At 41.2% G+C, this 288,358-nt stretch overlaps 3 protein-coding genes across 8 annotated transcripts; 2 read left to right on the forward strand and 1 right to left on the reverse strand.

Moving 5' to 3' along the window:
• The first annotated feature begins 16,361 nt into the window (after positions 1–16,361).
• On the forward strand, positions 16,362–90,992 carry GAK (cyclin G associated kinase). Its single transcript, XM_005154872.3, has 28 exons — positions 16,362–16,763; positions 27,927–27,988; positions 29,319–29,378; positions 31,233–31,347; positions 31,784–31,926; positions 34,985–35,110; positions 36,439–36,528; positions 41,653–41,788; positions 42,334–42,446; positions 43,015–43,126; positions 45,529–45,652; positions 52,622–52,671; positions 52,769–52,917; positions 55,672–55,794; positions 58,135–58,268; positions 59,472–59,666; positions 59,956–60,073; positions 62,983–63,062; positions 63,416–63,609; positions 66,574–66,732; positions 67,512–67,973; positions 69,908–70,078; positions 75,646–75,780; positions 76,417–76,536; positions 79,769–79,981; positions 81,115–81,263; positions 82,605–82,781; positions 85,792–90,992. Exons 1-28 carry the CDS (start codon positions 16,622–16,624, stop codon positions 85,891–85,893), a joined length of 3,954 nt encoding a protein of 1,317 aa, XP_005154929.2. The 5' UTR covers positions 16,362–16,621; the 3' UTR covers positions 85,894–90,992.
• A 25,934-nt stretch (positions 90,993–116,926) lies between these two features.
• Positions 116,927–203,699, forward strand: PIGG (phosphatidylinositol glycan anchor biosynthesis class G (EMM blood group)). Of its 5 annotated transcripts, XR_004081349.2 has the most exons (14): positions 117,041–117,244; positions 120,637–120,842; positions 122,012–122,221; positions 124,188–124,376; positions 125,885–126,023; positions 128,310–128,522; positions 138,051–138,268; positions 139,475–139,756; positions 148,315–148,763; positions 155,630–155,821; positions 163,499–163,808; positions 172,305–172,468; positions 201,713–201,826; positions 202,077–202,201. XR_004081349.2 is itself a non-coding variant. In XM_031054192.2 (13 exons), exons 2-13 carry the CDS (start codon positions 120,639–120,641, stop codon positions 202,300–202,302), a joined length of 2,796 nt encoding a protein of 931 aa, XP_030910052.2. In that variant the 5' UTR covers positions 116,927–116,981; positions 120,637–120,638; the 3' UTR covers positions 202,303–203,699. The 5 variants fall into 5 exon arrangements, 4 of the variants coding, with proteins under 4 accessions (XP_030910052.2, XP_030910053.2, XP_030910054.2 ...); XM_031054192.2 differs by lacking the exons at positions 117,041–117,244; positions 201,713–201,826 and adding an exon at positions 116,927–116,981 and having other exon boundaries at positions 202,077–203,699; XM_031054193.2 differs by having other exon boundaries at positions 201,713–202,219.
• A 32,158-nt stretch (positions 203,700–235,857) lies between these two features.
• Positions 235,858–243,691, reverse strand: TMEM271 (transmembrane protein 271). 2 transcript variants are annotated; one of them, XM_034072891.1, is made up of 4 exons: positions 242,263–243,691; positions 237,440–237,506; positions 237,098–237,290; positions 235,858–235,920 (listed from the first exon to the last, which is right to left on the reverse strand). In XM_034072891.1, exon 1 carries the CDS (start codon positions 243,689–243,691, stop codon positions 242,570–242,572), a length of 1,122 nt encoding a protein of 373 aa, XP_033928782.1. In that variant the 3' UTR covers positions 235,858–235,920; positions 237,098–237,290; positions 237,440–237,506; positions 242,263–242,569. The 2 variants fall into 2 exon arrangements, with proteins under 2 accessions (XP_033928782.1, XP_033928781.1); XM_034072890.1 differs by having other exon boundaries at positions 242,150–243,691.
• Positions 243,692–288,358: the final 44,667 nt, after the last annotated feature.

Genomic DNA, 288,358 nt, shown 5'->3' on the forward strand with positions numbered 1-288,358 from the left:
GTGATAATGGTCTGTCCCCCCAGCCTGTAGTGAACAGTCTGGCAGCTGCAAGACCACTGAAGCATGTGGCATCATATCTTGAACGACCACAACTGATTGTTTGGTTTAAAACACAGCACTGTTTTAAAGTACATTGCACACATACCTGAAGGCAGTAAATCTTACTGGTTGTTCCAGGTTATGCCATTCCTGCTTGAGCATCAGACCCTCTGATGCAAACCAATTTCGCAATCTGCAGGACCTCAGTTTGCCTCAGGGCTGTTGACAAACTAGCCAGATGCATTGGCATTACTAGATTTTATACTTGATTACACAAGATTATGACCGCACGATGTTTCTGTCTTTCATCTTATGTCCTTGTATCTTCAAATTGTGGTCAGTTTTTATCAGTGAAGGTGCAATATAATTTAAGTAACTGACCAGGATTCTGATTCTCTGAGTAAATATACTGGCAAGAAATTTCAGTGAGATAACATTTGAGCTGAGAGCCAGTGCAGCACAAATAGATGAGAACAAGTTTTTGAGAAAAAGAGCCACAAAATGAAATACAAATCTTTGTAAGCGAGTAGAATCAGTTCTAAGTAACATTGTTTGATGGCTTTGTAACAGTAGCAATGGAAAATAACTGAAGAACATGTTTCACAGGAAAAAAAAAGTCAGCTAGAGAACAGAATTAGAATCCTTGTATAAGATAAACTGTCGTAGTTGGCATAGTTTTAGGTGCTTATGACCTCAGTATAAAAATAAGGGTAAGAAAAACAGAATAGAAGAACAAGACATGTAGATAGAGAGTATCGAAACTAGCAGCTGTCCAGGATGGGCTGTTGCAAAACTGACTGACAAGTAGAAGGACAGAATAATTATGTCTGCAGTGTTACCAAACCAATTAAGGTAAAGTAAGCATTATCTACTGTGCGTGCTTCTAAGACTGTCAGAAGTGATAAAGATTTTTGGAAAAAGTAAACGACCTCTGTTGTGCGTTGTGTTCTTGTGCGCATGTGAAAATGGGCGTGGAATTATGTAAAGCGCTTCTCGGGTGGTTAATGAATATGTATGACTATTAATGAATATGCACGTTAAGCAACAATATAACCACAGTCTGTTTGAGGTTCGGCTGAGACACGCTAGGAGGAGCTATCCTTCGTGCCTCCCGGCGCTGAAATAAAGAATACCTGCTTGTCATAAACTGTTAGCGAATTCGTGGAGATTTCTCCGAATCAATTTACAGCTATCAAGTTAGCTTTTTTGTTGGCTGTTCTACTTTTTTCCAAGCTTTTAAATTGTTGGACTTACTTTGCAACTTCTTATGAAATGCACAGTTACATGTTTAACTTCAGCTTGAGTGGAGAAAACACTAGAAACAAAATGTAAAGTACATAAACTGTTGAAACAGATTGTGAAAATTATGGCAGTGAAGAAGAGACCTGTTCACCTCCATAAGTAAATCTCATGCTGACACTGAGATTGCTGTAGCTTGTGTGAACAAAAGGGGCACATACATTTTTAGCACTCGTGCTTTGCTTTTAGACTGTTTTAATCTGTATTTGGGTGTGGTGGTGATGACACAGCGGTTCACTCATTCAAAGTTCCAAGTGAGCACGTTTCACTTTTCCTAGCTTTATAGATTGTACTGGAAGATACTACTTTACAGTTGTCATGCTAGTATGGGGTTTGAACTTAAACTTTCCACTGAATTACAGAGTGGTTTTTTTTTTTTTTTTTTTTTTTTTTGTGGTACAGAATAACTCTACTCTTACCTTATAATTTCATTCTGATGTTTGTTTGCTTCCAGACCAGATTACCTTTTAAAGTGAGTAAGCAGTTTAATAGGGTATTCAGTAATGCTTCTGCATTAACTTCTTTTGGGCCCTCAAGAGAAGTTATTATAGATTGGCAAATATACAGATAATTATACAGGCTGTGCAAATAATGCAGGCACCTGGCTGATACAGACAATGCTGTAGGTCTAGCTGTGCAGTGGTGTGGCTGAACATATTTTAGATACCTTTATTTGTAATGATGTTGGGTGAAGATTAGTTTACATTCTGCATGTGAATTGGTTCTGCAGATATGCAGAAGACTTTTCAAGAAATAATACGAATTGCTTTTACCTGGTTCAGTTACCCTGACAAGACAAAGAATTTAAATTTGTTTCCTGAATTTTTCATGAACTTTTAACAAACCAAATGTGATTGGCATATTCCAGTTCTTACTTAGACAAAAAGTCATAGATGATAAATATGGAACAGGTAAAAACTCTATTCTCCAGTGCTCCAGTGCTTTTGTCCTAAGAAAACAGACCTAAACTCAGAAGTATAATAGTGGAGACTTGTGAGTGGCCAATGCATATCCCTGAGAGCATGTTCACAGATTTTTTTTTTTTTTTTTAAACTGAGATGAGCCAGATAATTGTAGATAATTGCAGGAGTGAGCTTCAACCTGATGCACCTGTTTGCAGGGAGAGTAATGCCTCCTGTCATGCAAAAAGTTGACAAGTGAGATCTCAGAGGTACCCATTGGAAGTACTGAAGGGATAAACACTGCTTAAGTGCAGATTTCTGACAGTTATAAGATGTAGATCAAAATGGGTAATTCACACAGAAAATGCAATATGAGGTTTCAAATAAAGAGGGGAAGAATGTAAATTGCCTACAGAAAAGTCTCAGTGTAAATATTTCTTCTGAAGTTACTATTCCTCTCCTGAAACTAACATTTCAGGATACCTTTGCAGGTCTTCACCTTGGAGACTGCTGGCCCATGAAGATGGTAGTAAAATGTCAGCTAAAACAGACTTGAGGAGAGGTTTGAAAACAGGGTAAGATATACCTTTCAGAATATAAGTTACCAAAATTGCCTCTTGATAGATGCTCTATAAACAGAAGTCTCTTGCCCACAGGAAATGAAATTTTATTAAGAAATCACTTTTTTGTTTTTATTGCAAAAAGAAATATTATGTATGCCTTATTTTTATCTTCTATATAAGATGTGTGATCAGATCATAGAATCATAGAATCATAGAACAGTTTGGTTGGCAGGGACCTTCAAAGGTCATCTGGTCCAAGCCCCCTGTAATGAGCAGGGACATTTTCAATTAGATCAGGTTGACCAGAGCCACATCCAGCCTGGCCCTGAATGTCTCCAGGGATGGGGCATCCACAACCTCTCTGGGCAACCTGTGCCAGTATTTTACCACCCTTATTGTAAAGAATTTCTTCCTCACGACCAGCCTGAATGTCTCCTCTTTTAGTTTAAAACCATCACCCCTTGTCCTGTTGCAATATGTCCTGTTAAAACTTTTCTCCCCATCTTTGTTTTAGGATACTTTTAAGAACTAAAAGGCCACAATCAGATCTCCCTCCAGGCTGAACAACTGCAACTCTCTCAGACTTTCCTCTTAGGAGAGGTGCTCCAGCATTCTGATTTTTTTCTGTGGCCTGAAATGCAGTCATTTTTTTCATAGAAAAAGCCTTCGAGGTTATAGTTACAGCACAAAGGAGTTGCTGCATTCCTTAAATAGTGGGAGCTAAAATGACGCTTCATCTCAAAAACCTCATGTGATCCTTTATGCATAGATGTGAGCAGTGAGGTGATGTGGTGGGGAGGGTTTAGCATATGTGTTAGACTTGACAAAGCATGTAATTCAGTACTGCAGGCAGTTATGCCTCTAAAACTGCTGAAAAGCTAGAGATGTTTAACAGGGAAATGCTGCAAAAATGACAAGGACTATAAAATGTGTCATGAGAGGTGAGAAATATTATCAGTGTGTCTTGCCAAAAAGAAGACTGAGATGTGACATTACTACATACATAAATTCCTGATTTATGTACTACGTTAAGAAAAATATGCATTAAAACTGTTGACTGGAGTCAGAAAATTTGAGTATTAAAGCATAAGCCTGGAAAAGATAAATTGATTGATCAGACACAGAGTCTGCTGAAAAAGTAGTGGGCTGGAGGATAAAAAGCAATTATGACACTCAGTACAGGGCTTACTGAGTGAAAATTAGAATTTCTTCTTAGTTGTACCCTTTAGACCCTGACTCAAACTTTCAGGAAAAAAAAAGAAATCTCAAAGTGTTATGTAAGTACCAAGCCACTGTATTATACAAAACCATGAAATGTAGTTGAAGGAGATGATCAAACTTGATTCTCTTTACCAGTAGAAAAATGTATCTGTGATTCTCTGAATTTTATTTACTGCTTTATTTTGTGGTTGTTTTCTGTATGTGTTACCATAAGCTGAAAAAGTTTGGAGGCCAAGTGGATGCTTGAAAGAAACAATTAAATAAATTATTTCATGATTCTGCACAAAATTTGTAATGAAGTTGCAGGGCTTCTTGTTCCTGGATCCTGTAGATGCTAAAAGTTTTCATGGTTGTGAAGGGCAACTAGGTGAGTTATTGCAACAAACATCCATCAATGGGTGGTAATAAATTATGGCCCTTTAGCTTCAGGAAAACCCTGAGCTAAAATTGTGGAGACCAAAGAAGTATTTGGAGAAATAGCACTATGCACTTGATCTGTTCCTATAGAATTTGCTGCTGGTTGCTGTGGAGATAGGATAACTGGGTAAGATGGACCCCCCATATGCCTTTTAATGTTCATATCAGCTGAAGAGTGGTTGCATACAGACCTGTATGCGTGCTAAGGCTTTTCACTGAGTTTCCACTATGACTAATACTTTGCTCACAGAATCCTCTTCAGGATCTTCCTGTGTAACTGTAAAATAGTACCAGTAAAATTCTGATGTTTCATCTTTTTTTCTGCAGTGCAAAACCTGTAAGGATTTTGCTTTGTGGACAGATAACATCCCAGGCTGTAGTAGATTACCAACAAATTGTGAGAGAGAAAGGTGAGCAAGACCCTTCAAGTGTTCATTCTTAAGTGTGTTCTGCATGTGGCCAAAGTCATATTTTTGTGATCTTTCAGAAAGTAAAAAAGAAATGTGCATTCAGACCTAGGAGAAAACTGCACAGATATTGATACACATCTTTCAGTGGCTGGTACTGAAGGTTACATCTGCAGGTTTGTACAGTGAAAGCTTTAACACTGATGTTCCTTGTCCTTGGAGTGCATAAGCCTATGGCACTTGAAGTTCACACCCAAGGGAATTCCTTATGTATTCTCAACATATATCCCAAAGTAGCATCCTTCCAGCAGTTGAACCCCTTATATAACTATTCCCCTCCAGTCTTCCCTTCACATGCACAATACATGCAGCTTTTCACTAATTCTATTGAAGCCTATCACAAGAAAAAATTAATACTAGTTTCTGGTACATTTTTCACATTCCACTCCCAGCTTTAATATCTAAATGGTTTAACCCTAACCATCGTAAGCAATATAACAAGCTTTGGTGGGGCAGCTTGTAGGATTACACTTATCCTTTCAGTTTTAAGAGCTCAAGTCTGAACTAATACCACTAACTTGCCTACATCCTGAGACTGTTAAATAAATATGCTGATTGTGTGCTGCTATTAGTAATACAAAACATAGTATAGGAAGCTTACATGCTTAGAGTTAGAAAGGTTTTAGTCAAGATAACTAGATAATCCCAAAAAGCTTCTCTAACAGTTTATGAACTCTCAAGAATCTATGAACTAACTTTACAATAACTTCCTTCACTAGAACTGGACTGAAAGACTTGCACAGTTTTAGTAGCATTTGAATAACAGTGTAAAGAGATCGAGTGTGCTGTCTCCCATGGCAAAGTCATAGTGACACTGGAGCAGGGGATCAGTTAATGGGATTTAATTCTAGGCGCTTAGTCAAATTTAGTTCCTGCACAAGCAGTTAGAATTGTGTTGGACCAGAGCCTTTCTTTAAGAGCTATTGGGCAAAGTCTACGAATCGGCAGTTAATTATGTGCTCTCTTAATCACCAGAAGTGCAAATAAGTAGTAAGCCTTCACTAGTTTCAGTGAAAATGGCTTTTCCCATACCTAGTGGTCTTATGGATAGAACTACAATTAAGGTTTTTATCAGTCAGTTCAGTTTCTGGTCTTTCAAGTTGTTTTGGTAGCTTGGTTTTTATTTATTTCCCTGTTTTTCAATGCAGTTCCCTGTTTTCCAATGAAGGGTTTGGTGATTGGCTGTGCCACTGATGAAATTGAGGAATGCATGCGCTTAACAATTCTTCTGGCATACAAAATGTCTACAAGCATAAAGGTTCTGGAATGGAATGGAACAGAACATGGCTCTGGGTTATGCCAGATAAGGAAACACAGGTTTGCAATGTAGATGCATAAACCATAAGGTTGTGAAACAATAAAAATAATTTATCCTGCCTGCTCTTAAACCAGAATTCATGTTCGTCAAAATGCTGCTGTCATTTTCATGTTCTAGGGTGGTGTAAGTTTCACAAGGTATGTTTGCATGTAGCACACGTGTTTTATACAGAGTTCTATCACTACCTTAGCAGGTTTCTTCAAAATAACACTTGTCTTTAGCTTATTTTCCCCTGGAGATTAAGATTTACAAATTGCTGACAATCAGGTGGACATGTTTTTTCCTTTTTCCTGGATGTTTTTTTTTTTTTTCTGAATAAATATCAGCATTCCAGAAGCATGGACTGGAACAGGGCTATAGTTTCACAGCTAAAACAGAGCTGTTTTGATTCAAACCTCATGTATACTATATTTGATAAGTGGTTAGAGCCACTGGCAGCTGTATTGCAGAGATGAGTGGATGAGTTACTGAGCCCACTGTAAGAGTGGTGCACTTAGGCAGTCTCAAAGACAGTATGTTATGGGCTGTGAAATCTGCAGGAGAGGAAAGGAAACCCACATATGTGGCATGTAAAACTGTGGAAATATTTGCAAATGTAGTATCTTTATTTTTCATGTGCATGCTCCAGGAGATGCTGACCTGTCATATTGACCATTGGTTTTCTGAGTGCTCAGAAGACCCTGCAGCAAAGCTTACCTATGTCACTAGAGCAGCTTGGTGAAAGGCCTGCATTAAGCTGGTGGAGAAGACTGCCACTCAGAGCTCTGCTCACCCTGTTTCATAAAGGACAACTGTCCAAAGAAGCCTGAGCTTCCAATACTTGGTGTAATTGCTTGGCATTTAGATGCTTAACACATCTTCACACTCAACAACATCCTTTGCTGCCACAGATACAGCAACAGGCATGAAGACAAAATGTCACAGCAGGAAGAACATATCAGGAAGGCACATAAACCGTTACCGGTAGTCCAACATACCGATCTCACTCCACATAAGGGAAGATCATGCCAAACAATTCTCTTTCTTGTTTCTTTGACCCTAAGTTTCACATTGAAAAGACAGCACACTTGCCAACATTTCACCTTAAATTCAATAGGAATTTGGTCCTTGATTCTAGGGTAAGCAAATTTTACCCATGTAACATCATTAAATGTTCAAGGCCAGGCTGGATAGGGCTTTGAGCAGCCTGGTCTAGTGGAAGGTGTCCCTGCCAATGGCAGGCAGGTTATAACTAGATGACCTTTAAAGACCTTGCCAACCCAAACCTCTTTTGCATTTAAGCAATGCCACTTAGGTCTGATATTTGACCAGCCTGAGCATTCTTCCTGGAAGTGAGATAATTTTCTATCATAAAATACAAATAGCAGAAACATATCTCCTATCTTTATGCAGAAAAGTTGTTCATAAAATCTTTCCTTCGTGTAAGATAAGCATTTCTTTTCTCTTAAGCAAAAAGTAGGAAGAACTGTTTGAGTTGTATGCATGTGTTCTACAGCTATCATATGGTATCGGTCTGAGTCATTCTCTTGTGATCTCAGTGTTTCATTATGGAATGTCAGACAGATCTGAAGAAGAACTGCTTGAGATTGTGCAGAAAAACTTTGATCTGCACCTTGGGGCTATCATAAGGTTTGTGTGCTATTAGTGTTTACTAAAGTGAATCATATTTTTAATGCTCTCTTTAACAGTTTAATGATAAAATTTTCTGGCTCCTAACCTCATAGAAGTCATGTTCATAATAAATCTTTAATTGCTGTCATTTCTGCTCTTCCCTCAGCCATGTACCCAGTATGACATACAAGGGCCAATTCATAAAACTGATCACACAATGTACTGAATAAATAAACCTGGTCTTAATTGTACCATGTTACATTTCCCAGTAACCTTGGTACTGTGCTGCCTTGCAGCTCATTAGCCATGTAACAGTGAACTTGGTAAAATAGAATTAAAATTTAAGCCTGTATGTAGTGAGGCTTTCTAGTCTGTTTACAGGGTGTGTGAGGATCCAAATGCCTGCCTTATCTGGAAGGCACCAGAAATACTGGCTTTTTCTGAAAGAAGTACTGGGTAAGTATAGCCTCTGCCTTTCATCTTTAGATGGTAACAACTTGTGAGGCAGCTGCCACAAGACAGAAAGGTTCTGGTGGCCTGACTTCACAAGCAATCCCATTGAAATGAGTGGGACATTATGTGCTGTAATTTGCTCTTGCTCATCACAGAAGCTGAGTGTCACTCTGCCACAATAGTGGCAGTATTGTATTTGCTTTTGCTGTTCTGGGGATATTGGCCATTAGCTCAGAGGAGAAAAGAACACCCTTAAGTGGCTAGCTTCTTTATGAGGTGCAAGTGTAACCTACTTTCTGCTTGAGAAAAGCTGACCACTAAGAGCTTGTCTCTAGTCATCATACTGTCTTGTGCAGCCTGTTTGAAGTCAACTAAACTTAAAAAGTAATCCAGGCTTCTTAAATGCTCTCTTATGATTCCTTAAGCCATTGAAACATTGTTTGCATTTATAAAACAGAACCAGAATAGCCATGAGATGAGCTGTCTTGAAGTGAAAATACAGTTGTGATCAGAAGCGTCACTGAGGCTACCATACAGTCAAGACAGGATATGAAAACCCAAACCTACCTACACTGCTTCCTGCAGCCAAAAGAGCTATTTTCCTTTCTGGAATATTTCTGGACCTGAAAAGCAGATCTTTCTGATAAATATAATCCTTATGCTTAAAGAAGCATGGGAATTATCCTTTTATGTGAGAGAAGAAAGCGCTGAAAGAATCCTTTTTTGAGAGAAGAAAGGACCTGCTGGAGAGAAGCAGATCATCACCTGTCCTTACCATTAGTTACCCACCTACACTCTTGACCCTAGCATTTTTCCTTCTTTTTCTTCCTTTTGTGACTAACTCATATGTGTTTTTATGTGAACATTAAGGAAGAAAAGCCTCTTGCTTGTTTATAGCACAGCTTCCTAAGCCCTAATGGTACAGGCTTATCTTCTCAGTCCTGAAGAACTTTTGAATCTTTTGGCTGATTTTCTTCCAACTTGACAGGCTGGAACTTCTTAAAAGTTTAATGAAATATGCAACCATTGGAAAGAAACACTGGATCTTTCCTCTTCTCAGGAAGCAGCCACAGTCTGAGTTCACCCCTTATTAAACTCTGTGACATTGCCCTAGGAGCTCAAGTCTGAGAGAGATACAAGCAAGACCTTGACTGCATGTTCAGAGGAACTACTTTGTCACTTTATGTAATACAGGTTTTAAAACCTCTGTTCTGAAATGCTAAACCATTCATATTAGCTTTCTTATTTTGTGGGGACAATGCTTTTAATGATTCATGTATCTTTAAAAGCCACCACTATTAACATCATTCTAAGGTATTCCTGAGGAATCTTGAGTGTATTTGACTCCAAGGGGAGAAATGTCAACATGTTAGTGAATAGGAAGTCTCTTTTTTCCTTTAAAAAGGAAAGACATTTCTGACAAGCTAGATCAACATTTTGCTAGCGTGGCTAGCCTTTTGCACTCCTTTTCAGAATGTTTCCTGAACATATATGCTGAGAGATAGAGCTGACTTCTATTTTTAATAGTCTGAGATGATGCAAGGCATTATGGCACATTCTGTTGCTAGGTAATGTTTTCAATGTGTTATCAGTTCACAACTATAACCAAAACTCTTCTTTGCCTGTGTCATTATGGCAGTTCATCATCATCAGTAATTTGTGTGGCTCTTTCCAGACACTTGATTTGGGTGATCAGAAATGCTGCATTTTAAAAATATGTCATCATAGCACTGGAAGTGGTGAAGGCAGTAAGAAGGGAAGAAAACAGGCAGAACCACAAACATTGTTTAATGGTTCCTGCCAACTATTACCTCTCAATACTTAGAATCCTGTAAGTGGCATTGGCTATCCATTCTAATCAACTGTGCACCAAAGTACTTTAGGATGCCTCACTTTCCATTTAGTCAGCACTCAGATTTCAATGCTTTTGTATGAGGGTCAGGCAAAAATGACTGCAGTAGCCATTGGTGCCTGGGATCATGTTGCACAAAACACTACCTGAACAAAAGACTTAGCTGCTGTACATAATAAATGACCCCATTAAATGTGAGAATGGGTAATTTATTCACTATCTGAAATGTATTCATTATCCTGTTAGCATTTGTGCTTCTTTCTTTACTTTGTCATTCCTCCACCAATTTCCTCTCCAGCATCTTAAGATATGAATCATCTATTTTAAATGTTGGAATGCTGTAACTGCTCGTACTTAATACCAGGCAAATGTAACAGACAATAAAGCAATATGGCTTTCCGTTCACAAGGGAAAAATATAGGCTTCAGAGGTAAGTCTAACCAAATGCAAGTAGTTGAATATAACATTAGTCTTAAGTTTTAAAAAGTTGCTTCCTTTCACAAAAAGACTGATGGATCCACTGCTTTTTTGACAGACCTGAGCTGAAGTGAGGTCACTGTACCTGTGCCTTACCCAGCCAGATCTAGTTAACTTGATCTAGCACAGTAGCACTTCGCTCAGTGTTGTGACCTACAAAAAAAGCCTTTATTTTTATTATAAGGGTACAATGCTTATATGGCAAGGGGTTGCAGAGATTACCATAGAGTAAAATGTCTATGACTCTTTGACAGTAATTCAGTAGCTGGTCATGTAGTCTCAATTTACAGCTGTTTCAATTACAGTTAGTATCAATTTTACTGTCATGATACTTAATTCTCCCAAAGCCAAATAGCGCTTTGGTAAGAAGCTGTTATACTTGCTTCTCAGAGGAAAAGACCATTTTGATAAAGCCTCTTGTTAAATTTAATGAGGAAATTATTTTTTCAATTGAGATGTCTATTAATAACTTCTCATTGTAAAAAAAAAAAAACAAAACAAACAAACAAAAAGAAAACAAAAAAAAAGAAGAAAGCAAAGTTTAGGCCTCTCTAACTGTTCGATAGCTGGAGCCTCTAGAAGGAATATTGGACTACTGTGTACATATAGTGTATTTCAGGTAGTAAGATCACATTTCTGCAGCACTTTTTTGACCTTGCTCCCTGGCTTCCTGTAAACAGACTTGAGATCAGTGTTACAGACCTTTTCTTCAAGGAGTTGGATGGTCTCTGTTTCAGACTACCAACATTTCTTTTCCCTTGTTGTTAGTTTGTGTCTCAAAGCAGCCAGGAGCACTAGTGCGGAAGAAATCCCTAACCACAGGTTCGAATGCACGCAGTATACACCCAGTGTCCAGAGATCCTGACTACACATTTTAGCAAGTCTTCTAATAACTAGTAAGTTAATTTTATTTACATTTACATTTAATTTGTTCTAGGCAAAATTCTCCTCAGGAACAGGGAAAGACATATGCCTTGTTTGAAAAAAGCTACCTCTGCTAAATGTGGTGTCTAACCCAAAATCAGAGACAAAACTACCACTCCACAAAATCAGTGAAGTATTTTTTTCAAATGATTGGCATGTTTTTCCAGAAATGAATCACTTGAACTGGAACCTCAAAAGTAAAAAACGGTTCCCAAATCAGACAGAAGCATTAAGATGCCAGTTGCTGGTGAAAGCTTAGTAACTTATAAATTATAATGTAGCCTACATACAGGGATCAATTAAAATATTTTTATTTCCCAATGTTGCAACTATTGCTTTATTAACCTTGTTTTTCTAACATTAAATGAACAGGCACTTATTTGAAATATGTGATTACAACATGTTATAAAACTCCCCCAAAATACAGTGGTTTATAATCTGTGTAAGAAAAACCCTGTAATTACACATTAGAACGCAACAGTTTATGCACTGTGTTTTGTGACTTCATCCAAAGTAGTAGGCTGTACAGATATTCAGCTAATACAAAAAAGGTATGTGAATGAAAAAATCTATATTGCACAAAATCAGTTGGGTGCAACATATGGAGGTATTAGTGGCGGTTCTAAAACCTGAATTTTTCCAATAGTGGATTTGGATTGGCGCTTCCAAAAGCCAGTGATTCTTGCTGGATTGTGCAAGGCAGAATTAAATGCGTATCTTTCAAAAGGGCAGTTTCACTCAAATGTAGACTAGCCAATTAGGAAACAAAATTAATGAAAAAGAAGTGCCAGCTTGGCTCTGAAAATGTGTTTCATGTGTTTCTGGCCTCAGAAGAGAGGAAGGGTCTCTGCATGAAAAGTGAAGACATTAAATTAAGAAAGGGCAAACCTGTTCTGTTTGCTTTGTATCAGGATTAGCTTTGTGACTCATGCTTTCAGAGCGCTTCACAAAATCGGCTGCACTAAAAAGTACAAACCTTGGAGATGTATCTAGTCTTCCTTCCAAGATGTACTTCTGAAACAGATTCTCAGCTGTTCTGGACTTAATAAGCTCTATGTACAGCCATGCAGACATTATTAGATATGCCATTTTCCCAGCTATATTTTGATTAAATGCTATTTAGAGAAATGCAACGTATAATGCTAATTCTTTACCATTTAATTGGTTTAATTAATAAGGAGCTGGAAGCAATTACTGGAATGGAAATTAAAGTGCGTATCTTCACTACATGCTAAGAGATAGAATGAACTTCTCATTTAATAATTCTCTGGTTTATAGCTGTGCCTTGCCTTGACCTTATGATACAAAAGTAAATCCCTTCTTTACCAGCTTCCCCACCTAAGCTTTTGTACAGAACGACTCTTGGCTCATTCTGGGTGAGGCTGTAGAAGGAAGAGGACTGACTGAGAGTTAAATGCAGACCAGAACTTTTTCATCAGGAGTTCAACGGTCCTGCAAGCAGTCTAGTGTGACTGTCAGAACTGGGATGCAAATTAGCAACAGATGTCACAATATTATTTCCCTCTGCATTCTGACAGGGATGATGACAGCATATAAAACGGGTAAGCCTTATCATCTTTAACACCTTAAGGAAAAATCCATAGACCTATCAAGCTGCATAAATAAAAAGAATACCTTATTCTTTTTGGTTAAGTACTGTTAAAAAAGGAGCACTTTGCCACATATTTGTCTTGGCAATAAATAAAAGGCTTAGCCCCACTAATACCCAGCTGTACACACTCAAACCACAGCTTACTTGGCAGTCTGTTTCGTCTTTCTAGTATAGTTCTGGAAATTTAAAGACAGATCACTAAAATATTACTCAGGCATTCTTTTATATTTTTTGGCCAGAAAAGCTGCATCTATGTCAAGGCTTTCCTAGCACACCTCCAGAGCCAAATCCACCCAAATTTTCTCAAATGTAACATTCCTGCTTCTTATCCTGCATTTTTTGTTATGCTTCCTTCATGTGTAACAGGTACTGCTCCTGTAATCTTTCTTAGGAAAATCTCTCACTATAAGCTATGACTGACTTCTCTGAACATTTACAAGCAACCAGAGGAACTGCACAAATTTTTAGCTTGAGCTTTTAGTACCAGAGCTCACACTTCATGCCTATCTGCATATGGTTTCTGGACTGAAATTTCTAATTATGTGTGCTAAGATCCTTTCCCAGCAGTCAAATTAAACCTCTCTTGCAGAAGCAGTAAACCACCAAAAAACTTTTAAATACAATGTTTTAACTGATGGAATTTTATTTGCTAATTTTTATACAATTAAAATGTACACACTTATAGAGAATCAAGATGGTAAGCTCAAGGGCGTTTCAAGCAGGCATAAGCCTGTACTGCTGCTGAAAGAAATAAGTGGTCTTGCTGCCTTGTCATCCTTGGCTGTTTTTTCCAGCCTTTGGAAGAAATGCTCTTCCATGTTAAGAAAATGTGAGGTTTAGCAGTGAGACAGGAATTCTCCGTATTAAATCTGGTTAGCAAAAAAACCCCCAAACAGCCAAATAAACAACCCCACCAAAAGAGGTCATTTTAGCCCAAGTCACTCAATCTGTTCCTGAAGGTGAGCAGAAACATCAGTCTTCATTTAAATTGAGTTGAGTTTCAGTTGCTTCATATTCCATCTGTGTTAGCCTTCTTTTGTGAATAAGAAATTGCTAACATATAATCTAGACCTACAAACACATCAACATTGCTTTTGTGGTTCCTTATAAAAAAATCCTATTCCTTTCCCCATGGATTTGTATGAGTAAGTTGTTGAAGAGGAATATGCAGGTGAAAGATAGGACAAGGGACAATGAGCAGAACAGTGCAGTATAGCAAGCCTAACTGGCACTGGTTGTTTGTCCAAAGTAATTCCAGCCCTTGCATGAAAAAAAAACAATTGGAAAAATCAGAAACTAAAATGGGATTAAGACAGGATGCTCCTGCTCTGAATACAGTCTGCTGTTCTCAAAGTGGTGGTGGTGGTAGTAGATTTATGATAGTAAAAAGGGTTTTCTTACATGGGCAATAGAAAAACAGCAGCAGATCTCACAGACTGAAGTTCTCGATAAAGAATCTGACTTTGATAATTTAATTATTTTTTTATAAGACATATAAAAACATGGGAACGCTGTACAAATCCACCAGCTTTTAAGACCACAGTTCTTGACTGGTAAGGGATTGTAGAACAAGATGCCACAAAATCACAGAGTATCTCAAGTTGGAAGAGACCCATAAGAATCATTGAGTCCCAACGTCCTGCTCTTTGCAGGACCGCCTAAAAGTAAACCATATCGCTAAGGGCACTTATCCAGATGCTCCTTGCACTCTGACAAGCTTGTTGCCATGCATCACCTCCCTGGGGAGTTGGTTCCAGTCACCAGCCACCCTGCTGGTGAAGAATCTTTTCCCAATGTCCAATGGGAACTTCTGATGCAGCTCTGTTCCATTTCCTTGTGCCCTATGTCCTGTTACAGACACCAGAGAGAGATCAGCACCTCCCTCTTTGCAGCTCTCCTTGAGGAAGTTGTAAACTGTCATGAGATCACCACTCAGCCTTCTCTTCTGCTCCAGTAATTTACACAGTAGCATGGAGAATAGTGAGTTCTTAGTTTATGGAAGTTGACTGAGAAATACAACTATAAAATATTTAACTACTGATCTGCGCAGGAGAAAAATTAGCATGGCTACCTGAAGTCTTAAGCAATTTGGGAACATCTGGAATCAATTCAAAAGCAATGGCTGTTGGTAGAAAGTAGACTGCAATAGCAAAGGTATGACTATAATAGCAAAGACATGACAGTATCTGAAGGGGGCCTACAAGGATGCTAGAGAGGGACTCTTCATTAGGGACTGTAGCAATAGGACATGAGGTAATGGGTTCAAATTTAAACAGGGAAACGGGAGATTTGGGTTAGGTATAAGGAAGAAGTTCTTTACTGTGAGGGTGGTGAAACACTGGTACAGGGCCAGAGAAGCTGTGGCTGCCTCATCCCTGGCAGTACTCAAGGCCAGGTTGGATGGGGTTGGAGCAACCTCGTCTAGTGGAAGGTGTTCCTGACCATGGCGGGGGGGGGGGGGGGGGGGGGGGGGGGGGGGGGGGGGGGGGGGGGGGGGGGGGGGGGAGGTTGGAACTACATTATCTTAAAGTTCTTTCCAAACCATTTTATACTTCTGTGACTTTTTGAAGGACAGTCCTGGCTATAGCAGCATTCTTCCTGAAACAACAGGCTTGCAAACAGCCTTGCTTTTAGTGATCTGCTGCCCCAGGCTTCCTCCAGCAGATAGGCCTTACCGAGAATTGATCTGCCAATGCTAACACACAAAGTCAGCCTCACACCCAAATGCATAGGGTACCACTCTGCATGGATTGCTGGAATTATCAGTATCCATGTTGCCACTGTTCTGCAGCACACTGAAAAGGCACCACCACCACATCCTGCTGCTCATCCCGGTGCAGGTAGCAGGACTGCAGGAGAGGCGGGGGCTGGCCCTTCAGTGCTGGAGAGAGCAGACGAGACGGGAGGTCCCGAGGGCAGGTGCACTGTGAAAGGATTATACAACGCTCTATGAGAAGTGCATGTTCTTCCCGAGTGCCACCAGCGCCAGTCTGAGATGTAGCAACACGAGGGCCCCCCTGCGCTTGACAACCTCCTGCGCGGTAACACCGGAGCAACCCTGCTGTGCGGGAACGACACCCCTCCTACCTGCGCAAGCCTCGCCGCCCCTGCCACTCCCTCCCAGTGGTTCCACTCCCCGCCGCACGGCGCGCAAGGCGCGTCGGGAGGCAACTGGGAGGTCAGGGCTGCACTTCCTCGGTCCCCGGGCTGCAGCAGGGACCTCTCCCCGCGGGCGGGCCCGGCGGCGGAGGAGGCCGGGCTGGCTGCGGCGGCTGGGCGGGCACGGAGAGCGGCCCCATGAGGTCATAAATGACGCAACGCTCCCGGAAGCAGCCAGGAGCGCAGGGAACAGCGAGTGAGGAGGCGGCCTCCCTCCGCCGCTGCAGTCGGTAGCTTGGCGGAGCCACCCCTCCGCGCTGCACCGCCCGCCCGTCTGCCCCTCAGCCGGGCAGTGCCGGCCGGGACCATGTCGCTCTTCCAGTCCGCCCTGGACTTCCTGGCGGGTCCCGGCTCCCTCGGGGCTGCCAGCCGCGACCAGAACGATTTCGTGGGGCAGACGGTGGAGATGGGCGACATGAAGCTGCGCATCAAGAGGGTCATTGCGGAGGGTAAGAGCGGGGGGTAAGAGCAAGCGGCAAGAGCGGGCGGCGGCGGCTGCAGGCCGCATCCAGGGCCGGGCCGGACCCGACTCTGCCGCTGCTGGGCTGAGCTTTACTCCTCTTCGGGCCTCCCGCTCGCCCCGTCCGCCCTTTCTCGGCCGGGAGGGCTTTTCCTCCCTGGCAGGCCGCGCCCTGCAAGGGGAGGCCCCGTGCGGGCGAAAGGGCTGCGGTGCCCCCAGGCCGGGTCTGGGCGCTTCCTCCTGCGCCGGCAGCCGGCCCCTCAAACGGGCTGGCTGCTTCCTCGTAGCTACTCCAGCTGGGGCCACGGGCACGCTGAGCTGTGGCGAGTGCCGCGGTGGCTGTTCCGCCGGGGTCGGGTGTAGGAGCGGTGTCCACTGTTGTTAGTCCGCTTCAGGAAAACCCATCGAGAGCAGCGTGCAGCGTGGAGAGTTCTGCACTTGCTTTGTGGTTTAGAATACCTTCACCACCTAACAGAACTCTCGTATGAGTTCATAGTCCACATAGGACGCAATGGAAATACGGGATTGCATTTATAGATATGTATGTATATATTTAAAATGACAATGTGGCATATCGTGCCAAAGATGCAGATTTGCTTGTGCTGCTCAGGGTTATTTAGAATACTGTGAAATGAGGGAAAAGATGTTAACTTTAAGCAGCAATGTCAGGAGGCTGATCTCATTCTGCATATGGGCTTTCCTGTAGTTAAATGCCTGGGTGGTTTTCAGTTTCAGTAGATTTTTGGGTAGGTGTTTTGGCACACCAGTGCTAGTCTGCTTTAAAGTAAGTTCTAGGTTTGGTGTGTGCAGACTACTTAGAAATTAGTAGAAATTTGGATCTTGCACTTGTGGTAAGAAGAATTACTTTGTTTTCAAGCAGAAGAGACATTGAAAGCTTGTCGTAAAAGACTAAAATGTGATTTTGTCCATATTAATGCAGTTATGTAGTTCATTATCTTTGGACAGGTGGTTGAAGTTATTTAGGTGGAGTATGTCAAATTTCTGTTCAGAGCTTCTTTTTAGTGTTAAAGTTATTTTTTGTAGTTGCTTCTTCTAATTGTCTTGTATGTAGCTGGTTTAATAAGTAGATTTATTGAATTTTTTTTTCTGTGTAGTTTTTTTTTGTGGAAATATTACCACCCTAAAGTGACCACTATGGAAATAAAAATGATTCTTCAAGATTAGCTGCATCATTAAAACTTAAAAAAAATTTGCTTGTGTAAAACAACAGACATTGGTCTTCACAGCTGTTTTATCTTCTAAAGGACAAATGATCTGTTACTTCAATGCTTAAACACTTTTAACATGTGATCTTAGACAAACCCGGGCAGTTTTTACATAGTAAGTAGCATTTAAAATGGGACTAAATGTCAAGTCCAGTTCTGCCTTTAGCCTTTACTTGGAGCTTCTGTACTAAGCATCCATCCAGAGTTTGTGAGTGAAATGTAAGCGCTCGGTATGATGTGACTGCAAGGTGAATGCTGAATGAACTGGCTGGTACTGCTGGTGCTCTGACATTCCTGCCAGGAGGAACTGCAGCAGTTTCCAGAGAGCAACAAAGGAAAAGAAGAGCAGAAAGCTATATTTGAGATATGTCTGCTGTTCTTGGTTCTGAAACAAGAATTTTATACTTTACCTTGGCAGCAGCCTACTGTTACCTGGGATCTAACACAGGCTTCCTAAAATATCAGGGTAATTATGCCAGGTTAGATAACTTAAAGAGGGACATGCTTTAAGTCTAGCATTCTTGCAAGTTTATATGTAACCACTGCTTGGTGTTCCACCTTTGTCTCAGCATTACAGTTTATTTCATGATGCTTTCAGTGTACTAAGTGAAATTGGGCCTTTCTGCTTTTGTTAGGCAGACCATAGCTTGGCTAAAACAAGCCTTAGGATATACTGAGTATAAATATAAAAATGCATGTGAAATGCAGAAGTCCGAACTCCTCCTGCTGTCTTCAGATTTTAATTTCTTTAGCGTATTATTTTTGTTGCTGGTAATTAATTTATCTTTGAGCTTTGAACCTGTTTGACACCTTCTGATACTTATTTATATAACTGTGGCTTATAATCATTGTCTTCCATGCTTATAAATACAGAATATTTTTTTCTTCTGCATGAGTCCTTTCATGCCCAATTCCTTATTAAAAAGTGAAGTGATACTTTCAAAATTCAGATTTCAAATCCACGGGGAACTGTATGTGATCTGCCAAAGCAGAGAGATAGCCTTTTCTGTAAGATTATATAGTCTGCTTTGTTTTCGGTTGGTGTGAACACAGTCTGTGGATTAGCATTACACAGTATCATACGACAGCATAAATTCAGTTGTTCTCACACCGTACAGCTCTTTACAGTTTTGTAGTGTGCTCATCATCTGTGTTGGTGCAGATATGCATTTGGCCATGCTGTAAGCTGAGACACTGGCTTCACAAAAAAAACACCATTCAAATGTGTTTCCACGTTTGTTTTGTGGAGGTGCCACACTAGGAGTATGATCCAGCCAACTGAAAGCGTGGTGTGCTGTGAGAGGAACCTGAGAGCCAGGTGGGGGGGGATCAGGCTCAAGGTGATCTCTAGTATTGGTACTACCTCCCAGCACGTGACTGAGTGTGTCACAGGATGGACTGAGTGCTGCTGGAATATGGTGTTTTGTACTTGGGCATTTCAGTAGCTCACTGCGGTTAAGAAATTTTTAGAGGAAATGGGTGGGGGCCTTTGCATTTAATCCTTACTTGCCCTTTGTATGATCACAGAATCGTAGAACAGTTTGAGTTGGAAGGGACTTTCAAAGGTCATCTAGTATTATGCTGGCTTCAGGTGTTAGGGTTCTTCTGTGTCCTTCAGTTAAGTGCACAGACTGCCACACAATTTTATTTAAGTAAAATAGTCACTGATTGCATACCTACTTAGTAAATGTGAGTGAATGTAAGTATCTCACACTCTTTCATGAGAGAGGACACTCTTGCATGGCCATAAGTCACTTGCCAGTCTGGGTATTCTGTATGCATCTCCATCACAACATGGGTGTCTGCTCTCACCAGGGCATCTGCATACACATAGCCCAGGTACATGTGATAAGAGTTCTCCAGATTCGTACTAATATGCTTGGTTTTTATATAGTTCGGTAAGGGTGCTGTACCTATACTCTGTCAGATCTCTTTCTATTAATGTGAACAGGATGTGCATTTTTGTTAACTTTTTACTTCTTCAGTTGATATCCTGGAATATCCTTTCCCCTGGTTCAAACATGTCAGGATTCCTGTACCAATCTGTACCAGATGGTTGAGGGATTGAGATGGTCCTTGCTGAGTCAACAGCTGATGTAGTCTGCATATTTGACCTTGGGAGAGAATGGGGACCACACCAGCCTGAAGAGTAGCTTTCAGAAATTTCTTGTTTCTTGCTCCTGAAAGCATATTTGCACAGACAAATGACCTAGCAAGTTTGTTTTTTCAGGTGCTAGATTTTTGCCTCTGTTGAGCAAAACATCTTGTCTAATAGACATTCTTGTTTACCTGCTAATGGTGACACTTAAAGATCATGGGCATGTAAAGAAGGGGAATTTCTTGATCTTCATCTATACTGTAGAAGGAGTAGAACCTGGTCACTGGGCTGTCAGTATTCATTGAGAGACTGCCAGTGCCAAAGATGGTCGGTGGATTACAGAAACTTGTTATTTAATTCTGTGTAGTAATGCTACTCCAATGGGAGGGTAAATTGATATGAGAATAGCGTGTCCTGTGATGTGCACTATGAAGATTCAAAATTACGTACAAAGAAAGTTGATTTTTTTAATGATTGTAAATTGCATGGTTGTATTAGCTTTGGTAGCTAGCTAACTGGAGAAGCCTGTTTGCTTTGCACTGAGTGAATTTTTAATAAAATTGCTGCTTTTTAGAGCATAAATGAAGGGCAGGATGATTTGAAAGCTAAATAAGATATTAACAAAACTGCTTATGTGCTTAAATTATACAGTCTTTTAATATAATCATATTATTCCTTGAATGTTTCCATTGAGGCTTTTTTTTTGTAAAAGCAGGCAGCTGTTGCATTGATGGGTGGCAGAAAGTTCATAAATTATTTCATATATCTTGTTGATAAAGTAAAAATAGAAGATATGAAAACAGAAAATATCTATTCTAGAGGTCCTTCCAAGAAAACAGGGAACTTAATCTTTATGGTGATCCATGGAACAAAATCTGATACTGTTCAATCTCCTATCCTTTTGAAAGTATAAAAGGATCTTCTGCAAGTTTTGTGTTACATATTTGGTTAGATTAGGTAATGTTTTGAGGGGATTTTAGTGTTAAAAATCAGTTGACAACTCCACTAGTAGTTCCTACTGCCACTCAGTGCATAATGTAACATCCCTACAAATACTTCACTGCCAGTGAGACCTGAATTTGCTTCTTGAGTACTGTTACTGAGATTGTAGGTTAAATGGTAAATATGAAACTGTCAGTAGGTGTCTTATTTTAGCTTTAAATATTCTAGAATAGAGATCATACTAACAGAAAAATAATTTTTAAAAAGTCTGGAATATTCATGTCCTGGTAAGCTGTTTAAGTAACATAAACCAGATAGAAAAATTCCCCTATTAGTCCTTTAAATGGCTTATTTTGAAACACTTCGTATTTGAGTTATTCAGTTTCTTAACATTTGTGATAAAGGTAATTGCATCAGGAAAACAACTTCATGCTGTAATTACTGTTTAAAATGACAGTTTTCATCTTTTTCAGCCACTAATTCAACTGCAGACTGAATATGCTATGATTTTTAAATTCTTGAGTATAATTGCTGTTCTGTGAAGTACAGGCTAAGTCTCTGTTTTTATGTGAAATGGGGCAGTGTTACTTTGGTTCGATCTAAAGAACTTATATAAAACAACTTGGGGTCTTGTCAGTGGAAATCAGTGATGGCACGGAATGAGCAACAGTGGTCTTTTAGACCCTATTGGGAAATGTTCTGCCTGCTCATATATGATCTTTGTAACGTGTTTGAAAATTGTTTGTTACTGCTTTAGCCAGGTACTCTTTGTCTTGACAAAAATGCAGCAAAAGCTGAGAATAAGTGATGAAATTATAGTTTCAGTGTGTGTGAGGTTCTCCTGCAGAAGAATCAGGAAGTTGATACCCTGAAGAGGGCAGTTGAAGATGGAGATACCCCTATTCATGTTAGTACTCCAATGAGCAGGTGATTGTGGGGTGCTTGCTGTCTCTTCAAATAATAGTTGTATCTCATGAAGCATGTTGACTTTTTAGTGCTCATTTAGGTATGGGATAGCTGAGAGAAATTCCAGAAAGGCACTTTTCAGACAGTGTGGAATGTGTTAGACAAAGCTGTGGAACTTGGGCAGTTAAAGCATCACTTCACTTAAGACTCTAGATAAATTACAAGATTATAATACACTGAGTCCATTTAGCCTTGTGTTTAATTCCAGATAATGGATTTTCTCTTCTCACTACATACTTTTGCTTGTCCCTGTTCCTAGATTTAGAAAAAAACACACTTGGAGAATAGACATGGATTTTTCTTCCTCATGTGGGGGTTAGGACTGTGACTTTCAATTTCTGTGTCATCTCCAAGGTTTTTTGATATGGGTTAATGTTAATACTAGTCTTTTATTCTTTCCTCTCAGTACAACAGTATTTCGCAAATAAGACGAAATGAATCTTGCTTGTGATGTGCCACTTTGTCTAGTTGTGCTGTCAGTAGAATGATGTTCCCGATGGTTAGGATGAATTTTCTGTAATTGAAAATAGCCAAGGACAGTTAGGATTGAGATATATGAAAGGGAATTCCCTAAAATTTCACCCTTTATTTCTTTTTTTTTTAGAAGAAATGTGTAAAGAAATACTGCTTATGGTTCCTCTTTGCTTAACTATCTATGTGGACTTGCTGACTTCCCAATATTTTGTTGCTTGTTTGCAGAGAAGGCTGAAGAATTAAGAGTAAAGGAGGTGCATGATTGTGTGAAAAGCAGGGAACATGGAAGCTATGCAGCACACAGCAACCATTCTTCATGTATATTGATTTCTTATGCTTCCTTTGAAAAACAAGTATGGATGAAAATAGCAGAGAAGAGGAGAAACATGATGAAAAAAAAATAAAAACATTTTTCAGACTGACAGGAATCTAAAACTTTCACCATGAAGCTTTATTGAAAGGAAGCTACATTGTTCCTTAGTCAGAAAGGTGGCTACAGACTAACTTTATTTAAAAAAAGCTGTCATGAATTGAAGCCATGTAGGTGACTTGTTAAAAGCTGCATTCTGACAATGAACCTTATGTCTGTCATTAAAATACCTAAACTTGCTGCTTTAGACTTCAAGGCTTTTTTAGTATTTTGAGTGTGAACAGGCAGTATTAGTTTACCAAGCTTATAGGCACAATTTTAATTTGTGATTAAATGCTGATTTTTTGATGAATACAATTCATAAAACTCTGGGCAAGAGCAGGACAATGAACACTTGTCAAATTTCTGCAAACACTGATAGTTCAATTTGCTGGCAGATGGTTGAAGTAACTATGGAAAAAGGAGAGCTCACATCGAGTTAAAAAGTTGCAACAGCCTGTGATGTAACGGGTGATGATAGTTATTCTGCAGACCTTGTATAAGGAAGGCTTCTTGGAAGTCTGAAAAAAATATGGCAGTCAGTAATGAAGAACAGGAGCATCGTGACCTAGCAGCTTTCCAGTTGACGTTGCTTTAGCTGTAGATACAGAGAGGTTTTTCAACACAAAACGTGGAAGGGGAGTTGGAAGTGGGTGATCTGAAGTCATGATTAAAGTAATTTCCAACCCTATTATATGATTCTATGGAGCAGAACAGTGGTGTTTTTTTTTAAAGGTAGTGTTTCTTTGGATGTAGCAGTTTTTGCTTGCAGATGATCTCTGCAAGTTTCAGGGTGTTCTACCTACCTACTTCTCAAAGTTTACTGGGAAATGTTCAGACCTTTGAGTCATCCTTCGTATTTGAGACAGCTTCATCTTGTTATTAGGACTTAGCAATTGACACAAATGGATGACTGGACTTCAGGAAAAAAGTTTGAGTCAGTGCTTGCAACAGTGACAGAGCATTAAGGATGTTGCTTGTACACTGGTAGAAAAGCATCTGTTTGCTTTCATTAAGATGCACTGTAACTTGTAGTTCAGGCTAGAATTACCATCTTTTAAGCAAGTTATAATTGAAACATAAGTATGCAAAATCAATTTGGAAGCAAATCTGGTCAGTATTTGGGAGGGGAGCAGACAAGTTATATCAGTAGCTATAAACAGGAAGTTACCCACACCATTCCTTTGTCATGACTGGTTAAGTGTGTAGTGAAACAATTCATTACAGTAGCAAGCAGTTTTATATTGTGATTGAGGTTCCTGTTTTGGTGCTTCACTAGCTGACAAGTAGGAAAACTGTCATTTCACTGAAATTCCTTGGCTGAAAAAATTAATGAAGATGGGGAAAAATTGACAGTTTTAAATCCAATTTGATTTATAGTGCAGTGAACTTAATTGGTATGTGATGCCTATGTATATCTTGAGGGAAAATGCAAATCTCTTGGTTGGAAAAGAAAATTGAGTCTTGTCAGCTTTAAATTTGACCTCAAAATCTTAATTTGGGTAACTTGTATGCAGATTTCACTGGATTTCCAGATCATGTCAAGTATACTTCACTTAGAGTCAGATGCCAGTACTTTAACCTAAGCAGAGCTTGTACTAACTTCCGTTGACAGCAAGAACTTACCATTTTTAAATGTCCTGCATTGTTGAAATTGTTGCATTGTTGCATTGTTAGATAAAGATGAATATTTCTGATACTCAGTTACTATTGAGACCAAAAACCAGTATGTTGAAGTAGATACATAGCTGAACGTGAAATCTCTTTAGATTTCTAGCTAGCAATTAAGAGCAGTGAAATTTATTTTTCTTGTTAGAAGTGAGATTCTTTTATGTACAGCAAAAACGCTTAAACTTTGGAGTCCTTCTTGGGGTAGTTGTAATGTTGTGGTTTGAGTGTTAAAACACAGGCTTTTCCATCAAGAAATTAACTTTTGTAGTTCTCATAAATGTGGCTGAGTTTTAGGCCAGAATTTCAGGATCATTATGAATAGAGGGAAATATTTCACGGCAACTGTGAATGTGTCTTGAGTTTTGGGAGGACTGCATGATGTTCATTTCCATGAAGATTTAAAATTTATGTTTTTTGAAGTCTAATAATCTCAGTTGGGTAAACATATTCTTCTTTTTACTGCTTCATACTGGATGTCAACAAGATTAAACCTAGTGATAATGTGCAACTTGATGTGTATTGTAAGCATTTTATATATTAGAAGGAGAGTTTGTAATTTATCAGACCAGTTGAAATAGTTGGAAAGGTACGAATGCTTCTAGGGGCCTTAAAAGTTTGTATCAGCTTGGTGGTTACTCAGATGTATGCTTGAAAATGGTGGGTAGAATTGATCTGATGAGTTAATTGTGATGCATAGGTGCTTTCAACAGTGTAATATCCAGAAAGGTATTGGATACATTTGAATGAAGCATAGTTATCTTTTGGAGTTACATACATGTATGTAGGTCAGTGTATGTTTGTAGTAGTATCTGGCTGTATGCCTGAAGTCCAGAGTAGGCTTGCCCCATTCCAGCCATGGCAGAACCCTTGGCAGCGTACAGGGCTGAGCTTGCAGAATAACTTTTCCCTGATTTGAGGTTTCTGTGTTACCATTTTGCTCTTGAGTGCATTCCAGAAAAGTAACTGTGCTGTAATTTTGTGTACTAGAAGCACCTAATTTTGTACATCAAAGCACATATTTTCAAGATGCACCTTTTGCAGGGTTATTAAAGTAAAAGAAATATATACCAAGGTTAATGTAAAGACTTTCTTCTGGAGGGCCAGCAGTACTTCTACTGTGTGGAAGGTCTGTAGTGTCTGTGTAGGACAAAGACATGGAAGCAGTAGCTCTGTGGTACAGTGACTGGTGTACACTGCTGTAGAAGCTTGTAATTCACTGAGACAGTGCACTCTCAAACCTGGGGCAAGCCTCTGGACTTTAGTAGGGAACTGGCTGGGAAGTGAGGTCAAAAGCTGTGGATTCCCAGACCCAGCCTCAGTAGAAGGATAACTTGCAGATTATCTTGATTGTTTCACCACATCTGTGGAATCCATAAACAGTACTGTCCAGAACCATGTTTTTCTTGCATATGTTCTCATTCAGAGAGGGACAAATTGTCTTCAGATAGTAATCATGGAATTTACTCTGTATCCAGTCTCTGTCCCATCAGTGTGCAAAATGCTGATTGTAATGGCTGATCATTTGATCACTTGCACTGGGGCTTTGAAAAAAGCTAAGAGAACTTCCTGTTGTGGTCAGTAGCAAATCTGATGAATGAATGAGTCAAAGTAAACAGATAAGCACAATACACATATTGTATGTCCATATGTATGGTGGACTGAACTGCAGCCCTTGCTGTCTCATCTTCAGTATTTTCATTGATACTCCAGCTCTTCCATGGTGCACTACTTACTCTCTTCAGCTGGGATCTTGGTTTTGCTGATTTAGTGTATCATTCTCTTTTAGACACCAAAAGCAAAGGCAGCATACAGGAGTCTGTAATTTATTTGTTTCATGTTGTAGATGCTACTGGCAAAAATGACAAGTCGTGTAGCAGGAGTCTTGGAGAACACTATGAAGGTCAATTGCCATGTGAAACTTTGGAGAGTACTTCTTGGAAAGCCTTGTATTTGATGAAATTGCACAAAGCAAATACCGTATTCACTTCAGCCTCATTCACTTAATTCCTTGCCCACGAAGAAGGTATTGGGTACTGAAGTGAATACTGATTTGCATCCTGCATCTTTCAAAAGAAGTGCCTTGTCAACTTGTTGCTTGTCTGTTGTGGTTCATTCTTTAGTTATCCTATTCTGTTAGCCTTTTTGACAAGTGAAGTTTTGTCATTCATTGACATCTTCTATTCTGTTTTCCAAGTTACTGCTAGAGGGAGCATTGCAGTGTAGTTTGTAGAATCATACTATGATTATATAGTTCCAGTCCCCTGCCATGGGCAGAGGCGTCTCACACTAGACCATGTTGCCCAAAGCTCTGTCCAGCCTGGCCTTGAGCACTGCCATGGATGGAGCATTCACCACCTTTTTGGGCAACCTGTTCAGTGCCTCACCACCCTCACAATAAAAAACTTCTTCCTTATATCTAGCCTGAGCTCTCCCTGTTTGAGTTTTAACCTATTACCCCTTGTCCTATAACTACAATCCAATGGAAATAGAATTTTATTGAAGGAGCAGAAAGGCAAATCGTTGAAGTTTGTCACTTTGGTTGTTAATCTACTAAAGATCCTCTGCAACAGACAGAGCAAATGTCATTACACTAACAGTATGTTGCATAATTGTAACATTCATGGAAGAATTTAAAGTGGTACCAGGATCTTTAAAATGGAGTCGAACTGAACAAATACATTCTTTTGATAGTTTGATTAATATAATTAATAATTGAGGAAACTTAGCAGAGTTATCTTTTTCTTAGTCACCTTTATCTTCTAGAAGTTTGCACAGTGTTCTTGAGTGAACTCATAGTGTTATATGAGATACGTATACTGACCAAAGCAGTTGGAAGGAAAATAATGTTGTTGGAGTGGCAGATAGCAGTTTAGTAACAGTAACTTCCCTTATTTGAAGCATTTGCTTCAATGCTTGAAAACGCTTTCAGCTTTTAATATGAAGCTTGAAGCATGGCAATTACCCTAAAAGTATGAGGAGGTGTATGTTAAAAATTTTATTTCTCTTTGTTATTGCTATTTTTATAAGAAGCTTAACAGTGCAAAACCAAATAGTTGTTTAATTAAAATAATTAGTAATATTTGCGTAACTGTATTAAGAAAAGGAAATACTTCATAGGAAATCTGCATATGTAGACTAAAAAATGCAGGAAAGTAACAAATTCATTGTGCTTCTAGCATGTATAAAAGAAAAGAAGAACATATTTTAGCTCTTATGTAGGTTACCGGTACTCTTGGCAAGTCATTGAAAAACACATTTTTACTTTCAGAGGATATCTAAATTCATGTGATAGCTCTGTTAGACTAAAAAGAATGATTTACTTGAATGTTGAAATTAGAACTGACTTAATGTCCCTTCTTCTTGTAGGCGGCTTTGCTTTTGTCTATGAAGCTCAAGATCTTGGAAGTGGCAAAGATTATGCTTTAAAGGTAAAATGTACTTCCGGTTTATAAGGTCTGTCCTTTTGCTTGATGCTTTAGCATGGTAGTTTTTCGGTGCTATGCATCAAAGATTAAGTAATTTGGGAAAATCCAGAATAATAGTGGTGTTTGTAGCACACTGTACCTGTTAGGACCCTGTGTTTTATACCAGACATGGGAGCTGCTTTGTTTGGTACCACTGCTGTTTGTCTTCATTTGGTCTAGAAATTCATGACCCCACATAAGCATTTTGGGTGAAAAGAATATTTCCTAATTACCTGAAATGGGGTATATTAATAGTTTCATTCATCAGTAGGAGATATAGCTCACAGGCTAGCCTCCCTTTGTACTTCCAGAGTAACTTCATCAGTATTAAAAATAATGGTCTGAACTTTGACTCATTGATCATATATTCAGTCTGGCATTTCTGAAACATCCCTGGATTCATGTTTTTGAAGGCTTATAATAATCATGTAACTGCTGAAAAACTGAAGCATTATGGAAAGGACAAAGTGAAGTCATTGTGTTTGCCATAAAATGGCTTCATTTTTGGAGCAGGGATGGTCTGTGACTGTATCAGTACAAAGACTTCTTGGAGGAGAAGCGAAAAGGGTAGTAGTAAGAGAAGTAGGAAAGGTAAGATTACCAACAGTAATTACTGTTTTTTTTTCCTTTTTGTACCACATCTTGCAGTAACAAAACATGACCAAACCCATATAGTATGTGTTGAAAATGTTATCAAGAAGTAGCCCATTTAAAAATAACAGCTAAAAGGTGAACCGTTACTGTACTTCCTCTGTTTTGTAAAACTGGTAGTTTTGTAGCAAATGCTCAGATTGATTCTAGTCAAGTGTTGGCTCTAAATCCAAGCTATGTTGGTAATAGTAATGCTTAATTTTCCTACTGATTACTCAGGTACTATTAAAAAAGTTGGGTTACGTAATTTGGACAAGTTTTGGCTGGTATAGGTTGAAGGTTGTTGCTAGAGATTTGAGGCAGAAAATGAGTTTTTACTTGTCAGTGCACAGTGCTGTAGCCAGTAGACTTTAGTGTTTTATACAACAGAAAACTGTCAGAGCAGTTAGTTCATGAGTGTTGAAGGTTACAACTGCTCAGCTAGTACTGAAACTGAACAGGTAGCTGGAAAACTGGGTCTTTTGTTCATGGCAGCATGTTCAAATATACAATATGCCTACTTTGTTTACTGTCCCATCACATTTCCTTAGGTTTTTTGACTGTAGCTTATCCTTTGTGTTCTGGAAAAAAAAATTATCCATGCACTGTTTTTTTCTGTAAGTTTTAATAACTATCTTTTCAATTTTTTTCTGTTTTCTGGCAGCGATTGTTGTCTAATGAAGAAGAAAAGAACAAAGCCATCATTCAGGAAGTTTGTTTTATGGTATCCTTTTCTAGAACGTATTTTAATGTTTTGATTGCCTGATAGCAAACATTTATGAGAAAGAGGACTGCTTTACATGTTCAGTTCTTTCTATGCCATATGCTGCTTAAAAGGATAAATATTCTGAGGAAGGTTTGGGTCCTGGTTTATCAGGAATCTGGCATCAACATCCAGCAAGTTCAGTTCTTCAAAAGCTGCAGGAACTTAATATGTGCTGATAACTTTCATACCTTGTGTAGACTTTGTCATTTACTTTGCCTGGCAAAAAATTAAATTCTTGTTTGGGCTTTCTTGCATTCCTTTGACTGTGTTCAAGAGACCTTTTGGTTAATGAGATGATACTTAGATCTTAAGTAGACTTCCTTCACTTGCACTGGATTTATTGCCTTTTTGACTACACAGAACTTTGCTTTTACTTTCCAGAGTTTTTTAATTTCTGCCTCAGATGCATCTGGCTTTATAAAGTAATGCTGAATGTTAATTTTATAGAACACATGCATCAGAAACAAGAAGCAGATGATTCTCAGGGTTGTTGCTGTCCTCTTCATCTTCAGTGAAGCTAGATGGTAGGTTATAATGCAGTGTTAGTGAGTTTTCAGTCCATGAGTTTAGTAAACTCAGCATTTGCTCCCCGACATCTGCTCTAAGACGCTCTGTTTGTTTCAAAAGTCAATGAGTAGCTGTAGTATGCTGCTGTTTAGTTTCCAGTCTGAGTATTCAGCTTCATTTTGAGTTACCATACAAAACCACTTCTCTTAAACTACTTAAATATTTTTGTATGATTACTGAAATGTTGGCTAAGTCTTACACTAAACACCATTCGCTGGAAGTGTGCTGGCAAAGAACAGACTGAGGTAGCACTATCTGTTTTCTAGGTACTCTGTGTTGTTAGGAGTAAAGAACTGAATGTACTGTAGATGTTTTTTCACAGCTTGGGCTTGTTAAAGCATATGTTAATTGTTGCTACCTTTCCAGGTTATAACTGAAATTAAATTAATTCCTGTGGCTCTGAGTAAAAGGTTGTGAAGACATGCATAAAATATAAGCTAGTGCTTTGGATTCATTCTAATTTGATGCATTCAACTTGCCTTTTTTTATAGCTTTGTTGTACTTATGACGTCTTTGCTTTTTTCTTTTTAGACTTGGTGAATGCATCTTGTAAATAGTGTGTGTTTGCCTCAGGCATGAGTATCAGTACATTACCAGAGTGATGCATGCCAGGGGCAGCACAAACAGGCATAATGCAATGTAACTTCCACTGGCAGGAACTGAGATCACTTAAATTTTATTCTCTTTTACATAGTTCAAAAATGATACCATGAAGCATGACAAAGGTTTTAGTATGAAGAATTACTGCTCATGATGGGATGATAAGTTCCTTGGTCTTTCAGAGCTGTTATTTGTTTTGAGCTTTATTTTCATTTCTTAAAATTGAAACATACTTACTACTTCCTTCCAAAGGACAGGTGTTGCTGCAATAGCCCTTTCTTAATCAGCCAGCTGGAGAAGCAGCTAGTAATTGAAAGGTCTTTCTGGTACATAAGTTAATGCCTTGCTGTCACTATTAGAAGACAAAAATAAGTAACTAGGTCTGTTAGGAAGTCTAGTTTCTTCAGCCTTAATCACAAGGATTTTTTTTTATGTTTTAGTTTGAGTTTTTATAATATTTAGTGGCTTCCGTTGAAGTCTGTTTTTTTTATCTGAGGCATGATTCCTTGTTCTACTTAGTATCTTTATTACAACTATAATGCTTTTTGTGGTTTTAAGCTAACATTTCAGATGATATGTCTGTGAACTGCTGTATACAATTGTATCAGTAAACTTGTCAGTCTTCCTTGAACACATTATCTCCAGAAAAAGCTTTCAGGTCATCCCAACATTGTCCAGTTCTGCTCTGCTGCTTCAATAGGAAAAGAAGAATCAGACACAGGGCAAGGAGAATTTCTTCTGCTTACAGAGCTGTGTAAAGGTAAACTTTTATTTCTTTCCCAGCAATACATGTTGCTTTCAACAACTGCTTGCACAGGTTGCGTCACAGTTTAGAAGCTTTGAAAGCCTCTTAAAGGTAGCATAGTTCAGTGGAGCTAGAGTTCAGTCTTGTCTCTTATGGGATAAAGAGCATGTTCTTTGAGATTAGAGTTCAACCTCATCTTAAATATGGGGTTAGTGTTAAGTTCTTCAAGACTAGTTGGAGGAAGGAAGAGGAGGAATAGTACCTTAGAGCACTATTTCCTTTGGTCACTGCAGTCAGTGTGGATTTACAGTTTTCAGAATATCCATCTAATATTCACAGCTCAAGGCTGTAAGTCTTCCTTAGTGAGAAAAGTATTCGCTTATTTGTGCCAGGCTTTCAGAATTTGTGGTGTTCTGTGCATGCTTATGTGAATTTCTCTCATTTCCTGTAGGGCAGCTGGTGGAATTCTTAAAGAAAGTGGAATCCAAAGGACCTATCTCCTGTGACACAGTTTTGAAGATTTTTTATCAGACCTGCAGAGCAGTGCAGCATATGCATAAACAGAAACCTCCTATTATCCATAGAGACTTAAAGGTGTGTTTTAGTGTTTAAATAAAGGCTGAATTTTTAAACACCAAAGGAGCTCATCAGGCTGAATTGGTGTTAAGACTGTTGATCATGTACAGTGGACACTCTTGAAAGTGGTGCTTATTGCACCTTTTGCCTTACCAAGACTGCTGGATGTCAGTGGAGGTCATGACTGAAATACTTGCATCATCATCATCCTGTGCTTGTGGTTAGTACTAGTTGTACTGTCTGAACAAGCTGACAGAAAAGTAGTATATTATGGTTTTCTGGTTAAGTTAAGTCTTCAAGTAGTTTGCTTTTGATACCAGCTACAACTTGTGTTCCAAAGATGTGTAGGTTTTCTAACTAGAAGAGAGGTAAAGCTTTGAAGGAGAAGAGGGGGCAATGTTGGATTCTCTGTAAAAGAAAGCCTTCTGTGACCGTCTAGTAAACTGTTAGTTTTAGAACTAACAACAACTTGCATTGCATTTTAGGTCTTGGTTTTAAATTACATTTTAAAATTTGGTAGGCATAATTCATTACAGATTTTTCTTTCTGTTAGCCTTTGCAAAGATGCTATAGGATTATGAAAGTGTTGTCCCCTTAAAAACTTTGGTGATTTGAGAGGACTTCATCTGTGTTTGAATTTTGAATGCAGCACCTTTACATCCATGTTATATAATAAATGAAGGAGACCTAATCATCGGTGGGATTCTGGTGTACTACAAATAGATATAAACCCAGTGGGGATAGATAGTCTTTGTAAGCATAAGCAAAATTAAGACTTTTATTCCTCAAACAGTGTCTGAATTTGACATGTCAGTTTCCTGCTTGATGTGATACCAGCTGAATATAAAAAGGAGAATTTATTCCTCCTTAAGTATGCATGTACTTGATTACTTTAGGGAAAGGAAAATGAAACCACTTACTAAAAAAGTAAATATGCGCTAAGTGTTTTCAACACTGATGAAAGCTTTGATGTTAGGCAGTAGTATAACCCCTTAGTATCAAAATAGTTTTGAAGATGAAGCACTCTTTTCCCCCATGTCCCCTATTTTTTTTTCTTGGTACCATTGAACAGACTTCTACCTCATATAAAAGAAATTTTAACCAAGCTGTCATAGAACTTTCTAGAAGAAAATCTTTTCAACATTGAAGTTTTCTGTACACCAGCCCCTAGAAAAGCTTGTGGACAAGCAAATCTCTACTCTGAAAAGGGGGTAACAAACTCTACAGATAAATACAAAATATCTACATAGAAGTTGAACGAATGCTATAATTCAAAGTCTGTTTTTTCTTGTCAAGTAATGCAAGTTCCTGACAAAGATAAAATACGGAAAAAGGCAGGAGTTTGGTTTTGTGTTGGTTTCACGTTACCACAGCTCCAAGGCAAGATTGGGTGATAGTTATGCTGCAATAGGCAGAGACCTTACTATAGCCAGAAGCCAAATGGGAGTCATTTAACTGTGCTGCTCTTTCAAAAGGCTGAACTAAGGTCAGCAGCATAAAAACCTTTGGTCAGAGTTTTGAGCATGAGATGTAATGTAGCTGCTGGGGAGGGGTGTTATAGTTTGGAGTTGTAACAATATAAGGATTCATGAACTTCTACAGTGCAGGCTAAAAACAAGTTCACCTTTGTAGTGGTGGCTGTTTCTTTTTTCCTGGGCATTTCTTCTCTTCCTTGTCCATGTAATGCATTTGTTGTTCCTCAGCTTCTTTGGATGAAGTTTGCACCTAGTGTGTGTGTACAGCACTGCAAGAACCCAGCTGTTTACTGTGTTGTAAAAATTCTAAGCTAGTTAGAGGATGGTTTGTAAAATATCAGTGCTTCCCTGGTATTTTAATTGTTTGAATTTTAGCTTTTCAGGATTTGCTATGCAGCACACAACTAGTCTGCGTAACACAGGTCACAGAGCCTGTTCAGATCTCAATAAGCAACTGGAATTTTTTACATTACTAGCAACCTTTACCAAAGCATGAAAACCAAAAAGTATGTGTGCAGAAGCTTGATCTCTGATCTTAAGTATGACCATTTTTAGTATCTAAATTTTATGCTGAATGCCCACACACCTTTCTTGTTGTACGTGGAGATAAGCAAAGGTTCCAACAGAGAAAGGAATTCAGATGGCTCATTGAGACTGATACTTTAACCATCATAAACAAAGCTTGTGTCTTCCTATACGGTAGTCAAAATTAATTTTATGGTGGAAGAATTTGGAAGGGGCATGTGTAAGGCAAGCTAGTAGTATGCTCTGAACACTGAGGTTTTACAGAAGGATGTCCAGACGTGATTTCAAAGGGAAAGGGAAGACAAAGCTAGTTACCTGATGTGTAGCGTTGCAGTGTTACTAATACACCTTTCGGCTTTACACCTTCACCTGACTTCATGCAGAGATATAAATTTTCAGCTTGTTTGTGATTATGATCCCTCAGTTCTTATGATCAATACCTGCTTTGACCATCTCCTTAAGTTTCTTCACTATTTCAGTTAGCAATCCCAGGAGGAGGGGTTATATGAAATAGAAGAGGGAGGGATGGCAAACTACATGGGCAGCACATGGTCCTTGGATAGCTGGTTTCTATCTCTACAGTGATACCAGTATCGCAGCTGGCTCTTTCTGGGGGTCTACCAGTAGACTGCTTTTATACTAGAAAGTTCATGTCTTACGTCTATAGGAGTCTTAGCTTCGACTCAATTGCAGTTAAGCTAAGAGTGTTCAGTTTTATGCATTAAAATGTTAAGGTTCAAAGACACTGCTTCTGCAACTGGTCCTCTGAAGAACTGGCTTCTTATTAGGCACTACTGAAATGCTTATTTTTTTTTTCTCCTCCCTGGGATTTATTTTCTGATCATTTGAACATTTCCTGCCCATAGTGTTTTTTGGTACTTCCTTTTACAAATTGACTAGATTGCTACCGTATACATGTACAGTACTGTCTGAAATCTTTGTGCTCCTGTAAACAACGTGCAGGGCTAAAGTGTGTATTTTTATATATATGCGCAGGTGAGTTGATGTTTAAAGGAATGCCTTTTATACAGGAAAAAAAGGCATCTTTGATTTACTATTCCACCTCTTTTTTGAAGGTTGAAAACTTGCTTATTAGTAACCAAGGGACAATTAAACTTTGTGACTTCGGTAGTGCTACAACTATAGCTTACTATCCTGACTACAACTGGTCTTCACAAAAGAGAGCACTGGTTGAAGAAGAGGTAAGACTGTTTTAATGTGATTAATCTTACTGTCATCAGTGGATTCATTTGACTGTTAGTCTGATATTGATTCATGGAAATTCTAAGACAACTGAAGATGGTTTCAGTTGTAATGTTTTTTGTAAAGCTTTGGTTTTGTATTTGTGTTGCCAGAGTTCAAACACTGACTGCAGCTGTAATCGTAGCTCTGTAGCTGTATATACAAACACTGCTTCAACTTGAGCAATGTCAGTTCTGCAATGTGGTGTGAAAATAGAAGTGATTTCTAGAGCTTCTTCTAATTGCACATTTAACAGAAAGTAAAAAATTAGTTATGCCAGAGTGATTCCCTTCTCGTCTCTTTTTTCAGTTGAATGGTTTAAATAAAGAAGTGAAAAGTCTGCTCAGTGGAATATAAATAGACACTATGGCAGTGCCTCTAAGACTACAGTGACTGTCAAGCATGCACTGTGGTTTTGCAAGTACATTTTTTCTTAGTTTAGAGTACTGCTGGTAAGTCTAATGTAATGTATCAGCTGGACTCAGAATTAAGTATGGAGAAATACAGTGACACTTAAAATACATGTGCTTGATTTCTCATAACATAACTACCGTATGAGCCCCCTGTTTTGGAATTCAGCATCATTGGAGAGCAACCTGTTGATTCCTGGAGAAGAAATGATGATGATGTACTACTGTCTTGTATAGCTATGCAAAAAGATTATAGAAAAAGTCTCTTGAAGGATCCCTTTGAACACAGCTTAACTCTTTGTATGTGTTTACTTTGTTACTAAGTGTGATTAAGTCAAAAATACACACTGGAGCATCAATTCACTACTTGGTTTATTGGCTTTTTTTTTTCTCTATTTGTGTCCATATCTCTTTCTGTCTCATGTAGAACAGTAATTTTACTTAATGTGCTTTGCAATTTAGAAGGACTCTTCAATATCACTATTACTTCTTTGAATACTGTATTTATATGGCCTTATATCAAAGCTGTTGTGATTATTGCAGGATTCATAGAATCATAGAATAATTAGGGTTGGAATGGACCTTAAGATCATCTAGTTCCAACCCCCCTGCCATGGGCAGGGACACCTCACACTAAACCATGTCACCCAAGGCTCTGTCCAGCCTGGCCTTGAACACTGCCAGGGTTGGAACATTCACAGCTTCCCTGGACAACCCATTCCAGTGCCTCACCAGTTGAGGGCTTCTGTCAAGTATTTCTGAAATTAATTTTCAAAGTAAGAATGCTATCCATTCTATATGGGAAGCTGTTTCCTTGGTTGACTGTCATTAGAGCTTATTGTTCAAACTTCTGTTTCAAGAAATTCTGTCTTCTGCAGATCACAAGGAATACAACACCAATGTACAGGACACCAGAAATGGTAGACTTGTATTCAAATTTTCCAATTGGTGAAAAACAGGACATTTGGGTAAGAAATTTTTCTCTTGCTGTATCATAGCTGCTAATGTCATGTTTAAACTGAGTTTGTAGTCTTCATGTTAATTTGATTAAATAAAAACACTGAGATAAACATGGGATTGATTGTCTTACATCAAAATGAACTTCAGTGATGAACTATGTATCTAAATATTAAGAGAATATTTAGAGATGGGTATTTGAGGTTTTCTCCCAGATCTAGGTAGTTTTCCACTGTGAGAAGGAATGCTGAACTTTATAATTCAGTAGTATTGTTGCCTAGTTGAAGCTTGACATCCTAGATCCAGAATACTTGCAGTCCTTAGATTTAAATTCTTGCCTTTTGTGCTCTGCCATATGTGTAATCCTGGGACAGCCTGTTGTGGAGTTAAAGATGTTTGTGTCTAGGTACTCCATCTAGATGAAATACAGACAGTGAGGATGAGAGTAATGCAGAGATCATTCATGGTTTTTGTAGAAAAGATGATAAATTGTTAACATTCACTGAAAAATCATAAGCAGATATTAAATAAATTCTCAGTTCTGTCTTTCAGCTGTGTAATACTGTAGTAATGCTGAGATAATGCCCAGTCATCTCATGCTTAGGGACTAATTGTATGTTTTTTATAGAGGCAAGTATCAAGTTGTTCAGCTGTTACCTGTATAGGCAGTATGTTAAAGACAAACTAAGAAAATGTAATACTGGTGCTTTAAGATTTTTTATTTATAATCTCAGAACTTAATTCAATTTCTTAAATTAGTTACAATATACTGCAAAAACTTTTATTCAGCTTCTACAGTTGTTGACAATTTTCTTCCAGTATGTGAAGAAACACCAACAAAAATACATTTTTCTGAACATTTAATCACTTTACATGTGCTTAAATACTGGAAGTCTAGGCCAAAATTACATCTAGGTAAACATAAAGGTAGAAATATGTTTAACAAAAGCCTCACTCAAAAGGCTACAACTTGTAGTTAGGATAATTCCTCATCCATTAGTATTAACATGGTGGTTGTCTCCTACTGTGTCTTTGAAAGATCTGCTCCATTTACTAAGTCTTTATTGGACCATGTTGTTCTGTGTGTTTTCCATTACACACTGGTTTCAGTGAAAATATGCAAAGTATCTGGTAAGAGAATATTGCACTGTCTCGGAAAGCATAACTAATCTTGTAGTTTGTGGTTAGGATAAACAAAATTACTTTCCCTAGAAGGCAGGTGGGGTGATAAACACTCCTGGTTGTGGTCACTGTGCTGATCACAGTGTGAGCTTGGATGGCCCTTCATACACCAATCTATGAAAAAACAAGAGTAAGATTTGGAACACATTAACTAAGGAACAAAATTTCAAAGTTGGGTTTATAAAAAACCCAAAACACCCCCCCAAAAAAAAAGATCCAAAACAAAACAAAAAAACCCTCCCAAAAAAGTCACTTCCCATCCCCCAAAAAGACACAACAAAAAACCCAAACTGCAAAAAAGGGGGGGGGGGGGGGGACGACAAAACAAGCCAAAAAATCACACAAACAAACCAACCTTATAGTCAGTGCAAGACACCTAGCAGGTAAACTGAATTATCTCTTTACATCTCATGAAGTTTAATTCTTTTTTGGAAGTATCCAGGTTGAATCACAATTGGTGTTTAAAATATTTTAAATGTATCACTTCTGCAGTCCTGCAATGCAAAAGTTGAAGATAAAGCAGAGGGAATGAAAAGCATTCTCTAGCAATGGATGCAAAGATCAAATCTAAGTGATCTGTTCATTTCCTGTGTGTTCAGCTGATTGCCTTTGTGGTTTTTTTGCTGTGTGTGGCTGTGGATGCTTGTCTTCTGATGTGCATGGTGTCATTTTGGACTGTGGGTGTCTTTGGACTGTGGTTTGGACTGGTGTGTTTTTGGACTTTATTCCTCCAGTTAAATTATGGTCTGCCTTACTTCTTTGTAAACAGGCATTTCCATAGCAGAATAGGTAGTATTTCCTGTACTCTGCTGTGGGATGAATTAATCTGAATTTACGTGATCCTTCAGTGCATACATTATGAAGAGCTATATATCAACAGACTGACAAATCTACTTGCTATACAGTAACACAGAATTAATTATGTGCAGTTTGTTTCTGTCCCTGGGTTGAGAGACTCATCAACTAAATATCAGACCTTTTGAGACTTAATAATGTTCGAATCTTTGAAGCTCATCTTGGGATAAATTGGCAGTGAAAGAGAGTTGGAGGTTGAGCATGCAGAGGACTGGAGGCAGTGAGCAGATTTCTTATCTAATGTATTCACTAGCTTGTTTTGCTTGTGGGGGCTATAAAAGTCCATATGCTGAATTAACTAAGATGGGGTTCAGAAGAACTTTGAGGAGGAGCTTTCCAGTCCTTTGTGTAAACATTTGGAAGCATTGGATGTTTTATAATAAAACTGTTATAGGCCAGACGGAACACACTTCTCTTACTGTTGTTATTACTGTGTAGTTACTGTTATTATTGTATAACTGCCATATTTAATCTGTTAACTCATATGAAAACATAGAATATATCAGTTTACATTTTCTTAAGAAAGAGATGAAATTATTCTAACTAAACCATAATAGCCAGACTACTCTGAGATAAGAACTGAAAACTGACTTGTGGGTAGTTGTTCCTTTGTCAGGATGCACATGTGTCAAGTTTGGATATACCAAGGTGTTTGAAAGTTCCCAGGATTAGTAGTCCTGATTTTGTGATTTATGAGACTTGAATGAACTTGTCTGAAAATGTTTTTAAATATTATTTGGTTTAAGCATTGAGTAGCCTTCTGATTGTGGGAAGTAAAGGGGCTGTCATTTCAGGCTTATTTTCTTAAAATCTTTACCAGAACAAGTGTTTCAGAGACTGTCTGTCCCCACAGTATCATTTTAACTGATAAATATTTAAATGCTTACATAGCAGGTGCATTGCATAATGAGTTAGAAATGCAAAATGCACGATGAAGTTATGAAAAATTCACAGCCTCTTTATAAGAAAAATCTCTGTCCTTGAGCATGTTTGGTGCTGCAGGACTACTCATTTTTGTGTACTGTAAAATTCATAAAATGGATTTATTAGAATTATTTTTAAAAAGACAGGAATAAAAGAATCCCTGAACCTGAAAAATTCCATAAATGGGAAAAACCCCACAAACCTATTTAGTAGCAGAACTGCTTCTTGGAATTCTCTAATTGACATGCCAAACAAATGAATGTTTCACTAAGTGTTCTGTCTTAAGAAAAACATCAAAAGTGTGAAGCTGAAAGGAGTTCTAAACTGAAGTGAGTGTGAAGCTGATCTCTAAAGCTCTGGGAATATATAGAGTTGCATAAATCAGCAGTTGATGATTGAAACCTGAAATTTGCAGACAGCATTAGGAAGCTTAATCAATTTCATAGTCTAAAATTCTCCTATAAATATTACTGCCTGAAATAAAACCAGCACAAACAAGAACAACCAGGCAATAGGGTAATGAATCAGAAAACTGGAGTTTATAAACTCTTCTCATTCCATGATAAGCTTTACATAAAGAAGGTGGATGTCGCAGACCTTGTTTTGCTTATGGCTGTGAGAACCTTCCAGTTTCCTCCAGGACTGTGGTGCTATCTCATAAGATAAAAGATAAGGTGTAGAGGTTCAGGATAAGGTGTTTCTTTGTCATTGGGTCAATATCCTTGTATAAAGTACCAACACTCCTTTGAGTGGTGGAGGAGGAAGAGGGCAGAAAGTGTGTTCATGCCCTTGTCCAGGCTACAGCTGCTGAAGGCAGGAGAACCAACAATTGTAGTAGCCACCCTCTGTTAATATGGGCAGCCCTGCCTCCCTGCCTGGGGCTTACACCAAGGTTTTCCATTCCATGCCTCCCTCATGGCTGGGAGACACCCATCTGGGACAATAATGCTGGTTACTGCAAGCATTCTGCCCACACAGGTGGCCACTGCTACGTTGGGGCTAGTGGTGGGAGCTCAGTCTCACGGTACCCCATGAAAACAGAGTTCCCTTTGCCCATGGTGTTGGGGAACTTCCAGCTTCCTATATAGCACCATGGGGTAAGAGCTGGTGTTACCTGTTCTACGGACTGTTGACAACTCTCCAGCTTTGTGGCAGAGGAGGAAGAGGACTTCAGTGTGTTGTGGTCTGGTGGTTTCACTGTCTTGGATGTCCGGCTATAGTTCAAAGTAGCTGCTGTCCATCACTGCAGGCAGGCCCTGTCTCTGTGCCCACCTTTCCCTGTCTTTGCTTATCTGGTGGTTCATCTGCCAGTCTGGGCTCATACAGCCCTTTTTATACCACCCAGGGCTGGCAGTATAACCAGCTGCCCCTGTGAGTGTTCTGGTTGCTGCAACACCACCATGCCATCTGTGTACTGTTTGCTGGGCAAAGGATCTGGGTGTCCAACCCTGAAAAGTGGTGGTGAATGGAGTTAAATCCAGTTGGTGGCTGATCACAAGTTGTGTTCCTCAGGGCTCAGTACTGGGGCCAGTTCTGTTTAGTATCTTTGTCAGTTAGCTGGACAAGGAGATTGATTACATCCTTGGTTTGCAAATGATACCAAGCTGTGGGGAAGTGTTGATCTACTGGAGTATAGGAAGGCCTGTATCAGCAATAGTGTGGCCAGCAGGGCCAGGGAAGTCATCATCACCCTGTATGGGGCACTGGCGAGGGTGCACCTTGAACCCTGCGTTCAGTTCTGGGCTCCTTGCTGCAAGAGAGACGTTTTGGTGCTGGAGCTGGTCAGAGGAAGAGAAACACAGTTGGTGAAGGGTCTGGAGCACAAGTCTTCTGGTGGAGCAGCTGAGGGAACTGCAGTTGCATAGCCGGGAGCATAGCAAGCTATAGGACAAGAAAAAGTGCTTGAAGTTGCAGTAGGGAATTTAGATTAGAGGCTAAGATATATTACTTCCCCAAAAGGGTTTTCCAGCATTAGAAGAGGCTGTCTGGGGCAGTGGTCGAGCCACCATCCCAGGAGGTGTTTAAAGGATGTATAGTTGTAGTACTTAGGGATATGGTTTAGTGGTAGACTTGGCAGCATTAGGTTAATGGTTAGACTCTGTGATCTAAAGTGTTTTTTACCAGCATAAATGATTCCATGATTCTATGAAGTATTTCTGTTTAACTCTGTCTAGGCTCTGGGCTGTATCCTGTACTTGCTGTGCTTTAGGCAACATCCATTTGAAGATGGAGCTAAACTTCGCATAGTCAATGGGAAATATGTGATACCTCAAAATGACACCCGCTACTCTGTATTTCATGATCTTATTCGTAAGTTTACAGTGTTACTTAATTTTGTGTCTTCATGGATACATTGTATTAATGACTGTTGACGTGGGATGATGAAAAAGCTTAACTTCTTGGTTTGCTAAAAATTTTAATCCATTATAAAAAAAAGTTAAATGAAATTTAAAACTTGTGGTTTTTAGTTTTGTTGCCTGCCTTGCTTAGGATCTGAATTAGGCCATAGGAACAACTAGTGCTTTTGTTTAGTTTCTTTGAATTTGTGTTGTTTTCAGTAGATTATTAGAAACTTGAATATAAATATGTCTTCAACTCTAACAGGATTAAAGTTACTTCTGATGTTAATCATCAATTGATTCTACAGTATATTCTTTGAAATACTCTTAACCAAGATGGGTTTTTTTTTGATGGATACCCATTATGACAATTATATTTGGTTATGGATTTAGCAATTGCTTTACTCTGTTTACATGCTTGGTTACTTATTGCACTGAAGTGCCCTGAAGAAATTAATACATGTGTGGAGAAAAGCTCTGAAGGATTTCTTTACTTTGAATCTTTTTTTTTTTTAGGTTCTGCCTTGAAGGTGAACCCCGAGGAGAGACTATCAATCACTGAACTTGTGAATCAACTGCAGGAAATTGCAGCAGCTAGGAATGTGAATCCTAAATCGCCCATCACAGAGGTAAAGATGCCTCATAAAGAGTATTACTGCTTAGGTCTCCTTTATCTCCTCTTCTATCCAGTAAGTGTGAGTTTAGTAACAGATGTCAGTAGGTGCCTTGTTTCTTAGTCTTTTGAAAATTTCACACTAATTTGTTTTGAAATTCAGTTGAATTGACCTGCATGACTTCTAAGATTTAAGAACTTTTGAAAAGGTGCCTTTTAAGGCACAGAGCTTACATGACATGCAAGGAAACTAGTTCTAGTTATTATTTGTTGAAAAACTTCTCATGTTCTTGGGTCATTTTTTAACATGCAAGTGCTCTGTTTAACATGCTGTATTTAATCATAGTTGCACAAAAAAATCTAGTATATGAAGGCTTTGCATACACTAATTTGAAACCCACTTAAGTATCTTCTGTCCAATGCTTAATTTTCATAAAACTGCATGTGTATCAATTCGTTTATCTTAACTTCGTGGCTTTTTCCTGAGGTTCAGCTTGCTTGTTCTCGCCATGTAAAAGTAATTTACAAAGCATAGTAAGTTGGCTAAATTGACAAGAGAATACAGTAACTATTAATCTTCTCAGCTCCTGGAACAAAATGGAGGCTATGGAAACAATGCTCAGCCTCGGGCATCTGTGACCTCCATTTCACATGGCTCCAAGCCTGCAGGACAGCTCAACAATATGTACAATGCAGGTAAGTGTGGAAAAAGACAAAATCTTAGTGTAAAACCAATTGCATAACTTCTGAGGATGGGGGAAATCTTTTGGGAGTTTAGACATCTCGCACAAGTACTAGCTATTTTGCATTTATATTGCCGTTTCTAACTTTATTCTTTCAGGGTTTGTTTTTATGTTGATGTATGTAAAATTTGAATTTCTGAAGTTCGTTGCTGGGCAAGATAAAATTTGATTTCCTATATAAAGTAATTGAAACTAAAATGCATTATTGACCTATGAGTATGAAACAAGTCAACTAAAACTTGATGAGGGTGCACATACAATAAGTGGTAATATTCTCTAGAACAAGAACAGTGGAGAAAGTAGACTTCAGGCAATAAAACCAAGTAAAAGTGGATTATTTTGATATCCAAACTTCCTGATTCAGTGAGGCAGTGCTATTTTAAAGTGTTTTCTGTAAAGTGGAGAATTTAAGATGAGTTTAAGTTCAGACTTTTAAAAATCTTTCAGAAATGCTGTATTTTAACTGAAAATATGTTACTTTAACAGAAGTTACTGAAAATAGTACATATCGTTTGTGTACAATATTGGATCATTAGGGTAAGGAAGTGACAACTGACTTTGCTTTCTAAGAACTATTTAACATCAGTTACAACTTAAAAATAAAGCAGCCGTTCTGTGGCTTTTGGTATAACTATGCTAAAATGTGCTTGGTATTTAGCTTCAGAAAGTCCAGTAAAGAACTACAGAAGCAATTGCAGGGATTTAACTATGGACCACAGTAGTTCATTAATGTTAAGGAGTCACTGACCTGACATGTATTTATTTTAGCCTGCAAAAAGCATGTCTGAGGAATAAATACTTCTGTAAGTATCTGGGGTCCTTCTCCCCCTTTTGCTTTCTTCCCCAAGAGACTTTTGATGCCCCTGTGATAGTTTGAAGTGTATCTGGCAGTGATCATAGTCTAAAGCTATTTAGTATTTTCACTTCCAAAAAACTAATGTCTAACAGCCTCAAAAGTAAAAAGCAGTATCTTAAACTCAGTTCATTTGATATCTAGTCAGTAGTTTCAGAAATAGCTGGTATTGCCTCGAGTGCAGCTAATTAAGGGAGTATTGTGCAGGTAGGCCTTCAGGAGGTGGTTGCACCATAGAACATCAAAGGTGAGAAGTTGTGTTCCCATCTGAGGAAAAAATAATAGTTGCACTAGCAATACTAAATTCTCAACCAAAACATGTTTCTACAGCAACATGATTAACAGCTGACATCTGCATTCTGTGAAAATAGATATTCTAGAGTTCATTCAGTTGAAACTAATTGCACTTAATATAGTAGAGAAAATGAGAATTTGATAGGCTTATTTGCATCTGATGTCTTATTAAAAAGCAGTTTCTGTACCCATCATATGTGGATATTGAACACTTCAATTAATGTAGAAGATATCAAAGGATTTAGTGTGAGGTATCCCTGCCCATGGCAGGGGGTTGGAACTTGATTATCTTAAGGTACTTTCCAGCTCTAACTATTCTATGATTCTATGATTATTTTATAGAATCATAGAATCATAGAATAGTTAGGATTGGAAAGGACCTCAAGATCACCCAGTTCCAACCCCCCTGCCATGGGCAGGGACACCTCACACTAAACCATATCACCCACGGCTTCATCCAAACTGGTCTTGAACACTGCCAGGGATGGAGCATTCACAACCTCCCTGGGCAACCCATTCCAGTACCTCACCACCCTAACAGTAAAGAATTTCTTCCTTATATCCAGTCTAAACCTCTGCTGTTTAAGTTTCAGCCCGTTACCCCTTGTCCTATCACTACAGTCCCTAGTGAATAGTCCCTCCCCAGCATCCCTGTAGGCCCCCTTCAGATACGGGAAGGCAAATTTTGTACTGTATTCAGTTTTCCTTCTAGCTTGATATTTCTTTCTTGATGTACAGAATTAATAAGGATATTGTGCTTGAAAAGTAACTGATTCATGACAGCTACTTTTGAAGCCCTGCATTAAAATGTGTCTGCTGGGGGTGCTTAAGTAGATTTGCTAATGATTATCTACACTTCAAGAGATCGATACTAAAAAAAACCCAATAAAAAACAAAACAAAAAAGCAGTACTTTGCTGCACTGCCAATATAAAATAAATGCTTTACTTTCAGAGTTTTTTTACCCTGTTTTGTCTTAAATGCACCAGTCAATTACAATGTGTTAAGTAGTTTGCTAAACCTCCTGACTTCAGGAAGTATTATGCTTTGCATAAGTCATAGTTAAGCAGAACTTTAGAACTTTGAGCCTTACAATGAGGTGTAGTCTGTGTCTGCATTCACTCCCAGATTTATTGGCAACTTGCTTTAGTATGGAGCCCATTCCAGGATGTGACTTAAAGTACAATTATTTTTATTCAACTACTCTAGGCCTGACCGTTGCGGAATGTGACCAGACTTATGGAGGGTTCTTTGATATTCTGAGGGGTGGAACAGAGCGATTTTTCACTAATATTAAGGATACATCTTCCAAAGTTATCCAGTCTGTGGCCAAGTGAGTAAAAAACCCCAAACCACCAAACTTAAATTGTGATGGTAAGAGTTCTAAATGAAGGATTGGGAGCTTACTCCAGAAATGATCAAATTCAGTATCATTTTCTAAGTATGAGTTCTAAGAGCTGATAGGTAGCTCTGAGATTTTATGAATTATATAAATACTAGAATTTCTTTAGCAATTATATACTAGAAATGAGAATACTGGGGACAAAAGCCTTTCCAGAAGTACTGCTTTCTCTGCTGCATTTTAGGTACTAAAGCTTGGAAGAGATGAGCAGATGGGGGCTAGAGCAGGGTGGAGAGGTATGGACTATCATGGTTCAGAATGAATTGAGTGAATTATGTATAAGAGAGGGAGGAAAAAAGGTGGTGAAAAGTACAAATAAAGGAAATGGGGGCAAGAATTAAAACTGCAGGGAAACAGTGTATCAGTCCTTCTGTCCAGTTTAGTTTGCAGGTGGAGTCCTGTGCCCTCTAAAGCAAAGTGAGAAAATCTGCAGTTTATCTCCTTTGCCCTATATTGCATGGAAAAACACTCTCACTGTTTTGATGTATTTGTTCTCAGATATCTTGTGTGTGATTATTTTTTTTTCTAATCAGATTTTTCAGTCCTATTCCAAATGTTTCTAGTACCTCTGTGTGATCAGTATTAATCTGTGATTCTTCCATTTTTCATTCATAATACTTTATGCAGTGTAAAAGTTTTTTCTTAATTCTAAAAAGAACAGGCAAGTCACTACTGAATACCATGGCTGAACTAGAGCTTCCTAAGGACTATTGCACCTCGTCCCTCACTGTACAGTCTGTGGCCCTTTAATTAGGATACGGTGCTGTGGCTTGTGAAGTCTATTGCTTGCCACATGTTTTTCTGCCACTGAGTATAACTTGTGCATAGTGTACTCTAAAATGTTTGTAATAATCGGTTAAGTTAGATCTGTAGATGTTGCACCTCTGTAGCCAGTTCAAGTGCATTTTTAGCTGTTTGCTGTTACACTTAGACTGTTTAAACTTACTATGTGTTGGTTAGAAAGATCAGGTCCTCTGTTTTGTAAAAGTCACAAAAGCTGTTCACCTTTGGGTTGTCCTTAAGCTTTCTGCAGAAGCTGTAGCATCAGACTTTGCAATCTGGGGAAACTACGATTACTCAAGAGAAGGCAGGGGAAGTACAAGGGAAATGCGTTGTTGCATGATGAAAAGTGGTGACTTGTTAGCAGCTCAGCAGAACTGTAGGAATTCGATGTATGAAATAACATGGTTAGCTACAACATTTAAGCAACTGCTCTCCATTTTATTTCTTTGGCATGTGCTGTCTTGCAGGCCTCTGTTCTTTACCTCCTTGTACCTGCTACCTTCTGTGGAACTGATCTTCTTCTCCCTTCCTCTTCAGTCCTACTTCTGTTCCTTTTGTGGTATCTTGTTAGATGAAATGTACTTTGTTGGTAAAACATGGAATGTTCTGCAGATTCTTTGCCTTTGATGGCTCTACTACTTATAAACTTTAAGGTACTTAATTCCTTGTCTTAAATCATGCCAGTTTTGCTTAGATTAAGTTCCACAGTAGAGAATTTGCTTTTCTTCCTTTGTGGCATAGAACACTTAAATTCTTCTTTACCTCTGACAATGTTATATGCCCTTACTTTCCCATGCCTCTGTTCCTGTATTAGATCTTATTCTGATCCTGTGTTTTGATTGTACACTACATGTTTCTGAAGCACTCTTGCACTTCCACTTTCTTGTGTTCTTGTTTCCACATGACTTTATGGATTGTTGTGCCTTCAACAGTCAGTTATGTTTGAAGAAGTTTCCTTTTCTTGCTTCTGCAGGTGCCATTTTCCTTAAAGGCCACTGGAAGTTTAAATTACTTTTTTGAATTTCTTTTTGTGCCACTTTCCCCTTTTCTAGTAGTGGATTAGTACTGTCTAAAATTGAATATTTTATATAGAATGGCTTATTCTTTGCCTGAACTTTATTTTCATCTCTGATTTAACAGGTGTGTGTGGCTTTTTGCTTTGTGTGATTTCCTTTGGTTGCATAGTAAGTGTAGTGTGCAAGGAGCGAGGCAGTAACTGTACATCCAGCTGCATTTGCAGAGCTAATCTGATAGCTTCTGAAGTATAGGACATTAGTTACTTGCTGTTTGAAAAGATGCTGTTTATTTCACATGCTCTCCATTACTGTTGCTTGTTCAAATTATGGGAACTGCCTGAAGTCCTGCATCTCTTAATTCCAGAGTTAGTATGCACCTCTGAATTGCTGGTTAGTGTGGCTGAACTATGTGCTTGGCACTTTAGTTAGAATCCCTTTTTTGACAAAAATGGGAAGGCATGACTGATGTGAAACTTAAGGCTCTTGATTCCTGCAGAGACCCCCATGGCAGTGTTGCTTATACCTTAAATTTGTGTGGGACATTAGGAACTGTTGGAATGTTCTAAACTGCTTCAAACCTTATTTTGCGTGATTATTTACGTTTTGGTAGTGTTTGAGCCTCTGTGAGGAATATGAGTGCTACTGAAGATATCTTAGTGTAGGTCTTTGTGGAACTTACTAACTATTAGTGAAGGGGAAAAAAAAGTTCTTTAATTTTCATTCCTTGCTATAAAGCTTTTGTGTATTTTGAATCTTCACTGTGACAGTTCACTGAAATGGCAGGACATGGAATTAACATGAGCAATACTTACTGTTATGTAGGACCGAAGGTTAGTCCCAGGTTCTTTAGCATTCACTGTGCTGTTGAGAGTCCCACCACTGGGCTTATACATTCTTAAGCTATTTGTGCTTTAACCAAGCTGAGCTGTTAATTCTTTGTTTGCATCTACTATGGAAAATATCTGTTTCTCATGGTCATTCTCTGCCTTTACAAACTTGTGGCTACAGCCAGTACCATTAGGGATGTGAGAATGCCCTTTCTACAGTCGCATCCTTGACTGCCTTTCCAAAACTTTTCAACCAGCATGAGACACAGATATTCTGGACAAACTAAAATGTCTCTTCCCTGTGCATTTTTCTCACCACACTTAAGTACTCCATGTGTTGGAGTCTGTCATTTCATCAGGTAGGCACTCTCCTTCTTACTTATCATTGCTTTCTGTTATTTAATTTTTCTGCAGACTGGCTTCTTTCTCACTGAATATAAACCACAAGTGTAGTTAGCGTTCTGCAGTTGCTACAGAAAATATATGGTTTTGGGTTGGTTTTTTTTTTTCCACTCCCATGGCTGCCTTATCTTGATTTGGATTCTGGTCTCATTTACACTAATAAGTGATAAAGCCTGAAAACTGATATGTCACAGGCTTCTAGGAATAGGAGAGTGAATGAGGGCCATCTTGATTGCCCCCCAGCCCACCTCACTTGCAGGTGTTGCAGTCCTTGTTACAGATTCAGGTTAGGCGGAAACAGTTTATAGCTATGTGAAAGAGAACACAGAGCAACAGAGGTTTAGCCCTCTCTTGATAAAAACTGACTTAAAAGGAAGTACTGGGTGTATACACACCTAGAGCCCATATGCACTGCTCTGTGAAGGGGCCTGATATGACAGATCAGCATCTGTGTAGAAGGGAAATTTGTTCCAGTAGATGTACCTGTTTGTGCCTGGTATCTCAGCCTGGAGCCATCTGGCCTCAACAGAGCTCTCTCCTGTTCATCTTGTGATGCTGTTATGCCCTTGACAGCTTTTATGCTTATTGAGGTCTACACCCACAAAGGTTACAAATGCCCTGCCAAAAAAGCATACCAAAATGTTTCTAATATCCAGTCTCCACAGGTGTTGAAAGCAGCATGCAAAAGTTAGAATCAGTCTTGCTTTACTTTATCAGAACAGTGTCCCTCATTGAAGAGATGATGATCTAACACTCTAGGGAACAATTAGCTGCCTTTTATTGCTAGCTTTCATTGCTTCTAAGGTAATTTTGCTTCTGGTTTGCTGCTGTGTTATTGTTTTATTTCATGTATCTCTGTGTTGCTTTAGGTAGTTGAATGATTAATTCAGTTTTATGGAGTAAAACCAGTTGGGAGTGGATTGATGTGGATTTCAGTGCTGCGTTTCTTCCTGGCTTTTAAAAATTAAACTACAAAATTGTGGGTTTTAGCTAATGAATACATACTTTTCTAATCTTGTGAGTGTAGAGATGTCTGGAGGAAGATTGCTTAGTGTTAGAGCATTATTTAAGATGATGGTTTGCGTGCTCACACTGTAGCTGTGCTGCTTAGTTTGTCATTCTTTATTCTTTCCCATCTTCAGCTGCTAGTAACAAAAGGTAACTATGCACTATTTTGTGCTCTATGCTAGCTAGCTGATTTTGTGAATTGTTAATTTTAATTGAATTTTTAACTTCATTTGCTGGAATGATTTTTTTTTTTTAATATTAGTTCTGGTATTTAATGCAGCTGTTCTCTGGCAAGACTGATAATGCCAACCATTTACACAGTAAAGAGTTTTCAACTTCTAATTAAAACTTCTGATTTTGTTAAGGTATTTGGTCTGAAAAATGAGTATATTTTCTTTGCTAGTTTTCCCACTAGACTTCTCGCTAAATGCCATGAAGTTGTCTGGTATCATCACAAAAGTGACTAAATATTGGTGTCCTAAAATACTTTCTTGTTTAAGTTAATTAGAGCTTTAAAGAGCACACTGTTTTCCGTATAGATTACAAGCCAGAAATACTCTGTGCAGTCTTTCCGTTTGTTTCTGTGTTCTTCTATCCTTACCACCTGCCAACAACATCACTAAGTAAATAAAATTTCTGCTATTAACAAAATGAAAGACCTTATTCTGATTTATAGTTACAGGAATGTTGTAACTAAACAAGTAGGAATGCTTACCAGTTACACACTGATAAGCATGGCTGGTTTTGTTTGTTTGGGTTTTTTTTAAACTTCCTGCTGCTTAAAGCAATCTCTCTTACTGGTCTGACATGAAACGCTTCTCTAAAACCAGAGTAGCTTATGTTCAAGCCTTTTACTAAAGTAGCTTTGAAATAAAGTTCAAGGAATAGTAATTTATGGACAGGGTCACATGTTTTAGGAGACATTTGCTGATTTTGCAGTTCAGCAGCTACATTTTAATTATACATTCTGATGCTTTTCCAGTTGTTAGAGGCATACAGTTTTTTTTCCTGCAAAAAAGCAAGCTTGAGTTGGCTGTTCTCTGGTGCAGACATACTAAGCTGTAATTTTTCAGCAGTGTGTATATGGTGAGTTCCAACGTCCTAATAATTTTAATATGGACATATGTAAAAAGCAAATCTGAATTTAATTATGTTGCTAATAAGAAGTCAGTATGTGAAAGTGTTTCCAAAGGAATGTGTGAGGATTGTTGGTTTTTGCTCTTAATAATTCTGTGATTCTGCTTCTAGTTGCCGCTTATCTTCAGTGCTGTAACACTGAGGTTATAATGGTTCTTTGTTCTCAAGCTATTATATTATATGATTCTTTATATAAGAATAGTTGATATAGTTAGAATCCTCTGCATGTTTTCTTGCTTAAAGCTGGTGGGTGTAAGCAGCAAATAATGGTCGATACTTTGCAGACTTATGAAGGACTATGCTCATCACTAATTTTAGTAAGAAATCATGATTAGCTGTGAATGTAAATTTCTGCCTTAGTTTGTTTGCCACAACATTACACTTGAGCTACATGATTAAGTTATGTACTTTCAAAGATGAAAAGATGAAGAATTTTGAAATAGTCATTAGTCGGCCATTTTGTCTACCTTCTTATACAAGATTTTCCAAGGTTGCATTTTTTTTTGTGATTTCTATTCCCTTGCGGCCTTGGGTTGTCAGTGGTTGATAGGACACTGATTATGCCATTCCACATAAATACTGTTTAGTGTGTTTTTCAGAACAATTGTTCTTGCTTTATTTAAAATCCTCCTCCCAGTCTTTGTAAATTCAATAATCTTTTACTGAATCCCTCCAGCCTTTTTAATTTTTAGCAGGAAGCAGTAAGAAATCAAAGCATATGTTTCAAAATTTGAGCACAGTATTTAGGTCTGCTCTTTCAAGTGGTGTCTTGAAACTTCATAGTGCTATAAAATTTTTGCTTTGATAGTGCCTCTGCATTCCTTAAACATGCATCATAGGGATGTCTAAATCAAATTCTGTAGGTGAGGTTTGTTTTTACTTTGACAATCAGAAGTACAGACCTCTGTGATTATGCTTAACAGTCTATGTGATTGTACTCAAGCATATTGGCCTTCACTGGGTCTCTTCATTCTTTTCCTCAGGCTTTTTTTTTATCCTGCTACATAGCAGGTACCCTATAAACAAACATTATCATGGTCTTACAATAGTAAATTATTGGCATAATGTGAATGATGAGGTAACAATGGAAGGAATGGACCTAAGTATAAAAAAAAAAAATCACTGTGTGTTTCAGAAAGGCTGCTCTTTAAAACTATGCACAACTATATGAGAAAGATGAGTAATGATTAATGCCTTGCTCACTGTGGGAGTTTTGGAAGTGAATTTTTTGAGGAATGAGTTAAATGAAGATTAGATATTCAGGTATTCTCTGTTCATATGAAATCCAAAAAATGGACAGTATGGCCATCTGAGCCAGATAGTAACACGCCAGAGTTACATAATTTAACATGTAATGTTTCAACAAATAGTCCTTGTTTTAAGCATAATGTTTTACTATGTTAAAGATGTTAATGCATCCTCATTGGACTTTCATACTGTTACTAACAATGAATGTTTATCAGTAAGAGCAGGGGCTTAGAGGAATGAGTTACGCATTGAAGGCATTTATACAAAATCCCCAGAGATGGTTTTGTTGCAATTGATGTAAATGAGTAACTGTTCAAATACATGCCTGTTCTGGAAACCTTGAAGTGTGAGGTGGCAAGCTTCATGTGGAAGAAGTGAAGCATTCATGGCACGGGGATGTAGCCTGAGAGACCTGGGGTTTGGACTTTCGGCTTGAATGGATTATTTCCCGGTATTAACTTCAATTTGTTCTGTTTCAGTTATGCAAAAGGAGACTTGGATATATCATACATCACTTCCAGAATTGCTGGTATGATGACCGTGTGTGTCTTAAGAATAATTTGACTACTCTTAATATATGAAAAAAAAATGAATACCTCATTTCATGTTTGTTGTTCTGTCTTCAGTGATGTCCTTTCCAGCTGAAGGTGTAGAATCTGCCATCAAAAATAACATAGAAGATGTGCGGTTGTGTCTGGACTCTAAACATCCTGGCCACTATGCTGTGTACAATCTGTCTCCAAGAACGTACCGTCCTTCCAGGTTCCATAATAGGGTTTGTATAGTTATTATTTTTTTCTGTAAAAAGTCTTTCAACACAATGTCTCTGTTATGCATTCAGGTTTTTATTGTGAAATATGTTAAAGTAGGCTATATAATAAAAAAGATGATTAAAGAATTAGATATAAACATGAGGTAAAGAATAATCTATATCTGCTTGCCTTTGCTTTCAGTCAAAACTTAACTGATTAAGACTAATCTCTAACCTTACTGACTAAAGTCTGTGTTTCCTAGGCTAGCAATATCTTTGAGGACATGAAATTTTTCAGGTCTAAATGGAGAATGCTTAACTGAAAATGTTACTAAAATGTCGGTCTCTTCTAAATCCATAGATTTTCCTTTGTCAAAAGTGGTACTCCTTTGACTGATACACAGAACATGTTTCCTGGGCTTTCTCCATTTCTTTCTGCATACCATTTGACTCTCATATGGCTCAGCCCTATCTGACAGCTTGTTGCTACTTCCTGAAATACTGGTACAGCTTAGCTGAACCTCCATAAGCATTTCTGGCTATTTCCCTGATACTAAAATGAAGACCTCTGCTAATTCAGTAACAGGGTAGTGAGGGTCATCTGTTAGTTGCTGACAGTGTCTGTTCATAAGTACACCTCAGCTGACTTGTAAGTAGTTCAACAGTGGAGACTGTTGTGAATTCTCTAGATTTGGACACATTAAACCTCACCTTAAATATTCTGTAGTGATCATAACCCTTCCTCACAAATACAGACTGCCCAGAGGAGAGTCTAGAAACATTATTTATTACAGGGAACCCCTTCTGGGTCTTATCCTACAGATTCATCCTTAGCATTACTTCAGTTATCCAAGTTCACTTAAACTGTCAGGCTGAGGTATGTTTAATGTATTCTATTTAGTGCTTGTCATTCCTTCTTATTTCTTTGTTTTTCCTTGTAAACCTCCTGTATAATTAATTTGGAGCAGGTACCGCAAAACATAATCTTCAGCGGTACTTTTTAGCTCTAGACTGCTGGAAAGTCTGCTGAGGCTGACAGTGAACTGATTTATTCCTTATCATATAAAGGTATCAATCTCTGTTTATGGAATGATAAGTTCTGTAACTGGGAGATCATTTACACTAGGGATAATTTTTTGGTTATGCAATGCAAGTTTAAGGTGCGTATACACTGATATTCCTGATGTATTGGGACTGTGAGTGGTTAAAAGGAGCAAAGCTAAATCAGCCACTGGTCTGGAATAGTTCTGGTCTATATTTATCTTTGTCATTCATTTTGTCTTTGGTGATCTTAATTTTGCTGGGAAGTAGTTCATAACTTGTCAAAACATTATAGGTTCCTGTCCACTCTATTGGCTAGGAGTATTTAGGGTATTTCTACAAATATTTTTTATTTTTTATTCTTAAATGGGAGACAAAAGCAGCTTTTTACTTTGAAAACAGTCTTTAAATATATTGGGGAAATTTTTGCTATCAATCTGTTAAATCCAGGTGCACAGTGAGCAATACTGACCTGAATTCAATATCAGTGCTGAGTGACAGCAGCAATGTAGGAAGCTAAGGAAGCGTAGTTTTTCTCTAGTGCCTGCAAAAGGTGATTATGGCAAGCCTTAAACTTTATCAGAGGAGAACAGCTTCTGATCTTTTTAACTCTGATACTTTTTTTTTAGTGGGATTTTAAGAAATTACATTTTCTTGCTGTATGTTATCCATATATAACTTTTACAGATTTCTTTAGCCTAAGCTAATGGTAGTTTTGAAGTCATCTTTGCTAGTTTTGAGTCCTGCTTGGAACAGGTTGCTTATAGAGGTAGCGTTGTATGGTACATATCTTTTAACAAAAGTAGCATTTGAGTGGAAGGTGAAGGGTAAATCAGAAAAAAGAGTCAGTTATTTTTTGCTTTTTTTGTATACGCCTGCTTTTCTAGACTGTTTGCTGAGTTGTAGCTGCAATGCTGCAATATGATTTTCACTACTGTTGTAATATTTGAGGTGTACCGAAGCCCACATTGAATTCTGTAGGGAACTGGAATATGAGGATCTCCTTGCCTTAGCTTCTATTTGTTTAGTGATGACTTTGCATAAGCTTTTACTGACAAAAGAATGCTCAATGTAAGTCTCCTGCAAAGTAATACTTTATGACTGCCCTCTTTTTTTTTTTTTTCAATTAAAATACCATAATACAGTAAAAAACTGTAGGGGACTTTGTATCTCAGACTTTCTTTCAGTCTTTTTTCCTCAGCTTGGCACAAAAATAATCCAGATGAGAATCTTTTGTGATAATAAATTCAGGTAATTAATCTCAGAATAACCCTCATATACTGCATTCTTACTGGACTATGATTTTAAGAATATAGAATCTCAGCAGTAAAGATGATTATTTGATAATGTTTTGTAGCACTGATTGCAGAAGGAATATTGCTTAACTGTTGAGGCCCTTTGAATAAAGGATAAATGTAAAGGCAAACAGTCTCTCGTTTTGGGTTTTGGTTAAGAGGATGCGCACACATGTTGAAAGATCTTTATCTGAAATTTTCTTAGAACAAGAAATAATCTGAGTTCTTAATACTTCTAGTGCAGGACACAGTAGACAGGACTGGAATTATATTGCACTTCGTTCTACAAAGTGTGAGACTACTTTTCTTGAGCGTCTTGCTTAATTTCTACCTGAAGGTGGCATTAAATTATAAAATTGCATCTTATGCACACAGCTTATACTATGTAAATGTTTGTGACTGTGTGATCTCATCTCTCACCTCTGTTCCTCTCTTGCTGCAGGTTTCTGAATGTGGCTGGCCAGCAAGACGAGCACCAAATCTTCAGAATCTCTATAGCATATGCAAGAATATGCATTTATGGCTGAAACAAGACCAGAAAAATGTTTGCATTGTGCACTGCCTTGTAAGAAATTGACTAAAGCCTGAAATGCTTTGCTCAATACTTTAAATTTTTAATAAGGATGCTAGTATCTGCTCACTTTGTGAGTTTTATTGACTATCTTTAATGTGACGCCTGGGTTTGATTCCATCCTACTGTCTTTCTAGGAAAGCTATTTGCATAAATTTTCTCCCTAGGCAAAGGAGAAAATACATGCTTACTTACATATAGCATGGAAGGCTCTATATAGGTGGGACTAAAACGAAGTAGCCTTTGGGAGAATCAGCTCTACTGTTTCAGTGTTCTACTTTCTTTGTTCATGCTTTATGAATGACAGGTGAGTGTACACTGCATTTCCAGCTACTATTGATTCAGAACCAGGTACAGCTTCCTTATCTCTTAATCATTCCTGTGGAGGTCTGCAGTAACACAGTGAGTTTAGATATTTCATTGTAATATGAATGATCCAGTTGGGAACAAGCAGTTGAACACAACTTTAAAAGGCAGCTCCCTGCTTCAGCTGCAGTTAGGTCTTTCTGGACTGGCAGTGACTGGGCTCTAGTTTTAACTGGCACTGTGTTCTACTGATATCACAAGACTGTAGCACATAGGGCAGAAACTGGAGTAACTCCTGGGCATCTGCAGTAACACTTAGCTGTATGTAATTATTTGGGGCCATGCAGTGGTGGTAATCCTTGAAAATTTACCCAGCTTTAAGAAGGTGTGAGTACAAGATTATCTTGGTGGAACTTAATGGCCAAGACTTGCAACTGGGTATGTTGCAGCTCTTTAAGTGTGCTTCAGACAACTGTTTGACCTGTGTTTAAATGAACCACATTAAGATAATTATATACACATAGTGAAAGGTTATACTTTAATTTTTAAAGGTTATTCCTTTTCAAAATAGTTTAGACACAAAACTCTTCTAGCTCTTTGAGGCTTTGGGACAAAACTTATGCTCAAAATCTAGATTTTTCTGGTAATTGTTTGGGTTTTTTTTTATTGCTGCCTTAAGGACTGTTCATGCCTGAAGATTGTTTGATTTTGTGGCCAATATCCATCATCCCTGTAAAAACATATGGGGAAGAATTTAAATTCTTACTCTCTTATGTCCCGGAGTATTTCTTTTGCTCCCATTTTGCAACTTATCAAGCTTCTTTCTGAAGTGCAAGGTTCTGTCATCAGTTTTGTTTACTAATGTGTAAGATATTCTTTTTTTTTGAATCCTGCATTTCTGTTTGTAATGTAGTCTTTAAAGTCTTGTAAAGTTGTTGGCTGACTTTGTCATAGTTGCAAAGGGTTTGCTGTAACTTGCTTGCTGACCTCTTTGTATAATGATTTCTCTTCCCTCCCTGTGAAGCTTGAATTTTGAAGTGGCTTTGTAATGCAAGTGTACATAGGTCACTGCTTGTTATGCTGATCAGTATTGTATTTAATATTTTGTCATAAATGTAGACGTTTCAGTGTAGGGACAATATTTTTGTTCCATGTGTGTGACATTTAACTGAAAAGCAGGTTCCAGCCCATAGGATCAAACTAGTTTAGTGACCTCTGGAAATCATTAGGCTTGCTACTTACACCAACAGTAATGATACTTTTGCTGAACTGCTTTTTAAATATCTAGCTGGAAGACTTTCTTTTCATTAATCTAGGTAATGGTTGGAATAGAAGCCTGGCTTTAAAGGGAATATATTAAAAATGGTTGAAGAAAAGCATCTCTTCTACCCCACCTCCACACTTATATGACAAATGATTTACAAAAAAATCCTGTTCCATACAGCTAGCAAAAACTCCTTGAGAGGTCCTGTTCTGTCAGCCTTTACCTCTCCTGAATCTTCAGTCTCTTACGTAACATAAGGGTAGTCTCAGATAAGCGTAGCCGTGGTTCTTGCAGAAAAAAGTTCAGTGTTCTTGTTTCCTTCACTTAGTCTGTGGCAAGTTACTAATGTTGGGCAGTTAAAGTCAGAAGACTGAAGAGTTTGGTGTGGCTTAGCTCTTTTGAATCCTAAGACTTCGTCTGTAGCAGAAGTCTGTGGTTATCAACTGAAACCAGCACTGAACTGGGGTTTCCAGTAGTATTCAGGAAACAAACTTAAGGATGTGTATTAGTGATAATAACATGAAGACAAAAACAGTTTTAAGCTAAAGCAATTCACATTTAAGCAAGCAGATATATAGTATCTTTTGTATGGTATGGAAATCAATAAAACTTTTCACAAATACAGCCTTAAAATCTAATTATCACACTCGACCTTGGACTTCATTACATTAAATAAGGAGAGAGCATGTTCTTCAGTAACTTTTGTAATGCTTTTTTTCCCTAGGTTTAATAATAGTTACAACTTTTTTTTTTTTTTTTTTTAGGATGGAAGAGCAGCATCTGCTGTGGTAGTTTGTTCTTTCCTGTGTTTCTGTCGTCTCTTCACTACTGCTGAAGCTGCAGTTTATATGTTTAGTATGAAGCGTTGTCCTCCTGGCATTTGGCCTTCTCATAAAAGGTATGGTAGCAGTCTGTAGGATATCGTTGAAGCAAGTGGTTACACAGTTGTGAATATGCTACTATTTTTACAGGATGCTTTTTAGGAAGATGTATTGTTTCAGTAGTGTCTCTGAATAGCTAAGTACTTGGAAAAATGGGCGTATCATGAGTAGAGAAAGTTCTGAATTTCGTGAGCCCGTAAGTTACCCATTATGTTCTTATTAAAAGTGAGTCAAGTATAGCCTGTAGTGAGGAAATGTTAGGAATGAAAACAAGGGTATATCATGCTTTTGAATGATCTCAAGTCTTATACATGTGAAAGAGGATTTTGTATTTATTCTATGTTTGCTAGACTTACAGTAGGTTTTACTGTGTCAGAACATGCAAGTTCTGTGAAAAGACTAATCTTTTTTCTGTTTAGGTAGGAATGCCTCCTGCTTTTCAAAGGAGTGCATGCAGAGGGGATTTCATATACTTTGCCGAATGCTTTAAACTGATTCTATGGTTCAATTTGTTTAATCTTAAAATGCTGAAGTCACAGTAGCAACTCTGGTTGTAAGGGTGACTACTACATAAAGAATTAGATTTAGAAAGATGGGTTAAATATAGGTGACATTATGGTGTTGTACAGATTTACTTTGAGTATATTTAATGGGTCCTTTGAAAGGCAACTTCTACTAATGAGGATAAACTTAAAGGCTGTAGGAAGTTTTGACTAACTAACTTCAGAACTGTGCAACTTTGATCTGATGTGTAAGAAAAAATAAATACTTCCCTTAGTTCAGTGTTTTAAGGCTTTTGGAAAGAGTAGATAGTTTGCTTCATAAGTGACTATATGTCAACCTACAGACCTAAGGCAGTATCTGGAGTTGTTTCGAAGATGAGACATACATGCAGATGAGTTCGTATGGAGTGCTGTATTCAATTTTCTGGGGAGTATATTTCTGTTGTGATGCAGGCTTTTGTACAGAAGCTGTTTCCGTCCTTACATTGAAGCTGGCTAGGGATCATAAATATTTCTCCATGTTTCTATTTAACTATTTTCATGAAATTCTATAAAATTCGAACATAATTTGCTGGAAGTGCTGTTAAGTGTTCCCAGTGTTTTATTGTTATCTGTCAGTGCTCAGTGGCTGGATATGAATGAAAGTAACTTGACCATGAATTCACCCATTTTAGAATTTGGTTCTCTGACTAAATTAGTACCTTTTGGTTTTGGCAGATACATTGAATATATGTGTGATATGATGGCTGAAGAGCCCATTATTCCTCACAGCAAGCCCATCCTTGTCAGATCAATCATCATGACTCCTGTTCCTCTTTTCAGTAAGCAGCGTAATGGTTGCAGGCCTTTTTGTGAAGTTTATGTAGGTGATGAGAGAGTAACCACTACCTCCCAGGAATATGACAAAATGAAGTAAGTACAAGTTATAATTTGTGCTGAAACAGCATGTTTCATTTTTCTAGACTAACTTAAATGTGAAGTCCTTACTGTGAATTTCTCTGTTGCTCTGCTCTAAGCAGCTGTTACTGTTATTTTTGGAGCAGCTTTTAAGTTTTAACCATTTATAGCTAATTCATTCTTAACTGGAGCAGATTTTTATGGGTTGATATTGAGGGCCTTAGAGAAACCAAACTAAACATAAGGTATGACATGCTGGTTTTCTTGTTGAATGAAATTAACTCTTGCTGTGTCTTTTCTACAGAGAGTTTAAAATTGAAGATGGGAAAGCAGTAATTCCACTAGGTATAACAGTCCAGGGAGATGTTCTCATTGTGATCTATCATGCCAGGTCAACACTAGGAGGCCGACTTCAAGCCAAGGTAATGACAAATTTAACAGCCTACATGAAGGATTCGCTTTTTCTGGTTGCAGTTTTGTATCATAGTTGTATTTATGATCTCATGAAGGACATGGTTTTATTTGCTTTTTTTTTGTCCAAAGAAATATGTGAGGTTTTAACCTGCTTGTGAATGCAGCCTTATCAAGCCTAGTAAGTATGTCCATTCTTAGTGCTCGGCAAGTAGATGCTTTCATAAGCATTTCTGGAAATGACTTCAGTAGTTGTAGTGTATTATACTTGCATGGAAAGCCTCTAGCTATTTTTTGAGGCGTCGTTATCTGTTAAATTGTGCAACAAGAATTTTTTAATTCAGTTCACACCAACTGCAACCAAGACAAAAACACCACTCAAAGAAGTAAAATTCCAGGGACTGTTTGTAATAAATAGGTTAGAAAAATCCATTTGGATTTGTAGTCTTTGTAGTCCATGTAGTCTTTGTACTCACTTCTAGAGCTAGGTTGAGTTTTTTTGTAACTGATTTTCTTGCTGGTTTTTGTTCTAGTGAAAATGCACGTTTCCTTTTTTAATTCAACTGTGGATGCAAATATGTTGCAAGATCACAAAACTTGTTAATGAAGCCTGTCTTCAAATTTCTAAAAAAGAAGCATGTTGTGTATATATATATATATTTTTTTTTTCTTTTTACTCCAGACAAGTAACCCAAATTAAACTTGGAGATCCATGTAAAAGGTAGTGCAAAGTTTAGGTTAACTTGGAGCATTGTGAAAATTGATCCAGAGGTTCTTCAGGCAGTTTCCATACATATGGGGCAAACAAGCATAATCATACTTATCAGCTATTACTGAAATGAATAGTTTTCCCTATGTTTTTTTCTACTTTGTAGGAAGGTATTTTGTTGTGTTGCAGAGGTACAAGACTTCCTTAATGTTCCCAGAGTGTTAGGATGTTCTGAAAGATACAGTCCTTAGAACTGAAAGCTCAGGGAAATGATTCTCTAATGTACAAAAATAACTAGTGCATTTTTCAAGGTCATCAGTGAGGAAGGTACACAACTGATGAAAACTCAACTACGGTTGGCTTACACTCCTTGTGGACCCTCAAGTTTCACTGATGATAAGTTTTCTTTGATGTGGTTTCTTTGGCATTTATTCACTGGTTGGAAAAGATTAGAATTTTATCATTTGTATGTTACAACACCTTATATATCAATAGTGTTTTTGATTATCCTGGTTTGGAGCTTTGATGGTTATAATTCAATGTGTCCTTAGTTTTACATACTTTAAATTGCCCCCTGAACCTCTGCAGAAATGTAATGGGAATCAACGACCACGTTTCTATATTGCTCTTAAGAGCCTAGATCTGGGCACTGTGACTGTTGCTCACTTGCTCACAGTTGAGGGAAGATTAAGTTAGGATTCATCTTCTAGGAAATGTCTTGAATAGCAGGGGATTAAGGAAACTGATTTAACAGGGTGTTCTGGTTTTCGTTTGTAGTTCAGGGTAGGGATGAATGGATCAGAGAAACTTTCTTCAGTATGTCCATGCCTCTTTTGTGTCCAGTGCTGGGTTCCTCAGTATGAGACTTGAGATGTGCCCTCATGTGCGCGGGATAGAGGGGAAAGATCACCTCATTTTCAGCGTGCTGGCAATGCTTTGCCTGTTATGTGACTTCTGGTTATGATGTTCAGTAAATGCAATACTTACATACTTACAAGGAAAGATTCCATAGTTTACTTTTATTGTATTGTATTTCCTAGACTATTATTGTATGACTTGCTTTGTTAAAGACTGGCAAGACTATTCCACATGTGTTGTACTAAAGACAGGGAACAAATATATTGTGGTTTTATCATTTTGCTGTAATTTGGATTTGTACAAGACCAGGAGATACATGAATCTTCTACAGTAGCATTTTCTGGACTCATGCATGCTGATCAGGCATAAAAAAGTAGATTTATTTTTTGTCAGCAGAAGAAAGAGTTGGGAGTGTTGAATGATTATAATGAATCAGTTTGGAAAAGCAGAATAATCTGACTGGGATGAATGGCTGACTTGAGAATTTTCAAACAAGACCTCTTTGCATGTCCTATGAAGTGTCCTTTTAAGCGTGCTGTGTTTAAAACTGTTCTGAATTGACTCCTTTATATAGAGAATCATAGAATAGTTAGGGTTGGAGAGGACCTTAAGATCATCTAGTTCCAGCTCCCCTGCCATGGGCAGGGACACCTCACACTAAACCAGGTCACCCAAGGCTCTGTCCAACCTGACCTTGAACACCGCCAGGGATGGAGCATTCACAGCTTCCTTGGGCAACCCATTCCAGTGCCTCACCACCCTCACAGTAAAGAATTTCTTCCTTATATCCAATCTAAACCTCTGCTGATTAAGTTTCAACCCATTACCCTTCGTCCTCTCACTACAGTCCCTAATGAAGAGTCCCTCTCCAGCATCCCTGTAGGCCCCCTTCAGATACTGGAAGGCTGCTGTGAGGTTTCCATGCAGCCTTCTCCAGGCTGAACAGCCCCATCTTTCTCAGCCTGTCTTCATACAGGAGGTGCTGTGATGTATTTTTTGATTAGTACTTTTCTGAGTGTATGTTGTTTAGAAAAGTAACGAAGGTCACACAGTATCACCATCTAGAACAGGGTCTGGAGATATTTAACAGACTTCAGTCGCCTGTTTGAGGTTAGTCATGAGATGTATATGGTTTTAAGGTATTTTGCTTTTTTATGGTAGTAATTGATTTATCTATATTCTGTCTTAAATGGCATTTAAATCTCACAATAAAATGTACATGGAATTAAACAGCAGCAAAACAACTACTTTATATTTTAATACTGAAAGTATTTTGTGTTACATTAAAGGCACAGCACTGTGTGTACTATTCATGTGTGTTTTTAGTTTCCCTGTATTTCTTGTTTTCAACAGATGGCTTCAATGAAGATGTTTCAGATTCAGTTCCACACAGGTTTTGTGCCCCGAAATGCCACCACAGTGAAATTTGCCAAGTATGTTTTTGCCTATGTGTTTCTGTAGGAGACTGGAAGAAGTTTTATTTAACAGTTTAACCTGCCAAGCCAACATATGGCAGGGCAGGAATATAGTCAGTGTAGAAAGTAATGACTTTGACTGCAGTAAGATTCTTCTGTTTTCTTACTCCAAGGAAACTGAAGGTTTGTTCATGATAAAAAAAGTTCTGTACCAAAATACCACCCATTTATACTATATGGGAAAAGCAAACAAATAACAGTATGTTTTAAGCCTTATACTATTTTTTCTTTTGAAGTCTTGTCTTGGACTTCAGTGAGTATAATCAAGTTAGCTGTCAGTATCAACAATCTACTTGTGTACATCTTTGTAGGTATGATCTGGATGCCTGTGATATACAAGAAAAATATCCTGATTTGTTTCAAGTCAATCTGGAAGTAGAGGTAGAGCCCAGAGACAGACCTAGCTGTGAACAACCACCGTGGGATAACATGAATATAAAGGGACTGAATCCCAAGATCCTTTTCTCCACACGAGAGGAACAACAAGAGATTTTATCCAAATTCGGTAATGAATCTTTTGAAAAACTAGATAATATGACAAAGATTCTAATGTACTTAGTGTTGAAGGGTTTTATTTAATTTCTGATGTTTCTCTAAGTGAAAGAATTCTAAAAGATGTTTTTTTTTGTAAATAAAAGCTAAAAGCTTGCATTGTAGCAAAGAGTATGAATTATCTTTCAGTAATGGATTGTAATTATCTTTGTCCTTCCTCCACTGTCATTACATATGCTGGCTTTAAAGGTATGAATATACTACTGGCAGGGATTGTAGCAAACGAAATTGTGACAGCCAGGTTTTGTAGGCAATGTGTCTTAAAAGAACTATATTTGGCTAAACTGACACCATTATCCTTTCACTTAAAATTTTCTGAGCATTCCTCACAAATGGTCTTCACTAAAAATGTATTTATTGAGGTCTTTATGTACACCCAAGTAATCATAGAATCATAGAATAGTTAAGGTTGGAAAGGACCTTAAGATCATCTAGTTCCAGCCCGCCTGCCATGGGCAGTAACACCTCTCACTAAATCATGTCACCCAAGGCTCTGTCCAGCCTGACCTTGAACACCACCAGGGATGGAGCATTCACAGCTTCCTTGGGCAACCCATTCCAGTGCCTCACCACCCTTACAGTGAAGAACTTCCTACTTATATCCAATCTAAACTTCTCCTGTTTAAGTTTTTATCCATTACCCCTTGTCCTATCACTTCAGTCCCTAATGAAGAGTCCATCTGCAGCATCCTTATAGGCCCCCTTCAATACTGGAAGGCTGCTATGAGGTCTCCATGCAGCCTTCTCTTTTCCAGGCTGAACAGCCCCAACCTTCTCAGCCTGTCTTCATACGGGAGGTGCTCCAGTCCCCTGATCATCCTCGGGGCCCTCCTCTGGATGTATTCTGACAGCTCTATGTCCTTTTTATGTTGAGGGCACCAGAACTGCACACAATACTCCAAGTGAGGTCTCACAGGAGCAGAGTAGAGGGGCAGGATCACCTCCTTCGACCTGCTGGTCATGCTCCTTTTGATGCAGCCCAGGATACGGTTGGCTTTCTGGGCTGTGAGCACACACTGAAGCCAGCTCATGTTCATTTTCTCATCCACCAACACTCCCAGGTCCTTCTCCGCAGGGCTGCTCTGAATCTCTTCTCTGCCCAACCTGTAGCTGTGCCTGGGATTGCCCTGACTCAGGTGTAGGATGCTGTAATTCAGTTTGTAAACTTCTTCTAATGTGGTCTAGTAGATGTTTTTTTTTTTTTTAATACTACATATTCTGTGATTCATCTGTAGATGCCTTCATTAATTCCAGTTAATATTGTTCAGAATCTTTCTTCTCCTGGTATCAATAATTAGCTTTGACATTTTCATTAAGGCCCTTAAGCCTTCTCTTTGCTTCCAGAATAAAAAGCATGATGGAGATTACTATAGTGATTTTAGTATACCATACATAAGCTCTTACTTTCTGCCCCTTAATATGGTACAACTTAATTACATTTTTTTGCTACAAGGTCGTTGCTGCTCTTACATGCTTTTTTTTAGAATCATATGTTTGGTTCATATTATGATTTAGGTGATTTTCTATTTAATTTAGTTTATAGAGATTCAAACAAATTTCTGAACACACCTCTCATCTTACTAAAGTTAAGATGTTTCACTGATACTGCAGATCTCTAAAAATGAATCGTACTTTTAAGTTGCTTTAATTTTCTGATTTATAAATTAAATACAAGAGTTTCAGACTCCACTGAAAATGCTTCTTAAAACTGGTGGGAAGGGAACAGGACAAGAACAAGTGCTTTGAAAAGGTTTTATGAAACTTGCCTTATTAAACTTGAGTTTGCACTATATCATTAACCATAGAATCATAGGATCATAGAATAGTCAGGGTTGGAAAGGACCTTAAGATCATCTAGTTCCAACCCCCCCTTCATGGGCAGGGACACCTCACACTAAACCATATCACCCAAGGCTTCGTCCAACCTGGCCTTGAGCACTGCCAGGGATGGAGCATTCACAACCTCCCTGGGCAACCCATTCCAGCACCTCATCACCCAAATAGTAAAGAATTTCTTCCTTATTTTCAATCTAAACTTCCCCTGTTTAAGTTTTAACCCATTACCCCTTGTCCTGTCACTACAGTCCCTAATGAATAGCCCCTCACCAGCATCCTTATAGACCCCCTTCAGATACTGGAAGTATGATCATTTGTATGTGGTTTTTAAGGCAGACTGTATTTTTCAGCAGCTCTGTAAGCAATAGCTGAGTATGTGAAAGGAAGGTGAAGTGTTCTACCAGTTTAGATTTAGACACATAATTTTCTCCCAGGCATTCATTCTTCTTTTTTTTTTTGGAAGGGTGGTTGTACACTTCCTAATTTAGGGAGTCTTCCTTCTTGCCATGAGGAATTCTTCTTCTTGAGAGGTGATACAGTAGTAGGTAACTCAACACAACTCAGTCTTGCACAAGAGTCGCTTAATATCTGATCTCAGTAAAATAAGAAATTTAAGGAGTAGTTAATTGCAGCACACAGTGTATTAATTCATTTTAGATGTTTAACAGCTTCGTGTTCTTCTCTGGCTGTATACTCTGGGGTCTCCCTATAGCTGCATTTGCTCTTTTCTGATATTCTGTTCCTTATTACAGACATTGTTCATAGCTCTGGCATATTTTAGGGGAAGGTTAGTATAAGTGAGGTCTTAATTGCATTTCCCTGCAAATGTAAATGAAATATTTCAGTGTTTTGCTATGAGTCTGATTTAACTAAATGTTGTCATTATGGTCTCACCACCTTCTAAGTAGAAACAAAGTCGATAATGCTAATTTCAAATTGGGGCTGGTAGCATGACTTTGGCTTTGCAGAGCAATGGATACTTTGAGACAGTTGTCTTACTGTAGTCTAGCCAACTGCTAGGACCTGGATTGGGTTTTAGAAGTTTCTGTGTAAGGGTTTTGGCTTAAAATCTGTGTTACAGGGAAACCGGAGCTGCCTAGACAACCAGGTTCAACTGCACAGTATGAAGCAGAAGCATCTCAACTAGAACAATCTTCAGAAGGTGCACCTACTGATACAGAGTCCCCACACAGCAGTAGTACTGATGCAAATAACTTCTTTCATTCCCTGGACTGGAAAGGTACCTGTTTTCCTCTGAAGTAACTATCTGTTGTGTTGTTGTCTTGTACACCCTCCAGTGAGTGCTTAAGCCTTCTTAAGCAGCAAAAGTCACTATTTCAGCAGAACATGAGGAAAAGCTGTTTAAAGAGTGAGCTCTGCAGGTTTCCGTGTGGCACTTCTACTCCTCTTGGGTAAACAGCAAATAACGTTTTTTTGGTATTGTGTGTAATTTAAATGCTAAGCTGAATTTTTCTTTTTCTGCAGTAATCTTAAAAGTCTGCAAGGAAGCCTTTGTATTCCCACAGCTCCACTTAGGATGGCTGAGGAACAGGAAAAGTAGACTAACCAGTGGGCTCTGTATCAGTGTGTATGGACTGAGAAAACTTAACTTTACCGTGTGTGTGTAAGCCCTCCTTCTGGGTTCTGCTTTGATGGCAAAAAACATCAGTAACTGCTTTATGCTGTCATTAAATGCTGTCACTGAGTAAAGCAGCAGTTAGTGAGTAATCTTCTAAGCTGTAAGTGATATGGTGTTCTGAGATGAATGTTGAAGTCAGTTTCATTTTGAAAAAAATCTACAATATCTGCCTTTGCAGAGTAGCAAATATGGTAGTGAGCTGCCCCTTTGCCTGCCCTGTACAAAGAGGTGGTAGGCATCAGTTGATTCTTTTTTTATCAATTCTTTTGTGAGCTTTAATTAAGGATTGACCTCATATGATCTTACCATTTAAGTCTGTGCTTATTCTCGTTGGCAGAAGAATCCTGGTAATCTAAAGATGTTATTTCTTTTTATTCAAGAAGGGAAAAGTCCAGAAAGTGGAATAGAGGACAGTTCATCTAAAAATTATCGTATTCAACTGTCGGATGATAGGGAGGAGAGTGAGCCTTCAGATGAGGAATTCCCTACATTTCCAAGTGAAGAAAGTGCAGTAAGCATTGATGAAAAAGACTCTGTTACTCCAGAAGGAGAGTTGCTTTTTGAAGCCAATTTTGAAGCTTCATCTGCACCAATACAAAAATCTCTTCCTGAAGAAAATGTGTACTTACTGGGACTAGACTCTGATATTTCAGTACAACAGAAACAACCTGTCTCAGAAACAAATTCTTCAAGTAATGCGGACTTGTTGAACAATCTGTTTGTGGGTAATGCATCACAAGAGCCCACTGGGGATCTTCTTGGACAAGGAACAGATTTCTTTTTCAGCAGTCAATGTCCAACTGCTACTCAGGGTACATCTTCAGCAGCAGCCATGTCTTCAGGTATGTAAATTTAGCATCAGTGCTCTGGCTGGCCAGCGGGTGAAAACTGCTTCTTGCATTGTGCTTAGAAAATGAGTCCTGTGTTTTGATCAGTACAGTGAAGACATATGGGTCTATAGCAAGAATCTGCATAGAATAGATGCTTCTACTGCATGAAGGAGAGAAATTGCTGTATGTTATCTGGGTATCATGTTATGTTGCCAATATCCTATTAGCTGTAAACCATGTAAACAGAAAAGAATCAAAGTTTGAATTTAAAAGAGATTCAGTATTCTTAAACAATTCTTAAACAATTAGAATATAATTCTAATGAATTACTGCTTTCTTGCACTTTATATAAGCAGTAGCATTAGATGTAGCACAGAGCTGTGCTGCTTAACTCAAACGTCTGTGTGGGATTTTTGAGTGTTAATCATTTAAGACTGCTAGGGAGCTGGAAATCCTGTAGATTACTGCTCAGACCAGTAGCATACCACTAGAAAGCATTTTCTTGCAGGATTTACTGATGTTGTTGGCAGGTCTGTACCCTGAATGTTACACCCTGCTAGGTATTTGACATTTAAAATAGGTGTTTTACTTTAGAGGTTCTGTTCCTCTTACCAATGGATAGCTTTTTGTCATTGTCATTGTCACATGACTAAACTTTTGGGAGTAGCCATTCTCTGCCTGCATTGAACAGATTTGGAGGATACTAGTCAAAGAATCTGTGAAATTTCCAAGGTTTAGTTTATTTGCGCAAAGATAATTAGATAATTTATTTGGTCTAAAAGCTTTAACCTACATACACCTGAAGAGTATTTTTGTAGAGAATTGGGGTTATTTAAAATACTACTTTCTTTTGAAGCAGTTCAATATTGATTTTCATCACTGTGGTGTATGTGAAATCAATTTACTTTTTTTTACATCAGCAAAAGCCTGTAAGAGAAGCCTTATGGCTTTTTTTTCTTTATGCCTTTCTCCATTAAATGCCTGGACAGTAGTCTTACATGTATCTAACTACTTTTGAATTGGGTAAGAGATACAGAAGTAAGAATATTTGGCCACTATGGTATTTTCATTTTCACATCAAACTTGTCCTTGAGGTTTTGTGTACATGCGATGTCATAGTAGATAGCTCGATGGCAACTCAGGGTTTGATTTTTTTTTAAGTGATACTGAGTCTTGGACAATGTGGTCATCACCCCTGGATGTGCTGGCGCACTGTGGCAGGATTATTCCTTCTCTTCAGCATCTGAATGAATCTGGCAGGAGTCCCTGGGCTCTTGACGATTTTGACCCTAGGGGGCAGCAGAAACGGGAGGATCACAAACCATAATTCAAGCTGACTGTCACATGTTGCCCCATACTATAAATACTCTTCCAGTTAGTTTTTTTTCTTCACTGTAATCACTAGAGACTTGTTGAAAGCCTTGCTTCTGCTGGTTTTCAGTCTTGGGTTGACGTGCTTTCTGCCCCAGTCACCAATGCCTTCGAGTCAAAATGGTAGTATGAATGTTTTACTTAATATACTTTTTAGTAGTTTAGTAGTCTGTTTTGTTTAAACTCTCCAGAGAGTTGACATTATAGAGCATTTAAGAGATGTAATTCTTGTATTTTATGCAGTTGGTAGCTCACGTAAGGTGTCTTACATGGATAAAATTAATAATGTTATTGAATGTATGCAGGTTTGATAAGGATTTGTGTTTGAAGACATAGCTGTGCCTGTTGTACATGGCTGAAATACTTCTTATATCAACATGAAAGTACGAATGTCTAAAGGAAGGAGACAGGTGGTAACTGCCATGAAGAATTCTCAGAAAGCTGCTGCAGTTATCAGCATGATCTCTAATCTTTGTCTGTGCTCCCAGAGGACTAAGGCTTTATCAGCTTTGTTCTAAAATTCGTTATTTTTTTTTTTTGGTGTGCCATCCCCCCCCCCCCCCTTTATTTTTTAGCTGACCCTTTTGATCCATTCACAATGTCATCAAGTTCAGACAATCAAGCCTTGTCTGGTCCAGATCTCTTTGGGGACTTCCTGCATCCAACTTCAACATCTACATCTAGTACAGTTCCTTCTGCACACAGTTCACTTCCACCTTCTTCCAGCTCAGATTTCTTGAATTTAGGTAAGTGTGCTTTTAGTGTTCTGTTTCTCAACAGTTTCTGCTGCTATGTGCATTTGCCTTTCAGCTAAATCAAGGTGGATTATTGCCTTAATAGATCCACTTGTTGTGACTGATCTTTTAATTAGCTCTGTGTTCTGAGAATGTGGATATGAATGCACCAAGTAACATATCCTATGTAATGTCATGCTGATACTTATGATGAACGGTTTTCTAGCATTGCTTCTGTTCGGAGCTGTCATTTCCTCTGAGAGCTCTTAGAGCTGAGGGTATACAAACACCTGCGAACTTAATTTTAGATAGCTCGCATTCAGTTTTTAAAGATTTTCTAGAAGCCTTGTAAGAGAAATGAGCAAGTCAAGTTATAGTATACCAGTTCTTAAAATGCAAGCTGAGGATAGCTTGGACCTTGATGACCTGAATGCAGTCTGGTAATATACTTATGGAGTATGTTATGTAATACGTTAATCTTGTTTCACTTAATTTCTCTGATGTATTCTTGATGAAGCCTTTTTCTCATGCATTTATTTTAAAATCTATTAATGTAAACAAAAAGCTTTGGTATATTTGGTCTTCTCATATCTCTATCCTAAGCATATTATTTCCAAAGTGTTACAAAATAGAGCTGCTAAGCGTGCTCATTCTTCAAAAAGAAACCTTGCAAAAACGGAGTGGTAGAGCCTGAAGTGCTGTTTTTTAAATGTCTGTCAAAAGCGTGGGTCTTCCTCATAGGGAGGAAGAATGGGAGTCTGTAACATCTCTTCTTCTCTGCTGCTCTTTCATCCCCACACTGTTCCCCTGCTCTTGCATAGGCCCTTTCCATGGGATAGTCTTTCAAGAAGATGGGTCTCTAGGATACAGTCCTTCAGGAACAGACTGCTCCAGTGTGGGTCCTCAAGAGACTACAGCTCCTACCAGGAGGCTGCTGTCACATGGGCTCTTTTCCATGGGCTGCAGCCTCATCCAGAGCATGCAACCTGTGTGGAGTCTCCCGTAGGCTGCTGTGTGGATATTTGTTCCAGTGTGGTCTTCACCATGGGCTGCAGCAGAATCTGTGTTCTGGCCCCTGGAGCTCCTCTTCCTCCTGTTCCCCTGACCTTGGGGTCTGCAGGGCAGTTTCTCATCCTGTTTTCACTCCTGTCGCAGCTGCTCTGCAGCATTTTTTAACGTTTACCTGTGTTTTCCTAGAGACCTCCCCATTTTGACTGAAGGGCTCAGCTGTGTCTTCAGCTGCGTGGGTCTGTTGGAGATGGCTGTTGGATATGGTTGTGTCCAGCACAGAGCAGTACAGGCCTCTCCTCAGAGGTTACCACTACAGACCCCCACATATAAATTGGAGGTAGCTAGCAATGGTGGTATTGCCTCCCTTGCCCTGAATCCAGGAGTGTCTTCCCAGAGCATATTGCATATGGTTTTGAGTTGCTCCTCCTTCTTGGACAGTTGGTATGCCTGACCCTGAAGGGTGATGCAGTCTGAGTGTTAGCTACAGAGAAAGTGGATTAAAAGAAAGATGCCGTATTTGCCTTGCTGAGGTGAGGGCTTCCTCCTCAAAAAATGCAAGGTTAGCTAGCTGATTACTTGCTTTATAATGTATTTAAGCAGTTATATTCCATCTGTGGTTCATTCTCCTGAGAAGATCCCACTTGCTGCTTCCTTTGCAACAATTTTATTCTATCCTGTAAGTTAGTAACAGCTGTATTTTTTTTAGTTGTGTACTTCTATAGCTGTCAGTTTTATGCAGCTTTTAGTTAGGACACTTGTCACTGCATGGGGTTACCAAGCAGATGTTTTTTTCTGTTCATTAGAGGATTAAATCAGTATTGATCTGTGGAGCATTATCTCAGCCAAAATCTGACCCACTCCAGAGACGGGGACCTCTGGAGATTAGCTAGTTGGCCTGCTCAAAGCAGGGTCAAGGAAAGCAGGCTGCTAATGACCACGTGTTTGCCAATTTTCATTATATTTCTGGGAATGCAGACTGTACGACCTCTAGGGGGTACCTGTGCCAGTGTTTGACTACTTACAGAAGAAACTGTTCCGGTTTGCCCATTGTCTCTCTTGTCCTTCCACTGGGCAGCACTGAGAAGAGTCTGACTCAGTCTTTATTTCTTCCTGTTAAGTATTTATGTACATTGATAAGATTGCCCACCCCCAGTCCTTCTATTCTCCAGGTTAAGCAATAGCAGCACCCTCAGCCGATTCTCGTGCTAGAGGTGCTCCAATCTGTACATCAGAGAACCACTTTATGTACCAAATTTAAATTGGAAAAAGACATAAATGTGAATTTCTACTGTATAAGTATGTACCTGCATCCTCAAGGAGACCACTGTCAGTGTTCAGCTGTTAGGCTATTATTGGAGCAGTAATAAATGGCTAGAATTAAATTTTAGTGATAAATTTTCTTCAGGAGTAAACAGTTGCTAAACATTTATAGATACCAGGAGAAAAGCTGTTTCAGTGAACACAAGTTCAAGAATTACAAATCAGGGTTTGTAATTCTCAGTGTGGCTTGAAATTTAAAAGCACAGGAGTTTTGAAATATAATTTCAATTTGTAGCAAAGATAGATCTTAAAGAATATCCAGTCTGTTAAGGAATTCTGTCTTAAGAAAATTTTGAGCATTTGCTGCTAAATGGCATTGTGTTAACAAGGTAATTTAATTTTCTGTGAGAAGCTGTACTAATTTGGCAGAGAAGCTATTAGGTGAAATGACTGTTCACTTCAGAATTGGTAACCTGCCCTTAAGTAGCCTCACTTGCAAAAGCAAGCTGTTGTCAGAGGCTGGAGGGGTATCCACTTTTCTTTAATAGGTATCTGTTCAGTGACCATTTTTGAGAATATTTGACTATACAAGTAGCAGTTAATCTCTAATAAAAGTTGAGTTAGGCACGTATTTCCCTGTATCAGAATGATCTGATAAAAAAGATAGCAGGAGATATGGAAGGTGATCAAAAGAAATCAAGGTCTTCTCCAGAGTGGAAGTTAATTTCTGTGATGACCGTGTTCTCAGTCAAGATTTAGACATGGTTAAAAAACCTTGCATCATACTAAACCAGCCTCTTAGTTCACAGAAAATCCTGTTGTCCTCTGTGATTAAAGGATTTCCTGTAGAGATAAGTTAAATAAAGAAAACCTTATGTGAAGTTGTGTGTAGGATGTAGTAAAACACAGGTCTCTTATTTGGAAGATGGAAAGTGTCATCTGATTACCACCATCTTACTTTTATTTTAGTTTGGTTTGAGCAGTGTTAGTATAGAACTGTGCCCTGACCTTCAGTGGCTTGCTGTTGTATGGATAAGGGTTATAAATAAGCATGTTAATGAAGAACTTAAGGGACAAACAGGAATGAATCTGCTTGTCCAATATCTCAATTGCTTCAATTTCTGGAATATTTTGCTATACTTCATGTTTTACCCTTTGTTTAGATACTCTGCTCCTTTACCTTGATGCGTCTGTATGAATTCTAGTGTACTAGGTTATAAAACCAAAGGATTCTGCAAGTGGTCTTGTCATGCCTCATCAGAATATGTGTAACATCATTTCTTGATGTTAAAATCTATTGTAATGCCTAAGTTGTACAACTAGAAATACTACAGCATAATAGTAAACAGTTCCAGGAGGAACATCTCTGTTCAGTATGTTCCTGTACTCCATTGTTTCATATTTTTCTGATGGAAGTGTAGTGGATGTATGTGAGCTTATGCTATTCATAGTGCATTTAGGAGTGTGCATAGCAGTAGGCTGCTCCTTGCTTTGTTCAGGATGGGGGAAGTGGTGAACTTGACGGCTGTTATGCCAGCAGTTATAAAACACCTGATTACCCTAGTGTATTCTCAGTCTTTCAGAATGCATTTAGCTGTAGTTTACTTTATTCTCATTTCTCCCAAATTGGTTTGTAATAGTTAATTATGTATGTGGTGGTTCATTTCCCCATGCCCTGTAAAAACCTTGTAGTAGCAGAGCTAATAAGCTAAAATTATTTTTAGCTTAAAATCAATACTAATATTAATTCAAGGCCTGCTTAATGTTGGGAGTGTCATCTGATGCAGCAGATTTTTCAACTGATGAATAGACACTTTCAGATACTTTGTTTATAGCCAGTGACACTGCTGTGTAGCAGATAGCTGGGGTCCTGGGTACTGAGGCAAATACAATGCTGTTTTATTGATAGTTTCAAAGGCAGGGAGATGAGGCTTGGGTCTGGAGAAAGGGCTAAAAGTTGTACTATACCTTCAGAAGACTTTGATAGCTACTGTACATTTTAGTCTATTTTCCTTTACATGCAGCAGAGGTGAATGCTGTAATACAGGCTCTTGGCAGACATCTGTTGTGGAGTATTTGATGTGTTCTCTTTGCAGCTGTAAGATCTAAGTATACATAGGATTAGTGGGTTGAGTTTGTGGAGGAGATACTTAATTTGCTTCAAATTGTTTCCTCAAATAAGATAAAATGGCTTCTGTGATTCGGTATCAATATTCAGAATGTAAAGTTGAGAAGCTGAGAGAAGTGAAAAAACATGATGTAGTAGTGAAAACATCCAAAAGCATCAAAATGGCACTATTTGTATAAGGGTGACTGGGTTAGCTTTCCAAACTTTAGGTCCTCAAAATGTCTTAGAGCATCACTAAACATACTGGTTTTGCTGAAATACCACCTCTCCTTTAGCACCGACTGTTGTCATGGCACTTAAGGGGTAGTTACATTCAAAAGCTGTCTTGCTTCACTGAGTCTCTGAAAGCTGTGCTCAAAGGGAATGCACAGAGCTGGCCTGAAGCTTTGAGTGTTCCATGCTTAGGACCTCTCACTCTGAGGATGGCTTGCCTTATACTGTGTGTGGGAGAGGGTGGAATAATTTGCAAACATCAGGGGTGAAAGTTTTAACTTTGTGTTGTATGTGATGCTTTCTAGTTTGTGAAAGCAGCCTTGCATCCTTTGAATGTGACTGTTTCATTGCCTGTTTGCAGTTGGTGTGTTGGTCTTGTGTTGAATGTAGAAAAATAGCTTTTTCCGTGGATGTAGTGATTCTCAGTCTTTTCCCAGAATCGATCACTGCCTGTATCCTGCTCTTCAATTGCATGCCTTCATTCATGTATTTAACCTAAAGGGGATGTTAGTTTGTCAAGAGCTCTGTTTGTCAGATGAGGCCTTGGGTAGGCAAACCTGCAGTTTGAAGTAAGCTGGTTCCATCTCTGTAGCACCCAGACTGCTGAGTGATATGGAACACCACTTCATGAGTCGCTGCTAATTTCTGGTTACTTGCTGTGTTGTCAGGACCAACAGCATGCTATCCCTTAGCTAGTCATAGTTCACAGCATTACTGGTGCATGAAAATATCCTTTCTGTGAAGTGCATGGGATGTTTCAAATACAAATGAAGGGATTCCAGTGGTAAAACCCTTCTGAGGCATTTTTAAGACTGTGTGAGTGTGGTATGGAGAAATTTAAGCAAGCCATGTAGCTGGCCATTATACCTGACAATCTGTTTCACAGTTCTATTGGTGTTGGCAAAATATCCATTATTGTAACGGCTTTCTTAAAAAAATAATCAAAAGATTGTTTTTTCCGCTGCAGGAAATTTGACACCAGAGCCACCTAAAATACCATCTTCTACGAGCCACCCAGATCTCTTAGGTGGATGGGATTCTTGGGCAGATGCCTCAGCATCTGGCAATGTAGCGTCACCCCAGTTGAAGCCTCTTTTTGAAGGTATTATGAAATTAAATCTTTACATTAGAAGGAATAAGAAATATTTCAGACTTGGTCATTTAATCACCTCAAACTGCTTAACATGTCCTCATGCCTTTTGTTGCTTAAAGGACTCTGTGCTCTTGTGCTTAAATGCCTCTTTAGTAAGGCACTTTTGTAGTTTTAGAGTTAAGTTCAAAGCAGAACCACCAAATTGTTTCAGTCGTCTATAGAATCACAGAATTGTTAGAATGGTTGGAAAGGACCTTGAGATCATCTAATTCCAACCCCCCAGCCAATGGCAGGGACACCTCACACTAAACCATATCACCCAAGGCTCTGTCCAACCTGGCCTTGAACACCACCAGGGATGGAGCATTCACAACTTCCCTGGGCAACCCTTTCCAGTGCCTCACCACCCTTGCAGTAAAGAACTTCTTCCTTATATCCAATCTAAACCTCCCCTGTTTAAGTTTGAACCCATTACCCCTTGCCCTGTCGCTACAGTCCCTATAGTAATGGTGATTCTTGTGGTAAAAGGTGTCATGGAACAGCATGCTGGGGAGGTTTACACAGGGTGTTGTGGAAATGGTACTTTTATTCATTCTCTCAATTCTGAAATAGCACCAAGTATGTATTATTTTTCTTATTATACAGGTCAAGCTTTTACCACAGGGAGCCAGTCCAGTGTGTCTTCAGGTCTGTCTTTCAGCCAGACAAAATCTCAAGACTTTGATCCTTTTGCTGATCTTGCCAATCTTGGATCCAGTCTTCCAGGTAAGATCTTAAGTTTAAGAGACTATACTTAATGCCTTTAGAGTTTGATTTGCTTCATGTAACAGTCAATGTAGCTGACAGCTTATATAAGCTTATATAAGGGAAAGTGTTTTCTTGTAGTAGTTAACAACCAGCTTGAGGTAGTTGCTGAGAGCGGACTCAACAAGATTGAATCTTTACAGAGATTTTGTGAAACATCCAGAGTAATAATTCAGAAAATAACCACAGCTGTGATTTAGAAACAATATTAATACTTACTGCTTCAGAATCCAGTTGTAGAAGGTAAGAGAAACAAGGGGTTGCTGTTCCAGTAACTGGGCACGAGGTTTCTTATCAGTATTGATCCATCTGTGAAGGATATAAATGAAAACTTGATTAAATTGTTAGTTACCAAGTGACAGTTGTTTTCCTTTTATTCAATACTCTTCTTTGAATTCAGTATGCCTTCTTAGCTGTGCTACTCAAATCTGTCATGTTTGTGTGAACACACATCAAGCCCATACTTGCTCATGGTATTCTTGTGCATTATGAACATTTGTCAGTTTGCAGTGGTGTGCACATAAAGTTACAGAAAATGAGACACACTGTAGTTTAACATTTGTCCCAGGATGTTATGTTTACCCAAGACTCAGAAATTAGCCCTGCAGCATTCTTAAGCAGCAGAAAAACTAAGGGCAATAGAAAGGGCACAGGTCTTTGCATTTCAGGACTTCACTGCCATGGTAGGAAATTGCTGTTTGATGTGACTAGCCACCAGAAATCCAAGGAAGAATTTGGAACAGGCTGTAGTTGTTTAGTTGCAGAATTGCAGGAATGTTCTTTTCCTTTAGCCTGAAGCTCACAGAAGGTTTTGTCCTGTTGCCTTGGCAGTTACCGCGTGTATTGCATTGATTGCCCTCTTGGTGAAATAAACACAAGGTCACATACAATGTTTGACTTCTTTGTGTTGCCTGTTGGTAATTACTCACAAAATTCTAGTGTTGAAGCAGTACCAATAAGGAGGCTCAGTAGTAAAGAAATCTACGAAAACTTTCTAGTTCAATAATTAAGGTTAATATGAACATGTTAAATCTATAGTGTAGCAGTAAAAAAAAAATTGTCTTTCACTTGGAGATGTAGGTATGGCACACACTGAACCAGTGAAAGAAACTGCACTGGTTTTAGCAGGATTTAGATCAGTTCATTAGTTCTGTTAGTAGGCTTTCAATAGGAAAAGTGACTGTGTTTAAAATTAGCCACATGTCATTATACTAGTAAGCCTTCTCGGGCTTGAACTAAATTTTCAGGGAATTGTAAGAAATAGAATTTAGACTGATGCATTTTTCAAAGGACTTTTTTGGCCTTCACATACAAGTCATTACTCTGGAAGAGGAGTTATGAGAGTGAAAGCTGCTTATATTGAGAATGCTATGTAAACAGAAAATGAATTATAGCTAAAGGTAGTTAGTAGTAGTGTATTAGGTTTTTGGTAGGATACCAGTAGTGTTCTGTCATAGCTTGTATTCTTATACTCTTCAAGGAATAATTTTGTAGCAGAAAGTAAGAGTGTGATGCTGAAAATTACTGATGATAGTGAGGCACTGGCGAGTTAGAGCCGCAGAGGAGTTAGAGCCGCAGAGTTGAGTTAGAGCCGCAGAGGAGTTAGAGCCGCAGAGGAGTTAGATTATTTTTTCAGTGTATGAGGTCATGTACTCTGACTGGTAACAAGGTCCACCAATTAGAAGTGACTAGAGTCTGAGTTGACAATGCAGTTGTGTGCTTTCCTGAAAAAAACAGTGCAATCCTAGGTTTTATCAGGTGTTGCATTGCAATAGTAGGTTTTAATCAGGTGTGGTATATAGAGGCTTAGTATGGTATACTGTAATGGTCCTGGGGATCATCCTGTTGTGTAAGCTGTTAAAAATGTGAGCAGCTGCAGCCACATAAGAGCAATCAGGGGAGTTGAAGAGCTGAAAGAGGAAACTGAGTTCACATTTCTATGTATACTCAGACAAGCTTGGGTGTTTTCTTTCTGAGGCTGTAGGGTGAATAAAAGGGTGGGGAGGTAGGGTGGGAAGTAAAAGCAAGTTTAAAGTGGCTTGGTATGTGTTTTAGCTGAGAGGTTAATCATCATCAGTTGATTAATCGTGGAGATGCAAATACTAATTCACCTTCCTTCAAGAAATAATGAGATGGGTTCATAAGATTGTCATTCAAGACCAAGTGATAAAGACTTCTGTTTTGAAGTGTTAGTGTTTCATTCACTATACTTTCTGGCAGGCTTCAGGTGTGTAACCTTATTTGACCACTAGTCTTGAATTCATGTTCGTTTTTAGGGAATTCTTCCAACATGGTGAGGTCTTAATCTCTTTTATGATGCCATAAGCGTATAAAATGTTTCTCTGCCAAAAAATCTAGACTTACCTAAATTCAACCATGCTATTTTTATCCTGTGATGGATACATGCCAGGTGTAAGTAAGTTGTCAAGGGAACTGAGTTTCTAAGAGTCTTTCCAAAGGAAGTCAGTCAAGGGCAATTTAATGGTAGCTTGGTTTCTAATAAAAAAAACCCACCAAAACAATGTTTAGTCTCATCAGGGAGACAAAAAGCTGAAAAATTAATTTAAAAGATTGATTTGTTTGCATTTTGCTCAGTTTGTTTACATTTCTTAGCAGCTTCACGTGCTATGCTGGTAGAACACACAGGGCCTTTTTTCTGTTCTACAGTACTTAGTGTTATTCGTACGGGTTTAATGATGGGAAATAGGATACCAAAAATTTAGTCTGTATTTGTTGGTACAGGCCTGTAGATCACACCAGGGTGATTACAACAGTATCTCTTGCAGGCTTCATTGGTTTTTGCCCATGTGCAGCATTCCCTGCTAATGTTGCTGTCGAATAACCTTCTCATCTTTCTTAAACAGTTGTACAAGAAATCACGAGAAAATACTTGAAGATACTATTTGTCTTACACTTTCTTGATTGTATGATTACTTCTTGCATGTCCTTTGCTTATTAACAGATGTTGAAGTGTAATGAATTCAGTAATGGTTCTAGCTCCTGCCATCCAAGTTACTTGTTAATGAGACTCTTAACTTCATTTTACACTTTTCTGTTACACTTTCTCTTGTAAAGTGGTATCACTGTAATGACACTATAGTAATACACTGTTAGGTGTCAAGAAAACTGTCTGTCCTGTGTTAAACAGGTGACAGATACTGAGCTGAACAAATAATTTAGCATTTATTGTTAGGTTCCTCCAGTAGTGGACTCTTGACTGGTGGCTTTGGTCAGAAGGCTGCTCCATCTCAGAAGCTGGGAAATCAGTGGCAGAAATCCACAAAACCACAAAGTACTTCATGGCAATCTCAGCCTAAATCCAGCACAGCAGCTAAACCAAATTATACAGTAAACTTCAGCGTTATTGGAGGACGAGAAGAAAGAGGAGTCAGAACCCCAAGCTTTGGTAAGTTTTCTGAAATATTACTTATAATGGTGCTTGTGATACACATAGTAAAAAGATACGACATTCTTCTTAGCTGAAGAATAGTAGCTAGTCTTAGTTTAAGGTTAAACTTAATGGAAATTCTTGTGTTTCAAACAGTGGTGGGATGGGAGCAGGTGGAATCATTTTTGGAACCAGTCCTGTAAGATGTTCTAACTGAATAGGCAAACCTAGAGGTATAGGGGTGGACAGGGGCTCATCTACATTCTTGGAAAAAAATATTTTCCTGGTTGGTATTAGGTGTTGATATTAGGATTATATCTCCCTTTATTTAACTGGCATATAAATGAACATCTGGTACTTCTGAAAGTTGAAATTATTCTTTTGATCTGTATCTGGAAAGAGATGGGCAGGATGGAAAGGCAGGGGGTGTGAGTTGCAGCACAGGAAAGTCTGATTGGAGAACAGGGAAGAAAATATCAATTTTCTTTAGCATGATGAAATGCTAAAATAGTGCAAGGGTTGTTATGGTTCCTCATTCTTGAAAATGGGTGGACTTCAACTGGACAAGGACCTGAGAAATTACCTAGTTGTCCCTGTCTTGAGTGGGGACTGGACTAGGTGACATCCAGAGGCCTCTTTAGAATCCAGTTATTCTACAGTTCTCTGAAATTTGTTGGTTTTATAATGACTACTGATACTGATATTTCATTGCTATTTTACTGGTATTTTTAAGTTTTGGAATACTTAAATATTAACTACATACTTCTGACTAGAGTATGAAGTATACGGTCACTTGACAAACTGCTGTACAGCAGTTAAAATTACTTTATATTGGAAAAACGGAACCATTTCTGAAATCATGAATAGGTAGATGGGTACTCCGTCTAATGTACTCAGGTTTTTTGGGGAAAAAAAAACCCAAAAGACATGCATACAGTCAAACGCACCTGTTTGTTTTCCTGGACTCAAAGCACATTGGTGATCCCTTTATTCCTGTCCTTCTGTTAATCTTGTGGAGTTTTTCAAGCCACTACAGAATATTTATCATGATAGTGAGAAATGTCATACAGGCGTATGTAAGTGCAATGTATTTCCCCCATTAATATATTCTCCTATGTAACTTTTTATTTCATGTTTTTCTCCTTCCATAGGTCAAAAGCCAAAAGTTTCAGAAAATGACTTTGAGGATCTCTTATCTAAACAAGGGTTTTCAGCTAAATCTGATAAAAAGGGACCAAAGACCATTGCTGAGATGAGGAAACAAGAAATGTCTAAAGATATGGACCCCTTGAAACTCAAGGTTTATTTAAGAATTTTTTACTTAAATAAAATCTCAGCTTATGCTTGAAACTGCTGATACCAGAACAGGAGATACAGTGACTAACAGAGCAAATTGATAAAGCAGAATAAAATTTTATCTGTATTTAAATCGTATGACTGTAGAAGTTAATTAGCATGAACAAGAGTCGGTTGGCAATGAAAGAGCAGTGGCGACAACACAAAAATTATTTGGATGGAATGCAATTTTCTTGTTTGTTTCAGCTAAGCTTGGAGAATTTAAGAACCTGTTTTCCTGTCAGAGACTGTGTTTTGGAGCTAGATATGGCTGATAATACAAAACTACTGTTTTAAAAAACAGGCAGGTGATAATAGCTGTCTCCAGGGTGACCGTTAACTTGCATTTACTGTTAACAAGTGCTACTACTATCTTAAGAAATTACTAAAAGATGCAGTTCTGGAGATTAGCTATAGAATTAGTCTGTGGGGTGTTACCTGGTAGGCTGTTAAGGTTTTTTGATGTATTACTCACTGATAACATCACGTATTAATATATTTTCAGTTTTGTTGTCTGTATGGTGCTTTAGAAAATCTTGTAAAATAGTTTGAGGGATGCTGAAACCTATTTTCACAGAGTATCTTACCTGAATAGAGTGTGCAGAGCTTGCCTGGGTATCTTTTAACACAAATCACAATAAATAGAAATAGAGATTTTTATTTACCATACTTATTGCCAACAGAGAGCAGAGATTTTTGTATTATGTAAAGCAGTGTTCAGTGAGGACATTGTATTACCATATTATAGAAGCTTGAATAGTGTTTTTAAAGTCTGTGAAATGGCCAGTTAAGCTAATCGAGTTTCATGGGGGTATCTGAAAAAACCCTTTAGTTTATGCACCCCTGCAGGTTGCTTAAATAAACATTAACTACTAACATATGTGACGTGCAAATTTTGTACAGATCAGGGAAGAATTTTAGTAAATCGGCATTGTGCCTTGACAGGGAATTAATGTAATAATAACAGATGTTTTTAATTACTCTGTCAGTTCTCTTGTTACTGTTTTTGCAGGGTTTTCTAAAGTGTAACCATCTCTGTAATTTCTCTTGTGATGACTTGATATCTGCAATAAACTAATAACAATGAGTTACACCCTAGTGGCAGATACAAAATTTCTCTTTGGGTGGCTAATGATCTGGGTGCCAGAAAGAAAAATATAGTAAGACACTTGGACCTGGGGGCTAATGCAGCAAGACTACTGTACTTGAGTCTTACTCTTGTAGTACACAGTGAAGGTTATGTCTCTGGACAGACTGAGAATGCTTACAGTGCTGCATTCAGCGCTGTGTGTTCTGTTTTTCCCAGATTCTTGAATGGATTGAAGGAAAAGAGAGAAATATCAGAGCATTAATATCCACTCTTCATACAGTGCTTTGGGAAGGGGAAAATAAGTGGAAACCAGTCAGCATGGCAGATCTAGTAACTCCTGAACAAGTAAAGAAGTACTACAGGAAAGCAGTGCTTGTAGTTCATCCAGATAAGGTGAGTGTGTTCCTCTGATCTTTCTTTTATTTTTTTAGAAGGAATACAAGCTGCTTTTACCACAACATGCTAGTCACTGACAGGTGCTGCAAACTTGCTTTCTTGATCAGCATCCTAGATGCTCTTCACATTGCTTCCATTGTCTGCTGAATTTCGTGTCGTACTGTATTCAGGTAGTACAGGATTTTTCATGTCATTCTGACACAGCACAGAATTCAACAAATAAATGTTAACAAACTAAAGATGCCATAAAGTCAGTTATACTGGGTTCCAACTGACTGCTGGCAGGGTTAATGCTGATTAGTGGAATCTGCTTTATTTATACCAGCTGATACTTCAGGTGTTTTAGGACTATTCGTCAGTATATGAAGACTCAGAGCAAAACTCTTGGAAAAAACCTGCTGAACTTCCTTTACTGGGAACTAGAAAAGGGAGCTTTACTAGAATAAATTAGCAGTCGAAAAATACTTGATGAATGACATTCCAGTTGTCTTTAAAAATACTTAATGCACTCTATTGCTGCTTGTTGGTCTCCCAGTGTATGAAGGTTCTTGTTCTGAGTCATTGTGGTAGGATGTGTTTTAGATATAAAAATAAGTATTGAATATATCTGGTTTGAATTTTCAGGCTTGCCTTCACTGGTGGTTCAGTGAGCAGTAGTCGTAAGTCTTGTGTCTTGTACCTGTAAAGGAAAAATAAGATATTGTTTGTTCTTCCCCGTGTCCTTTGCTGTTCTTGGCTGTGTGGCTTCCTCCACCATTGTAGGGGTCTTCCTGCTACTTTCTGTAAGCCCCACAGCATATCAGTGCTAGAACACAGGTCTTTGAGGCATTTTCTTCCTCTTTTTTTTTTTTTCTGCCACTTTGAGTCCACTCCAGCAGTCCCTGAAAATGTCTGTGGAGTGCTACAGCTGGCAAAAGCCAGACAGCCAAAGAACGGGAAAGATAGCGAAGAAAACTCTGGATATTCACTTTTGTATTGGAAAGAACCTGTAAAAATGACCACTAATCTTGTGGGACTGGATCTTTACTAATCAGAGACAGGGCTGCTGTGTAATAGGCTGAGAATCAGGAGTGTATTGTCTCTGAGTATGGAGGCAAACACACAGGAAGTGCTATGTTCTTAATGTTGAGTCTTAACATCATTCACAATCATAGAATCATAGAATAGTTAGTGTTGGAAAGGACCTTAAGATCATCTAGTGCCAATACCCGTCCTCCCCCCTGCCATGGGCAGGGACACCTCCCACTAAGCCATGTCACCCAAGGCTTTGTCCAGCCTGGCCTTGAACACTGCCAGGGTTGGAGCATTCACAGCTTCCCTGGGCAACCCATTCCAGTGCCTCACCACCACTGAAGAACTTCCTCCTTATGTCCAATCTAAACTTCCACTGTTTAAGTTTGAACCCCTTCCCCCTTGTCCTGTCACTACAGTCTCTAATGAATAGTCCCTCCCCAGCATCCCTGTAGGCCCCCTTCAGATACTGGAAGGCTGCTATGAGGTCTCCATGCAGCCTTCTCTTTTCCAGGCTGAACAGCCCCAACCTTCTCAGCCTGTCTTCATACGGGAGGTGCTTCAGTCCCCTGATCATCCTCGTGGCCCTCCTCTAGACTTGTTCTAACAGTGCCATGTCCTTTTTATATTGAGGACACCAGAACTGTACACAATACTCCAAGTGAGATCTCATGAGAGCAGAGTAGAGGGGCAGGATCCTTTGGCCTGCTGGTCACGCTCCTCTTGATGCAGCCCAGGATACGGTTGGCTTTCTGGGCTGCAAGTGCACACTGAAGCCGACTCATGTTCATTTTCTTATCCACCAACACCCCCAAGTCCTTCTCTGCATGGGGGCTCTGAATCTCTTCTCTGTCCAACCTGTAGCTGTGCCTGGGAGTGCTCTGACCCAGGTGTAGGACCTTGCACTTGTCATGGTTAAACTTCATGAGGTTGGCATCAGCCCACCTCACAAGCGTGTCAAGGTCCCTCTGAATGGCATTCCTTCCCTCCAGCGTATCAACCGAACCACACAGCTTGGTGTCGTCGGCAAACTTGCTGAGGGCACACTCAGTCCCACTGTCCATGTCACAGACAAAGATGTTGAACAAGACCGCTCCCAACATCGGTCCCTGAGGGACATCACTCGTTACTGGTCTCCAGCTGGACATTGAGCCATTGACCACAATTCTTGCGTGCGGCCATCCAGCCAGTTCTTTATCCACCAAGTGGTTCACCTATCAAATTGATGTCTCTCCAATTTAGAGACAAGGATGTTGTGTGGGACAGTGTCGAACGCTTTGCACAAGTCCAGGTAGAAGACATTAACAGCTCCACCCCTGTCCATCAGTTCTGTAGCCCCATCATAGAAGGCCACCAAATTGGTCAGGCAGGATTTCCCCTTAGTGAAGCCATGCTGGCTGTCACCAAGCACCTTGGTGTTTTTCATGTGCCTTAGCATGCCTTCCAGGAGAATCTGCTCCCAGATTTTACTAGGCACAGAGGTGAGACTGACTGGTCTGTAATTCCCTGGGTCATCCATTTTCCCCTTCTTGAAAATGGGGGTTATATTTCCCTTTTCCCAGTCGTTGATCAGCAACAGATTTTTCTCCAGGAAATCCCATCCAGAAAGAGTTATTTTAAGTAATGCTTAAAATTTTATTCTTGTACACTATTGCATGATCTGCCAGGAAACTAATAAGAAAAAATAGTGGATTCGGTCATTAATAATATTAACTAAAACTGTATATGTGAAGCTTGGAAACTGGTTTTAGCTAAGTTTCAGTTATTTATAAATTGTACTAGAGGTCTGAAGTAATGTAAGGAAACCAAGACTTTGGCTTTGTTTAAAATACTCATGGTAAACTTTGGGTAAGATTGGAGAGAGCTGTGTCTGCAAAATTATATTCACACAGCCGCCTAAGGCTGTTGAATAAGATGGCAAATATAAAAAGGGTGAGATCTTTCCTAAGTCTTATAATTCCTAATATTTTTATGCTTCTAATGTGTTTGTTTTCAGGCCACAGGACAACCTTATGAGCAGTATGCCAAAATGATCTTCATGGAATTGAATGATGCATGGTCAGAGTTTGAAAATCAGGGATCAAAGTCCCTTTTCTAGAACTTCACCTGTTAACACAACTGCTTCCAAAACATGGAGCTGAGTGTTGCTGTGACTATTGCGCCTATCAATTATGAAGCGCTTTTTCCTGATTTCAGCATAGTTTCTAATCATGCACTTATGTGTGGTGAGGTGCGGAGTAAGATGTACAGTACAAAGCATTACATAGATGCATTAAGAAAACAGCTGCTCAGTATTTGGAAGAAATTAATCTGGGAGTAAAGATTTTTCAGTTTTATGTATGGTAAAACAGAATTTTAATGAAGCTCCATGATTTCTGGGATACTAATTATAAATCATTCCCGTTTCATTGATCGGTTTTACCTATACATTCCCCAATTTGTCTGTTACTTCAGTAGTTTTGTGATTCAATTTTGATGTTTCGTGCCTGTTGCCTTTTTCAGAGTGCTTTAGTTATCAGCAGTGAATTTGCTTGGCTTATCTCAAACCTGAAGGTGTATATTTTCATCTGTGTTTTATGTAATCAATCTGATAATCATTCTGTAAATAACATTTTTTCTGACAGTACCTGTGTTCCTTACAATAAAGTAATAGTTGTTTAGCCAAAATCCCTCCGAACCCTAAATGTGGGAAAGTCAGCCAGGGTTATTCTTTTTTTTTCGTTTTAATTTTTTTTTTCTATTACTTACGAATCTAGAAACAAATCATGACTGAAGGTCTGCATGACCCTGATGTTTTATTATTTGTTGTGAACCTTTGGAAGGCAGTGCTCTGATCAGTGCTTATTTCCTAGTTCTCGAAATGGTGTCTTTTGCTTCCAATTTCAGTAGAACATTCCTTTCATTGCACTTCGGATACTGTGATAGGAATAGTGTTATTCTGAAACTTGAAGCACAAAACATTTTGCTCTGCTTTGATTTGTCTGAGTAAATACTACATGACTCATGGTCATCAGGAGAGCATAAAGTGCTTTAACACATTTTGCTGCATGTCTGAACTGTATTTTGAGATATGCATGACATCAGTGTATGTGAAAACATGGAGTATATTGATAGGCTGTTGTATTTCTGCTCACCTACCTTCCATGCACTAGCTAGTGCAAGAGGAGTAGAGGCACAACTTGGTAACAAAACTTGCCATGTTTTCTCATCCCTATGCCTATTCAGAAGGCAGTTCTTCACTAGTGCTGGGGTGAATGAATACAAATGACCAATGACTGTTATACTCTGTGTAATAACAATGCAATTTTCATATCATGTTTGAAAATGTTGAAAATTAATGTTGTGGTATTGAAGCTTTGGCAGCACTCTCTTGAAGCAGTACAGTTGGACATTCAAGGGGATATTTTTATTGTCTTGCAATTTTGTACATTTTGCATGCTTAACTGAGAGGGAAGCTGTACCATTATAAGAGGTAGCTGTTCAGCTGAGCAACATCTGAACAGAAAATGTGAGATTCTGATGCCACCTCAACAGTTTTAAATCTCTGTAGGTGTTTTTATAAAACCAGGTAATTTTCTGTGTGATTTAGAGTAAGAGCTAATCCTTTTTTCCTTGGGACGCTTCATTAATTCTTTGTATGTGTGGTCTGCATCCATAGAAATTTAAGGCTTCTTCTGGTAAGATAAGTTTGTAGGTGACCTGCATGGCTTTTTAGAGTTCTAGGGCAAATGATGTCTAGTAATAGGTTTAAAAAGACACAGATATTTATATAATGACTGTGATTGACAGCACTCCTATATGCAGCTGAGATATAAAGCATTTCTGAGGGAGCTGCTTTTAGTTAGAAAGGACTGCTGTGAAAGCCCGTATTCCTTTCAGCATTTGTAGGCAACTTAATTTTGAGGTACACATTTTGAATTGCTCTTTTCTTGACATACGTATTTAAAGAATTAAAACTGAAAATTGGAAGAAAAGTTCTTTCCTCTGCTTTGTATGTTTGTAGCATTTTCTGAATGTCTACATTTCTCTTGGTTTGATTTCTCTACTCTTCTTTGCAAAACTTTCTTGAACAATGGAGAAGACCCTCTGATGTAATATGAGTGAGCAGGGAAACATGAGTGCAAGTATTTTAACTGAAACTCAACATCTCTTGAAATTCATCTCACTTTTTTTTTTTTTTTTAATTATGGAAAACCATGAAGTTTGGCTGTGGATCCTTCCAAGAGCCATTCAGTAGTTACTGAAACTTCAGTCAGGTTGACAGGACCCCATGACTTACAGCTTAATCAGCTGTGGTCCTCAGTGATAGAACTGGCCAGTTTCACTGTCCTGCTCCTTTCTGTACGTTTGAATTTTGGTGCTAAGAATCTGAGAAGCTCATTTTGGAAAGTCCTGAAATCTGGACAGTGAAACTGTTCTGGTTTTTGTGTAACTGTCATTTAGCAGTGTGGCATACAAGAATGTGCAAAAAGTTGGATTTTAGTAAGGCCTTCCAAGCAAACTTTAAAAAAATCAAGTGATGGACATAGAAAACTGATATTTTTTTTCTTTAGAAGATAAAGCAGTAAGAGAACCACTAAAGCTGTTTCCATAGTGTAAGGCTTGCACTACACAGTGTAGGGCTTTTCAGCCTTTTCTCATGCTCTGTACATTGTTGTTGATTGGTTGCTGTATCAGATAGGATGGCATTCAGAATATTACACATCTTACTGTAGTTGTATTCTTAATGTCCACAAGCTGAAAAGCTTTTAGAAAAGACTACAGAAAAATTAAGCTGAAACTTGGATTAGGTACCATGAATTCTTTCTGAGTTTAAAGTGTATGTTTTCCATTCATGCTTATTGCACAGTTAAATTTTGAAATGCTGAAATAAAGTCATACCCTGAGAGCTAGCCTTTATATCTGCTTCTGCTGACTGGAAAGCTTGAGATTGAGGTAAATGTTGCTAATAATTTGATGTTGTGTTCACCAGACCTCATATGTGGCACTTGAATTTATGTGTGAAATACCTCCTTGACTCTTGCAGTAAATCATGGGGCCTTTTGGCCCATGTTTGTAGTTCCTCTGCCTGTTAATGACAACTGACTAATACTATGTTGTCTTTGCATCCTACCGGGATGCAATTCTTAAGTGAGTAGGTTGACCATGGTTAAGCAAAGAAAAAAACAGTAGGTTAAAACAATAGTTAAGGGAAGAGTAAAGGACATCCAGATGCTAGCTCACATCTCAAATGTTGTTTTCTCATTCTCTCTTCACTTGTTCCTACCTACCTCTGCTAAAACTCAGTGTAGACTAGTAGAAAGAACTCAATTTGTAGCCTGCTTTTTCAGCCCTTTTAGAAGAGCTACTGACTGGCTATGTACAAGTGGCAGTACTGAGTTCTTGGCTTTTCTGTGGAAGTTGCTATAAAGCGGGGCTGATAAAATGATACAGCAGATTTACACCAGTTATTTCTGAATTAAGTTACTTGTGTCATATTTATGTTAGATCTGGAGAGCCAGTCAACTTGACATTTAAAATGGAGGTCTGTGAAGAAGTGGTGTTGAGTGTTGTGTGGCTAGAACCTGGCAAAAGTGATGTGTTTTGACCATATTGGAGGAAGTCAGTTGGTGTCTTTAACCTTGGGCATGCCTGTTTAGTGTTTCCTAGTGCAGTCAGGTTTCCTTGAGCTTAACAGCAGGGAAGAGAAAGAAGATGAGTAGTTAAGCACCTACATTCATACTAAATCATGGGGTTATGCTCAGTATTATTAGTGGGTAGCTGTTCCCCAAGCCTGGGGTCATCAAGCCTGGCAGGAAAACTTCCGCTGCGTTTTCCGTTGGGTAGAGTTCAGAGAGCTTGTTCATCAGAACAGAGAGCTTGTTCATCAGCTTCCTTCAACAAATACAGAAGTAATAACAGAATTTCCAAACAGAATGGAAAACCTACAACCGTGCTGATAAGTTCATTTCCTTGTGACAGTGGCAAAGTCCTTGGGGTTGCTGCTGTGAGGTCAGTAGTGCTCATGAAAAATGCCTTGTTTACCTCCATTTCTTTGCTAGTTTTAGAAAGCTCTTCCAGTGTTATTTTGCCAATCACAGAGTAACAGTTTCTTCCTGAATGCAGACTACATCTCAAAGCCGCGTGAACAGGATTAATAATATATTGCACAAACCAAAGCAGAGTTTGAGCATAACTGAAGTCTCCTCCACTGCCCTTTGGGACTGCTGAGTTACGTGCACCATTCCACCTCCCAAAGCCCAGACTACAGCTTCCCCAGCAGCAGCGGTATGTTTGTACAGTCATTGCCCATTGCGTTCTCTGCTGCTTGCAGGAATTTTTCAGGGGTAGCATAAATACAGAAATCTTGTTGCTCCTTAGCTGTGTCCTTGTAACTGCAGTGTAACGAATGCTTTGTAAGTAAGTTCACATCAGTCTTGTACAGTTGCCTGTGCTTTATGAGTCAGTTGATATTTTCTGTCAAGAGCTTGCAGGTGAATGACCTGCAAAAGCTGTAGAAGAAATGTACTGTTTCTGACCCCTTGAGCCTCTCTGTGGTGTAGAGTAGCTCTGGCTACCAGGGGCCCAGAGACCACAAGCAAAGAATGACTCACTTGATCTGTGGTTCTGATCTTGATGAATCATGCAATGCTTGCTTGCTCTGTTTGGGTGAGCTTATTGTAGGCTGCAGTTTAGACTGCATTAAGCTTTCAACATATGCTCCAAAAATAGAAAGTCATTTTTATGAAGGATACATGTTGTCATAGAAGCTTTTATTACCAAAAGAGGATTAAGAGGCATTGTGAGAACTCCCAAAACTCTTTAGTGGAATGTACTGTATATTTGCTATGTAGACCTCTAGAAGCGATTGACATCTCTGATAAGGTCTTAACTTGCTCTGAGGTCCTTATTGTATTTACCTGTAGTTGTGATTGTAGTTTCTTTACCTGTGATTTTTCTGGTTTGGGGATATGTGGAAGGGCAGAACAGATCTTCAAGTCCTGTTTTTTGCCATCTTTCAGGAAATGTAATGTACTGCGTAATTTTGCTACTAGTGAAATTAAAATTATACTTGTATGTATATAATGGTAATATAGTCAAATTAAGTCTTGTTTAAAAGTAGATTTAATGTTTGGCACAATGGCCTTGAACAGAATATTTTGCTTTGAAATGTATTATGACTTAACCAGTGATCAATTAAAGCAAACAAAAAAATCGCTTTGCATGTTTGTTTCTTTAGCGATGGAGAAATGACCAGAATACCCAAAGCATTTCCACAGCCTCTTTCAGAGCAATATGCAAGTGCTAAAGATGTGGTTCTTATTAGTATGTTGAGAATGACTGAACCTCTTAGAAACCAAGTGTCTCTTCAGAAGTCTCTTCTGCTGGAGGGGAGTCCCTGCAGTGTGCTCTGTGTTTAGTAGCTGAATCTCTCAGACTGCCTTTATCAGGCTGCAAAAGGGTTCTTGCACGGGCCTTGGTGCAGTGCCACTCTGTCCCCCAAGGGAAGCTCTTGCATAGATGTGTGAGGAAAGCAGAAACTAGCAAACAAGACTAAGGAATGAGCAGCCTGTACAGAGGGTGGGGAGTGGGACATACAATGATACAAGGATTACAGATCTGAGAACCTGTGAGGGAATGCTGGGGAAAGCAGGAGTTGCTGCTGGGACAGTACTGACAGGGTGCCCAGAAGCATCTCTTGACTCCATGCTCCCAAACAAGAATGGAGTGGGAAGCAGGGTCTTCTATAGCTTGGAACAAGCCACTTGGTGGTACTGAGAGTTTCCTTAAAAACATGAAAACAGCTGCTCAGGATTACCATGCAGCATCCAGAAGAGAAGGGTGGAAAACGGAGTATATGGGAGAATGGACGGTCATGACCAAATAAGGATGTGTGGGAAAGGCATGGGGCAGGAAAGAGAAGTGTTAGCAAGCTGAGGAGTAAGCAAGGCAAAGTTCTGATAGGGAAGAGCCTTTGCCATTGGTAATGCTTTTTCATATTCTGCTTACTACTTCAGATAGCCTCATGGGTTTGTAAGAACTTAAGGTGAGTATTACAGCATTTCCTCACTGAATTTCTCCCTGGACCACGTACAGAACATGCTGCTACTTTTGTTGTTAATCTATTTATTCTTAATGTGCAAAGCTGATGGAAAATGTATTGATACCTACTTCTGGTCCTTTGCTGCAGCAAGCAAGGGTAATACTAGTCTGTCTTTGACATATACAGAGCCTCTGTCTACGCTGATGTGTACTTAGAAAGACTAAGGAGTACAGTCCATAGCAAATCAAAATCCTGCAGTGTCCAACTGGCAAGCATCAGTAAGTAATTACACCAGGTAGGCAGAATGTGTGCATAGTATGGCCCTAGGTTCAGAATTTGGCACAGCAAAAACAATAGCAAGAGCCAGTGGGGTATTACAAAAAGAAATACTGTGTACTGTGGTGTGCAGAGCAACCTGTGGCAATCCAAGCCAAAGCCTTCCAAGTTTGTGCGGTAGGCAGCTGTTCGGATGCTGAAGCACTGAAGAGGATATTTGTGCTGCCTCAGGAATACCTTTGCTGTGGGTGTGAGAGGAGAACTTCTGGCAGGTTCTTCCCCTTCTATTGCAGAACTGAGCAAAAAGCACCTTTCAGTACAAGCTGTAAGGGATGAAGCCTTGGGTGCCATGGTTTAATGTGTGGTGTCCCTGCCCATGGCAGGGGGTTGGAACTGGATGATCTTAAGGTCCTTTCCAACCCTAACTATTCTATGATTCTATATCCTGTAATCTGTAAAGCAGCGCTGGCTGCTCTCCTGTGGTGGCTTCTGCTTCTAAGCAACAGAATGATGGCTGTGAAGTTCTCTGGTGTGTAACACTGACAGCAGACCCAAGGGCTAAGTAGTTACTGTGTGGGTGGTTGGGGGCTCACATTTAGTAATGCCTCACTTGGCCATTATCAGTCAGTGAACTTGCTTGCCTCGTTGTGCATGGTGCTGGTGAGCAACAAGACAAGGATCAGCACCCTGCAGGTTGCACTCTGAAGAGATGGGATAGCCAGTACACAGCCTCCCTGACAAACAACACGCAGTGTCTTCATCAGACTTCTAATGTGGAAGATGAAACCTGGAGAGAGACAGCTCATCTAACGTGCTCAGGAAGGTAATTAGAATGACAAACGTCTTCAAAGGTTTAAGACTGCAGCTGCTAAATCTGTTTATTTCACTTGTATGAAGCAAACTGAAGTACACTGAGATTTTTTTTTATGAGCTTAAACCTTGTGTCTTCAATCTTGTGGGAAGAGGAATACTGCATTTGTGCCGCAACTTTTGTAGGAAGTAGAATGGAACTGCCTCAATAAAAGGAAGAAATCAGGAGGCCTGGTTGTATTTGGTACTTGTGTGCTGTGAAGAGCTGAGTTTTCGCTAATACAGAAGCATTTGAGCTCAGTGCTTGCACTGGGCCTGCCCCTCTCCTGATCCCCGCTAGCTCTGTCCTGTCAAGTTTCATTAGGAAGCTCAAAAATGCTGAGTGGTGTTCACAGCCTTCCTAGTAGCTATTAATAATGTCTGACCCAGAGCCTTCCCTGTTGTCTTTGGTTACAAGACGTAAATTCCTCTGGGCTTCTGGAATTTCCACAGCAAATGGATTCGCCACACTTAATTCGGAAACTGACCTTCAGCAAAGCCGAACCAGTCCACCTGCGGCTGTGAGCAGCTGAGATGTCTCATGGCTCCTCATTCCCTGCTGCATGCCTGCTCTGCCTGCATCCCAGCTGAGATTCACCCTAGAGGCAGGTAAGGTGCAGGTTTATTATAGGGATGTATGAACCCTGAGAACTGGACTCTCACACATTCTCAGTGAATGGAATTAGGATGTAGAACCAGTGCATGTTCAGTACATTTCATTTTGAGACTTTTTGTGTATTAGGGTTAAACTTGCCTCTTTTCTGCCCTCACTGACTCATGAAACCAGGGATGAATGCACAGGTATTATTACCAACACCTTTTTTCTTTTTACAACTGCCTTGCTTCACCGTGGAAGCTGCTGCCCCTTCTGTTTCTCACTAGGCTTCCTACCAGCATGAGCCTAACACCCTTTAGACCCAGAAATAACTTGTCTGCTTCTGCACCCACCCACTGAGCTGCTCCCCACACGTGCAGGGTAATGACCACTTTGGACCTCTGTGTTTCTTCTCCAGTGTGGGGGGCATCATGAGGAGCACATCTGCCTTGGGATTTGAATCCATCTGCAGCCGCCGCTGGAGCTGGGAGGGAAGCGTGGCCGAGAAGCACCGAAGCTGTACCATGCACCACCGACACTTGGGTTTGCTGCCCGGAGTAAGGCCCCTGACTGCAAATGGAATTGCTCAGAGACCTACATTTACTTGTTTTGATCTCCATCTGCCGGCAGGAGCACGCGTTCAGACCCATTTCACACCCATCCCACACAGCGCTGTGGGTTTTTTTACCCAAATCTCTGTGCCACACTAACCATTTTGCGTGTGTTTGTGCATTCTTGTATGTGAAAGCTGCAGAAAAAGGGGTGCTTTTGGCTGTCGGCATTCTCAGAGCTGATGATGCCCGCGGCAGGGCTCATGGCTGTCTGTGGAGCTGGGGCTGAAGAGCAGCAGAGGTGCACAGTTCATCCCCTCAAGCGCGCTGGGGACCGCGCTGTGCTCCTGTCCCAGACTGGGCACCGCTGCCTGCTTTCCCACAGGAAAGGTTCCGAAGGATGCCTGTCTGCCCTGAGCAGCACTAGTCTGAGGGTGGCCCCCCTGGTACGTGCTGTAGTAGAAAAGATCAATCCCTGTGCAGTGTTCCTGTGCCCCATCAGAATGCCACTAAGTTCAGCTGATCAGCATGTTAAATACTTCAGCTCAGGTGCTGAGTAAGTTCTGCCCTGGGAGGCTTCCTGTCTGAAGAAAGATGCCAGCAGCTTCAGAGTTGATCTGTACTTATTTACCCTTAAGCAGGAAGTTATAAAATTCAGGCTAAGCAACAGCAATTCACGAGGAGTTGATACCATCAAGACCTTAAAAGAGAATTTTTACCTGGAGGAATGATCAAGCATCTTGTGTACAGTAAATAAAATTAGATGAGCTTCAACTTCTAATTCTGCTGCTGTCAAGTGTAATGTGTCTGCTTCCACTGAGGAATGATAAATGTGGTTCTTTCAGTGCTATGTAAATAATACTAGATTATTTGTGATGCTGGAAGCTCAGTATGTGATGCAAGATGAACATAGGCTTGGAAGAAATATTGCCGTGATCCGTGATGGCATTTCTTTTCCCATAGATAAACTGAAATGCAAATGCATTTCTAAAGGTACTTTTCCTAGCACAAGTATTTGTTGTTTGTGCAGAAGCATGCAAAGAGGAGATGGCAAGAGGAGATGGCAAGAGATCATGCACTTATCCAGGAGTGCTAAATTAAGTTCCAGGTCTGCAGAACACTGAGGGATCTTTTCATCCCTTAACTTGGAGAAAGGCTGCATCACTTTGAATGATCCCCACTGGACAATGGATAGGAGAAGGCACACATCCATCTGCTGCTCCCACTTGTGCCCTCCTGCCAGATCCACCCTGCTCTTTCTCCCAGGAAGTTGCTAGAGTTGAACATGAGCAGAACTGAACATTTTTCTATGCCCTTCTTTGGGAAATGGCTTGAGAATGAGAATCTCCTGAAGCCTGTATAAGAGAGCATGGGGAAGGTGCATGTGGCTGGGAGGAAAGCATTACAAAAGGTGCCAGGAGTGTTTATGTTGGAGCAGTGCTGCTGCCAGCCCCTGTATAAACCCAAAGGCTTGGAGTCCAAGAGCCTGGGCATGTTCTGGCTTAATCTGTTGGCACAGCTTTGCTCTGAGATGGCTCCTCCAATGTAAGAAAAGGAAAAGAGTAGAAAATTTACTCTAAAATGCACAATACTTTGTTTCTAGCACCAGATACTTTGCCAGCATCTTGCCTTAGCCCTTCCTGTGCTTTGCCCATTGGCATCCCACGTCCTTTGCCAGTAGAAATGCTGTCCTGATAGCAGGCAATTTCTTTCTACTTGTTCTCGGGTGATGATCTTTGAGCTTAGATGATCTTTGTACGTTTCAAACTCCATACTTGCTAACATATTATACTTTCTCCTCTCCTATGGGTCCACATGGTTAATTATACAATGATTACTCAGGTTTGCTGCTTCTTTGTATATGACATGATGGTTTTTAGGAAGGGAGAACCATACAACAGTATTAGCTGAACAAAACTTATGCTAACAGAGTTAGGCAATAGTGCACAAAAAAACCCCCGACCTCAAACCCACAGGACCAGAGTGGGCACTGGCCATTAGAGACAACTTTGCTGCTGCAGCTAAGACAAGCTAGATGGTATATGTATAATCCTATGGTACGGTGCAGGTGATGCATCTTAATTTTGTACAGATGGCTGAAATCAAGAAAAATAGCTTCAAAACCTATTGAAGGGCTTGTATAGCCCATTAATGTTATAAAGCTTAAGGTCTGTTATGAGGATGGCTGGGCTCCAAGGCTCCAGTTTCTAGGTGAGAAGAGGTAAAGTCCAAGTCCTTTTAAGATCTGAAATTTCAGAAGTTTGTGTGTTCCAGTGATGTGCCTGCGATGAGCAAACACCCACCTCCCTCTCTAAGGAATTTCTAATGCTTAGGAGGAGTAAAGTCCTTCAAACAACCTACAATACCATGGACTTTGCAATGAGAAGTTAATACTTTTGATTATTTAGACAGCTTCTAAAAACTCTCAGGTTTGGTGCCATTATAGTGCAGGTCTTACAGGCCTGCGTGTTTCCTATGTGCAAATGTTTGCCTGTGTCTGAAGCAATTTTTGCCCTTGTTTTACATATCCAGTTATTGATGCTGAAGCCATTCAGTTTTGGTGCAATGAGCCATGAACAACAAAGCAGTCTGGTGCTCTTGGAAAACATGCACTGAGGCAGAGTCTTGTTTTCAGATAAACAGATCTGCTTATTGATCTACCCACAACCTCCATGTTGGAGTCACCTAAAATAGTGATGACTTTTCTTGTTATGGCACTTTTGGAAAGCTGGAGTGGTTCCCTTGGCATCACATATAACTGCAGCCATACCTCCACTTAAGTTTTTAGCTAAACCTTGGCTTTCTGCAGTGCAGACCAGCGGGTACCTGGCTTGGGCAGATGTTCCTCCTTGGTGATTACAGGTGCTGTGCTGCCAAGTCTGTGCCTCCGAGCTGTGTGTCTGTGGGAGGCCATAGATAGGCCTTTGTGGAGGAGACAGAGGGTGTCTGTGGCATTATCAATGTGCTGTCTTCCCAGCAGAAGGGTTTAGTAATAAACTTATGCTCTGCAGCTCTGCTTTTTGCTAAAGGGCAGAATAAATATTGAAGCGCTAGCAATATCCAGCTGAGCTGTCTGAATAATCCTCTAACAAACTGCATAACAAAGAAGTGAATTCTGTAGATCAGCTGTTTACACTGGTCTGTAATTCATCTCTGTCAAATAACACATCCACTTAGCATCTTTCCTGATTTCAGATATGCCAACATGGACCTTTCAGCCCTAGGGATGTAAAGATGAGATGACACAAGCTGTTTGCCTCCTCTCTACCTGCAATGTCACCATGTGCTTAGTCAACAGGATTAGGAGCATCCTCTGCTGTGTAAGCCGCTGCTCACCAATTGAGCTATGGGGCTTTGTGTGAGAATACACAGATTGGTGCTTGTGGTGTGCTGGCTGGTAAAAAACACCTTGCTAGGCAGAACTGAACCTGCTTCTACTGCTGCAGATTCAGCACCGAAGTCTGACCAAGGGAGCTGGCTCAACATTGCTGCAGGGAAGACTGTTGGCAGGACCTTGCTCTGGAGCTTGCAGGGGCTGCTGCAGGGAGCAGGGTGGCTCTGGGATGCTGGGTACCTGCTGGGCCTCTGCCTTCAGGGCAGGCGTTTTGGAAACACAGCATGTGACATCTGGGAATTTGCATGCTGCCTCCCCAAGGACACTGGCCTAGATCCACTTGCCCTGCACAGTCTGGGCCCCTTGAAGAAGGTCTTGGTGTATTTGCTGTTGTGGCTCCAGGGCAGATCAGACCTTGGGGTTTCTGGAAAGGTCCATGATATGATTGATTGTGATGCTGTGAGCCTGAAGGTGGAATGGCCAACCAAGCAAATACAGGTTTAATAGTTCAGCATCAGAAAAGCGATCTGCCCTTCTCCATTGACTCCATGACATGGTAACATACCCTTTGGTGCCACTGAGCAAGGGACTGAGCAAAAGCAACTGGGTGCTCCCAGCCAGCCTTGTAGAGATACACACTCTTCTGTTCCTGACATTCCTCATGCTTTGGCAGGAGACCAGAGGAACCAGCCCATTGCTGTGTGTCTTGTAAATCCCGTATGTCCCATGTCCCATATATCATGGAGAGGAAGGGGATCACTGTTCCTCTTCCTGTCACAGCAGCTGGAAAGCATGGGATACACAGCAGTGGGCTGTTTCTCCTTATGGTCCAAATTTGCACTTCCTAAGTCTTGTACATGCCTGTCTATAACAGATACACTTCTGCCTAATACAACAACAGCCTGGTCATTCCTCGGTGCTGTGAAGGGGCTGATGCTTCCCACAGGCTCTCCTCCTGCTCCCATATGTCTGACAATTGCTCTGAGGGCAGAGTACCTTCTAAAGCTTCCCACCTTCTGCCTAAGGAGCTTCTGGGCCTGAGGTCTGCATCTAGCATCAACTGTGCTTTGGCCCCAGAACAGGGTTTATGTATTTATTTTGGAGTCCTGCTGCCTGACTCATGCAAGATACTAAAATAGTTTGGGTTGGCAGGGGCCCTCAAAGTCATTTGGTCCAAGCCCCCTGCAATGAGCAGGGACATTTTCAACTACATCAGATTGCCAGAACCACTTCCAGCCTGGCCTTGAATGTCTCCAGGGATGGGGCATCCACCACCTCTCTGGGAAACCTGTGCCGGTGTTTTACCACCCTTATTCTGAAGAATTTCTTCTCATCCAGCCTGAATCTCCTCTCTGTTAGTTTAAAATCATCCTCCCTCATCCTATGTAACAGGCCCTGCTAAAGAGTCTTTCTCCATCTTTCTTATAGGCCCCTTCTAAGAACTAAAAGGCTGCAGTCAGGCCTCCCCGGAGAACTCTCCAGGCTGCACAACCCAAACTCTCCCAGTCTTTCCTTACAGGAGAGGTGCTCCAGGTCTTTGATTACTTTTGTGGCCTCTTCTAGACCTGCTCCAACAGGTCCATACAGAGCCCTGGGGTGGTGGTGAATCCCTTCAGCTGGGGGATTTGCGTGGTGGGAACAGGCTGACAGCATGTCCTTTCCATCATCCACACTGTGGTCTCTGCATGCTGGAGTGCACAGAGACTTAATTTGCATGTGTTGGGTATGCAGAGCATGTTGCCATATGCATGGCCAGTTCTACTGCGAGGAAGGCTTTAGTGGCTGTGAAACAAGGTGAGTCGAACAGCGTTATGTTGGTATCGGTTCACAAAAGAATTCAAAGTGAGGGTTCTGCATAACAACAAGAGATGTATTAAGTCCAGTGTTAGATGGTTCATGAAATAATTAGCATTTCCAAGTGTGTCCTAATTTCAGACAAATGTGAAAATTCAACAAGATGAATAGAAAATGACAGGTTACACTTTTGGAACAAGACACTTTGAGCCAGCTGGGCCCAGATGTTTTCTCCCACTCCCTGACTGACATGCTCACCTATTCAGAGAGAAATGTGGGAGAAACTGTAACAAAGATGCAAGAAGAAATTTTCCACAAGCAATGATTACATTAGGGGGACTTCAGGCAGCTCTTGCTGCTCCAGTGAGGCTAATTGTGTATGAAAATAGGAACATCTGAAGGCTGACTTAAAGAGGTGTTTACTGCTGCGCACTCTTCAGTTTGCGTTTTGATCCAAGAAAGATTTTATAATTAGTCCCCTCTCTCATCAATTGGCTTTGACCCCAGGTTTTCTCTTGGTCATCTGCCCTGCCTGTTCCTATTAACGCAAGCACTCCTCTTTGTTTCAGCTTTCCTGATGTGCCTTATAACAGCGACTGCTTTTCTTCTGATCCATTTTTAGAGCTTCAGCTTGCAGTTCCACCTGAGAGGAATGGTGCCCAGTGCAGTGCTTCACGGAGCTGTCCTTGGGCAGCCCTGACTTCACACTTCTGCTACTCGATCCTCCTCTTTGTCATTCCCCTTCTCAGCTCAATCTCCTCCCAGGTAAACAATTACCTCCATGTTACTGCTGCTCCATTGGCTCCAGTTTTGTAACTTTCATACCCAAGTTTGGTATTTCTGATACAGTTATCCATACCACCTCTGCCCTCTGTGCTATTACTGATGCAGTTTCCAAGCCACTGCTGGCCTGGAAAGAATTGCTCCCTGGAAGGCCCTCAGATGTCTTCTCCCTGTGAAGCTCAGCCACTTCTCACATCTCTGAATAGGCTGTGAAACCAGCCAGCCATCAGAGTGTCTAGAAATCCCCATCTTCTTCTTCCTCCACCACGCTCTGTCCTGAACAGTTGTCAGAGTCCCCCGCAGGGGCACGTCCCAGCACTCTCCACAGGTTATCAGCATGCCACCTCCACTCCTCTCCATCACAGCAGGGACAGAGGAGACACAGCAAGCAGCCACCCAAACCATCCCTGTCATCACCCTGTAGAGAGGGCAGGAAGGGCAGCAGAGGGGGTGACTTGTGAGAAACAGACACAACTCAGCTGCCTTGTTACTCACTTTCAATTGAAGCTTCTGTAGCATCCTGATGTCCCCAGTTCATCTTTGGAGACACTTCTGGGCACTGAGCACAGCACCTTGTTCCTCACAGGTACTCCTGGTTGGATGGAGGTAGGGCCATCCCAGGTAGGTTTCATCTTCCCTTCCTTGAATAGTTGTCATCCCAGAGGTGGGAATGGATCTGGAGAATTGCCCCACTCGCGTGAGTCCCAGAAGCTGCAAACTGCATGGGGTCTTTTGCCAGGGCTGCCTGTGGTGGTGCTGCTGTGAAAGGGAAGTAACTGTCTTTGGCACCAAGAAATTTTCCTGAAGGAAATCCCTCTGGTCTGGGGGTCACTACTCCTCTTCCAAATGTTCTCAGTTAGGAAAAGGGCCTCTCCTGCCTTGTCCAGTATTCAAAGTGCTCCACTGCCAGGCTTTGAGTTGGAGCTGTGGCTCTTCAAGTCCCAGCACACCCCAAAAAGCAGCTGACAAGCCTTGAATCGGGACCTCTTCCTCTTCAGAGAGGTTCACTGGGATCTGAGCACCCTTCCTTCATGAGCTGCATCCCAACCGAGCTAGGAGGCAGGGGATTGTTGGTATTACAGTAATTAACACTGCAGAGCAGCATTTATCTCCCAGGTTCATGTGACCCTGCTGAGAACTGATTCCTGTTAGAGGGTTCTTCTCCAGGCTGGTGGAGCAAAAACCTCCAGGGAAACCCACTGCCTCCTCCTCCTCCTCCCCTGCTTGGTGCAAGTGCTTGACCAAGGGATTCAGATTTGCTTTACAGCCAGACAGGAGCCTGTCTCCTTTGGCTAACCCAGGGCAGTGTGTTTCTCACCTCACACCTAAAGCCCTATTACAGACTGGCAGGGCAGCAGGCACAAAGTGCCTGAGGTGTTGCTGGAGGGGTGTGAAGCTGCTGCATCTGTCACCACAGTCAGGTTCTTCCTGGGAAGGATTCTCTACATGAAAGCAGTGGAGAGTGGGACAGCATGGATTAGCAAACATCCCTGCAGAAGCATGCTCTTCAAGTTGGCAGCTTTCTTTCTCTATCCCATTAAGCACTGCAGTCAGTTGATATCCTGGTGCTTTCTGTGGGGGCCTGTCTGCAGGTCAAATAGTGAAGAGCTGTACTGACAGCACAACAGTCTGAGACAAACTGCCTTGTAGTTCCCATTCATCAAAAAGGAAAAGCTTAAAGCTATTAGGCAAGTCCTTAGCCCTGCTCTGGATCCCCCTATGTGGATTAATCACTGACAGCCCCAGGGAACAGAGCTAATACTCATGTTCTGTTATTTCAAGCAACACTACAAGCCAAACAGCTGGTAAAAAACATCTTAAGAAGACAGTAAACTCCTCACCACCCCCTCACACTTGTTACGTAGAAGCTTACAAAATCTCCTTTCTGCTGATGGGAATAAAGAGGCTTTTCTTTTCCCTCTCTCCAGTAGGTTCCTGTGTAGGAGTTAGTTACACAGAAACAAAACTTACATAAGTTCCTGCCCTGATCTTCATGTAGGAAAACAGTACCCTACACAGTAACAGATGTAGTCTATCTGGACTTCTGTAATGCCTTTCACATGGTCCCCCACAGCATTCTTCTCTATAAGCTGGAGAGATATGGATTTGATGGGTAGACTGTTTCAGTGGATAAGGGATTGGCTGGATGGTCTGTCACATCCAGAGGGTAGTGGTCAATGGCTCAATGTCTGGAAGGACATTGATGACAAGTGGCATCCTCAGGACCTGTATTGTGGCCAGGCAACAGGCTCTGCTTTCTGGCAGCCTAGAAATGAGCAGAGAAGCATCTGCCAATATTTGCACACTCCAGTTTCTTCCAAAGGAAATACATCCCACCATTACTGGTAAAGGAACCTGATTCCCTCACTGGGTATATACACAGGCTTTATTTTTTTGGAAGCAGAAACAAAAATTATTCAGCATTCCCTAATTTCCTAAATAATTTTTTTTTCATGAAAGGTACAAGGGTCAGATCTTCCTCTGAAAACAGCTGACCTTTGCTACTGTCACAGCCTGTTCAGGACGTGCCTTCACAAGTGGGAGAGGTGACAAGTAAGGGCAGAAAGAACCTTTTGTTTTTGCTTTCTAATCACTAAGGCCAAGTCACTGTAGCAAGTGCTATTTGGTTATCAGCAATACAGAGTGAACAGAAGCCCCTATAAATAAATGACTAGCTCTTGGCTTGTGAAAGGAAATGCCTGCCTTATCACTGCGGTTGGGATGGCTCCCAGTAATGGCTCCTGGGAGGACATTTACTGTCAGCACGTGGGATACTATCAAAATGAACATGTCACAGGTCCTCATCTCCTCAAGGGGGTGCACCCTGGTTGACCACCACACTCTGCAGAGCTGGGGTTGTTGTGGTGAAGCACCTATCCTGCCCCTGCTACTCCAGAGTGTTGTGGAAGAAGAAGGGCTCAGCTGCAGCCTGGAAAGACTTGTTCCTTCCAGTGCAGCCTGGGTTCCACATTACTGTGTGGCTCAGAGGAGCCTGCTTGGTTTTGTACTGTAATCCTGCAGTCTAGTGACTGGTGCATGGAGCTACTGGCTCAAACACACAGGCACCTTAGTAATGGGCTCCTGAAAATGCTGCCTTCTTTCCACCTTTCCTCCCGTGTTTCCTTTGGCTGAAGAAGCTGGCTCTGCTGACCAATGGGCCTTCTGGGGAAGTGAAGCTTCTGAACAGGCTCAGTCCCTTGTATATTTGCATGGGCATGAATCCCATTTCTGTTGCCACACACAAGCTCTGCACACTGCGCAAGCACCACCAGTGGCTGAGCCCTGGCCTGGCACCAAATCCCACCAGTGAATCATGTGGTTAGGTCCCAGGCTAAGACAGCCACTGGCAACCATGTGAGGACTGTCCACATCTATGGAGTTGAAAGGGATGTTCTTGTACCACCTGAAGCCCAGGCGTGGAGCTCTCTCCACTTCAAAAGCCCTGGAGAGGAAACTGGCTTTAAATGGATGATCAGAGGCTACTGAGCAGTTAGCACTAACAGTGCCCTTGAGTGGTGCCTGCTGCATCCTCTCCTGAGCAGCGGGCTGGGAGAAGGACCTGTGGGTGCCTGTGCAACTGATAAGTATTAGGGGGCTTGTATGGGCCCTTTAGAGGGTGTTTGTGGGGCCAGGGAAAAACTCTTGCAGGTGATATGCTCTGCCCTAGAGCTGAGTGGGCTCCTGGAGACAAAGCCCTTTGGCAGCAGTGTATGTGCCACCCGGCATCCACCACCTGGATGCCAAGGAGAAAACACGTCCTGCCTGAGTGCCTCTTCCAGGAACACATTTCTGAGGGCTCTCCCACAGAGAAAAACCTCCTGATCTAGGTCACTGCTGCTTCCTGCTGTTTGCAAACACCCTCAGTAACTGTGCCACTTGTTTCAGCATCATGCAGAAGTAAGTCAAATGCCTCATGAAAAGTCAGAGAAACTTGTGCCAGCCTGGATCTTCTTTGCAACCACCCCCCCTTCCAAACAGATTCTGCTCTAACCATGGCATCCTGCTTTCCTCCTTCTCCCTGGTTACCACCAGCTCTAGCAGTAACTACGTTTGGGAGTTGTACTGTTTTAATGGTATGATAATCATTCCCCCTCTACTCCTGTGCTCTCTGGCATTCAGAAAGGTCAATGGTTTGATTCCTAAAGGAACCAAATACATATTTCTTTTGTATCTGAAGAACTGAATAAAAAAGATGGTGATTTTTTAACATTCTATATTAGGCCTCACCTAAAACCTTCCAATGAGTCTAGTTCCCCTGGTATACCTGCGTTACACAGACCTCACAACTCCAGCAAACAAAGCAGCTCTATGAGCAGAAGACACCTTTTGCCAGCTGATGTAGAGCTTCCATCTTGTCTATGGTAACACACCTTTCAAAGAACAGTTTTGAAAGCAGAGGATGCAGCATCTATATGACAAAAGCCAAATGCGCTGGGAGGGGTGAGTGGGGGGACAGAACAAGCTGTCTGGGGAGTGCAAGGAAGGAGAGCAATGGAGTGTGCAAGAGAGCTCAAGCATGAACTTGAAAGCAGCCATGAACAGACCTACAGCCTTGCCTTAGAGAGGATGATGAGCAAAACTTCCCCAGTGATCTAGGGGAGTTTTGGGAGCAGCAGAGGGGAATTACTAAATGCTGGGAGGATACTTATGCCTGCCATGACCTGCCTGCCCTGCTTGAAAAGTGCCACAAGCTGGAAGGAGTTCATTTGCGGTGCTTTATTTCTGTTTCAGTGACGATGAGTTCCCCGAAGAGAAGGTTGTTTAGTGCCTGTTCTGAAAAAAAGCTGCCCCAAGTGTGAGACTCATGATTATAATCAGGGCTGCACTATAGGCAGTGTGGCCACAACAGACAGATGACCAAAACACCCCTTATGTTTATTCAGACTTCAGGGTGGGAAGGTGGGAAGTGGGGTTCACTCCAGCAGTAATGGTTGGGTGACTTGTTCTGCTTTTTTGCACAGGCAAGAGGGAAGGAAACTGATGCCTCCTGTTCTCCCTCCAGACCCAGCAGGCATAGCATCAACTCTGTTGTGACCCTAAATGTCAAGCAGGTTCGTGAGGATGCAGAGCATGTGGTGTTGTTTAAGCAGATATCGCAGCCCTTGGTCTCTAGATGAGAACTGAATTCCAAGGGTTAGCTCAAGAGAATACAGACTTTGCAAAGGAAGTGAAATTAGAAGTAATGTATTGAAAGTGAACTGTGTATTGCAGCAGGTGAATTCAAATGAATGCACTATAAATATTAAACAGAATAAATAGCCTGTGATATAAATTCTATAAATATAACAGAAGGGAATACTTGTACCGAACATTCTGAAAGCTTGAAGATGTTAAAATGCCACAGATGGGTAGCAAAACATTGCACAGACTTCTGATGCAGCCTGGTTTTATTATTCTTTTTTTACAAGAACCAACTTGGCTCTCTATCTTGTAGTCAGTTTGAGAGCAAAATGAACAAAAAAAAGTCTGAATTACTTCTGTAGCTTCTTAGCTTTTAGCCCAGTAACAAGTGGTGTCCCTCCTCAACATCTTTGTCGCTGACATGGACAGTGGGATTGAGTGTGCCCTCAGCAAGTTTGCCGATGACACCAAGCTGTGTGGTTTGGTTGATACCCTGGATGGAAGGAATGTCATCCAGAAGGACCTTGACATGCTTGTGAGGTGGGCTGATGCCAACCTCATGAAGTTTAACCATGCCAAGTGCAAGGTCCTACACCTGGGACGGAGCAATCCCAAGCAAAGCTACAGGTTGGACAGAGAAGAGATTCAGAGCCCCCATGCAGAGAAGGACTTGGGGGTGTTGGTGGATAAGAAAATGAACATGAGTCGGCTTCAGTGTGCACTTGCAGCCCAGAAAGCCAACCGTATCCTGGGCTGCATCAAGAGGAGCGTGACCAGCAGGTCGAAGGAGGTGATCCTGCCCCTCTACTCTGCTCTTGTGAGACCTCACTTGGAGTATTGTGTGCAGTTCTGGTGTCCTCAACATAAAAAGGACATGGAACTATTAGAACAAGTCCAGAGGAGGGCCATGAGGATGATCAGGGGACTGGAGCACCTTCTGTATGAAGACAGGCTGAGAAAGTTGGGGCTGTTCAGCCTGGAGAAGAGAAGGCTGCATGGAGACCTCATAGCAGCCTTCCAGTATCTGAAGAGGGCCTATAAGGATGCTGGTGAGGGACTATTCATTAGGGACTGTAGTGACAGGACAAGGGGGAAGGGGTTCAAACTTAAAGAGTGGAAGTTTAGACTGGATATAAGGAAGAAATTCTTTATTGTAAGTGTGAGGCACTTGAATGGGTTGCTCAGGGAAGTTGTGAATGCTCCATCCCTGGCAGTATTCAAGACCAGCCTGGACAGAGCCTTGGGTGACATGTTTTAGTGTGAGGTGTCCCTGCCCATGGCAGGGGTTGGAACTAGATGATCTTAAGGTCCTTTCCAACCCTAATTATTCTATGATACTATGATTCTTGCTGAAGACCACATTCTGTGGTTCCTCTTTCCTATTTCATTGAGCTTAAGCTGAAAATCTTACCATAATACTGATTACCCTTCAGAGAAATCTAATGCATCTGAAAGAAATGAAAAAACGTATTGCGTTTGTTACTTTCCTACTTTTTTTTTGTATATACAACTATGGGATTAAGAAATTCCCGAGCACTCTGTTGTGTTTGCACAATACCTAGTTCAGCAGATGCAGCTCATCTCTGGGGTCTCTATGTTCTGCTGAGAAGCCTGCAAACCTTCCCTGTCTCCTCCTGACATCCATCAGCTTGCAGTCCTGCAGGAGCCCACTCTGATCTATGGCTGACGGAAAGCACTACCAGGTGCTTTGCGTCTGCATGCTCCTTTGGCAGTTCTGAAACAGAGCAACTGCTCTTCCAAGAGATTTCTGCTCCCATTCATATCAGCTGCATCAGCTTGGGAAATAAGCACATTCCTGCTGCTTGCATAAAAAAATGTGTGATGCTTGCTGTGTCCCATTCTCACCCATAGGGTGAGACTCCAATGTAAACACTTGTGTGGTGTCCAAGAAGTACACCATCTTCATTGCAGTGATTCCCAGCAAAGATAAAATACCACAGGATTTATAGCTGAATATTGCTTTAATCAAAAAAGGTACCTGTCAGCTGCTGCACTTCACTTCAGTCCTTAACAAAAATCTCAGGGACCTGTTTGGAGATACTTGGTCTAAATGGGGGAACACTGTGCTCTGGAGGCTTTGTAAAATAAAACCTTGTTTGGTGGCATAATAAAGCAGTAAGGTCTGAAAAAGTTCCTCCCGTGGTGCTATGCCATATTCTCCTTTCCCTGATTTCTGTGCAGTCTCTGGTTCCCTACAAACTTCAAATAAAAAAATCTTTGCATTGAAAAAATACAACAAAGTTACCACTTGACTATGGCTCTTGCATGTAGAGGTGTGCTGGTGTTCCTTTCCTGGAGCAGATCTGGCTGCTAATGCACTGGCATGTGATGGTCAGTGTCTGATTCCAAAACTGGCCCTTTGTAAATAATTGAAACCTGCCACAGATTAGAGTTCTGCTCATTCTGAGTGGGAAAAGCAGATCCTTGGTTAACTTTTGCTCATCCTATTCTTACAGCAGCAGTCCCCAGATGGCACTGTTTGGCCACTTTATATGCATTTTTCTTGTTTGCTTTCTTTTTAGGTTCTTCCATATATAATGAAAGGCTGCTTCCTAGGAGCCATGGGGTATTTCTTTGTGTTTCTAGAATATCCCCCATGGAAATGGCTTCATTCTTTTTGATTGTCAGTGTTTCACAATCCTGGGCTCTCCTCCTGTAACAGATGTTCTCCTCTCTCAACTTTGAATTTTCTTCAAGTATTGCAGGCAGCAAGAGCCTCATAGCAAGACACCCAGATGGTATACCCTGAAGCATCATAATCAACCTGGTATCTTTCTTTGCAGCACTGAATTTCCATACTTTTACTGCCGAGTGTGTTTGTGTTTCATTTTTTAATTGCCTTTTTATGCCTGATTTCATTGTTAACTCATACTTCAACTACTTAAAGAATATCAAAATTACTTGGATATATTTTTCTCCAGATAGAGACACAAGCTAATAAAGGGCTTCTAAGCTGTTAATAGCTGCTAAGATTTCTATTGCTATAATTTGAGGAAAAGCTTAATAATAATTCTTGGTGTTGCATTTAGTAACCAGGAAGAGGCCACATGACCAGATGAAAACAGGGTAACACAATGGACAGAAATGTTCAGGGAGAAAGGCATAGTGGCAGTAAAACTTGTTCTTGGGTGGAGGGGATTACGTTCCTGATCTAGTTAAGGAAATGGTGAGGTTCAGAAAGAAAATGTCTGTTCAGTGAAGTCATATTAAAACAACAAAATGAGGAAGGCTGACTACTGTTACTCAGTTTGGGAAGCTGAGGAACAGCTGATTTAGAGAAGGAAGAACAGAGCTGGTAGGTGCTGACTGCAATAGCCCATTCAGAGACAGGACTGATCTACAATGTCGTGTGGGTTATAATTTGTTTACGTCTTTACTAGCAGTTTTTAGCACAAGTGTTAGAACTGGATTATGTAAGGAGACGAGGGCAATGACACAGCATGAGTTTCAGTAACCTGAAGTGGTAAGATTATGCTCTTCAGAATAAGCAGCTGGAATCTTTGTTGTCAGCTGGAAATACATCAGAGGTAGTTCAGGAGACATGAAACATGTGAGAGTACGCCAGATATAGGATGATCAGAGTACTGGTGGGGCACAACTATGGGGAAGTTCTTCAGTTATGTCATAGCCATTGCAGCAGGGAGGCAAGAGACACTTAGTCTCAAGTGACCTATTGAGGCCTTCTTTGAAACATTGTGTGCAGCACTGGTCAGTTGCAATATCAAAATGAGTCTCAGTGTGACAAATGACAATCTTGGTGGGTGCAGCACAGCCGAAAGGGGCTGATGTGCAATGACAGTGTCCTCTGCAAAGTCATCAGTGCAGGGGGACGGAAAACCAGCTAGGAGTGAGAGGAGCTAACAATGCTGGATGACATGCAGTGCTACTGCATGAACAAGGGATCACCAGCCTGTTGAAGGTGGGAATTTGGAGCTTTCTAACAACTGCAAGTCATTTTTTGGAACAGCCTAAGAAGCTTGAATGACAGCAAGATGGAATATAACAGATTTATGGAAGACAGAATATAACATGATGGGAAAGGGATTATTTTAGTGGCTTCTTTTACTTTTCTGTGCTATTTTGCTTGAAAAAAAAAGAGATGTGATTTGTCATAATAATATAATTTACAAGTCTTCCTTGTAAAATTTTTGGGACTGATCTTAATTACTGTTACAAGTAAAACCCACACAAAACAGACGGAAAAACAAAGAAAAAAATCTTGCCCTCCTGTTGTAGCTATTATACTGCATGATTTTGGTGTTATGGGTATTCTGATAATTAAACTTACAGTTCAGCCTGCATCAGTTTGAAATGGTGTAATGGAAGACTTCTGTTTCAATATAAGAGAATACTCAAGATGTCTGTCCTAATAGTAGAGATATTCAAGTAATGAAAAAGCATTTTTGCTAAGGGCTATATAGAAATCCCATCTTCTTGACAGTTCTTGATTCTTAGTTACAGTAATTCGTGTGCTCACTGAAAGCTTTCAAAAGTCATTAAAATAGGCAGAAAATGCTTGTAATTTTTTCCCTCCCCTACTATTAGGAACACTGGTGACCTTTGAAAATCTTTCAAACACTTAGCTAATTTCAATGGTGCCGTGACCCAAGCCTCATTTTCCATCTGTACTTCAAGAAAGGCACTGTGAATAGCTAAAGTAAGGGACAGATCACAGATCTCGCTTAAGCCTCATTTCATTTGATGGATGTACGAGAAGTTGTTTTGGAAATGAAAAGAAAGCTCAGACAAGGAAACTTTGTCAGTTTACTAGTGCAGATAAGCCTAACAGCCTGCAATTGGACGTAAGGACTCTTTGCCTGATTTCCTCTAGAAATAGGACTTACAAGCTTGTAATGTCTATAAGTGTCAGTGACAGTCCATTTTAAGGTTTGAATCTTCTTGTCAAGTACAAAGAAACATGGCAGAGAAGCAGCAATGCTGCATGACTTGAGGGCACATGTGGCTGAATAAAGTGGGGAGGTCCTAGAAAATGCTAGAAGCAGTAAAGCAAACTTCTGTCTTATTAGACCTTAGGAACCCATGAGACTTCATAAATGCTTCAGTGGCAGGGGAAGGAAGAGTTCCAGCCATCTTAAGAAACGAAGCTACAGGCACCCTGCATGGTTTTGTATTTTTGATTGGCAAATCAGTTTTCTTGACCCAGATGCAGTGGCCAGGTGTAAACAGACAGACACACAGCATAAACACAGTGATGCAGATAGTCTGTTTCAGGGACCAGCTTCCATTGGGTGACTCTGCACCAGGCTTGGCTTCCTGTGACCACCCAGGCAGGCCGAGCTCCCTCTGCTACTCAGTGCTACTTCCCAGGGCATGCAAAAACTGACTCTCAGCTTCCCTTCACCAAAAATGCAGCACTCTGCCATTACAGCAGCAACCTGGGGAACCCCACAAAGCAATGGTCTTGGAGCTGGAGGAACAGAGGGGGGTTCATTGTTCACAGTGGGGAACATGGAGGAAAGTGGGCCCATGCACAATGCAGAATGACTCCACACAGGAGCAGCTAGCCTTCCCCACAGGGAAGGAAGTGGGTATGAGTGCCTGACAGGCTGTGAACTGTTGACAAAGCTACCAAAGCAAGAAGTTCTAGCCACAGGGTACTGGAAGTGATTTATACTGAAAATATAAGCACTTGAAAACTTTGAGAATTTACTGGTGCCACAGTTTGATGATGCTGATTCATTACCTTAGGTGAGTAAAGACAGCTAAGTTACTGCTTCTTCCCCCCTCACTAATACTTTTGATTTTAATAATTTGCCCTCCAACATGCTGTTTCCTGTGCCTGGACAGTAACAAGCAGTGTTTCTGGACCTCTCTGCAGCCACTAACACATCCTATTGAGGATGCTTGTATAGGTCCAGCTTCTCCCTGGGTGATGGTTTGGCTATTCAGCATCAAATTTGAAAAAGTACACACTTCAGTTAGCAAATGGGCAAACAGCCTGTGCTCTTAACGCCTGCCGGCCTTTCACATTTCCTATTTCTTAAGCTGAACAGCTGAATACTGCCTGAGCATAAAGATCAGCCGGCTTATGATGCTAGCTTTGTACAGCTTGGTATTTCCCAGCAGTGAAAAGACCTCTCTCCTCGTAACAAATATAAGCGATAAGAAGTGTCAGAGAGAAAGCTGGCTGCTAAAACAAGAAGTGCTTACATTACACATTGGTATTTCTTAACATGAATAATGTGGTGTTTAGCTATTAATAAATATGTAGGCTTTAAGGAATTAAAAGGCAGTATTACTGAATATCTGACACCTGCAGGTGAACTTTGAAGTTAGTGCATTTTAAAATTAATACTTGGGCTTAGAGAAGGGAGAGATATGAGGCAAAAAGGCAATAATGGTAAAAAAAAGTTGGGCTAGGATTTCTTACTTAGGAAGGTTATTTCAGTAAATTCATATGTCATGGAAGAATGTAACTGTATTTCCTACTTCAGCACTGTAATTGTTTATTACCATTGTTCATGAGGACCATGGAAAAGAGGATTTCTGCACTACGAGAAATTCTCTGTGGGACAAAGGCCACATGACTAAAGAAAGCCCTATAACACTAGGCAGATCAGGCAAACCAGGGGGGCTGGAGGGGGCTGAAGTTGTCATTTGCATGCTGGGGACAAACATACTAATGTCACGGGGAGGGAGCAGCTAGGCAGAAAATGGGGCAGTCATGTTTCTTGCAGTTGTGGGCTACAGTTGCTGGACTCACCAGTGATTAAGATGCATATGTGGCTGTTGTAAGTGTTCTGGTTGGTATGTTCCTATCATGCCCCTTTTCTCCCACTGCCTTGTGGATTCTTTAGCACCTGCTAAGGGATCAGCTTACATCAAAGAGGACTTTCTTTGTGGGGGCACTTACAAGAGTCTGTTTGCTGTTTTCAGGTCCTCATTAAACCTGGAAGAACCAAGTATCACCAGGCGCCCTGTTCACTACCTAGTGATAAGTTAAGGCCGTTAGGAAGAGCAGGAGAGAGGCAGTCAAACATAGAACATGGCTACACAAGCTTTTTCATTAGGAATAAGAAACAGAATAGGAAAGATTGAAGGAAGAAACAAAGTAAGATAAGGAGACAAAGTTAGAGGGAGAAGGGATTTGGGTAAGTTTTAATGTGCAAAGCAAAGCTGTTGCTTCAGCTGTGCCCTGATTTCGCTCCCTCTCTCAGTGCCTGCCCTGAAGGCTAAGTGGCTGGCATTACTCTAGCTGGTGGAGTCTGCTGACTCTGGGGGGAGAGAGGGGCGTCAAGATGTCATCTACTCAAGTGTTTTAGAAGATTTCCTTGAGGACTCCTTTTTTTTTTTTTGTGTGTGTTTTATCCAACCCCTTTAGAAAGAAAAACTAACACTGGATCAGAGCACCCCAAGATCTGTTCTAACCAGCAGCACATGTGGAGATCAGGCTCAGCTATCCCAGCCTATGCTTAAAGATCTCAGAGAACCTGCCTGCATGTGAGCACAACAGCAGTTGTAAAGCCAGTGCTTTCTTAAGCAGGAACGACTGTTTACATCTCTGTATAATCCTATGCAGAGAAAGGGGGATAGAGATATTGCTACTAAGCAGTGCAGGCTTTGAGTGCAGGTCTCTGGGGGAAAACTAACAACCAGCCTCCCTTTTCAATTAGTTCTTGCTCTGCAGCTTTGCTTCCCCCTTGAAAGCCAGTTATTTCATACTGCAGCAAGGAGTAAGTCTGCAGTCTCCCAAAACAAAACAGACTTTGCCTTCCTACAGCTCACCACCTGAGGTTATCAGGGTTTATCTTCTTCAGTGATCCTTGGCTGCCTCAATTTCGAATCCCTTAGGCTCTGCAAGCATGGTCTCCATAGTGTCTAAACCTGAAGGCAGTCTGTGTGTGTGTGCCTGTGTGTAAAGATAGACAGCAAATTGTTTGATGTGGATAAAGCTACTGAAATATTTTTTTATATTTTTTTGCCTTTTAATTCTCCTCTATGTGCGTAAGTTCCCATCTGGACGCAGATTTGAGAATCAGGGTTTACATTGACAGTGTTTCTACATTGTCCTTTGCCTCAGCAAGTACAAATCTCCGGAGATTCTGCAGTGCACCTAAAGAGAGGAGAAACAGCCATGCTTCAGTAGACAGTCTTTGATAACCTTTTCTGATGTTTTACCATGGCTTAACTGCAGCAGAGACCAGACATACATTCAAATTACTAGGTACTAAAGAATGGAGAAATGATAGGAGAGAAAAAATTACCATGTGTCCTTCTGATTTCTAACTACACAGCAGTGCTTTCAGAGTACCAGATTGCCTTGGAAATGTCATTTATTTATTTATTTATTATCACAGCTTCAATTTACTGGTATGCTACAGCACATTCATTGAAGGTAAAAATGGTGGCTTTTACTTACACAGGTCAGTTCTGACACTGCCCCCATGCCTGCTCCTTCTGTTTGTTCCCCAGTACAGTATTGAAAGTTTCAGGAACAAGTTTATGCAGTATCACTCTAATCACAGAAAAGGGATGCTTGCTTAAAACACTGGCATGCGATGTTCACATACCTGACCTTGTAAAGTTTGGAAGAACATGCAGGTTTCACAGAAACACACACAGTCACATGTGAAATCCTGTTAAATTAGGACCACATGGGGAGAATACTCGTGGCAGTTCAAAGAGCAAGGTAGTAAGCTGCAGATCCCTAGAAGTTATTAACAGCAGGTAACCTGAGAGCAAGATTACAAGGGGATCAGTCAAAATAAGATTAAGTGAGAGCAGGAGAAGAAGAAAAAAAAACCTGAAGAAACTGGCTGCACATTGGGTGTATTGGAAACTAGAGGAGAGGGGGAAATCAGGTTTGTTTGGTCTGGTTGTATTTTTAATTTTCCCCCAGTCAACATGTGAAATATAAAAAGTGAAAGAGTCTGGAGAAACGGAGCTAACATGTGGCATTTCATTAACTGCGGAGAGTGTTGGAAGGTGGTGTGCGCTTCCGTCATGGGACACACCAACTTTTTGTCTTATTTCGTGTTTTAATTGTTGCCATAGTATAGAAAAAGCCCTGAGATGCCAGAGAGATTAACAGCATCACTTGGCTGCTTTAAGTGTTGGCTGCAAAGAGCTTTACCAAAATGTGTTCCTACTGGTTTAGTGGAATCCATGGTATGCCTGGTGAAGGCAAGGCTTGATTGACCTTCTATCTGCCCACTTCTCAGCATACTTTGGGGCAATGCTTCTCATGAGGATTTGGCAGGGAGTATTAAATTCCTTTTTCTTCCCCAAGACACTCAAGTTTGCTTGAGTGGCTCTTCACAAAAACAGCATTAGCAACATGCTGTTTGTACAGACAAATACATAGATTCATCTTCCACTTGAGTGAGTTGCATTGTGCTCTAAAAGGCTTGCTGGCACTGATGAAGTGACAGCCTCCTGAATGGCATGGATTGCACTTTGTTGCACGACCTTTCCTGACACTCTGACATGAATGTTTAACCTTCTAAAGGCTATTTAAGTTAGTAAGCATCCATTGGCATAAACTGGTGCACACAACACTGTTCATGTGCTTACAAACTGGGGAGCACACAGACATTCTGAATTCTCATCAAATGAGCAGCTCTCACAAGGAATAAATCTGTCATGCACAATGGAAGAGGTTACACTCAAAACCTTGTAAAATGGCTAAAGAAATGCCTATCAGCAATTTTGAGTACATTATGCCTTAATAATAGTTGTAGATTCATAGGCAATTACTCAGTCAAATCTAAAGTCTTGGGCAGCACTTAGGTTTTTTCTTAGCTATTTGATGCCTGCGGTTGAGTGCAATAATAATGACCTTGAAAGCATGTTGCTACAAGAACTTGCCAAATGCTGAGGGGGTGGAATGGTGATGCTACTGATTGAATGGTCAGAGATAGGTACTAAGGAGTGTGAACCACATGCCAGCTAGTGTATTTATGTCTTTAGAGAAATCTTTTTGCATGAACACAGAAACTAGGATTTTTTTGTGGGAATTTTAAGGTGTGGAATACGAACAAAGATGCAGTATCTGGGGAATTTCCACCTTACTCCCGAAAGGGAATGTGCTATATTTGTTCAGGAAATAAAAAGCAGGTATTTCTTAGTTGCTGTTTTGTGATTTATAAACACTGCCTCATTAGGGTGTTTTGTATGTGTTAGTACAGTTAACTTGTCTTTTTTTTTTTCTGCTTGGAGAATCTTCCTAATTCAAAGTAAAACAGAAAATTCTCATTAAAAGTAACAACATCAACTCAGTTTTCTGGACATAGAAATAATGTAAGTTTGAGGCGTGTTACACAGACATCTTAGAGCTTGGAGCACACACACAGTGGCTGTCAGTAAAAGCCAGAAGTTTGCTTTTGCCCTTACCTAATGATTTAAAGCCTTGCACATTCTCTCTGAATTTCACTGTGCTGTCTCTAGTCAGCTGCAGCTACTTACTGAATACTAACTTTCATGGGCCTTGCAAGCCACACTTCTGGAAAGAAACAACCAAACTGTATCTACAAAATGCAGCTTCTTTTTTACATAATGGCTTTGCTTCTTCTTAGGAAATGGAAATATTAGAAGCAGTCTGAGTAGAATCATAAGGTGGTAAGAGGGATCAGAAAAAGCACTTACTATATGGCCTAAATGTAGCACGGTGGTCAGAAGTGTATTCCGTATCTGCCACATAAGCAGCGTGAGCCCAAAAGACATGAGCTCATTAGGACACCCTAGGAAGGCCTTGGATGGATATGAAGTTATACAAAGCTTTCATCCCAAACCCACTCATGTGTGCCTTTCACATCACGGCACCTTTGCCTAGTGACAGCGGTTGCAAAGCCCAGTATGAGCAGCTGGCCAGTAAAAACTGGCAGTAAAAGCACAGACTGACCAGTTTAAGTGGGAAAACACTCTCAGAAGTATGTACAACGCATTTGGCTTGTCTTTGTGCAAAACAGATCTTACTTTGTGTCAAAGGAAATGGTCCAGCAGAAAAACTGCTCTGCAGCCAATTATATGGTTCTTGTAGAATCAGATCACCAGGCACATAGCTATAGGATGGTGGCTGTAAACAGGTGAAGTGTCACAGTGGCATCAAGCTGTCACAGAGCAGCTTTATATGGTAACAGAAGACAACTCGGCCCAGAATGCGACCTGTGGCTGCTGGAGCACTTTTCAGGGAAAACCTGCTGCTCACAGGGCAAGATAACGAGTTATGTGTGCTGCAAATAACCTATTCCACATCTTTCTAGCAAAGCGGCAGCACACAAACTGCTTGGGTAGAGGTGAAAAGCAGTTTTGTTAGCAGAAAGAAATTTTTCAAGCTTTCTCAATGATCATAGTGAGACCAGTATCAACTCTGCTTCAATATGCAGAATGTTCTTTGTTTCATTTTCCACAGAATTAAAGTTTTCTACAAATCTATGTCTCCTCTTTCATCTGCCATTGCACACCCGCTAATCTGTTTCCTATCAATGGAAAGGTTAAAAGGTTTAATACTACTTGGTAAAAAGAAATGCATAATCCATATGGGGAGATCCTTCCTTCCACACACCTGCAACAGTCACCAACTTGTTTCATTTCTCGCCTGCCACGCCGGTACTGCAACTCCACATGAAATCGCCCTGCTATCAGAGCCTTGTTTTCCAACCCGCGTTTCAGGGCGAGCAGCTCTCAGCGCCGCTTGTCCTTGGAGCAAACACAGCCGTGGCACCAGCACCAACCCAAAACCTCACCACCTCCCACTTCCTTCCGCAACGAGACAGACCAGCCACGCAGCTGCGAGTACAGTGTCTACTTCCGCCTTGGGGCCACGCCTCCCGCGGAGGGGTTGGCTGGCCGCTAGCCAATAGTAGTGCTCGGCGGGCAGGTACTTCGGGCTCTAATTGGTCTGCGGGAGATAGAGGTGGGTGGTGTGCTCTCCAGAAAGCCGGCGGAGCGGGGTCGGTGGCGGTTGGCTCCGCGGGAGTAGGATGCGGCTGCGTTCGGGTGTGTTCGCCTCCTCCTGCCTCCTGGTGGAGGTGCTGGGGGTCGCGCTGTTCCTCCGTGGCTTCTTCCCGGTGCCCGTCAGGTCCCTGCCCCGCAGAGAGGCTGGCGGGGAACTTCCCGCCGAACCGGCCCCGACCGGCCCAGGTAATCAGAGCAGCCCGCTCCTCCCCTCTGTGGCTTCTGCTCGCCAGAGCAGCTGGCCGGCTTGCCTTGCCTCACCCTAGGCAGCACTTAACGGCTCTCGCCTCCCGCCGAGGTAAACCTGGGCCTGCGCGGCCCGGCGTCGCGGAGTTAGTGTCTGGCGGCGAGCCCTGTCGGAGCTGGGTGTCGTGCTGCTCACCATCGCATGTGCGCCGTCGGTGTGTGCTGGGTCACCGGGTTATGGGGTGCAGAGGCGGGAGCAGCCGGTGCAAGCAGGCGAGACAGCTGTCTGTAGCATGTTTCCCCACCTGCTTCCGAAAACGATTAGAACTTCACTGATTTTGCACGTAGTTGTCTGTCACTGACAGAACTTGCTCGCAGAAAGGCCTGAGCATCAGCTGTCACATTTTTTTGAGGGTGTGCTTTTCTGTCCTCTAGTCCCCTTTCCTAATCCTGATGCTCTTTAATGGCAAGCTGTTCACATTAAATAATGCCATTTCAGTTACAATGCTTCACGTCCTTGCTGTGTTAACTTACTGGTTGCATTGTCCCGAAGAATCATTTCTCTGATGTGCGAGTGTCTTAATGCTACTTTAGTGACACTTTGACACTTCACTTGTGAGGAAAGCAACTGCAGTAATAAAGGTTTGCATCACAGCGTGGTCAGACTGCAAAATACACAGTATTGCTGTCCATTACTGTTTCTCTGAAATCATGCTCACTACAGATCCTACTCAGTATTTCTTAGCTGAAACTGTGAAATCAAAGTCTTCAAGCATCTTCTTAAGGAAAGGTTGGTAGAGGATGTGCTGATACATAGCTGTCATGTATGTCTAGTCAGAAGTTACATTAAAATAATGTGAAAAAGAAGAATGTGTACTTGAAGGAGTGTTCTTTATCAGTGTTTCGGTATTGGGTGGAACTTCAGGATCAGTGGACAGCTGAGTTGAGTAGTATTTTGCTCATACAAAACTCTTGCTTGGTACCACCGCTTGTGGTTAGCTTGGTGGAACAGGACTGTAACTGCCAAACTGGGCCTTTATCTGCTTGTTACTGTTAATCCTTCTAAAGTATATGACATTATACATGTTGGGACAGGTTTACTTAAATTGTGAGAAAGAGTGGAGGGAAGAGAAGGTTGTGTAATTTAGAGCATGGTGTGCTGATACCAGTTCAGCAGGAACACCAAAAGAATCTAATCTGGTAATAGTGTGTGGATGCTGCCAAATGGCAGGTTGCTGTTTAGCTGGAGAATACCAAGACTGTCAGAGATGTTTGATAGGCTGCTGTGAGTGAAATGTTCCATTCACACGTGATTATTATCAGGAGACTACCATAGGAGGGGACTATTTGGCTGGGAGGGAGGTGTCAGACAATTGGATTTTGAAAAGACTGCTTTGAAGATTATGAGTGTGTGTCCCAGGGTTCTACAAGCAGTTTAAATTTAGGCATGTCAGTAGTACTCTAGGTAGATGTAGGCAGAAATGGAGTGACAGTGGAAGGAAACTTCCTTTCTGTAGTTCATGTGTGACAGTTTGCTTGCAGAGTTATTTCTTGGTCTGGATTATAAACTCTGAAGGCAGAAGATTGCTTACAAAACCATGATACAGAAGGCTTTCATTCTACTTTAGAGCTGTTAAAAAAATAGTATTTCTTCAGTGCTCTTAAATTTCTTGAATGTTTCATTTTGTGAGTCCTGACTGCCCCTGAATCCATGCTTTCTTGCCTGTGGGATGACTGTAACAGTGAAACCTTACCTCATTGTGATAAGTTTTTGGTAGCTTTCTTTGTGCCTTACAGAAGTTCATGTTGGTTTAAAGTGTTTTCTGAATAACCATAGCAAGAATGAATAAGCATGTGGCATGCCAAGAGTTGCACAATATATTGCTTTAACTGTCTTACAATAAGTATTTTAAGGTGGCTTGTCATAGAGTCCTGTTTCCTTTCCACTTCTCAATACACTCAAACACACTGAGGAATAACACTGTAAGAGGGAGCTATGAGAAGAATATATATGTCATATGAACATTTTTGTTGTCCGCCAAGTTTTGTTTCCCTAGCCAAGTGGATAGGAGTAAATGCTGAGAAAGGTTTAACTAACAGTGTAGTACCTTCAGTTGTGCCTTCATTGAGAGCTAAAACATGTCTTCTAAGTTGATAAGTCAAGTCCTGGAAAAAACATTATAATTTTAATCAGGGTTGCTGGCACTTAGAGATTTGTTGTTGAGACTTCCTTCTTCCCCCTGTTGTGCCCCCTTCCCCAGTTTCCTTATTTGGACAAAATCACTAGCAGTAATGAATCTGTGAATATCAATTTATTGATGTTTGTCTATCTACCCAAAACCACAGTTTCAGAGGTTGATTTTTCTAAGGTTTGTTTGTTAGACACAGCATTATCTGTGACCTTTCCAACTTGTCAACCACTTACACAGAAACACATTTTACTGTGAAGGAGTGTAAAGCTACTAACTTTACATAATACATATACTGAGAAGCTGTTTCACCACAATATTGTTTAAGTAGTGATTGGTGCGTAAGATCCATTCTGCTTCCATTTTGTCTTTCTGTGTGTTTTTCTGGTAGAGATATGGGACCTTTAGAGGTTGGCTGATAACTACCGCTGTAAAAGCTAAATGTCAGTGTGTGGACCAAGCTCAATGCAAATGAGGAGCTGCTGCAGCCAGCATTAAGTCCATAAAAGAGAAAGAGGTGGGCTTGAAGGCAAGACAGCACCTACTGCTCTGATACACAGCAGCATTTTGCTGTGCTCGGTCATGTAGGATGTTCAGGGTATTCTGGAATTGGATTTTCACCCTGAAGCTGCCATCACTGAACAGTCCTGGCATACAAGCTTCTACCTTGAAGGTTGCCAGTGTGCACAGATCTTTTCCCTTCAAATTTCAGTGGACCTGTCTGTTTGTAATTCTTGTGTTCTCTTATGGTGGTATTTGATTGAGGAGCCTTGATTGAAATGGAGAAGTGGATATTAGCATAGGTGAATGCTGCATCTTTTTTACTAATAAAAGTTGTCTTTCGGATATATGTAGTTCAGGTTTAATACATTAGCCAGAGAGAAGGTAGCAACTATTCCTTCTTATTCCTTTGAGCATTCTCCATTTCACAGCTTTTCCATCATGACGCTTCCCATTGTGCACTCCATTCATGTTTAATTTCACTTCCTGGATGGTGTATTGGATTTTTTGTTGTGTCATTCCTGTGCTGGATGGCCTGAGAACTCTGCTTCCTCGGATTACTTCTCATGTTTGCTATTGTTTGCAACTTCTCACTTATGAATATAAATTTAGTACAGAAGTTGTCCTTTAACATCTGTTTAGCCATTGTTAAAATTTGTTAATGACTTTTAATATCATTTTTTTGTTGTTGTTGCTGTTTAGGAATGGTTTCTAACTGGACCAAAATTCCACCACCACTTTTCAAAAAAGTTGTCATTGTGCTGATAGATGCTTTGAGAGATGACTTTGTGTTTGGGTCCAAAGGTGAACAGTTCATGCCGTATACTAAACAAGTTATTGATAGAGGGCCATCCTACAGTTTCATTGCTGAAGTGAAGCCACCCACTGTGACTATGCCTCGAATTAAGGTAAGTAGGTGTTTTTTCCACTTAAGGTAGTTTCTCAAAAACTGAGAAAGCTTTTAAGGCTGGGTTATTTCATATACTCGAAGTTGGCATAAAGGGTAGGTTTGTTGTGTTACTGCACTTTGTGGCTGGAACTCACTGCTGTAGTAGTATATGGGATAGAATCCTGATTTGTTGTGGCCCAGAGGTTTTTCCTGAAGAAACGGTCAGGTCAGAGGTCAAAGGAATGTACAGGGGACTGAGCAAGAGGAATAAGTGGCAGCTTCAACTCAAGTCACATTGCCTTTTTTTTTCCTTAGTTGGTAGCTCTGTGGTGGGAAGGTCTGTGAGAATCAGTCAAGGGCAGTTAAGGCCCTTGTGCTGCCATAAGTGATTGTTATAATTTTTTTATTTATAATCGTGGGAAGGCAGTAGCTTCTCAGTTACCGCATTTTCCACTTGTCTTCTATTCAAGAGCATGTTCATTGCTATTTGTCTGTGTTCTTACAACTAATAGGAAATCCAGTTTAGTGTAAATTTGTTTTGTCATAGGGATGCTTTTGCAGAGCTTAAAAATGAAACTATGCCAAATTCCAGGTAATTAAAATATGTATTGTGACTGTGTCATCAAAATACTTGATTATCCAGGCTTGTCAACAATGGACCCAAGTGACATTTCTTGCACTGAAGAAGCTGAGGAAATGAGCTTTGGTAGGTCAGCTGGACGATCAGTGAGAGAGTGAAGGGGAGACAGCCTGGTAGCTCTTGATAGCTGGGCTTCATTACGTTTTCCAGAAGATGCTTAATTACTGTTTTGAATGTACTTCCATTGTTATTGTTATCTTAAGTCAGTTTACTTGGGTCTTCTTTTTGGTGATTTAGTGACTAGTAAATGAAGTGAATTTCAGCTGGCATACAAAGTCTTTTTGCTGTCTGTTAATTAAGAAAATACAATTTTTACCCTTTTTTGCAAAAAAGTTACAGTTTCTTATATCAGCTAGCACTGTGTTGTGACAGGTGATGTGATGTGGCATTGCAGCTCATGTGTTCTTTTTAATTTATTTTGTTTGTTGAAAGTACAAGTTCTCTGCTGTCTCCTTCACTGCTTCATCTTACACTAACACTGTTGTCTGAATTCTGGAAACTTTTTGGTTTCTGTTCATATGGCTCTTTTATTTTCTTCTTTTATGTAGGCTTTGATGACAGGTAGCATACCTGGTTTCATTGATGTTATTGTGAATCTCAACTCTCCAGCTCTTTTGGATGACAACCTGATATGGCAGGCAAAAACAGCAGGGAAAAGAATAATCTTTTATGGTGATGATACTTGGGTTAAATTGTTTCCAAAGCATTTTGTGGAGTATGATGGAACAACATCCTTTTTTGTGTCTGACTTTACAGAGGTGAGAGTCTTTGTATAATCCCAAATTAAATGAGTACAAACGTAGTTGCAACTTCTGAGAATAAATGAGTACAACTATCCTTGTGTAATACAAACTTGACAATTAAATACAAAATTGCATTTGTATGTTTTCCATGTTGGTGATGTGGAGGTAAGCATTTCAGTCTCTTGTGCATATGCTGTGGGAAGTGTTTGGATGATACAGTAACAAAGAGCATGCTACTGTATAACTTTCCTAACATGCAGTAGTCTCACAAAACTTGCCTTACGAAGTTACACCACTTCCACTATCCATGTTTTTGGTTTGCTATCACATTTATATTAGTGTGTGCCATCTTCAAAGGGCCAGTTACTATATAATCTCACTCTTGTTGTCTGACAACTCCAACCTGTGTGGTGTGGTCAACATGCTGGAGGGAAGGGATGCCATCCAGAGGGACCTTGACAAGCTTGAGAGGTGGGCCAATGCCAATGTCATAAAGTTCAACAAGGCCAAGTGCAAGGCCCTGCACCTGTGTCAGGGCAATCCTGAGTTCAAAGGAGGGCCATGAAGATACTCAGAGGGCTGGAGCACCTCTCCTGTGAAGACAAGCTGAGAGAGCTGGACTTGTTAAGCCTGGAGAAGAGTGGGGGAGGCCTTAGAGGAGCCTCCCACTATCTAAAGTTAGCCTGCAAGAATGCTGGAGAGGGATGTTTTCAAAGAGTGAGCAGTGATAGAACAAGGGGTAATGGCTTTAAACTGAAAGTAGGTAGATTTAGATTATATATTAGGAAGAAATTCTATACTGTGAGGGTGGTGAAGCACTGAAAGAAGTTGACCAGAGAACTTGTGGCTGCCCCATCTGTGGCCATGTTCAAGGCCAGGTTGCATGGGGCAACCTTTGAGCAGACTTGTCTACTGGAAGGTGTCCCTGCTAATGGCAGGGGGCTTGAAACTAGATGAGCTTTAAGGTCCCTTCCCACCTAGACAGTTCTGTGATTCTCAGAGCCACACTTTCTATAGCATTGTTTTGCTTTTGTAATTGCAATATGAGTAGTGTTTCCATATGTTATCAAACAGGGAGCATAGAAAGTAAATGAAACAAAAAATGAAGAAATTTCTTATTCTGGGCACGCCAAAAGAGTAAATGGTTTGGAAATTCTAGTTTGTCTATTGAACCTTTATGTTTTGTAAAACCTGAGGCTATCGGCCTGCTGCTACTGACATTAAGTATTCTTATTACCATATTTAAAGAAGTCAGGTAGGTCTAACATGTGCCCTGGAAGACACTTTTAATTGGTTGCAATTACATGTCTCTCAAGCTCATTATTCAGAAAGCATAAAGATTGCCTATAGTCCATTAATCAGAAAGCTTTTTATTATTTTTTTTAGGTATCAGAGTTATCAAAATGGTGTTGCATGTGAAATTTTGTAAGTCTTCTTAATATCCAGGGAGAAAGATATGCAACTAAAAATAGGTTGTGAACCTGCACAGAAGAACATATGAATTAGGCCCCAAATAACACTTTCTGAATAATTCTTCTTTCTTGCTGTGTTGTTAGTTCTTTTACCTGTGCTTCCAAGCAGCAAAGAGAGGCTTTTCCCTATACCTACTTCTGAAGTGATAAATCCAGAGTGTGAAGGATAGAAGTGACTGAAAATTTCTTAAAGCAGTCGTTAAAGGTATCTGTGGAAGCTGGCAAACCATTTTCTCTGTTTCCATGTAATCTGGTGCCCCATGACCAGAAAAAAGTGAAATGGGGTGAAGAGTCTGTGTTGCAAGACAGATTTTTTTTTTTTACTGCCTGACATTGAACTAATCAATCTGTTTTTTTTTTAATTTTTTTTTCTCTGTTAACATTGTGAGTGACTCTAATTCTCATCAGCTTTTACAGAATTTTCATGGGTAGTGTGATCTCATTTTTGTGTGCTTTATACAAGCCTGAAACATTTTTTACCTTGTGATTGTTCTCCTTTTATTTCTGAGGTTGATGATAATGTTACCAGGCATTTGGATAGAGTGTTAAAGAGAGAAGACTGGGATCTCCTAATACTGCATTACCTGGGCTTGGACCATATTGGGCATGTGACTGGGCCAAACAGCCCTTTAGTGGGAACAAAACTGCGGGAAATGGATAACATCCTGAAAAAGATTCATATTTCTCTTCTTTCAAAGGTAACATGACTCCTTCTTGAATCAATTTCTATTAGTTGTGGACTAACTTTAGAATGCTTGCTTAGTTGTGGGTGGTGGTTTGTTTATTCCTAGACCAAAATGGTATTCTTTTGTTCTTTTCCTTCCCTGGCCATTCCCCAGTTAATGTTATATAGAATAATTTTTAAGGATTTACTGACTGACCTTAGTAACATCTGTTAAGCAGTCTCTTCTGAATAGCTGTGGGAAGTAACTCCCCCTTGGTGTGCAGGAAGAGGAGAGGAATGCATGCCAAAATTCTCATATCACTCATAAATTAAAATGGTGGTTGATGTGCTTTCTGGTACTGAAATTCAGCAGAAGGACTAATGGGCATGTATAGCTATTGGCTCTTATTTCTATAGTTGGGAAGCTACACCTAATTCTTAGATATTGAAAACATTAATATGGAAATGATAGCTGTAAGCAGCATTTTTCTTATCTTAAATATAGCACAAGTTTCTAAAGCTGAATCTGGTTTTTGATATGGAAATATAGGATGTCACTTAACTAAATAATCTGGATGTTGAAATACTAAGTCCTAATTTGATGTGGCCTGAAGCTTTTTTCTTGTGTCATTCTGGCAACTGCAGTGCACAGTAGCTGCTGACAAAATTTCAATAGTAGTTTTAGTCAGATACTATTGTATGATGAGAGATTAAATCCTGCTTGTGGAAGCTGAGTTTTAATGAGCATTGCAGTGGTTTTGCTGCAGTCTGTTAGTATGTTTTGCTTTTGCCAAACATTTGCAAACCTTTATCTCTATTTTAGAATACGGAAATAATAAAATACTACTTTTGGAAACAAGAGGTACTAGTAATAACTAGAGATGACAGAAAGCTGCTTTGTTATGGAATGACTGTATTTATATTCTGCTGTCTTTGTTAGCTTGAATTTGTTGGAGAGGCTTCATTTATGCTTATGTTTCTTTTTCTTCAGGAAAAGAAAGGTAATTTGAGCTCAGTCGTGTTGTATTTCTACCCCAAAAGCACTTGAGAGACTAGACTCTTAGAAATAGGATTATTTTTATACTACTTCTATAATACTTATATTTACAATATTAGTAATTTAGCATTTATACTAAAAACTTAATGAAGCTGAAGAAATGGATGGGCAGATACTTCTCTGATAATGCTACTGCTCCTGGACTCCTGGTTTTTATTTCCTCCCCCCACCCCATATGATTATTTAATCCTTCAGTTGATTTCTTTTGACTTTCTGTGTGGCTTTTTTTTTAAGCTTTTTTTTTTTTTTTGTAACGTGCTGAAAAGTATGTAGCATACATATGTGTGCCTTAACCGTTAAAAATTAATTTTATTGTATAGCAGTTGCAGATGACTCTTGTAATCTACCCCAGGTGTTGTGAACCAAGTTAAAAAATGGAAATTATTTTGAGAAATATTCATGTGCGAAAATAACAAAGATACTGAAGCGTTATGTATGTGCATCTTGTTTGTGCAGTATCTTAAATTTTTTTCTGTGACTTACAGGAAGAAGCCTCTCTTCCCAATTTGCTAGTTGTTTGTGGGGATCATGGGATGTCTGAAACAGGTAGTCATGGTGGTTCTTCAGCTGGAGAAGTGCACACACCGCTACTGTTTATCAGTTCCACTTTTGAAAAGAGAAGTGGTAAGGATTAAAAAATCTTTGACCTTTTTTAGAAAACATTGCCGTCCCTATATTAGCTCTGGAATTCTTCCTGAAAAGTTCTAGAGATATCTGGTAAGGTCATTCTGTGTGACCTAGAACTATAGTTTTAGCCAGAGTTTATGCCTGTATCATGATGAAACCATGACCTAGGCTTCTCTCCCACTGAGAGAACTGGGTAATTCTCAGGTGGTAACCTTTTACAGCACTGTCCTACTCGAGTGTTGAGAGCTAATGTGATCTGTTGTCAGGATCCTGGGATAGTGGTAAATGGATAGGATTAGAAATAAAATTCTGTTTAAACTGAGTTTTGTCTGTCTTGGCTAGAATATTTTCCTGGCCTCCATTCTTCTATCTCAGAGAGTCAGCATAGAGGAATGAATGGCAATTTCTCATTCTGAGTGTAACAGGAAAGAGAAAGAATTGCTTTTCCTCTCTGAATTTATCTCTGTGAGTTTATCTGTTTCTGAAACTCATTTTCTACTTGTGTAGTACAGCTTAAGGTAAGAGGCAAGAAGGGCATGGTGTAGTAGAGAATCTTTACTCTAATATGTAGTTTTGTTTAAATAAACTCCTTGACTTGAATGAACTGGTGAAATGTAGTTATACCAGGCCTGAATATTTTCTTCAAAATAGTACTTCCCTCTTCATTCTGCATTTTGCTCATGTCAGTCTGATTTCCTTGTTTTTAAAGCTGAACCTTGCTTGCAGAACCTTGCTTTGTTTATCTTGCTAGAGGTTTCTGCATGGTGGAAGCACATTTATCTCTGTCATTTATAAAGCTGTTTTCCAGCTACAATAGAAAGCATTGCTTGAAGAGTCATTGAACTCTTTTCAGATATAAACCCAAAACAAAGTCAAGAGCTGACCATAGTGCTCAGGTAAGTTTTTGCTTCACAAATTTCATTGTTACATGTTAGGAATCAGGCCATGGGAATGTAGATTCTGTAAATGCAGTCTCCTATTCATTGCAATTAGTTTCTGTTAGGTTTGAACTGAACATGCAGGTTTTACAGTACAGTGAAATACCTCTGTTCACCTGTCTTTGGAATCAAGTTTGTGATTTCTAATGATGCTCATGTAAATATACAGCAGCTTTCTCACTGCTACACTAATCAGAATTCTAGTGACTGCTTTTTATGATAGTATTGTAAACAAAATGTACTGCAGTTAATTTGGTAGATCTTAAAATAGTAATCCTGTGGGCTTTTGCATTTAGTATGCTGTCAGAATATTACTTTTGTAGCCTTCTACAGGAATGTGTCACCCATGATTGTTTAAATGCATTTGGTAGTTTGTCTGTCTTTAACCAGTGAAAAACTTGCCTTTAAAGATGAAATCTGAAAACTGCTGACGTGCAGGCACTCATGCAAAAAGGTTTTAGGGATTATAGATGGCATTCCGTACAAGTATGGGATTAATCAGAGCTACATGAGAAATGAGAGAAGTTCTAATGCTCTTAAAGGGACCCTTGAAAGTTATAAAGACTGCATATAAAATTCTTTCTGTACCGTACTTAAGTCAAAACACTTCAGTGCCTAGAGTTACAAAGAGAACAAAGAAAAAGCATAATAGAAAAAGTGTTACGTAACTACTAAAGCACACAAAGAAACAATTGACAAGACAATCTTAAACAAAAGATTACTTACATTCGTGAAATCATTTATGTGTGTAGATGTTTGTGGGACTGAAGGCTAATCCATATAGCTGCAGGAAGGTAATGGCATCCTGCACAGAACTCCTTAAAAATCACTAGGTTTGCCTGCACAGAGCCATGGATTTGGGCTTCAGCATTCTTTATCTGACCTCTAATTCTGTTTGCCTAGCAACCTGATATTAGTTGTATCTTGAGCTGTTGCCATTATCAGGAACATTGCAGAATGCTGTCAAGATTATTTTGAATTCTCATTCTTTGTCCATGCATTAAATTAGTCTACTGTAGTGCTTTCTATTTTTCTAATGTAAAAGTTAGATGTGGGCGGCAACTTGGTATTAAGGTGATCTCCTGGATCACCTGCTTTTTACAGGTGCGATATTAATGTTGTATTTATAGCAGTTGCTGAGAATTGAATAACTTTTATTTTTACAATAGCAGAGGACAGCAGCTGAAAAAGATCACTCAGCTCTTTGTAGGTTACTCCAAATAGCTGATCTAACACCAATGGAAAAAACTTTGAAACTAATAGGATGCCAGCAGTCTCTGGAGAAATAGAATGGACCTGTTACTGAAACCCCTTCTTTCTTTTTCATTTTTTCGGTTGATTCTAGGTCCTCTAACACAACCTGAACTTGTGCAACAAACTGATTTAGCTAGCACTCTGGCAGTAGGTCTTGGTCTACCGATTTCAAGAAACAGTGTTGGGAACCTTATATTGCCAGTTGTGGGAGGCAGGACAATGAGAGAACAACTGCGTTTTGTGCACTTGAATGGGTTCCAGCTTAGTAGACTGCTGCAAGAGAATACACCTGCGTATGAAAAAGGTAAATCAGCAAAAAAAAATGTTACATGTACAAAGGGAAATTGTTTACAACATGTTGTGGGCATTTACAGTCAAGAGCATAGCATGGGACTGCAAAGTAGCTCTTCAGTTGAGAGTAGTGTTTGGGGAAGTGATACTGAGTTCAGTCTTCACTGTAACCTACTCTGACACACTGTCTCTAAACAAAGTTTTATTCAATGACAAGTACTACTTGTATTAGGCAAAAGAACAGAAATAGTGCTGAGAGAGTAAGATTAAATTGAAACTCCCCGTGTTGTGAAATTGTAGTGGTTTCATACTTGTTATTTCTCAGATATCCTACATAGGGAACTGATTTTGAGCTATTTGGAATAATAGCACAATGAAGTTGAATTTTCTAGTTTAAATAAAAGCATGCTTCAGGTAAAGTTAGGAAATAAGTTAGGGTGAGTTATGTTTTTATTCATTCTTATGTATGAATTTATTTGGAGTGAAAATGTAGAAGACTGTAGAGCTGCTTATTAAAAATACGTGTATGGATGTGTGTATGTATTTGGAGGAAAGAGTAAAAAACAAGTGGAAAAACCAAGCCAAATCTAGCAAAATATAATACATTGTAATGAAGCATGTTACAAACTACAATGTAACTAGGGAAGCTAATATGATAATTACGTGGAATAAAATTGAGTTGGAGGTTGAAGAAAGAATATTTTAGCATGGACATTAGAAGAATTTGTCTTAAAGTGACAGTGAAGCTTGAAGTCCTTGTCGCGATTTATAATGTTGAATCATTAAAATAACTGGATGAGAATGCAGACCTGTGTTACAGCTATGAATAATTAAAGTAGATAACATAAAGTTTAGCAAGATGATTAGTGTAGGTCAAGAATTAATTATCTTTCAACATCACAACTTCTAATTATAATTAAACCCTGTCCAGGAGTGTAACAAAACAAATGCTGCTCATGGTAGCAGCATGTCAGTAGCAGGACCTATGTTCCATCAATTCTGAGTTGAGTTTTTTTTCTGCACAGATTTTCTCACTTAACCTGTTTGTGTCAGGTGATGAATGTTAAACTGTGGTTGGAGTTTAGGATATGGCTGTGTTACTGAAAATTCCAACACAAAGCTCCATCTCACAGTATTTCTGCAAGTGCTGGTGAAACAGACAGGTTTCTAGTAGCTTCTGATTTACATCTTCACTTTCATTTTATTTTTGCCCAGGAGCAGCTTAATTTCAATTTGTAGCTTTAATCTGAGAAATTTAGTTAAAATTGCTGAGGATGGAAATGTGATAAATTTTGATGCTGCTCTTGCTTTGCAGAGTGCTATGAGAAGTGCTACCATACTGGAAAGGAGTTGGGAGCCAAAGCAGCTCTCATGAGCTTCTTTTTCTTCAATAATGGAGAGTCTTAGTAGCAACTCAAGATTAGTGGACAGACAAACACAGGGCAATATTTTTGTGGGTGTCTGGTACAGACAGCCTGTTGGGAAGAAGTAGTAGCTCTTCAGACAACTTGAGGAAGCCTCATGTTCACTGTCTGTGTTGCTCATACAGTGCTTCAACCACCCTCTTGAAATTCAGGCTGGGTAACAGGATAGTGAGATGGATTGAAGACTGACTTAGCTGCTGGGCTCACAGGGCAGAGTACTTCTTCAGCAAGCCTACACACAGTTCGGAACTGGGAGGAGCAGTTGGTACAGTAGATGGGTCTGCTGCCACACAGAGGCACCTCAGGCTGGAGAAGAGGGCTGAGAGGAACCTCTTAAGATTCAGTGATGATTTGACACCAACTGGCTGAAAAGCAGTCTGATGGAGAAGGACAAAGGACTCTTAGGGACACCAGCTGAACATCAGCCAGCAGTATACCCATGTGGAAGGAAGTCACATGTGGGGTCCAGTTCTGGGCTCCCCAGTAAAAGAAATGAATTGATGTAATGAATGTAGTGAGTGCAACCATGGAGATGACGAAGGGATTGGAATGTGTCATACAAGGAGAGGCTTAGGATGCTAGGACTGTTCAGCTTGGATAGAAGACTCAGCAGGGATGAGGAAGGATGAGTGAAGGTAGGAGGGAATAAAGAAGATTGAACGAGGGTCTACTTGGTGGTGGCCAGTGAGTAGGCAAGAGGCAGTAGGCATAAATTGACATACATGAAATCTTGTTTAAATGGAAGAAATATCTTTTTATGTAAGGGTTGTCAAGCAGTGGAATTTGATGCCCAGAGAGGCTGTGGAGTCTCCATACCTGGAGATATTCAAGACCTGATAGGACACAGCTCTGGGCAAGCTGCACTAGCATATTCTGCTCTGAACATTTGGGTTTTATTTGTGCACCATCGGGACACTCTTTAAAGTTGTGCTGACAAGTCTTGGGCCAGACAATCTCTTCCACAGACAAGGTGTCTGCCACTTTCTTTGAGGGAAAGAAACTCCAGGAGATAACCTAGTTGGACATCTTACTCACATTTGCTGCTGCAGGTTCAAGCTTTCCAGTGCTGGTTCTTGGCTAATAACTGATGGATCATAACATGGGATATAGCCCTAGAGGGTAAGGGGGCCCAAGACTCTTGGTTAATATTCAAGGATCACCTGCTACAAGCTCAGGAGTGTTGCATCCCAACCAGAAGGAAATGCAGCAGGAGGGGCACGAGACCCCCATGGATGGATAAGGAGCTGCTGAGAAAAATTCACAAGAAAAAAGAGGCTTATAAAAGGTGGAAACAAGGACAGGTGGCCTGGGATGAATACAGGGATGTTGTCTGGGAAGCTAGGGACCAAGTTAGGAAAGCTAAGGCCGCATTGGAGCTAAACTTGGCAAGGGATGTTAAAGATAACAGAAGGGATTTTATAGGTATGTAGCAGCTAAAAAACAGACTAAGGCCAATGTAGGCCCCCTCCGGAAGCTTTCAGGAGAACTGGCTACACAGGACTTGGAGAAGGCTGAGGTTCTGAATGGCTTCTTTGCCTCGGTCTTCACTGGCAAAGGCTCTGACCGCAGCACCCAAGTCTTGGAAGGCGGACACAGGGACTGTGAAAACCTAGACCTTGGGCCCACTGTAGGAGAGGATCTGATTCGAGACCATCTTAAGAACCTGAATGTACACAAGTCCATGGGACCTGATGAAATCCATCCGTGGGTCCTGAAGGAGCTGGCAAATGAAGTTGCAAAGCCACTGTCCATCATATTTGAAAAATCATGGCAGAACTTCATTCCTGATGACTGGAAAAAGGGAAATATAACCCCCATTTTCAAGAAGGGGAAAATGGATGACCTGGGGAATTACAGACCAGTCAGTCTCACCTCTGTGCCTGGCAAAATCTGGGAGCCGATTCTCTTGGAAGGCATGCTAGGGCACATGAAAAACACCAAGGTGCTTGGTGACAGCCAGCATGGCTTTACTAGGGGAAAATCCTGCCTGACCAATTTGGTGGCCTTCTATGACGGGGCTACAAAAGTGATGGACAGGGGTGGAGCAGTTGACGTCATCTACCTGGACTTGTGCAAAGCGTTCGACACTGTCCCACATGACATCCTTGTCTCTAAATTGGAGTGTCATCAATTTGATAGGTGGACCACTCGGTGGATAAAGAACTGGCTGGATGGTGGCACTCAGAGTTGTGGTCAACGGTTCAATGTCCGGCTGGAGATCAGTAACGAGTGGTGTCCCTCAGGGATCAGTGTTGGGACCAGTCTTGTTTAATATCTTTGACGCTGACATGGACAATGGAATTGAGTGCGCCCTCAGCATGTTTGCCAATGACACCAAGCTGTGTGGTTCAGTTGATACGCTGGAGGGAAGGAATGCCATCCAGAGGGACCTTGACACACTTGTGAGGTGGGCTGATGCCAACCTCATGAAGTTTAGCCATGCCAAGTGCAAGGTCGGACACCTGGGTGGGAGCAGTCCCTGGCACAACTACAGGTTGGGCAAAAAGGAAATTCATGGTAGTCCTGCGGAGAAGGAGTTGGGGGTGTTGGTCAATGAGAAAATGAACATGAGCCAGCTTCAGTGTGCACTCACAGCCCAGAAAGCCAACCGTATCCTGGGCTGCATCAAGAGGAGCGTGACCAGCAGGTCAAAAGAGGTGATCCTGCCCCTCTACTCTGCTCCCGTGAGACCTCACTTGGAGTATTGTGTGCAGTTCTGGTGTCCTCAACATAAGAAGGACATGGAACTGTTGGAACAAGTCCAGAGGAGGACCACGAGGATGATCAGGGGACTGGAGCACCTCCCATGTGAAGACAGGCTGAGAAAGTTGGGGCTGTTCAGCCTGGAGAAGAGAAGGCTGCGTGGAGACCTCATAGCAGCCTTCCAGTATTTGAAGGGGGCCTACAGGGATGCTGGGGAGGGACTGTTCATTAGGAACTGTAGTGATAGGACAAGGGGTAATGGGTTGAAACTTAAACAGTGGAAGTTTAGACTGGATATAAGGAAGAAGTTCCTTATTGTGAGGGTGGTGAGGTACTGGAATGGGTTGCCCAGGGAGGTAGTGAATGCTCCATCCCTGGCGGTGTTCAGGACCAGGTTGGATGAAGCCTTGGGTGATATGGCTTAGTGTGAGGTGTCCCTGCCCGTGGCAGGGGGTTTGGAACTAGATGATCTTAAGGTTCTTTCCAATCCTAACTATTCTATGATTCTATGAAATGCCTATGACTGGAGCTTTGTTTTAAAGTGAGAGATATGTGCAGGGATAGCCTAAACTTTGTTGCTGCATTTTTTTTTTCCTAGTTGTCATTATTTTTCAACTCTTCAGCACAAAAAGAGTAGGTTCTTCTGAAGGGGAAAAGATGGAATTTCTGCAAAGGCTGTTGTAATTTGCAGCACAGAGATAGGGCACCAGCTATCAGTACCTTGAATGTGATGACTGAGTCATATTAAGAAGAAAGTCACCCATTGTAAGCTATAGCATAATGTATATATTCATTCTTGGAGCAATGTTCATTTCTTTCTAAGTGGATAAAGATGAAGTTGGATGTTGATTAAGATGAATCACAGTCAGATGGAAAGGCAGAATGACCTTTACATGCTGTTTTATGAAGAAGACATAGAGTGCTCTGGATTCAGCCACTCCAATGTTAAGTACAAACCAGAGCAGTACACAATAATACCATATTGTTCACGTGTGCTTTCAGTGTATATGTTTAATAAAAAGCAGAATGGAGGTAGCTCAGTAACTTTTCTCCTCTCCCACCAGTGTTCATGCAAACATGCATTTTCAAACCAAGAGCTCGTACAGCATTTCATGGGACTTGGATTTTGAGGTACAGAGGAATCTTCATGGTTAAACCTATTTTTAGGTAAATTTTTAATGAGGAACTTGAAGCTTTACTGAAGGCCTCATTATCTTGAAGAATTTAATTTTTTTTTGAAACATCCTAATAGATGCTAATGTGAAGCATTAGCTTTTCTTTTGATAGAGATGGACGCATGCAGCTAAAACAGTCTGAAAAGGGCAATAAAGCAGCTGACAGAAATGAAGAAGCTGAAAGGGGAAGTATCTAGAAACTCTGAGAGAGTTAATATCTCAGTGTAAGGTAGTAGTGCTTCCCTTGTTCTGAACTTCTGAACATGCACCTGAATGGTGAAGTAGGATTGTTACAGGATTGTTTCTGGGAAAGGCACTTCATAGTGGAATGAAGAGTCACGCTTGAGGGGAGGTTGGATGTTGTTATTAAAATGAATCTCTTGTTTTCAATTTGGAACTAATCTTGAATTTGTATTAAATGCATGTGTTGATTGAAATAAATTGTTACTGGAAGATTTATATATTGAAACTGGAGGAGTCACTTGCATGTTATCCATTCTTTTCTTACAAATGTAACTTTTTTTTAAAAATGATTGCTCCTTGTCAGTGGAACTAAGTGAAATTATTACCAAACAGATGCTTGAGAAGCAGAGCCATTTGCTTGTGATAACACTGCTGAAACAGAAATTGCTAGTGAAATACTATGCAAATAAACCATTGCCAGTGCTTTGGGAATCCTGTAACTCGCAAGCTTGCCTTGGATTTTGCTCCAAGTTTAGTGTGTGAATGTCCCATGCAGAAATGACTTGCAAATGTTACTCACCAGATACATGACTACTTCTTCAACAGAGTCTATGACCCGTCTCATTTTATACTTACTGCAAACAAATGTACCATTGAACAGATTATCACTGGAGTTCTTGAAGGAAATTGGGTAGTCGTAGTCCTTTTCTTTCTGTAGGATCTTTAAATCATTCACTTAATAGATCTCAAAGTTATAAATGTGGATTTGACTAAAGCAGTCCTCTTTCTTAACATGGACAGTGTGGGTCTGGTGGACAGTTTTACGGAAAAAGGCTGGTTTAAGGTTGATTTCAAGGTAGATTGGATGGTGCTTTGACCAACCTGGTCTAGTGGAAGGTGTCTGCCCACCAGAGGGTGTTGGAACTAGGTGATCTTTAAGGTCTCTTCCAGCCCAAATCATTCCATGATTCTCTGAACTGCCAAGGTAGATGAGAATGAAATAAAAATGTGAAAAGGAGCAAAGAGGTAAACTAAGCATGAAGAGGGAGAAGAACAGGAGCAGAATATCTGGAGATAACTTATTTAGATTTCAAAATGTGATTTGAACTCATTTCAATGTTCTGTTTAATAAAATAGTGTCAACTCAAATCTCAGTTTGAATAGTGTAATTTCAAATCTTCAGGTCCATTTGTTTAAAGCTCATTTTAGAAGATCCTGTCTAGATTTCTGGATTTCAGCAAAAGTATGGATATTTATTTCACTTCAAATATACTGGAAGAGGAACTTCCTGTGGAATTCACTGTCCAAAGAACTACTCTAGGACAGCGAAAGGCCCCATGAACACTGACAACTATCTCAGTATACAAGTGTTTGCTGCTGACTGAATTGTACATTTTAGCAGATACCGGCAAGCCTCTTGCATAGCAGAATCCACATGCTTTGAGATGGCTTGGGAGACTAAATTGGACATTCAGTTACTTTCTAAAATTCTAACTTTGAATTTAGGCTGTAGTAGACCACAAATTGTCTTGCAGTGATAAAAAAACACAAATGGTAAGCACAGTTCTTTTGTAACTGTACTAGAATCGTGAATAGAAATACTTCATTCACTTGAAATAAAATTTAAATTTTCTGCATTTGAGGATGCGCTTTTGCTGAAAAGGCTTAGCAAAAAAGATGGTATTTTTGTCCCCAAATCTGATATACTGTTGATCTACCAAGAGTAAAAATTAAATTTTGACACCAAACCTTACTTCAGTCATTGCATTAACCCTTGTCATCTGAAACTACACAACAAATGTGTTGCCCTACTTTTAGTTAAGAAGGTAAGGGTTACAAGATGGGAAGATGATACGTATCTAAATCTGAAACTTCCAAATTGTCCTTTTTTCCCTTAAGTTGTCATTAGCTTTCAAGTGAAATTGCAGGGAAATAGCAGGGATTGTTAATATGAAGTGAAACTAAACATCTATTTTTTGCAAATAATTAAGATGTATGTGAATGTTCACACTTAGCATAATGTCCAGTGAGGTACAAGTTTCTTAAAATTATGCTCCTGTTTTCTTTGTGTTGTTGACTAAATGCATACTGAATTAATCTAATTGCATACTATACACAAATGACCAATATTTTAAAAACTGTATGTATGGCATGTTGGACTATGGGGTGATGCCCTTATAAAGTGAAGAGGGAAAATATATCTTAAGTGCTTTCAGGAACAACACCATTTTTCACATTTACAGTAATACATAGAAACTAACCTAATTGTTCTATTAAAAAAAATCTTGAAATGCAACTGGCATGTAGTGAATAGAATGCTGTTTAGGTGCATGTAGGAGCCACAGGAATAATTCTGGCAGAAATGATTTTATTATTTTTTTTACCTTTATGCTTGCAATGAGCACTCTACAATTTTTTTTTAATATGGCAGCAAAGTGATGCTCTTCTATTTTCACCTGCAGAATCTGGTTGTTGTCACTGCTGAATATAAGTAGTGTACTGAGACTCAGCTTTTTGTGCTGCAGCTTTTTGTTTAAATGTTTCATAATGGGAAAGCTGATGATGAAAATCAACATTAGTTGGTGGGAGAACAAAGCAGTAGAGTACTTTCATGTGTCCTTTGACTTGGTTCAAATCAGTATCTGTCCACACCTACCCTTTGGTATGTATGAACAGGAAAAATGGTGTAAAGTAAGGATTCTTTGGAATAACTAGGGAGGGGATTACATACAGGAAGAAAGCTACTACAGTTGTACTTGGGAAGGACTTCTAAAATGTAGGAACTGGCTGTTTGCTTTTTTCCTGTTGTCCTCACTCAAGCTTTTAAAATACATTTAGAGCGAAAAGAGTAATGCAGACATGTTTCAATAGTATGAGAAAGAAAACTATTAAAAAGCATACTTGCATTGAAACCTGAACCCTCAGAATTCAGTGGTTGATTTAAAATTATTTCCATCAGGGACATAGTCTAGGGCTAGTCATGTCCTCTTCTGTGGTTCTGAAAGCAGATCAAAGTCTTGGTGTGTGTTGTGAGTGTTCAGCTTCAATCCATTTACACGTATCTGTATCAGAAGACTTAATACTACATTTCTAAAGAAAATATTACCTAGATATAGACAACAGATATGTGTCGTGGAGGGTTTTTTTTCCTCTTTATTTTCTTTTTCCTCCTGAGAGTTTCTTAAGTTATTGTTTGGGTTTTGTTTAATTTTTTTTGTTTGTTTTTTGTTTGCTTATTTGGTTGGTTTCTATGTTTTTCTTCAGGTCCGGTTATTTTTTTCAGATAAGTCACTATGAAATAACTTTCTGTCACAAGGGTCTTGCTTTCGCAGATTGGTGGCAGCCATCAGGTTTTCTCTTTTTTAATAATGTTTGACTGTGAGCCATACTTACACTATGGCATAATTACCGAGTTTCATGGCTGAGGATTGCTTTGTGCCAGCTTCACAGTCCAAATGCCTGAAGCCAAACTGCACTTCAGCTGTTTACTTTCTGTTACCGCTTCAGAATCTTACATCCCATGTGTTTAATTTCATGTTAGCAACAGACTCTCCCTAGTTTTGCTGCAAAATCAAGATCCCTAATATGATGTGTATGTTCTTTAGTGTTTTGTCCTGAGATTACCTATTTGATCATTTCCCATTTGGCTTATACATTTTGACCTGGATAAGAGTGGCTCCAGTGGAAAGTATTACTTTTTTGTTTTTTGTTTGGTGGTTTTTTTTTCAGGATTTAAAGTGTTTGAATAAGTTTGTCCTGGAAACCTTTTGTAAGAGTAAATGGGTGTTTTAATAAATTTGTCACTTTTAGAAGTTTTGACATTTTATCAGGTGAGAGATTAATTGCTTTTATTCTGAGGAACTGGCTCATTACGGTCTTGCTGCAGAAAGATAATGTAGCATTCTAGGTGGGAAAAACATTTCAATCCCCATAGCAATTTTTTTTAATATACTATAAAAAATAAAATACCACATCTCTAATTAATCTTCCTTTGTTTGTGGATCCTCTTACCTTTCTTTTTTTTTTTTTCCTGTTTTTTTTTTCCCTTCTCCTTAGATCCTGGATATGAACATTTTAAGATAGCAGAAAAATCGCATGCTAATTGGATCAAACTCTATTTAGAGGGGAATAATTCAGAAATACTCTTAAATCTTGGCAAAAAAGTTCTGAAGCAATATTTGGAGGCCCTGAAGACTCTAAGTTCTTCACTAAGCAAACAAGTGGCACAATATGACATGTATTCGATGATGGTTGGGATTGTGATCGTTATGGAGGTAGGAAAATTTATATTTCTGTGAAAAAGCTAAGTGCACAAATGTGAAAGTTTCTTGGTTTTGACTATTCTGTGTATCATTCTATTGGTCTTTAGAATTACTGAGTATGAACTTTCAGAATTGGCTGACTTTCTGATTGGATGAGGTTAGTATTCTTGTATGACTTGGTCACTAAAATGATTCAAGAAAGCTTTTGATAGAAGCTACTTAGTTATAGTACATACACAGATGTGCTACGACTTAAACAAGTCACATTAGTTAGCCTTATACCTTTTGAGTAGCCATGCTGTATTAAAGAAAATCCCCAATGTCTGGCACGTAAGTTCCTACCCGCTCCTCTTTATGTAATAGTGGGCATAGCTGCTGAGAATAAACAATACCTTGTATGGTCAATTTTCACAATTCTCAGAGTTGTTCTTCGTACTGATAGATGTAGAGCCCTGAAATAAATACTTCCTGTAAGGTGCTGGATTACCACTTCGTATCTCATGTAAGAATAAAGATAAGATATCACATGTCTGGAATTTTAAGTGGTTGTCTGTAATTGGTCAAATCTCAAGTGCTAGAAATACGCTCTGTGGGAATCCTTTGAGAGTCACGCTTAAGGGGAAACAGGCATGAACACTGAACTTCTGTGTATCAGAGCTTGAACTGACCTTTTAGAGTTTCAACTTTTGTGAGGATGAGCACTGTTCCATTGATCCATGGAAATACCTACTCTAAGCTTAATTTGGTAATTGTGTGTGTATGGTGCTGTACAAGACTGCTTAATTTCTGTAGCATTGGTCCTCTTCAGTGCCTGGAACAAATAAATACTAAGTAGCTGTTTATGTACTGTTGAGTCTCTTATTGGGTATTAAACTTTTAACTTTTGCAGAGAATGAATATCATGCATGTGATCAGTTACCACAGGTAAGGAGGTGCACAGTAATTTATTGAATTCTTCTAACTGCTTGTCCAAGCCCTTAATAAATGAAAACACAATCTTTATTTCTTCCATTTTTATGGTAATATCTTACTGGGGATAAAAAAATCCAGTATAGTTCTTCACAGATTTTTTGATGAAGTGTATATATTAGCAGAATGACACGGTATTAGCAGAATCACAACAGTATGATTTTGTGTGTGTGTGTGTGTGTGTGAATTCTCACTCTATGTTTTAGCTAACCCAGATTCTTTAAGTATTAATTCTCTGTTTTATTCTAGGTTCTGCTGCTTCTGTTGCTTAGCATTCCAAAAGCCTTGAGCAGCAGGGCAGAATTTGAAGTACCGCTTTCCCCTCCACTCTTCTCCCTGCTGTTTTACTTGGTGTGTCTGATGCTTTGTGCAGTTCACGTCATTGTATGCACATCCGCAGAAAGTTTATGCTATTTCTGCAGTATGTCCTGGTTCACAGCAGTTGGAGTGATGATGCTGATATCCGCACTCATGTGTGGTATTTTGTCTGCCATTGCAAAGGTCTTTGATAATTCCAGACTTCCAGTGAAGGTGAGAGCATGCATTAATTAGCGTTCAGAATGTTTTGCTCATTATGGCATACTTTCAGATAAAGCTTTATGAAGGTTTTCTTTGTGTGTACTTAAATTATTATTTGTAATGTGACTTGAATAATTTAAACTTGTAATTGAAAGATGTTGTGTTCACTGTGGCATGATACTGATTTCTATAAAGAAGATCACAGAAGTGCTTATTTTCACGTTACTTAAAGAAGTGTTCTAATTAGCATAAATTATTTTGCAGTTAATTTTATGAGATCAGAAACAGTTATGCTGTGTGGGAATTTTATGCTGTTACATAGTGATATTTCACAATTGCAATTAAAGTAGATGTATGATATTTTGCAACAACATGCAGTGGTGATGATCTGTCCTTTCACAAATACCACATACATTAGTGCTCTAAGACTAATAAGAAAACATTTTGCCAGTACCCTTTCTTGTATTTGTACTCTTAATGCTTTTTCAAAAATAGTTTTGAAACTGTAATAGAGGAAGCAAAATTAATCTGGCTCTTCTACTTTTTAAGTTAACTTTTGAAGTTTTTTAAGTTTATGAAACTGAGTTTGTTACAATCTTTGGAATGCTCAGGAATGTTCTCAGTTGTGTGAGTAGTTACCACCTGTAAAATAGGTTGATGAGTTTTATTGTTGTATTGAGTGGTATTCAGGTAATATCAAGAATTTGCAATGTCTTATTTCATTGTTAGACTTAGTATGCTAAGAACTGTCAGTCACCATAAAATCAGTCTCTAGCTGTTTTTTTTCTGATGCTTGTTAATCGTATCTTTCAAAGGTATAAGAAATTCAGGAAGTTTAATGCTCATAGCGCTCTATTCAGTGCTATAGCCTCTGTGCAGTACAGTCCTTTGTCAATCTGGGTTTCTTTGAATCACTTTTCGATTTTACATTTTTTAGTGTATTGACAATGTGTGGAAAGTGCATTGCTTTAGTGATATGATGACATTTCTTCTAGCTAAAAAGCAAACTTTCTGACTTAAACATCTAATAGCTGCTGTATTCATATAATTCAAAAAATTCACTGCTTCTGAGTGGAGATTAATGCTGCACTCTGTGCGGTTCATTTCAGTATACTGAAAACTCTTAAAAAGGGAGTTGTTGATACAACATGGTATTTCATTCCTGTGTTTTTATTTGTTCACCGCATAAAACCGTGTGTCTGTTGATCATTTAGAATCATGGAATCATAGAATGGTTTGGGTTGGAAGGGACCTTAAAGCCCATCCAGTTCCAACCCCCTGCCACAGGCAGGGACACCTTCCACTAGACCAGGTTGCTGAAAGCCCCGTGCACCCTGGCCTTGAACACTGTCAGGAATGGGGCAGCCACATTTTCTCTGGACAACCTGTGCCAGTGCCTCAGCACCTCATAGTGAAGAATTTCTTCCTAATATCTGATCTGAATCTCATCTCTCTCAGTTTAAAACCGTTATCCTCTATATTATCACTACATGCCCTTGTAAAAAGTCCCTCTCCACCTTTCCTGTAGGCCCCTTTAAGTACTGGAAGCTGCTCTAAGGCCTTCCTGAAGCCTTTTCTTCTCCAGGCTGAGCAATCCCAGCTCTCTCAGCCTGTCTTCATAGGAGAGCTGCTCCAGCCCTCTGAGCATCTTCGTGGCCTCCAAAAGGTCCATGTTCTTCTTACGTTCAGCTCCAGAGCTGAATGCAGGTATTTAGGAAGACTAAAATAGAGGAACAAGTCAGCTAACAATGTCTGCTCAATTAAATCAGGGAAAGAAATTTCAGCTCAGATGTATACCTGCTAACAGAATGGTCTTTGTCAGTGTAAATCACAGTTTGCTTTTGGTACTGAAAATTTTTGTGTTAGAGTAATGTTAAATGTTTTGCTGCCAAAGCTAGTGATGCTTGTGGGTCGTTTTTTTTGTATGGCAGATAAAAGAAGGTGGTAATATTAATGTGAATGGAGTAATCTGTTGAATGATATGATTGGCTCTACAGTGTATTAGCACTGTTGGTACATTGTTGTGCATTGGTCTTGAAATGGACTCAGTTCACTTCTGCTATTTCCAAACATTTATTAATCCATAGATAATTCCTTGTGACACCCACTGCTGTAGGACTAACTTTAACGTAACCTTATATGACTCAGGAAGAATGCTTTCCTACTAGGTCAAAGACTGGAATCTGGGAAAATATTGCTATTCCTTGGCTATTACTAAGTTTAGAATAGGGTATTGGTTGACAGGGATGAGGTCTGCCTTTTTAGTTTGTTCTGAGTATTAGAGTTTCATTCCCATCTGTTTTTGGCATGTTTTCGTTCTTGGTGAGAGACAGCTGCTGGTGTGAGCAACTTCCGGTAGGTGGTTTTATACTGCTAATACAGCAGCTCTGTCAGTGATCACAGCAGCAATTAAAAAATGTCTCCTGGAATTCAAAACTTGAATTCAGTAGAAAGGCTTTTCTTAACGAAGGGAATTAATTGCTGGCTCCCTGATGGAGGCAAATAATTCCTCAAGGTACGCATACAAAGAATCTCCCATACAACCTATGCTGTTCTGCTTTTAGAATGAATCTTTCTGAGGAACTGTAGAGGAGAAAGTGCTATTTACATACCCATAATCTGTTGGCCATTTCTGATGATTCCTCATCATCAGCTATGTGTAGGGAGGATGGACAGGAGTATGTGTGAAAAGTCTTCATCTTAGATTTCAGTTTTCTTCCTTCCCCACCCCTGCTTTGTCTGTACATCTGCCTTTGAGGACAAGCTGAGCAAAACCAGACAAACTGATTAGAAATTATATCCAGGATACGTTATACAGTTCTGTATCTTTGCCTCCAGCATCCTTCATTCTGCATCTGAGGGACCACTGCAGCTGGAGCTTTTTTTAACATTTTTACATTTTTACATTTACATTTTTACTAGTCTCAGGGTTGTTGCAGAATGGTATGGTGTTTTTTTTTTTGCAGATGGCTGCCTATACAAAGAGTCTGAGGATGCAGAAGGAGCAGTGGATAATCTGGTGTTGCTTGCGGTATGGATGCAAGACATTATTTACCAGTAACTTGGGCAAAACCACTACAGTTCACAAATCTTCGTATACCACCTTCTGTTCTTTTTTTCCAATAGAATACCTAGACTCTGGAGAAAAAACTGGTTGTCTATGTATGCTATGTCTTGATCTTGAAGGGCCTTCTATGTGAGTTGGGATTATTACTTAATGCTAATATATCTCTGAATTTGTGTCTGTGACCTGTGCATCTCTGCAGTGCAAATCTGCATATGGGCTTCACTTCTGAAAGAGCTGTTAATTCCTTCTTTTCTGATAGCAGGAGTAGAATCTTGGTTCAGGGTTTTGCTAGTTAAAAAAGCTAAAAGCATTTTCTGAGCTCATGCTATGTGATAAAATGTAGGTATTTTAAAAGTTATTAAGATAAGCTCTCCTGTTAATGGCTTCGGAGCTTTTTTCCTACAAATTGTTTCCGTTCACATCTAAAGATTTCTCTGAAGTGATTCTCATTTGTAATGCTTTCTTTCCACTGTGGCTGAATATAGAAACTGATTACCAAGTTCATGAATTTTCTGAAGACCAGTGCAGGCAGTGTTAGCATCTGTTTCCTGACTGTTATTTATAGGTTCTGATTACTATATTTCTAGCAGCACCAGTCCCTTCTTTTAATGACACTTCAGGCTTTAAATAGTTCTGCAGCCCTTTATGAATTACAGAAAATTGACAAAAATTCTGACTTCATGGTTCATGGTTTCATTGTAATTGCTTGGTAGTTGACTTTAAGTATGATATTTACTACTAGTAATTGTATTTTTTCCTATTTCTGATACAAATAAAACTGATAGTTTTTTTAAAATAGAACATGAAAGTTAATGCTTGTCAAATACAGCTTTTGAGAATTTTTGTTATGCGGAATTGTAGTGTTTTATTATGTAAACAAGATATTATTTTTATTTTAAACCACACTGTTTATTTTAAAATATTTTTATTTTTCCTCCTCTGTGTGGTATTGTTGCTGAATGGAAAATGAAAGATATTAATGTGATTGTACCTTTTTTTCTTTTTTTTTGGTTTTTCTTTTTTTTTTGACTTAAGGAAAAACAAAGTATAGGAAAAAGTGTGGTCTGTATGACTCTGTCATAGGAAAGATATGATTGCTGGGAATCAAGAAGGTGCAGAGAGTTCTAATTATCAGAAGGGAGCAGAATGATGAGTATGTAAATTGTGGGTGATGGTGAGCATGAAAAATAAATTGTTTCTCTTCTGAAAGTGATTGAAAAATTTCTCAGGCATTAACTTTTGATGGTTAATATTTGTGAAAATGCCTTAGTCTCAACCATACAGAAGCCACATAGGTGGAATTGGACCGAGATGATAAACTGTGGGAGGTTTTATTTCAAATTGCAGAAAATGAAAGTTTCATAGGCAGAGATGCATGTATTCCATTGTTTATGTTCTGGCACTTCTGCAAACTAGCGAGATATGTTCAAAGACAGGGCAAAGACGTCCACTTCTGTATTTCTTAGTTACTAATGCTGATACGTCGAATGACAAAGCTACCTAGGCTTGGGAGATAGTAGGCTTAAGTTGAAAGTCTGGCATTTATAAATTTCTAAACCAAAGGTTCTGTATTAAGTTTGTGTGCCAAGATACTGGTGTGAGTCATGAGTCTTTCGGTATCTGGAGTGCCTGCTGAGTTCTTGAGGGTTGGAGGTGTTCAGCAGCTAGAAAGACAGAGCTGCAGCTATCAGAGTAGGACCTACATTTCTGTGCCTGCAAATGAGATCTAAAAAATTTAGTAAAAGCAATCTGAGGTCAGGCTATAAAAAACCCTGTAATGATGGCATTCCTAATAAGGCACAGTACATACATGAGGGGTTACCAATGCATTTAGAAAAATTTTATGAAGTTATTTTTAGTATTTTTAGATCATTAAGGCTCAGGAGATTATAATTTGCAGGATAAGTTTTCATTTTGCATGTGGCCAACTCTGATCTGAAATGTGGTTTATCAATAGATGCCCTTGGACTTTAATCCTTTGGGAATATAGTAGTAACGTGGTTTTGGTGGGGTTTTTTTTCCCTCTCTTTTGGACTTTCGAGAGTCATATAAGCAGGCAAGAAATACAGATTTCTGTTTGACACTGGGACATTTACGCTCATACCATCACTTTATTGAGACTTTTGCATGTTCGCTATTGATAATGCATCACTTTTTCAGTTTTTCTATCAGTTCTAACAGCAACCAAATACAAGAGAGCAATACTTATATGGATTTTATGTTGTCTTATAAAGAAGATGAATTGTATTGAAGACTGGTTCATTCTCATTTGTTGAGGATCTCTGATTCCTTTGTCTCTGCAAACAGATGGTGCTTTCGTGCTCACTCATTATTTAGTTAGCCAAGATCTTTAAGGTCAGCCTGATGAAATTATTGGAGTTTAAATTTTCTGTAGTTTAGTCATGTACAGATTTTGTCTCAGCTTTGTGAATTTCATGGTCTTTGGTCTTTGCACGGACTACCTTGTCCTTTTGTTCCAAATACCAGCTTATGGTATTTAATTTTTCAGAGTAGAGTGCTAAACAAAAAGGAGTGGTCTTCAGAGCACCAAAGAAATCAAATGCTAGTAAATGTAGATTGTGTCTGGGCCGTTTTTCTGATTATGAATGTTCTTGTGCTAAATTTATAGTGCTTGCTCCCCCCAACCTTCTTGTTGTCTGTAGCCTCATGAGGAGTTCCTTTTTTTTTGTTGGTGGGGTGGGGTGGATTGCTTTGGGGTTTTTAAAAGTGGTTTTGTTTTGGGGTTTGTTGTGGGTTTGGTTTTTTTCTAAGTGAAGTGACTTTGTAATATATTTCTCTTCACCAAGGACTGTAGTGATAGGACAGGGGCAATGGATTCAAATTTAAATGGGTGATTCTTCAGGTTGACTGTAATGAAGAAATTCTTTACTATGAGGTGAGGCACTGGCACAGGTTGCCCAGAGAAGCTGTGGCTTCCTCATCCCTGGCAGTGTTCAAAGCCAGGTTGGACAGGGCTTTGAGAACCTGGTTGAGTGTGAGGCATCCCTGCCCGTTGCAGGAGGGGTGGAACTACATGATCTTAAGGTCCTCTCCAATCCAAACCATTCTATGGTTCTATGATTTTATTTCTTTAACAGCACAAGAAATGGAGGGGATGTAAGTACTTGATAACTTTAACTATACCTTCTGCATTCTTTCACATCTTTAAAATCTTGATTTTGCAAAATTTTTCCTCAAAGCAAAATTCCGGATAGTCTTAGCTTCTTGCATCAAGTATGTTTGTTGTACTCTCCATATTACATAGTTTTGCTTATTGATCCAAAATACATATACTGCTGTCAGTAAATCTTAAACATAAGTGAGACTGGCATCTAAGGTACTCAGATACTTGTATTGTTTACAGCCACTTTCTTGTACCTGCTCTAAGATTTGTGAGTTTCTATATTCTTCTAACAAATTATTTAAACAGTTCAGGAATCGCAATACACTGCACATCTTTGAATGTGAGTACATTCCCTATGAGATATATCTCTATGAATATTCAAGGCTGTCCTTTAAAGCTTGTTCATAAGGTCAAATGTAGGAGGATAATGCACTTGAAGTGTGCAGTTAAAGAAGTACATGAAAGTAAGTTCAGAGATCCTTTTCCTGAAGAAAAAATGGCATCAGCAGTTTTAATGAGGCTTTTAAGTTGTTTATTAGGTGTCTAAAATACCAGTCTGAGATAGTCTGTGACATTCTCTAGTAGAGGCAAAATTGAGAAAATAAAATAGTAAAGGATGACTTTTGACATTCCCTTTCTCAGAATGCTTCGCAAGTACGTAACCCTGTTTGTTAAGGCATCTTGGGAAAGCCCTGCTGGCTTTGGTGTCTTCCAGAGCTGGGGCATTTGTCCTGCCCTGCTGCTGGAGCCCAGCTGTACATACTCAGCCCACACCCATGTTCCTGCCTCTGGATCAGACTTTGAGGAGAAGCTGAACAGGTAGAGATGCATTATGTTACCTTTCAGACATAGGTGTGCACTCTGGGCCCTCCAGCTGCTGATGCCGCCCTACAAGCTTGATGATCCATGGTCACTTCTGTTGCTGACACCCTCACCTCTCTTGTACTCTGATCACCCAGTTGCTGACACCTTGGGCGTACAGTCCTTATGGCCTGTGGTCCCTACTCAAGTCTCAGGCACATGGACCCTCACTGGCACTACAGAAGTGTGGGTTCAGTAACCCAAGATCCAGCCACAGTTGCAGGCATTTTCTTTTACTTGCTCTGTCTCAAACTGTGGCATGCAGGCTTATCCTGAGTTACAGTGAGAACTTGCAGCACCCACAAGAGGGACAAGAACTGGAGTTGCACAGAAAGATAAGAAAGGATTTAGTAATACAGAATAGACCACAGTGATCAGGCACAGGTCTTGGCCAGTGAAATATGGCACCAGCTTATGTGTGACTCTGGCTCCTTATCCATTCCTCCTCTCACTTTGCCCCTGCCTCCAGCCTGTTCTTCCCCCACCTTTGACACTTTCCTGAAGCTTTGTTTAGTGAGTTTGTATAGATCTACAGGCACCACCAGATATCTGTAATACTCATGTTCTGTCACTTCCCCCTTATCTGTTGCAAAGGCCAGGCTGATGTTCTTCACAGCTATGCTTGTGGTTTCTTAATGGCCTGTCAATTAATGGCTGAAGAGTTTTGGTCATCTTTATGGTCTCCTGTAGTGCTTACTTAGCAGGTTTGTGTCTCTGTGTGGTCTTTTTATGGCTTTCCCTGTTACTTTGTATTCCCTGTGAGCTGAAAAGGTCCTTTACCTGATAGCATTGATGGGCCAGATGCTCTCACCTTACACATGCCCTTATGCTCTCTTTTTATCTGTATCATCGAGGTCAGTAATGATGAGGCAATTCCTAGTAGCCACTGTGAACAGAAAATCAAACTAAAGGAGGCTTTAGAGAATTTTGTGGTTTTGGATAGGCACAGCATGTGAAATAAGTAATTGATGGGTAAGGTTTAAAGTAGATTTTATGATGAAGGACACGTTTTGAGCTCTGCAAGGTTAAAAGGTGCCGTCGTACTGTCTGTAAGTAACTTTTTTTAATTTTAGTAGTGAAGGCTGTCACTGTACTAAGGGTAGCACAGATTGAAACTATTAGAAAATTACCTGTTTTCTGTATCTCGGGTTTGATTTCTGCAGGATTTCTACTTTAATTTCTACAGATATGCAGCAGGAACAGAGCTTGTTTCAAACCTGCTGTCACAGGGTGCTAGGGAATCTTGATCTATAGAGTTGTGATGATTATTTGTAGAGAAGCTTTTTCGTTTAAAAAGAATGTCACCTTAAAAGGTATGATTAAGTTGCAATGCTAGCTAAATAGGCTACACCGAAATGATTCTTTTTTGAATTTTTGGTATTTGTCAAGATAAAAATAACTTGTCTTGCCGTTTTCTTAGAAGAAATTTTTGTAAGCATAGTATGAATGCTTAAACAAGTGAAATTTGTGTATACTTTCACCATTTTTTTTGTTTGTTTGTTTTGTTTTGTTTTTCAGAATCCAGTTTTGTCCAGTTCCAGTTGGTCAGAAATTGATGTGCTGATTCTGGCTGGAACAGTTGGCCATGTTTTGAGTTTGGGGGCAAGCAGTTTTGTCGAAGAGGAACATCAAACCTGGTATTTTCTAATTAATACACTTTGTTTGGTGCTGGGTCAGGAACTTTGTAGGAACAATTTTCTTCTGAAAGAATATGACCCTCAACATAGTACCACTGTAAAACAAAATTTTGAGGAAGACTCTGAGTACAAGAACATAGACATTCCAGCAGTAGATGATTCAAAATTGGGCAAGGCCACCATTTCAGCTGAATTCAGTAGAGGATCAGATAAGTGGATAAGCTTAGCGAGTCCATGGATCATCCTTATTTGCTGTCGGCTGCTTCGATCGTTGAATCAGACAGGTGTCCAGTGGGCTCATCAGCCAGACTTTGGACACTGGTTGACAAGGTGGGTATTTGATTTCTTGTCATACTTTATGTCTTAATTAAAAATTAATGTATGTTTCATTTGGTAAAATAGGTATGTACATTTCTGTACAGTCTCTGTTTAGAAAGTGCTGCAAACATGCAGAGCAGGTAAATAGTGAAGTCACATAATGAATTTTTCACTTCTGTTTCCTGCAGGAGTAATTCCTTGTGTACTATCAATAATAATCTTTGCCCTGCACCATGGCTTAGCTAATTAATGCCAATTATACACGATAGGTTTATCAGAGGCAAAAAGTAAATATTTTCCATGTGCAAGTCAACGGTGTCTGGTTTGGGAAATTAAAAATTGTGTAACGGAATTAAACCCTTGAAATTAAGGCTGAAGATTTTGCTTAGTTCCAAACTTTATGAAGTTGAAGGAGAAGATGCTGCAGATAGAATTCTTCCTTGTCTTTCACAGACATAAAATATGTGGGTGGAAAACTGAAGGAGTTTTTCAAATGTAGTATGATGAACAAGAAAGCATTTTTTAAAACTTCAGGTATAATGGAGAAGGGTTTCTACTTTTTCTACTAGCTTTTAGTAGTGTGAAGAACTATAGTCATTATCCAGATATGAAGAGTACTTGATATCTGAGTTGTCTACTTCATCTGGCGGACAGAGATGCAATACCTTGTAGCTGACTAGTCAGGGTTTTGCAGACAGCAGATGGGGGGAGGGAGCTGTGCTGTATAAGTAGATTTCTTGCTAGTATCTCGTGGAAGAGTTCCACGTGGAAGAAATGTCATTCGTCATTCATTAAAAGTGACATGAGCAAATGAACCAATATGAAACTTGTTACTTATTGGCAGCCTTACAGATAAAATGCTAATTGCTGTGACAGGCAATGGTACTGGAAGACATGAGTTAAGAGGGAATTTATTTCAATATAGCAATTCTATACCAAAGCTTTTGCTATGCATTCCTCCTCTTCAGATGAGGCAAGGGATCGAGGAAGCAATGCTACATTTCCAACATTAAGTCCCACATGACAGAGAACTCAAGTTGTTATGAGCTTAAGCAGGATTAGGTGTGATTTGGTGCAGCTGGGAGGATTTTTGTAATTAATCCTGAGCACCTCCCGAAGATCTATTGGCTAGATCTAATCTAGATCTAATCTAGATGTATTCCTGTGTCAGATGTCTTCTTCAGAATGTCAGCCCTTTCCTTTGGAGTGGAGTAGTGCCACAATGCTGTGAAACAAGGAGTTGACATTCTTTCAGGTGAAAAAATTGCATTGTTATAGAGATACACTTTTGCTCATATGGTCCCCCAGGAATGTTTACTGATACTTGGAAATGTTACCAGCCTTCTAAAAATTGTGTTTGTGTGCCTGGACTTCTAAGAATCTGTCTTGGTTAAGTGTGCTCCCACCTCTGATTTCTTGGCGCAAGGAATGCCTATAGAGCAGCAAAACCTCTTATAGCCTTGGGCTGTGGGGACTGAGAGAGACAGCATGGGTAGAATGTTCTCTGCAGCTAAAGCAAGTGTTTCTAGGGCTTCCTGATTTTATAACAAGAGCTGAGAGTCTGTGTATGTTGCCCAGGCAGGTAGTGAATGCTCCATCCCTGGCAGTGTTCAAGACCAGGTTGGATGAAGCCTTGGGTGATATGGTTTAGTGTGAGGTGTCCCTGGTGATGGCAGGGGGGTTGGAACTAGATGATCTTAAGGTCCTTTCCAACCCTAACTATTCTATGATTCTATGATTCTATTGCCTCTTAGGAGCTTCCAGGCAATGCATTCAAGTAACCCAAAGCTCCTAACACCTGCTCTGGGTTACTCTTTTGTAATTGTTGGGGAGAGAGGGGGAAAAGAGAAGGAGAAGGCTATTTTTGTGTTTCTTTCTTCTTTTCCTGTGATTTGGTGTGTTTTGCAGAATTCCTATCCATCTTTAAAAACTGCAGAATCACAGGATGGCTGAGGTTGGAAGGGATATCTGGAAATGGTTTGTTTCAGTCCCCCTGCTCAGAGTGGAGTGATCTTGGACAGATTATTCAGATCTGTGTCCAGTTGGGTCTTTGGTATCTCCAGGCATGGAGACTCCACAGCTATTTTGGGCAATCTCTTCTTTGGTTTTTTTTCTTCTTTTTTTTTTTTTTCTCTCCAAAATTTTTCATCTATTTAAACAGAATTTCCTGTATTTCAGTTTGTGTCCATTGCCTTCCTCTTGTCCTTTTGCTGGGTACCATGAAGAAGAATACGGCTTCAACTTTTTTTAACACTTTCCACCTCCAGTGAGGCTGGTAAGATCCATACTGAGCCTTCTTTTCTTGAAGCTAAATGGTCTCAGTGCTTTGAGCTTCTCTTGTATGACAGATACTCCAATCCCATCACTATCATTTTTGCAGTCCTTCACTGCACTTCCTCCAATATGTCAATATGGAAGGATCTCTTTGCCTTACAAGGCAAAGTACCTGCTGTCTTCCTCCCGTCACTGGCCCTATATTCTACCAGCATGGCTGTTGCTTTGCCAGGATGGTGAACTAAATCATTGACTAGATGAGGCTGGTAAAATAACCCAGGATAGTGTGGGGGACTCTTGGCTTTCATGTGGACCACTTCCCACTCTGATTTACCATCCAGCTTCACAAGTAAATGGGCTGCCTTAGTAATACAAATGCAGGGAGGAAAGAGTGTGCAAGCCAGCACTGCTGGTATTGAAATTCCTGTAGGAAAAAACCTCCAAACCTGGAAGTATCTGCATCCTTTTAAGTGCTGCAGTCATAAACAGTTTTTAATTTCTACCACTGTCAAGCATTCGTTACAGAAACCCAGTTGCCTTTCAAATCTGAGAAAGAAACAATGACTCACAAACTTTTACTGTTCGGGGCTTTAAGAAGATTATGGAACAGTTCAGAGTGCCATGGCAGGCTAAAAAGATGTGCCAATTGGGCTGCCACAGTTATGCTTTCTTTCTTTCATTAGTGTAACTACTGCTACATTTAAGGAGTAGGTGAAAGAGCAGAACCCTGGCAGCTCTGGCACAGGTTGGCTTGGGCTGCTGTGGAGCTACATCCTGACTTAAATCAATGGAGCAGTTTTTAGACTAAAAGGAAAATGTAATATATGTCACCATGTTGACATATACTTCAGTTGCTGTATAGGGTTAAAAGATTGCTCAAAATAGCAGCATTTGAAGTGTACAGTTTTTGGACTTGAGTGATGTGATGTAGGTGAGGTTTTTAGTATTAAATTGTTTACTATACAAGCTCTGGAAAGATCAGTCAATGATGCAACTAAATCTTTGCACATCCTGTGGTTTGTAGAGTATCTGTGAATTCCTATTCAGCAAGCATGCCTACATTTTTTTCTGTTGGAAATTTTAATGTTTTTTTTGCTTCTCCTTCACAAGAGAGCAGGGTGGTAGAGATATCTGTTTCTCTAGTGTGTTGATCAGGATTGAGATGATGTGTTTTCCTTATAGCATAAATTAAAAGTTGGTGATAAGCCAAGTTCCATAATGCACCTATTCCTCTTCCCAAAATGCATTGCTAGTCTGTAAGGTTGATTGTTACTCTATTTTAAGTATGTGTTTAATTTGCATAGTTATGTCTTAATAGCCCATTTTTTAGTGATGCCTTTTAGACATCACACTCAGACTAATATTTTGCTTATCTGGACAGTGCTCAAGGGGCTCAGCATTTGAGAGAGACTATTGTGCAGGTTTGTGCATGGAAAAATGTAAGCAGCAAACCCAGAAAATCAATCTATCTATAACGTGTTGAATTTGGGTACTAGGAATGCATTCAGCAGCGCTGAAATAAAGGAAATATTCTTTGTTATTTGCAGAGAGCTCTGTGAAACCTGGTACAAAGCGCAAAAGAAAAGACTCTGGGAAAAATAACATAATAAAATCAGACAGTAGATGAAGTGGAAGAGAACATGCAGTTCCTAAATTTACTTGGAAGTCGGGTTTTCCTTTTAATTAGTTGGTATGCAGTTAGCCTTATTTTGCTGTTAATCTTGGTCAGAACTGATACTCAGATGTCAGAGCTGCTACATAGCTCAGTGTGGAAGGGGAAAGGTGTCAATGACAGCATCAGCTTGAATAAAAGTGATGAGAAACAACACCATAGGAAGATGGTAGTACTTTCTTTTAATGATGTACTTAGTCATCCCCAAATACCCTTCCCCCCAAATACCCTTCCCTCCATTCCATGTGACTCTTTTGTATTCTATTGTACATATTAGAATGAAAGTAAACAACTAAAAAAGACTTTATCTGCATAAAATGTGAATTTTACACATACATAATTCCTTTCATTCTGCTTGATTTGCAGTAGTGAGGCGAGGGCAAAGCAGTGGAAGGAAATGTCTTCAACCTTAATTCTGGTACCAGAAGTATGACAGTGTAGACCACAGGCTGTTAGAGTAAAAACATATAGCTGAAGCACCCTTTTTTTTTTTTCCTTTCCTCATCTCCAGGTTCTGTCTCAGAAGACCATTGGTTCTTCACTTTCAGTTTTGTGGTTTAGGCAAAACCCAGTACATTTCAGCTGAGATCAGTGTAGCACATTAATGCTTGTATTTCCGAGTAGAATCTCAAAGTCATTCAGAACTTTTGCTGAATGCGTGGACTCTGTGTTGAGCAATGACAATACCCTTTCAAAATATATGTTAATTTGATATGCATTTAGTGGCCTAAGAATGTTGGCTGCAAAGTCTTGAAAATGTAGCTGGTTTATACTGAACTGACTTAACTTACTATGAAACCTTTTATTTTGTTTTTGTTTTGTTTTCTTTTGTTTTATCAGCAAACTCTGGAACACGGTGGGTTGGTTTTTTTGGTTTTGTTTTGTTGGGGGTTTTTTTCCCCTCTTTTTTTTTCCAACGGATTTACATGGTTCTAAAAAAATTAAAAAAAAAAAACACAGAGGACTATTCCCAGAAAACTTGGACATGAGCTGGTTATAGACTCCTGTGCTAGGAGTTAAGAACACATCATTACTAACTGATGTGGACTTTGAACCTTGCTGCCCACCGGGCCTTCTCTGAAAATGTTATTTCTTTTTGAGGGGGTGAGAGTATGATTTCAAGTGTTCACTCTAGAGAGTTGCAGCTGTTAGTGAGTGTCTTGCTTGATATAGCAGTTACTTCTTGCAGTTAGGAATGCTTATTTTAATTTTTATGTGTTGCTATGTTGGGTTTGCCTGCAAGAGTCTCCTAACAGAAGTGGATTGACTATTTTAGATAAAGAGACAAGGATGACGATGATGATGTGCTGTTATTTACTTGTGATTTATCTCGCTCTCATATGATGAGCAGCCAAGGAGAATATAGCCTGAAACCTTTTAAAATTTTCCACAAAGGCTCATTTGAAAAATGCAGTGGCTGCTAAATCAGTTGTGTTGGCATGGGGGTTAGAACTGGATGATCTTAAGGTCCTTTCCAGCCATTCTACGGTTCTGTGGTCATAAGAGGTGGTAGGTGCACTGTCTTGCTGGAGCAATGTATTCACTGCTTGTACTGGGTCTTCCTGTAGATAGGAGAAACATCAGGGCTACATTTTCCCTCCTGTAATGTTCCAGTGTTTATTCCTCTCAGTTTATTCTGCTGGCCTGCAGAGAGCAGTGCATCTCTTGGGAGTCCTATAAATTTGTATGAAGGGTCCTGCAGAGAGGTCTAGCAGGACAATTTTTCTGCCCCATATGCTCTTCTCTGTGAATTCTAAGCACATAGGTCAGACAGCTATTGGTGAATGTCCTGATAAAGCATATACTGGGGAATAGGAAAGTAAACCTGTTAGAAGTACTGTAATTTTGATTAAATCAGAGGTAAAAACTGGAGTTCCATAAGTGCTAATGCAGGTAACAGCCAGGGTTGGCAGTTTGCTGAAATTAGTGATCTTTTATCATGGCATTTTGAAATTTGGAAGACAGAAGATGGAGCCCTTGGCTCTCACAATATACACGATGTTCTTTACAGTAAGTAAGTCTAACAAAATAAGTGGTTCTAGGTCATTTGGGGTACTGGGCATATTTGCAGTAAGCAAATGTTAACAGTTCTTGGATTACAGTGGGCTTTCTGGAATTGCATCACTAGCTATGGTAGGGGTTGAGTTCAGATCTTTACCTTACCCCATTATATTTTGCAGTGGTAATTGAAGATCACTGTAGATTTAAATACATAATGTTGGCAGCATGCTCAATGAAATGCCCTTGATTCTGGAATGAGCGTTAGCTATTTAGGATGCAGGGGAACAAACAAACCATGTCTGTAATCTTCTTGGCCATGATGCAAATCTAGTGTCTTTATTCCTTGCATGTATGGATCCAGTAAAAGTGCTGTAGTTGTGTAAAGGAATCTTACTGTGATAATACATTTGGATGTGTATGTTTTAATCTACGTAAGTACACTTCTGGTAATTTTAGCTAGGTAATGTTTTGTATGTCTAAAATTAAATTAGCAGCTATTTAAAAAGAGAGAATAGGTCTAATAGTATAGTGCAAAATTATTTTCTGCCTTATGCTAGAAATTGAAATGCTGTGCTATAAGCAAAATGCACTCTTTCAAAATGTATAAATAACAAAATGCTAGTTTAAGTGCATTAGTTCCTTTTCCATTATGCAATATGCAGCTCAGTTTTTATATAATTAACAGAGTAAGTAGCATATGGTGGAACACAATAATTATACTTTTAAACATGCATGTATGAATAGAAAACCTCATTTAAAAAACTGCTTTTCTAAAAATACCAAAATATTTTACAGTACCTCTTGGAAAGCTCATAACAGATGTCAGTGCAGTCATTAATTTTGACACAGCTACAGCACTTTATCTCCAGTGTTTTAAACAGGAATTACAGTGTTTTTAAGGGGTTGGTTTGTTTGCTTGTTTGTTTTACAGCTCTGAACATAAATCTGAACTCTCCTTCTTGGCTGCAGTATCGCTACTTATGATCTTCTTTCTGGTTCAAAGAAGATGCTCCCTTGTTTCAAAAATTGCTATGGCGCTTGGGCTCCTGGGAGTCTACAGTTACCGGGCAGCTATTGGAAATGTCATATTTCCATGGCAACATGGCAGCAAAGATATTTCAAAGTAAGTTAATCAACAGATACGTAACTCTATTTCTAGAGAGGTGTTAATGCTTTGGATATCAAGGAGTGAAGTGGGAGGGGACATTATGTCTAGTCTAAAATCACATTCTTATGAATAAAACTCTATTTTGTAGGTGGCCAGCACTCAGATTTTGTAGTGTGTGCATAATTTTGAGCTCCATAAAGTGTCTTTCGACTGTGACAGTTTAGAAGCTAATCAGATAAGAATTAATATGAGGAAAACCCAAATTTTCATACCCTGTGTTTTTGCTGCAAAGAAACTTCAAATGCACAATCTCCTCTTGTTCTAAATGGACTTGCCACATTTAGCAGAGCACGTGCCAAGCTCACTTAGCTACTTCTTAGTTTTGAAAAATGCTTAGGCAGTAATTAGGATAGTTACTTTTCTGTATCTTTCCTTTGCTGGTGACTGATCCGTACTGTATGGCCTTTCAAGATGTAACCAAATCTCTCTTGAGGCCTAGGCTGTGCTGCAGAATGCATGCTAAGGGTTTTTATGTGGATGTTAAGTTTCTTATAGAACTAGTCTGTAACTGTAAGGAAGCTGTTAGCTCTTTCACCAGCAGGTGCTTGTGGAAGACATATATATATATATATATATATATATATATATATATATGTATATATGTATCTAAGTGGACTTATCTTTATTATGATACTTTTTACTGTTGGATGGTCTCTGGCTCTGCAGCCTCAAGCTTTTGTAAATATCAGAGAGCTGTGGAAAAACATCTAGAATCAGTTAGGTCATTTGATGAGGAGGCAGGGATTGTGGAAGAGAAGTAGTAAAACAATTATTTTCTGGACTTAATACTCTTTCTCTGAAACTTTTTTTTTTGATATTTTGATATGGATATGCAATTTGATCGGGATACAAATGGTTTCTGTTGGCACTTTTTAATCAAGAGCCAGAGATTCTTAAGATATGCAGAGATGGAAAAATCCTCTCCTTACAGGAGAAGATGTTAGGACATATAAAAGATCAGATTTGCTAACAAGGCATGTTTTATAACAAATGTGCATGTATGTATATCTAGATATATTTACAAACATTCTGTCTCTCCAAATATTGATGATAATTCTAGTTGTATGCTAGTGTTAAGCTAACATTGTGTGCTAGTTCTGCTGGATGTGAAAGTGAGGGTTATCTTTACACAGTCTGCAGGATTTGGCTCTGTATTTGGAAATGCCTGATTTCTGAGTGTGGCCTCTAGTTTTGCTTTGTGTTTGAGTACAGTTCCTGGAGAATAATACTGTCCTTGCAGTGAGAAGCAAAATACTGCAGCGTGGGACTGAACAATAAATAACAGCAGTTGAGCCACAAATAAAATGCCATTAGAGAAATAAATGGAGTACTTACATACTAAAGGCAGAGCATTTACTGTGAAACTGTTCGTTCTATAATCAGTGTATTGATTGCAATTAAAACAAGACAGATACTGGCTTTTTGTGTTATTTCATTGTAAATAAATACAGAACATGGTGATTTGCTTAAATTATGCTAGGTCTTTATATATCTCTGGTTATAGACTTGTCTAAAATTTACTGGTTTGTTTCAAAGCTTTATACCCTTCAGATTCTCAGTGTAAGCTGGTAGGGTTAGCAAATGCAGGTTCTGACATTTGTGTTGACACGTGTTTTGCACCTGGGGCAGGAAGTGTGATGTAGGATGCAGGTCACTTTCCAGATCTCGGTAAGAAAGGACCAACAACAAATGTGTAACAAAATAGCTGTTTTATAAAATAGAGTAAAAAGAGGGATATAGGTAGTGAGTATCTTCAGATGTTGGTAAACCTGTTCTTTTGCAGCATCAGAAAAACCCCAGATGAATCTTCCTATAGCATGCTGTGGCACACATGGGAACACTCCCATGTGTGAAGAGGTTCTGCCTCCCTTCCATGTCTTTTATGTTAAAAAAAGCAAACCACCAAACCTCAGAAAACAAAACCGAAAAAACCCCAAACCAAACAATCCAACCAACCAAACCAAACCCATATGTCTGCTCCTACCCTGTCAGAATTATCTTTCTAACACCCCCCCCCCAGCACACAACACAGGCCATCACAGGGCCTCCAGCATGGTCCCTTGCAAGAACGTTGAGAAGCCCATGGTAATGTGGGCTTCTTGAGCCTAAAGTACAAGGCCTTTTAGAGCAGACATTATTTGCCTGAGATCACTGACTTGCCAAATGTGTTATCTTTGTCAAGGCTCCCAATACAGGATGTCAAAAAAGATGGTACACACATCTTAGTAGTTTTGAGATGTTAGCTGATGTGTTGTCATAGTAATCCTAGCTCATTAGATTGCTGGTGTGATAAATGGTAAAGGCCTATTTAAAATACCACCAGAAGCAAAACCAGAACTTTCTTTTAAATATGTCTAGAAGTAAGTTTATTCATGTGTGTTCATGATGCAGAATAACTCCAAATCCAGGTGCAAGGAAGAGGCAATTTTGTATAACATGAGAAAAAGCTGTAGGCAGCCAAAGCATTTTTCATACATAATGTTTGCTCTGTAAGATGAAGAACTTTTGCTCTGAAACTCCTCCTCTCTATACTCTTTACTGAAGATAAGGTGTTGGTTTTTTTCTCTGAATGTGACAGCTGCTGGGAGGTGGATGAGGGACAAGAAGCAATTGAAGTATATCACATCTTCTATGGTTTACACTAAGATAACCTCTAAATTAAAATATGCAAGCAGTAATTTGGCCTTCCATTTTCCATTATTTAAAAATGATAGTTTGTGAAATGAAAAAGATAAGTATCATACTAACTCAAACAAAATAATAGTAGTGCATTTGCTGAGAAATTGGGTTTTTAGTCTGAATTTCCATCAAGTGGTTTTCACTTAACTCATTTAATAGTGACAAATACCCAAAGCTGTTTCCTAAAGTTTTACTTCTAAGTTGCATGAATATATTATAATATTTTATGGTAATAATCACATTGGAATTACCAGAGATGCTGAAAAAGGGCATTGAATTTCTGCCTTAGCCAGAAATGGAAGAACTGTCTAAACTTTATGGATTTTGGTTTGGGTTGTTTTTTTGGGTGGGTTTTTGTTTTGGTTTTTTTTTTGTTTGTTTGGTTTGTTTTGTTTTAGTTTTTTTTTTTCCCCCTAAAAGAAAAAGCAAATGGCCCTACAGGGATTTTACAAATGCTTAATATTTAAGGGAATAAAATAGTAAAGTGCCTTTGCTTATACCATTATGTATGGGTTTGCATCTCTGAAAGCTAAACCACAGAACATAGCACTGTACTCAGATTTAGGAAGGCCACATCACTGTCATGTGGTGGTTTAATCTTTTTTCTTGGTTCTGTGAGTGCAAAAGGAAAACTGAATTTATAAATACTGTTGCTTATTATTTCTCCTCATGCTTTTTGGTTCTTTTTCCTGTATGTGGAAAATAAATACTCAATTCAAGCTCATTTGTTATCAGTAGTTGAGAAGTGGCCTTCCAAAGTCTGAAAAAAATAATTAAAGTTAAAAGAAATTTAGTTTTAGAAATTTTTATTAGTGGTATTTTCTGGTTATACTAGTTCCACCAAGTATAACTGGGCTTTTACTATACTTCTTTATTATTTAGCTATGCAGTGCTGAATAAAATGTGATAGATTTTTTTTTTAACCATTATGACTTATTTTGTTTTAAATAAAACCAACCATCTACTGTGTGGTTAAAATGCTTTGGGGACACAACCTCAAAGTACGTGACAGAAAATTCCTTTTCCCATTTTTGTTGATGACAGCTTTGCCATTGGGCCAAGTTCTCATGTGGCAAGTGCAGGTTAATGATTTCAATGGCATATCTCTGAAGTCATAGAGAAGCAACAAGTAATGAAGTGTTTATAATCATTAGCAGTATACTTTGAGCCTTTATTGTCTTGAAGGGCTGGGAGAAAATAACTGACGATTGTCTTGGCTTTTTTTTTTCATTGCTAGAAAGGAAAATCTGCCTACCGAGATACTTTAGTTATTGAATGTGTGCACGCTGATGTGAGTTAGAAACAAAGCAGCTTACTTCGAGATATTGGCAAATAGGTATGATCATGTCCATATTGGTCAATTATTCAGGGGGTGTTCCCTGCACATGTGCTAGATCATCTGTGCTATTCATTATAACAACAGTTTGAGGCAAGGCTGGCTAGTCTTCTCCCAAACATGGTTTGAGAGGTAGCAGAGGCCAAGGATTGCTTCTGATAGGTAGTTTGGATATAACCAGACCAGTCTGGAGGCTGACTGAGAGTTCATCATTTTGATGGAAACAAGCTATTCTATGGCAATTCATTTACATGCTGAAAGTCCTGCCAGTGTTGAATTTGCATATATAGACACCCTCTGTGTGTCTTTGTTTTAGTTTGAGTAACACATCGGAATTCACATGGAAAAGTGAGTTAAGGCATACCTCCATAATGCAAAATAAGGAGTGGATATAAGGGAAGGCTGACTACTTTTACATTTGGTAGCCCAAATAAGGACTGGTAGCTACAGTTGTTTAGGAGAATTATGGTGTTGCAATCTCTTATCATTTCTATCTGTGCCCAGTTTGGATGCAAACAGTAGGAGATGGCTGAATCTGAAGAAACCCCCTTAGCCGCACCCTTGATGCAACGCACATTCTTTGTGCATTGACTCAGGGCTATCAGCTTTCCTCACTCTCTCTTTGCCATAGATTTCACAGCTCTACAGACACCTAAGGAGACAGTATCTTGAACCACTGCTTGCTGTATTTGCACATTATACTGAACCCCAGGTGGGAGCTGTGGTAGACCAAAGGGCTTTACTAGGAAAGGATGTGGAGGGATGAGCACAACAAGCCCTAGCCAACTATCACGCCTGAGGTTGGCTTCATGGCACTTTCCCTAAGGCAAAGTTCAGGACATAGGCTTGTGTTTTGCTGTCCCTCTGTCTGTGTCACTGTAGACATATATGAGCTATGATAGCCTATGCAGTGGGTCACAGTTAGGTGTGCACGGGCATAAAGCTCCTTCACTTGGGCAGTGAGAGTTAATGCAATTAGCAGTGTTTGTGTTCATAATCAGGCACCTACTATTACTAGTCACCCCTCTTGAATATCTATACTGTCTGATCTGGTGATGTTAGCTCTGCTTCTACTGACACCTGATTTATTGACAGCATGTTCAACTTATATTTGCTGCAGTCATAGAGATGTATGATTTCTGGCTGAGCAAAAGGGTATATGTAGTATCAGTGCAAGTCACCTAGCAAAGTACAGAAATAAGGCAGAAGCTTGTTTCTATGTAGGAAACTACTGCACTGTTTAGTAACAAAGATTTTGACTATAACTTAACTCATTCCATCACAGTATCAGTTCTTATGTCGTTACCCATATGAACTGTAAAACTTACTTAGGTAAGAACACAGAAGAACAAGCCTAGCTTTGGCATTTGTTAAAGTATAAGACAAGCCCCAGTAGTACCTATATGATGATATGAGCACCAAAGCAATGAATGCTTTTAAGCAGGAAATTAACTATTAGATGGGATATTCCCCAACAGTTCATTAGGAATTTTGCAAGAGGGGAAAGAATAACTATATGGGAATTAAAACTGCTTACTTTTGTTAATATAGTTATTCCCATGACACCCTAATAACATTGTTCAGTTTGTTATGAATTGTAATTTTAGAGAAGAGATTCAGAGCAGTCAGAGAAGAGATTCAGAGCAGCCCTGTGGAGGAGACTTGGGGGTGTTGGACGATGAGAAAATGAACATGAGCCAGCTTCAGTGTGCGCTTGCAGCCCAGAAAGCCAACTGTATCCTGGGCTGCATCAAAAGGAGCATGACCAGCAGGTCGAAGGAGGTGATCCTGCCCCTCTACTCTGCTCTTGTGAGACCTCACCTGGAGTATTGTGTGCAGTTGGGGTGTCGTCAACATAAAAAGGACATGGAACTGTTAGAACATGTCCAGAGGAGGGCCATGAGGATGATCAGGGGACTGGAGCACCTCCCATATGAAGACAGGCTGAGAAAGTTGGGTCTGTTCAGCCTGGAGAAGAGAAGGCTGCGTGGAGACCTCATAGCAGCCTTCCAGTATCTGAAGAGGGCCTATAAGGATGCTGGTGAGGGACTGTTCATTAGGAACTGTAGTGATAGGACAAGGGGTAATGGGTTGAAACTTAAACAGCAGAGGTTTAGACTGGATATAAGGAAGAAATTCTTTACTGTGAGGGTGGTGAGGTACTGGAATGGGTTGCCCAGGGAGGTTGTGAATGCTCCATCCTGGCAGTGTTCAAGGCCAGGTTGGATAAAGCCTTGGGTGATATGGTTTAGTGTGAGGTGTCCCTGCCCATGGCAGGGGGGTTGGAACTAGATGATTGTAAGGTCCTTTCCAACCCTAACTATTCTATGATTCTATGAATTCTCCATGTATTATTAAGTCCAGATGACTCAACAATCCTCAGTTCTGAGTGAATTATGTTAACTTTGAGGAGAACATGTTTGTTCACCACTCAAGCATAAAGTGACTGCTAATCCCTAAAGATGGTGTGTATTACGTTATGGATAAAATGTGTAGATAATGTGGCTTTTTATCTTTTTCAAAAACAACAGATTTTTTAATATGCTAATTTGATGAGTTCATTGGATTATTATTATTATAGTTTAATAATCTAATGATTAGATTATATGATCTGTGACTTTTTTTTTTTATTCCAGTAAACATAAGAATATCAATGCATTCTGACAGATATCTGCTTTTACTTTCTTTGTTCCTTTGGCCTTGTATTACTAGAATAGCAGGTCACAGCTTTTAAGTTCACTGGTCATTGTCTTCGTCAGCTTTTTTGGACGAGATGCTGTGTTTTTTTTCAGAACATAGCTTTCACTGGAAATGAAGAAGCCAATGAATTTATAGGTGCAGTGAACATAGCAGAAGGTTCTAATTACGCTTACAACTTAAAGCATTCAATTTTTTTGTAATGAGATTTCTAAGGGATTTGAAAAATGCGTACACTTACAAGGAAAAAATGTGCTGGTATAAACCAGAAAGTCTGTATATCTGTGCAGCTGTGTGAGGTGAGAAGATGTCTGAAGGTATTCAGAAATTGCAGAGTGAAAAAAAGATTTTCAAATACAATCACTGTCTTTTCAGTTGGCTAAAAAGAAGCATATGCTTGTGTGAATGTTCAGTGGAAAATTACTGAGCAGCTTAAAGGGAATAGTAATTTTTAAGTAACTTTAATTCTTGAAATAAAGATTCCATATCACTCTAAGGAGTATTTTTGGGGAAATTCATTATGCTATCTAAATGGCATATCTATATGAATATATTTATAGATCTAGACCTTAAATAGTAATAACATACATTTATTTTTGTTACATTAATTGACATGTTACAGTACTATGATATTTTATTTTATAGGTTAGTTTTTTCACACAAGCTCCTTTCTTTAGTAAAGTTGATTTGAATGTCTTGCAATTTAATTATAAACTATTTTTAGAGTTTTGTATTTGAGAAAGCTCTCTCATGAAATAGCCAGTACTAGCCTTAGAATTTAACCTGTTTGGCAGAACTGCATTGGTCTGCACCTCTCCTGAAAGACTTTCTGACATGTGAAATAGACATTAGTAAGTAGCTAATATTTCTGTTTTATTTATTTATTAATTATTATTACTTTTTTTTCCCCTCCTGTTTAGGGGGATTACTGAAGCTCGTTTTGTTTATGTGTTTGTTCTTGGCATAGTCTTCAGTGGTACCAAAGACTTGCTGAAGTCACAGGTTATTTCTTCAGACTCTGGCATGAAGAGTACAGGATTATGGGAAGTGTACAGTGGATTGGTTCTACTAGCAGCCCTTCTATTTAGACCTCACAATTTACCAGTCTTGGTGTTTTGTCTGTTGATTCAGACAATGATGACAAAATATATCTGGAGACCTTTGAAATTTGATGCAGCACAGATTACTGTCATGCACTACTGGTTTGGCCAAGCTTTCTTCTATTTTCAGGTAAGCTGAATACTCTTTGTTACAGGGGTGGGAGGAAGAATAGTTTTTGAAAGAAACATTGCTCATTGTGAGTAAAATGCCAGCTAAATCTCAAAAAAAAATTACTGAGTTCTCAAAAGGGTTTAGTTTCTAACTGTATTATTGTTTGGTTTTTAGAATAGGGGAAAGATAATTTAACCGCAGTACAGATTTCCAAAAGTGTTAAAAATATCAGGTATCAGGTATCTATACCAGGGGTAATTTTGGTCTGTTAGTGGGTCTCCTTAGTCCTGTTCTGGTAATAATAAATACAAGAATTTCAGCTGAGGTGATTAATACCAATAAAGTCTTTTGTCCCTGATTCTTGAGGCTTTTGAAACCTTTGGTAGCATCACAATAGGTCTACATACAGTTTATGACTGAAGGGAAGTTCTGTGACAAGGTAATGTCTCTTACAAGAATCAGAATTGCTATTATTGTTATATTGAATGGTATCTTCATTCCTGAGGAGGCTTACTAATTTCAATAACGTCTCTGCATTGCAAATAAGGTTGCAATTCCACAAACTTTCCTTAGTATTGGAGCTGGAGAGTTTCTCTCCACTTCTAATAACACTGAAAACTTCTTGTAAGCAGACTATCTTAGGAGGGCATTTGTTAAACTGGGAATTGGGCTGTTTATGTTTTAGGAGGAGAGGCTTTCTGATTTGTTGCAAAATGTCAAGGTGAGACCTGTGTTGGCTTTACTTTTAAGGCATGGCTGAGGATATTAAAGGTGTAGTCAAGCTTAGGGTACTTCCCTATTCCATTTCCGATCCTGTTAGTACTTTACCAAGGATTGGCTTGACTTTTCTGTGAGAGTACATGTGAGGACAGGGAATTGCTGGTGGGGATAAGATCATCATGATTTACCCCTTCCTACCCAGTTTTCCTGCTCAGAGGATGTAACACTTCCTGGTTGAATAGCTTTTGCATGACTTGAATGTTACTATTTAGGCAGTCAGCTCTGATTATGTCATTCTGAGAGCAGGCCTTAGTGGGGCTGTCAAGACACGGAAGGCAGGGCCTCTCAGTACTAAGGTACAAAGCAAAAGTAGCCACCACAAGTTTAATGGTGGGTAGGCTAGCAATAAAATCCAGCTGTGAAAAAGGGACTAATAAAGAATGGCTTGAATGTTTTCATAAAGCACCTATTTTCAGTGATGATGAATTCTTGGTACAGTTATCTGCAAATTTTAAAGAACCACCAGATTACAGAAAAGTTGTGGCTGGAAGGTGCCTCTGGACATCATTCAGTCCAGTCTCCACCATCTTAACAGGTCAGCCACATCAGGTGTCCAGTCCAATTTTAATTACCTACAAGGACAAAGACTGTGCAACCTCTCTGGACAGTTGGTAGCAGCACCCTAGCCAGTAAAAAGACTTTTCCTGGTGTTTAAATAGAACTGCTTGTACTTCAGTTGTGTTCATTGCTTTTCATCCATTCACTAGTCACTACTGAGAGACTGAGAAGGTCAGAGTCTGACTACATTTTCTTCCCCTCAGCAGGTATTTATACACATTATTATGATCCCTGCTGAGCTTCCTCCTCTTGAGGGTAAACAGACCAGCTTGTTCAGATAGATGACATATGCTTTGTTCCCATCATGATCTCTGCGGTGCTTCAGTAGACTTTCTGTGCTCCATCCATGTCTGTTCCCTGCTGGGGAGCTCAGAACTGGACTCAACGGCCCAGATGTGATCTCACTGTTGCTTAGTAGAGGAAATGGAGCATCTCCTTCAGTTGACTCATGCAGTCCCAGATACTGTGTCTTTGCACAAAGGGCACAGGTATAGACAACATGGTGTCCACCAAGGCCCCATGTGCATCTCTGCCAAGCTGCTTTCCATATACCTAGTCCTTAGCCTGACTAAAAGCATGGATTTTTCTCATCCCCAAGTGCCAGATTTGACATCTCATTTGAACTTCATGAGTTTCTTGTCAGCCCACTCTCTAGCTTTTCTGAGTGGTATCAGACCCACCTGGTGTATCCAGTATACCACTCCTCCCAGCTCGACACAGTGTGCATACTTGCTGAGGTGGCACTCTGCCTCATCATCCAGGTCATTAATGGAGATATTAAAGAGTATCAGCCCTAGTGTCAAGGCCTGTGGTTGTTCACTAGTGTCTGGCCTTCAGGTGGATGTTGTCCTGCTGATCACAACCCCATGAGCCTGGCATCTGAGCAGGTTTCAATCCACCTCACTGTCCACTTTCTTAACCTGTTAGGGAGAGGTGTTAAAGCCTCCTTGTAAGGTGAAAGTGCTCAACTTCAGTATTGACCTCTGTTAAGCCTGCCTTGGTACCAGCTAGTCATTTGTTTACTATTTCTGAAGCAAGTGATACCTGTTCTTGAGTGCTAAGGAAAAGATGTGAAAAAAACACAACTGTATTATTATAAGGTATGATGTGCACTGCTGGCATAGATGTGAATGTCTTCCCTAACTTTCCTTCCTCAAGTTTCATGATTGAGCAGAGTGGTAGAGCTACCACTATTAAACTGGCTGGGTTCACAGTGGTGCTAGGTTTTTAATTTCCAGACAGGCATAAAGATCTAATGTGGCATACAAAAATGATAGCAGATCTATGATTGAAATACAGAAATGGAAAAAGCACTAAATTCGTTGTGGATGTACATGAGACTGGATACTAAATTTAAACTGTGCTAGCTAAATGAGCCAAGAGAAGAGAAATATAAACTAAATCTAAAACCCTTTCCTCTGGAAATATGAGAGATTTAGAGACCTACTTTTTGCACATGTCCTGGTGTGATTATGAGAAGAATGAGACTTCTTGCCATGTTGCCTGAGCCTTTATTAAATCTTGATTTGCAATAGGGTAAGAAATGACAAAAACAGTTTCTCTGTCTTGCAAAGTGTTGAATGTAAGTGATGGCCTTTAGAATATGATAGTGAGTAAAAATAGCCTTGTTCAGGATAGAATATTTAATGAATGAGACGGTGTTCTGTCAAAAAAATATTGTAGTGTCCTTAAAGACTTTATGGAAGTATAGCTGTGAAAATCCTGTGTACAGAGTAAGCAAGATTCATAGGAAGAAATAGTATTTTTCATTACTCAGTTGGTATAGTTGATGAAAGTGTGTGTGTGAGGGAATTAAGTGTCTGGGTGTGGAATCTAATACTTTTAGCTTAAGTAGAAAGAAAAACAAAGTAAGTATGGGTTGAAGTCAAGTGCCTTGAGCTTACACTTGGTTTTGCATTCCATGCTTCATCTGTGCCAGGACCCTGAGTGCATCTCCTGCCTAAGAGCTTAGTTTAGTGGAGTTCAAGGTGATCTCCTTCACTGAGAGGAGCTGTTGGGAGAAAAGATATAAGGAAGGGCCTGACCCTACTGTTCTGTGAGACCTGCTTTTAATATGATGCTTTACTGCCTGAGCTGTGTCACAGATGTGTAAGCAGGTATGTTTGTGCCTGTCTCTTAATCCTGATCTGGCCTTGGACATAGTGTCTGGGCTTTCTGGCCTAGTGTGAGACCTGTCGTGTCACAGAATCACAGAATCCCAAGGGTTGGAAGGGACCTCAAAAGATCATCTAGTCCACCCCCCCTGCAAGAGCAGGGTAACCTAGAGTACATCACACAGGAACTTGTCCAGATGGGCCTTGAATATCTCCAACGTAGGAGACTCCACAACCCCCCTGGGCAACCTGTTCCAGTGCTCTGTCACTCTTACAGTAAAGAAGTTCTTCCTGATGTTAACGTGGAACCTCCTATGCTCCAGTTTACACCCATTGCCCCTTGTCCTGTCACTGGATATCACTGAAAAAAGCCTAGCTCCATCATCCTGACACCCACCCTTTACATATTTGTAAACACTGATGAGGTCACCCCTCAGTCTCCTCTTCTCCAAGCTAAAGAGACCCAGCTCCCTCAGCCTCTCCTCATAAGGGAGGTGTTCCACTCCCTTAATCATCTTTGTGGCTCTGCGCTGGACTCTTTCAAGCAATTCCCTGTCCTCCTTGAACTGAGGGGCCCAGAACTGGATGCAATATTCCAGATGCAGCCTCACCAGGGCAGAGTAGAGGGGGAGGAGAACCTCTCTTGCCCTACTAACCACACCCTTTCTAATGCACCCTCGGATGCCATTTGCCTTCTTGGCCACAAGGGCACATTGCTGGCTCATGGTCATCCTCCTATCCACCAGGACCCCCAGGTCCCTTTCCCCTTCACTCCTTTCCACTAACCATCACTACAGACTTGCTGTGTAACCCTTGAACTGAGTCTGGCCCCGATCACTGTCTCTGGATCCAACTCTGACCTGGACATGCCGCTTAGCATTCCCAGTCCTCCTGACTTACTGCTCTCACTTGCTTTGTTTTCACGCTCATTTACCATCTTACCTTCCCATGCAGAACCAGCTTGCCCTTGCTGCTTTCTGACAATGTGAACTTAAAAGGCAAATTTATTAAACAGTTTTAACTTGGGAATACTAGACATAAATCTGTTTTTCCAGCCCTTCAGCAAGACTTGTGAATGGTAAGCATTGGAAAAGGTTACTCACACAGGTTGTGCAGTCTTCACACTTGGAGGTTTCCAGAGCTTGAGTAGCTAAAGTTGTGTGTGGAGCTGGATACAATCACTTCGTTTTTTAGGTTTGTTTTAGTAGTTAGGATCTTTGCTTTATTTATTGTTTTGTCTAATTCAGTGAAGAGAAGCAAAGTTAAAAATATTTGACTATTGTAAAAAAACTGTGAAATTAACACATTTAGTCAGAATGCCACTTATTTGTCAGGATGTTATTGCAAGCTTGAGAACCTCTTGATGAATTTTTCAACAAGATGGAATGACTGATTGCTTTATCCTAAGCTCTGTGTTGTTCACATCTCATAACTCATCAGTCACTTCCCAAAAATGTATTATATCTTTAGGATTGCTATGTGCCCTTCAAATACAACAAGAATAGAAATAAACATCTTGGTTGTTTCTCTTAACTACAGCAGATCCTAAAAAAAATTGTTGATGTAAATATGTCTTAAAATACTTTTGTTACTATGTGAAAGCTCATAAATGAACAAAAATTCCAGGTATTTATTTATTAGTCTTGCGGGGTTTTGTTTCTATCCTTACAGCAGTATATCTGCAGAAGAGGAGAAAAAAAACCCCAGTCTCAAAATATTAGGACTTGCTTATATTCTGCTAATTTTAATTATTGGAGGAGAACAGAATAGGTTTGTACATTTTCGGAATAATTTGTATCCAATTCATTTTGCCTTTAGGTAAAGAGAGAGACTGAGTGACATTTTGAAGTGGTTGACAGCTTTCTCTTGCTCTGATTTCAAAGCGTTGTAGGATAACTTAGATTGGAGAGGACCTCAGCAGGACCACAACTCAATCCCATTCTCAGGGGTTCTAGAGGAAAGAGATGTGTGATGCAGTGATGGAGCTCAGGGTCTTGAAACCTCCAACAGCAGAGACAGCACAGTTGTCTCCATTTTATTTTTTTTCAAATTATTCCACTTTTTTTTCTCCTTAAATGATTTGTTTCACATAACTAAATTTCTCATTCTGCGCATGTTCATAGGGTTCCAGTTACTAGAAAGACAAAAAATTATGTGTGAAAGTGCAGTAACAGTCTGCTATGCTAAATCAGTCGTTAAACAAGGCAGAAGCATGTCATTTTTGTCTTGCACCTCTGTACTTCTCAGTTCAGTGAGAGTCATTGAGATACTGCTCGTTTTCAGTGAGTGATGTGGTATCTACAACATTTTCAGAAAAATCATTGCAGCTTTGAAGAGGGTTTTAGATTGTTTCATTACTGTCTTTGGAGGGATTTTCCTTTGTTACTGTAACAAATATGCTGCGTAATTTCTTTAGCCAGTGTTCCTATATTTGTGCTTCATTGATCTAGGTGATGATGGATTATCATGGAAAGCTTTTATGCCATAGTGCATTGTCTTCTGCCACTTTCTGCCCTTATCACAATAAGCTATTAGACCATTGAAATACTTGAGTGATACTTTAAAATAAAAGCAGACACTCTGAATTGACGTTTATGTATTGTGTGGAGTATTAGAAGTTACAAGCTACTAAAATTCAGATCAAATCATTCTTGGAGAAAGATATCTAACATGAAGAAATAATGTTGCTGACTGCTCAGCAGGGCTCTTTCAATAGTATCCTTGGAGCTGGCTGAGAGTGAAGTGTTTGGACACTTAACACGCAGTGTGGTCAGAGTTGTAAGTGTGTGGATTTAAGTGTGTATATCTTTGTTTCTCCTTGTTCTACAGCTGTCTCACATTAAAAAAAGTCAAACATAGGTGGAGTGAGCCCTGTGTTAAAGGAAGTCAGGAAGGTGGAAAGCACTATTCCTTCAGCTGGTTCCTTCCTCTGTCCTCACTGCCTTCCAGAGGAGAGTACATCTTTTTACCCTTTTGTGCAGGACCAGTGACATGCACTCCTGATTGCTGTATTTATTCTTGCTCCTTCTCACATGCAGTGGGATGGGGAGTTGCTCTGAGGTGCCATGGATCAATCATGTACATGTCCAGGAGGAGCAAACAATGTGAAAAGACTTTTCATGTCTTCATAAGATGAGCAGGATTGCTTGACGTCTTAGCTTTTCTACTCTGCATGCATTATACAGAGAAGAAGAGAAGAGAAAATAAGTAGGTGTGATGGGGGGAAAGAGCTGTTACTTTGGACAAGGACTGGGGGAAGAGAGAGCAGATTCTCTCCCTACCTGTCCCTGGCAAACTTGTTGAGGAGCAGCACCCTGCCCTGCTCTCAGAGGGTTGCACTTGACCTTTCTGCTCTTGCCTTGTCTTTAGTCACTTCACCTTAAACCTGAGGAGGGGCTTTGCTTTACAGCTTTCTTTTCCAGTCTCAACTTACAGGTACTAGGGCACAGATCAGCTTTTACTTCAGTGGCTCATCATAGTTATTTGCTCTGCTCCTGTCATTGCTGAACTTTACACTAAATGCATAACAATAATGTGTTACACTTGTGCAGTGCAACAGTCACTACAGTGGTGCATGGTGAAGGTCAAAATGAGGAAGACTGACGTAAGTCAAGATCCTCTGCTGTATGGTATGTTGGTAAAAGCTAGAGCCTGCTGCCTTCTTACAGCTTCAGTCTCCTCTTACATTCTGGGGAGATCTTCATGGTAGGATTCACAGGGAAAGTGCTGGTGATGAGCTCTGAATTGTTCTGTTGTCATGGATGGTCTTTTTCTTCTTAGTTGTTAGAGCTATTTCAGAAACACAGTTTTTCCTGTCCCTCGTGGCTGGTTACTTATGTAGTTGAAAAAGCTACCTGGTCTTCCTGCTTCCTGGTGTGCTCTGAATTTTGTGGGCAACCCAGACATGTGTATGTGATCAGAAGACTTCCTTGCTGGGATATCTTGGTGGTTCAAGACAGCTCACTAAGGTGAGAGGAGATCAGATTGGAGGGAATGGGGGAGCTGCCACTTCTTATATGCTTTGCTGAGACTGGATGTGAGGGTCTTGGTGGTTACAGCACTTAGTTTTGTGTTGGTCTGGAATTCTGTAGAGGGAAAAGGAGAGTTTGATGGCTGTTAGAATACCAGTGCTGTAGAAACAGATCAGCTTCTCCAAGAATGTATGAGAGCTTTCACACTAGTCTGAAGAAACCTGTCTTTGACCTGCTGAGAAATATTCTGCCTTAATCACAGGATGTGTTTTCTGCTTTAGATATTTGAGTAAAGTTAAATACTTAGGCATTTTCAGTAGAAAATACTTCCTTCAATTTTATATTATTCTTTGTTACTTTGTGGTCTTAGTCACTGGAAAAAGAAAACTAGGTAAAACATACAAGTCTTGGACAGCTCTTAATACTTTCATTACTGTATGTTCCTTCTGTTTTTCTACATTTTAAATTTCCTTTATTGATGATTCAGTCTATCTAGGCTGACTTTTGGTCTGTTTCAATGCAAATGTGGTATAGAATCTTGGAAAGCAGAAACCTCTCTGAATTTGTAAGCCTTAATCTGGTTGCATGCAGCAGCTTGTGTCATATGGCAGGCGGCCAGTGTAGTGTTCCTCTACAGGTCTAAATTGGAGCCATTCCATCTCTAACGGCAGGAAATATTAATCTTCTGGTATAATTTTGGGCAACAAGCCTAAAATCTTGTGTTTGAACCATGCATGATGGAAAATGCATTTTTAATTACATTACTGTGACTGAAATCAGCAGGAGTAGCCACTTGCTTTAAACTCTTTTCTTGGATGTAATTTATTAAACAATAGCCATGTTAATTTGCATGCAAAATAAGACAAATGAAAGATCATGCCGTTTATGCCCATATTGGTCTGTAAATCCTCAATAAAAGCTCTTGTTTGGTAAGCTACTTTATTGAAATTCTGATGTAAAGAATATGGCTGTATTATAAAGTGGCTTAAAGAGTAACTGTTCAACTGCTACAATAATTTATATTATTATAATGTATTCTAAATGTTTCTTCAGAGATATTTGAAGCCTTACTTTTTAATTCCTGTTTTCAGGGAAATTCAAATGGCATTGCTTCTGTGGATGTTTCAGCAGGTTTTGTGGGACTAGAAAGCTATGTGGAAATACCAGCAATCTTCCTTACAGCATTTGCAGCATATGCAGGACCTTTGCTTTGGGCCATTCATCTGCTGTGCTACTTGAGTTCTGAAGTTAGCAGGTAATCATGTTTTGTATTAAAGTAATTCTCCTCTCTACATATTGCACATACAAATGCCATCCATATAGTGTACTCCTTCTCAAACAAACAGTGTTGGTCACATAATTTTCTTCCTTGGAAGTTAATGTTCTGGTAAGAAAATGCATGGTTTTTTGGGGTATTTTTTGGTGGGTTTTTTTCGTATGGGTTTGTATCACCTGACTCTTCTAGTTCCTTTTTCTCCGCAGAAGTTTTGCACTGGGGATATAAATGTGTGTTTTACTAACTGTGTTTCTTAATGAGCTCTCAGTTTGCTGTGCTGAGTTACTTACAATTTTACTATGTTTTGTTGTAACAGCATGTGCTGCCTAAAAACATTCTTCTTAGAACCTACTAAGTAGGAGACCTGAGAAGGACTTTTTAAAGTAATAGATCAGAATTCATACTTAACTAATGGGCTGTTCTTTGAATGTCTGTCCTTGTTTGGTATAGTGACATACGTTTTATAGATAAACCAGATTTATTGTATGTTACTGGTTATTGCAGTCATTTGTAGCTAAAATATTCATACTTTTTGATATCTTGTGTGGTGGATTGGTTAATGGAAAATTAACTAGTGCATTTGAAATTTTAAGAACACATAATTGGAAAATACTCATGTAACTTAGAGTGTGCATGTAAAATCCAGTTGGACTCTCTGATATTGCATTTAACTCATCTTCCAGGACATTCAAAGTGAGATGCAGTATAATAGAGGAGTTGTTAGTTCCTTCCTGTATAATAACAATGCAAAAAGTTTATATATTTTAACAAATGTAACATTTGACAGTGACTTAGTTCTTACCACCCCAGAGTCTTTCCTGTATTATCTGTGGAATATAAATGTACTTTTTCTTTCTTTCTTTTTTTTTTTTTTAATGAGGGACAAAAATGTTACAGCAGGCTTGGCAGGTGGGACTTCAGAAGTATTTATTTTGTCATAGCACTTTCCCTTATCCTCCGTAAACTTCTGACTTATCTGCAGAGTGTCATCCAGTCTCATCCTGTTAGTGCTTTTTGTTTTCTGTTTGATTTTTTTTTTTTTTTGTTCTCGGCTATACCTACACTGTGAACTTGTGTTGGCATGTGTGTATCCATCAAAAGTGCAAAAGAGATTTGATCTCCAGCTGACCAGGCTGGACAGACTAGTGGAGGTTTTTGAATCAAGAAGGACCTATTCTAATAGGCTGAATTCCTGCACAGTCATTGTGTCCATTGCTCCATATTAACAGGCACCTTTTAGCAGGTATAGTAATTGTTCACCTTAATTCACCAATTTGCCTGTCTCCCATATTACACTCTAAAGATGTCTGTCTCTCTCTGCTTTATCACAGTGAGTTATGCAGCCCAATGCTAGGTCATTGTAGTAATGTAGATTAAGACAAACTGTGGAATGTTAGCTCTTAGTCTGAGGCCATCTGCCTTGAAGTCATCTTTGCTCTCATATAGATTGGTACTGTCTAAGTGCTGGTCTTTATAATGCCTTTGAAACCCATCACTTTCTCTGTTCATTCTGATGTTTTTTTGCTTCAGAGGAATACATGTGAAATACACTAAATATTGATGTCTGGATTTATAAAACCACAGAGACCCCTTCCTTGAATTTTCCTATCTGGTGACTTGACACCAAACTTGGTATTAAATCCCTGTTTCTAGTGCTCCTAAGTTTAGATTTAGTTGCTGCTTTGCTCCATCAGTGCATCTTCCTGGTATCAAAGCTCTTCAGATTTTCTCAATTTTTTTCAGCTCTCTTTAAAGAGAACTATCATATATCTCATATAAAGCCTCACCTCTTCTAGTAAATATGTGACCCATGACCTAGGGTATTACTTACATTCTATTAATCTACTGTTTTCTCCAACTCCTTTATATCTCTGTCATGCTTTGTTTAGAATAGTGCTAGCCAGTTTCACTGGTCACATCCATGTTCCCATGTTGTCTATTTTTTTAGCAGTCCTGCTTTCCATTCTTTGTTATTTCACTGAAGATGCTTTGGAACTGGAATTTATTGCTTGTGCTTAGAGGACTCTAAGGACAGAGGAGTAAACTGCCTCAGTCCCATTGCCTGGGAAGGGAGAAGGGAAGAATAAGACCACCCATAATATTTTTAAAGAGCTGAAGTTTTAATGTTGTTTAAACCTTAGGCTGCAGACTGTGATGAACACTAACATACAATTAAGAGAAAGTGGCACCATACAGCATGTTTTTTTCAGTGCTCTACTAACAAAATAATAAACAACTTTAACAAAATCTTTAAGGGTCTGTACTTGTTTAGCATTGTTTCAAATGTGCCTCTATAGTCATGTTGGTTGTTGTTCTGATGTTTTTTTGATTGGATTTTTGCAGATTAAAAGCTCAGCTAGTAGTGTTGCCAGGTACAGTGCTCATTTAAACTGCTCTCAGGTGGGTAGCTGTGACCTGTAATACCCACATCACTTATGTAAGTAGATTCCATGGAGCGGCTGGTGTCTGTAGCCTTTTTAAAGTTCATTTGAGTCAGCTGGTAAGGTTGTTTCTTCTATGGAACAGTACGTAACTCTGGACTGGCATATCTGTAGCTGCTGGAACTTCTTTAAATTGGTATGTGGTGGTGCTCAGAACTTGGTCTCTACACTTTTTATTTTACTCTTCTGTTTTGTTACTGCTGCCCTAATTACTTTGTTATTCCTTGAAGCCAAAGCTGAAGCTGCAGAAGGCAGAGGTTCAGCTGCTTCATGTGTTTTCTTAAATGTATAGGAGACTGAAATTTTAAAGTTGTGGAAGCTTTTGAATGTTCTTCATAAAGGATTCTTATTCAGTGATTTATAAATAATATGCCTTGGTCAGTGAAATTCAACCCTTTTTTTAATATGATTCTGAATGCAAGATGAAGATCCTTTCCAGACTTCCTCCAGATAGGAAGGTCTAATCCAGCTGCAAACTCCTCCAAAGGGAGTATGCTGAGTGGATCTCATTAGATAACCACAGGATGTTGTCAGGATTCCTGAGCCACCGTGATACAGTCTCAGCAGGATGGGTGTGCCCAGAACTGCTCAGCAGTGCCATTCTGGCATCCTGCAGCCTGTTTTAGTACTGTTGCATCTGGGGAAGTTGACCTGGACAGGGAAGCCTGACTTCACTGCTAACTGCCTTTGTTTATTCCAGACATTTAGCAGAGCTTATGTAACTTACAGATGCATCAGTTGTGTTGGTTTAACAGAGCTTCTTGATGGAGTTTTTAGAAGCTAAGCTCTACTGGGGGATAACTACCTAGGGGCAAGTATACATGTGTATCCTTCCTTCTCTCTGTGCTTAACATTTTTGGAATCACAGAATAATTGACTCTGGATCCAACCCTCCTGTCCAGCGGAAGGTCAACCAGAGCAGGTTCATCAGGGCCATGTTTAGTTGGTTTTTGAGTATCTCCAAGGGTGGACACTCCAGGGTCTCCTTGGGCAACCTGTTCCAGTGTATGACAACTGCCTCAGCAAAACAGCTGTTTTCTGATGTTTAAGGGGAATTTGTTATATTTCAGTTTGTGTCCATTGCCTTTCATCCTTCCACTGGGCAACACTGGGAAGAGTCTGGGTACATTGTCTTATTTCTGCTTATTAAATGTTTATGAACACTGGTGAGATCCCTGATGGGCCTTCTCAAGGCTAAACAATCCCTGCTTTCTCAGCTTCTCATTTTATACAGATGCTTCAGTCCCTTCCTCATCTTTGTGACCTTTCAGTGAACTTGCTCATACACCTGTGTTTGTCTTGTACTGGGGAGCCCAGAACTGGATCCAGAACCCCAGATGTGATCTCACCACTGCTCAGCAGGCAGAAAAAATCACCTTCCTCAGTCTGCTGGTTCTTCTTTTCCCACGACAGCTGGGTTGGTTCAGGGGAGCATTGCTTGCTCATGATCACCTTATTGTCCATCAGGAGCAACCTATGTCCTTCTCTGCCAAGCTGTTTTTCAGATAGCCCAAAGGCTGTCCTGCTTAATGGGGTTTTTCTTCCCCAGGTGCAGGATTTGCCATCTCTCCTTGCTAAACTTACTGAGTTTCTTGTCAGATGATTTCTGCAGCCTCTTGGGGTGCCTCCGAGTGGCAGCAGACCCATCTGCTCTATCAACCACTCCTCCCAGTTCTGCATAGCGTGTGTACTTACTGAGGGGGCACTCTGCCCCATCATCCAGGTCATTAATAAAGATGTTAAAGAGTATCAGCCTCAGTGTCAAGCCCTTGCCTGGTTGTTTGCTAGTGACTGGCCTTCAGATGGACTTTGTCCTACTAATCACAGCCCTGTGAGCCTGGGATTTGAGCAGGTTTCAATCCACCTCACTGCCCACTTTCCTAGCCTTAACTGCGTTAGTTTGTGTGGGAGGTTGTTATGGAAGAAGGTGTTAAAAGACTCCTTGTGAGGTTAAAGTGCATTAGATGCATGCAGCTGATGTACCTTTGGCCAATATAGTAAAATGGGATAGAATATAACTAGGTTATAAAATAAAACTTTTGCTGTGGAAATGTGGTTGTAACTCCTTAAACAATTTGCTTCCATCTGATCAAACACGTGGAACTATGAAATATTCTTCTCATATGGAAAGGTAAATATGTTTCTAAAATAATTAAGTGGCTTGTGATAGACAGTAACATGGGTATTACTGCCACTTTTAGTCCTTCAGGCTCTCCTGAGAAACTTGGCAGCTTAACTGTGATGGGATTTGCACAGACAAAAATAGAAAGAACAACTCTCTGGCTTCAGTCTCCATGGAAACTGTGCAATAACTCTTGAAACTATTTTTGAGACAGAGTACTGATTAAACGGATGTCTGAACTTAACCAAGTATTCTGTGTGTGACTTGCATAAATTCCAGAGAGCACCTGATTCATGTAAAGGGTAGTTTTACAGTGGCCACTGTATTGCTCTGAAGTAGAATTTTGGATTTTGGGATCCTTATGATCAGGAAAAGGGCCATTTTTTTGGATAATCTGACCCATATTATGTGAACTCACTGGCAGTACACTCCAGATGGATTCAGTTTTCAAGCTTCCACCCAAACAAAATTGTCATGTGGGTGATGTTCACAGTGTTGTGTAATTACCACTCTTTAGCTAGGCATTGTGCTAGTTTTCAGATTTCTAGCACATTGAAATCTGTGTTTTAATTGGTTTAATGAGTCAAGTGTCAGGATGAACTGGTGGACATTTCCTAGCATGATAAGGCTGCATGCTTATTAGATTTTCTTCATTAGCTATCAATAGTTTTAACAGTGCTTTGATGTTAGCAAATGGCTTCCAGGTATTGAAAACAGGAGTTATGCCCAACAGAAGGATGTTAGTAGTTGACAGACTCGTTATGTTGTGACTCTGTTAATTTGGAATGCTGGCACAGCAAGCTTAAGTTTTGCTGCAAATTCTTTTATAATGCTGATCCAAACAGAATTAGAAAGGCATGCTAGCTAAGGGAATTTCAGGAATCGACATGAGCTTTTGCCATCTTCAACCTAATGTGTTTGATTCATAAGGGTCCCCCATTCACAATCGATGTTAAATACATGAATTCTTTTTTCTTTCTGCCATAGCCTGTCTGAAAATACTGAACCCTTTGGTATTTTTAATTATTTTTAATTCTGGTTTCACACATTCTGTCTTAATTAATTTGGTTAATTAAAGCTGCAAAAATGTTTGCAACTATGAATATCCTGCTGCTTTCTCTAGAATGGTAATATCTCTTACCTGTTGTGTTTGCTAGTAGTCCCTTTAAATAAACAAAAATTAAAAACAGTATAAAAGAAGGTACCTACCTTTTGTTGATGTGCATGAAAGTCTGGAAGTTATCTGATAAAACTGGAACAGAGTTTTATTTCGACACCCTGGAAGAGTATTTTACTCAGGTATTTCCTGATATGCTGTCATTGCAGTGGTGGTTGGAGATTTCTCTTATATGTTGTTAGTGCTCTCTATTCATTCTTTTGTCATGCTGGTGAGACACTGACTTTTCCTATGAGGTTTCTTTTAGGCAGCCGTAGTTCCTACTGCTGGAGAGTACTTTCTTAATGAAAGGTGATCCAACTAAGTAGATTGCCTGCAGTTGCCTCTATGCTATAAACAATTGACAAATTGCTACAAAGCCATTTGCAAAATAAATGTCATCCTCTTGCTCCCTGGACCAGCTATGCAGCTCTGGTTTAGGAGCTGAAACACTTTCTATGTAAATGTTAGGGAAAGTTCTGTGCACAAAATTTATAAATGCACAGATTTGGGCTGGCTTAGGTTATTTTTGCTTTGTGTAGATCTTTGTGTAAGCATCTGAACAGATTTGGAACTTCAAAAGTTATGATCTCATTTTTTTAATAGAATTGGCATATCTGGTTTCAATGAGGCTTATTTTCTCATAATGACTGACCCTAATTGAGAATTTGTGGTCCAGTGTGCTTGCTACTACACAAATGCATTGTAGAGTTGGCCACACAGCTTTTAAATGGTCTTGTTGATGCTGTGTACTGCCATTACTATGAGATTTATTCTCGTTGATGGAACTGCTGATTTAAGTAGAGGCCACTTGAGGTAAACATGTCAGAAATGCTTTTTAATTTTTAAATTTTCTATCACTTTACGGGTAGTCTTGAATTGAAAGATTTCTGATTTTTTTTTTTCAATTTCTGCCCAAGCTCTAATTTGAGGAGTTTATGGTTCTTTCCATAGAGGTGCTTTTATCCTCTCTCATGTGTGGGTATTCCCCATCTCTTTCATGTTGCAGGCTTTTCTGACCTCTCATGTATGTGCTTCCCACCTCTTGCACATGTACTTGCCCTCCTTGAGGTGCTTTACTCTCTCTCATGGGCTTCCCTACTTTTGTTCTTTCCTCTTCCATGCGCTTCTGTACCTCTCATGCTTCGGCCCCTTTGCAAGCATTCTTTTCCTCTTCTCGTGCTTCTCCATGCGCTTTCCTCCTCAGACACTTCCTTCCTCACACCCCCCTCACAATCACACATCATGCTTTTCCCCTCTGTCATGCATACTTTCTCCCTCTTAGTTGTGCTTTCTCATTCTCATACACACACTCTCCCTGCCTTGTTTGTGCTTTCTCCCCTGGTCACTTGCACATCCACCTTCTCTTACACACTTTTCCTCTTCTCAAATGCATTTCCATCTTCTTTCATGTGCTTTCTCTCTCCATGCCTGCATCCCTCTCCTTTGTACTCATCTCCTGGCTGGCATGCATCCATCTCTTTTGTGTGCTCCTCCTCTCCTTTGTGTGTTCCCCTCTTGCATGCATCTTCCCCCATCGCTGCTTACCCTCTCACACATGCACTCTCCTTCCTGCGCATGCGTGCTTCTACTCAGACATTCTCTCCCCCTCTTACTTGGATGTGCTTCGTCTCCCCCTTGCTTTCCTTCTTGTGCACTTTTGCTCTCATGTGTCTTTCTTGCATGTTCCGTCTCTTGCTTTTGCTTTTTCTGTCTTCCTTTCTGTGTATAGATTTTCTCCTTTCTTGCATGCTTTCCCATGTCTCACACATGTTGCATCTCTCTCACACACTCTCACAAATGAAAATAACTTGCACTTTCCCTCTCCATTACATGCTCAATAGCTTACATCTGTCTCACTTTTTTTTCCCTCACCTGCCTTCTTTCTCTTGTACTTCCTTCCCTTGTTCACTCTTTGCTGCTTTGTATGCTTTCCTGTCTTTCTTTCTTGCATGCACTTTCCCTCTTTTAATCTTACAGTCTCTCACTTGTGCTTTCTCCTTCTTGCTAGCTCTCTGTCCCTCCTATATCTACAGTTCTTCTTCTCAATCTGTAGAGCTTCCCCCAGACAGACCCTACTTTCTGCTTGTCTTGGACCTGCTTTCCCTCCTTCTTAGACTTGCATTTTCCCTCTCTTGGGTTATTTCTTGTCTCTTGGATGGACTTTGCCTCTGTCTTTCAAGCTTTATCAAGTCCCTTCTCACACACACTGGCTTTCCGCCTTCTCTTATCCCTCTTTATTCTCTCCCGTCATTTCCTTCTCTCTGTTGGTGTGTGTGTCCTGCTGCCTCTGAACTTCTCTCTTACACCTTTTTCCTGTGTGCCTTTTGCCTTTCTCTCTGATGTGCTTTGCCTGCCTTTATGTACATCCTTATCAGTGATCTGGACTTGGGAACTGAGTGCACCCTCAGTAAATTTTCACACACCACCAAGCTGGGTGGGAGTGTTGATTTGCTGAAGGGTAGGAAGGCTCTGCAGAGGGATCTGGGCAGGCTAGATCCATGGGCTGTAGCCAGTGGTATAAGGTTCAACAAGGCAAAGTGCCAGGTTCCGTACTTGGGCCACAACAACCCCATGCAAGCCCTCCAGGCTTGGTGAAGAGTGGCTGGAAAGCTGCTTGGTGGAAAAGAACCTGGGGATGCTGCTTGATGGAGCTGAACATGAGCCAGCTTGTGCCCAGGCAGCCAAGAAGGCCAACAGCATCCTGGCCTGTATCAGCAATAGTGTGGCCAACAGGGCCATGGCAGTGATCATTCCCCTGTACTCAGCACTGGTGAGGCTGCACCTCAAATCCTGTGCTCCGTTCTGGGCCCCTCACTGCAAGAGAGACATTGAGGTGCTGGAGTGGGTGCAGAGAAAGGCAAGGAAGCTGGTGAAGGGTCTGGAGCACAAGTTGATGAGGAACGGCTGAGGGAACCGGAGTGGTTTGGAGAAAAGGAGGATCAGGGAAGACCTTAAGGGCTCCCTATGTCTACTTGAATGGAGGTTGTAGCAAGGTGGGTGTTGGTCTTTTCCCAAGTTAGTGAGTGACAGAATGAGAAGAAATAGCATCAAGTTTAGATTGGATATTATGAAACATTAAGACTTGATGATCTTAAGGGTCTTTTCCTACCTAAATGATTCTATATGTTCCCTCTGTTATGCTTTCCCTACTCCCTAATGCTGCATGTGTTGCCTCTCTTGACATTTAACCTGTCTTATGTGCTGTGCCTCTCTGATGTGATTTTGTCTTCTGCTTACCCTCTTCCCTATCTCATTCTGTCACTTTGCCCATTACGATCTCTTTGCCTCTTGTGTACACTCCCTTCCATTTGTGTGCTTTCCCTCTTGCACACTTCCTCCCTCTATTGCATTTCTTTCTCTTGTGCATGTTCTTTATCATGTACATGTTGGCTCTCCTGCACACGCTTTGCCTCCCACATATGCTTTACCTTTCATGTGCTCTGCCTCTCCCTTGCTTGCACTTTGCCTCTCCTTGTGAGCTTTGCCTGTCTCCCTTTCTTGCATGCATATCAGCTTTCTACCTCTCTCCCTCACTTCTCAGTCTCTTGTACTCATGCATTACCTCATGCATACAAGTTTTGCCTCTTGTGAACATGATTTGCCACTCTCCCTTTATATGTACTTTGCTGTTTTGTCTTACACACTTTGCTGCTGTTGTGTCAGTTTGGGCACTTTGCTCTCTCATTTTCCGTTGCTTCCCTATCTCACGTTCTGTCCTGTCTCACACATTTCCATCTCCCAGCTTTTCTCTCTTACTTGCACAGTCTTTCAGTCTCTCACTGTTTCCCTCTGTTGCACTCACTATCCCACTCTGCCCTGCCACAAATCTCTCACCACCACACCCCTCTCTCAGTCACCCCCCCAACCCCTTTGTATGTTTCATCTCACTTCCCATTTCTCTCTTCCTGCCCCCCACCACCATCTTTCTCACAATCTTAAACACAATATTCCTCTCTCTGATGTACTTTGCCTGTGACAGACTTTGCATCTCTCTTGGTTGTCTTACATTTTCTTGTGAGCATTCACTCTCCTGCAAGTTTCTTTTCCATTTTCTGTTTCTTCCCTGTTCTGCACTTTTCCCTGACCCATCTCCCTGCTCTTTTTCTCTTGCTCTCACTTTCCCTATGTATTTTTCTCTTCCCCCACTTCCCTACTTTCTCGGACGTGCTTTTCTTGTCTCAGGTGTGTGTTTTCTCTTTCTTTAATGTGTTCCTGCTTTTGTGTTTTCCTCTTTTGCTTGCACTTTCCCATTTATACTGTCTTCTACTTGTGCTTTTCTTCCCTCAGTCTCGCGCTGTTCCTTGATATTTGTTGCTGTCCCACTCTCACATTTCCCTTTTCTCTTGCTTTCCGTGTCCCTTGGGCTGTCTTTGCCTATGTCTCACATGATATTCCATCTTTGACAGATTTCCTCTTGTATGTGCTTGCCTTCTCATGCTTGTAGTTTCTTGCTTGTAACCTCACTCTGCTGTTCACATTTCACTCTTCCTTGCTCAATTCTTCCTTCTATTGCTTTCCCTCTCCTGAGCCATTTGTCTGACATGTTTTCCTGCTCTTTTGAATGTGCTTTGCCTTTCTCCTGGACATGCTTTCCCACTCTCTGGTAAACATTTCCTGTTGTATGCATGTGCTTTTCTTTTCCCAAGGGAGACTTTCCTTGTCTCCCTTGTGCACTCACTCCCTTGCATACCCTCTAGCATGTTTCTTCTATCTCCCTTTTTCCCTCTCTTGCACGTTCTCTCCTCTCTTCCACATATGCCTTATAGCTGACCTGCCTCTGCTTGTACTTTCCCTCCCTCTTTCTTTTGCTGTCGCTCTTGATCATGTGCTGTTCCTCTCTCTGACACACCTTTCCTTTGTATGGCTTCACCTCACACACAGTTTGCCTCTTTCATGTGATTTGCCTCTCAGAGGGGTTTATTTCCTCTCTTCAATGCATTTTTCTTCTCTTGCCGTCTGCCCCTTGCTTGTCTTCCCTCTTGGACATACCCTCCCCTCTACCCAGCCCCTTTTCCCATCTTTTCCACTCTCTTGTTCTGCCTCATTCTCCCTCTCCTTCTTTTACTTTGCTATTCTGCCTTTTGTTTTCTCCATCTCTTGCATGCTTTTCTCTCTCTGAAACATTTCCTTCCTTGCAAGCACTTTCCCTCATCTGTTCTTTCAGTCTCTCTTTTGTGCTTTCTCCTGCCTGTGGCTCATTATCCCTCTGTATTGCACAACACACTCCCCACTATCCCTGACATTTACACTCTCATGCTTTCCTTTTCTCATGTGCTTAAGCTCTCTTGCATGCCTTTCCTTTTGCATTCCCCTATCTCTTTTGCCTTTACTTTCTGTGTCTTGCTTTCCCATTCTCTTTTATTTCTCATCTTGCATGCTTTCTCCCTGTTGAGCAATTTTCATCTCTCCTGCCTGTAGCTTTTCTGTTGCTTGTGCTTCCTTTACCTTGTGATTTTTCCTCCATTTCTTGCTCTAGCCCTTTCTAACCCTTGCTGTCCACCTCTTTCACTTACTTTCCTATTTACTCTTATTCTCTCTCCCTCTCCCCCTTCTTTCTTTCTCCCTCTCAATTTACTTCTGCTTTCCCTCTCTATTCCTTTTGGTTTTCACCTCTTCTCACTGCTCTCCTCATTTGTCCTCTCTCTCTTTCTGACACAGCTTTCTTCTGTATCATTTTTGTGCTCTCTTGCATAATTTATCAGTCATCTGCTTTCTTTTCTCTTGACCTTCTGTCTCACAGGTGCCCTTTCCCTGTCATGTGCACTCTTTATCTTCTGTGGTTTCACAGTCTTGCATGTTTCATTTTTTTCCTGTGTTTTTTCCCTCTCTTCCCCCTCCTTCACATCCTCCGTGTTGCACAATCCCTTCCTTTCCTGCTTGTACTTTCCCTAACACATCTTGAGCTTTTCCTTCCCCTTTTGTGCTATCCCTATCTCTCACTATCCTTCTTTCTTAGTGGCCTTCTTTTATCTCTTTCTCAATATGTTGTCTGTCTTTCCACCTTCCAATTTCCTCCCTTGGTGTCTCTCTTCACCCTCCTTGCTTCTGCTCTTTCTCACACACTTTCCTCTTCCACTTTCCCTCTCACATTTCCTCCTTTTGTCTCACATTTTTTTTGCCTCTCACAGATCCTCTTATGTCCCTTGTCCCTCTCTCACATGCTTTGCCGCTCTTGTGTGTTTTACTTTTCCTTGAACTTCTGCCTCTTCACTCTCACTTTCTAGCCCTTTCTTTTATGTTTTCCCTTCCCTTGGTGGTTTTCAATCTCTGGAATGTTTTTCTAGTTTCTTGCATTTACTTTTCCTCTTGTTCATTCATGCTTGCAGTCTCTCATTCGTGCTTTCCCTACTTCTGTCACTTGTGATCTCTCTATTGCTTGCTAGCCCTATATCTCAGCATCCCTCTCTTTCTGTTGCTATCCCCCCTCCCCCCTACTTTGTGTCTCTTGCCTTCCCAGCATTGCCTCAGGCATGGTTTCCCTCTCTGATGTGCTTGCTCTCCCCTCTTCCCTCTCTTAAGCGTTCCCTCTGTCTTGGCCACCTCATTTGACTGATGTGCCTTATCTCTTGCATGTGCTTTGCTTCTCTTGTGCACAAGCTTCACCTCTTTCAAATGCTTACCTGCTCTTGTGGATTTGCTTTGCCTCTGTCACATGTTGTTGCGTGCTCTGGCATACTTCCCCTCTCTCTGATGTGATTTCCCAGTTGCTCATGTTCTCAGGCTCTTAGTTGTGCTTTTATTTACTTTATGCTACCACTCTATCTCCTGCCACCCTCTCTCTGATTCCAGCTCTTTTCATCTCCCTTCCTCCCCTCTCCTTCCTCCCATTCTGTCCCTTCCTTACCACCCTTAACGTTCCTTCTCACATGTCACATCTCCATCATTCTATTTACATGTCTATCTCCTGCTCTGCATCTCACTGCCATGTAATTCCTCTCTCGCAGACATGCTTTACCTTCCTCTTTTTAGTACTTTCTGTCTTACATCCACTTTGCTTCTGTCTTTGTTCCCTGTCTCTCGTGTGCTTTTGCTGTCTTGTACTTTTATTCTTTATCAGGTGCTTCCCTCTCTCAAAGGCTGTTGCTTTTAACATCTTTATCTTGCACACCCCCCATACGCTTCCTGCCTCTCTCACACAATTCTCTTTTCTCTTTCTGTTGTACTTTTCCTCTTGCTTGCATGTCTACTTGTGCTTTTCCTCCCTCCGCTTCCTGCTATCCTTGCCTTGGTTTGCTTTTCTGTTGCTTTGCCTCCTTCCCTCTCCTCCCCCCCTACTACATATCTCTCTCTCTCTCTCTCTCCCCTTTCCTCTGTGTCTCTAAGACATATCTTCCCCACATATTGCTTTCCTTCTCTCCCTCACGTACGCCCCTACTCCCAGGTCTCAGGTGGTTTGCATCTTTCACCTTTGCCTCTGTGTCACATGGCTTGTCTCTGTTTCTCTGCCACCTACTTTACCTGAGCCTCTTGCATACATGGTTTACCTCTGTCGTGCTTTCTCCCTCCTGTTTGCATCCGCTCACACTCTTGCATGCTTTCCTTCTCCCTTATGTGCTTTTTCTCCTGAGTGCTTTCCCTCTCTCCCACACACTTTCCCTCTATCAGGCATCCCATGCCCTTTTTCTCTGCTTCTGGTACACCCGTGTGTCTGTCTCTCAACAGCCTCCCTCTTGCATGCATTCTCCCTCATGTGCTTCCCTCACACATGAATTTTGCCTCTCTTTCATGCTTTCTTTATATCTCATGTGTGCTTTTCCTTGCTTGCTGTTGTCATCTTTCACCCCTTCAACTCATGTGTCTTATTAACCTTCTTTGTCGTTCTCGTCTGCTGTCTCACATAGTTTCTCTTCTTGCTTGCACTTCCATCTCACTCATGCTTTGTCTTTTACTAGTGACACTCCTCCCTCTCTCTTCCTGTCCTGCTATGCCTCTCTTGCTTCCCTACCTCTCATCCCATTCCCTCTTTCTTGTCCTCAGTTCCCCTTTCCTCTTTCTTCAACTCCCACCCACCATATCTCTGTCACTGCCTCCTCTCCCTCACTCACGTGCTCACTCAGCATCACAATTTGTCACTCTTACCCACTGTGCCTCTCCATAGTGTGCTTTTCCCATGTGTCATGTACCCTACCCCTCTCATCCCCCCCACTCACTATTACACACTAACTGCATCTCCACATCATGCATTCTCACTCACACACATCTTGCTTCTAGCTGCCATGCAGTTTGCTTCTCTGTCATGTGCTTTGCTTCCCTTGCATGCATTTTCTTTGCCTTGTCCTTTGCTGTTTACCCTTTTCTCTCTTCCTTTTGCTAACACCCGCTTGCATCTTTTTCTACCTTTCTCGTACATTTCCTCTTTCTTGCATGCTTTTTCCCTTACTCATGCTTTCAGTCTTGCTCGTGCTTTTCCCCTCTTGCTTTCCATGCGTCTCTTGCGTGCCTCCACTCTTGTATCTTCGTTCTCTTGCGCATCCCCTCTGTCTTAGTCAGCTTGCTCTTCTGCTGTTCCCCTCTTTTGCATGCTTTCCCAGGCACTCAGTCTTCCTCTCTCTCACTCCCGCTGTCAGATTTTCTCTTGTCCCCCCTCTTACCCCATCCTCCCCCTACCCCTGTCTTCCTGTCCCTCTGCCTCTCTTGCTGCCTCCAAGTAACTCAATGCCTTTTCCCCCCGTGTGGACCTCCCACTTCTGTAGGTGCTCCTCCACCTCTCTTGCTGGCCCTCTGTCTCTCAACCCATATTTCTCACCGTTGCCCCCTCCCTGTCCCTTTGTGTCTCTCTTCCTGTTCTTGTTATTCCTTCCTCTCAAATACTGTTCCTGCTCTCTTCCTTTCCTCTTTCCTCCTCAGTGTCCTTCCCTCCCTCTCTCACTTTCTGTCCCTCCCTCCTCTTGCTGTCTATTACACTCATTTATCCCCCACTGTTCCTTCTGGTCTTTCCCTGCCCCCTCCCCTGATTCTTCCCCTGCTGCTGTACCTTCTTCTCTCTCCCTCTCACTGTCTCCTTCTCTCCCATTCATTCTCCCAGTCTTGCTTCCTGCTCCCTTCTTTGTCTTGTTGCTCCTATATCTCTTTATGTTCCTCTCACCACCACTACATTTCTGTCACGCTCACTTTCCCTTCTCCCTTTCTCATAATTTCCACACATTTACACTTCTTCTCTCTCATCTATCACTGTTCTTTTCTCTGTCTCTCTTGTTTCTTTTTTTGCATATTTTCCTTTCTTGGACATTTTTCTTCTCCTGCAAGTATTGTGGCTGTCTTGCACATACTTTGTGTCTCTGGCATGCTCATTGCCTCTGCTGTATGGTCTTTGCTTGCACCCTTTTTGCATCCCTTAAATAAGCTTTCTCTCTCTGCCTTACAAGCTTTTTGACTCATATTTACTCTGTTATATCCTTTCTCAGTTTCTGTATCTCATGCTTTCCTTCTCTTGAACATGCTGTAATGTGCAACTTGGCATTCTTGAGCTCTCTGACACACGCCTTCTCACACTTTCTCACTTCTGCAACCTCTCACCATTTTCTGTCTTCTGTGCTTTCACACTGCTTCTCACTTGTGTGTCCCTTTAATGCAATTTCCCTTTCTTCTACCTTCTCTCCAGTGCTTTTCCTCTTGTGCTTTCCTTCCCACAGGTGTGCTTTCCTACTCTTGCATGCGTGCTTCCCTTCTCTTACATGCATGTACTTTTCTTGTCTTGCATGTGCTTCTCTTATGTACACTTCACCACGATTGCATGTGCTTTCCTCTCACTAACTTGAACTTCTCCCTCCATTTCTCACACGAATTCCTTCCTTGTGCATGTGCTTCTTCCTCTGTATCTATCACGTATTCCCTCTGTTCCTCTTGTGCACTTCTCTCACCCCCGTGCACTTATCCTCCTGCTCATGCTTGTGTTTTCCCTTTTGTCTACTGCAGTTTTTCTTCCCTTTTTTTGTATGCTTTTTTTCTCATGTGTCAGTGTATTTTCTGTCTCTCCCTCACACTTTATTGCTTTTCCCTCTTTGAAGTTTTCCTTCATACATGCTTTCCTTCTCTGCTGTGTATTCCCCTCTTTTGCATGCTGTTGCCTTGTCACTCTCCTGCACCTTTGCTCTATTGGCTGTGCTTTTCTTTTTCCTTTCTTGTTTGCACTTTCCCCCTCCTGGGCACATTTTCCCTCCCTGCCTTGTCCTGTGTTGCATGCTTTTGCTCTCACTTGTGCACCAGCTTTCCCTCTTCCATGTGCACATTCCATTCTGTCACAAATGAACACCTCTTCTTTATTCCATACATTCCCTCTCTGATATAGTTAATCTTTTTTAGTGTGCCTTTGCCCTCTCTGGCACCTTTTCCTTGCTCTTTCTGTTGCACCTTTCTCCTCTTTTGTGCATGCTCCCTCCTTTTCTCGGTCCCCCCTTCTCATATCCACACTCGTGCCCTCCCCACCCACTGTGCTGTTTGCTTTCTCTTTCTGTCTCTGGCGTGCTTTCCCTTGCCTTCATGCTTATTTGTCTTTCTCTCATGCACTTTCTTCCAGTCACAGTTTCCTGCTCCATCGTGCACATTCCTGCATTCACTCATGTGCTCTTTGACTTTGTCATATACACTTTTGTTTGCTCATGCTTTCCTTGTCTCTAGTGTGAATGTTTCTCACTTATGTGCTTTCTCAAGAGCTCTTATTTAATATATGTTCCCCTGCTGTAGTTACTTTCCCTCTCAAATGCTTTCCTTCTTCGTTGAATGTGTATCTCTCCTGCTCTTTCATTCTCTTGCATGCTCCCTCTTCCTCACAACAGTGCAAAGTTTCTTTCCCTCTCTGACATCTTTACCTCTGTCCCATGCATCCGCTCCACTCTCTTGGAAACTTAATGTTTTTCAGTTCTTTCTCAATTTCTACTTTCCCTCTCTCTCCTGCATTGCTTCTCTGACATGCACTGTTCCCTTATTGTGTGTGCTTTCCTCTCCTTCCTGGTACACTTCCTCTCACTCTTTCACCAGCCCTCGCATGGATGCAATTTCCCTGTCTTTCTCCCTTGCTCACTTTCTCTTAGGCATATGTACACTTTCTCTGGCACATGATTTATCACAAGTGCTGTTTCATCATACTTTCTCCTTTGTGTGTTTTCCTGCTGTGTCTGCACTTTCCCCCGCACTTCACATATATAACATCTGCTTTCCTCTTTTTCTTGTGCTTTGTTTGCCTTGAGCTTTCTTTTGCTAACCCTTTCACTTTCTCCTCCTATCTTACATACTTCCCCTATCTAAGGCTCTCCCTGTAACTCATGTCTACCTCTTTGATGAACTTTGTTTTTCATGCCATCTTTACCTCTCTCTCATGAGTCGGCTTTCCTTATGTATTCTGTGCAGTTTCACCTCTTGTGTACTCTTTCCCTTGATCTCTGGCATTTGCTCTCCAACACACCTGCACACTGCCTTTTTCTCTTGCATTCAGTTTTATTTATTCTCCTTTTTTCCTTTTTCTCCTTCTTGTGCTTTCCCTCTCCCCCCCCCAGACTCCCTTTTCCTTCTTCTGTCATGCTCTTTCCTCCTTTCTTGCATGTGAAGGCTTTCCTTCTCTCTTGTGCATGCTCTTTCTCTTGCATGTGGTTCCTTGCTGGCCTGAGCTTTTTGTGTCTCTTGTGCAGTTTCACCTCTTGTGGACTCTTTCCCTACGTCTCTGTTACACTGTCTCATGCCTCTTCTTGTGTTCTTTCCTTTTCTCACATGCTTCCCCCTGTCCAGTGCATGTTCTTCTTCTCTTGTATGTGCTATTTCTGTATCTGTTGTGTACTTTCTTCCTTGTAAATTGCTTTTCCTTCTTGTGTACTCTTCCCCTCTCTCTTGTAGCACCCTTTCCCATTCACTTACTTTCTCTCTTGCATGTTTCAATCTCATCCTTTTTCTATCTGTTGTTTGTTGGCTTTCCCTGTGTTGTGGGTTAACCCTGCAGTTAAACATGACACAGCCATTTGCTTGTTCCCCTCCCAGTGCGATGGGGGAGAGAATCAGAAGGGCAAAGGTGAGAAAACTCATGGACTGAGACAGAGATAGGTTAGTAAGTAAAGCAAAGCTCTGTATGCAAGCAAAACAAAATAAGGAATTTATTCACTGCTTACCATTGTCAGGCCAATATTTAACAGCTTTTCTGCAAATCAGAGCCTCAGCATGCATGACAGTTATTTGGGAAGACACAAAGACACAAACATCTCCCCTTTCTCCTTTTTCCCAGCAGTTTTTGCTGAGCACAATGTATGGGATATCCCATTGCTCACTTGGGGTCAACTATCCCACCTGTGTCTATTCCCAGATTCTTGTACACCCCCAGCCTAGTTACTGATTGGACAGCATGAGGAACTGAGAACATTGTGATGATATGTAATGGTATGTTTTCTCTCTTAGTTTTCCTCCACCCCACTTTTATTCTTCACCTCTCTTTCATGCTTTCCCTCTCTCTCTTGCACAGTCCCCATTCCTCTCTGGCATGCTTTCCTCTCTGTCTAGCATGTGGCCTTTTCCTGTCATGAGCACACCTTCCGTCTCTCTTTGTCACTCACGCTTTGTTTCACGCACACACTTTTCTGCTCATTCTGTGTACTTCCATCTCAGAAGTGCTTTGCTATTCTTAAGGCTCTCTCACATGCTTTACCTCTGCCTTGCATATGCTTTCCTTTTGTTGTATGTGGCAACGTTTCCTCTTCCCTGCACACACATGCTAATTCTCTGACTTGTGCTTTCCTTCTTACTTATGATTTCTCTCCTGTATGCCCCCATCAATGCACTTCTGCTCTTTCAGGTCTTTCTCCTCTCTTGTGTGCTTGCTCTTTCAGTCATTCATGTTCTCATGCTTCTTCATGCTTTCTTGCTCTCACACTTTTTTCTTACTGTGTGCTTTTCCTCTCTTGTGTGTGATTTTCCTGTCTCATATACTTTTCTCTCTCCATTGCAGTTTCACTCTTTTTACTCTCACAATCTCATTCCTTCTCTCTTGCTTTCCCCTCATCTCAATCTTTCAGACTTTCCTGCTTTCTCCTGCTTTTCCACTCTTGTGCTTGCACCTTTCCTTCTCCCACACTTTTTATCTTGCATGCTTTCCTAATCTTGTGTGCTTTTTTTTTTTGTGTGTGTGTTTCTCTTTTGTTTTCCTTCTCACACACATTTTCTTTCTTGTGCACTTTTCACACTGTTGCTCTTTGCTTGTTGCTGCCTTGCTCTTCCATCTTTCTTGGTGTGGAGCTGTACCTCTTCCGTGTGCTTTGCCTCTCCTTCCCGCTTATGATGCGATGTCTCTTCTCTGCTCATGCTGCCCCTCTCTGATGGTTTCCCTATGCATTGCATGCTTTCTTTACTTCACCCATTCATGTCTTCCTTTGCTTATTGTTTCTTGTGTGTTGTTTACTTTTTTTGCATGCTTTTACTTTTTGGAGGCATTTCTCATCTCTCTCTCCCTCACATGCTCCTTCCCTTTTTTGCGTGCTTTTTCCTTCTCACTGTCTTGTGTCTTTCTTTGCCTCTTGTGCTTTTCCTTTCTCACTGATGTGCTTTCTGTCTCCCCTCCCTCCTCACTCCCCACATGCTTTCTCTATTTTGCCTGCTTTGCTTTCCTGTCTTGCCTGCAATCTCTGCCACCCTCCCTCCCCACCCTCTTCCCTGTCTGGCACTCTCTCATGCTTGCTGCTGCTCTTTCCCCCCTCTCTCTCCCTCCCCCCATCTTATGGTTTCCCTCTGCCTCTCAGTGACAGATGTTCTCTGTTTCTTTCTGCCACTCGCATGTGTGGTTTTTCTGCCACTTCCTTGCATGTGTGTTCATGTATTTTCCAGTGTGTCCTCTCTTGCATATTCTGTTCACTTTCTCCTAGTGTGCAAGCTTGCTTCTTCTCACTATCATGTGCTGCATTGCTCTCTCTCATGGCCTTTACCTCTGTCATGTGTTCTCCCTCTCCCATATACAGATATGCTCCCCCCTTCCCTGTTGCTTTCCCCTTTTTCCCTTTATCTTGAGCGTTCTTTCATTCTCTCATGGGCACGCAATCATTCTCTGTTGCTTTCAATCTCACATGCTTTCCCTTTCTCTGTTATGCTTCCCCACCCTTGCATGCTTTCCCTTATGCACATGCTGCCCTCTTCTATGTACCTTTTCTCTCACATGCTTTTCCTCTTGTTCTCATGGTCTTTCGCTCTTCGTGTGATCGTTCTCTCTCTTGCATACAGCCTTCCCACTCCTGTGCATGGCTTTCCACACTCATGCACACTTTCCCACTTTTATGTGCTTTCTGTTATTGTAATTTCTCTCTTGCCCACTCTTTCCCTCTCAGTCTTTCACTCTTTTCATCTGGCTCTCCTGCTTTATTTCTCTTCCTTTTCCTCTCTTCTTTGATCTCTTTCACTCTTCCCTTATTTCTTCTCTGTCACTCTATTATGCCATCTTGTCCTCTGTCACTCTGCCTCTCTTTCCCTCTTGTTTGGTCCCTTTTACTTTCATCTGTTGCTTTTGTTTTTTCCCTCTGTCTCAGCTCATCTCTTGCCCAGTGTCCTCCTCTCACTCCGTCTCACTTTCCCTCCTGATTGCCCTGGCTTGCAGAATATCTCCTATCTGCTTCTCATTTCCTCTTACTTCCTTTATCTCTCACTCTTTCCTCTGTGTTCACTTTCTCTCTTTGTCTCTGATCCCCCATGCATCTCATCTCTCATCTTTCCTACTGATTTTCTTTCATATCCATTTTCACCTTCCCACTTGCTTAGTCTATTTTTCCCTTTCCCTTTCAATATCTGTCTTTCCTGCATTTTGCCACACTTCTCTCTCATTCCCTTTCTATCTCTCTTTTCCTTCCTGTCTTGATTGCTTTCCCCATCTTTTCTGTGCTTTCCTCTGCTTCTCTTCCACTCTTGCTCACATTTCCCCCTTCTAGGTACCTTTTCCTATCCCTGTCTTTCAATCTTGATTGTTCCTTTTGACACTCACTCCCTTTCATTCTTGCTCTTCTGCCTCTTTCACTCTGTTACTTTTATTTCCTTTGCTTCTATGCCCTATCCCACTCTTTCCCTTTTTCCTGCCTTTCCCTTTCACTACTTTCCCTTTTGCTCTTCTCCCTCTCCCCTTTCCTTTTCCCTTTCCTCTCATTCATGCTTCATGGAATCACAGAATAGTTTAAGTTGGTCACAACCTCTGAAAGTTGTGTTCTATCTGTTTATATTTTCTGTGTCAGACAAGATTAGTATTACAGAATCACCAGAGCTATGGCATAAAAAGTCTTATGTTGATTTTTCTGCATTTTTCTCAGCTAGAGTCCAGTGAGGAAGAGGGTCAGCAGCTGGTAGATAAAGGTATCTTCCTCAAAAATCAAATTGGTCTTGAACTCCATTTCTTGCCAAGGTGAAACAATTTTTGTTTACTGTTCCTTTTGTGCTTAATAGTATTAGGATTGTCTCATCCTTTGTAGAGAACCATTTGGTTTCCAAGAGAAAGTGTGTGGGGCTCTACAGTCTTTATGCTAACACTGAATATTGTTTTTAATTATTCAGCTTCATGCAAGTTATTTCTAAGTCCAACACTCATATAAACTTGTCCACATAAAAAGTATATATGACACTTGGGCTCAGTAAGAGTATCCTTGCATAATCTCAGAAGTCATCTCATTGCACCACTAGGAATAATGAGTCTCTGAAGATGAATCCACTGCACATTGCACCAGAAGATTCTGTGAGAAAAGCTGGGGGCAATACTCTGATACACTGCATGAAGTATACACAGTGCACTAAAGGAATGCTCTCCCCTTTCTCTTAATTACTTTGGATATTCCTTCCTCTTAATTCTGTAACTGCAATCTTCAGACTGAAGTATAGTACGAACTTTATTTTTGTCGTGGTTTAAACTAAATCTGCACAGTTCCCTCACCCCCCCCCCCCAACTTCCCACTCCTGGAGGGATGGGAAGGAGAGCCGGAGGAATACAACTCCCACGGATTGAGGTAAAATCAGTCCAGCAATTAAGGTATAATACAAATCACCACTGCTACCACCAACAAATCAATGTTAGAGGAAATAAACAGGGAGAGAGAATACGATACCACCCACCGCCAGGAGCCCAGCCCGGAAGAGAGAGCTCACCCCTCCTCTCCTGGCCAGTTTACAGTTCCCTCTCCGAGCCCAGCCCGGAGTGTTAACCCCTTCCCTTCCGGCCAGCTTCCAGTCCCCTCCCCAAGCAGGACGTGCTGTGGTATGGAATACCTCCCCGACTAGCCCAGACCAGGCGCCCTATCTCTCCCTCCCTGGCAGAGCATGAGCTACTGCTGAACCCATGACAATTCTCTACAGTTAGTAAGGGCTGCATGATGAAGCTGGGTTGCCAGTGGCTTGTATTACTGCTCAAGCAGCAGTAGAGCCATTCATGGGCAATTCTGGAAAGCAAGGACCATACTTTCAGACTTTTATTTATATATAATTATTGTAGAAATGTTTCTAGATGTAACCTGTATTTTTTGCTGTTAATGGTCTTGTCCTACTGTTCTAACTGGCAGGTTTTTCTCTTTTACTATTTGTTTTCTTTTCTTCTCTATTCTGTGTCCAAAAAAATTGACTGCTTGGTTCTGTTAGCTGTGGATAGGACTGTACATGAGATACGGGATGCTGTCCTTCTGCATTTATCCAGGATTTTTCTATCTTCTTTTCTCACACCTTTTCTTGAAGTGCACAGATTCTTTTCAAATGTGTATGGTATTGGGGTGGCAGGAGTAATTTGAGGAGAGAGCTGTTATTCTAGTTCAGTCACATGTTTAAAAATAGTTACTGTAATGGAAAAATACAAGAGAGAAAGAAAGAGAGAATTCTGCCTTCAGTGCAGAAGAGTGAGCATTGCTCCACTAAACTATAGAATAGCACACACTGGAAGGGACCTCACCAGATCATCTGGTCCAACTGTTTGTGAGAAAGGAAGCCATGGTGAGATCATCTACCACCCCATCCAGCTGCATCTTGAAAACCTCCAGTGATGGATACTCTATCATGTTCTTGGGGAGATTATTTCAGTGATTGATTCTTCTCATATAAAAAAATGTCTGCCTTGTACTGAAGTGAAATCTCTCCCTTGTACCCATGGCCTCTTGTCTTCTCCATGTGGTGTACCTGGTGAAGAGAGCACCTTCATCCTCTCCGTAGCCACCCCTTAACTACTGGAATACTATAATAAGATCTTCCTGAGCCTTCTCCAAGAAGAGACCTAAGTCCTACAGTGTAGGGCAGGCTCTCCAGCCCTTTGATCATCTCTAGCCATCTTTTGGACCCTCTCTAGTCTGTCTGCATCTTTTTTGAATTGTGGGGACTAGAACTGAACACAGTATTCAAGGTGTGACCTGTCAAGCACTGAGTGGGATGATCACATCTCTCTCTCTATGCTAGTGATGCCCTTGTGGATGCAGCCCAGGATCTGATTTACCTTTGCTGATGCAGCAGTACTCTGCTGATTCTGTTCAGCTTGTTGTCCATTAGCATCCCCATGTCCCTTCCAGCAAGACTGTTTCCTCACCATACAGATCCTGTACTGGGCTCTTTGGTTATTCTATCCCAGGTGCAGGACCTTGCACTTGTCTTTGTTAAATTTCATACGGTTCTTGCTAGCCCACTCTTCCAGCCTGTCCAGGTCTCTCTGTAAGATGGCTTTCTCTTCTGATACGCCCACCTCATCACCCAATTTAGTGTCATCAACGAATTTGGTGAGCGTGCTTTCAATGCTATCACCTAGATCACCTACAAAAATGCTGAACAGCTTGGGGTCAGTATCAATCCCTGGGGAACCCACCCTAGGAATGCCTTGTGACACTGTTCATATGTCCCGTTAGGCTGGTATATTCTAAAGTGTTAAGTTTGAATTCAATTAAATAACATGGTAGTTGTTTAAGTCTCTTCAGAGCCTTCCTGTCCAGAAAAATTGTCATATATTATTTTTCTTTACATCTTCATCTAAGTTGATGAAAAAGAGCTGTTTGTTTACACAGTGGGCAGGAAAGCCTGTAGATGCACCTTACCAGAAAATCAAGCTATAAGTTTCCCTTTTATTCCCTGCATGTATTATGCTGATGTAAAATGCTTCAGGATTTTTTTCTACCTGAAGTCTTTAGAAGTGCCAGCTTGATTTTAGAATAATGCTTTACAGAAAATGGACTAATGTTGGGCTTTGAAATACTTAGGATTTGTGTTTTGCTTGTTAGGAATTGTAATGATTTGGTTTTTATCTTGTTGCTTTAAAGTCTGGGCCAGTTACAACAGGAATAGACTAACTTAATTTCCTTAGTTTTCTTGGAGCTGAGTAGAGTAACATGTGTTAAGTATTAAACTGAGCAGAGCCTTATGAGAAAGTCTGAAGCAGTGGTAACAGGCAGGAACAGTCACTACTTATATACCAGCATGGCCACGATGAATGAAGAAGATGCCTATAACGAAGAAAATGCCTGTAATGTAGAAGAATTTTCTTCATTACAGGCATGTAAAATGTCAAAGGTATCTGCTGAAAAGGAGTAAAACTCTGTGGTGAAGAAATCTATATATTATGTGGCCACATTGCCCAGAGTGCTATCTCTTTGCCTGCAATCCTAGAACAAACATGGATAATTTAGCTTGTGAAGTGTTTTCTCTTTTCTGTAAGGGAAGGTGAGGACTGATCAAGTAAAAGCTGAAAAGCAGAAAATTTCTAGTCCTTTGTAAGTTGATTGCCACAGGATCTGGGGAAATGAGTACATGCAAGGGGTGAATTGGATGTAGTGAACATCTTTCCAGTTAGGTTGCCAAGATTTCTAGGAGCCATTACTGAAGGTACCCAGTTAAATGGTGGCTTTTCAGACCTTCTGGCCCAATGTCAGCATAACTGTATTCCTACTTGCAATCTAATGTAAATCTTTGTTAGGTATCCAGTGTAGGGAGTTCCACCTGAACTGTTTCCAGGGGCCAAGCCTGACTGAAGACTGGAAAAAGAAGTCTGAAATTTAGTTGATACGTGCTCTGTATTTTAGATAGAGCTCTGTTCTAAGCAGGTTAGCTGGTAGTACATGCCAGCAAAAACAGTTAGCTCTGCTGGGTGACTGTAGCTACTTCTTTTCCTGACAGAAAACTCCTGGCACAACTGATTATGTCAGCAGTGAAAACAGGCAAAACTGTTGATATAATCTTATTTTTCCTGCTCTTGATGCTGAAATGAAGAGTATTAAAGATTCACGTGTTAATAGCCTTTTACAGTTAAATCTTTATGAGAACTTGCTGAACTCTACATTACAGTCCATACATCGTACAGTGCACTGTAATTTACTGCCATGGACATTTAACTTTCTCAAGTAGTTAGTTGTAGGTTCTCCACCTGTATTACTGGGAGTGAGGATGCATTGGAAAATCAGTGGTCATCCCCAAGCTGTAGAATATACTCAGTGACTTTTTTAGGTGGGTACCACCTACTCTGTTTGACATCTGTCCATTGATATGGTTTGGTATCAGAGATCATGACTCTATAGAATTAATGTTGTTCTGATTGACAGCCTGTAACAGAGTTGATTATGTAAATTTTCAGAGGACTCTTGGTTCCCTTGAATCTGCTAACAATTGCTAAAAAGTATTTCTCCATGACAATGCAGGATTGTATGCTACGATCTAAAACAGCACTGCAAGGATTATACTAGGTGAGAATATGGGATGTGGGAGAGACGTAGCAAGTTTGCTCTTGCTGCTAAGCTAATTGGTATTTGTTTAGATCAAGAGAATTTCTTTTAGATAGCAGGTACTCTAGGATGTCACAGACACAGTTGGAGTGTTACTGGGTTTGTTGCTGACTGCAACCTGTTATTAATATATAAATCAGGGCAGATTAACAAAGTGCCAACTATTTTTATAGGTCACTAAACAGGAAGATTTTACAAACTGAAGTCGCAGAAACCTTAGAATGAAAAATGCCATTAATACAGTAAAAAATGTTAATCTAGTCAAATTGCCTTCAAATATGCAAATTCAATATCCCTGTAAGAGGTAATCTAGGCAGTGATACTCAGCTAGAAAAGACAAGCTGGAAGGGTAGAAATGCTGGAGGATAACATTTACTGAAAGGATTCAGCATATTTCATACTGAAACCCTACAGACTTGGCCCTCCCTCCCCCAGTCCCAGAAAAATTACAATCCTAGGGTATTCTTCACTTCTCTGCTTGCATATTTCTAAAATGTTTATTTAATATGGTGGATTAGAACAAATGTTGGAACAATGTAAAATAGTGTATTTTAAAATTCCTTGTTGGAAGCATTTGTAGGGCTGCCTGCAGAGGTTTTTTGCTTTATTTTTAAATTACAAAACTTGTGCCACGATCTGCCAAGTATTCTACGTAACTGGGAGACATGCTTTTACAAAAAAGAGTGGTTTTTCTTTCACGCTTTTGGCATCATAGTTTTTTCATCTTATAAACCTTGTATTATCCATTTTAATGGCACCTTAGAGACAGAGAGGTGAAAAAGTTGTTGACAAACCATTGGCAGTTAGATCTAGGAGATGCAAAGCAGCAGAAAAATCTATTAATAGCACACTTTCTTGGCCATATTTTTCTGTGTATTAAATATTCAATTAAAAGAGAGGATTTTTGTTGAAAGCCAGTATGTGCTCTAGACTATTTGCAGTCTAAATATAGCATGTTTAATGATGTGGATCTTTAGTGTTCTTTGCTTCAGAACTCTTGTAAGGCATTGTCTTTTCTGGATCTAGCAATCTTCAGCATCAATTTCATCTAAAGTTTGGATATGCTTTGTCATCTTTAACAGATTTGGATTTCTCATTCAAGTCCAAAGAAGCTAACTAGTTAAGTGAGCTCAGTATCAGAGGTTAGGTACTTGCTTTTTTTTCAACTCCCGCATTATGCAGAGGCTGGTTCTATCAGAACATGGTGATAGTGCATACAGTTTACATCCCTCTATGTTCTTCTTTGAACAACAAAAGGCATTGACTGCTGCAGAGACAGCTCTGTATGGAGTAGTTACAGGTTTATGCTTTAGATGTGCCTTGTAATCTTCTGTTGTTTTCACTGAAACAGCACTGAGAGGTTGCAAGGTAATTCATTACCGGGTGCTCCAGCTCATAAATGGTAGGGTACAAGTGGCATGCTACAGCTAGCTTTCTTTGCTCTCCTAGTGACTTCAATGGAATACTCAACAGCCAGCTGAACTACCTGGATTGCCTGGGTCATGTTAGCCGCAGCAGCCTGATCCCTGTGCCCTGTACCCTACGCCCTGTACCTTGTGGCCACTCTGTGTGTGTAGAATGAGTAGGAGTACATAAAGTCATTATTCTTTGCTATTCAGCAAATGGGTACCTGGCAGAAGGCATGGGGCTGTGCCTTAGCATTAGAACAGCTGAGTAGGTCAAACTGCTTGGGCTCAGTCATTCTGATGCTGTTGCTGCAGCAACACACACGTGAAGTCCTATGCCAACTCCAAAATAAATGCGATTATTCTGCTATTGAACCCCATTAACAATTCAACTTTCTGAATACAGTATACTTTTGTTGACTTCTCTGAATTGCACTGCTGCGTTTTACAGTGGAACTGTCCAAGATTTCCTTCTGCAGGTAGGTGTCTATGTTTTGTTGAGAGATGAAGAGAGTTCTGAGACCTTTTGGAAGTAAAGGTATTATATAAGCAGAAAATCGTTCATTATCTTTACTGTAGCAGAATATAGAAAGAATTGTACCATTTACTTACTGACTTGGGGATTCTTTGCTAGAAATCATAATGGGAAAATGCAGAATTTAAATGTTGCTAGTAAAGATTACTCTGTACTGTCACTATTTTAAAATGCTAGTAGCTAAAATACCATATCTATCTAATTTTTGAGCCAAAGAAATGAGTGCACAGAAGTTCTGTTCAAAACCGTCTTTCATTATTATCTTCCAGTGATATTCCAATATAATAATCTTCCAATTTAATTTCTTAGTAATTTAAAAAATACTTTTTTTTTTTAATTTTAACACCTCTGATTTAAGACTAGGAGCTTTCTCACAATAGGGCACTGAATATGTTGCTAGGTGAGCACAAACTAAGGAAAAAGATATGAACTGAAATTTATATTTAAAATGCAGGGCTCTTGAAAGACCTGGGTGTATAAGTTCATGGGTACTCTCACTTCCTTCTTTTAGGATTCCCTTGAAAATCCCATCCTGAGCTTAATAAATGTGACAGCCCCTACCACAGATAGTCTTCATCTAGCTGGTCAATAAAATGCATGTTTTTACTCCAGAAAATGGTTTTAAAATCACCTGTTTGCCTATCTGACTCAGAACCCATTTCCTCTGTTTATTCAGTTATATCATCCAGCTACTACAAATACCGTTTTACTCATACAGCATGAAAACAGCTAAGAATGAGTGAACTGCAGTTTGTTTGATCCTTGTCAACAAAATCAGTTATTAAACATAAAGCTGGTTATTTACACAAGCTCACTGAAGACTAAAATAGTTATGCAGAAGCAGGGAGCAACCTAGTTCACTCCCAAGCCACAGTTTCCTTGGCTAAGCAGCTAGGGAAATAGTTTTCTATGAAATGAATATATGTTTTGCAATCATTCACACTCACTGTTTTAACTGATTTTTTAGCTCTGCTTTCATGACCTGTTTTTCTTTCCACTGAAAGCTATGGGAATTTTGCTCTTGACTTTGATAGAAAAAAGAACTGTATCCCAATTATTTTGATTTATAAATAATAAGTTTAATAGTTTTACTATGTAAAATACTGCATTCTGTGGCTTACTTAGTCATGACTAATTCACATCTCACAGAAGTGCTAATCATCTTAAATTTTTATTACTTTGAACAAGATCATAATTAAAATCTGGGAGGAGCAGAACAGATTTTCAGATCAGAATGTCAGTGTAAATCATTTCTGCTTTCAGCTGTTATGTTCTTTTGGGACTGATGATGTAAAATATATTGATGGGGAGAGAAAAATGTTCTGCATATTATGTCAATTAAATAGCTTTATTCTTTCCTTCTGTCTGAACAGGTAAGCATCTGAATTTGGTGCAAATTACTCTCTGCAGATGTGGTTTGGGGAGAAGGGACATGTGCCAACCCAGCATCATTGCTGTGAGTTGGCACTTTGGGAGGGAACAACAATCAAAGTGCAGAAAACCCTTTCATTTCATTTCCATCTGACTCCTGTCACCAAATACCTTAGTGTGTCAGGTTTGGACCATGTAGGTTACATATGGGACGGACATTTCTAGCAATACAGTGGACCCAGCTGAGCTAATCTGCTGTGACAGGAATGCATCACTCATGCAAGCCTAAGAATATGGTGTTCTCTGGAGAATGTTACATTAGCTAGCTTTGCAAAGTATGGTAATAGCAGTTTTTATATTGCTCTGTACAATGTTACTGGCTGTGGGCAGCAGTGTACTCTAAGGAGTTTTATGCCCTGTACAAGGGGAGCAGACTCCATCTGACTATCCATTGTACAGGTTAAGCAGCTTTGTGAAGAGTACTGAAATCTTTCTTCTCTGCCTCTTACCATGCAGATACTATGAAAAGCACTGGAAGGCCAACGAGATGAAGCTATCTTGAAACTGCTTAATGGAGACTTTAGCAATTAAAACAAAGTATATTAAAGCACAGAACCTTCTAAGTGTGAGGTGAACTACTATGTGCCTTTAATGCAGAGGCAGTTACTATGCTTACACTTAACGTACTTACATGTTCTAGGATATATAGAGATGATAAGGACAAACTTTATTAGTTGCATTGTTGCATCAATAATCTGTATCCTGACACAAAATGGAGATCTGTGAGTGTTTTTTTGTTGGGAAATAATGCTAAAGTAGAAAAACTATTAAGTCTTTGCTAAGTTTGCCTGAGAACAAACTCCTCTGTTTCTGTTACCAGGAATTCAGCAGCAGTGGGTCACGGCTGTTTCTGCTATGCTCTAGTGCGTTCCCTTCCAGTTGCTGTGTACATAGTTCTGGTGACAGGTCTGCGTTACCACCTGTTCATATGGAGCGTCTTCTCCCCAAAACTACTTTATGAGGGAGTGCATGTGTTCATCACAGCTACGATCTGCCTATTCTTCACAGCCATGGATCACAACCATTCTCACAAAGTGCAAGATTGAAATAAGTGTGTGGTATGCAGATCTGCATTGCAATGTCCAGTGCAACACTGGGATGCAAGAAGGATAATAATGGCTTTAAATTGTTGTGCAGAATTTGAAGATTAACCTTGTTTAATTTAGTCGAAGTCAGGATTTGAAGGGCCTGTGCTGTTTTAAAACTTGAGTTTGCTTTAAAAATGTCTAAGTTAAATAAACTGTTTTTTCGTGGATAACTTTTGTTCGATAGCTGTCATTATAGCACTTTCCAAATCACAGAATGGCAATATTATGTGATTCAAATTTAAAAATGTACATCTTAATCTGAGTAAAGACCACAGACACTGAAAAAATCTTTTTCACATAATCTTTTTTTACCTTCTTAGGTGACAGAATCTTAAAAATATCCAAGAGGATTTCTTGGTGCTGTTCACAAGACCTTGCATTCATTAGCCTTGGGGATTTTTGTTTTGTTTCTAGCATGTGCATTGAAATTGTTATTAAATTACTGTACAAATATTCCCGGTAAATTTTTTTTTATTTGTTTTGCATATGTAGCATTTTTATTTAAAGGCTGTATTTTCTTTGTAAGATGAGCACAACTATTGTCTGCAGTGCATTTCGTTCTGTCTATCCAGTGACTTCAGTTACTGGATAGGAAGGACTAATGGGCTAACAAAACAATGATTCTTCTATGGAGTCTATCCACTGCTAAAATGTTGTTTCTTTTTATTAATGTCTAATGTTTAACCAGGTTCATGGCAGCTGTGCTGGACATTTGACCATGTTTTCCATGCTAGGGTAGAGAGTTACGACCCATGAACACAAAATAATTTAGTGGCTAAGTTACCAGCAGAATAAAAGGTGTGTTTGCATCACCTGTCTGGCCACCTCATTTGAATGTGCTATAATTAATTCCTAACAATGTTGTTTTTTTTTGTTTCTGTCAAGGGGATAAACATTGATGACTATCCTGTCAGTATTCTTCATGTGGGTTTTTCTTTTTTCCTCATATTTTTGTCCATGTTAGCAGACAATAGGATTTAATCTAAATGTATTAGAGGTGCAGCACAAGAAAGGCATGCAGGGAAGTTTAACTTTTGTTATAAATCTGAAAATAAAAAGCTTTTAAACCCTACGTAGCCAGCAGTGCATTTGTTGGGATCACCGATACACTTTTCATCTCATGTTTCAAGTAGTGCAGATCTCAAAAAGTAGGCCTTTAGTTTATATATATTAATGATGAGCCATGTTAATCTCTAAAAATGAAACTTTTTTCAACTGTAAACCAGCAGAATTTTCAGTACTCTGGCCACATACTGCTGTTTGCCTAGAGAATAGACTGCTGGATCTTAATGTCATTCACTGTAACCAGTTGTGAGTTTGAAAATTAAATACTTTTAATAAAATGTTTTCTTATTGCAAATTATAGAATATTTTAAACGTTAATATTCATACAAAATATCTTTACAAGAGATTCAGCTCAGAGGGAAAGGGTGGAGGAGAAGTTGCTCTGGGGTACAGAATCCTAAAGTAGTGTGAGTTGATATCCGCAAGATCTTTTATTCCTTCTTTCTGATATTGTTTCCTTCTAGTTTATCTCTTGGACATTTTATCAAATAGTGAAATCTGAACTATTGTGTGTGTATTAAGGTTGCATTTCTTCATGTTACTTAATTAAATAATCATAGTGTCCCCTTTCTTCTCTGAAGTTGAAATATGTCCAGATTAAATCTTTGCTTGGAGAAACTCTTACTTAGGTCTTCAAGAACAGAAAGGAAAGGAGGAACAGACGGCATCTCTGTTACACATGGGTGATACCTCAAGAAAGCACGGTGCTCTCAACTTCAGAATTGCCATTTTTACTCCTTTTTTGCCTTTCTCTTTGGGTACAGACAAATACTATTTTAACTTACCAGCTTTTGGGATATGGCAGTGCAAGACTGAGGCAGTGAAGCAGTGAGCTGGTTCTTGCCAGAGGCAAAGAGACTTGAACTGGGGAGTTACGTAAAAACAGTTTTATTTTAAATCAGCCCCAAATTTTGGCAATTGATCTGAATGTACAGAAAAAGCAAATGCCTGAATGCAAATTCTAATCTCACTAGTTAGCTGTTCCCCTTCCCTCCTCATCCCAATTTCCCTTTTCATGTTTGGTGTGTCCCAAACCATCAGACAAGGAAACAAGTGGTATGGAAAGCAGGAATGATAGATGCGATGGTTTCTGCTGTAATTAACATACCAGTTTCTTCTGTTCAAGTCCTTTGTAGTTGCTGTTCCAGTATTAGCCTGTGCTGCAGCTTCCTCAGGAGTACCCCTTGCACAGGCACAGGCTGCTCCTTAAATACATTCTGAGCAGGGATGTTGTGTACTCCTCTTGTTCGGATAAGGTTTTGACACATGGCTTATTTTTCCATGCAACTTCTCTGCTGCTGGTCAGAGCCAGGTTCACCCAGCTACAGTGGTCTATATTATATCTGCTAGATTTTCCTAGATCATCATCTGTCAATGCAGCTCACTGCCACTAGAAGCTTGTAACATCTGTCTGGTAAGATGCTAAAGATTCAGAGTGTGATGAAGCTTGAGCTAAGAAGAGACTCTTGTGAATGAATTCAGTTTTAAGAAAAACAAACAAAAAATATTCAGATACTACATATCTGTATTTCTGCTCTATAGAAAAACACCCAAGTTTTCCCTGGGTTTGTGTAAGCCACGGTTTGCAGCCATGGCCCTGGTGCTGGTATGCAGACTTCTTACCTTACTGTTGAGTCCAGCTTGAAGTGCACTGGTGTTCACACATACCTACTAAGATTAGAGACTGTACTCATAAAGTAGGAGCTAATGAGAGGATGAGGCACACAGTGGTGATGAAGTGCTCCATCAGAGAAGTACACTGACTAGCAACCTGTTTATAACCAGCCCTTTTAATCCACTTTTTCCTCTACTTCCCCATGTTTTTTTCCTCCCTGAGGAAAAACCCTCAGGGATGGATTATCCTCAAGGTGATCCTTGAAGGATCATCTTGATCCTTCTTTTTCCCCTCCTTTGGTCCATTCCCTAAGCCTCAGATAATGTCAGATGTTTTCCATCAATACCCTTAAAAGTGCCCCATAAATTTTACAGAATTCCCACATGCTCCTGGGGCATCTCATAATGAATTCTGTGTTCCTGCAGGAAGTAAGCTCCTTCAGTCTGCAAGGTCCTCCAGGAGAAGAGTTTTTATGGTTGACTACTCCTGGTGGGCTTCACACCAGGGACAACTGTCTAATTGCTTAGTGAGTGATTAGATTATCATCTAAATAAATTACTACAAATTACTGATTAGGCTTTAGAGATCCTCAGCATGTCCTTGTTTATCTGACCCTATCCAGACCTTTCTGTTAACCACAAGTAGTCTTCAATCAGCTGTGTTCACAGCGATCAGAGCACTGGAACAGGTTGCCCGGGGGGGTTGTGGAGTCTCCTACGTTGGAGATATTCTAGGCCCGCCTGGACAAGTTCCTGTGTGATGTACTCTAGGTTACCCTGCTCTTGCAGGGGGGTTGGACTAGATGATCTTTCGAGGTCCCTTCCAACCCTTGGGGTTCTGTGATTCTGTGATTAGTGCCTTGCTTCAGCCTAGGGATAAGAAAGCATTGGGGAGCTCTTTTAGCTGCAGTCAGCTCCCAGGACGGAGGGCACGGAGATTATGGAAGTAGGTGCTGCTCAGAAGGGCACAAGTACAGCCTCAAAGGCAACAAGTACGTGTTGCAGGACAGGGCCTTGCCAGAAGGTTAGAGGGGCCTCTCTTCCTTCGGGTTCTTACTGTCTGGGATGAGGCCCAGACCCCTTGCCTTAGAGTTTTTCCCATCTTGGAGCAACCTCATTTAGTTGGCCTTGCTGTGGGCTGGAGGTTGTATTTGTTGAGCCCCAGAGGTCTCTTCCAGCCAGTTTTATTTTATGTAGCCGTGTATTTATATATTAGACACAAGGAGTGTCATTGTAAGGAGAGCTTTAATGCCATCTGCCTGAGCCATGCAGGCTTCATTGCCTCCATAGCATCAGGATTCCTAGGTCCGACGACAGAGGGTCTTGTTTTGCTATTGCTTCTGTTATGATTCAGATGATTCTTAAAAATGTTCAGCATGCCTATGAGGGCTGAACTGAAAGCTGTGGCCTTGCTGTGATCTCTGTAGGCCCATGCCCTGCGTATGTTTCATAGGACATGCAGACAGAGGTGACTGACTTTCTGAAGTTGTTTTCCTGGCTTCAGACCAGGAGACTTAGGCCTGCTAACATTTCTTCCTGCATTTTGCCCAGTGGAGACTTAGGTTCATCTCAAAGGACCTGTAACCTCCCAACATCTGATAAAAAGCTTGGGTTGTGATGAGGAGCAGTAGCTGTGTCCCCCGCTCAGTGTAACACAGTTGTCCTCCCCACTGGAGGGTGTTGAGGACATGTGATATTAGCTTAAGGTATAACTCAAGTCCAATCTGTAGCTTAACGCACACCTTTTTTAGCGTAACAATGTAATTTTAAGAATTAGGGTGCTAGCCATTAGAGACGGGCTTCAGCATGATGCTCTGTCTCAAGATGGGCTGTACATGGTAAAGCTCTAATCACCTATGCCTGTTTTACGCCTCTGATTTTTAATGCTGCAGCATGTTGTATTTGGTGATGTCTGCTGCAAAGACCACTGGTGATGCAGAACATGACACAGTACATCTCACACAGCAGATGTGCACACAGGACTGGATGGTTGTTGCATTGGTCACCAGCAGAAAGACATAAGGTCCAAAACACTCAGAAGCCACTAGAGCTGTTACCCTGAGAGTTTGTTATGGTGAGATAGGAAGGATTGAGCTGAACTCTTCCTGATACAAAAGATGAAAGCTGCTTGAAGAACGCTGTCATTGAAGGCTGTAAAATTTCCTAGTGGATCAAAATAACCCTACCTGGTCCCAGGCTTTTGCAAAGCTGCAAAAGCTTTTTATCTGGGATGGTCCCCTGAAAAAGGTGAGCATGTGGTCCTAAGAATGGCACTGGCATGTGGCATAGTGTCTGTAGTTGTTTAGGCTTGCTTGTTTGGCACAAGTGAGTTTGTCACCATTTGTGTACAGCAGTTGCTGAGCAGAGTTAGTCTGTAGATCTTTGGGTGGCTGGGCAGAAGATCAAATTAAAGACAGCATGCCACTGAATCATACCACTGACATCGACATCTTATTCTTTAAAAGCTGGCTTTAAAATGGAAAGTGACAACGATCTACTGGCCCTAATTCTGCCTCATCCCCTGCATGTAGTACTTCCTACAGTCAGCTTTAGATTCCCAGAGGTGCTTAACTTATGAGAAGCACGAGGCATGGGGACAGAATACATTTGCATGTATTGAGGGTGGCTTTTTGTTTTGAAGAGCAGCTTAAAAAGAGACCAATACAACTGATGCAGCTCTCTTGGCTGGCGTCAACAGCTCAGAGCAGCAGCTTAGGAGTGAGCAAGCATCTTCTTGCATTTTGGCTGCACATGAACTCCCTCTGCACATCACTGAGCAGCACTTTTGGCAGGAGCACCAAACGCATCGTTCCTCCAGAAAAGCCATGCTTGTCTGTGGAGGAAGGTTCTTGGGACTCCTCTTTCACAACTGGGACACATGACACAGCTGTTAAGAAAAAGCAGAGGCCTGCTGGAGAGAGCTGCCACAGCTGGGGATGCAGTTATGACTGGTGTTTTGTTGTCTGCAGCTCTGCCAGTGATATCTTTGTGGGGATGTGGACATGCCTTTCTGCAGTGGGTATCAACAGGCAGCATTGTCCATTTAATCTTGCTAGGCAGCATGCCATAGCAGAGAAATCCTATGCTTCTCTCCTGCTTTCCCATAAACTTAGTGGGCTAGCCTGTGGAGATACACCATGGGAGGTGAACATGCACACAGCACCCAGGAGACCACAGCACAGCACTTCGTGTCTGTATGTGGTGGTAACTCCCTTGGTTAGCAGCATCATTTGGCACAGCTTTGGTTTACAAAGCACTGCCTGGTGTGCAGAGCATATGTTAATATGTGGAAAAGCACCCTCTTCTCACTCACATATTTAGAAGTAGGCACTGATGGGTGATAAGGCGTTCCATGCTCTTCAGGCCTGGGTGCATGGAAGGGAGTATGGGGAAGTGCTGTGAGGGCACTGGGGCTCCCCCAATTGGGAGGGGCAGAGCACTTCAGGTAAGGCAGAGCTGTGGTAAGGGGGGGTACAAGGACAAAAAAAAATGTTACCAGAGGCAAGTGGGAGGAATTTTTCTGTCATGGGGTAGTTTCTGCAGGGTGGGCAGGCCCAGGGGAGAGTGCTGTAAATCACATCTGCCCTTTTAACACATGCAGCATCTCTGAGCAAGCCAAAATGAAACCATTCTATGAAAAGGCCAGAGGGGGGAAGAAAACAAAACAAAAACTCAAGACAGTTGTCTTACTGGGAGTAATAGTTCACTTACACATAAACTCAGACGACTTCAGTATGCTTTCATTTCAACATCCTGCTCAGAGAAGATTTTTACTGGTGGGGGAGGAAGGGGCCATAGTAAATCGTATGTTCAGTGTGATGTTATTCATGCTACTGACCTGTCTCAACCAAACCTGGAGCAAAGCAGAGGTCTTAGGATAACCTGAGTTCCCATGCCTCTCTCTGCTAAGCATCAGCAATCTGTCGTGGCCAAGGGTCTCAGGACATGATCCCATTAAAGACTGGGTAGGATTTAACTCCTGTCCAGTCCACATAAAAGCAGCTGTCAGATCAGTCTAAGCATGTATGCTTTGGGCAAAGAATGCATGTTAAAACCAGGCTTTGCTAGTTCCCCTGGTCCTGCAACAGCTTTCTTTAAATATATACTGAAGAAGCTCCTACAAGTTCATCTTGAGAGAGCTGGAGTGACCTGACAAATGTGTCTCAGTAACAAAATTGTACTGGGCTTTGGATACAGGCTTCCTAGCTCAGACCATGGTCAACACATGCAGCTCTGCTTTAGCACACTTGCAGTGTAGTCTGGACAGCTGCTGTATCTTCCAAATGCAAGTGCAAGGTAGAAATGAGACACCCTTTCCTCCTTGGCTGCATTGTTGCAATTGTCAGTGTATGTGACACCAGCTGTGCTGGACTCTCACCAGAAGTGCCACACAGCCTGCCTCAGACTTGGACTGTGAGATGGAGTGAAAGCCTTTTCCCCTTCACAGCATATTGTGGGGACATGCCTGAGGAATGTCTGCTTCTAGAAGGGACACACGGTACACTTCCAGCTTGCAGATCAACAGAGACACACACTTAAAGAAAGGTCAGTCTTTCCTTCTGCATCCTCTGGAAACACTTGTATAGAGCCTGCTCACTTGCCCTAGGGTGAGTTTTACAGCACTGTGATACCAAAAGTATACCATGTGCCATACCATGGCTAGGAGACAGGTATAACACAAGCAAGCTATTTAAAGCCTGAAATTCTGATGGTGAAATACTGGATGATTAGCAGAGTAATTTTACTCCATTTCCAACAAATGCGCTCATTTGCATGAAGAGTGCAGTGAACATAGATTAGCTGAAACAAAAGCACACAGATTCGGCAGTTTTCCTCTTTGATGCAAAGATTATAATTAGTTCGTATTTTTGTATGTGATGGTTTGAAAATGTCTTAGCTGAATACAGAGTAAGTGTAACTTCTCCAGAAGAGTTTCACCTGTTGTTGGATGCTTAACCCAAATTGCTGGATTCTTTTAATGAGATCAGTAGGATTTTCTTACATTCTTATATGTGACACACACACCCCCCAAAACCTCTAAAGATACTATTTGCCTCAAATGGTCTTTTTGATGTTACTGTTTAATGGCCTTGCTCCATTCCCACTGAAATCGGGAGTTTTGATCACCCTGCCAAGAGAGCCCTAACTTGCAAACCATTTCTAGTTCCCATCATTAAAATCTTTTGCTTGCCTGATGCTGTATTGTTTGAAATGTCTTAAGTACTCTTAGAAAATAAAGGCCAAATCAGTTTAATTCTGCATTTCAAATGCCAGTGTCATGCTGCTTTTATGTAGGCATATGCGTATTGAGCATTATTTTCTGAGTGTAATTGCCTTAAGTGCTGTTGATCATGCAAAGAGAATGATGCATTCTCTGACTCAAGGGTCTAGGAATCAAAGATCCAAATCCTGCAAATGCTTAAGCATGCGGAGAAAGCCCTCTCAAGGGATGACACAGACATCCAGCTACTCTTGTGTTCAAGGCTGGGGTCCGCATTTAGCACACTGAAACCAGCAGAAGCACGCAGCATCTCATCGCTGAGTAGTACTGCTCATTGGAGAGAGAGGCTTGGCAGGAGAGGAGAAGGACTGGCGAGGATTGGTGGAGGTAGGAGAAGAGCAGTGAGGATGGTGTGTTTGGAATCAGATGGAAGAAGCCAGGTGGTGCACAGAAAGCACCAGGAATACAAATACATGGAGGAAGAAGAAAGGAAGCCTGGGAAATGTGTGAACCCAGCGTCAGGCATTGATCCTTCAACTTAGTGGTGCTAACATGAAAAATTAGATTGAAATCTGTTTTTCAGCTGTTGTAGAGGGCTTGTGACTAGCTTCACTCCATTCTATTGCTGAATTGAAATACCAAGAAAATAAAGGGAGGTGGGGGTTGGAAAGATAGGCTGGACAGAATGAGCAGTGATGGAAAATGAGACTAGTTTGAAGACCAGTGGCATTTATAACAGTTACCAGTTCAAACAGCCTGCTTTTACTGACTACCCTTCCATTTTGAGGAGCACACATTCTGTTCTACATTGCAGGATCCCTCGTAAGCACTGTCCCAGATTACAAGCTTAGCATGCTGAGATCTCATAATTCATAGTGGTTTGTGTGGCCTATTCATCTTTATCCAGGTTTATTGACTATCCAGCACTTCACAAGATCTTCTCATGGTCACCCCCACAGTTACAGGCATGTTCAGAGCACCCTGTCTTGAGGCAGTGGAGATAAAAAAACACACAGGAAAGACAGACCTGTTGAAGGAAGACTAGAATAGGACAACAAAAACGATTAGTTTCTGATCAAGAAGGTAGAACATCTCTCCTATGATGAAAGAGTCAGGAATGTTCAGCCTAGAAAAGAGAAGGCTCTGGGGAAACCTTACTGTGACCTTTCAATATTTAAAGGGGGTTTATAAGAAAGATGGGGACGAATTTTAGTATGGCCTGTAGCAACAGGACAAAGGTAATGGTTTTAAACTAAAGCAGGGTAGGTTCAGACTAGATATAACTTTTTAATGAGGGTGGTGAAACTCTGAATCAGATTGTCCAGAGAAGTTGTGGCTGCCCACCACTGAAGACATTCAAGGCCAAGCTGGAAGGGGCTCTGAGCCACCTGCTGCAGTTGAAGATTTCCCTGCTCATTGCAGGGGGCTTGGATCAGATGACTTGGAAGGTCCCTCCCAGCCCAAACAATTCTATGATTCTGTGAAAAACAGGAAGGAAGTGGGAAAGCTGCAAATGTAATGTCGAAATATCCATTGATGTTACATCCCGAGAATTGCTAGGTTGGTAGTTCAGAACAATTTTCAAGCATGAATATTTCGCAAAACACTCATTTTACAGCTCTTACTTCACTGAGTTGCTGCTCACTGACAGTCATGTCTGTGGAAAGGCCCTCCCACAGCTTGTGAATGAAGGAGGGAAGACTGTTTTAGGAAGGACCAAGCCAGAAGTCTTGAAAGTGACTTTTCTTTGAAGTGGAATTTCTTTAAAGAGAGAGTTTTCTGGTGGAAGAAAACCCACAGCAATCTGCAAAGAGGTATTACAGCTGGGAAATACCTTTTTTTCTGGACATGCCCTCTCACAGGTACATGTGAGATCACTACAAGTGAAAGACAGCATGAGTATTTGCTTGATTTGCCTATTTCTTTGACACACATTCTAATGTCCCAGGCAACTTCTACTCTCTGCTGCAATCTACTGCAGCTGCGGCATCCCTGCACTACTCAGCTGCACACGAGTTAGCTTGTGAGAACACCGCTGTCAGTCATACACCTCTTCCAGGGTGCATCTTTCAGCTTTGTCTATGTCTTTCTGTGTATGTGTTTGTCCACCTCCTGCATTTTACATAGCTGTGTTGAAAGAAACCCAGCTAGCTTTAAGAGGGAGAAAACCTCTTGAAGACAGTAGTCTTGTGTCTCTACCTTCACTGGGCAATTACTGCCTCATTGTTACATGCACCCATGGGGTGCTGGGGGAGTGTGTGGTATCCTGTTCCAGTAAACTAGATGACAGAGATAACACTCATCCTCTTCTGCATGCTTCTTCATAAGTGCTGTATGTTGTATGAGGGCAACACTGATGGAAACAAGTATTTAAGACTGGTAAATGTTAAGGTCAGTGGCATGCTACTGCCCAGCAAATGTATCTGATCCAGACTCTGGTCCTTCAGAAGGAGGCATAACGAGGGCAGAAAGGGAAGAGTCATCCCATACTTTCTTCTGCACTGTCTGAGTAATGTATTTCCAGGAAAATGAGTTTCAGTGTGAACAGTGCTCAGTTCCCCCAGTTCAGACTGAATTAATCTCCTCAATCTTACAGTTGGAGGGGAAGTGGAGAACTTGGAGTTCAGTCACAAAATGGGGCTTGGGCTGAAAAGGGGCAGTAGCAGATCTTTCCCCAGAGCCCTCTTATTAGAGCACTGTGCATTGGGAAGACAAGGGGACAGCTGATTGAATTCCTGCAGCTCCCAGACAGTCAGGAGCACTTGCCCCAGTATCACTGGTATGGATTTTTACCCAATTCTTCTGACTGTTCTCTTTTCTATGAAGCAGCTGAGTGTCCATTGGAGCTGTGGGTCCTCCCCACCAGTTAGCAAGCTGTTGTCCTCTGTGTGCAATGAATATTTACATGTCTCACCCAAGCTGAAGAGCTTGGTGGGAAAACAAGGAGAGCTGCCCTCAGCCCAGCTCACAGTGTGACCTGCAGGGATCCAGGCAGGATGTCTGTGTGTACAGGCACAGTTTTTCTGGAAAGGTCAGATCTGGAAAGAGCATGTTTTCTTGTAATGTGGCTGAAAGAAAGGAGGCAAGGCTTGCAGGGAGAGGGAGCAAATGTTATTAATTAAAGTAAAAATCAGGCAAGTCCTTGTACACATATACACATAGCACATGCACGTGGGGGGAAATACCAGGGGTAAAGGCAGGACAGAGGCAAAGGAAACCATGTGCAACCTCCCAGAAACCCTGACTAATGATGTCTGCTAATACATGGCCTTCTGCAAGGGCTTGTGCAGCAAACCAGCATGCAGGAGAGAAGGGCTTTTGACTGGTGTCCTTTGAGACAGGGCTCAGGAGTCCCAGTCAGACTTGTGAATGCTCATGTGTCTAGACAACAGTGATTTCTCTGGTGTGTCTGAGGCTCTGGTGTGGGGGACAACATTTCAACCTTGGAAGAACTTGGAATTTCCGAGTTCTTCCAAAGTGCTGATGACTTTCCTGTGGGATGGTACAAGGGCCAGAGAGAGCTGGCTTTGTGTCCTTGAAGTGGAGGAGGGCAGGAGAAGAAGGAACTTGCTGTGGAAAGAAGGAACTCAGCTAGCGACTGGAGGAATGCATGGGCAGCAGCTTTGAACCAATCAATATCACAAGGCAGTACCCTATCAGTGTGTTTCTGATGGCACATGCTTGTAGAACAGTAGTATAAAAAGTCTGTTAGCGAAGCAATAAAGGTCTTTGGCTTATACCCCACCAGAGTCCATGTCGTCAATCTCCACACTTTCCTGACCCCAAGATCAAGTTTTAATGGCCTCAAAGAGAGCTTGTAAGGAAAAGGCAAGAATTTTTCTCTAACTGGGTGGAATGAGCTGGGTTATGTCTGGTCCAGAGGGACAGCTTGGAAGAAAAACAACACAGAATTATACAGGGCCTGTGTCCTGTTAACAACAGAGTAATCTGAAAGTGTGCACAGACCTCTGGTATCTCATGGAGCAGAGAGGGTGCTGCTGGGCATGCTGCACTCTGGAGTGCAGCCAATGAAAGCAACAAGTCAGTTGATGAGGTGCTGACAGGCAAGCTTGCAGCTCCCTGGGGACATTGTCTGGAGAATCCCAAGGGTGCCAAAGGATGAGACTTCCCAACTGAAAGGGCAGATGGGGAGACTTTAATACCTGCAGCTGGCTTCTGAAAGGCACTGCTGTTTTACCAGGTCTGTAAGTGCTGGTGTGAGAGGTCCTATTTTTCAGACTGTGAAGTTCTGGCACAGGTGTGCTGTGACGGAAGACAGAAACCCCACCTCTATATAATGGTGGCCACCGGCACTGCCTGGTGATCACTGGTGCTTCTGTCTCACCATGATCTACTCCAAGGGCCTCAAACAGTGACGCACAATTCAACTTGAACAGCACTTGGGGAGAAGGCCAGTCTGTGCAGGCATGGATGGCCAAGGTCTGGTTTTAGTGCTTATGCTGAGGCATAGATGATGGTGAGGAACTGCGGTGTGTAATGGAGTGGGTGTACAGCTCAGTCCTGCGTCAGTGAAGTCTTTCCACAGGCTGGTTTCAGTTGGTTTTCATGATGTCCTTGAATGTGGGTGCATGCACACACACACATTGCAGAATCAGGGACCCAGCCCCCTGCTGCCTGTCTTAGAAAGGCTGCTTCAAGGTCTGAGCAGCTGGAGGTCCGTGCATGGAGCCTGTGCTGAGATGTGTTTTCGTGAGCTGAACAATAAACCAAAGCCCAGCTTTGCATTCATTTGTCTGCTATCCGCTGCCATCAATCCACTTGAGATAATTGGTAGCAGTAACCAGAATGCATTAATTTGGGTTTCCAGCTGTCCAGTGTTTTACCACAGGCAGCTTTCCTTTGAGTTTGTGGACTTTGGGGATTAACTGATGTTTAGAACATCAATATATGAACTTCATGATGTCTTGTGTTTTGTCTGTTCACCTGAGCCACAGGAAGAAGTTATGTGTGTGGCTGCAAGCCTGCAATTCAGTGCTCTACTGCTCTGCCTTGGGTCCCCCATCCCTGGTGGATTGATCTCATCGAATTTCTATCACCAAGGTGTAGGCTTTCAGATCTTCTTGTGTGCTGGGCTTTGCTCTGTTATTGAACTGGAGACCTGCACATCCTCGACCTCTCCAGGTCTGCTTGAGAGCCACTTCTCTGGGGCTAAGCAGTTATTATTCCCTGCAATTCAATCTGCTTTTTCTACTTGCAGAATTCACCCTCTGCCTAATGGGGACCAATCTTCAGTGCTGGGAGTAAAGCAGCTGAATAGAAAGACCAAGCTATGAGAGGAGGTTAGGGACATGGTGAGCTGCTGTGTGAGGGGACCTGCTCACCAAGCTGTTCAGCTGTTCAGAGCAGAAGGGAAGGGTCCTGCATGCGTTGGGTGCGGGCTGCAGTCTCCATGACCCAGTCCAGCAGCAGTGTGGTCAGGTGAGCCCTCGGCAGCAGCACATCCAAAGAGGATGTGCCACGTTTCCCTGCCTGCCTATTATGATACTTACCTTTCATACCTGGATGACCATACCTTTTTGTAATAGACTGTTTGGCTTGGGTGGACACAGTAAGGGCAACTGGAGTCACAGGAGGTTGTGGAAAGAGTCTGGAGTCTGGAAACCACTCACTGAAAGGCAGGTACTTGGAAACTCCTGTAGAGGCTGAGATCTGCAGCCTGCCTTTCAAATGGGTGGGCAGAGAATATGACATTTCCTACAGGCTTTAATAGGAACTGTTTGGAAACAAACCAACACAATTACTCAACAGATTTGTCATCTGTGTGCCTGACATTAGTTATCACCTTCGTTTATATACAGGATGATATTTTCTTCCTTTTCTACTACAAAGAATCTTCTGTATGTTTCAAAGTGGGAATTTAAAGAGAGCCAGGGTGAAAATAGAGCAGGTGCATTGGGTGTTCTGCTCTTCATCTTGCACTTGTCTGGGATGTTGCAGCCTGTCACAGGGTCTGTGAGATCCATGGAGAAAGCTGTGTTTGACCACAATAGGCCCAAATTTGCACTGTCAGGAGCCTGACCAGCAATCCTATGTTCAGCATCTATGGGTCCATTTTCCATAATAGCTGCTGGAGCAAGCCTTGTACTAAGTCCTGGATACATTAATCCTTTGAGGTTATCTGCAAGCTGTGGCTTGAAAATATGAATAATTTTTTAAATGATTTAGATAAAACTCAGTGCCCATCCAGCACCTTGCTATTTTCAAACTAGGAATTTTTAACTGGACAGAAGTATAGACCCATGACAAGAAGAGATGGCGACAAGAACTGTCCCGGTGACTGATTTTGCATTTGCAAGTTAATATAGAAAACTTTTCAATCCAGGAATATTTTAGCTGGCACTTGTTTAAATTGGATCTTCTTAAAATAGCATGATTTATTTTAGAAGCCTTTTCTGCCTTGATCTTCTTAGTACCTATTAGGAAATATTAAGTGTGTATTCACTATGCTAAAAAGAATAATGGAGATCTCAGAGCAATCAGTTCTGTGTGGGATGCTTAAAATGTTAACATATTTTGAAGTGATTATTTCCAAATTAAGATAGCTAGAGTTGGAAGTGATCATAATGTGACTTATGTGGTGGAAAGACATAGAGTAGGAAATACAGAAAGCTGGCAGCATCTGTGTGTGCTGAATTAGGATTAAGTGTTTATGTGTGCACTCTCTCAGCCCATTGCTATAGCATTATTAATATCCATCTATACATAATTGATTTAAAAGCTTCCCCCTCTACTGGTCAGTTTCTGTGATCCGAGAACTTCACAGGGAGCTACTAATCTTGGCCAATTTAAAGCAAATAATGTTGTTATTTGTTATTGTACAGCTGGTTTTGTTGTTTCCTTTTTTGTACATGGGAAGAGATTTTATTTCCAATGGGAAAATAACCACTGTTGCCACAGCAGAGAGAACAACCTTTTCCCTGCATCTTAATTTTGGATGAAGAGGCATGTGCTAGAGTAAGCCACATGATGCCAAGGCTGGCATGCTCTGGGATGAGCTTCTGTCAAGCATGGTTTTGGCCATCCTACTGCCCCTCAGGAGCCTTGTTATTCTGGGAGCATTAGTACTTGCTTCTCTCTGGAAACCTCAGGGAGCCTTGGAATCCTCAGATGATCAAGGGCGGGAGCTCTGTGTAGGAACCACAGTAACACATTCAGGCTTTGAGATGCTTTTTCATGCTGCAGTCATGAGGAGGTGACAATTTCATCTCCCCGTGGAAAGCAGGATGCTGAGACCGGCAGCTGAAGCAGCTGACAACTAGCTGTTTGCCTCCTCCCAGGGCCAGGGCCAAGTCATGGCACAGAGGTACAGGATGGTGAGGAGAGACCCACACACCTAAGACCAGCATGGTAAGGCAGAGTGAAGCAGTGTCAGGAGGTAGGCAGTGTTGTGTTACAGGCTCTAACAGCAGATCTCAAGGGTATTTCTGCAAGCTTCTGGGAGCTGTTCTGTAAAGAAATAAGTATTGCAGGATAAGGACAACCGGTAGGCATGAGGAAACTAGCGCTCATTTTCCCTGTAAGTCACAGGGTGATCCCTTCAGCTCTGCTTGAAGCATCCAGAATGGATCTTCCTGTGCTTATATAAGCACATCCCCACTTATGGGACTGTTTTTATAATGATTTTATACAGATCCTAATTATCCTTCAAAACCAGAAATTGATGTATGACAAAAAGCTTGGCTTAAGGCACAACATGGTAAATATTTCATATCCGTTCTTTTTACTTGTCCTGTAGCTTGAAGCTGACAGTTTAGGCATATCTCTCTGTAACTGTGCAGATCTGAAGGACAGAGGTTTCTGTCCATTGCTTGGGCTCTTGCAGCTCTTTTGTTGTCCATCATATTACTGAAATTGCTGCTACTTGGTGAAGGAATTCAGCATGAACACACATCACACACATGTGCACACACACAATTTGTTAGCTCTGCATGATTCTTTATCCAAACCCCAAAACTGTCTGGTCTGTATTTATTCTAAAAATTGACCACTAGTCTAGTCAATTGATGGTTTCTCTTCCTTACATAATGTGCTAACAGTTATGCTGTTGGAAGTGAAAGGCAATGACTGCACTTGGGATTTTCTCCTTACACAAAATTGCCTTAGCCTTCAAGCTTCTTTGTGTTGTGTTCAGTGCCCTCTAACAGTGCCTCCCTATTTACCAAAGGAAATATCAGGTTTTTCAGAGTGTCTTGAGTAATAATGGAACCAAACAGCTTCTGGTGGGTGTTATAATACTCTTCTAGTTTGAAAGGTTCATACAGCAGACACTTGTTAACAAAACAGAACACTGGTTATTGGCACCTGCTGGAAAGGCAATAAAATTAATTCAGAGCAAATTGAAACCCATTGTGCTCGTGTCTTACCTGGCTCATGTTAAATTGACCTTGAGAGGGTATTCAGCTACCCCCCCAGGAAATTTCCATGAAAATGTCTTCTAAATGAAAAGACAGTAAACCAGGGTTTGTCTAGAAAATGTTTCCCGATGCCCTTCCTGCCCCTATGCCTCAGAGCATTTTGGACTCATATTTGTGCTAATCAAAATATTTAGATCTGTAATAACTGCTTAAATGGGTACTCTGGGGAAAACATGTAATGAAAGAGAGAAGTGAGACAGTAACTGGATTTGAGCCATTCAAGGAAAGCTGTTGGGGGTCTGCAGCTGCATAGTAGAAGCTTTAGCCCCAGTTGGGATCACGAAGTAGTTCTTTCTTCCTAACACCCCCGATGATGGCCAGGTGGCTCTTTCCAAGCTTTCCAAGAACAGTGTCATTGAGGGACCCCCCCCGTTCCTGTCTGCAGGATACAAATATGGCCAAATCCTGGGGCAGAGTATGGGGCAGAGCTGGGGCAGACCATTTCACATATTAAGCTCACAAGTGCCTGGGAATACCTTCAATATCGGTTTCAGCAGCTGGACAAGGAGAGGGAAGGATAATCGACTTTCTTATCCCACTCTGCAAGGAGCTACCCTGAACTTTGCAGCAGTGATTGTGGCATTGCTGCAGGCGGATGCTGGGTGAAGATTTGAAGACCAGCACCATGAAGAAGACCTTGGCCAAATCCTGGTTGTCCCATGTGTTCAAGTAACTGACAGCAGGAGTGTACATTGGCCGTGATGCAATAACATAAAATTCAGTGGGAGCTGGGGACGCTGTGTCCTTGTGTGGACATCAGTACTCACATGATGATGTGAAATTGCTGGTTTGTGTCACTGCCCACTGAATGGCTTCAGCATGGCACAAGAGATATGGCAGGTGGCCAGAAGCGTGGATCCTACCTGCAGTGGTGCTCCTCTATGGCAGTAAGGCCATGGCCACAGCATGCTGCTCATCTTCCTTGCTTTTGGCTTTTGCTAAACAAGGTGCAGAGCTGGGGGCTCCCACTCCACCTGGGAAAGCCTATCTCCTCCAGGAGGTTTTTCTGCCTGGTCTGGCATATTTCAGCCAACCATGACATGGTCTTGCTTATAACATTCCCCAAGAGCTTCTCTCACACTGACAGCTTGCTGACATGGCCTGGGATGTATTCCAAGACATCATCCATTGCTGGATAAATTTGCCCTTGTCAGGAAGAGAGGATCGGAATCTGATTAGGAACACAGAATCCTGCTGTCCACTGTAAGGAAGCCAAACAACATGCTTCCCCCCCCCCCCCATGCTGCTGGGTTGGATAGAGGGTTTAAGGGGTAGAAAAGAAGTTACAACACAAAGGCTGTGGTAAACAGATATGAAATGGAAATCATTCCTGAGATCAATCACTCCTCTATGAAGTAACCTGGAACCTATTTCACTCGGGTGCAACAAACCATTTGAACAAATGGAAATCTTTCAGCTGGCAGCAAAGAATGCAGTCCATATTCAGTGTGACAGTTTCTCCTGGACATTCACATGGGGGAGTGTCCCAGAGCAAGGCTGGGACACAAACATCAGCAATGGGGTGAAAGTGGAGCTCTGGTGTCATCTCTGTGCTTGATGTGGGAGTGACTCCAGCAGAAATGCTGTGTGCATCTCTGAGCCTCAGAAACACGCTGCTAATCCGGAGGAGGCTCTGAGAAGAGCAGTGAGAACAATTCGGAGACCAGAAAACTTGCCTTTGTGATGAAATACTTGGGAGTTCAATTTACTTGACATCACCCAAGAGGCTAGAGCCTGACTTGACCCACATCTCTGAGTACCCACTGGGAGCAGGGATGTGATGACAGAGGGCTCTTCAATCAAGCAGGCAGACGGATAAAAAAACCCAGGTACTGTATGTTAAATTAAAAAAATCCAGACGTGTAGTGTAGCTTTTACCAGATAGGTTAATTGAAGGCTGTGGTGGGGTCTCAGTTTAGCTCCAGAGGTTGCCCTTGAACCTCAGCCAGATGGAAGGGAACTTAGTGAAGGAGCAATCCCTGCTTTCACCTGAGGAAGAAAGGCTGGCAGGGCATTGTGGGCTTGCTTTAGTCCGCAGGGCTGTGCAGCTCTGTGGATGGCCCCACTGGGGCTCAGTCTTCTTCCCCACAGTGACTTACAGATGTATCCTCCGAAGCACAGGAATCTCACAAGAATGCAGCAGCAGCTCCTCTCCTGCACTCTCTCAGCTCATGGGTATGTGGGGCAGGCTGCACCATTAGCAGCTTCTGCGACACTGGCACTGCAGACAGCACTACCCTGGCTGCCCTGACAGTGGTCTGAGGTGAAGATGCTGCCCCTCTGCTGATAGGCGCCCAATGTGCCCAGCCTCTTGTGTACTAGGGAAGGGACTACCTGCAGATGGGGGATCTAGCACCATGTCCTTTCACTCCTTTATCTCAACATAACATTCTGCTACTCCCCCTGGCTGGCAAGAGCAAGGCAATTCTGTCCTGCTTTGGCTTATGCTGGTGAGAGCAACAACGGAGGGAAAGGGGCCACAGCTGGCTTCCCGATCCCCCCTTTTCTCCTTGATACTTCAAGAAGTGGGAAGCCATGTAGGTAGTACCTTTACTACTGGACAAGCATAACAGGGGAGATAACACTTGGTGAGAGTTTCTAATTCTCCTAAAATCCTGTTCTTTACACCCTGGGAGCTTCGTGAAAAAAACTGTTTCTTCTGTTTCCGGGTAGGCTGTTACAGAGTTGAATGATGGCTCTTGTTCTGTGATGTGAGACTACTGATTTCCTGACTATCTCTCCATGACAGGTGTCACATGAGGGAGGTGTCCTCACCTCCCTCAACTGCCCCTCCTTGGCTGAAATCCATGTCTCCTCTCCTCATGCAGGAGACCTGTTCTTTCCCTGGCCCCTCCTTCTGCCTCTGGTCCCTCTACATGTTATGGCCACCACTGCAGTGCCAGATGGCAGGTTGCCTCCTGTGAATGCAACCACTTCCCACTCACTTTCTCAGCTCTTTATCTCCCATCCTCATAAGCACAGGGCGTCAAGCATCTTTGGGAAGTGGACTTGCAAGATCTCCCTGATTCACTGTAAGTTGCAGGTGAGAGAGTAAATTTTAACTACCCTCTGAATCCAATGGGTTGGACAACCTTCCCCGGCAGCCAGAAGGCGTTGTACATTCTGTTCTGAATGTGCTTTATTGGGTCTGCTGTAGCAGAAAATGCAATATAGAACTGGGCATAGACTCACTTTAGAGACAGTAGTAGCAGAATTAAGAAAGGAAATATCTTTGACTTACTGGGGGAAGTTATTTAGGAAGAAGTTGGAATGGTTAATTATAGAAAATTATCTCAATCTAATATTTTAAGGCTAATTTAAATGCTCCACTCTCTTTCATATAAAGAAAAATCTCTTTTAATAGCTTAGATAATTAGCAAGGGATGTATGTTTAGCAGTAGCAGCAAATCTTAAATTTTCCATCTGGAAATATTGTTAAAGTTGCACCCAAATATTGCAACAGAGATTTAAAAATCAGTGAGCTTCTTTTTTTCTTCTTTTTTCATTTTTCTTTTTTTTAAATTTTTCTTGGTGGGGTGAGAGGTTGAGCACAGGGAGATGACAGGGAAAGAGATTTATGAAGCTTTTCAGACTTTCAGAAACATTGAATCTCTTGTCCAGATCATAGGATTTATAGGCATACCAGCACAAATGCATCTTTTTCACAGTAGATACCGTATGGCAAATTCCCAAAACAGTTTATTTGCTTTAAACTAAGAAATTAAAGAAAGCCTCAGGTTAATTATCTACCCTTCATTAATTTAATTTTTTACCCAGCCTCCCAGTTTTTAAATTAAGATCTTGGGAGTGATGTTTGATGGCTTTCCCAAAGCAGAATTCTGGCTTTCACCTGCCAAAGACCTGGAGTTTTGCAGGCTATGTTGCCTTTGAGGTGGTAGTAGACCAGTGGTCCCATCACCACTATGTTCCAGTCTCCTTTGCCTTGGTTGGAGTTGTCATTTCCTCACTATTTCCTTTGCTTTCTAATGCAGTAGTTTCCCAGCTGAAAGAACTCCTCCCACCGGACACCTGAACATTAGCTAAAACTCTGGTTGGCCAAGAGAAGCCTTTGTTGGATTTTACTGATTTTCCAGTTAGAAGAGACTGTCTGCCTAGCATCTTGTGCTGTCCAGCTGTCCCAGCTGATGCAAATGTGGCAGTGTATTAGAGAAACAGGGATAAAACAGAGCCTGGAGTTGGACTGTGACTACTGCTATCCCTGTGAGAGTACCAGAACAGCATCTGTTCCTGTCAGCACTGTACTTTCTCTGTGACAACACTAATCATTCGGGTGCCAAATCTTCAGTTCCTACTTTCATTTACCTTCATTCGCACAAGAGCTACAAGCAAGCCATCTGACATCTCTTCCTTCATCCAGAAACTCCCCTTTTTTCCAAAATCAGTAAAAACCTGTTGCACAGTTATGTGTTTAGCATGAGTCTAGGCACCAGCTTGTGTAAGGCCGTTAGGCTGTGCCTGAGGGAGAGTTTGTATGGGAGATTCCAGAAAATTACCTTAATGAGTCAGTACAGTACAGCCCACACAGGGGTAGCCTTTTATTTTCTCCTGAGAGGTGGTAAGTTATTAAGCTACTCTAAGATGCAGCTCTACCCTCACACCTCCAGGAGAGAGATTGCCATTTAGTTACTGGGTAGATAACACATGTCTCATGACAGTATCTGCAATTACCTAATGAGAAGTTGTAGGATATTTTTTTCCCTTTGGGAGATACATTTCCAATGTAATTATGCATCTCCTACACCAGAGATGCTTTGCTTCAGCTAGTGTAGATTCTGCTTTTCACTGCAATTTTTGCAGATGAGTGGGACAGATTCTGGTGTCTTCGTCTAGAATAAATATGCAGTGATTCATATTTTCAGTAGAATAATTCCATTATGCTGATGTTGCTATAATAAACTTGTCATTATTGTGTGTGTGTATGTAGCAGAGTTCTGACAGTATTGTGTTTTGCAAAACGTTAGAAGAGTGGTTTAATTTCTGTAAAAGTGGTCAGCACTCCACTTTTTACATAAGCATGATGAGGCAGCTTTGGGATCAGAATACAAATGGCTCCTGAAGGTATGCTTCTACCTACGAATTTTAATATTGGAAACTCTAATAACAGTGAAATGCCATGATGACTCTTTGTGCCACTCTGACACAAAGCTGGAGAGCAGGGCACAATGCTGAACTCATAACTGCATTCCAAAATGTTCCTTAGCATTTATTCCACAACCTGTGTAAATAGGACAAAAATGGGTATTCATCTCAAATTTCAAAAAGGAGTTATAAGAAAATAATGAGCACATTCAAAGCTGTATGTATGCTTTCAGGTAGAGACCAGGCTTCAGCACCAGTGGAGGAAGGGAAGAAACAACCTACAAATGCTTGACTTGGTAATAATCAAGTGCCCAAGAATGCTATGTCTTCCTATGGAGGAGCTGATTCTGACCAAAGGATTTTAGCTCAATACACCACTGGATTTTTCTAGTATTACAGATGCTGTTTACAAGTTCAATAAAAGACTTGGAAGTAACAGCACAAGGGGGAAGAACTGAAAATAGGCCAGATTCTGATTTCATGTGGAGCAAATCCAAGAATTTAAGGAAAATAAATTCATGTATAGCTCTGTAAACTGAACCTGTGTTTGCTCCAAGCTGCCATGTGCCTAGTCAGTCCACCCTCATCAGCTTTCCTCTCCAGTTCTCAGGCAGCATGCTAACCTGATTTTGTGCTGTCCACAGGGATGTGGTTGCTATGTGGGGGCTCATGCTCCTTGGTGCTTTGTTTGCTCTGTGGCTTTGCAGAGGTTGAGAGCTACTGGTCCAGATCCCTATATCAGACTCAGGCTCCTGCCAGTTGTTGCCATCAGAAGGCACAGTAGCAATGAGGCTGTACTCAAAATTATGGTTTCATATACCCTCTGTCTACATCTGTGATGCCTTAAAAATGCACGTACAAATCCTGATGGGGAAAGGGAACTTGCAGTGGTAGGATGCAGCTGCAGAAGCAAAGGAAGACAGCAAAGGCTGAAGTGGCATGTCAGAGAAGAGGTGGGGAGGCTGGGTGTGTAAAGTAGGTGCAAGGAATAGCAGATCAGAGCTGGGAAAGGCTGGGGAACAGAAGAGGCTGGCAGCTGCTAAGGTGACTTGAATCAGTGTGGAGAGCTTCCATGGGACAGGCCAAAGGGAGAAAGGGAAGTCTTTCCTTCTATTTTTAGACAAGCAGATGAATTGCTCCACTTCCCTGCCCACGGGGGTCAGGCAGTAATGGAAGGCACCCTCTGAGCATCTGCTGAGGAGGAGCAGGGCTGTGCTTTGCCCGCAGGTACGGCTGATTTCCGAGCACTGCATGATGGCACATGCTGTGGCTCAGACCTCCGCTGAGCTGACTTTCAGGAAGATGAAAACATTGAGAGACCTAGCCATGGATGGGCATGTGAGTGCCGGGGAGTCAATGGCTGCAAGTGGTCCTTTCCTCTTGACTGCTGAGAGACAGCTGTTATGGTTGGGCAGCCTGCAGGCCAGCTCCCCGCCAGCATGTGTGGAGCAGCCAACCTCCATTTCAGCACTTGATCCATTCCCTGTGACCATTGTTTTGGGTATCTTTGGTAAGTACAGAGCTATCTGGGGAGATTATCCTCCTCATCTTCCAGAGGGCAATTCAGTGCAGCTAAATTAGATTCCTGCCTTGCTTTGTGCTTTGAAAGAGTGTTTGTCTAATAACTGCAGAGTACATGCTTCCATCTCACATGCTTAAGTTAAGTGATTTCCCCTGGTCCCTGTCCAGGAATTAAGACCATGTATTTCTGCCCTTGTGGAAAGGTATTGTCTCAGAGATACAGATCAAGGGTATGCCTAGCTGAACAGATAGGACAGGAGATGATGTGTAGGGCTGAAGGAAATAAAGGAAGAGAGAGGATCAGGGCCATGCTGACATGAGTGTTAATCACACTTACAAAGATCTGTCTAGGTTTCCTTCTCTACATTCCTGGTGATGTATTCTGTGGCTTGTGGAGAAGTATTTAAAAAAAATCCGTTAATTGTGCAGAATTTTTTTTAATTAACATTTTTTATTTTCACTGTAACTTTTTTTTCTGTCATCATAACCCTAAACATAGTGTTTGAAGAAGAAATGGATGAACTGACATTACATATTTTTGTCCTTCAGGAGAGGAAGAGGAGACAAAACATGGAAGGTAACTCACCATTGCCAAGATCATATCTTTCATGATGAACATTGCCATCAGGTTTAATTATTGTTTTTTTGATTCTGAGTTACTGGGCACAAAGTATGGGGCTCTTGTGTCTATTCATTGAGATAATCTCTTCCAGCTCAGCCTGTAGCTGGTGAAAGCTGGCTTTTGCTGAGGCTGTGTGATTTGCCAAATGCAAGCAACAGCATGAATTGTGACACCATTGCTGGTGGTGCCCTAGGAAGAGGCAGAGCTGATTCCTCCTGTGAATATGTGGTGGCCATAACCTAAAGGGACCTAATAAGAAAGGGCCCTATCAGCATCACAGAGCATCTGTGGCCGCAAAACAAGCCACCTTGTACTGCTGTATCTGCTGTCCTTGCTTAGTTTACAATTACAGCTTATGGGGAAGAGAACAAACTCTCTGGGAAGAAGATAGTTGGAGGGAAGGAAGAGCTGAGTTACAGGCAGCAGCAACCATCATTCTTCCTTCCACTCCTGTGTGGAAGTGAGAAACTTTGGCAAAGATTAGCGCTAAGTCCATTTCTGTTCTGAAATCAGTACAGACATTATGTGCCAGGGTCTTTGGGCCATTAGTCTCAGGTCAGCATCTTGAGCAATTGGGGGCAGTGCAGGAGCACTCAGTGCTAGCTTCTCTCTGACATGTAGGAAGCAGCAGTCTGTCTGATGTGCCTGGCTAACTGTGTGTTAGGTCTGGTGAATTCTTTCCTTTGCAGGTGCCTTGCAGAAGCAAGGTATTGATGGCATAGTGCTTTTTCACCTATAATTACCTTGGCCTGGGGTGGCTGATGAAAGTTGTCACCAGCATGTATTAAGTTCCATGTGCAGTCTCATGCTTCTGTTTCTCTCAGCTTCTCCTGCCCTTGCCCCAGGACAAAGCATGCATGAGGACCATGAGCTTTTCCCCAGCTCCTGCTGCAGATACCAGCAAGATAGGATGGTGCTGGCAGCACCCTCTCATCCCACTTGAACTGGCTGCACAGCTCTCTCGGAGTCTGCTTGGGCAGGGCTATGGGTCATTTGAGGAGACAGCAAGGTGAGAATTCAGGCAGACAAGATGCAACGAGAGGAGTCACACCTGGGCAATTTTGGGGATGCTTTCTGGGCTCTTCTTGGTATGTTTCTCTCACTTCAGTTGCACAGGGGCCTGCAAGTTATGCCACTCTTGCAGCCCTGGCTGCTGATCTGGATGAAAAGCTTGGTAGGAAAAGAGGAAAATTTGGAAGCAAACCAGTTGCCTTTCTTTGCCTATGCCCAGTCTTTACAGGAGCTACAGGAAAAGCCAGCTCAGGCAGGCTAGGGTTTTGAATAACTTCCTCGGGCTGGATCTTGGCTATTTAGCCCAGTTGCTGCTCTTGTGTTTCAGCTCCTTGCTGAGCTTCACTGAAACATGACCGTGCTGTGACAGCTGCCTTTTACCACTGAGACACCATTATGTTTCAGCTGGTATCTCACAGCCTAGGACCTGCTGGGTCCAGGCAGAAGCTGGGTTCATGGCATGTTGCTGCATCTCACCACTGCTCTGCCTTATCTCTGTGCTCTGGGGCAGTACCAAGGTGAGACTGAATGTTGTCATTCTTCTGCAGGGTAAGTTGCTGCAAAGGGAGAACCACAGGCACTCCATTCACAGTTTTTGAGCAGAGGAAAAACATACTGAACTTTCAGTCGCTCAGCATCTCTGTCCTGGCTTAGAATCATAGAATAGTTAGGGTTGGAAAGGACCTTAAGATCATCTAGTTCCAACCCCCCTGCCATGGGCAGAGACACCTTACACTAAACCATATCACCCAAGGCTCTGTCCAGGCTGGTCTTGAACACTTCCAGGGATGGAGCATTCACAACCTCCCTGGGCAACCCATTCCAGTACCTCACCACCCTAACAGTAAAGAATTTCTTCCTTAGATCCAATCTAAACCTCTGTTGTTTAAGTTTCAACCCATTACCCCTTGTCCTATCACTACAGTCCCTAATGAATAGTCCCTCACCAGCATCCCTATAGGCCCCCTTCAGATACTGGAAGGCTGCTATGAGGTCATGGTTCCCACCCACCCTCAGACTGAGCCTGAGGACACCAAAGAAGTTCACGTCTCTTGGAAAGGTACCAGGAAATTGATTTTCATTGGGGATTCCAGGCTTTGGGGGTAAGCAGTAAACCTCCCACAGAATGTCTGGATACATGCATATCTGTCTTCAAGAAAGGGTTACGGGTGGCCCCAGAAGCAATGGGAGAATATAAAGGAGTTTTTTGAGCTGTCTGGTACAATTGTTTTAATATTGCTGAGTTTTTAGTATAGCTGTGATGTATTAGGGCGCTGAGAGCCTTGGGCAGACACCATTCTATGATTGTTTAAGCTGACATGATGAATTGCCATTGGTACCTGATCTCAGCTAGATCTGACACAGTGGATTTCTGCACCTGCTATTCCAGTCTTGCAGCTTTTTCCATTGTAAAGTTTCTGCAGATAAGACCTGTGGTGTGATTTGTTCATGGGGTATTGGGGGTACAGAAAAAAACACTAAGGTTTCCAGGAAGCTGAAAGATACATGAACAAACTTCAGTGATGCTGCGTGTCTTGAGTCTCAGCTCATCTGCAAATCCAGCAGATGGAATCGTCTTCTTCACATTTTGCTCTCAGAGGAATCACAGGTATATTTGGAACACTTTCCCTTTTCTGGCATTACTTGATAATTCCAGCCAGTTTGGTTTTAATTCTGCTTCAGTCCTGCTGTTCCTCAGAGCCCATTTCAGCCTGAGTCCTCACGGGCAAGCACGAGTCATGGGGATTCACAAGAAGACACTGTCTCTAAATTGGAGTGTCATCAATTTGCTATGTGGACCACTCAGTGAATAAAGAACTGGTTGGATGGTCGCACTCAAAGAGTTGTGGTCAATGGCTCAATATCCAGCTGGAAATCAGTAACGAGTGGTGTCCCTCAGGGATCGGTGTTGGGACCGATCTTGTTTAACATCTTTGTCTGTGACATGGACAGTGGGATTGAGTGTGCCCTCAGCAAGTTTGCCAATGACACCAAGCTGTGTGGTTCTGTTGATACGCTGGAGGGAAGGAATGCCATTCAGAGGGACCTTGACATGCTTGTGAGGTGGGCTGATGCCAACCTCATGAAGTTTAACCATGACAAGTGCAAGGTCCTACACCTGGGTCAGAGCAATCCCAAGCAAAGCTACAGGTTGGGCAGAGAAGAGATTCAGAGCAGCCCTGAGGAGAAGGACTTGGGGGTGCTGGTTGATGAGAAAATTAACATGAGCTGGCTTCAGTGTGCTCTCACAGCCCAGAAAGCCAACCATATCCTGGGCTGCATCAAAAGGAGCGTGACCAGCAGGTTGAAGGAGGTGATCCTGCCCCTCTACTTTGCTCTCATGAGACCTCACTTGGAGTATTGTGTGCAGTTGTGGTGTCCTCAATATAAAAAGGACATGGAACTGTTGGAACAAGTGCACAGGAGGGCCATGAAGATGGTCAGGGGACTGGAGCAGCTCCTGTATGAAGACAGGCTGAGAAAGTTGGGGCTGTTCAGCCTGGAGAAGAGAAGGCTGCGGGGAGACCTCATAACACTCTTCCAGTATCTGAAGGGGGCCTACAGGGATGCTGGGGAGGGACTCTTCATTAGGGACTGTAGTGATAGGACAAGGGGTAATGGGTTAAAACTTCAGCAAGGGAAGCTTAGACTGGATATAAGGAAGAAATTCTTTACTGTTAGGGTGCTGAGGCACTGGAATGAGTTGCCCAAGGAAGCTGTGAATGCTCCAGCCTTGGCAGTGTTCAAGGCCAGCCTGGACAGAGCCTTGGGTGATATGGTTTAGTGGGAGGTGTTACTACCCATGGCAGGGGGGTTGGAACTAGATGATCTTAAGGTCCTTTCCAACCCTAACTATTCTATGATTCTATGATTTATCTCTTCGGCTTTATCTCAAATACTATTTCACTCTGCACATTTTGAAGTGCACAGCAGCAGATACCTCAGGCAAACAAGAAGAGTAACTGAGAGGAAAGGTTGTGCTGTGGATTCACTCTGGAAATGTTGCTGTGGTATGAAACTATGGAGGACCTGGGCTGGATGTAGTTTCTTGATCAAAATCTTGAACACATCCTAGCTCTCCCAGCAGCCTCAGACTAAGCTGCTGATGGGCACAACAGTTTCAGTTCAATGAGGCATAATGCACATGGGTTTAATACTCTTTTGCCTGTGACAACCCTCAACAATACTCTTGTTTTTGGAATGAATCAGGAGTAAAGCAAATAAAGGCATAAGGAGAGGAGGCAAGAGAAACTGCTGATAGTTTCTGTTCAGTTCAGGCAGATGAGAGCTTTTGATTATCCTTTGCACAGTATCCAGGGGAAGCTCAGGAGCTCCCTAGCAACAATGCAGCAGGAAAAGAAAGTGGCTTAATTCCTGAAGCAAGTGTGTTAGTGAAAGGCTGTTGGCCCATGGGAGCTACCTGTCCTGGCTGTAATGGAACTGAAAGATGCAACCTTCTTCCACAGTAGTGCTAAGCAGCAAAATGTCAAAGGCTGCAGTTTCTGGAGCTGAGAAATAGGAAAAAGAGCAGCATGGTCTAAAGGACCTAGTGTTTGCTCCATGAGGAAATTTTTCTCCATTCATTAGCTAAGATGCACAGCCAGCCTGTATATCTTATAGAATAAAGCTGTTGTGACCTCCCCATTCCCCCTGCTCTCAGAAAAATCCACCTTTTCAAGTTCCTTCCCTCCTCCTCTATCTCTATTTGATCATCCCTTCATCCAAATCTGTTTCCTTGTTTCTGAAGATGGCATACCTGATCTTTCCATTGTTTCTGGTTTTGCTCTGCTATAAGTGGATCACTATGAGAAAATGGGGAACTGTACCCTCTCTGTTATCTCAGGATTGGCTTATACAGGATCCCAAATTTCCTTGATGGAAAACATGCAGCCCTCTGCAACAAGCAGGTACTAAAGTCCTTTAGGAACTGAAAGACCACTGATGCTGGAGACAAATAGCTTCATGTATAAATGTCACCTTACAAGTCTGATTTTAGATTTTTAATTTAAAAAATGTACACCCCCACTTTATTATATAGGCCATCAGTGCATCTTTAATTTCCTTTGTATCTTGGATTTGTTTACCTGATGCAATTTCCCCAAAAGGCACCATGACAAGGTGCACTTTGCACGTGTTCAACTTCAGATGAAGGCAGGTTCTGAGACCTGGTTTTGTCCCGCCAGTTCTTCCAGCACTGTAATTTGCTTTGCTTGGCTGGACTGGCACATAAACATCTGTAACCAAAACCAAACAGCTAACAACCCCCCTTTCTCTTTCCTCATAAAGCTTTGAAAAACACCATGTTGCACTGTTATCTCCACATGTAAGCTCTGCTCTTGGCAGGCACAGGCATGTCTTCTTCCAGAGATCGGATTGCTGGGAAAGAGTTTGTATTTAGTGGCAGGTGTCTGTGGGACTGGTAGCTCCTTTCTGTTGCTCACCATGGTGTAACTTCGAGATACCTTGTTCAGGCAGAAGCTGCAGACACTTGGGATAGAACTCGACTTTCTGCTTAGGGAATATATGAGGCATTTTTTCCAAAACATTGTTTTTTTCTATATATTGTTCTGACATTTGGAAAGGGATGGAGCACTCCCTTCCCCCATGGGATGCATTGCCTTTCCATGTCTTGACATGAAGAGTTTTCCTGACTAAAGGAGGTATGCTGTTAACTGGGTAATTTTGCTGTTTTCTAGAGCACTCTGACTAAAGCAGAATAAAATTTGCTTTCCACAGATGCACACTGCACTGCAGACACCTTGTCATGGTATAAGTATCTCTCCTTTATTCAACTCTGCTATGGGTATCTGCATACTGTGCCACTTCCCAGATCAGCAAGGTAAAATTTTGACAGCTTGATGGACATTCTGCATCCCCTGTGCATGGTCATTTGGAGATGAATTTGTGTCCCTCACAGTTTAGTACTATGCAGCATTTGCAGCCATGATGAGCTGAGCAGAACTTGGGCTGATGATTCATTACTGAAAGAGTATTGAGCATACAAATGAGAGGGTACAATCAGCAGTGGATCTTGCTTTGCGTATTTTTGTTCTACTTTGCTTCACCGGCAGGAACATTTCTAAGACCAGCCTGCAATCCTCTGCAGCTCAGATGGCCAGCTCTCTGTTGATGTAGCACTGTAGAGACTCCTCCGACATGCACAGGCAGTGAAAGGAGCCTAGCACTTACAGACTGTGAAGTGCTGCTGGCATGCACCTATGCTAAGTACCTCCTCTCCTGATGGCCTCTATCAGTGCTTTTTATTAGTCAGACAAGAGAGCAGTTTGAACAAACACCAGAAGAAAAATAATAGACATATGCATCTCACTGCCCTCCTCTTATAAATCAGTGTGCAGTGATGAACCCTTATTATTAGTGTGCTTCTAGCTACTTGTAGATGGCTACAATCCACATTAGATGTGCCAGTACATCTGATTGTCAATAAGAGGCAGCTGGACTCAGCTGAAGCAAAAGCTTTTTCTGCATATGACAGAAGAGTGTTGCTAAAGTTGGCTGACTCCTGGACTGTGTAGGATATATTCCAACTAAAATGGTTTTTTTTTTACTGTTTTTTTTTAACATCTTCCAGCCTTTTTTTTTTTTTTTAAAGAAATGCATTCAGAATTTCCCATAAGGCATTTGGCAAAGCTGACAGTCAGCAATTTGCATGCTCTGCTCCCCTTCTGATGGAAAGAGGCAGTTCTTAGTGTAATTCTATTGACTGCAGTGGTATTGTTTACATTCGTCCTCATCACAGAGGTCAGAATCAGGACCTGACATTTACTCGTTGGTGCTGTCTGAAAGGGAAGTTGAGGTGGAAGGAATCAAGCAAACGTGAAGAGCACAAAAAGATCAGGGTACCAGCCCTGTTGCCAAGAAGTCTGCTGTTCGAGATACTAGCTAGTGGCCAGCAGAATTTGATGGTTCGCTGAAACCAGCAAGTGGTGGTGTGGTAGACCAGCCACACACCCATTTTTAGTACAGTTGTCCATGCAAGCTTTCATGGTGCTCCTTTGGGAAGCAGCTGAACCAGACTATAATGCTGCCTCCCAGGTGCAGAAATAGCCTGTTGTCTCTTTGCATTTGTTATTTGTGTTGAGGTTCTAGTGGTATTTCTAAGTTGAAGTGGGTAAATGTTTGTTCTGGAAATGCACTTTGATGCCCATCTCCTCTGAGCAATACAGTTATTCATAGAAATGAGGAAATTTAGCATGCAGTAGCTCAGGAAACTCGCTCTCTCCTATTTGGAGCTCTAATTAGAGCAATTAATCACTGCTGCCTCTGCCATCTAAGCTTCCAGGCTAGAATATATTGTCCTCTCTTGTCAGAGCAAAAATGTAAAATTGGTTTTCCTTTACCTGACACTTTTCCAGTAGAGCCTTTATCAGTGTCTGCCTCTTACCAGCTCCTATCTTGCCTGAGACCTGGAGCTGAAAATGTAAAGAACACATTGACATGACTGTTCCAAAAGAAAGAAGAGGTGTGAAATTTTAAGAGATCAGCTAAACTCTGTGTTTTTTAGTTGGATTTCTACACTTGAGATACCTTTCTTGGAAAGTTCTTGTGGGTTTCCATGTTGTTGTAACAAGATGTCCATTTTTTTCTGGGATTACGTAGACATTTCCACTGTAAAGTGTGGTCTTCTTTCCACCTGATGCAATTAAAACTTCCCCCCACAAAGTCCCTACCTATTGAAGTTCTCCAGGTATGTGTTCAGGGCAGGGTGAGGATAAAGTTGCTTTTGTGTATTTTAATTCCATCTCTGCTTCTTGGCCAGTCCATCTGTGCTTAATTTAAGTGGTTAAATGCATGAATTTAATTCCAGTACCCCTACTTTCCCATGTATGGCTGAGCAATAGCTCTTCAGCTGCAGGAGCTGCCGATCACAGGGGATCACAGCATAGCTCCATGGCCCTCTGTTTCAAACTGTGCAGCTGTGTAAGTTAGGGATATGAGCGCTTTAGTTTCTCTTCTGTGTGGTCTGTTAACTCCTTTGGAGAAGAAAGGCATTTCTTGTGGCACTTGGCCTCCTGGTGTGCTATGTCCTATGGCGGGGCCCTTGAGGGCCTCTGCTACCAAGTATCTCACTGGCCTGGAGGTAAGGCGAGAAGCTGAAGATCTCAGCTGCCCCCCTCTTGCCTCTTCCTTCTCTTTTCACAGGTCCTCCTTGAGACCTGTGCAGGTATTGTGGTACCTTCTTGTCCACGGACCTGCAGGTTTTACTGGGGTCCCACATGGAGTGTGACTGGGGAAGAGTCAGCTGAGGCTCCGTGGTGCTGGAAGTGCATGCACTTCTGCTGAGATTTAGTCTCGAGTTGCAGTGCTCTCCTGCTCTGCAGCAGTGCCAAAGAGAATGGGTGAACTTGCCTCGCCAGTGGCAGTGACCTAGCTAATGAAGATGGTTGTCAACCACAACCAGCATACACATTTTAGCATATGCACACCAGACTAAAAAATCCCAGTTTGCTGCATATGAACACAGTAAGTACTGGGCTGCTAGTCTACTCTAGTCATGTATAAAATAGTTTTTAAATAGTCATCTAGAGATTTCCAGCCGCATATGTAAGGCAAGCTGAAATTCCTGCTATTGTTAGCCTCTGCTGCACATCATGAACAGTGTGACAGCAGACTTGTGAAATATCCATTTTCCTTTAGTGTAACTACCTTCTGCTGCTTCCTTATCATTCAGCTTCAGATCCTCTTAAAATGAAGCAATTCTCTGGATCAGAGATGTTAACACTAATGTTTGTCTTTTTGTTGTCCTTGATGAAAAATTAATGAACTATGAATGAACGAACAGTTCTGCTCTGTTTATACCTTTTTTCTTTTCATGCTTGAATGCTGAGATTGCATTTACTGAAATAGGGCCAAGGTTGCTTTTTGATCCTTGAGATGGATCTGTCCAGGAAAACTTCAAACAGGAATCCTCATTCTTGGAGCTCTGGATCTTGCAGACCATGGCCAGATAAGAACTGCCACAGCTTTCAGCAAAGGACAGCCCAGAGCATCATACAGCCCTTGTAAAAACATGGGACACAGGCAAAGTTTTTCCATGCCTTGCTGCTAATTTCTATGTACTGCTTCACTATCTGATTGAATAATTCAGCACACCATTGTCAGACTCTCCCCCGAAGCACAGCAGCGGTAGGGAGTGTGCACTTTGCCACCCTAAGCCTGTGAGCCCATTGCTCCTCTGGCAAAGTTGTGAGGGGGATCAAAGGAAGATCTGCAGTTTGATCACTTTCCTTTTGCTTATGTGGGAATAAAGACAGTCCTCTTCCCCATTCCACTTGGGCATTTTGCTTTTGCAGAAGTGACCCAGGAGCAGCTCCCCACATGCAGCCTAGGCCTCTCCACATCCACTGCGTAACAAGTCTGGAGCGCTGGCATCAGGACAGCAGCCTGTAACGCAGGACAGTATTTCACCTGGACTGCAACATACCTTGCCTTACCTTCTCTCAACACATGCACAGAACAGTGCCACACTACATCCATTGTCAAGGGTCCAGAAGCTCTCTGCATGTGTCCAGCATATGCTGGCTTAGTGGTGACATAAGAGACAGGTCCTTGTTCCCACTGGCAAGGTAAAACAGCATGTGGTCCACTGCTTGCGGTAACACAAAGCTTAACACACTAAACAATGGTCCAGGTAAGCCTGGATGATGGTGGTGCCTTACAATATTTTCTAGTACCTCTCCAAGGGCTTAGCTGAAGAGGAAGACTCTCTGCCTGCCAAATACATTTCTGTGCAGCTATCTGCTCCCAATTTTTTGAGAGAAGCACCCTTCTGTTCCATTCAGCATAACAAACCACATATCTTAGCAACAATTTCACAAAGTGGTGTATCTATATTTATTTCCTTCTGATTATTATCCTTTCTCCAGTATATAATTGTCTCAATGCTGCAGTCTTCTTTGGTGGTAGTAATTTTTCTGTTATTAGTAATTTTGACTGCTCAGGTCAGAGTACTGCTTCTGGACACAGCTCTTGATTATATATATAAAGAGAAAAAAAAGAGAAAAAAAGAAAAAAAGAAAAAAAAGATTTGGACAGACTGAGCAGTTTGCAACACTAGCATCTAATTTAGATGATCTACATGAGCTGATAGCTTCCGAGTCATTTAGGAAAAGGTAGATATTCTAAAATGCAACAAAGTAGAAATTTCTTGGTGGCTGTCTCCTTTCCAGTGCAAGCCTGACCTTCTTTTGGTAGGTAGGCCTTTTCCATGTTTCTAGGAGCTGTTTGGCCTAGAGCTAGCAAGTTGAGACTCTAGTCAGTTCCACCACTAACAATCCCTTGTGGATATCTTTGTGAGGGCATTCATTTTTATAGTGCATGCATGGCAATTACATACACCTTAAGACTGTACGTAGCTCACCTGAAATCCATGACTGCCTGGTTGCCTGGAACTGGATATTATAATCCAGAAATTTCTTTTCTGTAGTAAAACTTCGCATTGTTGCCTCTTTCATTTATGAGGAAATGGCAAAATTTGGATGGTGGTATGTAAGGCCCCAGCCTCACCACGTGCCAAATCCCTTACATGAAACAGGGAATACGAATCGGTGTATAGGAACTGGTGGTACTTGGTAATTTGTAGGAAAGGTCTACTCAATTTCCTTAAATGTAATAATTTAAGTGCCTGGATATTTCATTGTGTATTTTTGTGAGATTAGCTTTCATTTAAAATGTAGAACCTGGGAGGAAAAGCAAATTCTGAAAGAACCTTCTCTAAACCCAAGTATTTGATTTCCAAAAATACATGCATGGAAAATAATCCTTTTAGTTCTTATAGGTATCCTTCCATGACCAGATCCAGTGTCTTAATATAAAACCAACGAATGTTTTGGAATGTGTAGTCTTCTGAACCCAGTCAGAGTATGAAAATAAGCTTTTTCTCCTCCTATACTTCACTTTTATCCTCTGCTAACAATGGCCACAGAGATCAACTAGTGAGGATGCTTGTAGTCTTTAGTAGGTGTTTAATCTTTATGTGCTGTAGTAAAACAGATTATTCTTTTGCAAAGACCATGAAATGAACTTCTTGATACCCCCAGTAGACAGAACAATGCCAGTAGAAATCCAGAAATGAAACACTGTGGACTTCTGCTAGATTGTATTGTGACTGGATAGTTTCACTCAGGACATTGAATTTTCTGTTACCTGGTGGTGAGTCAGAGCCATTTTCTATGTGGGTTGTTTGTTTTGTTTTGTTTTCACTGGAAGTGTTTGCTTCTGTAAAACTTATGGAGGTCTTCCAGGTATCTAAAACTTAGTAAGTGAAAGAGTAGCAGTCTGCAATGTCATCTCCACTCCTGCCTCAGGGTAAACTCAGTGAAGTCTAAGGCAGCCGGATCTGAAGAAGGAATGAAAGATGACATCAGTATTTTTATTTTTTTTAACTCTGTAAAAGAAAATACACTTTTCTTAGGACAGTCTTATGGGCTTCTTAAATGACTTGATCTTCAGTCTGAGATGATCTAGGATGACATCATGGTGACATACCTATAAACTTCAGCAGAACTTCACCAGGTGCCTGAACATTGGGTGGAAAGTACATAGCACAGCGGGCCTGCAGAAAGTAAAGCAATGATTTTAATCAGTTTTTAAGAACATCAATTTATGTATTTCACTGTTAGGAAGCTATGCAGGGGAAGAGTTCCAGAGATAATAGAAATAGAAAGTTGTAATAGAAAGAACATGCAAACTCCCTGCACCCAACTTAAACTCCCAGATTTCTTCTAGTAACTTTGTTCGAGCACTGCTTCCTTTTGGGCAGGAAACTGTATACGGAATTGTCGCAACATGTGTTTGAGGATTTTTTCCCCCAGCATGACATCAGTTTATGGGCTTCATTTTACCTGCTAAACTGTTATTAGATCAGATGTTACTGATTCTGGAACATATACTAAGCACTGGTCATATGCCATTAAAGTACTAAGAGGTAATGAAGAAATTTAAAAACTGGACAGTAACCATAAGGAATTCAGAGTTACTCACCCTCATGCATTTAATTAGAAATATCAGCCTGAATTAAGGAGAGGTAACTTTTATCACATTTGAAGAGTGCCATCGTATGAAATTATCAGAGCTAGATTTTTACCAATTGAATTTATCTAAAATATTGGGACATCCTGTAACTGAAATATATCTCACTTACAGAAATTGACTCGACTTCATAGTAAAACCTGGAATTTTATGTCAAAGTTCCACTGGAACAAGTTGTAAATTCCTGAAAAAGCACATTTTTATAATAAAAGTACTAATTAAATCCCTAGTTTTAGTTGTAACTATTAAATATCCATCTAAGAAAATGAAGAATATGAAATGAAGAGCATTAGGCTTTTCTTATAGGATATGCTGTGCTTTAAAACGTATTTTATTGATCCTAAAAGTACAAGATCAATTACTGACATTTTCTTGAGGATCAATCTCAGATTAAATGCCAAAATGAAGAAAAGGTTTTCATATGTACTATGTCCAAAAGCAGAAACAGATTGCCATACTCATGTGAACATTCAGAAACCTTTTCTGATGATTAAACAGTATGTCTGAAATATATCTGTTATACCAGCCACCATAGTGCTTTTTGGTGAACCAAAGAAGTCCTACAGTGAAATCAAACTTTTGAGTAAAATCTGTACTACTCTAATCCAATTTCCTTCTAACATCCTTTTTCCCCTGTTTTTAAATTCATGTATATTCTGTCAATTACAATGCAAAGTCTAAGTAACAGATTTAAGCAGGAATGTTTGAGTGTGAAAATAATTCATGTGAGTTGCTAATAGGCTGGTGGGAATATGTTTTTCCATGTGAAGGGAGCATGTCGCATCAAAGACTGCACACTTGATTTTCCGCCATTTCATCCCTTGACTACCTGCTATTACCTATAAAAGGGACAGGAAAGCTGGGAACAGTCTGCTGTCAAATCAGTACTCTGCTGTGACCAAAACAGCAGTATTGCATCTGTTCTTCCCTCTCTTTGAACAGATGCAAGTAATGCTCTAAGCAAATTGAAACAACAAGCTATGGGGCAAAAAGCAGTCTTATTGTTACTTCAGCTAAGCTAAATGGAGATTTGATAGCACATACATGATGTTTCTCTTCCATGCTCCCTGGTTTTGCTACTTAAGGCATAAGCCTTGCAGTTAACATCCTCCAGTGACATGAATCGATCAGGCTTGCATTCGCCTTGACAATCATGTGATGGGGCATGGAAAATAAAGGGACACTATGAATCCTCTCAGGCAATTAACCTAAGCTCTGATGCTTCCCACACCAGCCTATTTTCAATTTTGGCACAGTACGGTTTATACACTCTAACATTACTGCTCAGAAGATAGAGTGATGATTCAGGTTTACTAAAAATGGCTTCACAATACTGTAATTATGCCTGTGAAGCTTCATCTTGAATCATGTATTTATAAGTTTCTTCTCACTGAGAAATAAATACGTGTGGTGTTTTATCAGAAAAGTTAGTCACCAGATACCTGAAACGCTTGTACACCATCTTTAAGAAAACATGGCTTGTTCGGTCAATTTGCTGCCAATTTACTTTTTTTTTCCAGGTTTTTTTTTTGTTTGTTAGTTTGTTTTTTAAATATGTATAATAGCATAGGTGACCTCCCTTAATACTGCTGTCCATACAGATAAATGAGAACTAATATGCCACTGCTGCATCCTGTCATGCCAGAAGATCAACATTACTTAAAAGATTATTTAGAGTAAGTACCCAGACCCACTGAAGTCAATGAAATGATGCCTACTGGCTTCTGTAGGAGTCCAACTTGGACATTATTCTGGCAATCTGTCCACCACTAAATTAAACTACTACAGGACATAATAGCCCAAATGAAGAAAAAGTAGAAATTCAGGAACTAAAACTGAACCACAGATAAATATCCTAATTCAATGGCATTCTGAGCAGACTTAAATAAAACACACACACATGTGCGTACACATCCAAATGTAAAATAAAAAGAAAAAAGTTATGAATTTAACAATCTTAAAAATTCATAGTTTAAAATTGTTTACATTTAAACATTTGAGTATAATAGGTAGCTTTCTTGACTTTCCATTTATTTCCCTGAGCACTGATCTTTGGAACATCTGGAGTTTCAGAACTGTCTAGTTCATGATTCCTAAAATAGTTATCTTAAGTAAAACACTGTCTTTTTATGTCAGAAATCAATTCCTTAAGTAAAACTAAGATACAGTTTCCATTAACTACAATGTATATAGCCAATCTTCTTAAAGCCAACAACTATTATTACACTTCTGCATCTATATTTAGGCACCCAGCTGGCCTGTTTTCCAAAATCATCCTGTAGCCTAGCAGTTTAATTCAACTCAGTACAGGGTATTATGCTGTCTCATTAACTCCTCTAATTGGAGACTTACATGTGAACCTTTGCCTCCTTGCTTTAGTTATTCATTTTGCAAAATCCCTGCTGTACAAACAATACAGTATGTTACCAGGTTGGTTTTGTGCCTAAGTTAGTATTAAGGGTAAAGTCTTCAGGACTTCCCAGTCACTTCCCTGTAAGGGGTTAAGGAAATGCATCTGCAGAGAGCCAGCATAAAACCTATCTTCAGTACTAAAATGGGATTTAGCTAGGGCATATGCTTTAGGCTGACATTCTGCACAAGAAATCTGTTGGCCAGAAAGAGCTGTGTCTTAAATTTCTGCTACTTAGAACTACTTGGCAAATTGGCAACTGCTGCTTTTAACTGTCTCCTCTAGATTAGAGCTTTGATTGTGAGCTTCACAGACTTCAGTTTGCAATTTTAAGACTCCTCAGGCATTCTGCATTTTAGATTATAGAAAGTGTGCAAGTCACAACACTTTAGAAAACAAAACAGTGCAGAGAGATTTGAATATTTTTGGGCTAAACTCTCTCCAATTCTAAGGCTGTAAATTACGTCAGTCTCTCTGAAGCTAAAAATTTTAAAATGATTTTCCATCGACCACAGAAACACACTGTAACTTTTCACTCCCTTAGCTCGCTCTCTCTCTGTTTCTGGGTAGCTGATACACTGGCATCATGCAGCAGACTCCAAACACAGGATTAACAGAAAGGAAAAGGTTATTTTGTAATACTTCATTTCAGTATGCTGTAATTGGGGGAGGGGATACTGAACCAAAAGCAACCTGAAAATTTGCTTTTGGTTCTTTGTGGAACACAAAATTAAGCCTCTACGTATTCTTGAATGATGTGATGAAATATGCCATTTCTCTTTAAGAAGCACTTTCTTACACTAGCCATTACTGGCATTCCACAGTAGAATCCAAAAGGATTTAGCAGTTTTTCCCTTTGCATTTTGCCTTTTTAATACCTCTAAACTGAGAAAGAGTTAACAGCATACCATCCCATTATTTCATCATCCACCCTCCCTTTCAGGAATTAAAGTGATCTTTAAAAAATAAATAAAAAAAAAAGAAAAGAAAAAAGAGGAAGAAGAAGAAAATTCTTGCTTTGTAATAGGAGTATAAATACTGTTTTAAAACTCATTTGGAAGATGTCTTCCAAGACGGTTTATCTTTTTTTGTTTGTTTTGTTTTTCCTTTAAAACTGACCATTGCACCAGTTAAGGCTGTTTTACAATATATATATTTCAAATAAAATTTTAATATTCAAGCTTACCAGACTGATGAATTATAACAGGTAAAATGGAACTCATTACAAGGTAAACCATGTAGTTGTACAAAATAGAATTAAACCCTTCACCTGTGTAAATCAAAAAGAAATCCTGCCTTGCATTAAAAACACAGAACCTGTTTACAAAAAGGAATGTGTATGACATTTGGACTTCCTTTTAACTGCCATATCCTAGCAACATCTCAGTTGTGTTAGTAAAGGAACTAATTATCAATTTTAAACTGCAGTGAGTTTACCAAACGTTTTCACTATAGACTTCTGAAAGCTTTTACAGTAAGAAGTTATCAACAAAAGCAGGCACATTAGTGTACAAAAACGTTGATTTTTTTTCCTGTTTCTTTTTCAAAGTGCAGGTTTTTCTCAATGTGCATCTTACAAGACCAATGAATGTTTTAACTCACTAAATCTTAAAACAGAACTCAATTCTCCCAAGGAGTAGTGTAAACGTTAAAGATCCCCAATACATCTCTAGTAAACGTGACACAAATGTCTCTGCGTTGTTTAGAAATTTAGCTCTTTTGAGAGGTAAAGAAGCTTCATGACGCCTTTTCCTTACACTGGCTGGTTATCATAAATGGGTAACTCTGGACTGCTAAAGCTGGAGACTGATGAATCACTTTGAAGGGAACTAAACTTGGCTACGGAGGAGAGGCAGCAGGAGGAACCAACCCTTCGGCGTTTCTTGCGCAGCCTTCGGAAAATTCAGCCGCCGGCGGACGGAGGGCTGGTGGGACGGAGTGGGGAGAAGAAAAGGGAGAGCAGGGAGGGAGAGAAGAGAAGCTTCCGCAGAGCCAGAGGCACGGCGGCACCTGCCCACGACCCGTCCCGTCGGTGGTGCGAAAGCTGTCCCTGGGCCCCGCGTCTGAGAGGAGCTGGCTGACCCGCTCCCTGTCCGTTCCGGCGCCTGGTCCCTCTCCGGCTGCCACGGAGAGCCGAGGACCGGGCTGGCAGTCGGGGGTCCCGCCGGCGGTGTGCGCTAGGTGCCGTGGGAGCAGGGCTCTCTAGGGTAGATCTCCTCGTAGGCCGGCGGCTGCTCGCTGGGCAGCGGGTAGCAATAGGGGTAGGAGGCGTTGAGCTCGGGGTCCATGGGCGAGTAGCCAGGCAGCTCGACGGAGGGATGCCCGCCGCAGTGTACCTCCACGCCAGCCTCGTCGAAGACGTGGAAGACGCCCACGTTGATGTACGAGACGGCCTGGAAGGGGCAATCCCCGGGGCTGAGCTCGGGCTCGCCGCCGGAGAAGAGGGAGCCCTGGCTGTGACGCGGCGCCCGCCGCCCGCCACCGCCACCGCCGCCGCCGCAGGGGCCGCCCCGCCGCCGCCGCCGCCTCCCGCTCACCGCCGCTGCAGCCGCCGGGGCCGCTCGACGCCGGCGCCGCCGGCGTCCGCGCTGCTGCGAAGCCTTATAGTTTTTGACGAGGAGCAGGTTAAGCAGACCCAGGAGACACTCCAGCGCGTTGAAGACGGTGGAGAGCACCAAGCCTTGCTGGTAGTCCCGGAGCTTCTGGCAGCGGAGCGCCGCGGCGGAGCCGTCGGGGACCGCTGGGCCGCTCCGCTGGCGGGCCGAGCCGCCGGGCTGAAGCAGGCAGTAGTGCGAGTACTTCCTCTCCACCAGCGACACGGTGTCGCCGTCGATGACGGCGCCGGCGAAGGCGCTCAGCACGCCCAGCATGAACACCAGCACCCCCAGCAGCAGGAAGTTCTGCCGCCCCCCGGGCGGCGCCTTCTCTACTGGCCCCGACGGTGCGGCCGCCGCCTCCCCCCCGCAGGTGCCGCCTCCAGCCGGGTCAGGGTCCCCGGCCGGGTCCGAGGCCAGAGCTGGGTTCAGGGCCGGTGCCGCGGCTGGGGCTGGAGCCGATGCCACGGGCGCCTCGTCCGGCGGACGACAGCAGAGCAGCGCAGCGGCGAGCAGCGAGAGTCCGGCGGCCAGCAGCAGCCCCGAGTAGAAGGCTCCGGCGGCGGTGCCCAGGCGGAAGGGCTCGCCCTTCAGCTCGGAGCCCAGCGAGAAGCACTTGAGGCCCACGGCGGCGGCGCTGAGGGCGCAGGCGAGCAGGAGGCAGCTGGAGAGCGCGGCGCAGGCTCCCCGCACGCTCCACTTCATCCTCCGCGCCGCCGCCGCCGCCGCCTCCCCGCCGCCCGCCTCATCCTCCTCCCGCGGCCCCCCCTGGCCCCGCAGCGGCGGCGGCGGCGCGGCGCGGCGCGGCCATGCGAGCGCGGCGCTCCCCGACGGGGCGGCTGGGCTCCGCTTCGCTCCGCACGGCAGGCAGCCGCCGGCCGCAGTGAGCCGGGCGCGGCGAGCGCACACGCTCCCCCCACCGCCTCCCGGCCGCCGCCGCCTCCTCGTCCCCGCCCGCCCTCTCTTATCGCGGCGGCTGCGGGGAGGCGATTAATTATGGATGGAGCCGCGGCGGGCGGGGGGACGCCGGGGAAAGGGGGCGGCCCGTCGGCCCAACACGGGTGGCTGGGGCAGTGCGACCCCCAGCTCAACCCATCTCGCCCTGGAGGAGGTGAGGCTGAAATCTCCGCCCTCTCCCCTCGTGTCACGGGGGGACCGCAGGCCGCTCCCAGGACTGCTCCCCCGCGGGAAGCACAGGCAGTTCGGGCAGGGGGTGGCAGGGTCTGCAACCTCCCACTAGTTCCGATGAGGAATGCTGCCTCCCGTCCTCCCTCCCTCCATCTCTCTCCGATCAATCAATTTACTTATTTATTACTCTATTTATTTATTTATCTCTTGCTCTTGCTGGAGCCACCGTGCATCCCTGTCAGTGTGCTGCGATATGCCAGTTGCTCTGATGCAGCGGAGCGAGCCTCCGCGGCCGCGGCGCTCCCGCTCACCCTTCTCTGCTGTGTGCTCTGCCGCGAGCCCCCTAGGGGAGCTTCCGCAGGGCCACTCACTCCCCTGCGCGGGCAGCGGGGCTCGGGGGCCAACTGCGGCCCCGGAACCTCCCATCTGGGAGCGCCCGCAGCCCCCGCGGCGGGGAGCCGTTGGTACGGGGGTGGCCTCAACTTGGAGCGTCACGGCGTGACCGGTGGCTCAGCGGCGAGGAACCGGGATGGCTTCCCGAAGCAGCGATGGGAACCTCAGCCTCGGAAAGGAAGAGTAGGGTCCGTGCCTGTGCCGGCAACCGGGATCCAGGCAGGGAATGAGACCAGGGAAGGCTCTTCCTCGCCTCTTCCTTTTCGTTCCGGGAAGCTGGAGCCTCAAGCTTCCCCATTTTTCCCTTCTGCCGTGCGCACGCCAGCCCTGCTTGGTATTTTTAGCCGGCGCCGCTGATTAGCATTCAGGGGAGCAAGCGAGGAAGACTTTTTCCAAACCGTTTTCTCTTCCCTTTCTCACAGGGCGCATGTATCTGTTGGTGGCAGGTGGTGTGTCTGGGAAGTGATCTGATGTTTGGCTTTATCCAGGGATGCGACCCTGCTCCCACTGACCTGTGAGGCAAGCCTATCAGCACCTCCCTCACCAGTGCCAGCACTCTGCTGCAGTCCTGGGCTGGGCTGGGCAGCTGGGTACGGGTCTTTGCTGTAGGAGAGGTTCTCTGGTTCTTGTATGGGACAGTGACCCTTGTTGGGAAGCTGTACTGCCTGGAGTCCAGCCCTCCCCAGTGACACTGTCTAGAAGCATCAGCTTCTCCAGCAATGCCATCCTGCCCCTTGGGGATACACGGAAAAGGGAATTATGGCCCCTGCCACATTCACAGAGGGTCCATGGAGCACATTGTGTGAGAAAAAACGGTAATCCTGATAGTCCTGAGCTCGCTGACCAGTGGTTACCTGTCCCCTTTGCCAGGTTGTAGCTATGGCTGTGAGCTAGGGCCCTCCAGGAGGCAATGGATGGGAATTCCACCCACAGCTCTTCCTGTTACCAGGCTGGTAAGGATTGGGGCATGCACGTCTGCTGATGTGTCCTTGTGAAGATTTTGCTGTAGGATCTGAAATTTTGGCTGTGCATGTGCTGAGTGCTTGGACTGGTGGGGTATATCTTCAAAAGAACTTGACAGGGGAGTTGGAACTAGATGATCTTAAGGTCTTTTCCAACCCTTAACTATTCTATGATTCTATGACCTGTGTCCTTATGATTCCTAAGAAGTAAATGCATAGAAGGCACACAGCATTTTACAGAATAGAGCGCCCATCTCCTGAAGTCTCTGTTTGGCTCTAAATATTGCCTTGGAAGTACATGTGAACTCTCAATCCAGCTGCCAATCCAGAAGGCCCTGAGAGACAGATGGCATGTGGGGATGTGGACGGAAATAAGGTGTAGCTAGTGGGAGGTAAACACTTAATGAACTAATTATATATAGAATGTGCAAAGTGACACTGAAACTGACACACAGTGTAAACTTACCTGCATGCAAACAAAATGTATTGTGATTTGATTCATTTCATTGTTGTTATCAAGAAGCTAATAGGGTTCAAAAAAGGATTAACTGTTTATTATGGATAGTGAGAGCATTCACTTAGCACTTAACAAATACAAAATTAAGAAGATATCTTAGCCTTTATACATCAAATTATTTATCAGCCTTCAACTGCCAGTGGTTAGGTTAGGAAAAGCAAACCTTCCACTGGGGGCAGATTGTTCCTTTATTGTACAGAGTTTCTTAATGTTTCTTTGCTGTTTCCTGTTTTGGCAGCTGCTGTAAGGCAAAGTAAGTCTTCGCAGGCATGGTCCTTCACATGCTCCTACATCTGTCTCATTTGTTCAGTCCTCCTCACCTTGAATGTCATCTTCTAAGGAAAGGACCCTCCCTTCCCTGTATTTGTGACAGGAGCCTGATCTTGGATACCACCCCTGAAACCTGTGCATTGTGAGAGGCTAGGCTGCTGCACAAGCTTAATAATGTAATTAGTAACTCTGCCACACCCTTTTATTCCTCCTGTCAAGCAATTTGCTACTCTTAATCTCCAGATCTTGCCTGTTTCTCCCCAGAATGACTCCCTGGCTTCAAAGAACCATGCTCAAAATGCAAGGCTGGAAGTTTCACTATTAACATGCTTCCCCATGTGTTCCTTATTACTTAGAAACCTCCCATGTTGCAGTGTCACTCTGAGTTAGCACAGCTTTTCATATGGTTATTTACAGCTTTGCACTCTGGCATATTTTCAGTGAGAGGATACTTCATAAACACACACATACACATGCACACAGAGTACAGTATTAGCACACATCCTGCATGTTGATTTTCAATTGCCTTTGGATAAAAATTTTTTACATTAATAACAGAAGACTATAAAATACCCTATCACACCTTTATCTTACATGAATGATTAATTATGATTGAATTGGAAATACTTCAAAATATGACTAACATATCACCCTAATAAAGGTCACTTGAGAGTTCTCCGGATCCCAATGTAAACTGCAGATAGACTCTGCCCTAGCTGACAGCCACTCATGCTCATAGCTGATACATGTGTGTCTCACTGTTCAGCCAGTTCTGCCTGCTGAAAAAAGCATGTCTTTGTGCAACAAAAGATGACAGAACTTCAAGCCACTTGGCCACATTAGCCCCTCACTTAAATCAATCACTGCAGGTGAGTTGGTTTGCCAGCCTCAGTTAATCGCAAAGCCGGAATCTGATGGAACTGTGCTACAGCTGCTGAGTATGAAGTATAGTAGATGCCACGTGTTTTGAGTCTCTGGGTGTTAGGTTTACTTTCAAGCTTTGTTAGACAGATTTTCCTTTCTAAATGCCTAAATCAAAATTTATTGAAGTTGTTTTCAAGGGATATTTTTGTGAACTTTGGAAGAGGTGTATAAAGTTTTGTGGGATAACACCAGCCTAGGGCATGTGTTGCCAGCACTCTCCTCATGACCATAGAGTGAGCTTAGTGGGGAAGTCATTTAGACAAGTCCTGCCTCCAGAGAGGGCTAGGGAGCTTTGGTCCAAGGTTTTGTTTAGGTCATAGGGAATTGAGTGGCTATGCTTTCTGGGTGCTGGTTGAAAGTGGGCATGTCATGACCAGTAATATAGGCTTGCTTTGCTCAGTGTGTACAGAGCTGGATGTTTACAGCAAGGTGCAGATCGCCCTCTTAAGTGTTTGTGCTGAGCATTGGCACAAGAGGGGACAGAGCTATTAATTATTGCTCTTCAGGCTGGAAGCTAAATTGTGTGTTTTTAAAAGAGATGGAGATCTTCAGCTTATGCCACCAAAGTACAAAACATTGTATTATTTTATTGTCTGCCTCTTCTCCCACACTGAGTTTATGTTAAGATATATGTGTTGTTACTTCAGTGCCAGTTTGATAAATGGTTGTCATAGCTTTCCCTATTTGAACATGATGGCTGTGTAACCTCCCATAACCTACTCTGTTGCCTCCTACTGCACTTTCTCTTTGTTTTTATAGGGGACATTATGGACTATAAAATGTTTACAAAAATGGTTTTACATGTGGTTATGAAGAATACATTAGAATTTTGAAACTCTGAAGGTAGAACCTATCATGTTTCTTTCCAGTCTCTTTTTCATTTGCAAGGTTCACAAGACGTTTCTGTGTGTTCGAGGTCTGCTGTTCTCCTACTTTCACAGAGTTTTATGTGGAAGACTCATCTCTGCAGGTAATCTATGGGAAATACTTTAGGGAACACATGTTGGGATAGGTCCTACATCAGGCTAGAAGCCTGGAGCAAAGTAGTGGCTAAGACACTGGTGAAAACCCAAATGTCTAAAGATGCTGCTCCAATGGGTAATATTTAAAATAGGAAGCAGAGAGGCTGAAGAGAATATGTAAGGAGCTAAGAAAGAGAAAGCAAACACTATGGTAGAAGCTGGACAGATGTAGCTATCTTGGCTGCTGTTAGCCTATGAGTTTTGGATTTAGGGAAGAAGAGTTTGAGAAATTAGGGTATTGACACAACAGGTAATTTACATTACGAGATCATGGGATAATTTAGGTTGGATAGGACCTTGAGGGGTGTCTAGTCTTACCTACTCAAAGCAGGGGCATCTCTTGGGTCAGGCAAGGTTGCTTGTGGCCTTTTCAGTCCATGTATCCTGTATTAGCAGCATTTGCCAGTGTTTGGTTAATCTGAACAGTTCAACCAGTTTTCTAGAACTTGTTTGTTTCTTGGCTCTACTCCCTTGCTCTGGCTCCAGGTGATGTTAGGGCATCTAAGAAGCCCTTGTGGAGAGTCTTTATTATCCTTTTAGTTTAAATGTACCAGGATATGAATGAAAATGAGTGGCTTCCTTGTGCGTAGGATTTAATAATTTCAGTCACCTAACTAGTGGTAATTATATGAGGAGCATTCTTTGTTTACAGAGCTGTAGAACAGGACACAAGGTGTTCTGAGGAGAGGCCAGATGTTTGTTGTGACATTTGTAAATCAGCTATTTGATATTATTTGATAAACTACTTAAACAAGGACATCCTTCCTTCCCTTATTTCACAAAATTGTTCCGTTATGACTCATTTGCAGATAATGTGCCTTATGATTTCCTAACTACTGTCCTAATGGTGGGACCTGGATAACATATGATTGAATAGGTTCTAGGAAACTGCTAAGTTAATGATAAAAGATTTCTGAACACATTGCTAGCCAAAGGACTCTCAAAATCCTTCTCTTTGGGCTTTCAGATTATTTTGAAGTGTGTTTCAGTTTAGTCTGCATACCTTATTCTTGATATCAGTGCTGTGCAATGTCTTAAAGCTGACATATCTCTTAGATTCCAGTGAGGCTTTCAGCTCAGGACCTGAACAGCAGTCATATACCTATGCAGAGATCTTGAAAACTCCTTATGTTGATGCTACCTTGTCTTAGAGGAGTCTATTCTCAGAAGATACTTTACTTCAGGATTTTAAAGTTCTCAGTGCATCTTAAGTATATTTTATCCAATGACTGTTTCATGTCAGGGGCACAACCTGCTCTTGAAGGAGGGAGAGACTCAAAGTCACCTTCTAGTGAGTGCTCTGTTAAACATTTTGTGTGCTCCTTTTTGAGCCAAAACAACCTTGAATTTTCTATAAAAAGAAATTGTAAGGCAGGAGTGGAAGGGGAGAGCAGGTCCCCACTCAAGCCAGAATTGTGATAATGGGGAAGTATAACTTAGGATCCCCTCTGATCCCAATAATATGAGACTCATTCTCCTGCCTGGGGCTGCCCTTTATTAAAAAAGATGTGATGAGAAGGTGCATCATGAATTCTCCCTCTGAATCATGAAGGTGCATCATGAATTCTGTCCTCTGATGGGACAAGGAATAATCTGGCCTGGTCCTTGAAAGCAGAAGTCGTGGTGAGCCTACCTTTGTGGTAGGGGATTTCTCCTACATGGATCTGCAGCCTGGGAAGTACCTCCTTGCTGCCTGAAGGCTTGGTGCAGTGAGCACTGATTTCTGCTCTGTCTTGGTGACAAAACTGCTGCCCTAGCTGCCTGCCACACCATGTCCCTCTAAGAGATCTCTGGCCCCAGCTCAGCTGCTTGTCTGATCTTTCCCTAGCTTGCTATTGCAAGAGATGCCCATCAAAATGCATACTTTTTCGTGTCAGTTGGGAACACTTAGGGAGGTGTAGGTTAGTGAGTGGTGAGCAATGAAGCCAACAGATCTGAAGAAGCAGCAGCTGGTGGAGCAGGGGACACACTGTTCTTTTCACACATGGCAGCAGCTGCTGGAGGGAGTTGACTGTCCAAGGACTAGGCTCATTGAAAACACAGCATTGACATTGGCATATTTTGCTGTCTAGTAGATTGCCTCCTTCTCAGCCCCTGCCTGGCTGCCAGGGTCTTCAGGGTGAGCTATGTGCAAAGTGCTGTAGCCTGGCCAAGCCAGCACAGCTCCAGCAGATCTGCACCTCCACGTGTGCATCACACGGCTGTTTTCGGTATAGGCTTTGACTGCACTTCTGCCAGAGCTGCATTCCTTACTCCCTTGAGGAGACAGTATTGCTGCCTACCATCTTGTGTTTCAAATCCTGACTTGCCTGGTCTGCATTAGAAGTATTGTGGGGGGCATCTCTGGGCTTTTGTTGAGTCCCTGGGGCATTTGTTGACTGCTTTGAAGTGATTGGTGAAAGGTAACCTTTTGTTAGGAGACTTAAATTCACTGTATTAGAGTCTGCAGCATCTCTGGAAATGTTTGAAGATTTAAAAAGGGTGTAAATTGTTAGCAAATAATGGAACACAGAGGACTTCATAAGTCAACCCATTAAGGCTGCTGATCCTGCACACATCATGTCCCTATCATGCCACTCATGAACAGCTTCCACTTTTCTTTTTAAGTCTTTGGCTGCTTGTTGGAAGGCTGCACTAAGCGTGATGGCTCTGACAAATAGATACCTCCTGACTGTTTCACTGCTAAATGTATTTCATGGCCAGCTTGCACACATTTATTCTGTGCCAACATTGTACTTTAACTTAAATGGCTCTTCTCCATCTCTGATGTTTACTTTCTGGATGTATTTATAGACAAGAGACATACTCCCTCTGAGCTTTCATTTTGCTAAACTAAACAGGCCAAATGTTTTTGTTGTTGTTGTAGTATTAAAACCTCTGTAGTATGAATGCATAACCAGGACAGTGTGCTGCATCTTTGATAATCTCACTAAGGGCTTGGATGATAGTACTAGAGGTTCTTCATAGTTAGTGAAAAGTCCTTGCTTAATTATCCTAGAATTTGTGATTGCTTTTTACCCATGTCATTCCCATAGGAGGCTATAACTGTACCTAGGGTACCTCCTTTTTTGGCCTCCACTATTGTTTCCAGTTGTGGGACTAACAAGTGGTGGCACTGACAACATTTCCTCATGTTTGATTGATCTTTCCCCCCCAGGTCCTGTTATTTCAGTCCTCAGGGTAATTCAGCTTTTGCCTATCTGATATTTTGAACCTCCTTTGTGTTAATAATACCACTGTGCCTTCTGCTTCTCAAAGAGCCTTTCTTTCTGGCCATCCCATTTCCTTCTCCTGCTTAATTCTCCTCCTGATTATCTGGATGCAAACAGTACCTCAACTTTAGTGGGGGTACGTCATTCCTCTAGAGCAAGTCTTTATTTGCTGCATATTTTTTGCCCTGTGCATTGACCAGAGATAAATATCTATCTTGCTCTGTATATCTTCATGGATCTGCTCCTTTTCTTTGTTTTCTTCTGCTCATCTGCTGTTGATGTGTACAATTTTTTCAGGTCTTTCCTATTGCTGTCATCATTTTAGACTTTTCTTTCCTGCCTTCATCGTTAAAAGCATGGAAGAACCTCCCACTGCATTTGCAACACACTACTTTCTATTTGCTGGATCCCTTCATTCCTATTTAAATTCCTCACTCAGTTGTCAAGCTATCTTTTTTTTTTCTTCAGTTGCTATGTCATAGTGGTATCTTATGTCTCAGAACCTTTTTTGTAGCTTGCTTTAAAGAACAGAAGAATGTGAAAAACAAGTGAAAGTCATGCTTGGTTTTTCTGTGTTAATGCTGGTTAATTATTACTGGCTGTCTTGTGCCAGAGCTCAGGATATCAAAATCTATGGCAAAAGATTTGTATCTACATGCTGTCAGCTCTTGGAAGATTTGGATTTGCTATGTCCTATTACTTTAAGGATGGTCAAGCTGTTTGTGTCTATTCTTGATGATATAGTGGTATTAAAATTTGAACTAGAATAGGGAAAGGAGCTCTTACAGACTGACAGAAACTGGTTAGGCAATATCCCAGTGTGCTTGAATTTCAGATCTTTTCCAAGACGTAATGTTACTGTCTTTCATCATGGGTCTGTGTTGTAAGTGAATTATCCTTGCCATCATTTGGCAGGCTGTGATCTTCTCTGATGGCAATAGCCCTGGACAAAGTTGCAAGTTTCAACTGGAATGTTGTACAGATAATTCTTTTTTTTCTTGGGCTAGAGAAAACCCAGCTGCAGTCTTGGAGCTGACAGCCAGGGAAGACCAAATTATAAGAGCCCATCATGTACACTGACTGCCTTGGAGGAGAAGGAATAGTTTTAAGTGCATGAAGCCCAGCATAAAACCCATTTGCTACTGGAGTCACAGGGGGTTGAACACTTAAACATTGGAGATGTTGGTACTACATTGGTATAGACTGCTTTAAGGACCTCTAAAGTAGCCTTCAGTCCTTACCAGCTTCCTGGGGACGTGCTGAACTACTTCATCTTAAGCAAGCTCTCAAGGCACAGCAAGGTGGGCTGAAAATCCTGAAAAGCTTCAGTTGTCTCCAACTCTTTGCAGGGGGTGTGAGCTGATTCCCTTTTCCCCTGATAAGGCTCTTGCTGAATCATAATTCTGTTATGTACCCCACCATTATTGTTTTGAGAAGCAATATCTTTGATAATGGGTTTGATTTTTTCTTTTTCTCCCTAGCAGCTACTGCCTTCTCTGAGCCCTAGACAGCTTCCTTGGCAGTCTCAGGCCAGGAAGCTGTGCTCATGTACACTGTTTTCCTGATGCAGCACATCTGAGAAGCATAGGGACCTGACCAGGTCATCACTCATGTCTCCCTTGGTGACCTGGAGCAGGACCAAGCATCAGAGACGGTTAACATTTCTTGGCCTCTTTGCCCACTGAATGTTACTAGCAGTGACATTCCCTGCTAGCCTGTGAGAACTCCCGATCCCAAAGTACCTGTTTGTGGACAGAGTTTGTGTCTGTGGGGGAACAGCTGGAGGGCCAGGTCCATGTGCTCTCCATGGAAATGGCTGGAAAGAGGAAAGTGGTGGGTGTCTTTCAGCAAATGAGTCCTAGGGGAGAAGGGTGTCCAGTGTAGCCCCTCACACATGCTCTCAGAGGGATGCTGGGAGCTGTCATTGCTGTTCAGCAATTAGCAATTTCTGCTTTTGCTTTTGTGCATATCTAGTATGTTTTTTAATTTAAATCTTCATCATAGTGTTCTCTATTATATGTGCTGTTTGTAGCTATTAAACATACTTGTTTTGAGATAACTCTCTGCAATATGGCACACACATAATTAGGTATAATTAGCTCCAATTAACCATATTAAGTTTTGCAACATTTCTTCTGCCATATCCTGAAGCAGGCTTTAATAGGTTTTGTGACTAATAAACCCACGTTTTCAGGTTCAAGCTATACAAACTCCTTCATGTTCCAGGTGTTTCCTTTTTCATTTGACTACTGTGCCTTTGAATCCAATCGTTTGTTGTTCAGTTGGCTGCATAATTAACTTGCAGCCTGGAGGACTCTTTCCCTTTGAGAACAGAGTCTTCATTGTGCATCTTGGGTGCTCTTCACACATGACTTCTGGAGAGCTACTGATCATGATAGCATCTCAGTGCCGTTTACAAACTGCTACGTCTGGCAAAGGCCAAAGTACCACATATTGTACCTTGCCTATTTCAACTTGTTTAAATAACAATAAATAAATAAGCTTCTTTAAACACAGTCAAAATTTTGGCTTTTATTCTTTTTAAAGTCTGCTTCCCTAACTTCTTCTTTTTGGTATTAATTTTGTTGTTGCTTTTGTTGTTCTTGTTTGAATGTGCTCTGAAATGTCATGCATTAAGAAGTCGTATAAAACATGTGATTGACTGAAAGACAGATGCACTTTTGCAATAACAGAAAGATGCTAATGCAGTTTTTTGTGTGAGGAGCATATCGTGGCCTGTTGAGGCACCCTCTTGTGCCCTGAAACCCATATCTCCAGTGAAGGAAAATTGGCATCTTCCTTTGCAGCTCAGCCTAGCATTTGAAGGTGGCTCTTGGTCCTCTAGCTAACTCATTTCTTGGCATATTGCCTCCTAGAGAACAGCTGGAAATAGCAAGACTGCTGGTGTATATCGCAAGGTCTATACCATGACCTATTAATGAAAACTAGAATGTGTACACACAGTAGACACCAGAAATGCTGACATTGACACAAAAGGGTCTCTCAGTTGTCCTCCATACAAACCAGTTTCTTGACATGTATGAAATGGTTCGTCACTCCCTAGTGCTTCAAGGCTGCATGGGTGTTAATTTGCTTCAGGTTATAATCAAGCTGTCACTGATTTTAATGGGCCTTGGGTCACACAAGCTTTAGTTTTCTTATGGTTTCCATTACAGTGTTAATTAACTTAGCATGTAGATTTAGCTTCGAGATTTTATTTAGTTTTTATAATTTAATTGCAGAAACATGGCAGTAAATGCAGATGAGAAGCTATGTGCAATTAATATTGACCCAGGACTACTCAAATGTCAGACACTTGTCTCTGAAGACTCACTAGGAAATCCAATGTGTTAAATATTGATTTTGTAACATGTTCTTTTCAATCAACCTTGGTACTGGCCTATTCTTCCTGAACCTGTGCTGTTCCTGAAGAAAGGACTATGTGGAACTTTGATGTCTAAAGAGCCAGCACTGAAAGTCAGAAAATCCTCTTGCTTGGCAATGCTAGCACCATTTTCCTGCAACTTTTTTCCACAAATGCTGAATCTACACATAGGTAGAATTAGGTGTGAGGATGTGTGTGTCAGGGCAGGGAGGGGATTCTTTTCATGGCTTTTAATGAAATATAATTTAGAGCCTTTGATAAATAGCTCATGGAAAGTTTGGGGAATGAAGCGATCTTATCACAGTTGTTGGTATGCCTTTTCCTGGCCTGAAAGAGTCTGTGCAATGATAGGAGCATGGATCAGTTTCCATGCTGACCTTGTCCTTGGCATTGGCCACAGACTGAAAGATAGGCTGACTACCATAAGATGTGTTGATATTAGTCTGCTGGAATCTCCAAGTATTTCAGAGAAGTGTCTCAAAGAGGCACTGGAGTTTGTGCTGTGAGTGGCAAAGATTGCCATAGGAAAAAATGAATAGCCTGTTGTCATAGAATCATAGGATGGTTTGGGTTGGAAGGGACCTTAAAGCTCACATAATTCCAACCTCTTGTCATTTTCCTCTAGACCAGGTAGCTCAAAGCCCCAGTCAACCTGGCCTTAAACACTTTCAGGGATGGGGCAGCCACACCTTACCTGGGCAACCTGTCCCAGTGCCTTACCACCTTCATGTCTGCTGGCAAGATTAATGGTCACAGGTTTAAGGTAAAACTTTCTAGCTGACTGAGTACTGAACAGGGGAACATGTAGCTTGTCAGGGTATGAAAATGACATTATTGGAAGTGTTTCCAATAACAGGGCCTGTATCTGGTTTTGGTCATTCAAGCAGAGCTGCTTCTGCCAAGATACCTCTTTAGCCTGATTTTCTGGGAGCTTGGCAGACTGTTGTGCTTTCTGATTACAGCTGCTGTTTGACATTTCAGGGAATGAAAAGTCTCTGCTCTGCCGTGGGCCACGTGAGGATGGAATAGGAATTCTCCCACCATGGTCATCATCAGGGTCTGGGATGGCACATGACCTAGGAAACTAAACATGGTGCTTAACATAGCACCCTGTGGAAATGGTGAGGGAGAGAGAAAAACTTTACCTCTTGTGTAGCACTTGAAATCTGAAGTTTAAAAACCTTCTAATAACTGAGGTATGTGTGGCTAGAAATGCTGCTAATACCTTAGGCAAAGAGGCAGAAAAAAGAATCCTGAAATAATTGCTAGGTTTAAATTGAAGGTGGTTGAGACCATGCAGGCTGCATCTTCATTAGAGTCACCACTCTGCAAGAGGGAAGCAAGCAAGGAAGACAGAATGAAGGATGTTTGTGCCCTACAAATTGCAGGGGTTCACTGAGTTGAAAGATGCCATTAGTGTTATAGGGCAGCAGAACTTGTTTGTTTAAAACCAGAGGCAGTGTTAAAAGCACGTCGGCTATCAGAAGGGACAAAGACAACAAATTGCATAGGTAGACTGCTAAACTGAGTGTTAAAGGCACAACTGCATGAGCAAGCTGAAGAATAGCTCTGGGCTGGCATTTCTGGAACATGTTGCTCAGATCTGTTGCGTGTTGTGTTATGCACAAGACTTGTATATTTGACTGTTAATTCACGCTTGCTTTCTGTTTCACCTGCAACTCCCCCATTCATGGTACTTAAATATCTGGCATGCCTCGGGAAGCTAATTGTTGCAGACAGTAAAGTACATAGTGTGTTGTGCCAGGCACAGGATGGGAAACAGGTGTCCCCCAGCGCTGTGCTGTTGGTAAAGGGTGTCTTTCCCATGGTTCCCTGTGTGGGCGTAGTGCCACTTTGTAGCTTTGTGCTTGCCAGTCTCTTGGTGCACAAATGGACCTGTCTCCTGTATATGACCTCTCATTCCTTTGTATCCATTCATTTCCATCTACCCTGTAACTCAGCCCTGGAGGACAGGGCACTGAAGGGCAGCAGGAAGTCTATACCTGAGCAATTGAAAATGCCAGACTAGGGATCCCACAATGTTTCACAGCCTCGTCCCTTTCCCATCATATGTAGGCTTTCAGAAAAGAGGGGAAAAGTGTGATCCCTTCGTCCCCCCATTCCCTACCCTGCTTTTGAAGGCAGGCTGAAAGCAGCACCATTTGGACTGATCCTGCAGATTGCTGCAGTATTCGGGGCTTTGTCTCTCCACGTTAAGAGCTGAAAAGCCAAGCTGGGACAAACAGCCCCCAGCTGCTGCTCCAGCTTCTTCTGAAAAAGCTCCACATTGGTCAGTGAAGGGAGGAAATGTCTGGGTGATTGCCTGTGAGCACTGGCCCCAGACTGTTGCTCATACACATAGAAGAAAATACCTAGTTGCCTAGCATCATTTTGGTGGCATGGTGTGCAGCATACATGCACACTGTAGCTATTTCACCTGCTTCAGGGAATCTGGCTGTGTTGAGTTACATGTAGCGACTCAGAGGGCTTTCCCTTGATGGAATATAAAAGTTCACTTGCAGTCTATCAACTTACATAAAAGTTTAAACTAATTTTTGCTCAAGTGCATTGTTGTATGTTCTTAGACTAAACTTGATGCGTATTTCCTTTGCCAAATCCACCACTTCGCTATATCCAGTGAAAGAGTATCAAAATCCCTCTGAAGCTTTTAGGGACTGCAGTGGTGCAGACTGTGAGCACAGCCATACTGCTGTGCATCTAAATCTCAGAGGGAAAGCTGCTAATTTGTGCATGGCATGATTTCTACTTTCTTAGTTACCAAAAACATGGAAAATTCTAACTCAGGAAATACTTCTCAGATTTAGAGTGTATTGAAACTGGATAAGGTAGATCCTTATAGTTTGCAGTTGTTAAAACCCTCATGGTCTGAGTGTATTCAGTCTTATCTTTGCTGTTATACAGAACTAAAGCTGTACATATCTCTGCCTTTTCTTCTTTATCCTCTACTCCACTTCCTACCATTGTCCATTTCACTGTGCTTTGATTCTTCGGTCTGTTTTGTCAGTTCATCAAAGCAACACTACAGTATCTTTTCCCATGAAAACTCCTAAATCTGATTCAGCCTCCCTGGACCCACCTGTCAGGTCTCTGGACATACTTATTTCATCAGGGCTGCTGGATGCTTGAAACATTTCCTCTTTCTGCTTTCCCTTCCCTAACCTCTGGTCTTAAAATACAACATTCTGACTACAGGAACCATCCTTATATGTTTGGAAGGAGCTTCACATGTTCTTGTATTTTATTCTGTACCTTGACACCTTCAGCATTAAAATGGGAATGCCTGCATGATCTAAGACTTTGGTGGGATTTTTTTTTTTTTATTTGGTAGATTGGAATTGTTATTAGAGATGCCTTCTTGTAAAAATGTTTCCTAAATATCAGTTTTTTTTCTCTATTAATTTGTTTGTTACTCTCTACTATGCCTCAGGACACTTTGAAAATAAGACTTGTTTTGAAGAGTTGTATCCTTCCTCGAATATTTATATGCATCAAATTGCAGTAAAACCAAACAATTTTCCCGTTGGCAATGCAGTCTGAAAAAGTCAAAGTCAAATAATGTCTCCTGTGGCTGTGTAAGGCACACTGTGCACTCGAAGTAGGGGACAGGTAAAAAGGTTTTTTTAAAAAAAGACTCATGACTAGCAACATGCAGTGTAATAGAAGCCTGGAAATTAGCCCTTTCATCATATCATATTTATTGTTTTAATTTACTTTGGTGGTGTTCGGTATTGGTGCATGAGGTATGAATGTCCTTGAATTCTGCATGCATAGGCAGAAGGTGAAAGGATTTTGCACAGCCCCTTCATATAAGGAGTACCTGAACCAGACCATGGCCTGGAAGAAGGTTAGGTGAATGTGGCACTAAAGGATTTCCAGGTGAGAATCCCTAAATGCTGAAACATACTCGTCTTTAGAGAGGTGTGTGTTCAGCAGGAGAGTGAACCTGGGGCTTCACTCTGGGAACCTTTGTTGCAGAGTTTAGAGCAGCATTTTGGATACACACCTTTATGCTGGAGGAAATCCCCAACAGCTTTGGCATCTGGAAAAAGAAGGAGCTTGCAGTGGTCTTTGCTTCCCATGTCTCCAACTGGGCTGCATAGAGCTTTGGTGTCAGTAAAACTCTTGAGTGTGGCTTTCCTAACAATGCAGTACTTGTGGGTGACAATAGGCACTGCTGCTAGACTGAAGGTCTGTGTGCTCCCAGCTCTGCCGAGGCTGTGGGGAAGTCAACAGCTTCCTCTACTGAAGAAAGTGCCTAGTTTTCCTGTGGCACATGAGGATGGGCAAGTAGAGGCTGGTTGTGTATTTTCAATTTACATTTCAAAAATGTTATAGGGTAGCTGTTGGCCTGCTCATGCTTTGGCTTGGGTGCAACTCTTGACACTTGAGTTTGTTCCCACGGTAAGATGTCCATTTATATCCTGTTAATGTGTCCATCACTGCAGCATCATATCTTTGTCACAAGGCAAGAGCAGGGATGTTGCATGTGGATCTTCCTTTGCTCTTATTTGCTGGTGGGGAGATCTCAGTGGTGGCCTGTTAAATAGTTTATGTTCTGTGTGTTGTTTGCTCTCCAGTAAGCTCCAGCAGTGGAGATGGAGTTTATGAAAGAGATAGCATCTTCCCCCTGTTGTTTGTCTCACACTGTGCCCATTTGTAAGTATTTAGCACTGACGGGCTCTACAGGTATTCTCTTATTTCCTGTAGATGAATCCTGCAGTCCCATGAATGCTGGAACCTCACACTTGCTTCCTGTGAATTGCAAAGGCCTTCCTGCTGCAGTAGCAGTGATGTACAGGACGGTGATGCCTCATCTCCAGAACTGCCTATCTTCCAAAACTGTGACGGAGGAGCAGCTCTGTGGAGCAGAGCAGGCATTCCCTAAGAACACTTTCAGGTTTGTTTCCCTTTCAGTAGCAGTCCTGTGAAGCTTGCTTTTTTTTTTATTAGTTTTACTCATGCACACAGGCACTGTCATAACAGTCACTAAGTTAAAAATCTGATTGATGAGTGTGCTCAACTTGCGGGTGGAATGATGTCCATTCTGATGCCAGTGCAAATGTTCAGGAATAGTTCTAGGATTTTTTCAGTGGTTTGGTTGGTTCTTTTTGTCTCAACCCTATGTCTGTGTCACACGCGTCATGCTCTGAGCAGAGTCCAGCACAGCTTAGAGCTACAATACTGGACATTGGCCAAGGAAAGGCATCTGCGTAATATCCTATGACCTTTTCTGTCTCATATCTTGTTCCCAAAAGGGATTAAGAATTGAGAGAAGAGGTGAGCAAGGGATGTGATAAAAGAGGAAAAAAACTGTTCTGAGGGGAAGTGGGAAAAGGCAGGCAGTTTAGTTATGTTCCCGCTGAGAGTGACATGCACCTGGTTTTGTGTTTGGTGGAGGACAGAAGGTGCTGGAAGTCTGGTTTTCTGCATGTGGAAAGAGAAGATATCTGGGCTTAGGTCTTGTCCACCCACTTATATTTAGAATCAGCTATTTGCTAAGACTGCTTTTTCAGGCTTATGAGGATACTCAGGAGCTGCTGCTGATCAGAGAGAGGAGCAGATCTGGAGCTGGTGTTTCAAGGAAGTAATGGCAGAACACCTTGATGGCTGTCCTGGCCTCTCAGCTGCAGGTAGTGTTTGGTCTTTTTCAGTTTGGAGACTATGAGAAAAAAGCAGTGATCCCTTCCATGTCCTGCCTTGGATTTGATGGTCCCTTCTCTGTGTGCAAAAGCAGACTGGGTCCTGCAGAAGGGGAAGGCAGCTAGCAGTATTCTCCAGACCAAGTCCAGGAAATGGGAAGAAACCAGTTGAAGAGCTGGTGGTAAATGCAGGCTGTGGTAAGGATCTGCACCAGTGGGTGCACCTGCAGAAAAGAAATGGGGAGACCGCCACGAAATCACTGTCCAGAAGGTGAAAGGAAAATCAAAGTGCACTGAGAAGAGAGCGAAGAGTAGAACAAGCAAAGCTGACAGAGGGAAATCTTTAGTGCTGTTTCTAGGTGCCTGTTCAATGTAGACAGGAGCAAACTGGAGGTCCTGTAGAGGGTGCCTGTGAAAATGAGAGGAGTTTGTGACATAAAAGGAGAGCTCAGGCAATCAAATATGCTCAATCAGGGGAGAAATACAAGACAATCATGTTTACCCATACATAAAAGGCTGCTGCAAAGATAAAAGGGTTAGACCAATTATTTTCAGTCACTGGCAAAGGCTATTCAGAGAAAATGGATTTAAGGATCAGCAGGAAAATTATTGAAATACTACAGTGAAACTTGTAACCTACCAACTTTTAGTTCTCTTGAAGCAGGAGGAAAGGCTTTCAGTGGGTAGGGAATAAGCAGTTAAACCAAGAATGCAGCTGGCAACCAAGGCCACTGGACCCACCTTTCAGATTAGAGAGCTTCAGATTAGGGAAGAGTTGAAATATGCCACTGTGTGAAGGACTACTTTCCTCACGCAGATCCTCGCAGAACTCAAATCTCAGCCCTTGCCTTTCCAGGAGAAGGTACAGTTGCTGCATTTACAGAAGAGCTGTTTAAAAATGGGGAAGGAGAATTCAGCTTTTATTTTTGTGGTTGGATAATAATTAGTAGAGAATTTAGTGATACATACTTTAGTCCAGTTTTACAAGTGCAATAGCTATATCTTGTTGCTTTCTACAGATTTGTACTAGGTATGTCACTGTGGTATACAGCAGATGAGTCAAAAAATATGACATGTGGAAAGGGAGTAGTCTACAGATCATTTTCATCCAGTCTATACCTTTCCCAGAAATGTCAAAGAATGTAGGGAAATGGTAATGGATTAAGGTCTTAGATTACAGCAACAGGCTCCAAGGTCCACTGGGGTGCTATGTGTGCACCTCCTTTCTTCTCACACTCTGGTGAATATGCTAGAATAATGGTGCAATACTTCTGAAGGCAGATTGACCTGGATTGTCAAACCAAGATGTAACACTTAACACTTCCGGATGGTCTGGGTTGGCTTCAGCTGTATGAATGCAAATTCCAGCCAGAGAAAGTCAGAGCAAGTTGAAAGTGGTAAATCTAAATGAAAGATCCAATTAATCTTGACCTATTTATCTTAATAACTTGTGCCTTATGGTCTGTGACAAAAATGCTGGAATATTAAACCAGGAGTATGATGCAAAATGCATTTTCTATCTCTGCAAAATACAATTGGAAGCTAGATTCTGTCATTCTTGCTTATATTCAGTAATAACTTTTTGGCTTACTTAAATCCATTTGCTCGCTAAAAAACAACTTACTGTATAAAGGTATGACCAAACATTGTAAAAAATTGCAGTCTGGTTTTGGCTATACCTAACTCTGGCCCTATCTCCATTTTTGGTATGCATTGTAATTTATTCTTGACTATTGTGTTAGCCCTGCTGAGATGTCAAATTGGATATATAAGAGCATTTTCATACAGTCTTTGTTTATTTGATCAAGCACTTGAGGTAGTGTTTGAAATTTCTTGTGTGCATGGCCTCTTGCAACACACTGCTGACAACCAATTCACTGAATCTGGCATGCAGTAATTCTTTCACACTAAGTTTCATATTTTCACCTGCTCTAAGATTATTTTTCCCCTTGCTTTCTGCCTCCCTTCTCTGGCAGCAGTTTTCATCCCAGTGGAAGGATGCTGCATGGAAGACATGCCTCCTGCAGTCACCCTGTGGGTATTTCTGTCTTAATGTCAGCTGTAAACGGTGTCAGTTACAAAGCATGTACACAATCAACTCAGCCACCTTCATCATCTGGCAGAGGGAAAGGAACAGAAGCCTGTAACCTGCATCCACTGTAGTGACCCACATTGACTGCACTGGTAATGTGAGCAGAGCCTACTTCCCACTTTAGAATAGTTTACTGAATCTACAGGAAACATTATTGAATATAGAGGAGAAGCCGGCACAGCTACTGGAAATTAAATGCATTCTACCCACCTCACAGGATAAGCTGTGTTTATTTGTATGTGTTTATATAACCTAATGTAGCAGTGTTCAGCAGCCTGACCTCTGGACTGATTTTGCAGTTGGGCTTATACCACTGAAGCTTGTTTTTAATTTCCACAGGAAAGTGTGAGGGGAATATGAAGATGCATATAAGAAAGTGTGCAGTTGCAGTGAATAATGAGTGATGTCTCTGCAAGTAGCCCTGCAGTCCTTTATGAGGTAATGTGGTCTTTGACGTCAATGAGAAGTTTGCTTCCAAAAAGCTGAACAGGGACTGCAGGATTTTGTTTCATGGGGTTTTATGAAGCACAACTGTCAGAGCCACTGAAAGAAATCAGCATGTATTTCACTGGCAGCCCTCCTGGTGTATCTATTCCTGATGCTTTTTGCTGCCACCTTGCTTTACTTGTGTCGCTTCTCTGGTGCATATTTTTGTATCCACACTCTCCAGTCAGTTTTAGTTCACTTGAAGGCCATGAAGTGGGGAAATTGGCAGGTTTGCTCTTCAGCAGCTTCACTCTGAGCCACTCTTGCAGGAAATGCAGGGGGGCATGAGCTTTGGGAATTCAATGGGATTCCAGTCTGCTGCCTTTCTGTTCAGTTTGGGTAGAAGAGCACTGTTCATAGCCTTTGCTTACAACACAACCCCTAAGCCTGTAACACCCAGTTCTGTGTTCATGCTCCTCTGGAGGATCAGCTGCATTGTTTTTTGTCTCTCTTGGGGGGATGAGGTCATGAAAGCACAAGGGAAAACACACCTCCCTAACAGAAAAGGCTAAAAGCTTAAGAGAAATGTGTGCTTTTGGACAGAAGGGCTTTCAGTGTAATTACAGAGCATGGTAATTCATAACTCAAGGAGCAAAGCCAGTGAGTGCAAGAAAACAGATAATCTCATGCACCTATTTGGGAATTCCTGATCAGGATATATCATCATGAACCCAACTTATTTTTCTTGCTTGTCACATTCCAATTATATTCCACTTATTTGTTTAGTGATAAACCTCACTTCCAAGTCCTGGTAATGTTCACTTTCTCTTTGGTTGGTTGTATTAGGTATCTTTGCTTTGGGAGGCTGATTTTAGGGAAATCCTCCCTCTACTCTCCCCATAGCTTCTCCTATCAAACTGGGAACTTCTCGTGATCCCAGCAAACAACTTTCACTCATTGCTATGGCTGGACACCTGTGGCGGGAAAAAGGACCTTGTCCTAAAGCAACTGTCAGGCATAAGCAAAACTTGAATGGGCCTGTATGTTTACGAAGAGAAGGGATATAAGGTGAAGCCAACAACAGTCCTAAGACCAGTCTTAAACGTATGGAATGTATTTTCAGAGATGGGATTAAGGCAATATTTACAACATCTCAAGGGAGTTCCATGGGAGAACGTTCTGTTTTGGGACATAGAGCCCCATGGGGAATGTGATGCCTGAGGGGAAGCCCTTGACTAAGTTCACCTGAAGGCTGCAGTGGTCCTGGCAGGTGAATGGGAGCAGGTATAGGAAGAGGTGTGGCCAACACCAGTCACATTTCTTGCAGGGCCGTGTCTCCTGGGCAAGACCTACAAGGTAAGGAACAATTCTTACTGTATTTCAGGAGGGATATGAATGAACTTCCCAGGTAGTGAGGACCACATAGCTAGCTCTCTGGGGGTCCCTTTCTTGTGGATCATGGCCATTTCTGTATGCAGGATATATCATTTTTGAAAGCCACCAGTAGCTGGCTTCACCATTGTGAGTATGTAGCACTTGCCTTGGGATTTTTGTGGCAGTGGTCCAATATAGCTAATTTTTCAGGCCTCAGAATATTGAAAACTAAGCCAGTGCCCTCTGTTCCAGGGAGATTTTACTCATGTGTCTTGCTTCATTGCAGCATATGTTTCACATTTACGAGTGACCTGTGTGATGGCCTCCTCAGGTCCACCTGTCAATTACAATTCCATCTGTATGTTGCATCTCTCCCTAGATGTCCCAATGTTTTGTAGGCTCATCAAGCTAAAAATAACTCATCTTTATGCTCCCAGTCCAGGTGCACCAGAGCTACTTCAATTTTGACAGCATTGTCTACCTGCTTATTGTTTCAATTATGTTTAGTGGCATGACTTTTGGGTGTCTGAACAGCTACATGATGTATATTTAGAGCAATGTTTCTTACCTGGGCAGTGATGTCCTGCCACTGTGCATCAGCCCAGATGGGTTTTTCCTGTGCTGCCAATTGGTTGTCTTCTACTGCTGTAGCCATCCCTATAGGGCATTAGCCACCATCCAAAAGTCACTATACAGGCAGATTTCTGGCCACTTTTCTTGTTCAGCAATCACTAGGACTAGTTGAATGGCTTTGATTTCTGAAAACTGTCTTGACTCACATTGTCCTTCAGTGGTTTCAGTGACTTTCATGTGGGACTCCACACAGCAGCTTTCCATTTCTGATTGTTTCCTGCCACACAACAGAATCTATCAGCAAAAAAAAAAAAAAAAAAAAAAAGCGCAATGCCTTTCATTTACTGACAACTCAGGGTGGCCCTTTCTTAACAGCTGTCTTCCCTCTCAGTTCACATAAATGGGCTTCTGTCTTAAAGGCAGGTTCACTATCCCATTTTCTAGTGTTCCTTGCCAAGTCACACAGGAAGAACCAGGATGTGTCACACAGCATACGCCTGGGTCTCTCTTTCCCCCTGACTGTAGCAGGAGAGGACTGATTTCTTGAGGTGCCCCTGACAGCCAAAGTGCTGACCCATAGGTATGAGGAGGTACGGAGACTTTCTTCCAAGTTTTGGGGCCAAGAAGATAATCTGTTCACAGTGGGTATACCCATATCTGGGCAATACATTGCTGCCAAGCTGTTAGAATACGATGCTGGGGCATTTTGAATCACTTTCTTCACATGGCCCATGTGTACAGGACATCCTCTGGATCTTTGGAGACTTCACTGTTGTCTGTAACACCACAGATGACTTCCAGCACTGCTAATTCTCTCAGGTACTGGATTCCTTCGTCTGTGGTAGTTCACTTTCCTGGGGAGTTCACAAGATCTTCCTGAAATGGATGTCTTGCCCTTACATTTGAAAGGAGTTAACTATGAAGACTGAAAATTGCTTCCTCTTTTCCAGTTCCTCCCTGAATTCCCTGGTTTCCAGGAAGGGATCCCAGCCATTTTCCTTCCTTACCTTCCAGCTGCTGGCTGTCAGCCCCATTAACCCAGCGTCAGAGCAGTCAGGCAGCAACCTGCTCACCCGGCTTGTGGCTGTAATCTTTCCTCATGTCTGAAAGTTCTGATGAAGTAGTTTCTGCTTTTAAATTCTTTCCCCCTTTTCTCCATTTTCTTTGTCAAAGGAAGAATCAATGATAGGGATCCGTTGTTCTCCATGTCTGCTGTTTCTTTTTCTGAGGCAATTACTGTAGTTGTTGTGTGTGTCCCTGCCTCAACTATAGTTCTCTGAGAGTACTGAACTGTAGGCACAGTTCTGAACTTGACAGGCACAGGCCAGGCCCCCAGCACAGTGTTAGGAGCTGCTGGCTTTCACTGGGGTAGGTAAGGCACCCTTCTGTCAGGTGGCACATCAGTTTGCCAGGGCTGCTTGCCTGCTCAGGTGTAAGGTCCCAGGTTATGGAAGGTGACAACTTCCATAGGAACCTACCCAAATACTTACACACACTCTTTCACCTCAGGGCACATTACCTTACACAGAAGCTGTCTTCTCTTGTACTAGGACAACACTGGATTCCAAAAAACCCTATCATATGCTAACATTGTTAATGAGCAGTATTAAACAGGTCATGTAAGGGAGAACAAGGACTTTGTGAGTGTGCATAATAAAGCCATTCATTTCAATCCCAGGTAGGAAGGAGGAGATATATTCCCTCATCATCTTGACAAGATAGCTCTCCCTGCACAGCAAGGCCATCAATGCTAGGGCAAACCACATTGCCATTATTTGTATTAACATGTTTCCAGGCTCAGCAAAATAAAGATACAAGCAGTGCAGCCAACAAACTCCACAACCCACACAGGAGCTTGTCGCTTAATAACTCCTTTAACTATAGCATGCTTAATACAAAATTGCTATTGTCTTGTATCCCATGTTAGACACCATAAAGGACAGTGTTGAGTTGACTGTGGCTGGATGCCAGATACACACCAAGCCACCCAATCACTCCCCTCCTCAGCAGGACAGTGAGGGGGAGAAAATAAGATGGAAAAAAAAAACATGGGTGAAGATAAAGGCAGTCTAACAAAGCAAAAGCAAAGGCCATGTGCTGAAGCAAAGGAAAACAAAAAAATCATTCTCTACTTCCCATCAGCAGGCAATATCCAGCCACTTACCAGGAACTAGGGCTGCAGTACATGTAGCTGGCTGCTTTGGAAGACAAACATCAATAATAAATGCACACCACCACACCACCACCCCCCACCCCACCCCCCTTTCTCTTAGCTTTTATTGCTGATATTCCATTTCATATGGTGTGAAATATTCCTTTGATCAGTTTGGTTCAGCTGTCCTGGCTCTGTCCACTCCCAATATCTTGCCCACCCACAGCCTACTGGTAAGCCATCTCAGTTAGACAGGATACACTGTAATATCACATTCTTTGGTTTTACAACCAGAAACTTGTCTTTATATGCTAAAGCAACCTGAGCACTTGGGCTTGTAAATACCATCTATTTCATCAGCTAGAAGTGTTATTTGTCCAAAGTGTTACAGCTAGAAAGGTTATTTGTCCAAAGACCCTTAGGAAATAAATGACAGGAGGAGAATAAATCTGTTCTGGTGTTTGAATTACTAAGTCACCATACAATCAATTATATTTTCCCTAGGTGTGGCCCTTATGCTGTTTGTTTTGGTTTAACCGTATATAAAACCTTGTACTACATCAGTCATTTTCACTTGTGCTTCATAGTAGTTTTTGAGTCTGTAGACCCTAGGTTTTTTCAGCCACAGGGGAATAATCCTGCAGCTTCAAGATCTGGAATGAAGTTAAGGGATTTAGAGATGAAGAATATGTTTTGATGCTTACTGCAATGCTTTGGAATAACTGCTCTGAGTCTGGTCACCCTGACTGAAATACTGCCCTGCACAAGAGGACACAAGCTGGAAATGAGAGACTGGAACTCCAGCCTGTAGTAAGTGTTTGTGTATAACCAGAATCCATGTTGCATTAATGCCTGCTGACTGTGTTGATATGAAAATTAGGAAGTTAGTAACAAGCACACTGGACTATAGACTGTGAAAGAAGTGGTGCTGCTCTGTGGTGACATCCCTCTGGTCTCTTACTGCCTGAATACTCCCTTGCCAATTAAAGCAATTACACTGGAAAGTGTGAGATCTGCACTGCTGTGAAAAGATGAGAGAGCAAAATGTTCTGGGAAAGGGCCAGGTCACTGTGGAATAGGATTGCCAACAGGATTTCTCAGGTGGTACATGGGATGTGGGAGAGGTGCCAGCCTCTGACAATTCTGCTGTTTTTCATCAACTTGTTTCTTCATCTGAAACTGCTGAGGACCCAGCCGCAGTTTTGCAAAGCTAGACCACTGATGTCAGAAGACTATGTGGGTAGTGTGGGACCTTGTTAGAGTGCTAGTGTGCTGATGGGGGTTGTCCAGGAGGGGTGGGATAGGAAGAGGTCAGGTGCAGATTGGTGAAAACTGGTGTTGCTAATGGAGGCTGTGTTATGGTGTCCTATGAGAAGAAAAGGCCACTTCCTTCCATTTTGGAAGTTTTCTTAATAGGACTAGTGGAGCACTATGTTCTTGGTGCTCATATTCAGGGGAATTGGTGTAGACATATACCAACTGGATAATAAACTAATGGTTTAAAAGGCCTCATTAGTTAAAGCAAGTCTGACCAGAGTTCAGCACAGCTTGTGACACAGCTTCTTGGGAGACCTTGTCAACAGCTGGCTTAACAAAGAGTTTAAAAAAAACAGAAAAGCTTTCAGTTAGTTTCTAGTAGTGCAATTTTCATTCTTTGAACTTGCTACAGGCTTGTCAGGTCCCGCTTATGAAGAAAGTCAGGCTGCCTGCCAACACCCTGCTTCACGGGGCTAAAAGCACTGGACAGGCAGTGTCTGTCTTCCTAGTGTTGTAGCTGTGATGGTCTGAGGACGCAAGACTGAATATTGGCTGTGAATACTAAGTTTTACTAAATTAGACAGTATAATGGCAAAGTACATAGCTGAGTACCATGTGAACTTTCAGACACAGCTTTTCATCAGGTCTGCTTTAGATATTAGTGCATGTTTTCCAGCCTTGCCTCTTGGTAGCAAATAAGACTCTTCCAGATCTCTTCAGTTTTTTTGTTTGTTTGCTTGCTTGTTTGTTTGTTTGGCTTCTGTACTTGTTTTGGGGGGTTGGGGTAGTTTTGCTCTTTTTCTTCTGAGTTGATATTTGCTAGAAGTCTTAGTTGTATACAAAAGTGTAAATTCATGCCATACACTGCATGGGAATGTATGCATGAAAGTTGTCAGTGACAGAAGTGTCATTAGAACCAAGTTGTTCTTCTTGGTAGGTGAATTATTTTTCAAACTGTACTCTAAAATGTACTTATGTTATTGCTCTGCTTTCTTTAGCAGGCCTCTGCAATTTCATGTAGATTAGTTTTCTCCTTTTTGGTGGGAGGCACATGAGATGAAGTGTGATGGTTTTTATTTAGGTATTGGTACGCAACTCTGGTGTTTCATTTTGCAAAAAATACCCAGGTTATTTTTGTACAGAAAAATGCATATTGTTCATTTAAGTGGTTGCAGCATTTCTGCCAGCTCAGGCATTAAGAATCCTTTAGTAACACTGAATGTTTTCAGAAGGACAGCATAAAGTGTCGTTTACTTCAGCTGCCAGAGCTGAAGTTGAGAAGTTAGCCATGTTTTTAACCTGAGTTAGTGCATCCTATACTAACCATCATTCTAGTTAGTGACAACATCTGGGCTTCTCTTCGCTTTGATATGATTTACAGTAAGAAGTGAAAACAGACATGTAAGTGTCATGGTTTAACCCCAGGCAGCAATTAATTATAACACAGCTGCTTGCTCACTTCTGTGGTATCAGTCTCTGGAGGACACCTGGACCAAACTCCAAGTTAGTGGAATCAGTTGGCTTCTCTTCATACTCTTTATATTCATAAAAATCATATTCACCTAAATGGGCACCAAAAAGGACTGTCATGATTTAACCATGCAGCTGCTCAGTCCCTACCCACTCCCTTGGTGGGATGGAGAGGAGAATCAGAAACAGGTAAACCCCACAGGCTGATATAAGAACAGTTTAATGATTGCAATAAATTAAAATATAACACCACCAACAATGGTAAAAGGAAAAAGAGAGAGAGCAATAAAGTTCCTGAAGGCAAAAGCTGGATTTTATTCCATGGGTTTTCCTGATTTGCCTAGATGTCCCTTCTTGCTAGTCCCAACCATAAACTTTCCAAGTTGGAAGTGTGACTTCCAAGTCACACTTTGAGTTTGCCCCAACACAGGTAGACTGAGAACAAGACTGGGCCACCACTCAGCTCCAGGGCATTTAACAACTTTGCCTGTGTTTATCTGGTAATACCTGTGTTCTTGTCTGTTTGTCCCTCCATGGCTGCAGGGAGCACTGCCTCCTCCACTGTTACTTGGTGGCGTGGCAATGGAGCATCCTCAAGCTTCCATCCCAGAGCATGACTTGAGGGAAGGAGTGTGCCCTTGCTTTTAACCATGGCATAGCATGGGTCCCCCTGCAGGACTCACTCTCTTGTTCTTGTGGATATGCTGAGTAGCACCAGCCATCTGGCCCAGGTGATAATAAAATGTCATGCCTGCATATCAATGCTGGAAATTTGAATTAAAAATCTTAACAATGGAGAGATTAAAAAAAAAAAAGGCACCAAACCCTCAGAAGAAAACAGTAAAAGAAGGTGGTGCTCTGTGAAACAGGATCCAGGAAAGATTGTCCGTGGATGAACAGCAAGAACTACCTGCCAAGTGGCACTCAGATTTTGCTTGGGGGGTCACTGTATCACAGATCAGTGAAAGGCCACTGCACTGGAAAAGGTTTGAACCTATTTTCAGAGAAGGCTAAGCATTTTTCCTGCTGACTCCTTACACTCTTACACTTATACTGCAAGAATAGCTAACACTGCTTAAGCCTACTGCAAAGTACCTATTTTCTGTACATTAATAAATTTTCCCCTGTATGGCAAAGATAAATTTCATGCAAAGGTCCACATTGTGTCATCTATCTCATATTGACAGTTCTGCTATGCCACTATTGAGTTAGTCCTAACAGAATTATTTTCTCACACATTATTCTTCCTTAAAAAGATTCTGAAAGAGCTTTGAAAATTATTTTGGCTTAGGTGCCTATAACTAGGAAAATGTGGAAGGTTTATAATGTCTATTTTTTTCTCAAGAAAAACTGTAACATCTTTTTTTCAGTTATTATGCATGTTACAGTGACAACAATGCTGTTAATACATTATTCCCTTTGAGAACAAAAGAAACAAGGCCAAAACTTAGAATCTGGGGAAGAGTTTTTAAGAAGAGGACAAATAACAAATGCATTGCGTATTTTCTTTTAACTTTCCTGTCTGATGCTCTTGAAGTATAAAAATGTCTGAAAAGTAGTACATGAGGAAGTTTTGAATCTGAGCTCTGCACAGAGGAAAAAGAAGGCTGTCAGGTACTTTAAAGAGATGGACAAAGTATTAAAAATGGCGCCTATATATACTGAAACAGGTTCATCCAAATCCCAACCCTAAACTATTGGAATCAAATCACAAAATCTTCAGCATATAAAAACAAAGGTGAAATATAACATTCTTTCTGGTGAGAAAACAAAAAACCAATAACCTTCAAATCATTTCTTACATAAATTGAAGTCATAACATGAAACAAAACATTATCATTTATCTTTGAACCATTATCGTTTATCTTTGAACCATGATGTAGAAATAAAAAACAGCTGAAAGATATGTACCAATCTCTGCTTCATGACACATCACAGAAACTTCACTAAGGTTACAGCTGTAACTGCGAACTGAACTAGACCCTAAATATAAGGCTTTAGCAGTAGAATTTCTATTGATATAGACTGTAGCTTTGTATATATAGTAACTGTATAATGCATAATTCTTCTGTACTTGTCAGAGACAGAACTGAAGTCAGACTCCACTGTCCATTGTCTCAAAGACTGGAATGAGAAGCTGAGATGGGATTTCACCAATCCGTTGTCTCAGAGATGGGTGGGAAGAACTGAGATAAGACTCCAAAGTCCACTGTCTGGGAGAAGGGTGTCAGGAGCTGTACTGGGACTCCACTGTCCATTACCTGAGAGATGGATGGGAAGAGCTGAGGTAAGTCTCTTCTGCCCATTATCTCAAGGACTGGTGTGAGGAGTTGCTGCTCATGACCCCAAGAGTTGCTGCAGCCATGTGCAGTTGAAGAGGTGGCTGCAAGACAAGCGAAACTGGTCCACCAGGAACGTGTAGTATGTGACATTAAGAGCAGAGGTACTCTTGCCAACTCATAATAAAAGGGGGAAAAGACATCACCATGAAGGACACCTCTTTGAAGACACCCTCCACGAGGACAACTCCAAAGGCACCTCCATCAGGACACCTCCATCAGGACACCCACCTCTGATGACTTACTTACTGACTCTTGGGGACACTCTGCTCCAGTACTGACTACAGATCCTGGAGGACTCCCACCACCTCCAGTGCCAACTACAGACTGTGGAGGACTCCCACCACCTCCGATGATGACTACAGACCCCCAGGACACCACTGGATCCATGGTAGTGAATCTCTCTCTCTCTCTCTGCACTTCAAATTCTTTCTTCATTTCTATCCTTTTTCTCATCTGTCCTATCACTATCTCTTTTCTTTACTATAATTTCCTTTTTAAATAATAATTGTGTTTTTGTAATAAACCAACTGATCAATTACAGTACTTGACCTTGTTTACACCTTCATTTCACTCCTGGGATCACAAAGGAAACAGGTAAAATGCTGGGGTTTTCTATAGGCAGAGCCTGACTATTAACATGTATACAATTGATCATAGAATCATAGAATAGTTAGGGTTGGAAAGGACCTTACGATCATCTACTTCCACCCCCCCTGCCATGGGCAGGGACCCCTCACACTAAACCATATCACCCAAGGCTTCATCCGGCCTGGTCTTGAACACTGCCATGGATGCAGCATTCACTACCTCCCTGGGCAATCCATTCCAGTACCTCACCACCTTAACAGGAAAGAATTTCTTCTTTAGATCCAATCTAAACCTCTGCTGTTTAAATTTCAACCCATTACCCCTTGTCCTATCACTACAGTCCCTAATGAAGAGTCCCTCCCCAGCATCCCTGTAGGCCCCCTTCAGATACTGGAAGGCTGCTATGAGGTCTCCACGCAGCCTTCTCTTCTCCAGGCTGAACAGCCCCAACTTTCTCAGCCTGTCTTCATATGGGAGGTGCTGCAGTCCCCTGATCATCCTCATGGCCCTCCTCTGGACTTGTTCCAACAATTCCGTGTCCTTCTTATGTTGAGGACACCAGAACTGCACACAATACTCCAAGTGAGGTCTCACGAAAACAGAGTAGAGGAGCAGGATCACCTCCTTCGACATGCTGGTCATGCTCCTTCTGATGCAGCCCAGGATACGGTTGGCTTTCTGGGCTGCAAGCCCACACTGAAGCTGGCTCATGTTCATTTTCTCATTGACCAACACCCCAACTCCTTCTCCACAGGGCTGCCATGAATTTCCTTTTTGCCCGACCCGTAGCTGTGCCTGGGATTGCTCCCACCCAGCTGTAGGACCTTGCACTTGTCATGGTTAAACTTCATGTGGTTGGCATCAGCCCACCTCACAAGTGTGTCAAGGTCTCTATGAATGGCATTCCTTCCCTCTAGCATATGAAAAGAACCACACAGCTTGGTGTCATCGGCAAATGTGCTGAAGGCACACTCAATTCCATTGTCTATGTCAGCGACAAAGATGTTAAACAAGATCGGTCCCAACACCGATCCCTGAGGGACACCACTCGTTACTGGTCTCCAGCCAGACATTGAGCCATTGACCACAACTCTTTGAGTACGACCATCCAGCCAGTTCTTTATCCACCGAGTGGTCCACCTATCAAATTGATGACACTCCAATTTAGAGACAAGGATGTCATGTGGGACAGTGTCGAACGCTTTGCACAAGTCCAGGTAGATGACGTCAACTGCTCCACCCCTGTCCATCACTTTTGTAGCCCCGTCATAGAAGGCCACCAAATTGGTCAGGCAGCATTTCCCCTTAGTGAAGCCATGCTGGCTGTCACCAAGCACCTTGGTGTTTTTCATGTGCCCTAGCATGCCTTCCAAGAGAATCGGCTCCCAGATTTTGCCAGGCACAGAGGTGAGACTGACTGGTCTGTAATTCCCCGGGTCATCCATTTTCCCCTTCTTGAAAATGGGGGTTATATTTCCCTTTTTCCAGTCATCAGGAATGAAGTTCTGCCATGATTTTTCAAATATGATGGCCAGTGGCTTTGCAACTTCATTTGCCAGCTCCTTCAGGACCTGTGGATGGATTTCATCAGGTCCCATGGACTTGTGTACATTCAGGTTCTTAAGATGGTCTCAAACCAGATCCTCTCCTACAGTGGGCCCAAGGTCTAGATTTTCACAGTCCCTCCGTCCGCCTTCCAAGACTTGGGTGCTGCGGTCAGAGCCTTTGCCAGTGAAGACCGAGGCAAAGAAGCCATTCAGAACCTCAGCCTTCTCCAAATCCTGTGTAACCAGTTCTCCCGAAAGCTTCCAGAGGGGGCCTACATTGGCCTTAGTCTGTTTTTTAGCTGCTACATACCTATAAAATCCCTTCCTATTATCTTTAACATCCCTTGCCAAGTTTAGCTCCAATTGGGCCTTAGCTTTCCTAACTTGGTCCCTAACTACCCTGACGACATCCCTGTATTCATCCCAGGCCACCTGTCCTTGTTTGCACCTTTTATAAGCCTCTTTTTTCCTGTGAATTTTTCTCAGCAGCTCCTTATCCATCCAAGGAGGTCTCCTGGCCCTCCTGCTACACTTCCCTCTGGTTGGGATGCAACACTCCTGAGCTTGTAGCAGGTGATCCTTGAATATTAACCAGGGGTCTTGGCCCCCCCTGCCCTCTAGGACTATATCCCATGGAACCTTGCTAAGCAGGTTCCTGAAGAGCCCAAACCCTGCTCTCTTGAAGTCCAGGGCAGTGAGTTTACTGCAGCTCTTCTCACTGTCTTGAGGACCTCAAATTCAACCATCTTGTGATCGCTGCATCCAAGACTTCCCTGGAGAGTCACATTTCCAACGAGCCCTTCCCTGTTGGTGAGCACGAGGTCAAGCAGGGCACCTCTCCTCGTCGGCTTCTTTATTGCTTGCAGAAGGAAGTTGTCTTCCACACAATCGAGAAACCTCCTGGATTGCTTGTGCCGGGCCGTACCTTCGTTCCAACAGATGTCAGGGTGGTTGAAGTCCCCCATGAGAACAAGGGCCTGTGAGCGTGAGGCTTTTCCTATTTGTCTGTAGAGTTCTTCATCCACAGGTTCCTCTTGATCAGGCGGTCTGTAACAGATCACCACAGTAATGTGCCCCATCACCGATCTCCCCTTAACCCTGACCCACAAACTTTCTGTTAACTGATCACTTGTCCCCAGACAGAGTTCCATACTCTCCAGCCTATCCCTAACATAAAGGGCAACTCCCTCACCCCTCCTACTGGGCCTGTCTTTTCTAAAAAGCCTGTAAGCTTCCATTCCAACACTCCAGTCAAAGGAGCCATCCCACCATGTTTCGGTGATGCCTATTATATCATAGCCCCATAGATGTGCCCACATCTCTAATTCCTCTTGTTTATTCCCCATGCTACGGGCATTTGTATAGAGGCATCTGATCCGAGCTGCAAATGAAGCCGGCTCATTGGCTGGAGTGGCTAGGATATCACTACATTGCTCAGAGTATTTATTATAGGTGCTGGCAACTGACCGGGTGTGTTGGGATGGAATGATGCTACCCTCCCCCAACACAACTAGTTTAAAGCATCCTTGACAAGTCTGGGATCTTCTTGAGTTCCAAACCAAAGTAGAGCAAATCTGGTAAAAGGGGATGTGATTAATGGAATCAGTCTTTCACTTGCATCACTGCTTCTATCTGTGTTCCCTGACACCTAAATAAAAGCTTATTTTATTTATAAATACGGTTGTTGACAATCACAGTATTAAAAGTTTGTCTTTATGGAGGAGGATGCTCTCAAATCTTCAGAAGTGATTTTATTATGCAGTCATGGCGACCATTATTTTTCAAAACATTATTATTTTATCATTTACATATTAGAGCTACTGAATAGTTAAAACCTCTGATGGATAATTTATGCATAGGAGGGACCTCCCTGTTTATAAAGAAAGTCAGACAAACAGACAGAATTGTATAAATCTTAAATGGCCATTCAGGGGGAACAAAAATTTGTATTTGTTATGTCATTTTACTTACTTAACAAGGCTTAGGTTCAGATAACCAGGGCTGCAGATATCATTGGCAGATACTGTGATATTTAGTAAAGGCTCATGACAGTGGCACTGCTAAAATTCACAATTTCTTAGTGCTCTTGCCAAGCAACAGAAAGAAAAAGGATCACCACAGTGCAGGATGAACCTGTGCTCATCCAAGCAGGTCTAGTCATGGCAAATGGGTAAATGGTGTAGGTTTCAGTGCTCTCTCTTTCGTCAGAGTGTTACTATTGAGGTTCATGGAATAGACAATTTAGGTGACAGGGAGGTAGTAATACCTCCTTAAATTTTTATTCAGAAATGTATTTGCTCTGCTTCAGTTTAATGTGCATTCCCCTGACAGTCTGAGAGACCATTTATACTTCTATTATGAAACCCCTAACTACTGTGAAGGATTTGCTTTGCTTTGTATCCTCTGATAGAGACACTAATTATACAAGCTGGAAACTGAACTGAAGATATATTTTGAGCAGCAGACTGTTCTAAATTTTCAACATCTGCAATTAAAAACTGCAGTTAAAATTCTGTCCATAAATCCATCAGTTTCACCTTTGAAACCCATAAGAGCTACAACGTCATAATTTAGGTTGGAAGGGATCTCCAGACACCTTCTAATCCAACCATCTGCTTGAAGCAGATCTGAGTCAGATTACCCAGAGCCATACCCAGTTAAGTCTCAGTCACCTCTAAGGATGAAGATAAGACATTGTCTGTGGGCAATGTGCATCAGTATTTAACTACTTCCATGTCAAAAATATTTCTTACTACCTAATCAGAATTTCCCATGTTCTAACATGTGTCCATCACTTCTTGTCCTGTTGCTGTTCATGTCTTAAGAGTCTGGCCTTATAATTTCTATATCCTCTGATAAGGTGCTTCTAGTGAACAAAAAGGTGTCCCCTTTCCCTTCCCCAAGAGGAACTGTTCCTGCTTCCAGAGCCTCTCCTTGTACATAATGTGCTTTGATTCCTGGTCATCCTGGTGGCCTCCAGTTAACTTCCTCCAGTCTGTCTGTGTCCTTTTGCACTGGAGAGACCAGAACCAGACACAGCACTCCAAATGCAGTAATGCAAAAAACCTCAAATATAAGGGAAGGGTCACACTACTGGATCTGCAGCTACACATGTACCAACACAACCCTGCATGCAGTTGGTCCTCTGCTGCAAGGACACACTTCCAAGACAGGAAGACAAATTTTACATGGAAATGTTCTCTGAAGAATCCAGAATTTGGATTTCATGTGAGCTACTCATTGTGAATACTTGGAAGAACAATCTATGCAAAATTTTAAAGAAGACAACAGTTCTTAGAAGTACTGAGGGCAGCAGTCAGGTTTTGCCTGCTCATCAAAGTTCACCACTCTCTTTGACGTTTTACAGAGAGTTTTGGCAAGCCTTTCTCTGCTTTTGCAGTTCTTGAATTACCTAACTACACTGTGGACCGCAAAGTCTAGCAGTGTAGGGATGTTCTACAACCCTGCCTTTGCAGTGCTCAAAGAAAGGATTAAGTATTGTATTGCTGGTGGTGTCAGTGTGGAGGAAAAGCTGACAGAGGTATAGAATTCCTTTTCCACAGAAAAAAAAAGAAAAGAAATAGGATTCTGCTGTTTTATTAAGCACTTGTTCAAAAATTTAAAGAACATTTGTAAAACATATAACTACATTTCTGAAAGCAAATGAAGCTCTGATGTCAGTTAGGTGTTGAATACTGTTAATGGATGACTGTGTTACACAGGCTCTGTCTGCAATAAGCTCTGCCTACAAGATCACAGCCACCTGAAATGAACCTCGGAAGATTATTATTGTTAACTAAACTGCAGAAGAGGGGAGTTTTAAGGGGCTTAATAAAATAGGTAAAGTTATTAAACAGGACCAAGCTAAATTATTCCACTTGAGATGATTTCACATATTTTGGGAAATTATTTGACAATGGAGAAACTCAGAGGTGTAATCTTACTAGGTGGTGTTGCCTTTTGTTAGGTAGCGTGGTATGCCTTAACAAATTAGTATTCTGAGTTTGCTAAATAGTTTTGAGTTTGAAATAGTTTCCAGTCCTCAGCTGATCAGCCCAAAAGGATCACTAATCTACATGCATAAATAAGAGCACATTCTGCTCTGGTTTGCTCCTCATAGAATCATAGAATGCTTAGGGTTGGAAAGGACCTTAAGGTCATCTAGTTCCAATCCCCCTGCCAGGGGCAGGGATGCCTCACACCATGTTACTTAAGGCTCTGTTTAACCTGGCCTGGAACACTGCCAGGGGTGGAGCATTTACTAGTTCTTTGGGCAGCCTGTTCCAATGCCTCACCACTCTCACAGTAAACAACTTCTTCCTTATATCTAATCTGAACTTCCTCTGTTTAAGTTTTAACCCATTACCCCTTGTCCTGTCACTACAGTCCCTAATGAATAGTCCCTCACCAGCACCCCTGCAGAGCCCCTTCAGATACTGGAAGGCTGCTATGAGGTCTCCACGCAGCCTTCTCTTCTCCAGGCTGAACAGCCCCAACTTTCTCAGCCTGTCTTAATACAGGAGGTGCTCCAGTCCCCTGATCATCCTCGTGGCCCTCCTCTGGACTTGTTCCAACAGTTCCATGTCCTTTTTATGTTGACGACACCACAGCTGCACACAATACTCCAAGTGTGAAGTCTCACAAGAACAGAGTAGAGGGGAAGGATCACCTCCTTCGACCTGCTGGTCATGCTCCTTTTGATGCAGCCCAGGATATGGTTGGCTTCGTGGACTGTGAGCACACACTGCCGGCTTGTACTAATGGTGTCATTTAAAACAGTGCAAAAGGATGTAAAAAAGATTTAAACATTTATTTTTACTCTTTGTTTTGTGCTTGTTGTAAGTAATCACCTGCATGGTATGGAAAAATGGTTGGTCTTTCATGATGGAGTTCCAATCAGAATTCTGTGTAATTATTTTGTGCCGTTTATTGTTACATTGTTTGGACTGACAAGGCGCTGGTATATCAATGTCACCTTAATAACAATAAATATTTGTACATAATGTTTTATGTAAGTGATTTAGGCATTGTTCTTCTGTCATCTCTCTGCAATATTATTTTGTGTTCTCTTGGAGGAGAAAAATATTCTTGCTCTTGTTTTTATCTATAGACTAACATAAATAGCTACAATTATTCAGAAAGAAATCAAATATTAATGTCCCATGTATTGTCCCACTTTTATTTGTCTTGAGGATATGTTTATATTTTGCATGCTTCTAGATGCATTGATAGATTTTTCTTAGGTTTTTTGTTTTTTAGTTGTTATTTTCTGTGAGGAAAAAATTATAGTGTGGAGAACTAGAGACTGTTATAAAGCATAGCCGCTGCAGTCAAGAAGTGTGTGTTTTCTTTGGGATGAAATGAAATGTCTCCTTTATTCTCTGTAGAGGAGGGACTGAACACAAGCAAAATGTAAGCAGTTTTTATTCCTGGGTACTATATGGAGGCTGAATTAAACTGGCTTTGGAGCTGCATTCCATTTTTCTAATAGGCTATGTGGTTTGTTGTTTTATTTTCCATTTATGGGTTTTTGTTTTAATACATTTCTGATGAAAAAGAAACATAAAACACTCCTCTGAAGAATGTTTTTCTTGAATAACTACCTCTTTTACCGTATTTGAAAGCTCAGGTTCTTATGCAGAATACATATTCCATAAAACAACTGTTTTTCTGTACCAAATGTTGCTACCACAGATGAAATCAAGAAATGGACTTTTACAAGGCAATGATTTATATTTACCAAAAATGAGTTTGATATAAAATATTGTTCAGAACAGAAGGGATAAGAAATTTGTGAGTGATTTTTGAAAAGTTCATTTCTGAAATACAATTCAGCATATCCCATAGTTACAGTTTAATGATCTATAAATTTAGCCCACTTAGACTGTGTTTGGTGGAAAGGTTCTCACTCACTCAGCGGGATTTGGCCTATGGCAGCACAAGTTATGAATGTGCCTAATTTGCACCTGCACAGTCCATGAATATAACTACAATTTCCCAGTGCATACTAAAAAGATCTGAAAAAGAATTTTTTATAACTAGCGTTGGAAAAAGGACAATGATCTTCTTCTACCTTCAGAACCAAATGACCTGACTAAGATCTGGCACTTGAGAGTGGGGACAACAATGGAGAGAGATTGTGTGGTGATATTTCATGAAATATCCAACTACTTTAGACACAGTAATAGGAGTAAGAGGCACAAAGTCAGTTCTAACCTACTTCCTGAAAGCACTGTAATTTTCAATCTGAACCACAGAAGTAATGAAAAACAAAAAAATTTGCTGTGTTTACTAATTATATAAGTAGCTCTCCATTTCTTTTTTCTTTTCCTATGACTTTTCCCTGTGACTGGTTTTATGTGTGAGATTTCTCTTCAAATAAACTTTTCCATACTATGTCCATAAAACATCCCCTTATCCTCCTTAGAAAGTGACTTCAAGCAAAGACAAGCTAGCAGAAACCTTCTGCAGGATAGTTATGTGATTTAGTAACACTCATAGCTCTGCCTATTTACAGAGCTAAAGAAGTTGTCCTAAGTGATTTGGGTCAATTTCACTACCCTCTGACTCCTTCCAATATATTTCTGTTTGCCTTCTATTTTTCTCAGATGACTCTAACATGAATTGTGTCTCTAATCTGCACAAGTTGAACAAGGCTGCTTTTAACTAAATTACTAAATTCAGTGCATCAGTGTGAATCTTTACAACTCAGAATCTGAATGGTCTCCCCCTGAAATGTGTCTTCTCATTTCATCATCCAGCTATTCTTTCAAAACTGGATTTGGGCTCTAAATTTAAAATTGTTCTGTTCTGTACTAAAAATTTTTATTTACTCCAACCCCCCCTATGTCAGTTACTTTACAGTTTTACAGACACCACTGTTTCATTTTTTTTTTTTTTAAGTGCTAAGTCTTAGGTAATTCTTTTGGACACACTAACTCTTACTTTGGTATTTTATACACACATTGACATATGGGTAAAGATTTTGAAAATCACATTTTCATGGATAAAAAGGATTTCACAGAATCATAGAATCAACCAGGTTGGATAAGACCTTTAAGATCATCATATCCAACCATTACCTTGGGACTGCCAAGGCCACCATTAAACCATGTCACTGAGCGCCTCATCTTCATAGTTTTTGAACACTTCCAGGAGTAGTAATTCCACCACTTCCCTGGGCAGACTGTTCCAATGCCTGAGCACCTTTTCAGTGAATAATTATTCCTAATATTCAACCTAACCTCCCCTGACACAGCTTGAGGCCATTTCCTCTTGTCCTATCACTTGTTACTTGGGAGAAGAGACTGACCCTCACCTTCCTACAAACTCCTTTCAGGTAGTGGTAGAGAAGTCCCCCCTGGTACCCCTAGAGTGGTAGAGTAGTCCCCCCTGAGCCTTCTCTTCTGCAAACTTTGTATGTACAAGCAATACAAAACCATTGCCTTGCAAAGGGCTTTGCCTACAGGAAAAGAAAAAAACAAAACCAAACCAAACTTGAAAATCTGAGCAATTAATTGAATAATCATACATATTTTCTTGAAGTTTGTTGCAACTGCCTCCAAGGGTTGCAAGAGAGAGAGACTTGGGGGTTCTGGTAGCTGAAAATCTGGACATGACCCAGCAATGTGCGCTTGCAGCACAGAAAGCCAAACATATGCTGGGCTGCATCAAAAAAAAAGGATGGTGTTAGATATTCCATGCCTGGCAACATTCAAGGTTAGGTTTGATGGGGGTCTGGGCAACCTGATCTAGTTGAAGATGTCCCTCCCTGCTCATTGCAGGAGGATTGGACTAGATGACCTTCCAACCCAAGCCATTCTGTGATTCTATGGTCATTGGCACAAAGCCCAGCTAAGAAATACACTGCTGTCACCATAGCAGTGCCCCAGGGTGGACAATGGGACCAATGCTGTTCTAGCTCTCCATTAATGACTTAGATGAGGTACAGAAGGCATAGTTAGCAAGCTGCAGACTACCCAGAAAGTGAAGGTGTGGCTGGTACACCAGAGAGATGTGAAGCCATTCAGAGGGAGCCTAAATGAGAAACTTGCTTTAAGTTGATGCTGCTTTGAAGAGAACTCCTGGATTACATGGTCTCCAGAGGTGCCTTCCAGCTGCAGCTGTGCAGTGGCTCTGATTTTCTGTAAGTGCTTGCTGTATTTTTTAACAGGTTTTGACAGATACTTGCTTTTTACTTGCTTTACTTGCTTAACTACTTTGCAGACTTCTCTTATGTTTGTGTGTTTGTGCACTAGGGGTTTCACTGATTGTCTCAAGCTCACAGCCGTGGGCATGTGGCAGCTCAGGCTGAGGATGAGAGGGGGTGTGAAGGAGAAAGTTACATTGTCATGGCTATTTTTTCCGTATACTAGTATGTATCAGGCTGTTGTCCCCTTGTTAGTGTTGGCAATTAATAACTTTTACAGTATTTACTTTGTACTCCCAGGCACCTTCACACATTCCATCTTACACACTTTCTTTCCATTGCAAATTTTCCCTCTTTGGAGTTCCTCCAGCAGCTAAAAAGCATTAGAACTACTGCAGTCATAGAAGACTTGAGGCTAGCATGTCTTTACTGGCATAACAGACAGTGGTTCCTTGCAGAATGTAATTGTCTGTTGAACATTGTGTCCACTTCAATGAACCGTGTGTTCCCATTGCAGGAATGGCTTTGCTTATTTTCTGGAGACTTCATTTACTAAATAAGGCATAAAGCAGGGATCCAGGCCTTTCCCATGAAATGGCCTGTGTGCTTCACAGGTGTGCCTCTGAATTCCTGTGTCCCTGATACTTAAAGTCTGGGTGATTGTAGAGCTAATTTAGGCTAATCCTTTTCAGACGGAATGTCAGACCATACTTGTCATGCATTTGTGAAATTATCTAATATGATTTTTAAAAAGCAGGAAAAAAAAAAAAGGCAAAGCAGTAAAGTGAATGACAAATGATTCATGCGGCTCACCATAGCTGGGTGATCAGTTGGTTCTTTAAAAATCATCTAAATAAAACTAAGTATAAACTCAGGATTGATTCTTCCTAGAGAGGGGTGAGACCAAATGTAAATGGGTGATTTTGACTTGCCCACGTACAGCAAAAGGCTGGTTTTCAATTTCTGCCTTTTTTGTGCCATCACAGACTCTGCATTAAGAGATTGAGTGAGGTGAGTATGCTGTGGTGTCTGGTAAGGCATGAGCTGTCTTCTGCCTGGATTCTTCAGTGTCTAACAAGGATCAAGCTTATATTGTATCTTCCTCTTTAGTACTGATTGGATCTCTTTCTGTCTGGTATTTCTGAAACATCTCAAAAATTATAATTTTTCCATCTTTTGCCTCCTGTCAAGTGTTTTTGAAATCAGTTGAGTGCAGATTTTTTTTTCAGGTTTAAAAGAAGGAAGATGTCAGCAGACAAGGAAAATGTGATCATGTATGCTGGGTTTTAAGATGTCATTATAAATGCAGCTGGGTTTAAAAACACAGAATGTTCATTGCATTTGCTAGTTTCCTGGGACCTGACAGTCTTTTAAGAGTCGCTGTGGACAACAATTTCATTATAAGGAAATGGGGGGAGTATCTTTTATTCAGTAAATGTAAGGGGGTTTTGCTGTTTTGGATTTATTTTAGATTGGTTTGCTTGGGGATTTTGCTACTGAAAAAGAAAAAGAAAGAAAAAGGAAAGAGTTGATTGCTGTGAGTTTTGCCTTGACAAATCAGAAAGCTACTTTACTTACTAAAAAACCAGCTGTCCCTGAAATACGTTCTACACTGTCAACTGGCCACATCAACACTTTCCCATGGTTTAAAGGCCATGTTGAGTATCTTGGCAGTGAGTTATTAGAACTGCATTTTGCAGAATATCATGATAATTAACTTTTCTTCCACTAACTAAGAAAAAAAAAATACTGAATTTGTGTTCTCTAGAGATAAATATGCTTATTAGAAAGAAGGAGATTTTTAGTGACATGGAATTTATTAAAGACAGTAAATCAAAGCTCTTATATTAAAAATTTACCACAATAAGAATATGTAACTTGGCACTGGAAAATGGAATTTATCTGGAAGACTTTCAGGTTTGTAAATCTAAGGCATTCTCTTTCTATATGTAATATGGGTTTGCAGACAATTAATGCAAGATACAAATCTTGATTTATTGATATTTAATACTAGCAGGATGTGATGTGTCCCACATGAAGTGATAGAAAGTATGAAAGATTGTTATTTGTTAGTTTTTATTGCAAGGCATTTTTTTTCCTAGCTAAATAATCTGTGACATAATCTATGATGTAATACTTGCTCTTTTTTCTGCTTGTTCTCCTTTCACTTTCTTGCTGGTTAGTACAGCCTGTGCAGAAGCCAGATCTGAAGGATATGATTCTACAAGTCAACAGCATGCATTGATGTGTATTTAGGTGTTGGCAAAACCAGATATACTGAACAACAGATCATGCAACATTCCTGGAGCTACTGAGCAGCCATGAAGGAGCTCTTTTCTCATGGGTATAAAACCAGTAATCTGCAGGATGTTTTCTCCTTGCTGTCTCAAAAAGAATACTGTCTATCTGAATTCTTGAAATACAATAGCTTAGACTGTGCAAGTTGCTGTTCGTTCATAGCTGGGTAAAATGTGTTGTAAGTAAAACAAACTGATGTCCCTTTATTCCTGCTCATGGTGCCATGAGTAGCACAGGTCTGGTCCTGTCTATGCTATTGGGAGGCAAACGGCTTCAGGGGCATCCCCACTATGGTTAATATGCACTAGCAGAAAGTGTCATGCTCTTCTGAGTGTTCACGTATAATGCACATCAGAAAAACTCCAGTGACTGAGGAAGTACAGTAGAACTGAATAGGTCTGCCTTTCATACCTGGGTTTGCTCTAGATTGTCTTTATAACCTTGGATGGAGTTTGTTTTCTTTTAAGCGGACACGGAAGACAGATATGTTTTCTTTCCCTTGTTCTTTTTGGCTGGAGATTGAGGGCAGGGTCTGAGTCCTGGTGTATTCTGCAAGACAGAGAATGGCATGACCTCCGCATCCATGAATTCAGCACTGATGTTCTTTTGTATTGCTGAGGAAGCACTGGTTCTTTACTGCTTGCTGGACTCGCCTGCTTGCTATGGAGGAAACTGCAACCACAGTAGATAATGTCAGAACCCCATGGGTGGGTAGGTCTCATTCTTGACAGCAGCTATGCAAGAATGAAGTACTAAAGGTAGCCTTATCTAAGAAGTGAATTAAAATGGTTATCCTGTTACCAGATTAATCACAGGTGTGTCATAGGGGGCAATCTGACAGAACTTTTTTGCACTTTTTTTGTGAAAGTGGAAAATCATGTTCAACAAAAGAAGCAGAAGCCAAGCTAAATCCCCAATGACCTATTGTTCTTTCAGCTAAGTGGCTACATGTGTTTTATTGCTAAGCATCCAGCTAAAACTTTCAGGGAGATTTTGGTGGGGTGTGCTGGGACTGCTGAGACAGTGCAGCTTTTGCAGCCTATTCAACAAAAACATCTGGTACAGCTCTGATTTACACTTGTTTAAAGAGAGAAAAGCAGGTGCATATGTTGCTACAGTGGGGTGCTATCATAAGAAGGGACCTTCTCCCACACTGCCACTCATCAGGGTGACTACTGTGGCTTGTGTGAGCCATCACTTCTGTGACTGTTACACTTCAGAAGCTCCTTACTCTACCTCAGCACATAAATTTTAGGCATTCTGCAATCAACTGACAATGAGAAACCACTATTTCCCTCTCACATGGCATAATTTATATCACTAATGAAGGATTTGTCTGTTAGGTGTAAGTAAGTGCCCTGTTTTCAAGTGGTGGAGTGGATTTCGTCCGCTTTAAATTTGGTGGATTAATTTAGTTGAATGAAAAAATATTACAATGAAATAGAACTGTCCACCCAGAAGCTAAATGGCTGGTAAAAATTGTTGAAGCTTTCCTTTGTAAAAGAAGTCTGGACTAACAGATCTACTTAATGGAAGTAGTAAGACTGATCACTTTGACGTGCTATCTTACCATAGTCCAAAAAGATGAGAAAGAGTTGTGAATGAGTGCCCCTCTGGTGTTAATGCTGAAGAAGGCTGAAGGTCAGCTCTGTGATGGGCACAAGCATGCAGGAGCACCGACTGATCTCTCCAGTCTTATAACTTCGTGGGCAGTGATGTAGCTATTCATGAGAACATCAGGACATGCTCCTTTTCCAGAAGTCTGGAACAAGTTTGAAGTGTAGTGACTATTTACATTGTAATGCTAAACTTACTGAAGTAGAGAGTTTGGATTAAAGGCTGCAGTTCACCAGTGCATGTCTCCAGGATTAGGCTGACGTAGTTTCTTTGAAATCACTGGCATGAAGTTTGGCACTTATCACGCCAAATGGAGTTCTAATCCTCTGTCATCAGTCAGCAGCGTGCTCTTGCAGCAAAGCACATCAACAGTGTTCTGGGCTGAATTAGGAAACATTGCAAGCAGATGGAAGGAGGTAATCATTTGACTTGGCTCAGCGCTGGTGAGACATAGCTGCAGTGCTAGCTCCGGCTCTGGGCTCTTAGGTGCAAGAGAGACATGGACATATTGGAAAGAGTCCAGCAAATGGCAACGAAGAGGGTGAAGAAGTTAGACTATCTGACAAGAGGCTGAGACAGCTGGGACTGCTTGACCTGCAGAAGAGAACGATAAAGGGGAATTTCATCACTGTGTTTGAATACCTGCTGAGAAAGAGTTAAAATCTTCTATAAGATGCCCAATGAAAGGACAAGTGGCAATGAACACAAAAGGGTTTTTATTGGTATTAGGGCTTTGTCATTGTTGGGTTTTAAAATTGTTTAAATTTTCACTATTTTTTTTGCTGTTATGGTAATTGAACACTGGCACAGGATGGTCAGAGAGGTTGTCGAGTGTCCATCCTTGAACATCCTCAGAACATGACTGGATGATATTCTGAGCAACTTGCTGTAGGTAACCCTGCTCTCAGCAATGGTTTTAGACTAGGTGTCTCCAGAGGTCACTCCCAACCTCAGCTATTCTGTCATTCTGTCATTGACGAAAGTATCAGTGTTACAGTCAGCTGCACAATGGGTACGGAACTGCCACAGTCTTTAGCTCACTTTAATTGTGCGCATATCCAGTTCCTGTGCTTCCTAATCTTCGCTCCAGTGTCTCATTCTTCTAAACATGGTTCTAATTCAGGTGACAGGGAAACATTGTGACAGATTTTATTAGGGCACAAAGAATTGTCTAAAGACTAAGTAACCCTGAGAATTAGAGAAACATTTTGAAAGAAGGGTGAACAATGCCCTGTTACTCAGTGGCAGTCAGAGCAAATGAGCTTAGATGGCAAAGAGAAAATGCTCCCCTGAACCAGTCAAATGCAAGTTGGAATTTTCAAGTCAAATGATGATTCAGTTTTGCATGTCATTTTGCTATAAAAGGCCCAGAGTGTTAAAATCTATGTACACTTTTTATGTGTTTTTGCAGTTACATCTACTGGGATTAACCCTGCAACTTGTACTTCATTAACAATGCTTCAGGCAATGGTTGAGCTGAGCCGAGCCTGGGTTTATCTTCCATAGTTGGTTCAGCTTTGCAGGACCAGGAATTAGCAAGAAACGTGAGTAACATTGTGACTAAATTTAGTTTTCAGAGGTTTGTTTTCACAAAAGATGACATTTCTGTTCTACAAAAGGCAAATACAGGTAGAATAAACTTAGTGAGAACAGGAGCCTGGGATCCAGCCCATGACTTGTGTAGTGGAAGACATCTTGAAACATCCAGCTAGACAGCGTAATCCCAAGGATTTTAACCAAGGCTGCTCTGTGGTTTGGGAATACAAGTTCATGTGAACCTCAGGGCAGTGTTCATTACCTGGCAAAGGTGTTGTGGAGAGCTTTTGAAACATTCCCTGATGGAACAATATCATTTCACACTATTCTAATATTTTAGATCCATGTAAGTGATCCTTAAACTTCTGAGAAGTCCTAGTGTAAGGCTGCAGTGAGGCTTTACTAAAGCAGCTTCTTTAAAACACTATGCTAGCTATACAAAAACACTTCCACTGCAAAATATGTAGCTATATTTAAA

Source organism: Melopsittacus undulatus, chromosome Z, assembly GCF_012275295.1.
Source record: "Melopsittacus undulatus isolate bMelUnd1 chromosome Z, bMelUnd1.mat.Z, whole genome shotgun sequence".
NCBI classification, from domain to species: domain Eukaryota; kingdom Metazoa; phylum Chordata; class Aves; order Psittaciformes; family Psittaculidae; genus Melopsittacus; species Melopsittacus undulatus.

What these genes read in the sequence shown, in the direction of transcription:
- TMEM271 (XM_034072891.1), bottom strand. Translation starts at nt 243,691, where the DNA reads ATGAAGTGGAGCGTGCGGGGAGCCTGCGCCGCGCTCTCCAGCTGCCTC.
- PIGG (XM_005154870.3), top strand. Translation starts at nt 117,085, where the DNA reads ATGCGGCTGCGTTCGGGTGTGTTCGCCTCCTCCTGCCTCCTGGTGGAG. An exon ending in CACTTTTGAAAAGAGAAGTG is followed by an intron (nt 126,024 to 128,309) that starts GTAAGGATTAAA and finishes GGTTGATTCTAG; the next exon opens with GTCCTCTAACACAACCTGAA. An exon ending in TACACCTGCGTATGAAAAAG is followed by an intron (nt 128,523 to 138,050) that starts GTAAATCAGCAA and finishes CCTTCTCCTTAG; the next exon opens with ATCCTGGATATGAACATTTT.
- GAK (XM_005154872.3), top strand. Translation starts at nt 16,622, where the DNA reads ATGTCGCTCTTCCAGTCCGCCCTGGACTTCCTGGCGGGTCCCGGCTCC. An exon ending in CATCACTTCCAGAATTGCTG is followed by an intron (nt 52,672 to 52,768) that starts GTATGATGACCG and finishes TTCTGTCTTCAG; the next exon opens with TGATGTCCTTTCCAGCTGAA. An exon ending in GAGGCCGACTTCAAGCCAAG is followed by an intron (nt 60,074 to 62,982) that starts GTAATGACAAAT and finishes TGTTTTCAACAG; the next exon opens with ATGGCTTCAATGAAGATGTT.